Below are 283,722 nucleotides of genomic sequence, written 5' to 3' on the forward strand. Positions count from 1 at the left end.
AACCCTAAACCGAATCCGAATCCAACACGGACTCCTCTGTCCCGGTCAGTATTTTGCCCGTGGGGCCCGCATACGACCTCGGATTGAGATGACTCCAAAATCAAAGTTGTTCGTCTCGACGACGCGCACAACTTTCATGTGGATCACTTTTCCATCCGACGCCATCTTAATGACGCTACTGTTTAATCTTTAAACAGCTCTCATCCAGCCACGGCTGGACCTACATATCTTCACCTCGATGTCACTTCATGCCATCAACTCTTCTTGTGATGTCTTCAAAACTCGACCATCACGTATCGAATATCTCCAATACCGTACATCTCCGGTATAAACAACATACGACAAACCGGTGCCCTCCCGGATCATCGTAGCTTTCACTTCCATTGTTCCTTCGCACGAACGTCCCGCATGACCTTGATCCTCGACCTCAGCTTCCCAAGCTTCGTCTCTCGATCCCGTCATCGACCACGTTCTTCTAGCTCCGGCAACACCTGAAAGCGAACACACAAATAACCAGTACGAGCACAAGTCCACGACTTGACTCAGGGTAAGTTTCACACAACTCACGCCATGTTTTCACATAAGAAACTAATGGATCAGCACACCACTAGCAAAGCACTAAGTCCAAACAAGATACATGTCATCACTTAAATATCCATATTATCCAAAGTATCCACATCAATGTTTCATCTAAAACACTTGCCAATGTTACACATCACATATGATTTCACAATCTCCCCCTTGATGAAAACATTGGCAACCTTTCGTTAACAACATTAGACATTGAACATTGATTGGCATACACATTCACTTAACTCTCAGATTTTCAAGGTTTTGAAAAGAAAATGAAAAACATCAAAAAGTTGGAGAAACACCAATAAAAGAACACCAATAAAAGGTAAAATATGGTATGTATATGTGTTGAAATCTCTCCCCCTTTGACAATGAATTTCATCAAAACCACACAAAAATATTTCCCCCGCTTCAATTTTTTAAAACTAAAAGCGATTTTTTTTCTTGTAATGAGCACTATGAAACATCATGAACATGATAATTGTGCATCCAAGTCATGTAAAAAGTAGTTGTACTCGACATGTATATAAGTATGATGTAATCTACACATGACTAACAATCAAGTATTGTTACGATTTATTGCAAGACATGGTCTCCCCTTGTCAACTACATCAATACTTGAATACAAAATAACTTGCAGCACATTACATTAAACAAAGCACTTTATAAAAGCATAATATTTATTTTCATTGAATTTATATGCCAAGTCAATTCAACCTTGCCAAGCCTATATTTAAACCACCATGCCAAGCCTATGTCCAGAGTGCAATGATTAACAATCAGAAGCTTAAAGCAATGATAAGCAATCAGAAGCTTAAGACAAAGGTTTCAATAAACACAGCAACCTCCAAGTTCATACCAAAGTGCAATGGTAAGCAGTCTCGTGAAGATGTAGTGCGACATTGGCATATTTATTTAGTAAAAATTGCTTGACACCACGTGTCTTTGTATATTTGGAACCTTGATACCATTATATTTTCATCATTGCTAGTAATTAAGTATCCAAAACCAAAATAGCTAACAAAGTTTAACCATGACAAGATTTAGTTCAAGTTATCATTCGTATTAGAAGTCATGTGATAGACTATTTCATACGAGCATACATATAAAATGACAATGTCCTCAAAACATAAACGTGGTTGCAAAAATGTCATTTCAGGATGGAATACAATGCTCATTACTTTTTCAGATTTTTTATTTATTAAAGATAAAAGAACGAAAAAGAAGCAAGTATCGTACACGAAGAACAAACTCCCCCTCAAACCATCCCGTATGGTTTGATTACTCCAAGTTCACCTCGAAGAAAAGCAAACCGAGAAGAATCCAATGGTTTAGTAAAAATGTCTGCCAATTGACGTTCGGTATCTATAAAGTTGAGCACAACATTTTCTTTTTCAACATGATCTCTAAGAAAATGATATCTTATATCTATGTGCTTAGTTCTAGAATGTTGCACTGGGTTTTTAGCAATACATATAGCACTAGTGTTATCACAATAAAGTGGTACACTTTCTAAAATAACCCCATAATCTTTCATTGTAGCTATTATCCATAAAATCTGTGAGCAACAGCAAGCAGCAGCTACATATTCACTTTCAGCAGTAAACTGTGCAACAGAACTTTGTTTCTTAGAAGACCAAAGTACTAAAGAATCACCAAATATAAGCATGTATCAGATGTACTCTTTCTATCAATTCTACAATCTCCAAAATCAGTATCCGTAAATGCACGCAATATAATACTAGAGCAAGTAGAAGCCTAATGCCAAAACATAGGGTGCCATGTAGATACCTGAAAATCCTTTTGACAACTTGTAGATGTGATGCGCGGGGGAAGCTTCAAACCTAGCCTTGTTGCGAAAAATAACATAATACCCAACGTGCACCAATAAGGGTGTGACCTCTAAACATATTTCCTCCCCCTGAACATATGTTCCTGCATTACGAATAAGAGGACTTTCGCCACAACAGTAGAGGTACAAGCATCTCCATAAATTATACTTTCAGCCCGAGATGCACGTGTGAGGGAGGAGAACCAATTTTTATCACCGGTCATGTGACGAGAACAACTGGAATCCACTAGCCATATGTTCCCCTTCCTCAAGTGAAGTGCCTACAAACAACAAACACATGCCGAGATCTCCGTACTGGGGTTAGATAAAAAACTTTTAGGTATCCAGTACTGAGATACACGACGAGTAGGCAAAGCACGAGTATCCTTATACATTGGGACAGATTGTATGTATCTCGTGCAAGTTGAAACGGAAGGTGAAACATTCACCCTAGGCACATAACGGGGAGTAATAGTTTTATCATGAGCATAATGTGCCTTGAAGGAATTAGATCTAGCTTGTTTTCTTTCCTTTTTAATTACTCTAGCTAGTCTAAAACAAGAACCTACACCATGTCCAGGTTTATTACAATAAGTGCAAGTGTACCTACTTCCAGGTTTAGCATGTGATATATGACCTACATTTGCAATTGTTGAAGTATCATTAGACATGATGCCGGCAGATTTAAAAATCACATTGGTTGGCTTGTTAGATGTTTCAAAAATTCCATTACCAAGTGACTTAACAATACTGGGTGGATTAGCCTTAAAATGAGCATGTGTATTAAAACCGAGGCCGGTCTTGTTTTTACTCACTTTAGACTTATCTAAAATCATATTCAGATTTTTGTGCCCACTAGAAAATTTCTGCAAAGATGCGTGTAAATAATTAACTTGATGAGACAAGGCAATACAATTATCACAAACACCATCAATGATTTGTTTTCCACTTTTACAATTAGCGCACAAAGAAACCTCTTGGATATGTAAAGCATTTTCAACATGAGAAACCCTAGCATTTGCATCTTTCAACTTCAATTCAAGAATATGACAATTATTACAAGAAGTTGAATCTGTCAAATCAGAAGTATCCATGCTAGCATTATTAATATGTTTACGTTTATGCACAATAGGTTTCTCATTGTTTTCTAATGCAACTCTAAGCTTATCAAGAGTATTATCATGAATAGAACGCAAAGAGGTAAGCTCAGAATATATAGAATCACAAGACTTGCAAGAATCATCATCAGGAATCATAGACTTAAGTTTAGTAATTTCAGAATTCAAGGATGCAATTTTCAAGTCATATTTCTTAATTCTTTTAGTAGCATGATCAAGCAAGGAACTCAATTTACTAGCACTTTTAAGTAATTCATCATAAGAGAGTTCTACCTCATTGTTGCTGTCACTGTCGTAGTCGTCACGGGAGGTAGCACTCTTATTGCTAGCCATAAGACACATCCCATTAATGTCGCGCTTTCCTTTGGATGCATCATCTTCATCAGACTCGATATCCACATCACTCAAGCATGGTTCACCATATTCATTGATTACAGAGAAAATACTGTGAGCCACCGCTCGAGCAAAGTCGCCCCTCTTTTTATTCTTGATGTTGAAGGGGCGCTTCTTCTTCTTGTCCTCCCCATTTTCTTCTTTCGCCATCTTGGATAAGAATTTAGGACAATTTTGGCGAAAGTGATTTGGATCACCACATTCAAAGCACCTTGGAGCATTGTTCCCACCTCTCTTCCTTGAACGAACATTTTGCAGGGCACGTGTAAAACGAGAGGTGAGGAGTGCCAATTCTTCCTCTGGGTATTGCTCTAGCTGTTCATCAGTTAGTTGAGACAAAGAAGACAGAGCATAACAATATGTAGAAGTACCATCATTAGATCTGCCAGGGTTAGTAACAAGTGCAATTGATTTGGAACCGGTTCTCCTAGCAAGAATATCTAATTCATGAGTTTTCAATTTTGAGTACAGAATATCAAGTGTAAGTGTGCTCATGACAGTAGATTCTCTAATAGATGTAACTTTCATCTCCCATCTGGACATATCTAATGCACTCAAAAGTTGCCTAGAAGCCTCAGCATCAGTATAAGTAACATCTAATGCACGTAAGTTGCTGAGAATTTTATTAAAGCGTGCAAAGAATTCATCCAAAGATTCACCTGTATTCATCTCAAATCTCATGTACTCCTTTTTGTACATGTCTTGACGCACCTCCTTAACAGAGTTTGATCCTTCATGATAACTACAAAGTGCGTTCCATACCTCATGAGCGGATGCAAGGTGAGCAACACGGTCGAAGTCACTTCGTTGTAGACCTTGGATGATGTAGTTCCTCGCCTTGTAGTTGTTCTCCACGTGGACCAAGTTTATTGGTGTGATCGCATTGTCCGCGGGAAGCTCATAGGGCTTGGCGATCTTCTCCCATATGGCGTAACTTTGTGCCATGATGTATGCCTTCATCTTCGCCTTCCAAAACTGAAAATCAACACCATCGAACACACAGGGTTTGGTAGAATACCTATCCATATCTAGCAAGTCTAATCAACCGGTTAAGATAGATTAGAGAAACCTTGCTCTGATACCAATTGTGAGATCGAGATAGGCAATCAGAGGGGGGGTGAATGATTGCGCGGAAGCAAATTAAAACTTTTCCCGAAAGTTCAAACCCTAAATCACCTTTCTGTCCGTGATAGTAAAACAGCCGTAACTTTTGATTGGATGAACCAAAAAATACGTATGAGTATGGAAAAGAAAGGTATTAAAATTATCTAACCAAGGCAACAAGAATCACCTCAATCGGACTTACCAATCAAAAGATATGATCAAAATAGTAACAGCTGACAGAAAGTTACGAGGATTAATCTAAAACCAATTTCGAGGAATAACAAGAAAGATGAATTAATTGCAATCTTCTCTTGATCTCGTGATAAACCTGCAGCAAAGTATTATAAACTTGTGATGAACCTGCACCAAAGTATTAGAAAGATCTAGCACGAAGATTTCACGAAGATCCGAGAAGAACAGAGATGACACCGCCAACGAATCTCTTTATTGCAACGATGTCGATCGATTACAAAAAATGCAACCATGCATCCAAGAACTCTCCAAGAATTGATCTAGATCCAAAGCTTTGAGTTCCCTCACGTCCTTGCTAAAACCCTAGCTAGGATGCCCTCTATTTATAAGGGAAAATTCGCAACCCTAAACCGAATCCGAATCCAACACGGACTCCTCTGTCCCGGTCAGTATTTTGCCCGTGGGGCCCGCATACGACCTCGGATTGAGATGACTCCAAAATCAAAGTTGTTCGTCTCGACGACGCGCACAACTTTCATGTGGATCACTTTTTCATCCGACGCCATCTTAATGACGCTACTGTTTAATCTTTAAACAGCTCTCATCCAGCCACGGCTGGACCTACATATCTTCACCTCGATGTCACTTCATGCCATCAACTCTTCTTGTGATGTCTTCAAAACTCGACCATCACGTATCGAATATCTCCAATACCGTACATCTCCGGTATAAACAACATACGACAAACCGGTGCCCTCCCGGATCATCGTAGCTTTCACTTCCATTGTTCCTTCGCACGAACGTCCCGCATGACCTTGATCCTCGACCTCAGCTTCCCAAGCTTCGTCTCTCGATCCCGTCATCGACCACGTTCTTCTAGCTCCGGCAACACCTGAAAGCGAACACACAAATAACCAGTACGAGCACAAGTCCACGACTTGACTCAAGGTAAGTTTCACACAACTCACGCCATGTTTTCACATAAGAAACTAATGGATCAGCACACCACTAGCAAAGCACTAAGTCCAAACAAGATACATGTCATCACTTAAATATCCATATTATCCAAAGTATCCACATCAATGTTTCATCTAAAACACTTGCCAATGTTACACATCACATATGATTTCACAGACATCGATCTCCCAGGATAGAACATAAGCACCTTACTGCCTTCCCTAGCCACGAAATAGGCAGGTGATGCACATCATGTAACCCATAAGCAATTCATATTGGTACCACCTTCTACAATTCAATTTTTTAGAACCTAAGACTTTTTACCTAGGACTTCCCTTGCCCCATTTGACAACAACATGTAAAGTAGCAAGACATTATTCGTTGTTCCCTAAAAAGGCATATGTATCGGTGATTGTTGAAGCTGGCCGGCAGACAGCCTTGTAGGTTAGTAACTTTTTTACTTTGCCGCATGCATGTGACAACATGTGAAGCAAGAGATTTGTGTTCCTAAAAAAGATAAAATACCGGTACAGGTGCTCAGCTGTTTAAGCCGGCTTGCAGAGCCGTCCCGTACGTAGGTTACTTTACGTACGCCTTGATGGGTTAGATAAATATAGATTTCCCATGATGTCCATGCAGCTAGCTGTCGGTCGATCTTTACAACGTGAGAGCGCGTCCACACCAACTACGTAAAATGCTTTAATCATCGATCTGTGAATAGAAAACGAAACGGCAAAGCTCCTTTCAAAGCTTGTTAGTTCCAAGTTGGACTAATTAATTTGAGCTACCCACCGTTGCCAGACTGCACCATTTTCTATAAATAAAACAAATACATGCATGGGTCTTCTACGGTTGCTGGGAATTAGTAATGACTTATCAAAAGAAAAAGAACTGTAAGGACGGAGATGTTATGTAACTTGTCACGGATAATTGGGTGTGCACGCAGCGGGAGCAGAGGAGTAGTGCGCAGCGCGGCGCGGCGCTTTTTGATACTACGATCGATTAAAGAGTTTTTATTTTATTTTTGAAATTGCAATCCACTTTATTAAGCTATAAACTGCCGGGATAGCATCGATCAGGAAACCAGGAGTTACATGAAACTATGCTTAACGCTTCCTTGGCTCACAGATGTGCCGCAAGATTACCACTACGGTTTAAATACTGAAGCTTGAAAGCCTGGAACAGGAGGGGCTAAAACTGGTGTAAAATCCGGAGCCCATAAAATATCCGCCCGAAATTTAAAACCGCGATTGGTTCATCGTTTTAGTTTTCTTTCTCGGCTAGTTTTTGCCCAATACGACGGAATTTGTTACGGACGTCAACAGGCACGGAAAGAATCTCGGAGAAGAGAAATTAGAGGGCTGAACGCTGCTGCCGCCGCCGCCGCCCCAGCGAGCTTCGATTCCTTCGGCCCCAGCTTGCTAGTACCACGTCTCTGTCTGGCACACCTACCGCCGCCGCCGCACGCCATACGCACCAGTTGAGCTCTCAGCCACCAGCGGGCTATTTTTTTTTCGAAAAGAAGTTCTTTCTGGCATCTGCATCAAAACTATGCACACAGCCAAATCAGCGGGTATTGAGGTGGTGCTTGCTTAGCGCCCCTGTCCTTCAACCCCTTCTTGCCGGAGCCCCGTCCGCCGCTCCTCCGTTCGTGCTGCCTGCTGCCTCCGTGGGGACCGCACAACTCCTGCTGGTGCTAGACGAAGGCCTAGCTCAGCGAAGGCAGCAGCTCCTCTACGATGATGCGAACACTTCTCCAGCACTCCATTGATGATCCTCAAACTTAAGTTCTATTATTTCTTTGGTCCCCTGCTCTCCGTCATTTTCTCTCGAGGGCACTTAATTTCTGTTCTTCCATCGATTCCAAACACCACATTTACATGGGAAATAAATCACAAGGGTTTTTATTGGTATCCAGAAATTTACTCCTGTATGCATTTACGGGTGGAAGATTTTGCAAAGCTCCCAAGCAGGGCCTTAGGGCTTGATCTCATTTAGAATATGGACACCTTCCATCCGTAACTGACGAGCATCGTGCCAGACGGAAACTAAAACTGAGCAATTAATCTGTCTGCACAACCACCTAGGAATGTTGGAGTTTGATTGCCGCCTCCACACCTTCCCTACAAGTCCAAGGAGCCATCTGTGTTGATCATAACCCATCCCTGGGCTGCTGGCTTCCATCGGACAGGCTCAGACGGAATTGGCGCCGAGTCCAAAGGAAGAAGCTCCAAGCTCCAGATCAACTCATCAATTAGCAGATGCGACCGGAGAGCCTTTTGATTTGGGGCATCTCAGTAGAAAATTAGTCAAGGTGCTGTACATGATTCAGGATGGCAATAGGGCGGGTCTGGACGGGCGGAGCATATCCATATCCACATCCATCTCCAAATCCACTATCCATTCACGAAAGTATCCGTAGAGCGAAAACAATATCCATATCCATACCCATCGGATATCCGGGTACCCATGGAGCTCCATGGAGCGAAATAAAATGCTTTAAACTGCAGCGTATACACATATACAATAACGCTCAAATGTGATATCCGTGTCACGTCGCTAATTTATCTATTTTATATGACTCATATAACTAAATAATGGATCCACATGTCAGTAGGAGGGAGTTAGGATTATGGTTGAGTAGGAAATTGAACTATTTATATGACTCATATAGCTAAATAATGAACCCAAATATCAGTATTTATTTATTTTATTAAATACCGGGTATCCATGGATATTCATGGATCAAACGTGATATCCGTGCCCGCTACACAAATTGGCGGGTATCCATTCGTGGAAATCCATGGAGCGGGAACCCGTTCCATATCCGCGATCCATGGGCTGGATATCCATGGATATCCACATTTTGACTATCCATTACCATCCTGATACATGATCTCTACCTGCAGATTCCAATTTTTTTTTAACCTGTCAATGCAGGGAAAAAAAAATGCATAGAGAGCCTTCTGATTTGGAACATCTCAGTAGAAAATTAATCATGACGGACTCACACCAACGTGGTTGGTCCTCCAGCTTCTTCAGGACAGCTCTTCTCCAGAAAGGAACGAAGCTGCTCAATTGTCTGCTGCTGCAGGTGTTGCTTCAATGCATCGGCTGTAGGTTAGGAACCCTTGAGCCAGACTCGCTTCAGGTTTGCTAGCTAGTTTCTGAAGCTATCTCTCACCTGTAGCTGAGTCCAGTTCAGAATCTATCTCTGACCTGTAACTCGCCTTCGTTCAAACAACGGCCATTCCTTCCAACTTAATTGCAGAGCGAATAGCTCTGCACTTACTGGTATGACATTCAGCTCGGTCGATGGAGACAGCAGCTAGCCATGGAGAGCGCCCAAGAGATCGACGGCTGCATCACTTGACAAAGCATAACCAGTACAAAGGAGAAGATCGAGTGAACTCAAGATACAAACTCAGATAGTACAAGAACAACATGTGGATGATACAGACCTAAATACAAGGAGAGGAGTGACTCAAGTCAAGATACAAACCTAAATACAAGTACAACATGTGGATCGGATGATAAACATTTGCATACAGCAAGAAGAAGCTAATGTGTCAGCCAGCACGCGATGAAGAGGCAGCAGGGCTATTTGATTGATGGGTTTTGTTCGCCATGAAGCTTCCACCACTACAGGGTTTCCATAACTAGGATGCTCATCAAGTTTCTGCTGCACGTGTTGCTTGACTGCTTTGCTGTAGGAACCCTTGAGCTGCACCTCACGGAGGTAACCTAACCTGCCTAGCCAAGAAAGCTCCAAAGACGACTCAGTGGTAATAGAAGAGTTGTTCTACGGTACCTCGAAATTAATTTGGACCGTTCATTTTCTTTGATCTAAGGACTGAGATTAGTTGCTACTCCTTGATACTCCGATTTAGATATATGAGTATCAGCTCAAGAAGAGGGAGTATCAAGAAGGCAAGTGTAAAAACATAGCCTAATACTCCGTTTAGTTCAGATTGAGTATTGGGTACCGTTTATGCTGGCCTGTGCTCTTGACATCACTGCCAGCAGAGGCTTGCTGGCTTGTGCTACCAGCTCGAAGACACTGCAGCTTCACTAGCTTGATAATAACAGGTTCCAACTCGACTATAGAGGTGTATCTGACATCCAGAGTCTGCAGCTGCCTCAAGATATCTTTGCATCCTCGCACAGAGAGAAACTTGAGACGAGGCAGTAGCTCCAGGATCTGCTCCAGGACATCATCTGTTACGCCAGAAGTCGTGTCCTCCAGATCAAGCACACGAAGCACTCTCATCTTCGTATCACTAGACACGAAGAATGACCTCCACTCCCCAGACACCGTCAAAGACCTCAGCCGTGTTAAGTCCATGCTCTTGAATACAGCCTCATCTCCATCCCAGCTGCTCATTATAGCAAGGTGTTGTCCCGTGCGTTGAGTGTTGACGCTGCAATGCCCTTCCAGTGAAAACACAAGGTTATCTTCCATTGGCCGTGACTTGATATACTCAAGGAAGAAACCATTAACTTGGTACACCATCTTGCTGCTGCTGCTGCTGCTTGGTGTCTGCTGTTGCTGTATTATGCTCGACTCGACAAGCTGAGCAAACAACATTTCCGCATTATCCTCTGCAGTATCACTTGCAGATGTGTCCGTGGAGTAACCCTCAGCAATCCACCACCTCGACATACGCCTCCGTCTGATGTTCTGGAAGGTTGAGAGATAGAAGATGCATGGCTTGAGTGAATCCGAGCACGCATCAAAGTAGGACTGCATCCAAACAAATAGACCCCTTAAACAATGGAATCTTGAGTCCATCTCCAACATGCTAATAAAGTCACCATGTATCTCCGTTGATATGTTTGTCAAGCTCTTGTGGCCACGCATTTCGTTCCCGACGGATTCACCTATAGCAGCTATTACTTTGGGAAGTCTGCGACACTTGGCCAAGATAGCTTCTGAAAACTCCCTCTCTTCCGTAGTCAACTGATTCTTGCCGGCGCCCCAAGCTATCTGAAATTTACAGAAATTTCGAGTTACATACAAATTCAATTTGCAAGCGATACTAACTTTTCCGCATTTATTAGAATTACTTAATTTCAAAATATATGTTGATAAATTCATCACCAAAACCAAATTATAGCTTAGTTTGACTGTCAAATGGATATATCAGATCTAAAATCAGTTTTGAAAAGGAAATAAATGAAATGTGGAATGCAATGTGACATGTTCAATATATGCCAAATATGACTTAACTGCATAATCATATTCATAAATTTAATTAAACTGATATTGGAATTCCATATTGCAATTAAACTGTGCACATGTCCAATTGTTGTTTTGGGACATTGGGCCTCCTCCTCAACACATGACCAACACGGATGTAGCTCCAGAGTAAAACAAAAACCAGTCAGGTCTAGCTCCAATGTCAAAAAAAAAAAAAAACTCAGGTCTAGCTGCTGGGCTATTCCCCTGGTTTTTCTGATCAGGCAGCACGACGGCTACGTCCAGCGGAGCCATCTTTTAGCTGGTCATGGACGCACTACCGGAACCGGAAGACCTCTCTTTGCCGGAGGTCTCAGCCTTTGTTGGAGGCATTCTTTCGGGCCTCCGACGCTTTACCGGAGGCAAAATAAAAATGTCTCTCGCAAAGAATTCAAAATGCCTCCGGTAAAGAAAAGCCTCCGTCAAAGAATAAAAAAGGCCTCCGACAAAGAAGATGACCACGTGGACTTGACGCTGCGGCTAACGGCGCCGTGAACGGAGGCCTCTTTGCCGAAGGCCAGACAAAAAAAAAACCTCCGACAAAGAGTTTCGTCTGTTTTGTCCTTTTTAGCCCATTTCTCTCTTATTCCAGTTTATGATGTAAACCATCACTTTTTTAGTTGAATTTTTTACTGTTTCATTTGGCACTAAAGAAAGTAACGGGAATTAAAATCACAATTTTTATGTAAAAATAATTATTTATCATTTTGTAGAGCCGTTTAATAGGGAAAAATGAAACAATACTAAAACTTTGTCTAAAATTAACAAGTTTTGGCATTTTACCAAGTTATAGGAATATAACACTGGGATAAAAGTTACAAGTCAATACACAAAATGAAAATGGTACATACTTCACAAAATGAACAATCTCGAGAGTGAATCTCCAAATTTGAATCCCGAACCAAGCTTTGCATTAATTTGACTCATTTTTGAGTTGAAACTTTTAGTGTGGTTTCATTAGTCATTAGTGATTAATAATATGAAATTTTGATCCATTTTTTAGTTGACCCCATTCACGTCTCTAGTAGCAAGGTGACAGGCTCCAACGCCAGCGTGTTTCCTTTCCCCAGATCTGCCTGCTGCCAGGGCAAAGGGTGACCAAGGCATGGTCATGTTTCATGACGGCAATGGGATATTTTGTGATTGTTTTTGACTGGTTTCCGTCAATTAACTCGAAGTTATCTTATTCTCAATTAATGGATTGAGGCTTTTGGACTAATAAAAAGAAAAAGGAAAAATCCTCCTATCAAAATATCTCCTCGGATCGAAACTTGTTTTCTTGGCACCAACATATATGGAATTTTAACTCCAACAATATTACAATATCATGCATGCATTTCGTATTATTTTGAGAGTAAAACACACCTTTCCAAAGAGATGAAGTGAATCGGTAGCATTTAAACCTTTGACATTGAGCACTCTCGTCTTGTCATGTGATGCACAATATTTGGCGACACTTTCTTCATTTGAAATGACGACGATACTACTTCGAATAGTACTATGCTCGGACAAGGAGGAATTTCTTATCAGGTCCCAGTCGTGTGTGGATATTAGGCCATCAATAACAAGGATGCAACTCTTCTCACGCAGAATTTCACGACACCCATGAACAGTGTCTTGGCCTTCCATGATGGCAACTGCTGCAATTTCTTTGGCTTGAAGATGATTTCGAGAGAGATGATGGAAACCCAAAAGTAAGCGCCGAGAGAACTCCGTCAGATGGAATGGATCAGGCACATCAACCCAAATGCAAGGTATGATGTTACCAAGTATGTCAGGTTCCTGCGGGTCGAGGAATACATCCCTGACCAGTGCTGATTTCCCGACACCAGCAACCCCCCACACGGAATGCACACCGCCCAAACCTCTACAAAACCATGAACTCTTTTCCTGACGCCCAACAAGGTGGTATCGAGTGGTCCAAGAAGTACGCAGCAAACGGCCAGGAGGACCCTGCTGCAAGTAGAATATACAGATAACAATTAATTAGTATGGCTAGCAATCAAAGCCAGGTTGACCGTATATTTAATGTCGATGACTATATTTATCCGTAGAAGTTATATACTACCTCCGTTCCTAAATTTTTGTCGAAATATTACATGTATCTAGACGCTTTTTAATAATAGATACATCCATATATATTTTGACAAATTTGAAACAAGAATTTAGGAACGGAGAGAGTATATATCTGCTGCAAGTAAGTTGGTTACTATATATGAGGAGTAAACATACACACCTCTGTCAAGGGATGATGTCGAAACAGTGTCAGAGGTTCGACACCCAACACTCGATCATCATCAACGACACAATGTCCGGCGACACTTTGTTTATCTGTAATGACAACAATACATCCTTTAGTAGGCTGATCATCAGGGGGCAAAAACGTATCCCTTATCTTGTCCCAATTACTTTCAGACTGCAGACCATCGATCACAACCAAGCATTTCTTTTGTTGCAGAAGCTGACAACACGCTTGAATCGGGTCCAGATGGCCTTCGTACAGAGAAATTACAGTCTCTTCCTTGATTCGGGGATTAAATGTATAAAAGTCCGTCAGCAAGTGCCAAGAGAAGTCGGTCAGATCGAATGGACCACGATTGGGCACGTCCACAAAGCTGAATTCTTCAAATAATTTATTATTCTCGTCTCCTCGAATTTGGCTCTCGTACATTTGGTCATAGTAGACCTTTTTAACAATCACTGATTTCCCAACACCAGAACCCCCCCATACGGAGATCACACCAGGATCTTTTATTTGTCTCTCCAGGGCACACACTTCATTCTCTCGACCAACAAGTTTGAAATCATACTTCCAGTGCGATAAATCACCTGGGTTGTGGAACAAAAGGTGAGCCCTACGAGAGTCCTCCTTTCCTCCAATTCCACATGATTTATAATCCTGCAAGTTAATTAAGATATGCATATACTTGTTAATTTACCTTATCGGCCATGGACCAAGCTAGTAGGAAACTACATCTATAATCCTGCAAGTTAATTAAGTTGTTAATTAAACCGACGTTTTTGTACTACAGGCTTTATTTTTTATACAAAACATCTTTCGTACAAGCTACTGAGACTCGATGTTAATGATAGAGCACGTACGTACCTTCATCAAGCGTTCAAGCGCCTTGTCAGTATACACATCTTTTTTTATATCAAAGACTCGATGTTGTTGGTGATCTACACAATGTGCGCCCACACTCTTGTCTTCCGTAATGACAATGATACTGGTGCCTTTATTAACTGGCTCGCCGGATAATAAGAATGTCTTGTTGATATCGTCCCAATGTTCCTTTGACTGCAGATCCTTAATAGCGACGAGGCAGGCATCTTCACGCAGATACCTGCAACACCGTTCGACAGTACCTTGGTGTCCCCCCTCACCGACTGCTGCAATCTCATTGGCTCGAAAATCACCTCGTCGCTGAAAACCCAGGAACAGTCGAACACAGAAGAGCTCCATGTCGAACGGATGTGGTACATCCACCCAACTCTGCTCTTTAAATTCCACTAGACCTTCCAATTCTTCACGCTTATACATTATGTATTTGTAGAGCATACGTATGGGATGTAGCCGTCGGAGATACTCAGACAGGAACTTGTAATCAAAATGACGCAGGACGACGACACCACCACGCGTTATTTGCCAATTAAGTTCACCCATATCACTCCGGCGGACTGACAATTGCATGACAGAAACAACATATAATTAATTAATGAGTGGATTTTTTGCTCTGGAGCGCGTTGCTCCAACAATCCCAGCCGAAGGCGGTCCTGTCCCTGGCCGCACGATGCAGCTGATAACGACACCAAACGGAGTATTGATTGCCGGCGTCTACCACCGTTTCCGTCAGTTGCACTGTGCTTAGATCAAGCATAGTACTCTCCTATTCACCCCAACAGTGCAACACTCAGATCCGTCTCCCTAGGATAGCCATTAGCCTAGGCCGATCAACACCATCCCAATATGGCAAAATGGTAGCAGTGTGGCTGCGATGTGAACCACTGTATCCATTCTCTCAATAACATGTGTTTTCTCTCTATATATATCCGTGATCTCTTAAGATATGTGTTCTCTCTCTATTCGATTTAGTTTTTCTCTCTCTATATATATCCATTTTCTCAAAAATATGTGTTCTCTCTATATATCCATCATCTCTCACGAATATATGTTTTCTCTCTCTGTTCGATTTCGTTTTTCTCTCCAAAAACTGAACGGAATTGATCCGCAACTTGCTCGTTCAGCTGACTCGTCCGACCAGGTCAACCATCCTCAGATCAGCTACAGGCAGGGACTGCAGACCGAAAGCGACGTCTACTGCTACACTTCCATCCCTGGCGTCAGCATCTCTGCCGCCGTATGCAGACCTAACGGCAAGATGAGCGGCTGCAGATTGATGGCGCAACACGCTCGCGAGCAACTAAACTTTTCCCTTAATTAATACGATGCAAGAATTCAACAGGATTGTTAATTAAGAAGATTATTTGATATATCAAGCAGGGGCTTGCGTGAATTGGCCCATGTAGGAATTTTATATGCCATGCAACTATTTAATCCCATTTGGAAATAGTACCTCAACGTGGAATTTATTGTTGATTTGGAATGATTACTCGATGGAATTTGGACTTCAGGAATTTATCTACTCATGGTGTAACCCTTTCCCGGACCCTGCGCAAGCGGGAGCTACATGCACCGGGCTGCGCTTTTTTTATGGTGTACTTAAGTGACATAGTATTGAAATACAATATTAATATACTGGAAAAAATCACCCGGGTACAATACTGATTGGCAGGACCTACTAGGTTGATTGTCAAGTTAATTACATCCCTGATGGAAATTAACCTACATAATTAAAGTTTATGTACCCTGGGACGTCACATGTGTCCTGGGACGTCATAGATAAGTGTGCGATTAAAGGTTAATTGTAACCTGGTTATTATTAAACCTGGACTCAATCTGGAACAAGTTTCATTAAACTTTTTTTGACGAAACGCAGCAGCGCTGCTTTCATTGACTAAGGACAAAATGAAAAGGCCAGGAGGCCAGGAAGCTTACAAGAGAGAAAGGGACATATGTACAGAAACAACAACTATAGAAACAACAGAAAAAAGGAGGAACTACTCTGGAGGCCTAACGGTCTGGTACCAAGTTTCAACGGCCTTTTCTTCAAAACCTGCTGGCCCATCATTAAAGGGGAGATTTATGCGCTCTGCAATGACTTCTTCAGCAACAACATCGATCTTCACTGCCGCAACAACTTGTTTATCACGATGATCCCTAAGGTGCTCTCTCCGGAATCTGTGAATGATTACAGGCCGATCTCGCTACTCAACTCTTGCCTCAAGCTGATCACCAAGTTGCTATCCCTAAGGCTTCAACGTGTTATCCTGAGCTTGGTGCATGCCAATCAGTACGGCTTCCTCAAAAGTCGTTCTATCCAAGACTGCCTGGCTTGGACCCTTGAATATAATCACCAATGTAAGCAGTCAAGAAGGGAATTGTGGTGATTAAGCTGGACTTTGAAAAAACTTTTGATCTAATTGAGCATTTGGCGATTCACTCAATTCTTCAACGCATGGGTTTTGATGAGAGATGGCTCGGTTGGATTGATAACATTCTTGCTTCAGGCACATCATCAATACTCCTGAATGGAGTTCCAGGTAAACAGTTCTGCTGCCATAGGGGGGTGCGTCAAGGAGATCCCCTCTCTCCACTGCTCTTCGTCTAGCTGCGGATCTGCTGCAAATTATCATCAACGGAGCTTTCAACCTGGACCTGTTAGGGCTGCCCATTCCCAATGGAGATACTCAATTTCCGATTGTTCAATATGCTGATGACACCCTGATCATTTTACAAGCCTCAAGCACTCAACTGATCTGCCTCAAAGCCCTTCTGGAGTCCTTCACCAAGCTACTGGTCTGTGGGTCAAATATGCCAAGTCTTGTTTGATCCCTATCAACATCTCTGATCAACGCACTGAAACCCTGGCTGGGACTCTTGGGTGTGCTACTGGCTCCTCCTCGTTCACTTACCTGGGCCTGCCTGTGGGAACTACCCGGCCAAAAATCCGTGATCTGATGCCTGTCGTTGATCGCATCGACAGAAGGCTGGCCTCGTGTGCTTCCTTCCTCTCCTGCGGGGGCAGATTGCAGGTGGTCAAGTCTGTGTTCTCCTCTCTGCCTGCTTTTGCCCTCAGTGTCTTCAGAGTGCAAGAAGGCTTCAAGGAGGCAGTGGATAAGCGAAGAAGAATTGCTCTGTGGAACAAATCGGAAATCACTGGGAAATGCAAAGCTCTGGCAGCTTGGGACAGGGTGTGTCGGCCTAAGGACAGGGGCGGCCTTGGTATTCTAAACCTCACGGCCTTCAATGAAGCTCAGATGGTCAAATTCCTTTACAAGTTTTACAATCATATGGACACCCCTTGGGTCAATTTAATTTGGAAATCCTACTACACCAACTCGCTGCCTTCAACCTCGGATCTAGTGGGATCCTTCTGGTGGAAGGATCTCACTTTGCTCATTCCAAACTTCAAAGCTGTCCTCAGAGGTATGCCAGGGAACGGGGCATCACTTTTCTTTTGGATGAGTGGGATAACGTCCCCATCAGAGACAAGTTTCCCAGAATCTACTCGTTTGCCATCAACAAGGATATCACGCTGCAAAACTTATGTCTAGCTGATGATCACTTTGGCCTTTTTGCCCTCCCGCTCTCCACGTTAGCGTTCCATGAGCTTCAAGCTATCAATGCCATCCTTGACAGTCTTCACTTAGAGCAACAGGATTGCGATCTTTGGCCCACCCGTTGGGGGACTGGAAAGTTTTCTACCAATCTTTACTACCGTCACTGCTACCAGGATACCGACAATGGGCGAAACAGCATCTGGATTTGGAAAAACAAATGTGCGCCCAAAATTAAGGGATTCTTCTGGCTCCTTGCGTGTGATCACCTCAATACTAGAGATATGATGGACAAAAGAAATTGCAACAGAGATGGTGCTCTTTTCTGCTCTCTTTGCTCGGAAAATCTGCGGGAGACTCGTGACCATCTATTCTTCAACTGCCCTTTCAGCAGGAACTGCTGGCTTAAGCTGGGGGTCAACTGGTCCTCCCTGGGGCCAGCTGCACCCATTCATCTTCGGAAAACTTGGATCAAAACCTGTCTCCCCGTCACCATCCACAGAGAACTAATTGTTTCGATAAATTCGGTGCTCTTGAGCATGCCTATATTTATGCAATCCTTTCTTGCGTTACCCATTGGGGTGTATCAATGATTGGATTTCTACATACCCTGTTTCTTTTGGCAATCTGACGATCAAAAGAGGAAATATCGGCTTACCAAATGGAACATTACCTGTTGCCCTAAAGAGCAGGGCGAGCTAGGAATCGAGCTGCTCGAACTAAATAATAAGTGCTTACTCAGCAAATGGTTGTTTAAGATACGACCTCTGGCAAGCTAAGATATGACCTCTCGCAAGTTAATGAGGAAGGCTTGTGGCAGCAATTGCTGCATAATAAATATCTTCATTCCAACACCCTCTCGCAAGCTAAGATATGACTGACTAACTCTCCTTTGATCGGAGAGAGGCCGGATCCACGCCGTCTGAGGGCCCCTGTGGCCTGGATCTGCACCGCCACCTCGCGCCGCGGCCGCCGCTGTCATCGCCGCGGGGAGGGTAATTGTTTTTGCAAATTAAAAATTAAAAGCCAAAAAACAATAATAATAAAAAGCTCGAAAATAAAAAGATCAAAGATTAAAAGCCCAAAAGCAAAAAATGAAAATGAGAAGTCCAACAAATTAAAAGCTATTTTTTTAAAAGTAAAACTTGAAGAAATAAAAAGTTTCCAAGAATGGCAAAAAAAAATTCCTGCCGGAATTCGTCAGCTGCCTTTGCTTTGGGTGGTCGTCCGTCAAACAGGTACCCCCTATAAATATTTTATTTGTAAAATCCCAAAATGATCAATAATGTTCCATGTATAAAAAATATTAAAGAAACTAGTTTCCCACGCAGAGACACTGCTAGTTCATAAAAATGAGTAATTTAAAAAAAAAATCATTTAATTACTATAGTATTTCAGAAGGAAGCGGATATACTCTTCATGGAACGAAGGTACGCAAAGTGTAAGTGAATTTGTTGGATCAAGTGGATTTACTTACCTTGTTGGAGAAGGCACAAAGAGATTGACCATCTGAGATGCGTTTGAGCTCTGATACTCGGTACGGCTCCCCTGTGCAGAAACATGCGAGCCCTAAGCCGTGCGCAGTGTACACGATGATCCTGCTGCCGATGTTAGTGTCCGCCGGCAGGTACATTCTGATGGTATTCCACTCTACCAGAGCGGTTACATCTTCCAGGATGATGAGATACCTCTGCTGTCGAAGTTGCTGCAAGAGCTCGTCGTGTTCCATGGCCACCGCCGCCTTCATGTTTTTACCCAACCTACGTTTGGATGGTGAGAGTTGCAGTACAACTGGGTGAGCAAGCTCTCGAGGAACTCGTCCGGGTCAAAAGGATGCATCAGCTTTACCCAGGCACGGGCTTTGAATTCCCGGCGGATTTCTGGGTCATCATATGCCTTATTGATAACGTACGCTGCCTCGTGATGATGAGCAGCAGAAGCACGGCCGCCTCCTTCAGTGATACTAGTGGTTACCCATAGAGAGATCACCTGAAGGTCGGTGCCTTCACTGATGATCAAATGTTTGAGGCCCCTCGTCCAGTGACCCTCTCCTGCGGCCGCCCACACGTCGTGCAGGATGTTGGATGTTGTGGGCGGCTGCGGCTGCAGCTGCTGATCCAAGTCGTCCAACACAGCTGCAGAGTCATTGATGAGGTTGTAGCGTGTGTTCCTCTGGCTCACATCCTGCACCCTCGCCTTGAGCATCTGTATCTCGGCCACGGCCTGGTCGAGTTGCCGCGGCGGCGCCATGCAGGACGGCACCACGCGCCACAGCCAGGACCAGCCTGACTTGATGTCGAGGGAGACGACGAAGTCGACGCAGTCCTCCACATCGAGCCCACGTCCTCACCACTTGGTTCTTGGCTGCACGGTCCCCCGTGTTGGCGGTGTAGAGGAAGGAGTGCATCATCTGGAACTCGCCGGTGATGAACACCAGGTCGTTCAGCACCCGCTCCTTGACCGCCGCCTCCTCCACGATCGCCGATTTCACCCTGTTCAGCGTCCCCTCCACCGCCGACTTGGTCAGACCAAGCGCAAACTCCGCCATTGCTCTTCTTTGCTACTCTACCTCGGGCGCTCTTGCTTGGATCTATTAGGTTCGATTGGTGACTCAACTAATGATGTTCCTCGGTACTGTACCAGATGGGTGGTGCCATCGACTATAAACAAGACGATCGATCGATGTCGACAGATTACTGACATCCATCAATTGTTTAACCAGCTGGGCTGTTTTTTAAGGACTCTAATTGATTAACGTTATCTTTCCAATATGCACAGACCCCAAAAGGTTCGACGTGCATCGACCTCCAGCCAATATGAACCAGCTAGCTATACATGTACTGACCACATGGGGTCTAACTCATCTGCACTAGATCCATCAGGACGTACGTACAGAAGGTGTGACACGTGTAAGGCCAAGATGGTATAGGCATATAGTATAGCTAGCCACTTGATCCGTTGGTATGCACACACCATGTGAATGTTTTCACACGCACCCCATGTGAGTGTTGTCCAAAGTCACAGGGGGTCATGCACGATGGTAAATTAACGACGACGCGCGACTTAGACCTGTGCTGTGTTGTGAGCAAGGTCCTAATTAATTAAGAAACTCATTGATAGTTTACCCGTTGGATCAATGGTGACTTCACGTTAACCAAACGAATCTACAGCTAATAACAATTAATTAATTAGCTACTGACAGGTTAATTAGTTAATGAATGTGCCTCTTCAAGTACTCATGTGGTCACATAGGAGTACTAGTGGGGTTGAATAGCTGTACAAGACTTGCTAGCTGCTCAAAGACCAAAACCACTCAACTCCTAGAGAATTGATCTCTAATCCTGCAGAATAGCCTTAATCCTTAATTTGTGGATCCAGGCCTTTAATCAATGAAACTGCGCCGGCTTCATTATCTTAATGAAGCAGAGGCAAGTTGACTGACTGTCACATATGTTGGCCGGCTTAAACAATTGAGCACACATACCCACAATTATACTAGTAGTATGCATACTCAATTTATTTGCTATCAGCAACTGTGCGCATTGTTAAACATGACTTGGACAGAAGTCCCAATTAAAGAACTCATTGGTTTAGCCTATCGATGCATTGACCTAAATCAATAGTGGAACCAGCTGATCAATTCCAGATCGACTTTAGTGAGCAAGATGTGGATCTCAACCTCGTCCATGTGGCTAGGGGCTATAACTTTGTGGCGCATATGTGTGCAAAGAAGCCGAGTCCGGCTTCATACTAGTTCACAAACTTTGAGTTAATTTGCTACATCACCCCGCTCTGAGTGTGATGGCGACTGCCCAATGCTGCGTACCATAAGCAAACTGAGTTGACTTTTGTTTATATTAATTCCCACACTCCGCAGGATCAGGCCTAGGCATAGCTGTACCCGCAACTCATTGAATAAATAAATTTTATCATGTTTTTAATTAAATAAATTGAAGAAACTTGTCGCAGTGCATGCTTAGCATTGCTAGCTACCAAGCAAACGACTGCTGGAAATGTACTAGCTACTATGCACAACTCTTGGAAAACAGTCTGAAAGCATTTTGGGGAACAGTGGCAACAACAGATAGCTGGTATACAAACAGGGAAAACCATTTTTATGGCTTCAGATGTGTATCGTACAATTACGATCCATCCTTACTTTCTGAAAGCATCGGGAGTTAGGAAGGTTGTCCCAGATGTAAACATGACAAGATTTTGACTGTAACATGCATCTTAAAGGTATGTTTTTTCTCGAACGTCTCGCCTAAGTGCACATCTTTTTGTATTAGAACAAGAGGCTGTAGCTTGTGATTTGAGAGTAACAGATTCTGTGTGTGCATTAGCTGCCATCGTATATATCTTTCATTTTAGAAAAGCTTGATATGCAACCACAGTGGCAACGGAATCTAAGAGTTTGATGTGGAATGAGAGATTTGACCATGGCATTGTCCAAATATTAATTTACTAACATGCCTCGATCTTGGAATAGAAAACAAATGCTTCCTTTCAAAGCTATGTTCGAAGTTGACAGTTTAATAATTTGAGCTACACTCCTTTGCTATTACTCCGGTAAGGAGGTAACGAGCAGAAAGGTAATTATAAGCCACATCCAATGGAACCCAGGTGAAGCATAGTCTTTTCTTTGTTGTCGTCGCACGGTGCTCCGACACCGGAGGCGTGCAGCCACGGCCTCCTTTTAGGTTCGGTAGGAGCGTCTGGGGCAGAGACCCGGCGACCGCCGGCACGGTCGGTTGGCCCTGCGGGGCCGGCGAGAAGAAGTGCTAGGAGTGCGCGCTAATTTATGAACAGATGCATGCACGTCTTTTACCCAGGTTCGGGCCACCCGAAGGTGTAAAACCCTACGTCCTGCTTGTCTGAGCTGATATTGACTGCGGATCAAATGTTTACAGGTTGCCGGGCTAGCTCCCGGGCTTTCTCTCAAGGGCTAGCTACTCCTCACTGCTCTCTGCTGGCTGTCTACTGGAGCTCACTAAGCTTCTGCCGAGCGAGCCCTTGAACGAGCTTCTTTAACTAAACCAAAAGAATGCGGAAACTTCTCCAGGACCCCCCCCACAGACCGTTGGCATGGTCCTCCTTTCATATACAAGGGGATGCCACAGGTGCCACGGTGCATGGGCTACAAGTGTCCAGCGGGGAGGCGCTCAACTCCCCCTGGTGAGCTGGTGGCGCGCATGGGTGCCACCTCCGCTGCTAGGGGCCTAAAGCCCTAGTGTAGGATTGGACAGCCACTGTTCCTTTGATCGGACGGGTAACTACCCGTCGGTCGGCTCGTTTACTGAGCCGGGCGCCTTACTCCTTGCCTTGGTGGGACCGCGCGTCCCACGCCCGCCACGCGCCCGCGTGGCGCTGTCCACTGGGCCCCACGCCCGCGGCGGGGGCACGCGCCCGGGATCCACCAGTCCCAGCAAGTCGACCCCGGGAAGCACCCGAGCCCAACGCACCCGGAAAACCCCTCCCGAGAAGCAGCTTCCCGGGAGGTGCCCAGGCGGGAATATTCCCCGAAGCCCCGCTAGCCCCTTCCGGGTTGGTAGCTTGCCGAGGAGCTCATAGACGCTCCCCGGGATGAGACCTTCCCGAAAACTCGGGAACGGGGCCCACGCGTTGCGCAGCGGTGGTACCCCGGGTGCCACTGGTGCGACAGTAGCCCCCGGGCGTGGGTCGGCATCACCTGTTCCCGGAAGGGTTCTCCCTAGGTCGGTTGCCGGGCTACGCCCTTAGCCGACGCGTGGGCCCCGATCAGTCGCGGGCCCGCGTCCCTTCGCCTCCCCCTGTACGGAGCCGTTACAGTCGGAATAGTGGACGCGTGATTTCCGCCCTAACTCCCCCCTTAATAGGGAAGTTAAGGCCACTCCGCGCATCACTTCTAGTGATTAGGAGTTATCCCCGCGCACCCGTAGGGTACGGAACCGGCCGTTACCAATGGCCAGGCGTGATAAAGCCTCCACTGTTGCCACAAGGAGAACAACACTCTGCCCCTTCATCTCCATCCTCTTCCGCATCTCGCATCCCTGCGCTCCTGCTAGCTTCCGCCCTCGCTTTCCATGGCGCCCCCCACCACCAGGAAAAGGAAGGAGGCCCAAACCTCAAAGAAGGCCGTGACGAGCAAGACCGAGGCGGCAATCAAAGCGGCCGCCGCCAAGAACCAGAAGAGGCGGGAGATGCGCGCCACAGTCGCCTTCTTCCGCCCCGGCTATAACAACGAGGCGCTGGGGAAGCTCCGGCACGCCGTCGCCTCCAGCTTCAACGAGCACGGGGAGACGCAGATCTTCCCGGCGGGCGCCGAGCACCAGGACAACGATTTCCGGGTGTTCGCGCGCTTCCTCCTCTGCGGCATGGTCCGCCCTTCTCTCTGTTCCTTCACGCACTGATGGAGTCGTATCAGCTGCGGGTGGCGCAACTCCACCCCACCTCATTGTTCCTCCTCGCCACCTTCCAGTTCCTCTGCGAGGCGTTCGTGGGGGTGATGCCGTCGGTGAGGCTCTTCCGCCACTACTTCTACCCGCGCATCGACAACGCGAAGGCGATGTCGTCAGGGTGGTCTTCCGCGCCCGCGACCAGATGAAGTCCGAGTTCATCGTCCAGTCGGGGAAGAAGATTGAAAGAGAGTGGCGTGGCGACTGGTGCTGGGTCCGAGTGAAGGACCCCCAGGAGTTCATCCAGTCGCCGGCGGAGTTGCCGGTACCCCAGAACAGCTGGCAGGACAGGTACCACCGCGACGCCGACCTTTCCCCCATCGTGGAGAAGATCAAGGCGCTGCGGCTGGCGGGGCTCACCGATGTGGACGTGGCGCGCACCTTCGTCAATCGGCGCATCGCCCCGCTGCAGCTACGTTCCCGGCCCGCGTGGATGTACACAGGTCCCGGGGACAGGACACGACTCCAGGCGGACATCGTGGACTTGGAGGCCCTCAAGACATGGGTGAGGGGGATCTCCGGCGAGACCTTCCAATCGACGGAGTTCCCGCCGGGGGTTTCCTCTCTTCACGCCGGCGTCAAGGCGCTCAGTGACATCGTTGGCGCCTTCCCGCCCTGCAACGAGTGGGGGTTGATGGATGACACCCCCACTCGGGTCCCGCACGCTCCCCCGCAAGCACCCCGCGAGAAGCAGGTGCTCGAGGAGAGCGGGGGTGGATCCGATCCCAGCTGGCCCTCTCTCCAGTCGCTGGACGACGACGTGGACCAGGGGGCTACGTCCCCGGAGGTCGTCGCCGTGGACAACGATGACGAAGAGAGCAGCGACGGCGTGCCCTTGATCGTGAGAAGATCGAAGGCGTTTGCAGCGGCCGCGGCTACCTCCTCGACGACAACGTCCGCCCCGGCAGCGGCCACCAACCTTGCGGCGGCGGCCGGTTCTGGGGCGCCCGTCGGCACCTCGACGGCATCCGCGGCAACAGGGGCCGCGGGTGCCTCGGCGGCGGCCTCTGCCTTCGTGGCAGCCGCCAGCACCGTGGCGGGAGCCGGTCCCGGGGTGCCCGCCGGTACCCCCGCAGCACCAGCGCCTGCGGGGGTCACCGACGCCCCGGCAACGGCCCTTGCCCCGGCAGCGGGGGCCTCCGCGAGTTTGGCTCCCGGCGCCGCGGCGGCCTCGCCGTCGACGCCCGGAGCTCTACGGGTTGCGACGACTCCGCGGGCGCCCACGGCGCCACCTGCTCGGGGGGTCTTCCGAGGTTTCGCGCTCCGGCGTAACCCCCAGAGGTCCTGCTCGCCGGCGGGTGCCAGCAAAAGGGCGAGGACGATTCCTCGCCTGGTACACCCAGCAAGAGGATGCGCGCCGGCACCAGCGGCAGCGCCGACCCCACCGTCGCAAGGGCCGGCAGCGACACAGGCGTGTCCCTCGGTGACCCAGCCCCAACGGAGGCAGGGCTGGTAGCCGGTATGCCTTCGTCGTTCCCCTGCAACTGTGATTTTTTGTTAGTTAAACTCATGGGCGTACCTTGCTCTTTCTTTTGCAGCGAGCGGCAGCTTGCCCGCGGCAAGCCTCTTGGACGCTCCTGTCGGCATGGGCGAGCCAGGGGAGGCTTCCCCGCCAGGCCCGGCGGCCGCACAAGGTAACCACGCTGGTCACCCTTGCACGTCTTCAATAGCACCATCCTTCGCCGATCCTCATGCCTTTCTTGGCCGCAGGCACGAGTGCGCCCATGTCCGGAACAGGCACGATGCGGTCGATCCTGACCCGATCGTCGAGGCCGTGGGGGCGGAGGTGGAGCCGAAATCGGCTCTCACGCCCGGCCCCGCTGCGGCGGACACAACGGCAGCAGTGGACACCGCCGCCGCTGTGACTGCGCCCGGCGACGCGCCCGTAGCTGCAGGCGCGGCCGACGCGGGCCCTCCCGTCGCCCCGCCGGGAGCAGGGAAGCTTCTCCAGCCCCGGGGTCCCTGGGCGCAGGCGCAGGGGAAGTTGCTGGGGAAGGACAGCAAGACCCCCGGGAGCAGGCTGGCGACCCCGAGCACAGCCCCGCTTCAACAGCAGGGGCTTCTCAGTCCTCGGCGGCTCTCCCCGGTACTGACCTCGGCACCCTCCTCCGGGGTCGCTTGGAACCCCCTTACCTGGGATCCGAGCATCTTCGAGCGGGGGCACTGGTTCCTGAATGCCGTCAGGGACCAGCAATTGGCCTTCGTCACCTCTTTCAACGAGGTGAGGGAGCACCACACCGTCGCCAAGAATCAACTCGGCGAGTTGCGGGAGGCCGTGGAGAGGGAACGGTGCGAACTACTCCAAGCCGTGCCCCTCCGGGACGGACCTGCGAAGCCACACAGGGAGCGCACTCCCCCCGCAAGTGTCCCTTCTAACACTCCGGCTACGCGCGGGATCTGGGGTCACACCCAACGAGACAGTGCTCAATTCCACTCTGTTCTTAGCGAGTTCAGCGTTCATGTTAAGACACTTAGCTTTTCTGTTCGGTCCAATGCTTCGTGATGCTCGGCGGTAAAGCGCAGCTAGAGCGCTGCCTTGATAGGAACCCTCCTCGGGTACCTGTTCAAGGGAAACGATTTTTGAGGGGTGCGGCAGGAGCGTGGGGGTAGGATGGCCGCCAGCGGCAACCGCCGCCGACGATGCTACCGCCGCGCTCACGCGGTAACCCTGGCCTTCAGGGACGAATCCTGGCTTAGGAGGACTCCACCCCGGGAGCAGCCGCAAGACGGCAATAACGTCCTCGCTGCCAGCTGCGCCCCACCACGAACGGCGGGCACGGGTGGCGAGGAAGTTATAGCCTCCCAGCGACAACCCCCGCAACCGGGGAGACCTGGTTTTTGCTGGGGAGCTCGTCCCAAGGGATGTGACAGCCCTTGCTCCTTGCGGAGGTACCTTATGGAGGGGCGCGGCAGGGGCACTGCGGCAATGCACCCCCTCCGCGCCGGACGCCGATGGGATGCACCATCACAGTGCCTCCGCGGCGACCCTCGCCCAGGAGCCGCCCACTGGCAGGCTCGATGGGGTGATGCGACAGGGGCGCGATGGTAGCGCACCTGCCGGTGCTAAGCACGGGCGGGAAGCACCACCTCCGCGCCTCCGTGGCACCACCCGCATTACCGGCCCCGGACCCGGCTTCGCTCTGAGCAGTTCCATGGTTGGGGTGCACCTTTTATAGGCGCGAGAGGGGGGTTTGCCACCGCGCGCGATGGACTCGCGCAGCGCACGTGGCACCCTTCCCTCGAACGCGGCACAGTTTCCGCCGCCAAGTTTACCAGGCAACCATGGCACATGTGGCGGCAACCTGCCGAATCAGAAGCCTTGAAGTGCGGTGAGCCCCTTATGTTGCGATCCTTCCGCACCACAAGGCACCGGTACATGGCGCGACCCGTGGGCAGCCCACGGGCACCACAGTGCACAAGATTCCATCCTTTCCTGCAGGTTAGACTCTCACTAGGCCTGAGGTGCTGCAATTTTTTTTCGAAACTTACGAAAATAAGCAACACAGACAAACCCCTCCTGCCTCCCGGCCCCCGGGCACAAAGGGGTCGATGCCAAACTTGGATGTGAGCATTTCCTTTCCCAGGCGCAGCGACTGCGCGGTGCAAGCTGCGGGGTTGCCGGCAACTGCACGTCCAGTGATGCACATCGCGGGAAGCTCGTCAACGGCATGTCCAATGATGCACGCTGCGGGAAGACCGCCAGCGGCATGGCCAATGATGCACGTTGCGGGAAGCCCGCCCACGGCATGTCCAGTGATGCACGTCGCGGGAAGCTCGCCGACGGCATGTCCCGTGCCGGAACGATCCGGCAACGGGCGAGGCCACAACAGCCCCCTGTTCACAACCAAGTATGAAAAGACACCTTTGTGCACTTAAAGCAGGAGACAGAAAAGAGAGGAAAACGCGAATGAACAAGGCAAAACCAAAGCTCAGGGGCGAAACACTTATCTTTATTCACGATTAACTAGTGGTTTACACGCGGGGGCTGCCTGGTTACACTAGTTCGAGAGGTATGCATCGGAGGCATCACCTGAGGGTCGGGCTCCGCCGCTTCACGGGTAGAACTTGCACAAGTGCTCAATATTCCAGCTATTGGGCACCGGCAAGCCGTCTTCGGTTTCCAGGCGGCAGCCCCCGGCCTGGTCACCTGCACTACCCGGAAGGCGCCCTCCCATTTCGGAGTCAACTTGTTCCCGGCCTTCGTTCCTTGTATCCGGCGCAGGACAAGGTCTCCGTTCTCGAGCCCCCAGGGACGGACTCGCCTGTCGTGATAACGACGGAGTCCCTGCTGGTAGCGCGCGGCTCGCATAGCAGCCCGGCATCGAAGCTCCTCGATGAAGCTCAGATCGTCGACCCGTCGCTTGTGTTGGCTGGTGTCACCGTACGCGCGTACTCGGAGAGATCCGTGCTCGAGCTCGAGGGGCAGCACCGCTTCTGCCCCGTAGACAAGGGAGAAAGGATTTTCGCCCGTTGCCCGACTAGGTGTGGTCCGGATGGACCACAGCACGGGCTGGAGTTCTTCGATCCAGTGTTTCCCGTGGCCTTTGAGCTTGTCAATGGTTCTCGTCTTGAGCCCCCGCAGCACCTCTGCGTTGGCTCGCTCCGCCTGTCCGTTACTCCTCGGGTGAGCAACGGACGCGAAGCGCAGCTTAGTGCCCATGCCCTCGCAATAGGCTTGGAACGCTGCGCTCGTGAATTGCGTGCCGTTGTCGGTGATGATGCTGTTAGGCACACCAAACCGGCACACAATGCCCCTGAAGAACTTGATGGCCGCCTGGGCGGTCACCTTCCGCACTAGTTCCACCTCCACCCATTTGGAGAACTTGTCGATGGCCACGAACAAATATTCGTAACCGCCGACCGCCTTCGGTAGCCTGTCGACGATGTCGAGCCCCCAGACCGCGAACGGCCACGAGGACGGAATGACATGCAGGGCCTGCGCTGGTTGGTTGCTCTTGTTTGAGTGGAACTGGCATGCCTCACACGTCTTCACAAGTCGCTCCGCGTCGGCCAGTAAAAACCGTGCCGGAACGCCTTACCGGCTAGAGCCTGGGAGGCCACATGGTGTGAACATGTGCCTCGATGTATGTCTTCCAACAGTGCGCACCCTTCTTCCCGCGGCACGCAGATGAGCTTGACACCGTTCGCACGCCTGCGGTAGAGGTTACCATCTATCACAGTGTACATCTTGGCTTGCCGCGCCACACGCTCCGCGGCGACGTCATCTTCCGGGAGAGCCTTCCCTTCCAAGTAGCGGGCGATTTCTTCCGCCTAGGGGGGAATCTCCCAGCCAATGCATGCCGCCATATCAGCGGCATGGACCCCCACTGCTGCAGGGGTTCCTTCGGCCGCCGGAGGGGCGTCCCCGGCAGCCGGCTGGGGGGCGACTGAAGGAGCGACATGCTTCTGACAGAACACCCCCGCCGGAGGCTTCCGGCGCTCTGCTGCCATCTTGGCCAGCTCGTCAGCAGCAAAGTTATCCTTCCGATTAACGTGTTCGAAGCTCAAACCTTTGAACTTTCGTTCTAGCTTGCGGACCTCCTCCACGTACGATGCCATTTGAGGGCAGTCGTAGTCCTTGTTCACCTGGTTGATCACGAGCTGGGAATCGCCGCGAACAACCAGGCGCTTAATGTCGAGGGCGACCGCTGCCCGCAACTCGGCAAGCAGGCCCTCATACTCCGCCGTGTTGTTGGTGGAGTTAGGGAAGTCGAGTTGAACAGCGAACCTCAGCTGGTCCCCTGTTGGTGACTCGATGACGACCCCAGCACCTGCTCCCTGAAGGCTGAACGCGCCGTTGAAGTAGAGGACCCAGTGGTCCTCGTCCAGCGCGCCGGGCAGGCTGGTCTCCGGCTCACTTTCTTCTACGCCCGTGGACATCCATTCCGCGACGAAGTCCGCCAGGGCCGTGCTCTTAATGCTTTTGGAGTTGGCGAAGTGGAGGTCGAATTCCGACAGCTCCATCCTCCACTCAGCCACCCTCCCGGTGGCCTCACGGTTGGTGAGGGCGCGCTCAAGGCAGAACCCGGACACCACTGTGACGCGGTGCGCCTGCAAGTAATGGCGCAGCTTGCGGGACACAAGGAGAATCCCCAGAAGGAGCTTCTGTACTTGCGGGTACCTTGTCCACGCGTCGCGCAACACCGTACTAACGAAGTACACCGGGTGCTGCATCAACCGCTTCCGTGGTGCCGAGGCTGCCGACTCAGGGGCGGTCCCCGGGTCTGAGGCGGTTGCCGGGGGCCGCTCAGCCCCCTGCCCCGCAGCCCCAGTCCCCAGGACGTCTTCCTCCCTCTCAGCAACCAGCACCGAGCTGACCACCTGGTCAGTCGCCGCTAGGTAGAGTAGCAGCGGCTCGCCCAACTTGGGGGCGACGAGGACGGGCGGCGACCTCAGGTACTGCTTGAGTTCCTGGAACGCCGCCTCGGCCTCGGGAATCCAGTCGATTGGACCCCTCTTCTTCATCACCCTGAAGAAAGGCAAGGCACGGTCGCCCAGCCTGGAGATGAAACGTCCCAGCACGGCAACACAGCCGTTGAGGCGCTGGACATCTTTCACCTTGCGGGGGGGCCTGCATCTTCTCGATGGCTTCTATCTTGGTCGGGTTGGCCTGTATCCCCCTGTGTGAAACTAAGAAACCCAGAAGCCGCCCGGAGTTGACACCAAAGGTGCACTTATCTGGGTTTAGCTTGAACTTGATCCTGCGGAGGTTGTCGAACGTCTCCCGCAGGTCATCAACCAGCGAGTCCCCACGCTTCGATTTGATGACGATGTCGTCCACGTAGGCCTCCGCATTGCGGCCTAGCTGGGGCCCCAAAAATTCGCGCAGGGCGCGCTGGAATGTGGAGCCTGCGTTCAACCCGAAAGGCATGCATGTATAACAATAACAGCCAACCGGGGTGATAAACGCTGTCTTTTCCTCATCCTCGACTGCCATCTTGATTTGATGGTAGCCGGAGAAAGCATCCAGAAAACTCAGCAAGTCGCAACCAGCGGTAGAATCAACTATCTGGTCGATACGGGGTACAGGGAAGGGATCCTTGGGGCATGCGTGATTAAGATCAGTAAAATCCACACACATGCGAAGCTTATTCCCTGCTTTGGGCACTACTACAGGGTTAGCCAGCCAAGTGGGGTACAGAACTTCCCTAACTGCCCCGTCAACCTTAAGCTTGTCCACCTCTTGCCTGATGAAATCTTTCCGCTCTTGTGCTTGCCGCCGAATCTTCTGCTTGACGGGATGCGTATGTGGGCGCACCGCGAGCCGATGCTCAATCACCTCCCTGGGGACTCCGGGAAGATCCGACGATTCCCAAGCGAACACGTCGCGTTATCTCGGAGGAAGGTGATGAGGGCGCTTTCCTATTCGGCAGAAAGGTTCGCACCGATGGTGACGGTGCGCTCCTTGTTGCCGGGTTGGAGGGGCAGCTTCTTCACCTTGGTGGCCTCCTCGCGAAGCTTCTGGCCCTTGCCGGGGCATGAGCTCGAACCTACACTTCCCTCGGCAAGCTCTTGCGGGACAGCGCGAGCTTTCTTCGTTGCCGAGGCATCACCCGGCAAGCTGTCGTCCTCGACAGCATTCTCGTCGCCGACGTCAGCTGCGGCAGCGGCCCGGACGGCCTCACCCACGCACCAGGCCGCGTCCTTGAGGTCGCACCGGATGGAGAGGACTCCATAGACGGACGGTATCTTCATCACGCCATAGGCGCAATGCGTGGCCTCCATGAACTTGATCAGCACTGGCCGACCAAGGATCCCGTTGTAGGGTAACGAGGTGTGCGCCACGTCGAACACTATGTGCTCAGTCCTGAACGCTTCCCGGGACCCGAAGGTGACCGGCAGCGTGATGCGTCCCAGCGGGCGCACAATCCCGGGGTTCACACCCCGGAACGGATCGGTGGGCTTCAGTTGCTCCATCGGCAGCTGGAGCTTTTCCACCAACCTGGCGGACAGGAGGTTAAGCCCCGCTCCGTTGTCCACCGGCATCTTGGTCACCGTCATATTGTTAATGACGACGAAGGGTATTACCCCTGAACCCAGCTGTCGTGCTGGGTGATCGTTGGCGCTGAAGGTGATCGGCACGTGCGACCACCTCAGCGGCTGTTGCGGCTCCGCATCCGGCAACAGCGCGCACACGTCGCGGGTGAGACGTTTCACCGCGGCGTGGGATGAGAGAGTATAGGCTCCCCGATGGATGCAGGCGACGCCACGAGGCTCCTGGAAGCCCGGTTCGTCGCCGCCGGTATAGTCGGACTCGCGCTGCTCCTTAGCACACGCCCTGTCGCGTCCCCGGGGAGGGCATTCCCGACCAGCACGGGGTTGGCCGCGCCCCCCTCGGGGCTCTTCCCTGCCGGCGCCACCGCCGGCCGGCCTCGGCCCCGCTCTGGGGTCGTTCGGGCAGTCTCGGGAGAGATGCCCGATGTCGCCGCAGTTGAAGCAGGCGCCGGCGGCACGGCGCTCCTCATGGCGCTGCTCCCGCCGCTGCCTGATCCCCTGCAGAACGCGGCCATTCTGCGCGTCATGGGTGGAGTTGCTATGGAGGGGCAGCGGGGCGCGTCACCCTGCTTCCCGCCATACTCTCCACCCGGCGAGGCCCTCTTCGCAGGCCTCGCGGCAGGGCCCCCCGAGTCCGCAGAGAGGACTTGCTTCCCGCTGCGCTTGCGGGAACCCTTCTTCTGCGAGCCCTCGCCAGGGCTCGCGGCAGCCTTAGCTGCCTAGCGCGCTTCCTCGGCCATGGCGCACTTGTGCGCCAGGGCGTACAAGTCCTGCGTCGTCCGGATCCGATGCGTGCTCAGCTTCTCGTGCATCTTGGGATCTCGGACGTTGATGGCGAAGGTGTTCATGATGGCGGCCGCCTCCGCCTCTGGGATGGAATAGGAGAGGTTGCAGAAGCGGTTGACGAAGGCCCGCAATGTTTCTCCCTCCTTCTGCACAATAGTGTGCAGCTCCGCCATGGTTCCCGGACGCTTATAGCCGCCCTGGAACGCGCTCACAACTGCTCGCGCAGGTCCGCCCAAGTGGCGATGGACTCGACGGGCAGGTTGAGCAACCAGGTTCGCGCTGATCCTTTCAGGACCATCGGGAACCAGTTCGCCCTGACCTTGTCGTCGGCGCCGATGGCGTGCATGCCCAACGTGTAGGTCAGGAGGAAATCCTTGGGGTTAGCGGTCCCGTCGTATGTACCGAGCGCGGGCGCTCGGAACTTACGGGGCCACGTCACCCGCCGCAGCTCGCGTGTGAACGGGGTGCAGCCGTCCTCGGGGCCCATGGGAGCGTCTTCCTGCTCCGGTGGGCGCTGGCGCTCTACATCGCGCCTGTGCCGGCGCTCCAGGCGCTGGTGCAGATCCTCCTGCTGGCGGGCATTCAAGATGCCATGAGCATCGCCCCCCGGAACGGTTGGCGACGAGTTCGAGGACCCCTCCGGGCCCCCATCTCCTTGGCCTCCCTGAGGAGGGGGAGGGTTCTCCCCCTGTCGTGAGGCGGACGGCGCGTCTCCGCGCTGCGGGTTCTGCCCGTGGCCGGAGCCTACCGGGGCGCCCTCGCCTTGCGGCTGCTGGGCGGCTAGGGCGAGGAGCGCTTCCAACTCCTCGCCCCACGTCTCATGCGCCGGCGTGCCCTGCTGCGGCTCGTACCGCACCATGACACGTGCGGCGACGATGGCTTCAGCCGGGGTTCGCACGGGGGCCAGCCGGTTTCCCGAGCGGCTACTTCCCGCTCTGGCCCTGGACGCCTCCAGGTGCGCAGAGTGCGAACCGCCAGGGGTTGCCCGTGACGCGGTGTGCTCCTGGTGCCGCTGCCACGGGGCGTCCTCGGGCCGCGACTCAACCCGTTGGCCGACCCAGGCGACACCGTGCGTGCTCGCGTGACTGACCCCAGCACTAGGGGCAGCCGATCCCCTCGGCCGATTGTCGGCCGACGGTCGAGGAGGCGGTGGAGGCAGCTGCGTTTGCTGCACTCTCGAGGGCTCGGGGTTCTCCTGAGCCTCCGACTCGGGCCGCACGTCGTGCGACCGCGTGTGTGCCGCTGGGGCCTCACGCGGGTCTACGCGTAAGTCACCAGCCCGCTTGGGGGGCATGGTGACTAGACTCGTCGACGAAGAAGAGCGAAGCCGACGCCGATGAAAACTCTGCTGCCGGCGATCTCCGGCGTTGTCCACTCCCGCGCCCCCTACCTGGCACGCCAGATGTCGTCGCACGGTGCTCCGACACCGAGGGCGTGCAGCCACGGCCCCCTTTTAGGTTCGGTAGGGGCGTCTGGGGCAGAGACCCGGCGACCGCCGGCACGGTCGGTTGGCCCCGTGGGGCCGGCGAGAAGAAGTGCTAGGGGTGCGCGCTAATTCAGGAACATATGCATGCACGTTTTTTACCCAAGTTCGGGCCACCCGGAGGTGTAAAACCCTACGGCCTGCTTGTTTGAGATGATATTGACTGCGGATCAAATGTTTACAGGTTGCCGGGCTAGCTCCCGGGCTTTCTCTCAAGGGCTAGCTACTCCTCACTGTTCTCTGCTGGCTGTCTACTGGAGCTCACTAAGCTTCTGCCGAGCGAGCCCTTGAACGAGCTTGTTTAACTGAACCAAAAGAATGCGGAAACTTCTCCAGGACCCCCAGACCGTTGGCATGGGTCCTCCTTTCATATACAAGGGGATGCCACAGGTGCCATGGTGCATGGGCTACAAGTGTCCAGCGGGAGGCACTCAACTCCCCCTGGTGAGCTGGTGGCGCGCATGGGTGCCACCTCCGCTGCTAGGGGCCTAAAGCCCTAGTGTAGGATTGGACAACCACTGTTCCTTTGATCGGACGGATAACTACCCGTTGGTCGGCTCGTTTACTGAGCCGGGCGCCTTACTCCTTGCCTTGGTGGGACCGCGCGTCCCACGCCCGCCACGCGCCCGCGTGGCGCTGTCCACTGGGCCCCACGCCCGCGGCGGGGGCACGTGCCCGGGATCCACCAGTCCCAGCAAGTCGACCCCAGGAAGCACCCGAGCCCAACGCACCCGGGAAACCCCTCCCGGGAAGCAGCTTCCCGGGAGGTGCCCAGGCGGGAATATTCCCCGAAGCCCCGCTAGCCCCTTCCGGGCTGGTAGCTTGCCGGGGAGCTCATAGACGCTCCCCGGGATGAGACCTTCCCGAGAACTCGGGAACGGGGCCCACGCGTCGCGCAGCGGTGATACCCCGGGTGCCACTTGTGCGACATTTGTGCAACCTGATCCACAATGACCAACTCATGTTTGCTTTGGAGATCAGTTATAGACACATATCTATGGGAAGGTCTCCAAGGGGAAATGGGAAGTGAGACAAGGTTCCACTCAGCACACCTGGGTTCGAGTCTCCCGACCTTCTATCTTAGGATGAAAACTGGGAGGGTTTCCTCCCCTCAGCCTCATTTTTATAAAACACATATATGTAAACGTAGTCTAGCATCTAAAATCAAGACTACACATAATCAGTAAGGATTGACCATCACAATAGCTTAACAACTGAAAGAGCAAAACCACAGGACATAAATGAGGGAGGAGGCATCACCTTCGTTTGAACAATGACAATTCCCGATTGTGCATAGGACTGACGTAGTGGCAACAACTTGGTTCATGACATTGTCAACCAACTGTGAACAAACCATTGTAAGCGCAAAGGTTGCAGCCTGTAAAAGTGAACGGTTTTGCACTTGCTCTTTGATTCAATTCGTACAAGTTACGACTTAATGTTAATGCAGAACACCAGGATTAGATGAAATTGGTAAGGAAGTTGTGATACCTTCCCGATGATTAGATGGTTGAGCAGCTTTGGCGTTTTGATGAACACTTGGTGGGCATGTCCTCTCATTGTTGCTGAACACATTAATCGTGCGTTCCTCGGTTGAAATTCCTGGCAAGGAGAAGGGGAAAGATTTAGGAAGCCTGAGTGAAACTGGCGAAAAGCATGTCAGGAGGGAGGTATTTTAGTGTGAGGGTCGTCAGGAATGTAGGTGGATGGTACCTAACGATGCCGGCTGCGCATGGCGACGGCGTAGAGGCCGTATCGGAATCCAAATTGCATTGGCGATGAGAGCGGCCAGGGAGGAGCAGAGGGTGAGGGGAAGACGACCGCATATATTCCGTCGAGACATTCCGTCGAACAGCTGAGCTGCCCTGCCGGCGCGCGTGTACTCGGTCAATGGAGACACAGCAGCCAGCCATGGGTGGGTGGGTGGATCGGGTGCGCCGAAGAAGAGAAGAGGGCTGCATCAGCGAACGGAATCCATTCATCAGGTGGCGCGGCGGATCGTGTAGATCGAAGAGACAGAGACGGCCGGCGCGCGCGCAACCGGGAGACGCCAGCGTCGTGTCGGAGAAGAAGGGGAACAAAGGGAGAGAAAAAAGAGGGAGTATAAATAAAGAAAAAACGGGGGCGTTGCGAGAATCGAACCCGCGACCTCTCGCACCCAAAGCAAGAATCACACCACTATACCAAACGCCCAATTTGCTCTTCCTCCATGCTTCAAGCTATATCACTGTGGTACTCCGTCAGGCCAGCATGTTGCATCGAGGAAGCTGGTCGTCAACCTTCCAGAACTTTCTCCCCCACTCTGCGAACTCACTCGTTCCGATCCCATCGGTCCTTCTTCCCATGCTGACGACGGCGGCGGCGGTAGTCTCCTCTCCGTCTCCGGGGGCCTCCTCCACCGCCCGACGCCGGAAGCCCCTCCCTCTCCTCCGCTACAAAGCTCCCTCCTTCTTGCAGCCGACGCGGCGGCTCGCCGGACGCGCCGTCGCCGCCTCCGCTAGTGGCCGCCAGGACCGGGACCGCGTCGTCTGCAAGGCCAAGGACGCCTCCTCCGCTACCGACCACGGTACGTGCATCATCCTCAACAGCGACGCAGGTTGATCCTACTACTTGTGCTGGAATGCTGGATGATCAGTACACTTTTCTTCATCTTGCCTTGTTTAACAGCTTCCCAGCAACTCTTCTTTGTATGCACAATCAACCAGCACTGGAATTTCACTCATGTAAATCTGAAACAGCATACTTGTGCTGAGTTGTATCAGAAATTGGGGATGGATGACATTCGCCGACTGCTTCATTAAAAATAAAAAGGAACCAACCACTAATGTCTCAGCTTTGGAGTTATTTTGCTTGCAAAAGCTTATACTGTCACAATAATGGGCTAGTAGTAACTTATTCAGAGGACAATTAACTGGCTAATCCTAGAGCAGAAGAAATGATGTAGGGCTTGCCTATGTATTGTGGCTTTTCTGCTATCTCCCTATCCATTGCATCTATCTATCTATCTATCTAGAAGCCACATTCTCAATCCACCCATGATTAATATTGCATCACACACAGAACCACCTGTCTGCATGATTGCTTGCCCTGTTGTTTGTATTCTTCAGTTCTTCTGAAGCAAACAGACTCTCAATCAGTCTCGACATCCTGTGTACTTATAAATGTCTGCATTTGCAGTGGGCGATGTAGGGGAGCAAACGTGGGACGATGCCGTCCTCGGGTGCGAGACGGCGGTGCTGGTCGAGTTCTGGGCGCCGTAGTGCGGCCCCTGCCGCCTGATGCACCCCGTCGTCGCGGACCTGGCCAAGGCCTACGCCGGCAGGCTCCGCTGCCTGAGGGTAAACACGGACGAGAACCAGGAGGTGGCGACTAGGTACGGCATCAGGAGCATCCCCACCATCCTCATCTTCAGCAAGGGCGAGAGGAAGGAGACCATCATCGGCGCCGTCGCCGACACCGCCTTGGCAGCCACCGTCGACAGGTTCTTGTAACGCGAAGCAGGCTAGAGCATCCATGCTTGTAGCATACATACCGGAGTGGGGGTGAAAAAGTTGCAGCAACAAAATCAGCACCGTTTATGTGGTTTGGGGAATGAGAACACTCACAGGCAGGATCAGCTAGTTTGCTATCAATTCTTGCTAGCTAGTTGCTTGATCATTAAGAGTGAAAATTTGTCAAAGGTGTGTAACGTTTTACATATACCCACTTGTATGCAACATTTACATACGCAGTTGATTAATACATAATTTTGTTGGCAAGAGCGTAGACAGTGTAGAAGTACTGATCGATGATCTATCACAAGTTAAGAGCTGATAGATAATAATGTTTGCTGATTTCAATTAATTAAGGAGTAAAAGATGAGTACAAAAAGAGCAAGAAAAAAAAAAGCTGGACAAAATGTGGCAACATCACCTCAGGAATGAAGGAAAAAAAACTATTCCCTGCAACCCATATTATTTGCTGAAATATTACATGTATCTAGACAGTTTTTAAACATAGATACATCCATATTTGGGCAAATTTGAGACAAGTAATATGGATCGGAGAGAGTACATAGTTCAAAGTGTGCGGGTCAAACCAGATCATGCGCATGTAGCTGGATCTATTGAAGGACCGTGCTGCCGTTAACCTTGAGGGTTACAGGTTTTTCTGGAATGTCTTGAAGTTGCTTCAGCAAGTCTTGCTTGAGGTCGTCTCCACAGGAACCCGTAACCAAGACTTCCTTGAGATCTTCGATAATCTTTAGCCCAGAAATTTGCAAACAGGACAATCCACAAGAGCTGCAGCAGTGAATGTTGAGTACTTTGACATGGACCTCCTCCAACGAATATCCAGAATCTTGAAAAGTTACCTTTGACTTCAACAACGTGGTGGTGGTGGTGGAGCAATCAATCATGAGGGCTTCGACTTCTAGCTGAGCAAACTTGAGCTCCTGCTCCTCAATGAGCTTGACACGAAGACGGTTCAAGCTTACTTGCATTTCAAATAACATGCCTGACAACATGTCTATGTCCTCTTGGCTTGATACTGTCAACCCAAGATTACCGTGAGACAACTTTTTCAGATTGGGAAGCTTTTTGGTCCAGGATGGCCTGATCCATGCACCTGCATCTGCATCTGCATGCCCTCCTCTACCATACAGTACCTTTAGGCGCTTTAGGGTCTTGGGCGGATCGGTGATGTCATCGAAACGAGCAAACTCAAAGTTGTTGCCGTCCTCCTTGAGAAGCATTAGTTGCAGCGACAAGGACTCGAGATGACGGAGGTGACCCGAGACTGCATTGCACAAGCTGTTCCAGTCCCAGTTATTGCGGTTGATGCCGGACAGCCCAAGCTTGCGCAATTGGGTAAGCTTCTTTAGCTCCTTGAGGAAGAGGAGGCCGCCTTTCCCACCACCTGCAACATTCACAACACCAAGTGTATGCAAGTCCGTTAGATTCCCGACTCCCCTTGCAGCAGCAGGGAAAACCTCAACACCGCCGCAATTTTTAGCAACGCGGAGGCGACTTTGCTGATCGAGCTTCTCCTTGGACAGCCGCCAGCTACCAATGCTGTTGCTGCTGGACTTTTCTACCAGTTCACATGCCCTGTTCTTCCATGCTCTTGCAGTTCTAAATATTGATGCCCCTTGGACAACACCTGATACTGCTGCTCTTGCAGCTGGTACTAAAGGGCTCGTGCCGCTATGGCTGATTTCTTCTTGTGGTGTTGCTGCTGCTGCTGGCGTTCTTGCTGCTGCTGCTTCTGCTGCTTCTTGAGTGGTGCCAGCACGAATGTACTGCAGCCCGTGTAGCTTGGTGATGACAGCAGGTGGCAGCTCGACAACGGAGGTGTGTCTGACATCCAAAGTCTCCAGCTGCCTCATGTCACCCAGTGAATCCGGGAGACGGGTGATGTACTTGCATCTTCGCAGGGACAGGAACTTGAGGCGACACAGCAGCTTTCCGATCAGCTCCAAATCTTCATCTCTTACACTAGAACCATCGTCTGAAGTAGTGCTCTCCAGATCAAGCACCCGAAGCACCTTCATATTGTCAGAGATGAGGAATGACCTCCACGGCCCGAACACAGTCAAAGACCTTAGCCGTGAGAAGTCGATGCTGTTGAATACATTCTCATCTCCATCCCAGCAACTGCTTATCGTGAGATGTCGTCCAGTGAGGCGCGAGCTGGGGCTGCAACGCCCTTCTAGCGCAAACACAAGGTTATTTTCTATTGGTTGTGACTTGATGTATTCACAGAAGAAGCTACTGGTAAAAAATCTGTTCAGCTTCATGAGCTCGGAAAAGAGCTTTTCTCCCTTCTCCTCCGTGGCGGAGTAACCCTCCGCAATCCACCGCCTCAGCAAACGCCTCCGCCGAATGTTTTTGTCTGGGGGAAAGACTAATATGTAGAAGATGCATGGCTTGAGTTCATCCGAGCAAGCATCAAAGATGGATTGCATCGAATTGAATATACCCTTTAATTTAATATAATGATCTTTGTCTGAGATGGTCTTCAACTTTCGCATGAAGTTTGCATTTATAAACTCCAACGTGTTTATGTCCTGTGACTGTTGTTGGCGTGTGCTGGCCCATTCGCGCCCTATGGCAGCTATCACTTCAGGAAGCCCGCCACACTTGGACATGATAAGTCTTGAAATCTCTTCCGCCTGGGGAGACAATTGACCTGAGTGCCCGTTCAGAGCTATCTACAATATAAAATTCGGAATTAAATTAATAACATTTCAGAAATTTGAACTAACAAATTAAACAAAGGGAAAGTCCCTCCGTAAACACACGTACCTGCTTTGTGAATAGCTCTAGGGCCACGTGAGCTTGTAGAGGTTTGACGTTCCAAATATGTTCTTCTAAAGCTGTGCAATGTTTGGCGATGCTTTCTTCACGTGTAATGACAATGGTGGTAAGACCAAGAATGGGAGGGGATAGCAAGGTTGCTTTTATCAAGTCCCAGACATCCTTGGACTGCACACCATCAATAACAAGGAAGCATCTGTTTTCACGCAGTATTTTACAGCACCCTTGAATAGGGTCTTGGCCTTCAATCATACCAATTGCCGCGGTTTCCTTGGCTTCATGATCACCCGAATAAAAGTCCAGAAGCAATTGCCTGCACAAGTCCGTCGGATTGAACGGATGGGGCACATCCACCCACCCGCACATTCCGTACCTGTGCTTTTTGTCATAATATTCTCTGACAATAGCTGATTTCCCAACACCAGCAATCCCCCACACGGACGTCACGTCAAGACATTTCGATTGTGAATCTAAGAACTCCAAGTCATCTTCACGCCCAACAAGTTCATATTCATCCTCTTTCTTTTTGTTGCTTCCTCCATCTCCATGTCCAGAATGGTCAGAACCCTGCAAGTATACATATATGCATTCATGTATATTAGTTTGTTGTTAAATTAATTAATTTGGAGCGTCGTTGTTTTTCTTTTAATTACGTAGGTACATACCTTCATCAGATCTTTGACCTTCAGCAGCCGCTGTTCATCATTACCTACACAGTACATGGCCACACTTTGTTTATCTGTAAGAACAACGATACAACCTCGAATAGACACGCCTAGGAGGTGTTGTTTTATCGAGTTCCAGTCCATGCGGGACTCCAACTCAATGAAGAGGAGGTGGTCGTGTTCAGCCAGAAGCTTACGACAGGTTTCAATTATATCTTGCCCTTTCATGCTTGTGAGCTCTTGTTCATCTTTTGTATTAGAACTCCGAATTAAGTTCCGCGCCAAGCGATCAGCCAGAATCTCCTGACCGAGCCAGCAGCTGCGTTCAAATTTCACTTCGTCGAGTACTCCAGACTTGTCAAGTCCTCTCAACTTGTTCAGTATGTCGTCGCGGTCATACAATTGATCCATCAATTGCTCGTACTCGGTAGAAGTCTCATACAACACGGAGATAACACCAGGGCATCTTAGTTGCGAAATCAGTTCAATAAAATCACCCTGCAAGTAGGTAAGTTGATCATCAAATTAAATCCACTAACCAAATGACAACATGCTTCGAGTAGTAAATTAGGAAAAAAATAAACAGTGGAATCAAATTAATTACCCTTCGGTAATCAGTGTGCTATACTTTGACCAAAAATTGATTTACTAACATAATATAGATAATTAATGTGACATAAAATAGATGTCATTAAACTCACATACAGAATTTCTCACTATGTTTTCATTTTTGTCAAATAGAAACCATTGGTCAAAAGCTTGTTTTAGACCGAATTCCACTTTTAACCCTCTCTAGAAAAGTTTGTGACACATTTTACCCTATTTTAACAAAAACTCTTTAGTTTTACCCAATTTAAGAAACTTTTGACATGGTTTTACCCCTTCTAAAAATTTGGCAATTCTGACAAAGTAGCTCCACATGTCAGGCCTAACTGGCATCTCCACTTGAATATGCTTCCGACCAGGATTTAGATTTTCAACTCTAAAATTTCAAAGGTCACAATAATTTTGGAAATCATTTTGGTATTATCTCGATCAAAATTCACTGAATTGAATTTTTTTGGGAAAACATAAATGCTATGATTTAAATTTTGTTTGAATCTTGACAGAGTGAGCCCACATGCATGTGAGACCTACGTGGCCACTTAATGCGGCTGGCCGCGAACTGGTGTGGCTTAGCCAGCCAACTGGCCACGAATTAACTGTTCAAAACTTCAGCAAAAAATTCAAAATTTCAGTTGGGTACATAAACTCTAACCTTGAATTAGATCAAACAATATTTAAATCATGAAATTTTAGTCTGAAAATCTGTTTAAATTCAATTGAATTTTGGTTGAGATAATATAAAATGATTTCTGAAATTTCAGTGACCTCTGAAACCTTAAAGGATAGTGGTTCTTTTATGATGCGAGTGCATGCTTCCGTTTTTATTAAACATATATTTTATTTTTCAAATGTTGACCATTATAATTGGGATCCATATGGTGCAGATAATTTTGCTATATGGATGGTACATGCGTACCTCTATCAGATCTTTGACCTTGAGCGCCCGATGATGTTCATCATTATGATCTACACAGTATGTGGCCACATTTTGTTTATTAGTAATAACAACGGTACAACTTAAAGTAGATTCACCTAGAAGGTATTGTTTTATCACGTTCCAGTCAATGGGGGACTCCAGAATATTCTCAATAAAGACGAGGTACTTGTGTTTAGCCAGAAGCTCACGACACTTATCCAATTTATCCTCCCCTCGCATGCTCGCGAGGTCTTCTTTTTGACATGGATCAGAACTCAAAACGAAGGACTTTGCCAAGTCAGTCAGAATAGTCAACGGCGTATCATGCCAGTAGAAGTGTTCAAATTTCACTTGGTCGAGTACTTGAGACTTGTCGAGTCGTCTCAAGTTCTTCATCATGTCTTTGTCCTCGGCCCGGAATTCTTCTATGAACTTCTCGCGCTGATCAGTACCAGCCTCATACAACACGGAGATAACACCACGGCGTCTTAATTGCCAAATCAATCCACCGGTGATGCCGATGCGATGCCCACAAACCTGCGAATAAGTAAATATATTGATCACCAAATTAAGTCCACTAACCCAAATGACTATATATGTTTCCAGTAATGGATTAGAAAATGTTTTATTTTGAAACAGAGTGACTCGAGACTATCGTAGACGCTGCCGTTGCCGAGGCTGACAATCCATAGCATCGATCACCGGCGAGAGAAGCGGCAACGACGAGACTGGCTAGCTAGCTAGTTTATTTGGTATAAAAAAAAACCAAAGTATTGCAAACTACAGTATCTTAGCTTTTAGATACAAAATATTGTACTTGAGTAATTTGGAGTATCCAAAATATTTTGGACCTGCATGTGTGATATCAAATTGCATTACAAAAACGAAAAGGAAAAAAAAAAGCCCAGACTCTTCTTCCTCCACCCGAGAAACCCCCTCTTTCTGGCCCAGCAGACCGGTGCGTCCGTCCTCTGCATTTGCATGCTCCTCGCTCATCACCAGCACGTCTGACCCGCATCGCCGCTGCACGCGTCCTAATCAAGCAGTGCCGAGGCGACCACCGGCCTAGCTTGGCGTGGATGCCACAAGTGGCGATGCGGAGTCCAGGCGCGTCAATGCATGGGTGGGGGAGACAGAGAAAGAGAGAGCGAGGGTGAAGGGGGAGAGGAGAGTGTCAGATTAACCGCCGATGCAGAAGATACGGCAGCGGCCGTGGGTTGAATTAGCGAGCGAGAAGTCCAGGGCTTAAAAAAAGGGTGTTGCTATCAAGAAGTCGCCTATTTTTTAACTACAAATGTCCAAAGTTTACACTTATGTACTGTCTTTTGGGGCCAAAATTTCAATTAGAGGAAAAAATTGTTCAAAGCCATCATCCTCCCAAGCAAAACACGTAATCCAGAGAAGGAAAAAAAATCAAACTTTCCGTTTCATGCTAGGCGGTATGTTGTGCCAAATGATCACAAAATTGTAATGGTACCAACAAAGACACAATCCGACGGTGTTTCGGCAAAGGCAAAAAATAAGGGTATGTTGTGGCCAATTTTTCCCTTTTTTTAGGTAGCCAAACGCCGGCCACCGTAGATAAAACTAAAGTAAATCTAAAAACCACAGTATTCTTGCAAATGCTTAGGAAAAACTCAGCTATCAAACGGAGCCATGTGAAGATATATGGACTGTAATTCTTTCTATTTTACTTGACGTGCTACCTTAATTCGTACTAACAATCTTTTAGTTTTTTTCTTATGAAACACAGACCAATGTTTCAGTAAAAGTTGCGCACATTCAAAGCGCTATCTCTCTTCCGCGCTCATCTGCCCGGACCGCACCCGGCGGACGAAACCCTACCCTCTTAAGACTCTAAAGAGTCCTCTCCTACCCGGCTACCCCGCGTCCCACTCTCTCTCCAAGGTATTCCCGGGTGTAGTTACTCTCATGTTGAATATTCTAACATATGATATAATATATTCTATATATATTATGATGATGGATTTAATAAAACTAATTTAGAGTTGAAGATGTTGATAGATTTTTCTATAAACTTGTTAAATGTTTTGAAATTTGAACTTAAAAAACAAAACTAGACCATTTTACAATTTGGAACACATGAAGTATATGTGTACTTTGAAAAGTATATAAGCATACGTATAGCATAGCATACCTCGCGAGTGATGGCACAAAGGTATCGACGATTAGCGAAGCATGTCAGGTCCCATACTTTGTAGGGTTTGCCCGTGCACATGAGTGCCATCCCCAAGCTGTTGGTGGAGATAAAGACCCGGCTTCCGTTTTTGGCGTCCGGAAGGCACCTGATTGCATCCCAGTCTGCGACACTTGTTAGTTGTTGCTCGATAACAACGAGATACCTGTGTTGCTTGAGCCGCAGCATGAGCTCGGACAGTGTGTCAGCACTGGTATCATGATGAAGAAGAAGATCATGTGCATGTTGGCCGTCGTTGTGGTAGTCAGATTCATGGTGCTGAGATCTGAACTTAATCAGCAAGTCACTGAGGAACTTTTCGGGGCCGAAAGGATGCGTGAGCTTCTTAACCCAGGCACGGTTCTTGAAGTCTCGGCAGATTTCTGGGTCTTTGTAGGCCTTCGTCATAATGGCCACCCTCTCCGGGCTGCACCCAACAAGTAGTGCTGCTGATCCACCGACATCAGCAGCTTCATTTCCTCCGTGACCATTAGCATGAGCATGAGATGGAGTAGTACTAGTGCTTCCTCCCCACAGCGAGATCACTTGGAGCTCATTGCCTTGGCAATGAATCAACCTTTTGAGATCATCGCTATCGGTGGTGGTGCAAAGCTTTCGATTGGCCTCCCATACCTCCCTTAGGACGTGGACTGCTCCTGCTGCTTCCTTGGACTTAAGCTGATGCTGATGATCAGCAGCAGCAGATGAAGAGTCATCATCGCCGCTGCCGTTCATGACTCACGTCCTCCACCCTGGCCTTGAGCCGCTTGATATCCGCCACCGCCTGATCCAACGGCGGCAGCCCTGGCCTTGCCGCGCAGAGCATGACGGGCAAGGCCATGCGCCACACCCAGTCCCAGCGCGAAGGCTTGTCCAGGTGGACAACGAACTCCACGCAGTCCTCCACGTCGAAGGCCAGGTCACGGAGCTGCCTCACCCAGGTGTGCACCACCAGGTCCCTGGATGCGCGTTTCCCAGCGTGGGACGCGCTGAGGAAGGACTGCATCATCTGGAACTCCCCCGTGATGAACACCAGGTCCTCCTGCACGCGGTCCCTCAACTGAGCCTCCTCCTCGATCGCCGACTTCACACGGCTCACCGTCCCCGCCACCGCCGTCTTGGTCAGACCAAGCGCGAACTCAGCCATCTTGGATGACCTGCTTTCCTAGCTCCTGGGCTTGTGTTGTGTGTGTGTGTACAGGTGCAGCAAGTGAAGGCCTAGGCCGGTGAGGTTCATCAGCTTCACGGAGGTGGGTTTATAGGATGAGAACACCTATGCAGCCATGCAGGAGAAGACTTTGGATGGTAGTCATAGGAAAAACAAAATTTCATTAATTTTCATAGCCGAACGTGGGGCAGCTGGAGGTATCTTTTCTTCAACGGATAGCTAGGAGCAGCCAACGTGTCTTTGTTTAAAAGGGTGTACTCAACTTGTGTTTGAAAAAAAAGAAGTACTCAACTTGTGTTTCGGAAAATAATAAAAGGATACTCAACCTGGGACAATGAGAAACAAATCTAGCGTGTTGTAGGTTACAATTAGGAGGAACTAGTGTGTCTACTAATACTCCATCCTTTTCTCAAATACATGACTGCCTATAGTAGTGCAGTAGCACTAGTAGCTCCAAGGATCCGAGGAAGCAGACAGATCGAGCTGGCCGCACGTTCTTTTAACATCATGATCAAGCGGCCAGATCAATCATGATTAATTAGGACCTTAATAAGTCTGACTCGACTTCACCGATTGATCCGGATCGGGGGGTAGTAATGTATACCCCAGTCACATCAAACTGCTGCTATAGTTTAGCTAATAAGCTCCATGGATCGATCCTACAAGATAAGTCAACTAGAGTACTCACATGGCCGCCCGGGAGCCTGTCTTCCACCGTTAATGAGGAAAATGCATTGCCGGTCCCTGAACTTGGCAGCGGTGTTCATTTTAGTCCTTAAACTAGCAAAAACAGCACCACAATCACTAAACTTGGTCAACTCTAATCACCCGAGGTCCAAACGTGTGTTTCGCTCGTTAAACTTGGGTTAGGTCGCCATGTGGCGTTGACGTGTCCATGATGGGACACACCCAAGGGGTTTGGATGAAAATTTGTCATCTCCGGTTCACAAACCTTCCTCGATTTCGTTTTTCTTCACCCCCACGGTTCCACCCTCTAATCACCACCCCTCCCATGCAGCTTACAGGCTCGGCTTAGTCCACCCTCCTCTATCTCTTCGTCTCCCAGAGAACTCGAGGCGATTTTGCCAGCAGAGCAAATCCCGACGACTGGAGTGGCGATCGCCGGTGGTCATGCAACCACGATGACGAAACCCCGGCGATGATCCTCAGGAATACGATAAATTTCAACTTTTTTTTCTCGTTCTACGTTCGCTAGAGGTTGAGGTGGTTTTTTTAGGGTTTTGAGTTCAATTTCAACGAGATGATCGGATGAAAAAAAATAGGAGTTTTGGTTCATGTGGTAGGCTGATTAGGTCCCAATTACGTTCCGCTTGGTGTACGATGTTGTCGATGTTAATCTTTCATCTAGGCACTCAGGTGTGTCCACCGTGTCCACGTCAGCGCCAAGTGTCGACCTAACCCAGGGTTAATGAGTGAAACTCACATTTGGACCTCGGGTGAATCGAAATGGCCAAGTTTAGTGACCGAGATGCTGGTTTTTTGAGTTAAAGGACTAAAGTGAACACTGCTGCCAAGTTCAGGGATCGCGGATGCTATTTCCTCACCATTAATTAACACTATATAGTGGTTGTACAATGCGTGCATAGAAATGATGACGTAGGGGTCGACTGACGATGGGTGGTGACGACAGCATATTCGAGGAACAGTCAGTGCTGCCTTAGCTCCTCCACGTTCGCTTAACGTGAGACCGGACAGGCTCCATGGATCGAACGATAGTTTAGCTAATAAGCTCCATCCATCCATGTTAATTGACTTGACTAGTTTAATTGGCGTCTGGATGCATCCACACATGATCTCCTAGGGGAGATGGGTAGTCAGACAAGGGTTCCCCTCAGCCAAGTCTCACACGGCCTTGTATCTTAGGATGTAAACTGGGGGGGTCCTTTCCCTCAGCCACATCTTTATAAACACATATATGTAAACATAGTCTAGCAACTAAAATCAGGGCTACACATAACCAGTAATTATTGAACCATGATAGCTTCAGAAATGAAAGAGCAGAAGCGCAGGAGTTAAATGAGGGAGGAGGAGGCATCACCTTGTTTTGAACAATGAGCATTCCAGATTGTGTGTAGAACTGACGTAGTGGCAAGTCAACCAGCTGCGAATGAACTATTGTAAGCGCAAAGGTTAGAGTTTGTAAAAGTGAACAGTTATGATCTTGGATTCAGTTGGTACAACTTAATGTTAAATGAAGAAAACCAGTCCAGATTAAATGAACTTGGTAGGGAAGTTGTGATACCTTCCGAAGATAGATAGTTCACTTGGTGGGAATGCTAGCTTCTAAGCAATAGTGATGGCACTAAAAATAGATCTCATTGTTGATGAACACATTAATTAATTGAGCGTTCCTCAATTGAAATTCCTGGCAATGAAAAGCAAAAGGAGTTAGGACATGGTATTAGCCTAGGGAGTGAAATTGATGAACAAACCATGGCAGGAGGGGGGGGGGGTCTTTTTAGTACCTGGTGACGGCGTAGAGGCTGTATCGAAATCCAAATTGCATTGGTCAGAGCAGAGTGGCCAGGGAGCAGCAGAGGGAGAGGGGACAACGACAGCTGTAGACCGTTCCATATGTACTTATATGAAATTAATATTATCGAGATAGATGAAACACAATTCTCATTTCTGTGGCAACAAACTTATTTTAATTATAAATAAAACGATCAGAAGCAATTTCAGTTTTTCTAATGAATAAATAAAATGATCAAAGGCCATTTCAATTTACGAGTAGAAAGAAACAAATTCTTTCAGCATAGGAAATAAAATAATTGTGGCCAGTTTTCTGCTAGATCGGAAAAAAAAAACTCAGTTGCACTGGAAGCAAATTTCAGTATCATTGAGATCAACACTGCCTTATATGTAAACATGGCTTGGAAAAAATCATGAGTCATTTGCTAGATAGTAAATTAGTTGAAAATAATTCCTGATCTTACATTATTTATTTCCTAAAATGTCGGAAATTTCCTCAAACAAATATTGCTCGATTAATTCGGTGTGAATCAATATTTCCATTGCATGAAAATATGCCTGACAACTATGAAGTAAATTTTTCTGCCATACAAAAGTGTTTATGACAACTAGTCCCATCCTAAGTTAGGATGGATATACCGTTATAAAGTATATATTATTGTTTTGCCCAGTTTCAGTAAATTTTGTTTGAGGTATAAATTAATTGACCAAGACTAATTAATAAACTTCTGCCACTGTCAGCATTCACATGCATTTGCAATATACAAACGCACTTGTTTGCTTCATAAGAAACCAAACGTTTTTTGTAAAGGGGCAGTCCAGAGCAATGTGAAAAGCCGATCGATTCCAACGTTTGGTTGCAAAAGCAGCAGTTGTCATCATGCGGCCAACCCCTTTTCCTTAGTCGATCTGCAGTCCATAGCCGATTTTAGATAAGAAGCCATAAGAATAATCTGATCTTTCCCTCTGCCTTTATCTTCCAAATAAAATTCAGATCAGGTCTTTCAATCCTTCCAAGAAATTGAATCTTGTATGCAGAGCTTGCCGAATAGCATGGTTAGGTAAGGCATTCCAAGAGATCAAATCCGGGAGATCGACAAGCTGGATTTGACTTGCAGCAGTCCATAGATGACAGAAGGCCGTGAGCTGCTGCGAGGAGGAGATTTTGTGTAACCCTTTCATCCAGTTTCCATTTTGCAAAGCATCACACACCAAAACGTTCTTCTTCTGGGCCAATCTGAACAATTGCGGCGCAAAATCCAGGGGGGACATACCCATGTATGCGTGCATATCTTTAGTTACCAAGATGCCTCTAGTCTGTCCCCATGTCCAGCACAAATCAAGTTCCCACTCAGTTCTCTTAATAGGTCCAGAATTCTTGTCTCTCTCATGGTTTACAAACAGAAAGTGATCTACATGGGATCCAAAGATGATTTCCCTAAGAAACCTCTTTTTCTCTGAATCCTGATTCCTACCATCTTTCAGGTCTTCCTTAGCTCACAAGATATTTTCTGGAGCTCCTAAACCTAGCAAGGAGGTTGATTCTGCTAACTAAAGATATGCATGCGTGCATGGATCATCTTATTTCCAGTGTGTGATGGTTGTGTTCATCTGGCACGAAACAAGTTATCATGTGAGCTCCAGTTATGTGAAGAGCCTTCAAAAGCCATGTGACAAAATTAAAGCTAACATGTTGTATCTAGAAAATCACTAACAACATGTCCAGTCCAGTCCAGTGATTCTAACATGATGTATCTACAAAATCACTTGCGCAATCTGACAAACACCTGGGGTGCAATCTCAACTCAGAGTCGGAATTCAGTTCAGATATAATTTAATATGAGGAGAGGGGACGAAGGTTGGACAGAGCATCTCCAGTGACAGTGATAGGCCACCGCGAACAGCACCACAGCAGAGAAGTGACGGGAAGGCAGGGGAAATACTCGGCGGACCGGGAGGAACCGAATCGGGGTGGTTGGGGGAGGAGGCCGGCGGCTGGGCGCCTCGACAGGCCTCCAAACAGAGATTTGAAAGGACGCTTCCGGGGGACCTTGTAACATCCCAAAATTTTAATCTTTTACATGTGCATTACATACATGAGCATCATGCCACAATTGCATATTTGAATTCGAATTTGAATCTCAAAAGGCTTTGAAAAGATTGTATTTTAATTTAAACCTTAGGGTTCACACCCATTTAAGCTTTGGATTTTCAAACCAATAGGGTTTATTTATAAATGAGGTTTATTGCATAAATGAGCTATTCCATAATTTTTAAGGTTTTATTTGGAGTTGAAAAAGTATTTCATTTAAATAGATACGTAGCCCTAAAGGCATTTATAGGGCAAATGTTTTTTTATGTATTTTAATTTGAGGGGAAACTACTCCCAAAAGTTGTATCATGGTAGAGCATGATTTTACAAATTTTCCGGAATTTATTTGGCCCAATTTGGAGTTCAAAATCAAAAGTTATCAAAGAAATAAGAAGAGCAGAAAAAGAAAAGGGTTAAAAGAAAAAAAAAGGAGAAAACCGGACCGGCCCGGCCAAATGGGCCGAACCGGCCCAGTCCGACCGTGCCCGACCGAGCCAGACCGGCCCCGCCGCCCGCGCGCGCCTGCTGCCACTGACAGGTGGGGCCCACCTGTCAGGGCCTTCTTCTTCCTCGGAAGGAAACTCCCGCGATCTCCGCGCCGCTTGCCGTTTACGCCATCGCCGCCACCCCGTCTGCTCCGTGCGTCCCGCGCCTTAACAACCGCGTCCCTATAAAGCCCAAGCCACCCTGCCTCTTTCCCCTCTGTTTGCCCACGCCATTACGCCCCCAGGCCGCCGGATTTCGCCGCCGAAGAGCTCCGCCGCCGCCGCCGTTCACCGCGTCGCCCCGACCTCTCCGGTGAGTCAAAGGCGCCGCGACTTGGCTCTTCTTTCTTCCCTCTCCGTTCCGCACCGTTTGACGCGCTCTTTTTGCCGTTTTATGCCCCGTAGCGCCGCCCCCTTCGTCACCCGAAGCTCGCCGGAGTTCCGCCCGCGCCGTCGCGCTCATCTTCGTCCTAGGCGAGGCGTCCGCCGTCCCCGAGCGCCGCCGACCCCGTCACCGAGTCCGCCGTGCCGCGCTGCGTCGACCCCGGCCATCCCCGCACCGTCAGCTTCGCCGGAGGACCCCGCGCCGCCGGCCCCTCCCACTACAAGGTTTTCACCCTTGTGCCACGGAAATGTTAGCCACAAGATGAATTCGGATGCAATAGATAGGGTATACTGCAACATTATTCGGTGTTGGTTGCGATATGGGGTCTGGTGGTTGCAATAGCGGGTAATGTTGCAACGGATTTGTATTGTTGTGTTTTCAATTATTGGGGTTGCGATAATTATCCTGATAGATGTTTGCGTTGCCTGAAGTTCTGCGTTATTGCCACTTGTTATGTAAGGGTTGCAAAAGAGCATTTGATACAGCAACAACTGTTGGGCGTTGCGAAGGACCTATTCGATATAACAACACCAACGGTACTTGCTGCTAAAGGATTTTCTATGGCAACTGATATTTCCTATTTGCGAACAACCCATTAGAAATAGCAACGTAAAGCTGAATGGTGGCAAACGCTTATTGGATATAGCAACCAAAATCAGAATCGATGCAAACGTGCCATTGGAAATGGCAACATGACGTAGTCGTTGCATAAACATGTTTTTTATAGCAACGCAACCCTTAATGGATGCAAGAGAGTTTTCGATATAGCAACCAAAATCAGAATCGATGCAAACGTGCCATTGAAAATGGCAACATGACGTAGTCGTTGCAGAAACATATTTTTTATAGCAACGCAACCCTTAATGGATGCAAGAGAGTTTTCGATATAGCAACCATGCTCTTACTGGGTTGCAACAATCGAAGTTCTATTGCAACACATGTAAGCGGCCGCTATTTTGTAAGGCAAAAAAAGAAAAATTCCCAACCCTTTTTTTTATATGGGACCGAATCGAGTTCTGGTGTCCACCAAGTGGAGAAACGGCGGGAGATAACGGAGACAGGCGCAGTATGCCGACGGAATTATGAATTAGTTGCACATTTGTGAACATGACATTAATTTGATCTGCGAAGGCACGTATTTATGAAGGTCATCCCGTTCGTGTTTGCCGGAAGCCCGCAACTGGCCCAGCCCAACTGACGCACAGCCCAGTTGAAACAAATGTTCAAGAACAGGCCCAACGATGTAAACAGGATAAAAGAATTGTTTTCCCCTCAATAGCAAGCAAGAATTGATAGCTCAAGTGGCTAGCAGGTGCATCCTTGTGGGGAAGAGTTAGGTCGTGAGTTTGATCTGTGCTTCTCGCGAATTATTTAGTTGTGGGTCTTCATTTTTCCAGAACAGCAGCTGAACCGGCCGGTTTGGCCTAAACTGTCCGGTTCGCCGGTTTTCAGTAAAACCACCCAATTCACCCGGTTTTCTCCGGTTCATTTTTAAAGAACAGCACGTACAAGGCACGCACACAGCCTTCTTGTCTAACCCTGACTATACAATGTGTGTCCAACACCTATTAGGATTGCTCATGTGAGTATACCTAGATGCAGACTAGAATTTGTGTCCAACACCTATTAGGATTGCTCATGTATACCTAGGATGCAATTTGTGTCCAACACCTATTAGGATTGCTCATGGTACTGCATCTATATATATTGGACAAACTTGCTTGTAATTAAACAGCAACCCAGAAAATCGAGAGGAGAAGAAAAGCAGACGAACGTACGATACGTGAGACGATGCCTCTCGCAGGAATCGCGCGCCCAGGTATGAGATCGATTATCCATATATGTTCTTGAATATATGATTACAGCCCTCTTCGGTTTACAATTCATAGGAACAGGAACCGAATAGAATGCCCGGACCACTCAAATCCTATGGAAACGTACAGGACTTCACTAGCTGTTAGCACCTTTAATTAATTGCCTCAACTAGCAGTTAGCTTTGAACCCAGCTCACGAAGGAGTAATCGAAGGGGCTTCATGAATCGTTAGAAGGGCTTCACAGGTACCCACCGGACTAGATGTAGCCAGCTTAACTTTGAATTAGCACCTGAAAAAAAGAACATCTTGGTCAAAACTGGATGCTCCAAATATATTCACATCTCCCTTACTGAAAGTAAGTGGCAACTTAAAACTACTGCTACAATTTTGTCTAATTCAATTCCTACTGTAGCCAGGTAAATCTCAGCAACCAATTTTACATCCAATAGCATTTCGCCATGTTTGGAAAACACAAAGTTCAGATAAAAAAGCGGTCTGTCTAGTTGACAGGCGCCTGTTTTTGTGCTGACTATACATTTAACTGAGGAGATTATTAACAAATTTTCAGACAGCATATGGCTGAATTGAGGAAAACCAGCACGCACAAAGTTGAAGAAAGGCACGAGAAACAATTTGTGTCTTGGTTTGAACGTAAAGTGAGCGATATATCTCGGATCCTTTGTACCTTGTCAATTTTTTATGTATATTACTAATATATTTCACATGTAACTGCAGATTAGGATACTGCATGAACAAGGAGAAGTCGATGAAAATCTATATAATCTATCTCGTGGTCCAGATCATCGAGTTCGTGTGTCCAATAGGTGTGTCATTAATGGCTTTCTCTTTCGGACCATTGATCTAGAGAAATCCCTAGTCACTCAGAACAGTGGTGTTGTTGTCATGGGTGATGGCATGGAGTGGTACGGAGTTCTTAAAAGAATCATTACCCTTGAATTTCCTGACGAGAAGGAAGTCGTATTGTTCGAGTGCGAGTGGTTTGATGTTCCTGGAGCAAATAGGACGAAATCAAGAGGGTTCAATAAAGATCAATATGGGATCATCGATATTGATACCACTTTGCGTCGATATGCAGACGAGCCATACATCCTGGCCACACAGGCAGAGCAGGTGTGTTATGTGAAAACCGCTAAGAGAGCTAATTGGTGCAGCGTCCTTAGACTGAAACCTAGGAACCTGTTTGCAATGCCTGAAGGAGAAGACAGTTCTAATATTGTTGCTGATACCGATGCTGACTCACTCGTAGTAGGAGTGGAACATATGAATGTTCAACATAATCAAGATGAGTTGACAGTTTGGCGTAGGACCGACGTGGAAGGGGTCAGTGGTGATGCTTCAGTTATTGAGAATGCGCGTGCTTCACCCATGCCTGAACCTGGTGATGAGGACATAGCAGACGAAGACCTTGATCCTGACGACACCTACATTGATGATGGAGTTGTCGCTCCAGTGGATATCCAAGACGAAGATGACCAAGATTTTTTTGTGTAAATCTTAGATTGGTTGGCATTTCTTTTGAGTTTCGAGTTGACAGTTTGAAGTCTTTAAGGATATCTTTACTTTTAATTAATCATATAAACCTTTCATATATTTTTTCTGTACACCGTTGACTGTTCTGCATTTCGACGAGGCAAGAGCCCAATCTACTAGCAAAAAGGGCCGGTTAAGAAAAAAGGTCTGTTAAAAGAAAGAGGGTAAATGAAAAATATAGTAATATACAACCAGTCAAATTTCTTACAACTCATAAAAGGGGGTTGGTCCGTGATTTCACTCATGAAACCATAAAGTTACAAAAACAGTAAACAAAGAACCAACCATTGTTGGCCAATAATCACAATACTACAAATAAGTTCAGTTATAGGAAAATGATTTCTGAAATTGAACAGCACCCAAAGCTTTAAAATTGTACTCTATATTGTCCTAAATTCCTCGAAAAGTACTTATTAAAAATCATGGGCATCACACTTATAGGCTCCAGAGTTACAATAACAACCAATAATATCAGCAATTACAGTCTTGAGTCACATCTCCTTAGGTTCAAAACTCTTGAAATAAACCTGTAGCGCTTGACGTATTCTAATGACCAAAACCAAGGAATTACAGTCTTGAGTCACATCTCCTCCGAGTATAATTTTTTACTATGAACTACAACTACTACGAAACAATAGTTTCAGACCACACATCGCGGAAAGGAATCGATCAAATTCATAGCCAGAGGGATTATGCTGACGACAACATCTTTACGTTAAACATGCAGTTTCACCAAAAGTAATTATTTTATCAAGAAATTACTAATGATTGAATTACCGTAGGAGCTATCTGAGACGGGGTGGGGTGAGGGTGTAGATGGGTACCTTCAAGCGGCGGTGCTTGGCGGCCTTCTCGTGTTTAACAGTGCTCACGACCCTGTCATCACGGGTGTGAGGGTAGGCGAACGGGGCGGCGTCTCCTCGCCTTGGGTAGCGGTGACGCGGGGAAGCAGCCGGGGCCTCTGAGGCTACAGCGTCGTCCTCGAATGAGAAAGGGAGGGGGGCGAAGGGCAGGGATCTTCGGCCTCGAATGAGAAAGGGAGGTGGGCGCATACGAGATCGGAGAGGAGAGAGGCCGAGATTGGGCATGGCGGTGCAGCGAGAAACTCCAATACAATCAAGCTTCAGGAACTCCAACGCGAAACTGGGAGAGGAGAGACGATTCGGGGAGGAGTTAACCATGGTTTCTGCCGTCGCCGGCCTTCGGGTGTGTGTTTGAGGTGGCCCTCCGGATCTGAGTTTGGAGGGACGGAGGTTGGAGAGGCGACCCGGCGGCGCGATGGCCGGATCCGGCATGGGGGAAGCGATCGGCGCCCGCGCAGCTCGGGGAGACGGGAGGCAAGGAGAGCAGTGGGAGCAGAGGAGGGGAGGCCGTGGTGGCCCTGCCGGTTGGGGTGCCTAGCTCTGTGGCGACGCGGCCGATCCAGCGAGTAGGAGTTTGGGGAAGGGGCGGCGGCCGGTGAGGGAGAACTCATCGGCGTGAGGGAAACGAGCGGCGGCATTTTGTGCGAGACTGGGGATTCTACGAGATTGGGGATCGATTCTGTGAGAGAAAAACAACGTGGTCAGGAAAAAAAACGTGGGATAAGATGGAGGGTTCACGTGGGTGCCATATGATTTTGGGTTACTGACTTGTGGGGCCCACGTCTGGAGGGCCCACGCACCAGTGAAACACAATCGCAAAGCACAGGTAAAAAGCGATCGGAGTGAGAATCGGAGAACACCAGGATCAATTGTTCCATTGATTTATTTCACCCGTATGGATGTAGTCATTTTTTGGACAAATTGTGATGTGGGTTTAAGCTACTCTCTCCGATACATATTAGTTGTTGAAATCTTACATGTATCTTTGTTTGATTGGACCAAATAGGATTTCTTCCAAGAGGTTGGAGTGGATGTAATTTTTCCTATAAAATGTATAGAATATAGTAAAATGAATCTTTAGTAAAATTTATTATATGGTTTGAGATAAATATAGAGCCTATAGCAACGAAGATTTTCCTATATGGAATATAAGTCATTCATGCGTAAACTAATCAGAAGTCTAAACCATCAAAATAAAACGGCAATCTTGTAAATTTTCCACTCATACCAAAATCCCCTTAGCAATAGTTAGTCAACGATACCAGGCTTGACCATGACAGTAAGACTAAGGTGTTGATTTCAGCGATTAGGAGACGAAGATTTGATTGCGACCGGCTCTACAAATTTAAATTTTCCAACAGACTTTAGGTGTTTATTACACTTGCAAATATATCGCATACTCGTACGACGATTAGTATGATCCGTGCCGATGGATTAGTTTCTTTTGGGCTTCTCTGTTTCTTGGTGCAGGCTGCAGTTCCTTCCGTTTCCTTTCTTTAGCGTATTTGTATGTGTTTGTTTTCCTTGTTATATAAAGTCGGGTAGCGTTTGCTGTCAAAAACAAAAAAAACGAGTCCATTTTTTCCCCTCCGCACACACACCACCTCAGCGCCTGAAGAAGCGCGGCGTCAGCTCGTTCCCTTTTTTCTCTTGGCTCGTGTCAAATTTCAAAACAGGGTCCCCTTTAGGGGCTCCCCTCAAATTTTAGGGTCCTAAAATTTACCAACGTCTTCAGCAGTACCCCTATTCCACACCGCCTATTTCGTTTATGACATGTGAGACCTACTTGTCAACGAGTTGTCTATATTTTCTTTTTTCTTCTCCCTTTCTATTCATGACGCAGCCCAGTGCTATCTCTTGCCCGTTCCTATCAATCCCCACCATCGGCACAAACCACGGGCAGGAGGCCGGCCTGAGTTGGCAGGGTTCGACGGGCAGAAGGGCTAGCCGGAGTTGGGCAGGGGAGCGGAGCCGGCGGAGGGCCCCGTGTGCAGGGGAGTGGAGCCGGCGGAGGGCCCGGTGGGCAGGGGAGCGGAGCCGGCGGAGGGCCCGGTGGGCAGGGGAGCGGAGCCGGCGGAGGGCCCCGTGGGCAGGGGAGCGGAGCCGTGGGGAGGGCGCCATGGGCAGGGGAGCGGAGCTCTTTCGCGCCGCCTCTGGTGATTTCCCGGCGTTTCTACCCCTCGCCGACCATGTTTCTGTGGCTTGGTAGCTCGCTGAGTTTTTGGGTCTTACCGGTGGCTCGGCTGTGGCGGAGACGGCAGAGGCGAGGTGGGTGGTTCTATCCTTTTGCTTCGTCGGCGGTGAGGTCCTACCGGCTGACCGGTGAGTTTGCTCCTTCTATTTCACTCGTTCGGTTCATTTTGCTCTCTGGATGATTTGCTCCCCCTTTTGGTGTAGTTTTCAGTACTCCCGTGTAGTTTCCAGTACTTCCTCTGTTCCTAGTTTTCAGTACTCTTTCTGTTCCTAATTTTCAGTACTCCCTCTGGTATACTCCCTCAATTTTGTCTTGCCCAAGAAAATTTTCAGGCCCACGACTTGCCGCCGGATCCATAACCACCCTGAATTATCTCCCCCGCCCCAAACTTTCCCTGCTAAACAAGCGCCGTATGAGACGAGATAATTACGATCGAGAAGGCAAGTCTCCATCGCGTTCGGTTCCTCCTCTCTGCCCTGCTTGCTTCTGCTACCAAGGCTTTGATCCATGGCGTCTATCTCCAATTCCAGAAACACCGATGCCGACACAACCCGACGAGCTGGTACGGCCCGAACCCATGAGGTCGAATTTGAGGAAGAACCGATGATCCCAGGAGGCATAAGGTTTGTATCTGCCATAAAAACACTTTCCATAGTTTATCACAAATTGATTCTCTATCTGGATTGTTGTTCTTTTTGTTTTCAAATCGATTGATCGTGACGTTTCAATTTATTCGTCTGCTCGATCATTAGGTTTTCGATTTTCCCATCCATGGATCATCTAAATTTTTTCCCATCGATGCATGTCATATTCATGTATGTCGTATAGGACAGATTCATGTATACTGCCAATCAATTGATGTGTGATTTCTTTGTGAACATATAGGGCACCCAAGTCAGGTGAGATATGGACTATAACCGTGCACTGCATGAGAGCACCAGGACTGCCTGAACGGATCGTCCGAGGACAAATTGACAAGTCCGACATATCATTTGAAGCCTTGGTAGGTTTCAAACAGCAGCTTGGGTATTCTGCCAGGGACTACCTATACTACAAAAAGAGACATGGCCGTGATATAGCAACTGTGGTAGCGATTGATTTCCCCGCAGATGCAGTCCGAATGATGACGGAGCTGGCTGAAGAGAAGGAAATCAGGGCTATACTGAGAGCAGACGAACAACATGACAAGCATGTCCAGATTACACCCATTAAGCGTCCGAGGGAGGGTACGCCTGATGTCGATGATGATGCTCTTGGTTCTAATGAACCAATAGATGCCTATAAAGATTGGCTTCTCAAGAGGGAAACACAAGGTTTGGTGTTGCCATGCATATATATAATTATCTACACACTGTGCTTTAGTAGACTGCACTCTTCATGACGTATAGTTTGGACTTCGCAGATCTACATGATGAATTCAGGAGAGAAGCAATCACAGCATACGAAGAATGGTTAAGGGAAGAAGGGCTTCTGGAGGAAATTAGTAATTATTTTGTACTTCAATCTTATTTCTTAATTATACAATATGTGAATGTACTAACTGTTTTTCTTTCAAAAACATTCAGTGGCTTACAAGACATGTGTTCCGACCGAAGAACCTACACAAGTAGATGACTACAGCCAAGAGAGCAATGAGAGCAAAGACAGTAGCACAACGCCACCGCAACAATGGCCAAGTCATGCTAGACACAACAAGGATAAAGCAAAAGGTTTCTAAAGCTTCCTCAATATATGTTTACTGATTTCTATAGTGCAATTTTTGGTTCTTCAACAATTAATTAATCTGCAAGTGCAATTCTGCACCTTTCATTTGATGTAGCTCCCAACAAATGCGGACGAGGTACGTTGAAAGGGCTAGCTGCGTCACGAAAGAGATTGAAGAGTCGCACTCAAAAACTTTCAATTGAATTCTCCCCAAACCTTGGTGGTCCCTGTGGAGATAACGCACGAACATTCGTGGATGAGGTGGTGACGTACACCAGGTTATCTGCTCCACTAATTGGAGTTAAACGCTGGAAAGATATACACCAAGTCGTGAAGAATAAAATAGTAAATGATGTAATGGTATGTTCATAGTCCATCAGTTTATGTTTATTCGATCATTTAAAATATTCGGTCTCTCATCTGTTCATTTTTGTACAGCGTGGATGGGACCTGGCGAACAAAGCCGATGCAAAGGAAATAATATTGCAGATTGCCAAAGAGCGCTACAAAGGATGGCGATCTTCTTTGAGTGCTACCTACAGAGCGTACAAGAATTATGATGACAGAATGAGACACACGCCAGAAGACCTACACATTCTGGAGTGGCACTATTTGATCCTCTACTTTGGATCTTCAAAATTCAAGGTCATCAACTTCTTCCTAAAATTAAGAACTCAAGCAGTCGTGCGGTTTTTGTTGCGTAACAGTAATTGTTCATTTGTTGCAGAGGGTTAGCAGCCAAAACTCCACTAATCGTAAACAGATGAAGACCCAACATGTGATGGGTTCAAAACCTTTCTCTCAGTGCAGCTGGGAACAAGTAAATATTAGTTGCATTTTTTAAAACTTCAGATTCAACCAACAATGATATGTACTGACGTTCAATATTGCCTTCGTAGAGAGATGAAAATGGTGTCGAGCCACGTCCCGTGGAACTTTGGCAAATCACTCACAGCAAGAAGGAAAATGGTCAAACGACGTTTCTGAAAGAATTTACGTGAGTACAAAATTCTTCAAATTATTGCTTCACATTTAAATTCAAATATTCTTTCACAACATGACCAAAATTATGAAACGCACTTGTTTCTTTCCCTCAGTTAAATGCACGCGAAAAGTTGGGTGCGACAAATTCAGAAGAGTTGCTGGAAGGAGAATCAAGAACGATGAGGCTCACAGCAGGTGAGGAAGACGTTGTTTTGCAGTCTGCATACAATGAGACAACAGGAACCAAAACAACCAAGTTACATGGTCGTGGATATTTGTCGACCTATCCAACCAAAAACCAACTGCTTCAAGAAAGACTAGAACTACAAGCCCGTGAGGTTGAAATATTAAAAGAAAAGCTTGCAAAGGAAGCTGCTGAAAGGGAAGCAGAGAAGGAAGACCTAAAAAAATCCATTAGAGAAGAAATGATGCAAGAGGTTCATGCTTTGTTGGCTCAGCACGGGTTATCAACACTTTTACAGAAGGTAATCAACTTTGATTTATTATGGCAATGAACATATTTAAATGGTTGTGATCCACTCCTATCCATATGAAAGCTATCTCACCTGCCCTTTTTTGTAAACATGTAGAGTGCCCCTGAAACCAACAATGCAGAACATAAAGCTGCAACCATTCATGAAACAGAACAACACACACAAGAACCATTGCCGAAGGTAATGAAATTGAAAAATGTTTGCAACAATCGTGGATTTATGCATTTCGTTAGAGCTAACAATCTGCACTGGCTATGTAATTTTGAAATCAGCATACGATTTTTAATAACTGCCATCTTGTTTTAAAGCGTAGAGTACCCCTGCAACCATTGAGGCAAGAGACCCTGTAGCTATGAAGACAACAGATACCTATGATGCAACACAACTTGAAGCTACAAAGACTAAGGATATAAATGATGCAAAGACAACAGGAACACACCCTCAGGTAATGGCATATAACAATGCTTCCAAGCATCAAGGATATATGCATTTCAATATACAGTGCTAACATTGTTCCAACAACTTTAAAATGCCAGAAGCAGCCAGCAATCACTGCCAAGACACAAAAAGAAAATACGCCACCCACAAATCGCAATACTAAATCTTCCAAAGCTAAAGGTCTGGCGTTCTCTAAGGAAGCAGCTAAGGGGCCACATCAAACATACATTACTCCACAACATTTGGCGTTACAGCGTGCTAAAACACGATCAGCAAGCAAGTTCAAAGATCAGGTAACTAGAACTGTGTTTTCTAATGCAAATCAAACTTTGCATTGCCACTTCAGCTTTAAATTTTGCTGCTGCTTAATTGCAAGACATGTTCTATTTGGTTCATGTATCTCTTCAACAGGACAATGAAGACCTAACGGGGCTAGATGTTCCACAATCACAACACTCAAGATTGGTGATCCCATGAAGGCTGCCATGTTGTTCGATTGGATGAGTGGACAGTAATTGCTAGGTTCCATAGCTTCATATATACAATGTATTTATTATGGATATGATCGTTGTGTCCATGAGATTGTAAGAGTGAATGCTGGATTTATTTCAACAGTGGAATATATATTTTTGCATCATTTCTATTATGGTCGTATAATTGCAGTTGAATTACCAGTTAAACATCCAAAACAATGCCGTTGCACCAGTCCTAGATCGTACAACGTCGTGCCATATTTCGTTGCGATGTAGAGCTTGTAGCAACGTCACATTTTTTTGATGTGCTATCGGTGATCATTTTTTGTTTGAACCTGTAGCCACTCCTATAATTTTGTTGCCATAGCCCTTAGGGGCTTGTTGCCTCGCATCCCTCAGTTTGTTGCCCTAGCCTTTGCGCCTGTAGCCACTCCTATAATTTCATTGCCGTAGCCCTTTGGGCCTGTTGCCTCGCATCCCGGAGTTCGTTGCCCTAGCCTTTGAGCCTGTAGCCACTACTATAGTGTTGTTGCACTATCCTTTGAGCCTATAGCCAGACTCTTAGAACGTTGAGTTAGCCCTTCACCTGTAGCGACGCCATGTTCCTCGTGGTTATAGGCAGTCAGCCTACAGCAACGTGTCATATGACGTTGCGACAACATGTAGGCCTGTTGCGACGGCACATGGTCTGTGGCAATACCCTTTAGGCTAGTTGCGACGTGCGATGTATCGTTGCCATACTATGTAGGCATGTTGCTACCTCTTATGGGTCGTCGCGATATTCTTTATACCTCTAGCCACGAGTCTTATTTCGTTGTGATATCCTATACGACTATAGCCATGACTCTTGTTTAGTTGTGATATCCTATGGACTATAGCCATGCCTCTTATTTCGTCGTGATATCCTATACGACTATAGCAACACCCAAGAGGGTTTCGCCACACCCATATATCGTTGCAAATTACTGTATTGCTACCATACTCTGGCATCGCAATAATGCTTTTTCACAACTAGCATGGGTTGTTGCCATTAGATCTATAGCAACTCCGCAATACAACTTATGCATCGCAAAGATCGTTGCATAAATACCCTATTGTCACGCCTCCCTTAGTTGCAATAAAGCATGTGGTATTTCGACACCCTAAATTCGGTTGCATTACCATATAGCATCGGTGTTTCTTGCCACGCCTACCAACGAAAATATTTAGTTGCGATTGCGCACTATTGCAACGAAAAACCACTTATTGCAACTAAAACCGGCCGTCGCTCCAGGGTGTACGCCTTGTAGTGTCCGTCTCCGGTGACCGCCGCCGCCGCGGAGGTAAAACCCTAGCCGCCCGACCATCCGATCGTGATCCAACGGTCCAGATTAGATTCTAGGTTTTTCTTTAATCAAACCGGTACGCACCTATCAGATGATGACACGTGGCACGGTAAAATAAAAATGAAAATGTAATTTTAATCCCCCGGAATAATTAAATGGCACTTTTGCAGAAAATCCCCTGTAACTTCAAATGATCATATCTTTTAATCTGTTTGGCCAAATTTGATGATCCATACCTTTTTGGAATCCTTAGGAAATGTAGAATCTTTTAGCACTGTCCAATTTCAAATTTGAATATTTGAATCACATTCAAATTACAAAATAGGGTTTAATGCCTATTAAATCATAACTAATTATTTAGAAGTCCTTTTTGAATGAAACCAGTGCCCAAAATTTTGTTTAATTGTCCTCTGTCCAATGGGACAGAGAAATAAATGTTTTGAATTAAGTTGTTTGGCTGATGCCAATAAAACCTCATTTAAACCCTAGCTTTTGCCTTTTGATTTAAAATCCTATGCATGTGCCTCATTTTTCAATGCTTAGAATCAGTTGATCACCCAAATAAAATAAACCAAACTCTTGTCACATGTTCTGCATTGCATCATGGCATACATTTTCTTTTGTTTGTATGGTGTGTTTATGTATGCGTTGTTTATATTGTTTAGTTTTCTCGGAGAGCGAATTGTGTGATTGCGAAGAGTGTTTGAATACCAGCTACTGTGACAAAGGCAAGTTCACTTTGATCATATCCTATTACTATTTGTTTTGAAATACTTATGCATTAGAGTTGTTTGTAGAAATGCATTGATAGGACTATTACTCGTACTTGTGCTAACTATGATTGACCTACTAGCTATAGGGTTACCTTTGCCATTACCCTTCCACCAATTGCCATCGTAAGTAGTTGATTTGCTACGTTATGTTAATATACGTGGAAGGGAATCTCAACTACTATGAAATAGTTATTATAAGGTATTTTGGATACTTGGCAAAAACAACCCTAATGAACCGTTCTGGGTGGGCTGCTTTGAGTTTTCGGATGTCGTGACGTTAGGTCCATTTCTATGGGTCCATGACCGCTGAGTCGTCTCACCGTGGATTCAGGAGCGTCCATGTCCTCTGAGTCGTCTCCTCGTGCGATTCGGGGAGCGCCTGCGTCACAATGTGGGATGCCACCCGGGATAACCAGAGACTGGACTAGTTTCCTGTTTAGTAGCTTCTAGTACAACCACATGGTAATATGGGCTCTGCCAGGATGGATGTAAGAAATATGAACCTGGATCCGAGGTGACATCGGTATGTAGCAGTGTAGGTTGGAACGCGTCCCTCAGGTGGTTTGGGGGAATATGTTCTAAAAATTCCTGTAATCGATGCCGTTGGTACTCTATCCTGAGGACAGCAAGGGATTAACACGTCGATTTCTTGTGGGTAAAGTGTACCACCTCTCAAGAGTGTCAAACTAAGTACTTAGCCGTGTCCCCGGTTACGGACAATTATGAGCAACTAGATATTGGGGCTGTAAGGTAGGTCTCACTCATTCCAATTTTAAAAATAAAATGAATGGTTTGGGGCACTTGATGTTTCTACTCAATATGCTCTAGGTTAATAGGAGCATGGATGTTTCTACCCAGTGTCCATTAGTTAACAATATTGTAACATTCCATTATAGTAGGATAAACTATGTTTTACTACCACGCCATAAAGCCTGAACCCCACTATACCTCAACTGCATATACTTGGTAGGATCTGTTATAACTTCCAGGTGAGCTTACCAATACATTCAATGTATTGACCACATAGTGGCTGCAATTAATAATGCAGGTGAATCTGACGAAGAGTGAGGTTCGTCGATGTTATTTGGGTCATGTGCTTACATTCCAACATGCTCTCTCCTCTGGGAGTAGATGAGCCCTTTTGCTCTACCTTTCCACTGCAGCTTTATGATACAATGTTATCATAGTTTTGAACAATATTTGTTTATGCTGGCCCAAGAGGTCATGCAAGTTTTGTAAGTACAATTTAAGTTCTGGATGGTACGATGTAATAAAGTTCTTTTGATCTTTGTATCTTGGTATTACATCTTGAACTGTGTGTGCTAGTGAGTCGATCCAGAGACTAACACAAATAAGCACAGAGATCGAACCCTAGTAAGGGAGAGGATCGCTACAGACCTCCTGCTCGAGGTCATCGTCCGGGGTACGACAAAGCTCCCACCGGCCATCAAATGGCACATAGGAGGAAGGAAGCTCTACGTGGGGACATCGCTGGACGGGAAGCTGCTCGCCATGGACGGCTTCACCATCTCCGTGTGGCTGCAACTCTTGGACGGTAATATGGTGCTGGAAGCCGTGATCGACATGGAGGAGAAGCTGCTCTCGCTGGAACCCGCCGTTGCAGCCGTTGAGTTTGATGGCTCCGGGGATATATAGGAGCGCTGGATTGTGCTTGACTTGGAGACCATGGAGATGCATGAGCAAGAGCGGGAGTACTCCTCCTTGCTGCTGGAGATCGATTTACTGTCTCACCTGCAAGCCATGAAAATCTATCCTTAATTAGCTCGATCGCCTGTAAGTAGGAAAACACGAATGAATTTTACCAACACACGGTGATAGTTTTTTTTTAGACACCTTAAAAGGGGCCGGGGTTCCTGCATTTTATTATAGAAGAAAGAGTTGTCCAGTTAATTCGAGAAAACTGGACGAAAACAAGACACAATCATGCATGTATTGACGAAACTATCTTCATTCTTTGGTACCTGATGCACCCAATCATCGCACATGCATCTGGCCACGGCCTCCGCCGGAAGGCTGCGTTGTCTGAGGGTGAACACCAATGAGAAGCATCAGGTGGCAATGATGAACGGCATCAGGAGCATCCCCACCATCCCCCTACTCAAGGAAGGAGACGACCATCAGCGCCGCAATGAATACTGCCTTGGCTGCCAGGGTAGACGGGTACCTGTACGGATAGCAGGCTAGAGCAAGAAGATTACAACTGTTTTTGTGGTTTGGGAAATGAAATTGACATGAGAGTGCATATATACCCATCAGAAAATGCACATTAGTTAAGGTGTTTGGTAGAGATTTGTAAAAACACTTCACATTGGTAGAGATTTGTACAACCAGTCAAAACCGTGCCATCACGAAGATAATTATATACTCTCTCCGTCCCGAAATCCAGGTCACTTATTTCGGACGGAGAGAGTACATTACTTGTACAAACACTTTGACTGAATAACAAATGTATTAATTGAAACAACGGTAACTAAGTTTAGACAATTAAGTTTGGATGCCATAGCAAGCTCTGACTCATCAAACAATAGGTCGACTGAAAAGCCAATTAAGAAGGATCTGAAGCAGTACCTTTTATTTCCGTCGGTGAGGAAATCCCGAATCTTGGTGATGAGTTGCGGCAAGTCTTCATTGGCATCAGCAGAGTATCCCGTCAACTGGCTGAAAATTTTACTCATAACTCTCACGATGTCTGGATTCTGCGACACGGACAAGAAAGCACGGCAATCGAAGTCCTCTTTGATCTCTTCATACACTCGGTTCGCCAGAGTCGTCTTCCCCAATCCTCCGGGCCCAACAATGGCGACCACCTTGGTTGGCTGTTGCTGCTGCTGCTGTGTGGAATCTGTGGACTCGCCGTCGTCGGCCAACAGCTGAATCACTTCTTCCTTCGGTCCATCGACTCCGACGAGCTTCGACGCATCCTCAAAAATGACAAGAGCTCGGCGATCAATCTGCAGTCGGCCCGGTTTTATACCGCAATCATCAGATTGATGCATCAATACAAAAAGAAATTTGCTACTCCGCAGATACTAATCGAAAGCAAAGAGCTTTGCAGTAACCTTGGTCTTTTTGGAGACGGAAGCGGCGGACTCGCCGGGCCTGTACCTGGCATTCCTCTGGCTAACCTCGTCGATCTGTCTCTTCAGATCCTCGATGGTCCGGCTCACCAAGTTCTTGATCTTGCCCATGAAGCCGTCGGGCCTGGCGGCGACGCAAGCCACGAAGTCGTCGATGCTGTCCTCGGCGTCGTAGGAGAGCTCCCGCACCTGATTCATCCACACCTTGTCCCGCGGGTCGGCCTCCTCCTCCGCCTCCGACATCTTCTCGAGGAACGCCTTCATGGCGTCGAGCTCGCGGGAGAGGGACTCGATCTCTCGGGGGACCCCCCGAAGGCGCTTGTACTCGTCGCTGGCCAGGGTCGCCAGCTTCCCCACCACGGCTCCCAAGGCCCCCGTCGCCGCGCTCGCCACAACCTCCCCCATCGGCGAAGGTGAGAGCACAGACCAGCTTGATTTTTTTTCTTTCTGTGTGCAGTGGCCAGTGGAAGATGTGCAGTAGCCAGTGGAGGCCTGGAGGGTGAATGAGGGCGTGTTTGGTCTTCCGAATGGGCCTTGGCCCGCTGCCGAGCTGCAAAAACGGACCAGTTTGGTTTTCTGCACGGGTCTTAGCCTGCACCCGCATTCTGCATCGCGGCTGCAAAAAACGGGCTGGAGCCTGCATGCCAGATACGTCCAAATCGGGCGTTTTCTAGTGCAGCGGCGCTCTCTCGTCTCTTTGGTCTTCCGTTTCTTCCCGACTCGCGCCGCTCCGCTGCCCCCAGGCGCCGTTCCGCCGCCGCCACGTGCTGCCGGCCAGCTGCTCCACCTCCCATCCATTTGCCTCCGCCGCAGTTCGCACGAGGAGCGGCTCCTCCTCGAGATCCCCCGCCTTTCTTCCTCCGAGATCACGCCGTTCCTCCTCAGCCAGTCCTCCTCCGAGATCTGGACGCCGGCCATCCCCTGCGGGTCCTCCTGTGCTATTCCCCCGAGATTCCGTGGCCGTTTCTCCTCCGCCGCTGCCGTTTCTCCTCGTTTTCTCCTCCTCCACCGGCGTTTCTCCTCCTTTTCTCCTCCTCCACCGCCAACTCCCGCAAGGCTACCAAACAATCGGCTCCAGCGAGAGGATTGCATGCAGGCTGTTGCAGCCCGGCTGCTGCATCGCGGCTGCGCTGCGAGCTGGGGCGTCAGCCCGACCAAACACGCCCTGAATGCTTCTGGCTTCGGTGGCTCAGCGATGAATGAATGCACGTGACATTGCAGCAATGTCAGAAGTCAGAACTCGGACGTGAGGCTGCTATACATTGCTCCTTTGCCAGCTAGCCATTTTTACGGGGTGTAGCCACGATTGTAACACACGATGGTTCAATTGACACGAATAGAAAAACACGATTTTGTTATTCAAAGCTGGCCGAAAAATTATAAATCGATGCTCACAACTGTTTGATTCGAAAACCTATATAGGCGCAAAATTGATGTAAGTGAGAAATCTTGATCGAATGGTTATGATTGTGGATCGAGAAATATAGGTTCCCATATAAATCATACTAATGCACGATGTCGGATGTTCGTGCATGTCTCCGCCCAACGTTGGTCGCAAGTCTTGGGCAACCTTATGACTGCGCTGGCTTGCTATGGTTTCAACAAAGAATTGGAAGGATCTTTGAAAATTGGAAACGTAGCATTTGTGTGCTCGAATAATCAAGTCGAAATAGGTGCGACCAAAATCAATGACCATACAACTCGTATAAGGGCATCTCTAACGGTGGTTGACACTAATTTTTTTCTTTTTCTTTTTTCAATATGTCTTCTCGTTTCTTATTCCTTTCTCATTTTTAATGGACCCATATGTCATCTTCTCTTTTTTCTTGGCATCCGTGTGGATCGATTACTTGTTCAAGTAACCACTACTTGTGATATTTATCTCTCATCCACATTGGCCAGTACTTTCTTGGTACCCATCCTCATTGTTGAACATGTCCTAAAGAAACAAGTATGTCAACAGGAGAGGACTCATGAAGATACCGGTTTGTACATAACACAAATGAATTTCGGTGTAGATTTTTTACTTTTATTTTAGTGCCGAATTGTGTCCGTACACAATTGGTGCCATCTCATCTCACTTCTTGAAATTGAACATGGCGAAAATCTTTTGATAAAAAAGATATGATTATTGCCATCCTTATTTTAAGTTTAGATAAATTGAAACACAATCCAATAAATCTAACAACTCGATTCACGCCCATCATTTGGTTGGCACGGATTGGGACACGGGAATTCAATTTCAAATTTCATGGAATCACAATATAACTAACCCCAATTCTTTTCTAAAAACCATAATCTCTCTGAAAATTGTCTCTCACTCAACAAACCCCCGTGGTAGACCAACAAGATATTTTAACTCGGAATTCAAATTTCACCAAATAAAATGAAAGGAAAGGATGGATGCCAAATTGGATACTTGGCCCACAACCCAGTTTTACAAAATTTCTAGAAGCAACCTTGCTCTCATCGACTTCCTTCTTGATTTAAATGTGCAGAGTCTCAGGCCTGGTTTTCTCAGCTCAACGATGGAAGAGATCGTCTCATTATGTTCCTCCTTATAACACTTTTCGATCAAATTGATGATTTAGAAATACGAGACACCCTTATAAACATAATTTGAGGTAATACTACTTTATCAATATCTGGCCCATCTCATATCTCACGAAGTTTCTTGTAGTCATGCTGGAGCTGACTCTTAATCTACAGCCCGTTTTTCTTCTCTCTTCTTCCAACTCAATAAAAAAAATGGTATGCAAACTCTTATAGTCTGCTTACATCACTTAATTATACTTATTAAGATGATGTAAGTATAGGCTATAAGAGTTTAATTATCTTTTGCTTAGTTGAAGGAGGAAAAAAAAGTAGACCATAAGAGTTAAAAAAATCAGCTGCAGCATGAGCTCCTACAAACTATTCGAGATAATGATTTGGGCCAATATTAATAAAGTGGTATATTTCTATAACCAACTGGTATACTCCTTCCGTTTCTAAATTGTCGTGGTTGCATTAAAACCACGATAATTATTTAGCAATGGAGTAAGTACATAATATGATAGCTATTGCCGGTTATATATGACATGATAACGAGTTATAAGCAATAGCTGGCGATGGCGATACTATTACCTCAGTTCCTAAGAAATTCTTTATGGAGGGGAAACGTTGTTTAGCCGAGCTCGGTCGTGCTGTACTGAATGGGAACACTGTAGTGTCCTGTAGTGGCCCAGAGAAAGAGAACAGTGCGTTTTCGTCGCTTGACCTGACGCGGTGAGCAGGCAAGACGTACAGGACGACACGTCCCATCGACTGCTTTGCGTGACGTAATCTATAACAATATATTAAATTGGAGCTGGTGATGATGGTACGGTGGTAGGTCGTTTCATCGAAATTACGAATCTGTCACCGATGTCTCCACATGTCTTTTAATCCTGGCTTCCGCAGTTCTAAGGTGCAGAAAAAACACGTACCGCCCCCCAAAAAAACCAACAGAGCCCTCCTCGCTCCTCCTCCTCTCCTGCGAATCTCACCGCCACCCCCTGCCCGATCCGAATCTCGCCCACGCCCGCCGCCGCTCTTGTCGCCTCCACCAGTTCGTGCGCGTCGGCGATGTCCTTGTGCGGAAGGCGGCTGCGGACCCGCGGCTTCGTCACGCGCTCCGACCGCCGCCTCTACCGGCTCATGCGCGTCGGTGACTTCCTGCGGGACTTGGACGGCGATGGCCTCGCGCAAGGCAGCAGGGACCACGTCGGCGCGAGCCATTGGTGGCCCTCCGGACGGGCAGTGGCGCGTGGTGATCAGTGGCCGGACGCAATGTGTGGGCGGCGCACAGGCGTACCTGATGGCAAGTGGGAGCAGACGGCGCACGTGAGTGGACGGGCGGCGGGAATCTACAAGCGGGCGGCCGTGCATGGCGGCGTGATGTTCAGTGGCGGGATGAATCGGGACAGGGAGAGAAGTTTGTACTCATGGTGGATGGAGAGGATAGTCAGAGAGAGAGCGAGAAATTCAGAAAAGAGATTTGAAAAATAATATACGAAGTAGAAGTAATAGGAAAACATGGTAAGAAGAAATATATAAATAAGACATCTGAAAAAAAAATCAGACTATAGCCCACGAAAATAAAAATCAGACTATAACCCACGAAAATAAACGCATCATAAACACATCAACGTTTAATTGACGTTATAATATAATTTTCCGTTGATTTTTTTAGTAAATAATAACGCCAGTTAGTTGGGGAAGGTGTCTTTGGGTTTGCACTTTGCAGGATAGAGCGTGTGTGAACGCGCCGCATCGTTCAAAACCGGCGCCTCTGCAAAAAGTACACAGTACCTACGTCTTGCGGCCTGCGGTGCGGGCCTCGTCGAGCATATCCTGATCTTGTGTCCGTCCTGCTAGCTAAGCTATCCATCCATGTGCAGACAGAAAAGTCTACCTTTTCTCTCAAGACCTTGGTTAAAACCAACGACAAGCCATGTAATAAATGGACCAAGAAACGTAGACTCAAATGACCGTCTTGCTTTTTAGATTCAGATGAAGCACAGATTAGTTAACAGAACCCCGCTTAGATAGACGGCCGGGCGGCAGGCTGAAGCTCCATTGAATGGCAGGGGTAATGGCAGGGGTAATAACAGGGAGGCTGCTGAAGGTGTGATCGATCCTAAATTTCTCTGCAAATACTGCTCACTGAGTCACTTAATATGGAAAGTCACTTAATATGGAACTTAATACGGGATGTACATATATCCCAAACGGTTTCACACTTCCACTGTCTGAAACTAAGCCACGCATGATCAACGTCATCTGCAGGTAAGTACTTTCCTTTCCTCCTCTAGTCTAGTCTAGTAAAACAAGACATTTCTGGACACCATCCCTCTCGAAAGTAAAGAAACATCGACACCATGCATGCATCGATGGATCATCATCACTCACGTTCGTACTCCACAAACGCAAACATGTACAGACAAACGAAATTAAAGGCTTAACACGTAAGCAAATCCACCGACCGATTCAGGGAAGCAACACAGATTAATTAAAGATCTCGCGTAGCATCCGTACTCGATCGTATATAGCAGGAGCTAGACATCTATAAACTCTATAAAGTTGAAGTCCACTAGTTAATTTAGCAACCTGCACATGCAGTCTATCCACATCAGCATTTCATCTAATTTCTAATTTTTAATTTACCTCAACATTATTGGTACAGTACTATATCTTTTCTTTTAATCCTATCCTTTTTATCGTACTCATGTCCTCCCGCGTTCACCTCGCTCCCGACGCCCTCTAGAACCGCCACCTTCTCACTGTCGCCTCGACTCCTCTTCGCAACGTGCATGCATCGCCTCCCTGCCGCATGCCCATCTCCCTGCGCCCGCCTCGCTGCCGCCGCCTCTGCTCTCCAGCCCGCACCCTCCTCTCTGCCGCCGTCACTGCCGCCGCCCCTGCTCTCCAGCCCGTGCCCTCCTCTCTGCCGCCGTCGCTGTCGCCGCCCCTGCTCTCCATCCTGCGCCCTCCTCTTTGCCACCGACGCTGCCGCCTCACGGCCGTCGGTCCCTCCTCTTTGCGGCACGCACCGCGCCCGCCTCCCTGCCATGCTCGATGCGCGCGCACGCGTCCTCGCCCGCCTCCTGTTCGATGAAATGTACAACGGCGGATTTTGCAGCTGTGGTCGGATCCGATCTTTCCGCCCTATCGCCTGGGTCGCGCTCTGTGACGGTGACACAGCCCATACATCGAGCCCACACTCAGCCCATTACACTGTGCTTCTTCTCCTTGCTTCTGTCGAGCGGTTTCGTCCACAGCAGCAGCCATTAATGGCACATTTGATTCGTTCCCTTCCTCTTCCTATTCTCTCAATATTTCTTCCTAAAAACCAAAGGCCGGCTGTACTCATCCAAACCCCCACAATCTCCTAAGAAATAAATGCACAAGAAACTGATGGTGGCATCCAATCCGTTTGCCCAAATATTGTTCCCTTCTCACGGTCACAGGGCTCCACCTCTGCCCGCTCTCCATGCGAAGCCTTCCGGTCGGATGAACTTCAGCCAATCCTCCTTTTCTCCTTATTCCCTTTTAGATCATGTTTGCTATATATCACATAGTATTTTTTTTTTTGTTTTCTCAGATGTTGGACGACTTGGATGCTAAAATTTGTGCTCCTTTGTTGATTCTCCTTCTCAGGATGCTGGACGACTTGGATGCTAAAGCTGTTATCTTTGATTATTCTTCCTCACTGCGTATTGATACATACTCTTCTTATTTGTTGCTAAAACTATTTTTGTTTATTTGCTTGAATGAACAACTGGTTTGCAAGTTTGTGTGTTTTTGTTGATTCTCTCTTCTTCTTTCAGATACTGCACAACTTGGATGCTAAAGTTTGTGTTTTCTTTGTTGAGTTTCCCTCTCAGGGTGCTGGCCAACTTGGATGCTAAGGCTGGTGTTTTGGTTGATTCTTCCTTGCTGCAGATCGGTATGTATTCATCTTATGTATTGCTAAATCTGTTTTTTATTTGTTTGCTTGAATGATGTTGCCAGCTCAATCATCCGAGTATATATTACTTACTGGCCGGTTGATCGATCGAGATGCATCGTCGTAGTTAATTTATTTTTGTCAAATATTGTTCCAAAGTTCCATGAAGCATATCTCAGTCACCTACTCAGTATCTATTTTCTTCTGTTTCAAATTTTGAGTGAACTGATTGTGCACGATGGCCAGAGATCCATTATTTGACAATACCACTACAGCCACCGGTCACCATCTTCCTATGATTCCATCTCATCTTGATTTTAAATATTAGATTCGATCCAATCTCTCACTTCTTTTGTTCTTGCAATTGTTTTGCTGGTACAAGCATATGTTTCTTTCACGAGTTCTTTCATTTATCTTTTCGTCTTTATTGCTACAGGATTAATTGAAGGTTCTCTTCACAATAAATAATGAATAAGTGGTATCAATTTATCTCATTTGCAGGAGATTTTCAAGCAATAGAAGGAAGTTGTTGATGGCTTCTGGAGATGACCGTCTCTCTCTCAACAATCACTCAAACAATAGGTTCTGAAATTGGTCGCTGGTCTCTCTCTCAACTGTCTTTTTGAGTTCTATCTCATACCATGTGTATATGGTGTTGTTTAGTTTGTTTGAGCGAAGATCCTTGCCCAAATTGTCCATGATAGTGCTGTGTAGAAACAGGTCACTTGGTCACCCACCAACTGTTTGTTAAAATAGAACAATACCCCTATTATGCAGTATGAGATTTTGGTTCAAAAAGCTTAGTTGTTTTGGCCTATGATGTTCTGTACTTTCTCATCTCCTCGTTATATATATTAGATATTAAAAGTTGCTAAGGTTGCATTCAATCAAAAATCCTAGGTTCCTTTTTGAGACAGTGGCTAATACTACTTATGAGTTATGATGTATGTATGTTATCTATCTTGCTTCCAGCTCAGTACATAAATATAAGCAAGTAACAGAGATGGAAGGATGCACTACAAGGTACAAGTGAAAATACTCACAGTAAACGCCTATGGGGTCATATTATGTACCTTCGGATATCCCTCAGATATTATGCTATTTGATTTCTTTCCTATATGCAAACAATGAATGATGTATATGGTTATGGTACATGGAGGGCTAGAGTTCCATCATTTTGTTTGGCTTCTAATCTGCTGGCTATTATGGATCGAAGGAAAAAAGGGCAAGGCACTGAATTGTTCTTATCTATTTTCCCCATTTTTGAATGAACAAGTGGTTGATAAGTTGCCAAGATACACTATTGACATCTTCAAGTTTTGAATGAAGTAACGACTGATATCTAATGTTTATCTTTAGGTCCAACCATGTAAATCCTCCTAATTCCCGCCGCAACGCGCGGGGTATCATCTAGTTTTGTGTAATGTGGGGCGAAAGCTTAAATTAAATGAAGATTGGAACTTGCCTGGTCATCTCGTGGCCTGCTCCCTAGTGTCTGCCAACGGCAGCTGCTCCTTGATTGCGCTCCAGGCAGCCGGTGAAAGATCTGTTGCTTTGTGGCCCACTAGGTTTGGCCATCGCAAGCGCTTGAGATCTAATTATAACGGAAGAGATTACTTTTTTGGCTTTTTCTGTATTTTTCTCCGTATTATCAACAACGTACATGAGCGTGCATGTATACATAACACATAACAGCAATTTTTTAGGGTGGGGCGTGCCCCACCGTGCCACCCACCTAGCTCCGCCTGTGGCTAGACGTTGCTACCGCTGTCCGGCGAGACCGGAGGCATCGGCACGTCGGGCGGTGGGGTGGTGTCCGGCACGCCTTTGGGAAGGCCTTGCCGTCCCCCGACGTGCCGGTGATCTTCTCCTTGGGCGACGGCATCGGCGGGCCCACAGGGTCCGGCTCCCCGAGCATTGGCGGCGTCTGCCGCGGCGCGTCCTCCGGCACCGGCTCCATCCCGGCGGCGGGTCCGTCACCGAAGACGAAATTTCTTAGGGTGGGGCATTGCCCCACCATGCCACCGACCTAGCTCCGCCTGTGGCTAGACATTGCATCGGCCGTCCGGCGAGACCGGAGGCATTGGTACGTCGGGCGGCGAGGTGGTGTCGTGCAAAATTGGCTATCAGTGTCGTGCAAAATTGGCTATCAGTGGCGTGCGGCCGCACGCCACTGCGGGTCAAATACACGCCACTGATAGGGATACCTATCAATGTCGGTTCTAGGTGACCGACACTGATTGGCCCTACGGCCCGACAGAGATAGGTTCCGGCGAGCCGCGCGAAAGGCCCAGATAGTTTATCAGTGGCGGTTGCAGTTGAGTATTAGTGACGGTCAACGCCCGACACTGATAGGTTTACGGCACTGAAAAAAATTGTTTAATTTATTTAATTCCCAGGTTAATATACTAGAATTATACACAGAAATCACACAGTTCATTTATATATATATATATATATATTTATATATATCAGAACATCATCCATATGGAGGTGTCCGGGCCGTCCTTATCTTTGACATTTTCTGCTTTCCCAGACCTAACCTCTAGATCCTTGACAATATCGTAGATTTCAAAGCCAGACTTTTCCCTAAGTTTACCCTCGTGCTCTTCCTTTCCGTTGAAGCTCTCCGCATCAAGCCTCCACGGGTCTTTAGGGTGCAACCACCGTCGGTGTCCCATGTACACAATTTTGTGTGATGTGGGCAACATCTCCGATATTGTATTCTCCGCGCACTTTGTACATGCCTTGTACCCTTTTGTGCACTGGCATGATGTATTACCGTTTGCTGGGTAGTCATGCACACAAGTCAGCAATGCTGCTCTAAGGGTGAAGTATTCCTCCTTGACCTGTATTCCAAAGTTTAGCAAGTTCATCCTTCACTAGCTGAAGATAAACATTTAGGTCAGCTTCGGGTTGCTTTGGGCCTTGAATGAGCATACACAGGTGGATGTACTTCTTCTTCATGATTAACCATGGAGGAAGGTTGTACACAAATATGATCACTGGCCAATGTGCTGTGCGTGCTGCTCATGTTGCCGAATGGATTGATTCCGTCAGTGCTCAGCCCTAGCCTTAGGTTCCTGGGATCACTGGCGAAATCTGGGAATTCCGCGTCCAAGGTCCTCCATTGAGCCACATCGGCTGGGTGTTTGAGGATTCCAGCTTCAGTATTGTCTGTACGGTACTCTCCATCTGGTTGTACATCTTCTCACGCCGATCGTGATAGACCAGTCTCACCGCATCCTTCAAGTTCTGAAACCAACGCACAAACCGACTACCCATCGGAAGATACCAGACGATCTTCGCCGGCCGACCTTTCCTCACTTCTTCCTCATCGACTTCGTCGTGATTGCCATCTTTCTTCTTGTATCGTGAAGTACCACATATTGGGCATTTGCCCTTGTTTTTGTGCGGTCCCGTGTATACAATGCAGTCCATGGGACATGCATGATATTTCACAACGTCTAATCCAAGCGGGCAGGTAATATTCTTCGCCTCGTATGTGCTCTTAGGCAATTTGTTGCCCTCTGGAAAGACTGTAGCAAGGTAACTCGATATCTCCGTGAAGCCCTTGTCAGAAAGCCCAGATTTTGCCTTTATCCTAAGAAGTTCAAGTGTCACTTCTAGGACATTATTGTTGATGCCGGCATTGTCATACACTGGTGTGTTTGCGTCCTCGACTAGCTTCTGGAACTTCTTCTCATCTGTGGCATTGTCGGGGTCCTGCAGTTGATTCTGTAAGTGCACGTCATCTAGCATTTCCCCCATCCAACCACGCGGAGCTTCATCGACTGGTGTTTCTTCATCCATGGCGTCGTCACCACGATATTCTTCACCACTTTGGTTGAACTCTATGTGTTCTTCTTCAAAGCCACTATCCACTTCTACCGCAACCTCCCCGTGCTAAGTCCAGCAAAAATAACTTTCTACAAATTCATTTGCCATTACGTGCATCTCAACATCCACAGGCAGGTGCATCACTGTGTTACGACATCTGTCATATGGACAACACATCTTCACATTGCCCTTACTCTTCATATCAGCTACCGCGAAATCAGAAAATGTGGCCCATTTTGCTACCCAACAAGCCGACATTCTCTCCTCATACATCCAACCACGGAGAGACCAGCTAAGAAAACATAGAAGAAATTGAAGCAATTAATCACAAATTACATCACCGGGTATGAATTGAAAACACATTGCATAGAGTAATGTGACCAAATTAATGGGGATTGAGAGAGCCTAGAGGGGAGAGGAAGAAGATGGCCCGGGCAGAGAGAAGGGCGGGGGCCAGCCGGCCGGCCTGCTGCAGGAGAGAGCTAGAGGGGAGAGGAAGAAGATGAGGCAGAGAGAAGGGCGGGGGCCAGCCGGCCGGCCGGCAGTGCCGCTTGGGGGCCGAGACCAGATCCAGGGGGAGAGAAGGGGGGTCGGGCAGAGGAAGAAGAAGGGGAGGAAGGAGAAGAGGAGGGCCGGGGGAGGAAGAAGGAGAGGAAGAAGAAGGGGAGGAAGGAGAAGAAGAAGGATTACTTGGTGGCTGGCGCCATTCCGCCGCGGCAGCGCTCCGCCGTCGAGAAGGATTAATGGCGGCCGCAGCTGGTCAAGAAGACGCGCAGCGCGCGACCAGCCGCCGCCGCTCGACCTATTTATATGGCCGAGCTATCAGTGGCGGACGCAGCCGAGAACCCGCCACTGATGCTCGCCAACCATCAGTGGCGAATACATACTTGAAAGAACGCCACTGATAACCAGCCTATCAGTGTCGTTTACTAAAATTTAACCGCCACTGATAGCGACTCTATCAGTGGCGGTTTCCAGGTTGACCGCCACTAATGGTTGCCCCGGGGGACGAGACATGGGCCATCAGCATCCTATTAGTGGCGTGTGGAGGTGTACCCGCCATTGATAGTTTGCTATCACTGTCGTGTCCGCTCCACACGCCACTGATGGGGTCGCGAATGGCCCGTTTTGTAGTGTGTCCGGCACTCCTTTGGAGAAGCCCTCGCCGTCCCCCGGCGTGCCGGTGATCTTCTCCTTGGGCGACGGGCGTCGGCGGCCCCACGGTGTCCGGCCCCCCAGCCTCGGCGGCCCTGCTAGCTGCATGCTTCTCGGACGTATTACGTGCAGATAGACCATGCGGCCGTTTAAGCAGGGACAAGTAGTTCGGCCATGCGGTGTCCGGTCCGTACGTACGTGGCACCGTGGGACGCGACACGTGTGCACCTACGTGGCACGTAAGCACCGACGAAGAGCAAAGTAAAGCCTGAGCCTTTTTCTTTTTTTGAAAGCCACAGCCTTTTGGGCGCGCACATTGCTGGCTCACTACCTATTTGCAGGACACTTCACCGCTTGAAAGCGCACGTGTCGCACCAGCACATGCAGCGGCATGCTCTCGATCGTCCGTCGGTCCTTAAATTATGCTTCTGCATGCAGTTCTCAACATGAGTCGCTCTCTGTCTCAGTTTCGGTGGTGAATTGTGTCGAATTTGAAAAAACAAATGCAGCGAATTTGAGTGAATTCGCAATATTCCAATTCTCGGCTACACAAACATTCCAGACGAGGCAAGGAGTTGTATGTATCCGGACAATTAATCCATGTATGTAGAGTCGATTCGGCCACAGCAGGCTTGATCCAAACAGACAAGAATAAAATATTCCTATGACAGCATGATTCAAATAATGCGGCCACTAGCAGTAACACTACGTACTAATCGAAGAAGAAATAGTATTACACGAATCTGAAAAACTAAACAAGAAAACATGATATAACTGTGTATATTTCCGGGAGAAATTGACCTACTTACTTAACATTGCGTGTGCAAAAGAATTCTTCCGTTGCTCGAACATCTGAGATGATCATCGACGACTATCACGGAACTCATCGATCCGGCATGGCGTGTACACGAAAGAAGAATGGAAGCTCTCGTGTTCATTAGCCAACTCTTTAAAACTTACATACTCCTTGGGGTATATGTTTCCCAACACTTCCATCTCCGAGCTATTCAAGTGATAGGCTAGTCCCGTCTGGAACGATTCGCTCAAGAAGATAATCTCTTTAAATGGGTGGAACCCGAGTATCTTCGTATCCCAGTAGAAGTACTCTTTGGCTTTGCGATATCCATTGTCAAGAGAATTACCATCGTTGGAGTTCCATTGAGAGTTCTTTTCGATTGTAGCTTTCTCATGTCATCCAATAAGCAGCAATCTTCAACCATGTCCCCGTTTCCAAGTGCACCATCATTGAAAAAGTTCAAATTGACATTTTCCACAACTATTGCTTTCTCGTTGTCTTCCGAGTAGATATTTCCAACCATGTCTTCGTCTTAACACCATCATGACCAGTGTCCCAGTTCCCGTTCTCTTCCAAGTAGAAATCTTCAACCATGACTTCACTTTCAACACCATCGTGGTGACCAGCATCATGGTTCTCGATGCAGTCGTAGAAATTTTCAACCATGTCTTCACTTTCAACACCATCATAACCATTGTCCTACTACCACTCTAACTTCTCTTGAGCTATCGTCTTCTTTTCGTCTTTAGGAAAACGAAATAAGTTATAGTTAATATCTTCTAAACCCCAGGGACCATGACCGTGAACCGAACGGTCAGACAAGTAAGGCTCAACCATGGGCTTGAGGTCATTTTCATGCTTCAAAATCCACAGGACCTCACCACATGACTCCCTAAGGATCCAAACCCAAAGCCAGCCTTCACGAATCCATCAATACTACAAAACACAACATAAGTGACGGGTCATCAGTGACGGGCCTTCCCTGCCCGTCACTGATGAGTCTCATCAGTGACGGGCGTGGTACGCCCGTCACTGATGAACCCACATTAGTGACGGGCACGGAAAGCCCGTCACCAACGGCCAAATATGAAAAATTGCAAAAATCACAAAAACACACATCAGTGGCGGGCTTTATATCAAGGCCCGCCACTGATGTCCCCCGTAGACATTTGAAGATTGAAAAAATCATAACAAATTCATAAAAAAATTAAAAAAATGTGATTTTTCTGTTGAAGTCTTGTTTTTTCATGCTTAACATAGTGGCACAATAACATCAGATGGTAACATTTTAAAAATGACCTATATAGTATAATTTTGTCTTTCCCACAGTTGAACTTTAGGTTTTAAGCCAAATGACCAAACTTTTGTCCACTCATATGCCATAGTTCGTGATAATGTATCCGTTTAGTTCAAATAATCATCAACAGAACAACAGTGCAAAAATCCCTAAAGGTAATAAAAATTACAAAAATATTCTTGGAACACATAGCGACGGCAACGAGCACTGGAACAAGCCGAGGCCGACGAAGGTTGCTAAAGGAGAGCATATAGTAGTATAGTGGTAGACGGTCTAAAGACCCCAAAGACCAACGCACCGGAACAAAAATCGCCAAAAATGAAAACCATAGATTGAAAAAGCCATACCCAAAACCATAGCAAAGAAGAAGAAAGTCGATCGGATCCCAACGGATTTGCTACACACATAGCTCCACACGCCCACCGTCGGTGCTAGGGACACCACCGAAGCGAGAAAAACGGGAAGAACCTTACTCTGACCGCAAAATGCCGCCGTCACCCTAACTTAGAACAAGAAACGAAATTAAGATCGCTCCGCTGGCGAACGGCCACCATCCGCCGCACCTCCGAAGCCAAGAAACCATCGGAGACGAGACGCGATCACTTTCTCGTGGCTACTTATGTCTCAGTTAGAAGATCGCTCCGCTCGCTGTTAGTTCAAATATTGACCGGCCGACGGCATATGTACGACAGCAGTGATTGTACACCAACATTTTTGTTTGCGTTCCGCGGTCTCGTCGACCTCATATGTGAAAGAATCCAAATTTTTGGTCTGCACGTCTTAAAGTGCAAACCATTTTTTCTTTCTTTTTGAAGAGTAGTACAAGTATTCGATCATAAATTTTTGGAGTTCCGTAAACAAACAGAAAACAATGCTCTTTTCCTTTTGGTTGTTCATTTGATTTTGCACCACACGTACTGTTGGTCTGTCTCTTGGGACACGTACACGTATGCTGTGCCGAGCTGAGCTGATCTGGTCTGTTGACTTCTCCACGCGTACGATAGAGTGGAGTTAATATGGACGCTACGAGTCAACAGCAGCTGGAGACAAAGCTCCGCGTTCAGATATGGATCGAAGAACACGACCGTTTCTTTCATTCCTTCCCGGGCCGGCCTCTCTGAGTAAACGACTCCGCCCCAAAGATCTTTATAACCCATCAATTCAGATCTAAAACCACGACAACTATTTAGGAACGGAGAGAGTACTTGAGATGGTCACCACAAGTAGGCAATACCCAATCGTTTGCAGAAAGTGACAAGAAAACATATAAACGCTTTCCAGTTTTAGTATTGATGTTTAAACACAGCAAAACATATACATATGTAAAATTGGATACGGAGTATTAGGCAAGCAAAGAAGGATCTAAGTACGCAAGACAAGGTGAAATGTTTAAAAACAAACAAAACTCAACCGCCATGCCAAAAATTCAGCATTGATGCAACGCTTTATTTTACATTTGGATAAACGTAAGTGCAAATGTAATTAATGCCACCTATTAGTACTACTTCCATTTCAAAACACAACTCATATAGATTTTTCTCATTTGTTTCAAAACACATCTCATTTTTCTCTTGAAACCCGCACCGGCCAATAACTAGTCACATCCATTTACTAATAATCCAATATGAGTGGTCAGACACTAGAAAAAAAATATTTTGGAACTTATGGAGTAGGAAATAATAAAGGTGGGACGGTTGGGATGGGCCTCCATCGCTCTCTTGATGGCAGCCTCAAACTCAGGTGCCTCGTCTTTACGGATTTATGCCACCACGCTTGAATCCAGAGATGGCGCAGGAAGGGCAGGCCTCCCAGGATCTCCAAGTCTTCCTCCCCAATACGATCAATTCCGATGCGCAGTTTCTCAAGGTTGACGAGTCGGGCCATCCATGTTGGAACCCGGACTAGTACCGAAGCAATGACAAGTTCCCGAAGGCTGTACGGAGTATCAGATTCCGGGAACCAGTACTCACACTCAAAGATCCTGCCTACCGTCAGGAGGGCTTGAATGACCAAAGACTCGAGGCCAGCTTTGCTTAGTTCAGCTATGGAAGAGACTATCTTTGCAAATTTCACATCCCCAAGTAACGAATCCGCTTCTTCAATTTTTTCCATCATGTGGAACGTCCAGAATATTGTGTCCAGCACCCTTAGCTTTTTCAGCTGGCCAAGCCCTACGAGAAACTCAGTTGACTGTGCAAAAACATTGAGACCGCGCAGCACTTGTAATCCTTGCATGGCTGTGGCTTCATACAGTACTTTAGAGTTAATGTCAGTAGAGGCCAACCATTTGACCTGCCTGATGGTCGCAGGAATTTCCATTATTTTTTTGTGATAGAGTATGTCAATCTCCAAGTGTGGTGCCCTTGCTACTTGTTCCGGAAGCTTTCTCAGGGCATCTGCATTCTTGAACCTCAGGTACTTGAGGTGCAACAAATTGCCGATACCCGCAAGGTGATCATCTTCCAACTGCGAGCAGTTTTCGTAGTCTAGAACACGCAAGAGTCTGGACTCCGACAGAGATGGGATCTTCGCATTACGCCCAAAAACATGGAGTGACCGGGCACTAGATATAACCAGACCCGCCGGAATCTCACCATCGTTCTGCATAGACAACCGACGAACCTTGATTCGTGGGTCGGGGTTTACACCAGGCACACCTATTATAGTAACAAAGTTCTCCTCAACAGCCCTGGATACAATGAAATCATGAACTGTGTCATGAACTCGGCAGCTCTTCACCTCATGACCGAATGTCTTGTCTAGCTCTGCCGACTGGATCAAGCTCCTGTTGATGAGCTCGTTAAAGCACATCTCTCCTGACTCATGCAGTGTATAACCCTCTTGCTTATGAATGAATCCCTCTGCAATCCATCTCCTTATCAAATTCTCCTTATTGATAGTATGATCTTCTGGAAATATACTCAGATACAGTAGACAAGTTTTAAGATGACGAGGAAGATCCAGGTAACTAAGAGATATTATGTTTACCATTACATCGACGCTAGCATTTCTTAGTGCACGCCCAATTGAATCCTTCACTTGCTCCCATTTATCCTTTTTACTTGCCTTGTCAGCCAACAAACCAGCGATAGCAATGATCGCCAATGGTAAACCAGCACATTTTTCCAAGATTTGGCTGGAAATTTCTTTAAGGTCCAAAGGGCATTTTTCTTCAGAGTCGAATAGTCTTCCATAGAATAGTTGCCTCGAGTGCACCATATTAAGAGGCCTCATATTATATATATGGCCAATGAATGATGATCGGCATGACTGAGCGACAACATTTATACGAGTGGTGGTGATTATTATACTGCCAGAACCGGTTGTGGGAAATGCACACTTAATGACATCCCATGTTTCCACCTTCCATATATCATCAATTACAATAAAGTATCTGCAAATGAAAATAAATAAATATCATGCTTGTTGAACACAAAAGACAGGTACGAAAAGATGAAACAATAGTTAACAAATAGCCGCTCCTTTTCGAAGAAAAGATAGTAACTCAATTTTTTTACTCCCTCCGGCCGGAAGTACTTGTCAAAATATTACATGTATGTAGACGCTTTTTACACGTAGATACATCCATACATGAGCAAATTTGAGTCAAGTAATACCGGTCGGAGGGAGTAACACATGGTGTATTAGGTTTGGTTAAGGGTTAGTTGGACCTATGCCACTCTATTTCACCTGTTGGAGATATGCCATTACAAAAACTTGACTTGAAGAAATGCCAATCTAACTTTCTTATACCTCTATCAATGTCATTCTGTCCACTTAAGACCAATAAGTGTTCATAAAATACATGTATTTCAGCATGTACAACAGTATTTAACATAATACCCTTTACTTTGGTAGATATTTGTACAACCAGTCAAAACTGCGCCATCATGAAGATAACTATATACTCCCTCCGTCCCGAAATCCACGTCACTTATTTCGAGACGGAGGGAGTACATTACTTGTACAAACACTTTAACTAAATAACAAATGTATTAATTGCAACAACGGTAACAAAGTTTAGACAATTAAGTTTGGATGCCATAGCAAGCTCGGACTCATCAAACAATAAGCCCACTGAAAAGCCAATTAAGAAGGATCTGAAGCAGTACCTTTTGTCGGTGAGGAAATCCCGAATCTTGGTGATAAGTTGCGGCAAGTCTTCCTTGGCAGGAGAAGAGTATCCCTTGTTCAACTGACTGAAAATATTACTCATAACTCTGACGATGTCTGGATTCTATGATACGGACAGGAAAGCATGGCAATCGAACCCCCCTTTGAGCTCTTGATACACTCGGTTTGCCAGAGTCGTCTTCCCCAATCCTCCGGACCCAACGACGGCGACCAGCTTGATCGGTTTCTGCTGCTGCGTTGGCTCGCCGTTGTCGGCCAACAGCTGGATCACTTCATCCTTGGGGCCATCAATACCGACCAGCTTGGACGCATCCTCGAAAATGGCAAGAGCTCTGCGGTCAATCTGCAGCCAGCCCGGTTTTATACCACGTATCGTCAGATTGATCATTGATACGGAGTACATCAATAAAAAAAAATTGCTACATATATTGTTTTCCAAAAGAAGGAGCTTTGCCTTGGACTTGTTGGAGACGGAAGCGGATGTTTCGCCGGATCTGTACCTGGCATTCCTCTGGCTCACCAACACGGCCTGCCTCTTCAGATCCTCGATGGCCTTGGCGATTCGGTGTCGATCCTTGGTCCGGCCCACCAAGCCCTTGATCTTGCCCATGATACCGTGGTCAGATCCATCGTCACCGGCGGCGACGCGAGCCATGAAGTCGTCGATGCTGTCCTCGGTGTCGTAGGAGAGCTCCCGCACCTCCTTCATCCAGGCCTTGTCCTGCGGGTCCTCAGGCTCCTCTTCCGACATCTTCTCCAGGAAGGCGTCCATGGCGTCGAGCTCGCGGGAGAGCGACTCGATCTCGCCGCGGATCCCCTTGAGGCGCTTGTACTCGTCGCCGGCCAGGGTCGCCAGCTTCCCCAGAACGGGTCCCAAGGCCCCCGTCGCCGCGCTCACCAGAAACTCCTCCATGGCCGCTAATCAAGGTCAGTGGACAGAGCAGCTTGCTTTTGCGTTTTGTATGCAGTAAGTAGCTAGTGCAGGATGAATGGCTCAGCAAAAATGCTCTTTTTATTGGCTCCGCCAGCTAGTGTACTCGCTCGGACGAATCAGCCCCTCCCACGTTCATGGAGATAATGCTAGTACAGAATTATTATTATTATTATTATTTAAAGCGATGCTAGTACAGAATTGGGTTGGATTCTGTGTCAAGTTTACTGCAGTCTCTGTATTTCACCCCGCGCTGTGGACGAGATTTGGTTAGAACCAGGAGACGATGCTAGTACAGAATTTTTCACAGTTTAGATTGTTTCTTCTTCAACTTCCTCCATGTACTATAAAAAGGGCGATTTGGTTGGACCCATGAACAATTCGGGTTCGCTGTTGTGCATCTATGGTGTTTGATGCAATGCACATATGAGCTTTTTCAAGTGTTTCAAGATGCTATGAGTTTTTTTTATTTGATCCACAGATGCATTTTTTATGTATATTTTCATTCCAATGAGAGTACGCAGATTAACATACAACAACTCATGCACAAGCCCCAAATCAAGATGAGAGATCAGCCATACATATTATCTCACCTCTTGTTGGATAACTAACATATATACTTCTTCCGATCCATAATAAGTGTTTCAGATTTAGTACAGATTTGTACTAAAAGAGACACTGATTATGTATCGTACTACGTATTGGAGTGGTGGTATGACCGATTGCATGTAGATGACATCATCCATATTTTTTTCTTACAACTTAACATACATATTATTGTTGAAGACGCCCTTAGAACGCTCATACCCGGCAAAATCATTCCCAGTAGTTTAATTCCGAAATTATTTCAAGCTAAGAGTATGCATCGTCTCACATGAACCCCACATGCGTGCCCGGTACCTCGAAAACTCAATTTTCCGGGTCCAATGCCTACCAGAGCCACTTGGACCAATGACACATCGACACTTAGCCATACATGTACAAGTGTGTTAATGAATTGTCAATCATATAGACGGTACCAGACCTGTACTCCTCCAAGTAAAAAGGGAGTATCGATCAGGTAGCGTTATTTTGTCCAATTCACCTCTTTAACAGTTTTTATTCCTCGTAATCCAAGTTTATGATGTAAAAACAACTATCTGTATACTCAAAAACTATATTTATTAGAGCTTTTCTATAGTACCCCAAATTAATATAAGCCCTCTATTTTTTCAATCTAATGGTTCAGATTGTCTGTTACTCAAAAACTATATTTATTGAGTTTTCTTATTTGATCCACATATGCATACTCTTTGCCATTTATTAATACATCTTTGTGTTAGATTATAACTCTACCACCCTTGTTTTTCGAGTGATACTCCATATATATCTAGCTCTGTTAGAATATTAGAGGGTATTGATTAATTAAATTGGACCTGGCCTTAGATCAAAACAATGGACGGCTTACAAATCATCCAGGGTGCCGTAAAAGTTCTCAGATTCAAATTTGGCTGTCTGTATCAATAACTACACAGCATCCGGTGTCCGGCGGTGGCAGCGACGGCGGGCCAGCAGCTGTCCGCCACCACGTCGTAGATGATCAGCTAGCCCGTACGTACGAGCGTCGAGGCGCAGCACAGGGTCACTGAGCTATCTGTATTAATTACAAATCGATTCAGACACGTTAATTAAGACGTGGTTCACGCCCTATGTACTACAGTACAGTACTACGTTTACGTGCACTGCGCTGGAGACCGTCAGTTGGTTATCTTTCTCTTTCTCTGCCAGCCGACCGTCTTTAAGAACGTGTCTACCATCGTTACTCATGGCGATGGCAGTTGGCATTTGTTGTAGCAGCTCAGCTTGGGGTAGGAGCTGCAATTAATATTGCTGGGCCAGGACCATATATATGGTTACAAGATCATTCCAGAGTAAAATCTTTTTAACAGTATTGGTAATTAATGTTAACTTATGCAAGGCAAAATCATTCAAACAGTAAAATACACCTACTTTGTTATGGTGGCACGCTGAGAAGTGTAAGCTATGGTCGTCGTCGAAGTTGCTGAAGAGTAGGTTGTAATTTTATTCTCGGAATGTCTAAGTTAGTCATATAATTGTGAAAATGTTCATTCTTGACCTAATGCATGCCATGCTCCGGCTGAGGAGGATCCCGGGTTGATGATCCGGAGCGGCGGCATGTGAGAAAGAAGAGGAGGAGCCGGAGCCACCGTCCAGGTAGGGGTGCCGTCCAGCCGGTGGTGGAGGTGGAGGAACGCCGCTGTCGAACCGCGGCTCGTTGCCGGTGGCGATGTGCGCCCAAGCCCGACCGGGGGGGGGGGGGGGGGTGTTGGTTTGCAGGCCTAGATGTTATGTACAGTACTGTATGGGTCTGATCCAAGAAGACTTTCCCAAATCCTAGCTAATCGATCGACCAATCTCCTCGTTCTATTACGTAACTTTCGTGTATTGCCAACTCTTGACAGATTGACTTGCCCCGGTCACGCACGCCGCATCTCCTTCTTCTCTCTTGCTGACCTGCATCGCCAGACGCCCTGCGCCGTGCCTCTGCATTCTGCCCAAGCCCAATTTCGCCGGTTCACCCTCGTCCCTCGCCACCCCCTGTCTCCTGCATCGCCTGATCGTCCTGCCCCTGCGTTGCCCCGACAACTGGACAAGCTGAGCCATCTTTAGTACTCCCTCCATCTAACAAAAGATGTCTCAACTTTGTTAAAATTTGGATGTATCTAGACATGACTTAGTGTATTGATGCATTCGAATTTAGTTAAAGTTGAGACATCATTTGTTGGACGGAGGGAGTATTTAATTTTTATATATTTATGCTAGTCTTTAATTTGTAAGTTTATCTAGTCTCGTTAGATTTCAGAAATACAAATCCATTATCATCTAGAAAGTTAATTGGTTTTTCAACTTTATCGCTTTATACGTTGAGAAAAAATTGATGGATGAGATTGATACTCATAGCATCAGCAACAACTTTGCATCAAGAAATTTTAAAAAAAAGATAATATGTATAAATTGTTTGACATAAATATAACTTTTGATGCATTCTTTGTATTTGTTGATGAATTTTCATATGCATATATTTATTTGTAAGTATCATATTTATATTAAGGGCCTGACGTGTTAATTTCACACCGAAATCTCAAGACCGGGCCTCAAGGAACCGCCCGGCCGGCTGCTGCAAGAAGACGCCGACCCGGGATATTGTTCCGCACCGTCGGTTGCGGCAGATCGCGGACGGCGCGGCGGTGTGCTCTAACGAAAAGTTTCCGGAGCGGAAAAGTTGCAGATTATTAGCCGAGGTCGGTCGTGTCCTGCGGAGGAACCTATATGTTGACCCAACACTGTAGTGTCTTTTTGTTTTCAAGCGCGGCGTCGTTGATTCCCTTGGGCCAGGAAGAAGAGAACAGCGCGTCTTCAGTCAAGACACAGGACGACACGTCCATATCGACTGTTTTGCGTGCTCGGGAAGGTGTCTCTGGCTTTGCAGGATAGACATATATAGAGTGTGAAAATCAAGAACGCGCTGCATCGTCTGAAAATCGGCGCCTCCGCAAAAAAAGCACGCAAAGTACCTACCTACGTCCTGCGGGCATGTCGTCAGAGTCTAGTGGTAGTAGCTAGTATAGATTTTAGACATTTGACACCCGTGGGCACAGATCATCTTCCCTCTCTGCTAAAGCTATCCATGAGCAGAAAAGTCAACATTTTGTCTTGAAAACTTGGTTAATTGAAACCAAGGACAAACAAACGTAAATGGACCATGCTGTAAAAAAAACAAATAACGTAAATGGACCAAGAAACGTAGACACTCCAAATGAGCGTCTCTTGTTTTTAGATTCAGATGAAGCACAGATTAGTGAACAGAAGCCGCGTAGATAGACGGCCGGGCGGCAGGTTGAAGGTCCATTGTAATTAGCGAGAGAACTGGACGCGTACTAGCTAGTGATCCTAGCTAGTTTTAATGCAACATTTCCCACCAACACCTTTCAGTGTGGAGTATCTCATACCAAACGGTTCCACTGTGTCTGAAGGAAACCAAGCCACGCAGGCATGATCAGCATCTGCAGGTAATTAAGTACTTTCCCCTCCTCTAGACTCTAGTCTAGTAAAACGACGGTTGAACACATTGCTGGCTCACTACCTATATATCCGGACAATTAATCCATGTATATAGAGTGGAATCGATCGATTCGGCCACAGGTTTGATCCAAACAGACAAGAATAAATATTCCTATGGCAGCATGATTTAAATAATGCGGCCACTAGCAGTAATAGTACGTACTCACTCTGATCCTAAAATAACTGTGTATATTTTCTGGGAGAAATCGACCTACTTACTCAACATCGCGTGTGCAAACGAATTCTTCCGTTGCTCGAATATCTGAGATGATCATCAACGACCATCGCGGAACTCGTCGATTCGGCATGGCATGTACACGAAAGAAGAATGGAAGCTCTCATGTTCATTAGCCAACTCTTTGAAACTAGCATACTCCTTGGGGTATATGTTTCCCAATACTTCCATCTCCGAGCCATTCAAGTGATAGGCTAGTCCCGTCTGGAACGATTCGCTCAAGAAGATAATCTCTTTAAATGGGTGGAACCCGAGTATCTTCGTATCCCCGTAGAAGTACTCTTTGGCTTTGCGATCTCCATCGTCAAGAGAATTATCGTTGTTGGAGTTCCATTCAGACTTTTTTTGGAATGTCACTTTCTCCATGTCATCCAATAAGCAACAATCTTCAACCATGCATCCGTTTCCAAGTGCGCCATCATTGGCAAAGTTCATATTGATATTTTCCACAACTATTGCTTTCTCTTTGTCTTCCGAGTAGATATCTTCAACCATGCCTTCGCTCTTAACACCATCATGACCGGTGTCCCAGTTCTCATTGTCTTCCAAGTAGAAATTTTCAACCACGTCTTCACTTATAACACCATCGTGATCAATGTCCTGGTTCTCGTTTTCCTCCAAGAAGAAATTTTCATCCATGTCTTCACTTCCAACACCATCGTACCCATTGTCCTGCTCCCACTCTAACTTCTCTTGAGCCATCGTTTTCTTGTCGTCTTCAGGAAAACGAAATAAGTTATAGTTAATATCTTCTAAAACCCAAGGACCATGACCGTGAAGCGGGCGGTCTGACAAGTATGGCTCTAGCATGGGCTTGAGGTCATTTTCATGCTTCAAAATCCACTCAACCTCACCACAGCACTCCTTAAGGATCCAAACCCGAAGCCAGCCTTCACAAATCCATGTAAAGTACACTCCTTTTTCGGATCTTCCCATATCAAGTTGTATATAGCCCTCCTTCCCCCTAGTATCCACCGGTGTCTTGATTACACGATACGATTATTGGCAAAGGATATCCTGCATGCAAAAAGTCAAATTATTATGCAAAAGAAGTTTAATTATCCAGAAACATAACCAATACTACGCACCTCATGATATGATCAGCCATGCAATGTATATAAAGCGTCCCTCGCAGATAGGCGGCAGCGCAACGCGACCAGCCCACCCGCAGCTTCTCAAGGGTCCCGGTGGCGCCCCCTTGTCGGACGAAAGACCTCTCCTCCCAGCGACCCGACCTCGACGAGAACACATGCATCTTGCACGGAGACGGCGGCCACTGGAGCCCCTCCATCCCCATCGTCACAAGCTTGTCGTGTGCATCGTCGTCCATGTCCGTCAGCATCAAGCACGGGACCATCAACACCTCGAACTCCGGCGACACCGTCGGATCGTAGACCAGGAACCGGTCGTAGTACCACACGCCATGATTTCTTGGTAGTTCTTCCTTGGCCGGGCTCGCGGGCAGATCGGTCCACCACCCCGTGGCAGGGTTGACTACCCATTGAGGAAGCTAGGAGGAGGAGCCCGTTGCAGTGGTGGTCGACGATGTAGTCGTAGAAATCGGCGGTGTCGTCGACGCACCAGTGGACGAAGCTGTCTGGGTTGCCGGAGAATTTGGGTTGGCGCGGCGGAGGAAGTCGGGCCCGGCCAAAGAAGAAGCGTTCCGATCGGCCGCCAACATCTTATATACTGAGGGGTTCCGATCGGGCCTCTCCCTCGTGCGGGCTGGGCCTCCATAAGCCTGTGAAAGAACCGGCCCATTGTATTTACTAGTCGCAGTACTGATTTGTGCCTGTTTGGTGGATTTTTGGGCCTTTGCGGGCCCTTGGAGGTGGTTACGCACAAATTAATGGTCCATCAAGAAATCGGCAGCTCATACTGTCGGTTTTGTTTTTACCGCGCTTATACTGTCGGGTTAAAAAGAAAGAAAGACGGCAGCTGCTGTCAAAAAAAGAAAAGAGACGGCAGCTTGATCCATCGAGCTATAAATTTGCACGGTTCATCCGTGAGTAGCAAAATTTCACTAGCTACACCGTGACATGACAATTAAGAAAATGACCGTATTGTTTTTAAATTCAGACAGGCAGATCATAGATTTACTTACTTTAACTGCCTCCCCGGCCACTTACTACTACTGCTGCCTGATGCTCCATTATTTTGATCGAGATGGACGGCCGGCCGAAGGTGATCAATTGAATGGATAAGCAACATTTCGCACCAACACTTTTCAGTCCAGAGCGTCACATCAAACGGTTCCCATGTCCGCAACTAATTTAGCCCATTCATGATCAATATCTGCAGACTGCAGGTAAGTGCTTTAGAAGATGCATGGACCATCAGTATTCACAAACCGGCCAATGGGAGTGCAAGAAGCCAGCGACAGCGAGCTACACTAGTGCAAGAAAGTAAGGTCTGTTTACTTTTTCCTCCTTTGGCTTCAGAGAATAGACCAAGCGTTAATCCAATTACCTGGTCTTGAATCCTGACATTTCGAAAACGGACAATGTTTCTGGCGGACAATTCATTTTCGGACATGAAACAGTCCAGCCTAAAAGTGATAGTTGCATTCTTATGAGTCCATAACAGACCAGTCCAGCCCCATCCATTTCCCAACAAACACTTGAAGCTGACAAGCTGCACTCACATAACGTTCAGATTTCAGATAGGCATGAATGCATAACATTTCCACCGGCACATTTCTGTCCGTAGCATCAACGAGCTTAAGTAATAACGTAACTTGAGACAGTCACCACAAGTACGATCGTTTGCACAAAACTAGAAAAGTGGCAAGAAAACATATAGGCACTTTCCAGTATCAGGGTTGATGTTTAAAGACAAGAAAACATACATGAATGATTGGATATCAGACAACCTCAAGCAAACAAAGATGTAACAATGGAAGACAAGGTGAAATGTTTAAAGACAAACAAAAGAGGACTCAACCACCATTAAGGTGATGCACTTTCCTCGGAATAGTGGAGTGAGTAAAGGTGGGACGGTTGGGATGGGCCTCCATCGCTCTCTCGAAGGCGGCCTCAAAATCATCGTTTGGGTCGATTCGACCCCACAGCCGACTAATGTGGAGGTGGCGTAGGCCAGGCAGGCCTCCCAAGATCTTCACATCTTCCCCGACATGATTAATTGGGAGGCGCAGTTTCTCAAGGTTGACGAGTGAGGCCATCCATGTTGGAACACCCCAGAGTCCCTTCGCAACAATGACAAACTCCTGAAGGCCGTATGCAGATGGAGGATCAGATTCGGGAAACCAATCCTCCTTCAATATCTCGTCTGCTGGCCCGTTGATGCGAATTTTCAAAGACTGGAGGCCTGCTTTGCTTAGCTCCGCAATGGAAGAGACCACCTTCGCTGGCTTCACCGCCCAGTCTTTATATTCGAGACCAACGGAGTCGAATATTAAGCTCAGCTTCCTTAGGTTTTTCAGCTGGCCAAGCCCCACGAGAAACTCAGTTGACTTTCTATAAACATCGAGACGGCCGAGCACTTGTAATCCTTGCATGGCTACGTCTTCGTCTGGCACTTCAGCGTCACGAATGGACAACCATTCAAGCTGCCAGATAGTGGATGGAATTTCTATTATTTTGTTGTAATCCCGTATGTCAATCCCCAACTGTGGTAGCCTTGCTACTTGTTCCGGAAGCTTTGTCAGGCCATCACCTGCATAGTTGAACCTCAGGTACTTGAGGTGCAACAAATTGCCGATACCTGTAAGGTGACCATCTTCTAACTGAGAGCAGTCTTCGACCATCTTCTAACTGAGAGCAGTCTTCGTAGTCTAGAACACGCAACAGTCTGGACTCTGACAGTGATGGGATCTTCGCATTAGGCCCAAAAACATGGAGTGACCGGGCACTAGATATAACCAGACCCGCTGGGATCTCACCGCCATTCTGCAGAGACAACCGACGAACCTTATTCCGTGGATTAGGATTTACACCAGGTACACCTATTATAGTAACAAAGTTCTCTTCAACAGCCTTGGATACAATAAAATCAAGAACCGTGTCATGAACTCGACACGGTTGCTGGCTGGATCAAGCTCCTGTTGATGAGCTCGTTGAAACACATCTCTCCTGACTCATGCAATGTACAACCATCTTGCTTATGAATGAAACCCTCACCAATCCATCTCCTTATCAAATTCTCCTTATCGATGGTGAAATCTTCTGGAAATATCCTCAGATACAACAGACAAGTTTTAAGATGACGAGGAAGATCCCAGTAACTAAGAGATATTATGTTTACCATTACACCGTTGCTAGCATTTCTTAGTGCACGACCAATTGAATCCTTCACTCGCTCCCATGTATCCTTTTTACTTGCCTTTTCAGCCAACAAACCAGATATAGCAATGATCGCCAAAGGTAAACCAGCACATTTTTCCAAGATTTGACTGGAAAATTCTTTAAGGTGCGAAGGGCATTTTTCTTCAGAGCTGAATAGTCTTCGATAAAATAGTTGTCTGGAGTGCACCTCATCAAGAGGCCTCATATTATGTATATGGCCACTGAATGATGAACAACATGACTGAGCGACAAGATTTATACGAGTGGTGGTGATTATTATACTGTCAGAATTGCTTATGGGAAATGCATACTTGATATCATTCCATGTTTCCACCTTCCATATATCATCAACTACAATAAAGTATCTGCAAACAAAAATGAATAAATGTTATGCTTATTGAACACAAAGACGTACCTCTCTTTATTAATACGTGGCTTATTAGGTTTCGCTAAAAAAGGTTTTTGACCAAGAATTGCTTCGCTAATATGTAATTTATATGATATAAAACCACCATTATCAGTATGTACTTTTGAAGGCAAATCTAGAGATACAAATTTCATGTCATAAAAATCACATGTCAACAAAGTAATTTTTGGTCAATGCCTTGTCTTGAAGAAACCTAATACACCACATATTAAGAAAATAAGGGAGTATACTTTAGTTTGGTACATTAAAGGGGTCTTACTCTTTTGAGATGTCCACTCGACTCAAATTCTAGAGCTAATATCATCGGAAATAACCTATGTTTTGCTAATATCATCTCAAACAATTAAACCTTGCCAACACGACATACTGTAGAGAAAGAAAATGCCCCCTCCGAATGGAACTATTCCTCCTACCGAGCTTAATTTGAATGGTTAGGAAATTAACACTAAGGATAACAATCTCTACAAACTTCAAAAAAATCACTCAGGAAAAACAACATACTCCAATCCAATTGGAGTGAACAGTTAACAGTCTGAACTACGATCCAAGGGGAGAAGCAATGGCCAACTTCAAGTAAAGAGATCAACGAGCCAGATTGGAGGGTATCCAGTATTTTTTTTCAGACAGTTAACAATCTATCTTCTTGTTGTCGTCAGTTTTACCATTTGAATAATGGATTTTCACCGTAATGATTGTTTTCCTTGGTCCCGTTAGCCATAGCCAGTCATTTAAGACAAGTATAGAACCCCAAGGGCTGTGCAGTCTAATGAATTAAAAATATACTCGTATATATTACTTGTACAAACACTTAAGCTAATGTATTAGTTGCAACAACGGTAACTAAGTTTAGCCAATTAAGTTTGGATGCCAGAGCAAGCTCGGTCTCATCAAACAATAGGTCCACTGAAAAGCCAATTAAGACGGACCGGAAGCAGTACCTTTTATTTCTGTCGCTGAGGAAATCCCAAATCTTGGTGATAAGTGTCGGCAAGTCTTCCTTGGCAGCAGCAGAGTAACTCTTGTTCAACTGACTGAAAATTTTACTCATAACACTTACAATGTCTGAATTCTGCGACACGGACAAGAAAGCATCGCCATCGAACCCCCGTTTGAGCTCTTGATACACTTTGTTCGCCAGAGTCGTCTTCCCCAATCCTCCGGACCCAACAATGGCGACCACCTTGGGTGGCTGCTGCTTTGTCTCGCCGTCGTGCCCCAACAGCTGGACCACTTCTTCCTTGGGTCCATCAATGCCGACGAGCTTCAACGCATCTTCAAAAATGGCAAGAGCTCTGCGGTCAACCTGAAGAACAGGCCCGGTTTTATGCATCAATAAAAAAAAAATTAATACTCCCTCTGTTCCATACTAATTGGCACGGATTTAGTACAAGTTGCCAACGGAGGGAGTAGCTATTTTATCCAAAAGACGAGCTTTGCAGTCAACCTTGGACTTGTTGGAGACGGAAGCAACAGGCTCGCCAGACCTGTACCTGGCATTCGTCTGGCTCACCTCGTCGATCTGTTTCTTCAGATCCTCGATGGCCTTGGCGATTCGGTGGCGAAGCCCTTGATCTTGCCCATGAACCCGTCGGGCCTTGCAGCGGATTCATCGCCGGCGGCGACGCGAGCCATGAAGTCGTCGATGCTGTCCTCGGCTTCGTAGGAGAGCTCCCGCACCTCATTCATCCACACCTTGTCCTGCAGGTCAGGCTCCCCCTCCGCCTCCGACATCTTCTCCAGGAACGCGTCCATGGCGGCGAGCTCGCGCGAGAGAGAATCAATCTCGCCGCGGATCCCCCTGAGGCGCTTATACTCGTCGCTGGCCAGGGTCGCCAGCTTCCCCACAACGGCCCCCAAGGCCCCCGTCGCCGCGCTCACCAGAACCTCCTCCATCGGCGCTAAGGTCAGAGCACAGACCAGTGGCTAGCTGGTGCAGGATGAAGGGATGCTCCTTGCTCCTGGCACAATAATGTTGCAACTCTTGATTAGCTAAACTCGGGCACGAGACTCGCACTCGCGGAGTATACAATAGAATTTCTCTGCCAGCTAGCAAGCTATGCATGTGCAGCAAAGTGCATGATTCCACATCGGAAGATGGAAGGATTTAATTAATGTACCTCACGTTCAATGGAAGAAATACAGACTGAGATGCCCTTGTTTCTTCTAAATTCAGACTGCTCCTCCCAGGAACGATCGATACGCAGTAGTAATTGAGATGGATGCACGACACAGAAAGTCAACGAGCGGCCTGCAGGATATTCACCCAGAAGTAAAATTCTTGCAGGATGGACACGAAGCTCGCCGTCGACGAGCCACCGGATCTGTCTCGGCTCGGGCTCGAACCCAGCTCGGTCCGGCGCGAGAGCTGGCCCATGGCTACCGGCGGCGCGGCGAGCAAGGGGGCAGGCAGCAGCACTCATGGGGGAGCGCGGAGGAGTGACGGCGGTAGGCGGCGGCGGCGTCTTCGGCCTACCGAAGCCCGTCACCCTCAGCGACGGCAAGAAATCCAGCCTGTTGGCCGCCGCCGCCGTCCGGGCTTCCTTCATCACCACGAACCAGCGCACCTCGTCTTCCCCCATCTGACATCGATGCCGCCTTCACGCCGACCATTGCGGTCCCTGCACGGCGGCGGCGCGGCGGGGGTGGCGCCAGAGCGGGCCGTAGTTGGACATGGCGAATGGAAGGCGTCGGCGGCGAATCGAGGCTCGAGTGGACTTCGCTCGCGGCTGGTGTGGACTGTGGAGTATCTGGTAGCTCAGGCTGGGCCAAGGCCCAAGGCCGACCGTGAGATTTCGACTGTGGGCCTTAATTTCCGCGCCGGAGCTCGAAGGTGGAGGCCCACGAATCGCCGGCAGAGGCGCACGAGAGTAAATTACAAAAAACCACCTCGTTACGGACTAGAGTTTCACATGGGTACCGGTTTACGTTTCAGTTGCTAAAAACCACCGGATTAGCATAACCCCTCGCTTGCTAGCGTCTAATCACGTTTCTGACAAGTATGACCCACCGGTCAGTCCAACATGACGTCCATCGTGCCATTCTCTTCTTCCTCCATGCACTCCCTCCCTGTTCCCGTCGCAACGGGGGCGAGCAGCGGCGTGCGGCGCGAGCGGAGGAGCGACTGCGCCCAGGGAGCAGCGGCACGAGCGGAGGCAAGCAGCGCACGGGCGAGCGGCGGCCAGCAGCGACGACGCACGGGTGAGCGGTGGGCAGTCCCTGCAGAACCTGCAATCACCTTCCCCGTTGGAGTTGAGGATAGAGGCGCACCAGAGAAAGAATGGACGGGAGAGACGACTCGACAGCGAGTCAAATAGCCCATCAGCTGACGTGGCACCAGCTAGGACCTGACATGTGGGCCCGTCTCGTCAGTTTCGGGATTAGACGCTAGCAACAGAGTTGTTAAGTAAATCCGGTGGTTTTTAGTAACTAAAATGTAAACCGGTACCTATGTGAAACCCTCGCCAGTAATGTGGTGGTTTTCGGTAATTTACTCGGCGCATGAATCAACGATGGCGAGACGAATCAAAGCCCGAACCGGCGGCGGCCCTAATTTCCGGGCGGGGGAATGGACGAATGGGGCCACGGGATCGTTTCTTTATTTCCATCCCCGTTCGGCACCGGCGGAATTGGGCCGGGGCCTCCAGGGACGTGCCCGGCGGTGGCCGGAGATGGCCGCGGCCGGCGATTTTGGAGGTGGCTGACTAGATTTGGGGAGAGAGGCCCATGAAAAATTATGATGGGACTTCAGGCCCATGTGCGTTTGGGCTTTCCTGGTCATGATCAGAATTGGGCCCTGGCGCTGTAGCTACGTGAACGGTGGTCGCCTACTAAAAAAAACGAACGTTGGTCTCGACTAAGAAAAAAACCGGTGCAACGGGAACGAGGCGACTCGTATTTAGTCACCTTATTTTATATGACAAGAAATTCGTGTCAATTTTGGTTATTACTGAAACCGAACCGAGATTTTATAGGTTATAACCGAACATGAACCGCATTTTAATACGAAACCGTATTAACAGTAGTATAGAAACCGTATTAACCAGATCAAAAACCGAATGCACACCCCCTACAGTGAGCAGTTTTTTTCCGGAAAGGGGAGAAACCTAATGTGAGCATTGTGTATTGTCATCTCTGTGTGGACGGACTGAGACCTTGAAAAACGATTAACACATCCCTAACCTTGTTTGTTATTAGACACAAATTAACTGTTGAAAGAGGTTCCTTCTCAACTTGGTTATCACCCCAGGTCGATACAACATGAAAAGCATGGTATTCATGCTTGACGCGTTCCATCTTTATTTTGTCAGGGGACATGTAGCTCTACTGAGCTTGATGACCATTTTGTTGCTATCTTTATTCGTTAGCTCCAAACCAAGCAAGGAACCATGCTTCATGTAAAGGTAAAGGTAAAGGTAAAAGAAAAGGCAAAGCCCCATGTCCCATGGCGAATCAAGTTCCGAGTGCAGCACTGCAGCTTGCTAGAGCATTGGGAGTCGTTCGTCATTCTGTTTGCTTGTTTCCTCACCTCTCTTCACTCTTCATCTCGCCTGCCTGCTACGAGCTTCAACCAACGTATATGTGAATTAAGGTACTTCCTCCGCCGCATGCATGCATGGGTATTAAGGCAATTGTTTATAATAAAACTTCCTTGCGTAGAAAATAATCTCTTGAGGTCCCGTTCAATACACCCCTCTTCAAACTCGGAAACTCGGAAGGTTACGACGTTTTTTTTATGATTTTCCTTATTCTTTCTCTAGTTCTTTTGCCGCCTACTATTTTCTTTCTCATGCCTTCTTTCTCTCTACCAAGGGATCTGTCGCCTCAAGAATTGTTTCGGCGATCCCTCCGGTGAGCCTGTGCGGAATTGTGTCTACTATGATGCTGTAAAATTTAATCGCTATCCGACGGTCAAATCTCTGGCCAATTCCAAAATACCGAGTGTTGTTCGGATTTCTCGCGGCTGTGCCTGATAGCACGAGTGTCTGAATTGTTCGCCGGTTTCCCGCTGATTCAAGCATTTTTTCCGGCGATCCGTTCGGTGGAATTGTGTGAAAAAATTTCTACTACCACAACGGGAAATTTCAGCGCGATCCAACGGTAGAATCGCTAGGAAACTTCAAAACACGAGTACTGTTTGGATTGCTCGCGACCGTGCGGGACAGCACAAACATGCAACTTGTTCGCATGTTTTCCGCTGGCTCAAGGAATGTTTCGCTGATCCCTTCGGTGGGATTATGCGGAATTGTGTCTACTGATACAATATGAAATTTCATTGCGATCCAACGGTGGAATCACCCGAAATCTTCGAAACACCGAGTGTTGTTTTGATTTCTCGCGCCCCTGCATGACAGCACGAACATCCGACTTGTTCGCCTGTTTCCCGCTGGCTCAAGAAAGTTTTCACCGATCCCTTCGGTGGGACTGTGCGGAATTGTGTCTACTACTACCTCGTGAAATTTGGTGACGATCCAACGGTGAAATCTCCGATAAAATCGAAAACACCGAGTGATGTTCGGAGCTAGGCGAACAGGAGAGAAGGAAATAAGTTTAATGCCCATCGTGCCCTTTTTTATGAAGGGGTACGGAGTGATCTGGACCGTTTTGTGTTTTTCGTAAGAGAAGGGTGGGTGTATTAAATCAGAAGTCTAATTTCTTGGGGTTTGGATTTTTTTTTAAAGATCAGATCGGGAGGAGCAGATGGGATTCATACATTTTCTTTTGGTCCGTAGAGGAGCTTGAGGAGGGGTATGCCTCTCTTCTCTAAAAGCGGCCGTTTTGCCATTTACCAGAAGATTGTTTAGCATTTCTCTGTGCTGTGTGCGGGCAGAAGATTAAAAATTTTTTAGGCCAGGCAGAAGATTAATTACTCCGTAGCATTTGTATCCTCTTATCGAATTTCAAGCAAGCACTACTTCACTACTTGGCAGGCGCTGCTGCGGATGGCGCAGGCGCAGATGGTGGCGCTGATGGCGGTGATGGCCGCGATGTTGAAGCGGCAAAACAAACAGCAAACGCGTCCGCGGGAGGTGAGTTGTTGCTTCTTTCACCAGATCTTTTATATCCAAGTCGAAACAACCCACTGCTTGATTTTTTTAAACATGCAGGCATGCCACATCATCACATAATTAATTTGTTCACACCTATTTGGTGCAAAACTCATAATTTTGCACATGCATGCATGTTATTTCCATCAAGCTATTTCAAATATGTGAAGAATGTACAATTTTATTATATGTTTTCAAATTTGAATACTCCTTTTATGTTAACTAAAAATTTCCGCAACAACGTGCGGGGTATCATCGAGTATATGTAGTCATATGTACATTTGTGACGTATAGTTCTCAAATACATCCCTTGATTTTCTTAATAAAGCTCTGTAAGTCATTCTTTACTACTACCTCCGATCCATATTAATTGTCGAAATATTATATGTATCTAGATTATTTTTATGCATAGATACATCCATATTTGGACAAATTTGACACAACTAGCATGATGTCTCGCGCAATTGCGTGGGAAACATTTTTAATCATCTTAATTTTCTAACCGATTATATGTATTTTCTATTATTCATACAATATGTCGTTAGGAATAGATGATTAATCAACCCAGATATATATGTAGAAAAGCAGAACTAATTGATATTAGAACTCTTAGAAGTACTATGTTTTTAATTGACTTTATATTAAAATATAGAACTAAACGTTGATCAACTTTTGCATTAGACTGATTGATTGTCCGTAGATTATATAACTTAGTATAGGTACTTGAAGTTCAGATCGCCTATTGACCGCTTGTCTTTAACTGAGATAATCGATCATATGTGGCGTACGTCACATTTGTAACAAAAATTCAAATTCAAACGTGAAATTGATGGATTGGTTGTTTGCACGGGTAATCGTGTGTAGTTGATTATGTTAGTAGGTTGAATGTCCGTGATAGTGAATCATAATGCAATATTAAAGTTTTACTTGATTGCTCTATCGATACTCGGATTAAAGTTTAAATCATTTGAGCGAACTATTAGTAACTCGTCCTTGAAAAAAAATCACAATGAATAGAGCTAGTGTTACTACTAAATATTCTCGGGATTTACGAATAAAAAGAAAAGAAAATAAAGCTAAGAGGTCATAACATATTGATTGCCCAACGGTGTTTACATTTTGTGTTCGGCACCATACGGAAAAATTATTGTGCTATTACTAACTACAATATCTTTGGTCTATGTAGGTCTTAAACTACTTTGATGTCTTTTTGATAGCCCATCAAATATCATCCTATTGAATCTTGACCGTTAAATATCAAATCAATATTTTATGTAATTCAGATGACATGAGTCAAAGTAGGTGATATTAGCTAATTAAAGTTCAGAACACTTATCAATCTCTGGTCTTTATCCCATACGACTAATTATGCAAAACTAAAGTTCATATGAGAAAACTGACGAATCAATTTGTTTGCATTGATAGATTACGTGTACGTCAAATTATATTAAAAGGTACAATATTCATGATAACGAAGAGTTGAAAATTTTACGTAATTCTTCTTTCTATATTCAGATACAAATTTAGATCATGCGCTACTCATTTTATTTTTTATAGAGATATTTATAAGTGTTTGCTTGGTAGCAAATCATTTATTCATATTTGATGTTAAGTAGTAGCCGGTCTCGAAATTAGGGACGCGTGTTGACACGCAGAGTTATAAATCTTCAAATACACGTTAGTATCTTGTTCTTGAAAAAATATAGATATGGATTATGACTAATAGACTTAAGTAGCTTATTATTTAATATTTGCATGACCTATGAAGAAAAACAATATATATAAAATAATGTTGAAATTTGGCACCATAAAAACAAATTTAACTTAATTACCACCGATTATAACATATTGGGCCTATTTGGGCATGAAGTCATTTTAATGTTTATTATAGCCAATCAGATATAGTTCTAATTATCGCTAATTCTACAAATTGGGCCTACTTGGGTTTAAAACCACTTTAATGTTTAGAGATAGCCCATCAAACATACCCCCTCGTTAAATCTGGACCGTTAGATGTAAGATCCAACGGCCAGAATAATTGAGGTGATGTGGATCAACGTGGAGACTCCCCTCGGTACCCCTCATATTGCTTTTTGTATATAATAGATAGATTAATGGACCGTAGATTAATATGGATCGGTGGGAGTAGTTAAGGTGCCTCACAGACTGCCACCAGTACAATACTCATTTATGATTACCTGGGTATATTTTCTGAAGATCTGAAAACAAAATAAACTATAACTAATGCAGAGCTTTGAGGCAAACAATGTTGGAGAGGCCGTCACACGGATGATTCCTTATTTAGAAGATACAACCCAAGCAAATCAGGACATCTACTTTGATGGATGGAGTGGACTCGCTGCATCCAAGGTCCTTAGAGCTATAGCTCAAGACCCTCCACCATCTCTCACAAGCAAGTTTGATAGCATTATCCATGTCGACTGCTCAAGATGGAAAAATCGAAGAGCAGTACAAAAGGAAATTGCACATAAGCTAGAGCTTCAACAACAAGTAATGGATATCTTTTCCAAACAAGACGAGGATGATGATCTCAATGGGGTAGATGAAGGCCATAGGGTGGAGATAAGAGATGTGGGGAGAGCCATTCATCATGCCTTACAAGGACGCAGCTGTTTAGTGGTGTTCCACAATGGGAGCAACCAGTTGGTAGACTTCAATGATTTCGGCATTCCTAAATATACAGATGCATGGTCAAACCATGTTAGTAAGGTACTGTGGACATTCCGAGGAAGGCTCAACGTAGTTAAGGGAGATGGGCAAACAAAACCTAAAGTAAAGTCTATACCAAAAGAGCCCGATGAAGAACAGTTAACAGAAGGAGTGAACAATTCACAAATTTATCTCTACTCATATTTTGGTCCAACCAAATCTTATTGGATGGATATGTTACAAGAAGAGGCCAAAGAAATAGTTCAATATACAGATAGCCTTGATGCCACGGCAGAAGAAGCTACAAAGTGTTGCTTGTATCTATTGTCACTGGCTTGTCAGTACTGTGAAAACATGGACTACAATTGGGCTACCCATGCTTCCAACTATTGGGTTTGTGATGGGATTATACAAGGAGGTCAGTCTGACAAAGCATGGAAGGTTGCTGCTTCTCTGCATCAACAGATGCGACTGGAAGATTATTCACCTGATAGGAAGCCCCACTTTGATGACAAATTGGAGGCTCCCCCGAACCGGTGGGTTTCAGAAGTCGCCAAAGGGCCCACATATAGTTATGATCGGAATGTACATCCAGAGTCAACATCATTTTTCTTGACAAGCTGGCGAGATAGACTCGATGAACCATCAAACATGTTTCAACAGTCGAAGAATCTTTGTGTACTGAAACTATATCAGTGTACCTTCAGCTTTTATTCACCTCCTTTCTCTTGCTGCCGCAGCTTAAGATTCCTTGGTTTAGATCACTGCAAAGATCAGGGGCATGAGCAGAAGCAAAAGAGGCCAGCAATGGAGTTTTTTCATAGCCTGTGGGTGCTGGACATATGCTACACAGATTGGGGACCAGGAATATCCGAAGAGATAACTGAGCAAATGGTATCAAACATTAGAGAGGTACACATAAAGAAGGGAAGGATCTGGCGCCACAATCTTGCATGGCGAGAACTGAAAAACCTACACAAGCTTCTTGTAATTGAGCCTACAAGTCCATGGGAGACTGGCAAGAAGGACGAGTTCACAGATATGTTAAAGTTGGAGCTTCTTGACCTATCTAAGAATAGTACGATGCAAATTTTGCCAAGCCTATCAGGGGCAACTGGTCTCAAGATTCTTGTGCTCGATGGTTGTGTTGGATTGGATCATGTTGACCATGAAGAACTTCCTCCATTACTTGAATCGTTCAGCCTAGATGCAAGAGATAAAGAAGGAGATGTTAACAAGGAAGCTGCAATTGCTCGCATCTCCTTGGTCGGTTGTGCAAGATTGGTTAACTTCAGATTGGGTGGGTCATTGCCAAAACTTGCAGAACTGGATATTTCAGCCACAGCAGTCGAAATTCTTAACCTCCAAAATCCGGTTGTCCAGGTCCCAAGCCTCCAACAAATAATTTTGCTGCGTTGTTTGCAGCTCAAAACCATATTGTTGCCAGGAGAGGGTTTGCCGAAGTTGGGAGTATTTCAGATTGATTCGAATAGTCCCGGACAAATAATTTGGCCGTGTATGTGGGATGAGTCATTACTCCCTGGTACTTGCTGCACCTACACTGATGTTGCTATTGACAAGGTAGCTGCTGGCCATGAGCACAACAGTTCCGTGCAGTTTCAACCATCAGGCTGCCATTTGGAGATTGGTGAGGGAATTGCCTATAATAATATGGCAAGTGCACAAGGAGTCAGCTCAGTCATCTCTATGCTGAACAAGGCTGGGTCAATGCACATGCATGACAACTCTTCCATCACAACTGCTATCCCTGAACGCTTGGTGTCTGCAGGAAGGAAGAAAATTGGTTGGTTTCACCTAAAACAGTGCCATGTTGCAAGATGCCCAATGCTGCACACAATCTTCCCCTCTCATTACGAATTCAATTGCTTCCAAGAACTGGAGTCATTTTCGGCATCTGATCTGCTGATGGCCCGCTGCATTTGGAGCAAAGGAATGATCAGTACCCAAGAGGACCTGGCGGCTGGTTCCTTTGTGAATTTGCGGAGCATACAACTGCAGTCCTGCCCAAGGCTCACGTTTGTCCTCCCACTGTGGTCATTCACCTTGCCCAACTTGGAGACCCTCAAGATTGCGTATTGTTATGATCTAAAGTATGTATTCCCGGTGGACCTAGCAGGTATTGCTGCCAGCCATGGAAAACGTGTGCTGTTCCAAAATCTGAAGAGCATCCACCTGCAGGAGCTCCCCAAGCTGCAAAAGATATGTGAGGCCCAGATGATTGCTCCCAACCTTGAGACCGTCAAGCTCAGGGGCTGCTGGAGCCTCAGGTGCCTCCCGGCCACTGCCATCCCACATGGAGACAGCCGCCCTGTTGTGGACTGCGAGAAGGACTTGTGGGAGAAGCTAGAGTGGGACGGGTTGGAGGCCGGCCACCACCACTCTCTCTTTGTGCCACGCCACTCGTTATATTACAAGCAGGTCTTGCCTAGAGTCTCCGTCCTCCGGTGAACTGGCCTGACTTGATGAGGTACGTATTCTTCCAATTTTCTCTTGTTTCATGTATGCATCATATATACAGGGTCTCTATCTGCTATGTGCATCTTTGTTGTCATTAAAAATACGAATAGGGTTGATCTCCTCATTCAGGCATTCAGTTTTTTATTCTGCTCACGTTTGTCAGTTTTTTATTCTGTAGGTTTGCTGATGGCAAGAAGTCGTTGTATCTCTGTTTTCTACCGCGGCTGTTGCTGACCAAAGTTGATGGTGTGTTTATTGATGTGTTCGGATGATGGCTTGGTCTGGTTTGTGTCCAAATAATAGGGGCCGATGTGTCTAGGGTGTGCATATCACAGTAATGGAACCCTGTGTCAGATTGTTGCTTGCAGAAAATTGAAGTTTAATGTTTGTATCATTGTATCATTGTTTGTACTCCCTCCGTCGCGAACTAAGGGAGTATCATTGTGTAGCAGCATGTTAATGCTGGCTGAGGATGGCGTGATATGATCGAAATGTATTGTTGACTTTTTCGATCAAATATTCTGGTAATTTTTCCTTAGTATACTATGCAGTTTATGTTTTTTTCTAGTAACAACTATGCAGTTTATGTGTGCATTCCTCCCCAATTTTTATTTTTATTTTTGACGAAAAGCAGTAGGATATGCTTGTTCATTATATTGCAGTTAGGCCGTACGATACATTTCCATCTTCATCATAAGATCATACGAAAAGCAGTAGGATATGCTTGTTCATCGTATGAAGCAAACCTACAGAACCGCACACATTGCTCGGGTTAACCTAGGTAATAACCGAACCGACGGTGCATAAACAAGTCACTAAATGGGGCAATTTGCGTCAGAAGTTTGCTTAAATGGAATAAATTTATAGAAATTCCGCTAGGCATGCACAAATTATACTTCCTCCGTCCAACAAAGGATGTCTAAATTTTGACTAAATTTGAATGCATCTATACACTAAGTCATGTCTAGATACATCCAAATTTTGACAAACTTGAGACATTTTTTGTTGGACGGAGGAAGTAGAAATTCATAGATTCCGTGTCAAAAGGTGAAAGTAAACGGTCTGTTTGATAGGCATGCATGCACCTTTCAGTCCGGAGCATCTCATATCAAATGGTTCCACTGTCTGAAACTAAGCCAAGCATGATCGATATCTGCAGATAAGTGCTTACAGAGTAGGTGCATGGACCATCACTATTCACAAACCGGCCAATGTGGGTGCAAGAAAGTCAATGAGCTAATACTAGTGCAAGAAAGTAAATGGGGCTTAATTTATTTGATGATAACTTTGTACTGTAAAATTTACTCCGTCAACACTCTGCAACTTCCCCTCAATGTAGTCTGTTTAGATTTTCGGATTTTCCTCCTGTGGCTGCCGAAAGACCAAGCGTTACTCCAATAACCTGGCCTAGCATTTCGAAAACGGACAATGTTTCTGGTTTTCCAAAAGACTGCTGCTGCACCTAAACAAAGCAGTTTTCTTTTCCTTGCTAGTATTACAACTCTAACTCAATGCTTAATTGGAGAGGCTGATCCCCACACCACTAGTCCTCCCAAAATCCAGTACTCCTACTTACAATGCCAAAATGCGGATGTATCTATGTGTAAAAAGCGTTTAGATACATGTAATATTTCGACAAGTAATTCCGGCCGGAGAGAGCGGTAACATTGCCATTACAAACGGACGCAGTTTGTACTATTCATTTTCGGACAGGAAACAGTCCAGCCCAAAAGTGATAGTGGAATTCTTTTGAGTACATAACAGCCCCAGTCCAGCCCAATTCATTTTCCAACAAACACTTAGCTGACGAGATGCACTCACGTAACGTTCAGATTTCAGACAGGCATGAATGCATAACATTTCCACCGGCACTTTTCAGTCCAGAGGATCAACGAGCTACCATCTAGCAGATTGAAGACAAGACAACTAATTCATATTGCTTAGTTTGTTCCATGACAGATTTCTGTGGTATAGTGGTATCCCAGAACGATGTTTTCGGGCACCATGCGAAGATCCCGTCACTGTCAGAGTTCAGACTGTCGCGGGTTTTGGACTTTGGAAACTGCAGCCATTTGAAAGACGATCAACCATTTGGACTTTGATTATTGCTGATACCACAAAGAGGGATATGAACGGCCAGGCTAACCATCTTCCTCTTAAGACAATTCAATTCAGGGTACACAATTGACATGGTGTGTATCTGCTTCGGAAATGGATGCTATTTTTTTAATAAGTTATCCTGTGTTCAGATTCAAGCAGAGTAGTAGACTTTTGGCCTCTGAATCAAAGCATTTTCCTCTTAAGGCGAAGCGAATAACGCCTCTAAATTTCAGCCAAATACCATATTCCTCAAAATTCAATGGTTCAGAGTTCTTTCAGTATACACTTGATGGATTGCTCTAGCGATGAAAAGCATGCATGTGTTTACTGGTACTAGTCGTACACATACTCCTACTTGACAGTTATCTCCTGTAGCTGAATAACGTAACTTGAGACAATCACCACAAGTACGCTGTAACTGATCGTTTGCACACTACAAATGTGACAAGAAAAACATATAGGCACTTTCCAGTTTCAGGGTTGACGTTTGAAGACAAGAAAACATACATGAATGATTGGATATCAGACAACCTCAAGCAAACAAAGATCTAACAAGACAAGGTGAAATGTTTAAAGACAAACAAAAGAGGACTCAATCACCATTAAGGTGATGCGATCCTTTATCTTACAGTTCGGTGAAATCCACTTTCCTCGGAATAGTGGAGTGAGTAAAGGTGGGACGGTTGGGATGGGCCTCCATCGCTCTCTCGAAGGCAGCCTCAAAATCATCGTTTGGGTCAATTTGACCCCACAGCCGACTAATGTGGAGGTGGCGTAGGCCAGGCAGGCCTCTCAAGATCTTCAGGTCTTCCTCCCCGACACGATCCATTGGGATGCGCAGTTTCTCAAGGTTGACTAGTGAGGACATCCATGTTGGAACACCCCAGAGTCGCTTGGCAACAATGACAAACTCCTGAAGGCCGTATGCAGATGGAGGATCAGATTCGGGAAACCAATCCTCCTTCAATATCTCGTCTGCTGGCCCGTTGATGCGAATTTTCAAAGACTGGAGGCCTGCTTTGCTTAGCTCGGCAATGGAAGAGACCACCTTCGCTGGCTTCACCGCCCAGTCTTTATATTTGAGACCAACGGAGTCGAATATTAAGCTCAGCTTCCTTAGGTTTTTCAGCTGGCCAAGCCCCACGAGAAACTCAGTTGACTTTCTATAAACATCGAGACGGCCGAGCACTTGTAATCCTTGCATGTCTAAGACTTCATCTGGCACTTCAGCGTCACGAATGGACAACCATTCAAGCTGCCAGATAGTGGATGGAATTTCTATTATTTTGTTGTAATCCCGTATGTCAATCCCCAACTGTGGTAGCCTTGCTACTTGTTCCGGAAGCTTTGTCAGGCCATCACCTGCATAGTTGAACCTCAGGTACTTGAGGTGCAACAAATTGCCGATACCTGTAAGGTGACCATCTTCTAACTGAGAGCAGTCTTCGTAGTCTAGAACACGCAACAGTCTGGACTCTGACAGTGATGGGATCTTCGCATTAGGCCCAAAAACATGGAGTGACCGGGCACTAGATATAACCAGACCCGCTGGGATCTCACCGCCATTCTGCAGAGACAACCGACGAACCTTATTCCGTGGATTAGGATTTACACCAGGTACACCTATTATAGTAACAAAGTTCTCTTCAACAGCCTTGGATACAATAAAATCAAGAACCGTGTCATGAACTCGACAGCTCTTCACCTGACCAAATATCTTGCCTAACTTTGCTGGCTGGATCAAGCTCCTGTTGATGAGCTCGTTGAAACACATCTGTCCTGACTCATGCAATGTGTAACCATCTTGCTTATGAATGAAACCCTCACCAATCCATCTCCTTATCAAATTCTCCTTATTGATAGTGAAATCTTCTGGAAATATACTCAGATACAACAGACAAGTTTTAAGATGACGAAGAAGATCCCAGTAACTAAGAGATATTATGTTTACCATTACACTGTCGCTAGCATTTCTTAGTGCACGACCAATTGAATCCTTCACTCGCTCCCATGTATCCTTTTTATTGCCTTGTCAGCCAACAAACCAGATATAGCAATGATCGCCAAAGGTAAACCAGCACATTTTTCCAAGATTTGACTGGAAATTTCTTTAAGGTGCGAAGGACATTTTTCTTCAGAGTTGAATAGTCTTCCATAAAATAGTTGTTTGGAGTGCACCTCATCAAGAGGCCTCATATTATATATATGGCCACTGAATGATGAACAACATGACTGAGCGACAAGATTTATACGAGTGGTGGTGATTATTATACTGCCAGAATTGGTTATGGGAAATGCATACTTGATATCATTCCATGTTTCCACCTTCCATATATCATCAACTACAATAAAGTATCTGCAAACAAAAATAAAAAAATGTTATGCTTACTGACCTCTCTTTATTAATACGTGGCTTATTAGGTTCGCTAAAAAAGGTTTTTGACCAAGAATTGCTTCGGTAATATGTAATTCATATGATATGAAACCACTATTATCAGTATGTACTTTTGAAGGCAAATCTAGAGATACAAATTTCATGTCATAAAAATCACATGTCAACAAAGTAATTTTTGGTCAACGCCTTGTCTTGAAGAAACCTAACACACCACATATTAAGAAAATAAGGGTGTATACTATAGTTTGGTACATTAGAGGGGTCTTACTCTTTTGAGATGTCCACTCGACTCAAATTCTAGCTAATATCATCTCAAATAACCTATGTTTTGCTAATATCCTCTCAAACAATTAAACCTTGCCAACACGACATACTGTAGAGAAAGAAAATGCCCCCTCCGAATGGAACTATTCTCCTACCGAGCTTAATTTGAATGGTTAGGAAATTAACACTAAGGATAACAATCTCTACAAACTTAAAAAAAATCAGCAGGAAAAACAACATACTCCAATCCAATTGGAGTAAACTACAAAGTTAACAGTTAACAGTCTGAACTACGATCCAAGGGGAGAAGCAATGGCCAACTTCAAGTAAAGAGAATCAACGAGCCAGATTGGAGGGTATCCAGTATTTTTTTTTCAGACAGTTAACAATCTATCTTCTTGTTGTCATCAGTTTTACCGTTTGAATCATGGATTTTCACCGTAATGATTGTTTTCCCCGGTCCCGTTAGCCATAGGCAGTCATTTAAGACAAGTATAGAACCCCAAGGGCTGTGCAGTCTAATGAATTAAAAATATACTCATATATATTACTTGTACAAACACTTAAGCTAATAACTAAGTTTAGCCAATTAAGTTTGGATGCCAGAGCAAGCTCTGTCTCATCAAACAATAGGTCCACTGAAAAGCCAATTAAGAAGGATCCGAAGCAGTACCTTTTATTTCTGTCGGTGAGGAAATCCCGAATCTTGGTGATAAGTGTCGGCAAGTCTTCCTTGGCAGCAGCAGAGTAATTCTTGTTCAACTGACTGAAAATTTTACTCATAACACTTACAATGTCTGGATTCTGCGACGCGGACAAGAAAGCATCGCAATCGAACCCCCATTTGAGCTCTTGATACACTTTGTTCGCCAGAGTCGTGTTCCCCAATCCTCCGGACCCAACAATGGAGACCACCTTGGGTGGCTGCTGCTTTGACTCGCCGTCATCGGCCAACAGCTGGATCACTTCTTCCTTGGGTCCATCAACGCCAACAAGCTTCGACGCATCTTCAAAAATGGCAAGGGCTCTGCGGTCAACCTGAAGAACAGGCCCGGTTTTATACCGCGTATCATCAGAATTGATGCATCAATACAAAACTGAAATTTACTAGATACTTTTTGGATAAGAAAATTTGCTAGATACATATCGAAAGCAAAGAGCTTTGCAGTCAACCTTGTACTTGTTGGAGACGGAAGCGGCGGGCTCGCCCGACCTGTACCTGGCATTCCTCTGGCTCACCTCGACGGCCTGTCTTTTCAGATCCTCAATGGCCTTGGCGATCCGGTGGCGGGCCTTGGTCGGGCCCACCAGGCCCTTGATCTTGCCCATGAACCGGTCGGGCCTGGCGTCAGGCCCATCGCCGGCGGCGACGCGAGCCATGAAATCGTCGAGGTTGTCCTCAGCGTCGTAGGAGAGCTCCCGCACCTCATTCATCCAGGAACTGTCCTGCGGGTCTGGATCATCCTCCGCAGCCGACATCTTCTCCAGGAACGCGTTCATGGCCGCGAGCTCGCGGGAGAGGGACTCGATCTCGCCGCGGATCCCCTTGAGGCGTTTGTACTCGTCGCCGGCCAGGGTCGCCAGCTTCCCCAGCACAGGCTGCAAAGCCCCCGTCGCCGCACTCAGAGCCATCTCCATGGTCGCCAAGCTTAGGGCAGATAGCTTGTTTTTCTTTTCTTCTTCTTTTTGTGCACACAAGAGTAGCTAGCAGTAGCAGTGCAGCTTTGTATACAGGTCAACCGATTGGAGGCTCCCGGTTTGGTTTAGCTCTATTGCAGCTGATCTCAAGTCCTTGTCAGAACTCACAAGTCGTAGTGAGACTAGTGGGTATACATTATTCTCTGCCAGCTAGCTATGCCTGTGCAGCAAAGTCTATGTTTCTCTGTATTTTTTGTTTTGTTTTTTGCGATGACTCTGTATTGCTAGGTCTTAGTTTTAGGCCACTTTGATTCGCAGATGGAAAAAAACACGGGACTAAGAGAAACACTTTGCAATGAAATGTTCACTCAATCCTACAAGATTTTTAAAACGTGACGTGGATTTGTGTAACAAGGGATGTGGATTTGTATAACAATCCATATAGTACTCACTCTGTCCCAAAATAAGTGACGTGAATTTGTATGACAATTTATACAAATCCGCGTCACTTATTTTGGGACGGAGGGAATATATAGGATTGGTTTCATATGTACTTGTGCTCCAAAAACTTTAGTCATGTAGTAGTTTCCATTTTGCGCCGTGTCTACTCTGAAATGTCCCATATTTTTTCATCCTATAGCATCTGGGTGTGTCAAACCAAGACTAAGGACATGAAGTATCAAAGCCATGTTACACATATCATAGCAGTTTGGCATAAACATAATGGCCAATGGGGTGTAGGGAGAAAATCAATGATCGAGCTGTGTGTACCAGGGGATAGAAGGCAATATTATTGCTACTCATACTATATTGTTGCTTATGGTGATCTTCTGTAGTACGCATTACGCAATAGTACACACCCAATTGTACAAGAAAGTCAATGAACCCGTTGGATGACCTAGCAGAAGATCCATCGTGCAAAATTATTTGCAGCTTCTGCTACGAAAAAGCTCACTGTCTGTTGTTAAAACCTTCTAGCCTTTTTTCTACACAAGTTATGAATTCAGATTCCCAGGAAGAAGCAATCAACAGATAAATGTGAGCACCATGAAAACTGAGGCCTACACTGCACATCGTGTGAGTCAGTGAACAACCAAGACCGAGAGCCGTACTAACAGTCCTAAATTTTCCATTAAAGCTGAAATTGAAAATCAATTGAGGTGTTCGTGGAGAGATGGGAGGAGGAGTCGAGGGGGGGTTTGGGTAAACTGACCTGCAGTCCTGCAGAGTGCAGCAGCGGGCCGGTGGAGGGGGCTATGGAAACGGAGTCACCTGCAGTACTGCATAGTGCAGCGGCGGACGACGGAGGAGGCTGGGCTGCTCGTCGGAGGCGGACAACGGAGAGGGGACGCTCGGCTGAGGACAAGGAACAGAGGAGCGGCGGGCTGGCGGCTAGGTCTTTTCTCTTATGCGGTGGCGCAGTAGAAGAGGTGGCCGTGGCCGGCGATCCTCTCCAGTGTGGCGGCGCGCGGCGGCCAGGTCGGGGCTCGGGAGATCTGGGAGACGAGGAGCAGTCGGAGAGAAGAGGGATGCTGGACGCACGATCAGTGGAGAAAAGGATCGGACGGCGCCGCATGATAAGACTAACTCGCACACGTGTGCCAGTTAAATTTTATGTACCCAGATGTACCTCACCATTTGCATGCAAAGATCTCAGGTGCTACAGGTCTGCGGCAGGGATTAATCCGTTCGATACATGTAATATTTCGACAACAATTTAGAATCGGAGAGAGTACTATATACAACTGTGTATAAAATCGACCTATTTTGCACAGATGGCTCAAACATCGTGTGCAAACAGTTTCTTCCGTTGCTCGAATATCTGAGATGAACTTCAGCAACTATCACTGAACTCTTCGATCAGTGGCGAAGCTAGAAACTTTTATCATTGGGTTCATTGAGCAGCAAAGCTAGGTTCCAAAGTGGATGAACCCAATGGTTATAAAGGGATTAGCCTAATCTTATTGGGTTCATTTGAACCCAATGGCTACATGCCAGCTCCGCCCCTGTCTTCGATCCAGCATGGCGTGTACACGAATGAAGATCGGAAGCTCTCCATTTCATTAATCAGCTCTTTGAAAGTTCCATACTCATGGGGGTATATGTTTCCTAAGACTTCCATCTTCAAGCTATTCAAATGATAGGCCAGTCCCGTCTGAAACGATTCGCTCAAGAAGATAATTTCTTTATATGGGTGAAACCCGAGTATCTCCGTCTCCCAGTAGGAATACTCTTTGGCTTTATGATCTCCATTGTCAAGAGAATTACCATGCATTGTCACAGTCCCCCTCAGAGTTCTCTACGACTGTCGCTTTTTCGACTTTATCCGAATAACAATCTTCAACCACGTCTCCACTTCCAAGTGCTTCGTCATTGTTAAAGTTCCCATCAACATATTCCATAGCTATTGCTTTCTCGTTGTCTTCCGAGTAGATATCTTTAGCCATGTCTTCCGAGTAGATATCTTCCCAGTTCTCGTTGTCTTCCAAGTAGAAATCTTCAACCATGTCTTCACTTTTAACACCATCGTGACCAAGGCTTCCTTGTCGGGTTCATCATCGACTTCCGTCATCAAGCATGGGATCATCAACACCTCGAAGTGCGGCGACACGTCGGGTCGTAGACCAGGAATCGGTCGTAGTACCACACATCGTTCTTTGTATCTTCCATGGCCGGGCTCGGGGTCGGGGGCAGAGCAGTCCACCACCCTGTGGCAGGGTTGACCACCCATTGTTCGAGCAGGAGGAGCCCGTTGCAGTGGTGGTGGATCTTGTAGTCATAGTGGTCGATGGCTTCGTCGTCCCACCAGTGGCCGAATTTGTCAGGGTCACCGAAGAATTTGGGGTTGGCGCGGCAGAGAAGGTCGAGCCTGCCGCTGACAGGGGCAGCAGCAAGGGCGCCGGCAGTGGAGGAGAAAGAAGGGCTGGAGAGGAACTCCGGTTAAAGGTGCTCATTGAGGTGGAAGAAGAGGTCGCCGACGGAAGGCGGGACCAGCTGGATCGGCACGCAGGAGGCTGTGGCCGTCGATGGCGGCGCGCCACGCCTTGCACACGCACCGGGACGCCGCCAGCCGGATTATTACTATTTATTAAAAATTCTCAAAAAAAAAACTATTATTACTATTTATTATTTTTTAAAGAAAAAAACTGCTTTGCTTGCTCCCTTCTCGGTTGCACTAATAGTCGAGATTCAAAGATATCCCAACAATTAATTCATCAACGCATAGGGTGAGATCGATCGATGCAGCCACAAGCTTGATCCAAACACGGAAATACATGATACCTATATGACTAGATGATTCAAACAAGGAACTAGCTAGCTGTAGCAGATAAAAACAATCCAGCCTCTACCAAGCAGCAAGAGTGCTAATTAACTATATAACAATAATAAAAAACCACAAATCTGTAAAAATAAACACAGAACCATGTACTTCTGTGTGTTTTTCCTTGACCTACTTTACATAGATTGCTCAAACATCATGTGCAAACGATTTCTTCTTTTGTTCCAATTGTTTGAGATGAACTATAGCTACTATCCGGAAACTCTTCGATCAAGCATGGCGTGTACGCGAAACAAGATAGGAAGGTATCAGCTCCACCAATTTCATACTTCTTGGGGTATATGTTTTCTAAGACTTCCATCTTCGAGCTATCCAAGTGATAGGCCAGTCCGGTCCGGTACGATTCGCTAAAGAAGATAAATCTCTTTATATGGGTGGAACCCGAGTATGTCCGTATCCCAGTAGGAATACTTTCTGGCTTCATGTCCATTGTCAAGAGGATTACCATTGTTGTAGTACCACTCAGAGTTCTCTTGGACTGTTATTTCCCTGTCATCTTCGGGAAGACGAGGAGACCAGAATAAGTTATAGTTAATATCTTCTAAAATCCAGGGACCTTGACCATGAACCGGGCGGTCAAATACGGAAGGATGCACTACTAACATGGGCTTGAGGTCATTTTCATGCTTCAAGATCCACTCGACCTCACCACCACACAACTCCTTGAGGATCCAAACCCGAAGGCAACCATTATGAAGTGACGCAAAGTACACCCCATTTTCCGATCTTCCCATATCAATTCGTAAACGATAGGGCTTCAGCCCCGCAGCATACACAGGCGTCTTAATCATGCGATATGTATTATCAGCCAAGGATATCCTGCAAAAGAAAAATCAAATCCTCGTAGAAGTTTAATTAGAAACAGAGAAACCAATTACAGAGATAACATGATTAAAAAGCCGAAAAGATTGGCACGCACCTCATGATAGAATCAGCCAAGCAATGTATGTAAAGCGTTCCTCGCAGATGTGCGGCGGCGCAGCAAGATAAGCCCAACCGCAACTCGCCGAGAGTCCCGGCGGCATCCCCTTCGCGGACAAAAGACCTCTCCTCCCAACGGCCCGACCTCGACGAGAAGACATGCATCTTGCACGGAGACGGCGGCCACTCGAGCCCCGCCATCCCCATAGCCACCAAGGGGTTCTCCTCCTCCTCCTCCTCGTAGTAATCGTTGTTCACCAAGGACGGGACCATGAGCACCTCCAAGTGAGGCGACACCGTCGGGTCGTAGTCCAGGAACCGCTGGTAGCACCACACGCGGTTCCTTGGGTCTTCCTCCTTGGCTGGGCTCGGGGGCAGAGTGATCCACCGCCCGGTGGCGGGGTTGACTACCCATTGGGGGAGAAGGAGGAGGCCGTTGCATTGGTCGAGGACGCGGTAGTCGGGAATTCGACGGCCGCCGCGGAATTTGGGGTTGGCGTGGCGGAGGAAGTCGAGCCTGCCGCTGACTGAAGAAGAAGGGCAGGAGAGGAACTCCGGGTAGATGTGCTGGTTGAGGTGGAAGAAGAGGCCGGCGACGGAGAGCGGGAGCAGGTCGGCGCGGAGGAGGCCGTGGCCGTCGATGGCGGCGCGCCAGGACTTGCTGACGCAGCGGGAGGCCGCCAGCCAGCGGGGCGGCACGCGGCGGAGGATCTCGGCGAACTCGTCGCCGGAGAGGCGCGCCGTCTGGTCCACGTGCCCGCCGCCGCCCGCCATGGATCCTTGATCTGGAGATTCGAGAAGCGTTCCGATCGAAAGTCCTTTGCGATAGATGAGGTAGAGGTGTCCCGATCGGGCCTCTTCCTCCGACAGCAGCGGTGCTTCCCGCGGGCTGGGCCTCCGGCTAGCCGATTCGGTATCCTTGTTTCAAACCGAACCAAACTTGCGAACTGACTTCCGCACTTGTGATGCGGTGTGGCCTGCTAGCTATCGGGAGTTATGACCCAGAGAACTTTGGAGGTCGTGGGCCGAAACGCGCAACTGGCCCACACTCGAAGACAGCTCTTCTTCTGTTTTTTTTTCCTCCTCCGGAACGCGATATACACAGTCGCTCGTATTTTTGATTGGTATATATATACAAAGTGACATTTACTAAAAAGAATCACATTGCTCAATATGTTGATGTATTACAATGTCATTCATTTGTACCAAACGAGGATCTATGGAAGACAACATAATTTTTTTTATAAAAGCAGACAAACAAATTTCAATCACCCTTCTTAAGACAATCCAGGGTACACAGTTCATGCCATTCTTTATTTTACATCTGGATACATGTAAACGTAAATGTATAATGCTACCGATCCGAGGAAGAAAAATATAAATTTAGCCATCATTCTCAAGGCAAACCATAGTAAGTTTGAAGCATGGAAGGTCCATCCATTTTTATCCTTTCGGAACTGAAGAAAGGAAGAAACGGTTGGACTGGGGAAGGAAACAAAGATCTCATGGGGGCAGCTCCAGTGACCATCAATTGTTGATTTGTTTAATTGACCCTAAATTGAAGGACGAAAACAACAGATGATAAGATATTCTATAATGTGACAGAATGTGATTTAAAAAGTAACCAAGGGTCTCTGGAAGGAAGAAAACTTGGTACCTGAAGCTAGCCTCTCTGCAGAATCATTCATCAAACGTCCAAACTAAGGTTGGATGGTTGGGATGGGCCTCCATTGCTATCACCATGGCAGCCTCCATTTCGAGTCCCTCCTCGTCGTCGTCATCCCCCACCCACTGGATGCGGAGATGGCGCAGGCCGGGAAGGCCTCCCAAGATCTCCACGTCTTCCTTGCTGAGGCCGTAGACAGAGAAGCGCAGTTTCTCGAGGCTGACGAGCGAGGCCATCCATGTAGGAACTTTCGAGAGTGCACCGGTATCGATGACAAGTTCCCGAAGGCCATATGGAGGATTAGTTTCAGGGAACCAATAATCCTTCTCGAAGATCTCATCCGCTGCCTCGTTGATTTGAATGTGCAGAGTCTCAAGGCTTGCTTTGCTCAGCTCAGCGATGGAAGAGACCATCTCCTTCTGTTTCTCCTCCCAACGGTCACCAGCATAGTAGTTGTTCAATATTATGCTCAGGTTCCTCAGGCTTTTCAACTTGCCAAGACCTTTGAGAAGCACACTTGACTGATTATAGACGTTCAGCTCTTCAAGAACTTGTAGCCCTTGCATGGCTGCAACTTCATCTGGTACTGCAGCGTAACCATCACCAACAGACAACCGTTGGAGCTGCCAGATGGCAGCTGGAATTTTCATTTTTCTGTCGTATCCATCTATGTCAATCTCCAAATGTGGAATCCTTGCTACTCGTTCTGGAAGCTTCGTAAGGGCACTCGCACACCTGAACCTCAGGTATTTGAGGTGCAACAAATTGCCGATACCTGCGAGGTTATCGTCGCTTAACTGCGAGCAGTCTTCGTAATCTAGAACACGCAACAATCTGCACTCAGACACAGATGGGATCTTCGCATTACGCCCAAAAACATGGAGTGACCGGGCACTAGATATAACTAGTCCCACTGGAACCTCACCGCCATTCTGCAGAGACAACCGACGAACCTTGATTCGTGGGTCGGGGTTTACACCAGGTACACCTACTATAGTCACAAAGTTCTCTTCAATGGCCTTGAATACGATGAAATCATGAACTGTGTCATGAACTCGGCAGCTCTTCACCTCATGACCGAATGTCTCATCTATCTCCACCGGCTGGATCAAGCTCCTGTTGATGAGCTCGTTAAAGCACATCTCTCCTGACTCATGCGCAGTATAACCGGCTTGTTTATGAATGAATCCCTCTCCAATCCATCTCCTTATCAAATTCTCCTTATTGATAGTATGATCTTCTGGAAATATACTCAGATACAGTAGACAAGTTTTAAGATGACGAGGAAGATCCAGGTAACTAAGAGATATTACGTTTACCATTACATCGACGCTAGCATTTCTTAGTGCACGACCAACTGAATCCATCACTTGCTCCCATTTGTCCTTTTTACTTGCCTTGTCAGCCAACAAACCAGCGATAGCAATGATCGCCAATGGTAAACCGGCACATTTTTCCAAGATTTGACTGGAAATTTCTTTAAGATACGAAGGGCATTTTTCTTCAGAGTTGAATAATCTTCCATAGAATAATTGCCTCGAGTACGTCATATCAAGAGGCCTCATATTATATATATGGCCAATGAATGATGATCGGCATGACTGAGCAACAACATTTATACGAGTGGTGGTTATTATTTTGCTGCCATAACTGGTTGTGGGAAATGCATACTTAATGACATCCCATGTTTCCACCTTCCATATATCGTCTACGACAATAAAGTATCTGCAGATGAAAGTAAACAAATATTATGCTTTTTGACCAGAAAAGACAGGTAACAAAAATATATCTAATTGGTACTCCCTCTGATCCTAAATTCTTGACTCAAATTTGCCCAAATATGGATGTATCTATTCTTAAAAAGTGCTTAGATACATGTAATATTTCGACAACAATTTAGGATCGGAGGCGGAGCCGGACAATATTCTGTCCTCAAATTTTATGTACCAATTTAGGATACATACTGAGTGCCGCTGATTTTAGTACATATTGTAGTAAAGCTGTACTAAATTAGCGACACTCGTTGTGGATCGGAGGAAGTGGTTTGGTTCTCCTCTCAACTTAACTCTGTCCTGAAACTCTGTAGTATTTTTTTTCCGATTGTGGGTCCATATTCATGCTAAGAATAACTTAATTGGTGCGCAAAGCCCACATTACGATTATATTGTTAAATATCATCTGAAAGAACTAAACCCCATGGACGCTAGCAAAGACCCTTCCGAACAGAACTACTCCCTGCGTCCCATAGTTTTTGTCTCAAATTTGTTCAAAAAAAGGATGTATCTATTTCTAAAAGGCGTTTAGATACATGTAATATTTTGACAAGAATTATGAGACGGAGAAAGTACCAGCTAAAATATTCACTTCTGCCACCATCTCTATAAACTGAAAAGATCAGCAGGGAATACAATAATGAACTACTCCTTCCGATTCTAAACTCTTGTCGTGATTTTAGTTTAAATTTGAACTATTTAGGATTAGAGGGAGTACAAAGTGAACACAAAACAAGCTAACGGTCGGAACTCTGAAGTAGGATCTCCCTGGTTACGCTACGCCCCCTATCACACTAAAAAAAACTCTGAACTCGGATCTGAATATCATGCTGTCATGGTCGTCCTAGGAATTAAAATATAAACAGTGAATATCTCGTTGGCTGTTCAAACACATACTGTTAATTTGCTGTCTAAGACAAGAAAAAGTTTGAAGGATGTGAAGCAATCAATACCTTTTGTCGGCGAGGAATTCCCCAACCTTGGTGATAAGTTGTGGCAAGTGTTCCTTGGCAGTAGCGGAGTATTTCTTGTCCAACTGACTGAGAATATTACTCATGACACTTACCATGTCTGGATTCTGCGACACGGACAGGAAAGCATGGCAATCGAACCCCCTTTTGAGCTCTTGGTACACTCGGTTCGCCAGAGTCGTCTTCCCCAATCCTCCGGACCCAACAATGGCGACCACCTTGAGTGGCTGCTGCTGCTGTGTTGACTCGCCTTCGTCGGCCAACAGCTGGATCACTTCTTCCTTGGGTTCTTCAACACCGACGAGCTTCGACGCGTCCTCAAAGATGGCAAGAGCTCTGGGGTCAACCTGCCGCGGCTCCGTGGGGGCAGCGGCGACAGCGGCAGCGGCGGCGGCAGGTGGGCCGGGCCTGTTGTACCTGGCATTCCTCTGGCTCACCTCGACGGCCTGAATCTTGAGATCCTCGATGGCCTTGGCGATCCGGTGGCGATCCTTGGTCCGGCCCACGAAGCCCATGACCTTGCCCATGCATCCGCCGGGGCTGGGCCTGGGCCGGGCGGCGACGCGGGCCATGAAGTCGTCGAGGCTGTCCTCGGCGTCGTACGAGAGCTCCCGCACCTCCTTCATCCAGGCCTTGTCCTGCGGGTCCTCAGGCTCCTCCTCCGACATCTTCTCCAGGAAGACGTCTATGGCGGTGAGCTCGCGGGAGAGCGACTCGATCTCGCCGCGGATCCCCTTGAGGCGCTTGTACTCGTCGCCGGCCAGGGTCGCCAGCTTCCCCAGCACGGGCCCCAAGGCACCAGTCGCCGCGCTCACCAGAATCTCCTCCATTGGCGCCGGCGCGCGAGCTAGCTCAGAGCAGAGCAGACAGGATGGATGGCCATGAGCTTTATATACAGGTCAAACAATCGAGTAAGCAGCTCATTTGTCGTCAGAACCTGGGCGGAGGCCTGTGGCGATAATGTTATCTTCTGTCCCCCGTGAGGCTCGTGTGTATAGATTAATTATCTGCTGGCTATGGCCTAGATAAGACAGAAATGCCCGTATACTCTGTTTTCAAATTCAGACACGCAGATCATACATTACTTAGTCTAACTGCTTATCCACAGGATCGATCGACACCTGCCTGATGATGCTAGTACGTTATTTGACCGAGATGGATGGCCGGCTGAATGTCAATTGAATCGCATGCTGAATATACAGTTCCTGTATGAACAACTGAACATGCGTGTCTTACTAAATGATAGGCCTGCGTGGCAATCTTATCGTGTGAGCTTTGCTTCGATAGGCACGCATGACGCATGGATAACATTTCCAACAACACTTTTTTTTTAAGTTTAAACTGTAAGAGCTGCGCGATTGCAGTCCGTCTCATGATATATCTCAGTATAGAAGATGGAATTAGTGAAAAAAAATTTATAAACTCCCCAGGCGGATGGCTAATCTCAGGAATGGCTGTTTTTGATACGATGCAAACGGTGACACCGGATATATATACAATATGCCTCGGAATAGCTGCGTCCATGGCGTCCTTCCTTATGCTTGGAGGAGAACCCACCAAGCGTATAGCATTCCCTCACGCTAGATTATGCTTCACCAACCTGCCAGTGCTTATTATCGAGTAAGGACACCAGAAATTTTACTAGAAGTGGAAGAGTTACACAAAGTTTGCGAAATGATCACAAGAGTTTATGCACTAAGAACAGGCAAGCCTTTTTGGGTTGTATCCGAAGACTTGGAAAGGGATGTTTTTATGTCAGACGAAGCCAAAGTTTATGGGCTTGTCGATATTGTACAACACTCTTCAGTCCATAGCATCATACAGATATCAACATCATCTACATATTTTGGTCAAAAAAAAACAACATCATCAACATATAAGAGCAAAAAACATGGCCAAATTGTCTTAATGGTGGTTAAGATGAGGGCCGGAGAAAAAAGAGTTCGTCTGACGTGTCGACTTAACTGTGAGCCCTACCTGTCGGTTTCGCTGTCAAATAACTTAATCTGGGTCATTTGGGTTTTCTGAAACAATTAGACCCAAAATCTGTGATTTTTTGTTGCAAACCTCAAAACTTGTGTCCCGGTGAAACCCTAACCCCAAAACCCGTGGTTTTCTGAAATTTACTCTCTTTTTTTTTGCTTTTTGTGGGATTTTCTAATCTCTATATTTTTTTGTAATTGATCCGTCATGTATTTTTTATTATATAATAGATCAACGTAACTCGACACGATCACCACTAGTACGCAATACCCGATCGTTTGCACAAAATGACAAGAAAACAATATACGGTTTCCAATTTCAGGACAAGAAAACTTTCGTGTATGATTGGATATCAGACAAATGTCAAGCAAAAAAGGATCTGATGACGGGAGACAAGGTGAGATGTATATAGACAAACAAAACTTAACCACCATTAAGACAATTTGGGGTTGATGCGATCCTTTATTTTACATAAATGCAAATGTAATCGTGCTACCAATCGAATCCGAGGAAGTCAAATGTAAATTTAGCCATCACTTCAGTATAAGACATAGGTGGGACGGTTGGGATGGGCCTCCATCGCTCTCTTGATGCCACCCTTCAACTCAGGTGACCCATGATGATCCCACCAACAATAGAGGTGGCACAGGCTGGGCAGGCCTCCCAGGAGCTCCATGTCTTCCTTCCCGATCCCACGCAATGGGATCTGCAGTTTCTCGAGTTTGACGAGTGAGGCCATCCATGTTGGAATCCTTGAGAGTCCTCCCGACTTGATGACAATGGGAAGCAGGCAGCGCCTTGCGCGCGGATGCTTTGGCCACGGTGCTAGTCTAGTGGGGACATGCCGCCCCGCCAGGCCACCACCTCCCACCGCGGCACCACCATTGCTCCCAAACATCAGGTAGGCCATCATGCCAGTAGGCCCACCAACCACATCATAGCTATTCGTAACAACGTCGTATGGCACGTGCAATGGTCGATCAGACTGTCTTCTCTTATGCGTTTCATGTCACTTAAGAAAGACAACCGAACACATGTTGTTCAATACGTCATCTTTTAGTGTCTTATCTTACAATTAGGGCTAACATCTCGGAGTAGAAAACCCTAAACGATGTTACCGCCTAAACATCACTTATTTTGCAAAGTCTAAACAGGCTGCATTGGAGCTGACATTCTTTACACTACAAAGTTACCGTCTAATAGAGATGTGGAGACGGTGGCCATTTGAGCCACTCCATTCCCATAATCAATATGAGCTCTATACTATCGTGGATGCGCCAAGCATTAGCCATTAGCAACAATGCATCACATTGGCCGGTTTGCCGTACACGCGGCCATGAATCCGGCGACCATATCGGGCCTGGTCTATTTTGCATATACTGGAGCCGACAAAAAAAATTATACAGTCTTTTTTTTAAAACTATTTTTATTTATTTATACAAAGTTATCTTCAAATAAACTAAGCAAGCACGTCATTGACTGTCTTGGACCTCCATTGGGCCAAGATCGAGTCATTAACAAATCTTTTTTTCGTCAAATAAACTGATATCAGATCTCGATCAAATGGCCGGTTTTGACGTACGTGGTGGCCGGTGCGTATGCATGCGCGCGGCCGGTGGCCCACTCTCCCCGCGTTGCTGCCGAGAGGCCGGTGCCATACTGCCATCGCGACGGGATCCGACGTTTAAGTCTAGCTAGCTAGCAGCTTCCGAAAACTTTATTACTCACTCCGTCCAGCTATCTATCTAGACATGACTTGGTATAGATGCGTTCAAATTTAGTCAAATTTGAAACATTTTTTGTTAAACGGAGGAGTATAATTAATGTGATTTTTTTTAGTAAACACACTACAGACGCAGACGCTCACAACCACAAACACACACTCACTCCTACGCACACACACCCTACCACTATGAGAACCTCCGAGAGACTGGTCCGACACATTATCTTGAGATTGACGAAGTCACCATAGGTGACTCCTAGTTGACGGGTACATCACTCCCACTGAAAGCACAACGCCGGTTAGGTTCTGGAATAAATTCAAGAAAATGCGAGCACCCGTGTCAAATCGGAGACTTTAACCTGGGTGGGCTGGTTCCACCACAAGGACCCAACCACCTGAGCTCAGTTCGCAATTAATGGATTTTATTTGAAGCCACCTTTTCATCAGGAATCTCCACTGAAGTTTGTCTCTACCTTCTTATAATACTCATGCCGTTTGGCGTATTTTGTTTCGTTAAGACAAGGTTTTAATCAATGAAAACTCTATTGATAGAGTTATAAAAAAGTTAGAGTGATATTCTTCAAATCAAATTTTTATAATGGCATATCTCCAACCGTTGGAGTAGACGGTGCCGATCCAATTAACCCAAACAACGAATCGGACCCGATCCTTCAGCCCAAGGCATCTTTCTTTTCCTCTTCCCGTACTTGGGCCTATACAGGCTTGTTAAAGAACCGACCCATTCTATTTACTACTCTCTCCGTTCCAAAACACAACTCATATAGATTTATACACTTGAACCAAAGCAGCTCTCGTTTCTAGTGACTGATCACTCATATTAGATTAATGATAAATTGATTAATGATAAATGGATGTGATAAATTTTCGGCCTTTGCGGGCACTTGATGATGGCCCACTGCTTGACCTTCATGGAGTATATATATATCTGCAGGCAAGTGCTTACATAGATGCATATATGGAACATCACTATTCACAAAGAAAGTCAGTGAGCTACACACTAGTGCAAGAAAGTAATTGGGGCTTAATTTTTTGATGATACTACTTTGTACTGTAAAATTTAGTCAGCACACTCTGCTTTTGCACCTCGATGTACTAGTATGTTTAGAACCTCCTCCTCTGGCTGCGGATGCAGAATAGAGCACGTTATAACATGGTCTTGAATCCTAACATTTCGAAAACAGACAATTCTTCTGGTTTTTCCAAAAGACTGCAGCTACACCTACACAAAGCAGTTTCTTTTCCTTGCTATTACGATAACCCATCCCATATATTGCCCAATCAGTAAAGGTACAGTATAACTTGTTTAATTCCAAAAGCACACAACAAAAGATGCTCCAGAGAATGAGTAAACGATTGAATGCTCTCTCTTCCTGCCGACACAATTGACAGGCAGTGCTGCATTTGCATCCCCTCTTCTTTACATTATCTTTAGTTGGCACACTTCTATTCAGCACCAACTGATTGACCTTCGGGCCAAGATTCAGAATGTTCAGTTCTGGATGCTGGGTTTAGCCCAAGATCAATTACATGAACTGGCGCAGCTGGCCAATTTTTCCTGGTTTAATTAGCTCCCCCCCCCCCCCCCCCCCCCCCCCTCCTAGCATCTTACCTATACTTCATCGGGGATGTAACCATTGTTTCCATTTAACAAAGAGGTATTTTTCTGTTCAAAAAAACATCAACATCATCCCTCTCAAGTCTCAACAACAAAAAAAACTTCCAACATCTCAAAGACAAACAAACTTTAACACCATCGATCATGCAGTCACTCACTCTCTCCACACACACCATACCGACCGATGGACGAAGCACAGATTAATTAACAGATGCGCGTAGCACACGCAACGTCGCTAGAGCTAGACGTTGCTGCCGCCGTCGGGCGAGACCGGAGGCATCGGCACGTCAGGCGGCGGGGTGGTGTCCGGCACGTCGTCAGGGAAGGCGTCGCCGTCCCCCTGGGTGCCGGTGATCTTCTCCTTGGGCGACGGCGTGGGCGGCCCCACGGGGTCCGGCTCCCCGAGCCTCGGCGGCGTCTGCCGCGGCGGCGCGTCCTCCGGCACCGGCTGCATCGCCAGCGGCGGCTCGGTCACCGACGACACGTGCCGTTGTCGCATGGCCGCGGTTGGAGGACCGCCGGCGCGTCGCCTTAGCTCGACGAGAAGCGTGCCGTAGCGACCGCGGGCGGCGCCGCTGGCAGCTCGGAGGCAGCCTGAGGAGGCCATTAATGGCTGATCGATTGCACGGCTTGTCCTTGCTACTTCTCCAGAGTTCTTCTTTGCTTTCCTATAAGGATGCTGCGACGTTTACTACTACGTGCAAATAGGCTACGGGCTCTTTTTAGCAGGACACCGTCGCCTGCCTGGTGTCCGGTAGGCACTTACGTGGCACCGCGGGATGTGACACGTGTCCACCTGTTTGCGGGACACGTCACCATTTGCATGCAAAGATCCCAGATGCTCACATGCGTCGGATTTTGTAGCAGGTCCTACCTAGGGATGGCACCCAGATTCCATGGGTACGAGCTGAGTCTTCCGATAGCCCTTGCTCGTCCTCTTTGCGATTAGCCGGCAGCGGGTACAACTTTTTCTCATATCCGTCACCCGTCAAGGTAGACGGGTACCCACGGGTAAAAATACCTTAATAAAATTTGATCAATAAGAACATGTTCCTTAGAAACAGTATCATATATTTTTCAAAACCATAACAATTTTGTCATCAACAATACTATATTAACACATTATAAATAACAACAACACATAAAAAGATAATACTATATCGTTTAAAACTGTAAGTGGCAACACATCGCACATGTATGAGTTTATTAAACGGGTAAAAGCGTATGGGTTATGCATTCCCATATCCGTACCCGCTCTACCCGATGGGTATGAAATATTTTCCATTTGCCTACCCGCGGGTTAAAATTCTGTCCCAAACCCGTACCTAGAGAGGATTTACCATCCCTTGTCCTACCGGCCCCCTGGCCTCCTGCCGAATTAAGCAGTACTGCATGTCTGCAGCAGGGTCAATCGTTCTAGTCATTGTTTGAATCATGCGGTCATAGGAACATGCATCTCTGTGTTAATCCTTATAGTCATTGTTCGAATCATGCACTCATATATACTTTTTCTGATCCTAATCTCTTGACTTAAATCTGCTCAAAATATGAATGTATCTATTCTTAAAAAACGTCTAGATACATGTATCGCCAACAATTTAGAATCGGAGCGAGTATAGCAGATAAAACATAAATCTGAAAATAAACAAAAGAAACAAATATAACGGTGTATAAAATCGACCTACTTTACATATATGGCTCAAGCATCGTGTCCAAACGATTCCTTCCTTTGCTGGAATATTTGGGATGAACTTCAGCGATTATCAGGGACTATTTGATCCAGCATGGCATGTACACATACTCCTCGGGGTACATGTTTGCCGGGACTTCTATCTCCGAGCTATTCAAGTGATAGGCCAGCCCCGTCTCGAACGGTTCGCTCAAGAAGATAATCTCTTCATATGGATGGAACCCGAGTATCTCTGTATGCCAGTAGGTATACTCTTTGGCTTTGTGATGATCTCCATTGTCAAGAGAATTACCATTGTTGGAGTTAGATTTAGAGTTTCTTTGGGATATTGCTTTCATCTCGCTGTCATCCAATAAGTAGCAATCTTCGACCATGTCTCCGTTTCCAAGTGCGTCATCATTGCCAAAGTTCGAGTTGACATTTTCCACAACTATTGCTTCCTCGTTGTCTTCCGAGTGGATGTCTTCAACCATGTCTTCGCTTTTAACACCGTCATGACCTGTGTCCCGGTTCTCGCTATCTTCCAAGTAGAAATCTCCAACCATGTCTTCACTTTTAACACCATCGTGATCAGTGTCCTGGTGCTCGTTGTCCTCCAAGAAGAAATTTTCAACACCATCATAACCATTGTCATGCTCCCACTCTATCTTCTCTTGAGCTATCGTTTTCTTGTCGTCTTTAGGAAGACTAGGAGAACGGAATAAGTTATAGTTAATATCTTCTAAAACCCAGGGACCATGACCGTGAACCGGGCGGTTAGCCAAGTATGGCTCTAGCACGAACTTGAGGTCATTTTCATTCTTCAAAATCCACCCGACCTCACCACGCGACTCCTTAAGGATCCAAACCCAAAGGCAGCCTTTATGAATCCATACAAAGTAGACTCCCTTTTCTGATCTTCCCATATCAAGTTGTATATAGCCCTCCTCCCCTATAGTATCCACCGGTGTCTTAATTACGTGATATGTATTATCAGCCAATGATATCCTGCAAAATCAAATCATTTTGCAAAAGAAGTTTAATTAATCAGAAACATAACTTGTACTCCCTCCGATCCATTAACTTAATACAAAATGAGCGATATTTTTTATGGATCGGACGGAGTACAATGTAAGATAAAAGGTCGAATGAGCAGAAGAAAAAAATGAGCACACACCTCATGATAGAATCGGCCATGCAACGTATATAAGGCGTTCCTCGCAGATAGGCGGCGGCGCAGTCCGACCAGCCCACCCGCAGCTCGCCGAGGGTCCCGGCAGCGTCCCCTTCCCGTACAAAAGACCTCTCCTCCCATTGACCGGACCTCGACGAGAACACATACGCCCCGCATGGAGACGCGGCCACTCGAGCCCTTCCATCCCCATCGTCTCCAAGGCTTCCTTGTCGGGTGCATCATCGAAGTCTGTCAACATCAAGCATGGGACCATCAACACCTCGAAAGTGCGGCGACACCGTCGGGTCGTAGAGCAGGAACCGGTCGTAGTACCACACGTCGTTGTTTGGATCTTCCATGGCCGCGCTCGGGGTCGGGGGCAGAGCAGTCCACCATCCAGTGGCAGGGTTGACGACCCATTGTTCGAGCAGGAGGAGCCCGTTGCAGTGGTGGTGGATCTTGTAGTCGTAGCGGTCGACGGCTTCGTAGGCGCGCCACGCCTTGCAGACGCACCGGGACGCCACCAGCCACCGCGGCGGGGCGCGGCGGAGGATCTCGGCGAACTCGTCGCCGGAGAGGCGCGCCGTCTGGTCCGCGTGCCCGCCGCCGCCGGCCATGGATCTTCGAACCGATCTGGGCCGTCTGGTCCATGTGTTCGTCTTATAAAGACGACGACGAACTCAGGGTCGATCGAGGTGTCCCGATCGGCGGACCCGAATCGGATAATTCATCAGTCCTTGGGCTCAACGATTCTTCTTCTTCCTTTTCTTCCCGCGGGCCTCCACAGGCCTGTGAAAGATCCGGCCCAGCATTTATTTTACTAGTTTATCTTTTTGAATAAAATAATAGAGCAGTACTGATTTCTGGCCTGTTTGGCGGATTCTGGGCCTTTACGGGCACTTGGAGTTGGAGGGGGCCGGCCGGACTTCGAGATAATAATAGCAAAAAAAGAAGAAGAAAAACTAAGGCCAAGAAAACCTGGATCAAGCAGTAATTTGGTGAGTCGCTCTATCTTTCGGTGGGGAAATGCCGGCATTGAACGGGGGAAAAATGCAGCGAATTTGAGTAAATTGCAAGCCAGGAAGGACATTTGTATTAAACCACAACTTGAACTGCTTGCTCCCTTCTCGGTTACACAAACAGTCAAGACAAGGCGTTGCATATATCCGGACATTGTATGAACGTACAAACTGAGATATCTATTCCTATGCCAGAGAAATACATACAGTATATTCCTATGACGTCCTGCATGATTCAAGACAAGGAACTAGCCAGATATAGGCGCTAGCTAGCAGATGAAACAATATACGGCCAATAGCACTGATAGTACCAAAATAAAGACTAATCACAATACACAAATCTGAAAAATAAACAAATATATTTATCGGTAGGAATGGTCCTGCATACATACAGACACAGATGGCTCAAGCATCATGTGGAAACAGTTTCTTCCGTTGCTCGAATATCTAAGATGAACTTCACTGACTATCAGGGAACTCTTTGATCCAGCATGGCGTGTACACGAATGAAGATTGGAAGCTCTCCATTTCATTAATCAGCTCTTTGAAAGTTCCATACTCGCGGGGGTATATGTTTCCTAAGACTTCCATCTTCGAGCTATTCAAATGATAGGCCAGTCCTGTTTGGAATGATTTGCTCAAGAAGATAATTTCTTTATATGGGTGAAACCCGAGTATCTCCGTCTCCCAGTAAGAATACTCTTTGTCTTTATGATCTCCATTGTCAAGAGAATTATCAATGTTGGAGTTCCATTCAGAGTTCTTTCGGACTATAGCTTTCTCGATGTCATCCAATAAGCAGCAATCTTCAACCATGTCTCCTTTTCCAAGTGTGTCGTCATTGATAAAGTTCAAATTGACATTTTCCACAACTATTGCTTTCTCGTTATCTTCCGAGTAGAGATCTTCAACCATGTCTTCACTTCTAACAACACCATGACCAGTATCCCGGTTCTCATTGTCTTTCGAGAAGAAATCTTCAACCGTGTCTTCAGTTTCGACACCATCATGGCCATTGTCCCGCTCCCGTTCTAGATTCTCTTGAACTATTGTTTTCTTATCATCTTTAGGAGAATGGGGAGAACGGAATAAGTTATAGTTAATATTTTCTAAAACCCAAGGACCATGACCGTGAACCGAGCGGTAGCGGTCAGAAAAGTAAGGCTGTAGCATGGGGCTGAGGTCATTTTCATGCTTCAAAATCCATTCGGCCTCACAGTACACGACTCCTTAAGGATCCAAACCCGAAGCCAGCCGTCACGAATCCATGCAAAGTACAGTCCCTTTTCTGATCTTCCCATATCAAGTTGTATATAGCCCTCCTCCCCTGTAGTATCCACCGGCGTCTTAATCACACGATACGTATTATCAGTCAAGGAAATCCTGCAAAAAATTAAATCATATGCAAAAGAAGTTTAATTAATTAGAAACATAACCAACACTACATAAGATAAAAAGTCGACTTATCGAAAAAAAAGCAGCACGCACCTCATAATAAAATCAGACATGCAATGTACATAAAGGGTTCCTCGGAGATAGACGGCGGCGCCGTTTGACCCGAGCAAGTGCGCGAGCTGCTTGCCAAGTGTCTCGGCGGCGTCCCCTTCCCGGACGAAAGACCTCTCCTCCCAGCGACCTCGACGAGAACACATGCATCTTGCAAGGAGACGGCGGCCATTCCATCCCGAATTCTCTTCGTTCTCCTTTACAAAATTGAGGACGTCCTTCAAGCATGGGATCATCAACACCTCGAAGTGCGGCGACACCGTCGGGTCGTAGACCAGGAACCGGTGGTGCCACACGCCGTCGTTTTCTTCTTCTTCTTCCTTTGCCGGGCTCGGGGGCAGAGGGGTCCACCATCCAGTGGCAGGGTTGACTACCCATTGGGAAAGAAGGAGCAGCCCGTTGCAGTGATGGTGGATCTTGTAGTCGTAGCGGTCGACGGCTTCGTCGTCCCACCAGTGGCCGAATTTGTCGGGGTCGCCGGAGAATTTGGGGTTGGCGCGGCGGAGGAAGTCGAGCCTGCCGCTGACGGGAGCAGGGGCGGCGGCGGCGGAGGAGGGAGGGCGGGAGAGGAACTCTGGGTAGAGGTGCTCGTTGAAGTGGAAGAAGAGGCCGCCGACGGAGAGCGGGAGCAGATCGGCGCGGAGGAGACGGCGGCCGTCGATGGCGGCGCGCCAGGCCTTGCACACGCAGCGGGACGCCGCCAGCCACCGCGGAGGCACGCGGCGGAGGACCTCGGCGAAGATGTCGTCGGGCAGGCGCGCCGTCTGGTCGTCCATGTGCCCGGCGGCGGCCAGGGATCTTCGATATGGAGATTGGGGAAACCGTTCCGATTTTATTTTTTTTGAATCTTCTTCGATCTGAAACGCGTGTGGAGTCCTAGTAATCTGGGCTGTGATATATACTCGCTACTCGGGGATAGAGAGAGCCGGATTCCGATCGGGCCTCGAGCTCCGACAGCAACGGTGCTTCCCGCGGGCTTCATGGGCCCGTGAAAGAACCGGCCTATTACCAGGCCTGATTTGTGGACTGTGTGGTTGATTTTGGGCCTTTGTGAGCCCATGGAGGCGGCCGGCTTACGCAGAAATTATCGGTGCAGGAACCGGCAGCTTATTCGGGTCTGTCTCTTGGCCCTCTTTTGCTTAGGTTCAGGGGAGGTAGTACACAAACAGAGGGGAAGAAAATATGGCGGGATACAAATTTATTGTGACTGTGAGCAAATAGAATTGATTGACTTGTTCGATTAAATTCAATTTAGAATTTACAGAAATTTTGCAAAAAGAACGTAAACTTTTCCGTTGAAGGATGGTTTTTTTTACTGTCGGAAATATTCTAAAAAAATTATACTCTTTTTTTTTCATAATTCTTGTCAAGATATTACATAAATACATTCATTTTTGGGCAAATTTGAGACAAAAATTATGAAACGGACGGCAGCTTATTATGTGTATAGATATAACATCGTCAAATGTATAATACGGAGTAATAAGAAGAGCAAAAAACTAAAGTAATATGGCCAAATAAAACCTCGACCGCGGACCAAGAAGAGATCTAGACCTAGATTTTCCCTATAGCTACTTGTGCCACAAATTTGAACCTGGCCCCTGATCACCACTTGTGATAACTAATCCGATGATATATACATTTGATGTGACGTTGGATGTAAGCTTGTTAATATGATCTCGTCCGTTAATTCTGGCTTCAGACTTCAGTTCAGGGACTTGTTACTATCTACTCTGTATCTATCTATTATCTACTCCGTAGGACTTAAGATTGCCTGCATTGCACGGCGTACGTGGTCAACTGTAAATACACTTTTTCCGCAAAAAAAGATGTATATACACTTTGTTTACATGCTGATGGGTACCGGCAATGCTCCTAACTACTCCTAATTCTAAGCATTTCTGGGATCAATTGTAAACGCATGCGGCCGGCCGTCACATGTACGTACTGTGCTGAAAGTAATCTGTAAATCCGCAGATATGATTGTGTTAATCATATGCATGGTCACCTGTAGCTACATTTTTAAAAAAATCTATAGCTACAATTAACCATGAACCAATAATCAAATTCCGACAAAAAGCTCGACAGCTGCGTCCCGTGCTCAGAGATCCGTTCAATTGGGAGCCAGGCTCCCATCTCCACTGTAATCTAAATCTGGCCAGCTGCTTTCCTTGGGCCCACCGTCTGGTCGTGCCGGCCCCACCCACTGACAAAACGTGTGGCCGACGGTGGCAAGCGGCAGCGACAGTGGGCCCACCTGCCATTTGTCATCACAAACTCATACTGTTTTTTTTGGGGACATCCAATTTGGAACAGTCGTGCGTTTCCATTCTGGCCTCTAATTATGGAGTACAAAGTTTTGACATATGCAATGACAATTTCTTGGGTGTGATTTTTTTTAACTTGGGGTGGTAATTTATTTTTTTACGGTTAAGTTTCAAAGGCAACATGTGGGAGAGGAGGGACTAAAAATGACATCCAGATTTTAGTTCAACGGTTTTGATGCATCGACTGCGATTTAAGACTGTTGTTTAAAAATCAGACTTATGAGATATAACCACACCCTTTAAGTAATTACGAAGAGAAAATAAACCTTAGGGTGAATATATTCCCATGAAAAATGTTTGTTTTTGCCAAATAGCATCACCTAATTTCAAAAGGCTAGCTAACATCTTAATTACGCGACCAAACACAACAGGGAGGAAGATCACCACTGTGACCTCAAATATACCTCCACTGAGAACACGCCAGAATCGATAATAAGGCAACCATGCGTGCATTTGTTTAAACCAAATGTTTTCAACTGCCATTTGTCATCAGTCGGAAAAATATCTGGCCTGCTTTGCCACCAACCAGCTTTGCCTTCTATGGAACCGTTAAAAAAAACTGGCATGGCCAAACATAGTAATCAATGCTGTGCCAATTAAGGCATGGGTCCTAATGTCTGGAACAAACAATAGATCATGAAAAGTAGTAGACCCAATGCTAACTAAATTTCTGCAAGGCAAAGACAGGGCAATTGGCTGTGTAGGGATTATATTTCATCAATCATTGGCATTTATTTACAAAGGACATAAATCTTGTGCTCACAGCGCAAAAAAAAAAAAACTTGTGCTCAGCCAGCTGGCTTACACTTTTTACTAATCCTTGATATATTGAGCATGCAGGCCTAGCTAAGATTGGTTAATTAGTGATGAAAACCCATTTGAGATCAATTAGTTTGGGGAAAAAATATCCAGTGGTGATCTTGTCAATTAAGTTTTTCCATAAAATTTTGTATACGATTGCACTATATGTATGCATAGTGGCATTAGATTGTGATCTTTCAGGAATTATGTACGTGAAACCTAAAAAGATAAGGAAATGTGCTTTATTCCTAGGCAATCCTAGCCCATGACCTTGTTGCCTAGGAATCTCGGGCCATCTCTAGTTTTTTTAATTACTCCTCAATCGGGCCATTACTTGTTTTCTGTATTCGTTTCCAATATACGTGCCATCTTCTCATTGGCATCATCATTTGACTAGCTTTGAGCCAACCATTTTTTTACACGGCAATTGAAACAAGTTAAGCTGTGCATATAATTAATTGGACGTGGAGGGTTCTATATTCTTCTAGAGATGAATTGCTCTAGCTATTTGATAGTACATGGAATCTTTGGATATTTTTGTTGTCAGTCACTTATGTTTATGCAAAGCCATATGACATAGATGCATAAACTCCATCTCGCATCATATTGGCCTTTCGAAAGGCCAGGGGCTGTCATCAGCTTTGCCAATATGACCCTCACAGATATCAGGGCCGGGCCAATTACTGATTAGTTCACAAACATATTTCACTTGTGGGCCAAATATTGCGAGTCTCAAATATTGCTAATCTTGGCAAGCCGTCCTACTTAAATAATTACAATAATGAATTGCAATTTAGGTATAAAAAACCCAAAACTTGTTTTAACTGTCAAGACCATATGGTTATCAGGGTCAGATTATAAAATAAGTTTACAACAACATATTTCAGCAACCGAAAACTGAGCCTTACATGTGTTTGATGAAGCGGAGTCTAGGTATGTGGTTGAATTGTGTTGCACTTAAATTAAAATAGCCATTTGGTAGATAAAATGATTGAAACAAACAGTAGAATAAGCAAAAGATAGCAGTTTGATAATATTATTGTAACTCATCTTAATGCCAAACATTAGAGCTTAAACAGCTAACCACGCGATGATCAGCACCTAGAGTTAGGTTGGATCTCTACTCCCCATCTATTGTCTTGATGTCTACCAACCTGAGCTCAAGCTAACATTATGTTAACCATGGTTAACAAAATTCCACAACCATGGTCAACCAAACTAACTAAAACGGCACGGCCAACTCAGCCATATAAAACCAAACACCCTTCACTTAATGCCATTGTCTCCTCCCTGAACACAAACGAACGGCAGCAAGAGCTGTGCATGCACGGGCGCGCGCCATGAACGGCAGCAAGTTCAGGAAGAAGAAGAGCACGCCGCTGCTGGGCAAGTACGAGCTGGGCGCCCTGCTTGGCCGCGGCACGTTCGCCAAGGTCTACCTCGCGCACGCGGTGGCAGACGGCGCGCCGGTGGCCGTGAAGGTGATTGACAAGGAGGCAGCGGCGGCGGCGATGGCCGGCGGCACGGCGGCCGTGGCGGCGGTGCTCCGGGAGGTGTCAGCCATGCGGCGGCTGCGGCACCACCCGGGCGTGCTCCGCCTCCACGAGGTGCTCGCCTCGCGTGCCAGGATCTACCTCGTCATGGAGCTCGCCACCGGCGGCGATCTCCTCTCCTGGCTCGCCGCCACGCTCCCTCGCCGCTGCGGAGGCCGACTCCCAGAGCACGCAGTGCGGCGGGTGTTCGTGCAGCTCGTGGCGGCCCTGGCGCACTGCCATGCTCGTGGGGTCGCGCACCGTGACGTCAAGCCGCAGAACATCCTCCTCGACGGCGACGGCAACGTCAAGCTCGCTGACTTTGGCTTCGCCGCGCTTGACGTCGTCCCGGACTCCGGCGGCCTCCTCCAGACTGCTTGCGGCACGCCGGCGTACGCGGCGCCGGAGGTGATCCTTCGCCGGCGTGGGGGCTACGACGGCGCCAAGGCCGACGCGTGGTCCTGCGGCGTGGTCCTCTTTGTGCTCCTCGCCGGTCGCCTGCCGTTCGACGACGCCAACGTCCCCGACATGTGCCGGAAGGCACGCCGCCGGGAGTACCGCGAGCTCCCTCCATGGGTGTCACCACCGGCGCGCCGCCTCGTGCACCGCCTGCTTGACCCGAACCCGGCCACCCGCGTCGCTGTCGAGGTTCTGGTGGCCACGCACCCGTGGTTCAAGCCGCGCTCCCTCAGCCTCGACAACTCGCAGCTCGGCGGCGGCTGCGGCCAGCCGGAACCGGAATGCGCGCCGGCATCGAAGCTGAACGCGTTCGACATCATCTCGATGTCGCCGGGGCTCGACCTGTCCGGGCTATTTAGGGGGAGCAGCCGGAGCAGCAGAGAGAGGCGGTTCACGACGACGGCCTCGCCTGAGCGAACGATGGAGCAGCTTTGCAGTGCCAGTGGGAAGCTCAGGTATGCCGTCATGGTGGTGGGGAAGAAAGAAGTGGATCCGTGCCTTAATCCTCTGTCGAAGGCCGGCATGGCGATGTCGGTGGAGATGTCGGAGCTGGCGCCGCCGCTGATGCTCGTGGAAATGCGGCTGGAGATGGACGACGGGGAGAGAGAGGATGGAGAAGGGTTTGGGTGGGAGGAGTTGAGGCTGGAGCTAGGGGACGTAGTTAGGTCTTGGCATAGCTCCGACTCTGAAGACCTGCAACAAGTTTAATTAATTAGAACATACTCTTTTGCAGCTTTTTATATGGATATGTAAAAATGTGTTTTTGATCAGCAACTGTCTGAATGTTAGCTTGTATGCTTACAGGCTCCTTCCATCGCGAATAATTAATCAGAATTTAATCAATAATTGTGTGCTCTTGATATTATATCTATCTGTACTCCAACTCAATCTAAAGACATAAATTCACCAAAAGTAAGGTACATCATAGTTTATACGTCCATATATACATGGTATTGTTTTCATGGCTGATACATAATATCATACGGAATCATTACCACGTTTGTTCGCATTGGATAGTTAGTAGTAGTATGTAACTATGTATCTTATTATAGAAACAAGAATAATTCCATCAGATATATCTTAATTTTGTAACCTCCTAAGTATGCTTGTGCGAAAAAAAGATTCTGTCAAATACTAGCATAAATAAGTTGCATAAGTGAACAATCAATCATTTTATAGATCAAGTTAAATATCATCATTTGACAGATTAGGTGCCAGTTATCAGCTGACTCTGGCCGTCTTTCACAAATCACAACGCTAGGTGGGAGACATCTCTGAAGTGCTGTCGTACCATATAATCCAGACATCTACTTGTATGATCGGTGTCAGAGTCACACACAACATCAAGGCGTCTACCTAGTTTGGCTCACCTGTGGCCTGCTAGCACAGAAATGGTTGTTCATGCCTCAGGCTCAGATTGTCATATCCACCACAAAGGGATATGCCTCTGGATCGGCTGCAAAACATATACTTGCCATTTCTTGGCCAACCATTTTTACCTCTATCCTGTCAGTGTCCGAGGAAATAGTTCTTGGATGAGATGAGTGTGTGATGAATTTGTTTTTTTATGGGAAACAGAGAGTTGTCCCTGTCAAAGGCTGTGAGCTTCATTTCTGGTGAGTATCTTTCTCAAGGATGTGATTATCCTGAATAAAGTGAGAGGGATGCTTTCGCTCATGGCAGCCGTTGGTTGTTTCAGGAGTGTAAACTCTAAACTGCCAGGCTTTCTTTCACATCATCATGATATATTCTGAGGGAATGCGACCATGGATAGATAGACGTCAATAGCATTGATTCCTAATCAAAGCTAGCCAAGGTATAACAAGGCTAGAAACTACCTGCTCCATCAAACTGATTAAGATGTGGAAATAAAATGCTTCTCTTGGAAGATATTTGTGATATTTCTGCAAAGCAAACATGTGACTGGTTCCCTAATTTTAGCTGCAGGTCTCTCCTGTAAAAGAATGGACATCAGACACAATCTCAGAGCTAATTTTCTGATGAAGAAAGAAAGAATCGTACTGGTAGGTGCTGTCAGCAGTCATGTCAGTGCACTGAGGGTTGATCAGTGCTCCCGAGAACTAATTTGAACTGACTGAACTTTGCTCCTCACTAAAATTTCTTCATCCTGCAAATTGCAAAAGCTGTTACTCAGAAAATGCAATTTGCTAATTTACTGTGCAGAACTATGTACGCTTGACCTGGACTGCAGGGAATGAAACAACCAATACTGACAAACAAGATAGATCAGAATTCAGCTCATCTCCTCATTGGTTCAAGAATCAAGACAAAAAGATGCTTAGTTTTTTTCCTGAACTAAGGTTGCTATCCTTAGTAAACTCGTCTCGGTAAAGCAGCGAAAAGGAAATCAGTGTTTGACCGAACCTGTTAGGCCACAAGAATAGAAGAGCAGTAAGCAAAGTTGCAATAACAGACGCATTGTTCTGAACTCTGTAAAAGCATGTTGAATCTGTTTGGCTAGATTGCAGAAAGGAATCAAGTGATCATGAAATACAAGCTAAGGCTTCCTTTCACCAATGAAGGACATGTTTTCAAGTTACAGATATGTTCTTCAACGATAAGGGAATATTTCAGTAAGAGGAGAACAAATCCTGTGCTCCAACCTTATACACTGCTACTCGCAAACTACTCTCTTTGGAAACCAATGCAAATGGTCATGGAAATTCTGGAAAAAAATAGGATACATATTCTTAGTAAGGTGTGTGGTAGCAAAGATTGTGGATAACAGGATAAGTAGCTACATATATATATCTCATATCCTTGTTCATCAAACAGGATCTTATGTCTACATTTTTTTATTTCCCAAGATCTTCTTCTGTCTACCATCAAGGCATCAAATTGTGGTGGGGGAAGATAAGGCACCACCATCAGTCCTAGAATGATCCAAAACGTGGTGTCTTTTTGCTAAATCCTACCATTATCTCTTGTATTAATTAGTTTATCTTCTTTTATTTTGAAAGAAACTAGTTTTATCTTTTTGGTCATCCTGCTCCCTTCTCATTGGAAGTACAGAAGAATAAGTTATCCCCCTATGCTCCAAAAAGTGCAAAGACAACTTGTCAAAATCACTGAAGAACAGTTCCACACATCATGGATATTGATCAGCCATAGCAATTTAGCAAAACAAGCTTCATTTCAATGCCAAAAATATATATTGCTGTTTTTTAGGGTAAAATCCATATTTCAACCTTCAACTCTTGCTTGAGTTCAGATTTCAACCTCCAACTCTTCACACCAGTTGAGATCAAACTTTAGGTGCGATAGACCGCCGTGGACTGCAAACCACCGTGCCATCTAAGCGAATAGCCATGATCCATGATCTGCCTGTCTCAGCCTGAAGAGAAATTTCACTGGAAGCATGCCCATAAGATCCATGGATCATGCATACTTAGAAAGCACAAACCTGCATCGAATAACAAAAGAACAAATTGTTTAACACTCCATCGCCTGTAGGGCTGGCAAATTTGATCTGAATAAGTTAAGTTGAAGGTCCGTCCATGATGCGCCTCCTATCTCCACCCCCTCGCCAAAGCCTCGTGATTCGCGCAGAACGCCGCAGAGATGCGCCGCCGCCGCGCGCTGTAGCCACAGGGCGCCGCCGTGACATGGTGCGGCCATATGGAGCGCTCTGACACGCCGCCGCCATGGTTGAACCGAGGCGCCCCGCCGCCACATGGCGCCGCCGAGGGACGCGCCGCCGCCGCCGCCGGGGCAAGGGGAGAGACGCGCGAGAGGTGAGAGGAGCGGGGTGGGACCCAGGAGGCAGTGAGAGACGCGTTGATACAGAGGCGCTGGATGCAGAGTTTCAGAACTCAAGAGTTGTCAACATTGCACTTCTCAGGGCTGTAGACAAATTCAGAACTCGGGCCACGAGGGCAACAAACAATATAATCTGAATTTCCTTCGAGTAATTCATAGTCTGGCATGCGTCTTTCGACGTGTATGATGCGCAAAATGAAACCATGGAGAATTGCAATCTGTGAATTCACCAGGATCCCATGTCTATTTGTGCATTGTGCAGGATGTTTTCACAAGGCTGAGAAGTGCAAAGAGGCAGCAGGATCAGAAGGCTGAACCACAGATTATTTACCTTCAAATTAGTAGTAATACACAAAGTTCAGCATCCAGATATACACAGATGCCACAAGCTCCATATTTTACGACAAAACTTAGCTCACTGGAGCATTATAATCCAGTCATAGAGCATTTTCAGGGAATTCATGGTCTGAGAAAGCCGAAGCAGTGTCGGAATGTATTGAATCTCCATGGATCCTCTGCTGCAGGTTCTCCAGGCTTGCGATGCGTCGTAGAGAGGCCGGTCTTGAGGCCATCTCTTCCCCACTGGGAACAACAGGAGTTGTTGCCTGTGGGAGGTCAGGCTTTATCTGATCATCCTCAAAAAAACCTTGGAGCAAATGGCTCATGCTCTCTTCAGTGGGAGCAGCATCAGCAGAGGCTGCATCAGATATGCATGAAGAGAAGGGCACACTACTTCCGGCCATGTCTGATGTAATGGAGAACAGAAGGCTTGCTCCAGTTACTCTCCTTACAGCTTCTTCAGCTATATTCACCTGAACACGAGTACTTTGTCAACATAAGAAAGAAAATAAAACATGGCACTAGTCACATTTGATTTGTACCCTGCATAAAAGAATGTAACGCAAGTGGTATCAAGAAATCTATTTCAATGATCTTTTTTTTCTGCAGAATAAAAGTATTAGCTACTGCCACAGTTTTGGAAAGAGAATATCAGTTTATCTGTATTATGGATAGCACTATAAGTTATGTTTATAGATGTCTACGAAGACCGGATTGAGATTCTATATCTAGTGTTTTGCAGGAAAAAGAAACAACGAGTACCGACTGCGAAATGAATGTTTTGGAAACACCTTTACCAAGACATATAAATGCAGAGTTTTGCATATACTCACACACAAGCATTAACAAATGTATGTATGGTTGTGCTCTGTTCTGACTCCTCATGTGCTGCATGAGACAGAACAGCCCTCCCATAAGGACCAAAACCACAGGCTTAACGTGACACACTCTCGGAGCATTGCAACATGGTATGAGCGGTTTTTATATTTTGTTCGTTTTTACAACGCCCACACCTGTAAGAAAACATCGTTATTCTTAACACCAAAATTAAAAGAATAGAATAGTGAAGCATAGAACTACTAAACTATTCCTTTCACTACAAGGAGAGGATAATACCTGTCTGACTCCTCGATAACAAACTCAAATTCAAAATAATAGTGTAGCCATTGATAGTACTGTTAGGAACTGGGAATTACAGATGATGTAAATCACGGATTGTCAAATCCCAGGTTGCTTTCTTTGTCATGGTTGGGTTCTCCAAAGCACAAAGAAAAACTGGCTAGTCTACATTGCACAAGTATCAATCCTAGAGAAAGCGCATGAACCATGTTACGTGCAAAGCATAGTAAACTAACTACAAATTAAGGATCCATATGAGGCACAGTAGAATGTCAGGGCTATAATCAATAGACTCACAATCGCATCCCTTCAAATGGTACAAAAACACTTGATGCAGTTAAGAGTTCACGAGAATAAAAGGATATATACCTTTCTCCTCATAGTCTCCATATCAACTGTAAGATTTCTGTTGCCAAGGGTAGCTTCCTTGTATTTCTGAGTCATGTCAGTCAGGCGCTTTAGCAAAGATGCATTTTCAGCTCTTAACTGGGTAACCTAGATGATATCATAGTAATTAGCATGGCCATCATAATTTCAGTTAGAGTTTAACTTAAACATCATGGGCCATGTTTTGAGACCTGTGATTCAATATCGGTCTGGTGAGCTTGCTTCCTTTTCCTTGACCTCCTGGCCGATTCTCGATTTGAGAGCATCCTGATCACAAAATTAAAACTGGCAATATTCAGCATGGCAAAAGTTGTACTATTTTTCTGACATGGCAACACTGGATATGATCTATAACGGTAGCCAATTTACTTGGAAATAACTTCACAACTGCCAAGTATGGAACTACTGTTGTTTGGAACTTTGGTGGGATTGGTTTTGGTTTAAATATATAAGAAAGGCCATTTTAGTTTTATAGAGAAATATGTTGGGATTTAAAAATTAACTTGGTACCAAACAAAATAATAAAACAAGGCACCATCATATATGCTTTGGTGGGATGGGATCCTCTCGATCTGGCACTGAACCACTCAACTGGAAGAGCCGAGGGAGAATATTGAGATACATCTCATTGTAAGATACATTACTTTCTTGTCCCATTAGTATCAAATATTGGTTTCCATCTTGATAATTGAATATTGCTATAAGGTAGCAGCAGAGCATTTCTAGATGATAATTAAATCTTCAATTTAGGTTCCAGAACATATTGACTGCATGCTGAAGTAAGATGTTTGTAATTATGATTTCTTAAAGAAAAATTATTGCTTTAAATTACAGGTTTAAGAAACTGCTCCCTATGATCCTAAATTCTTGACTCAAATTTGCCCAAGTATGGATGTATCTACTCATAAAAAGCGTTTAGATACATGTAATATTTTGACAACAATTTAGGATCGGAGAGAGTATTATAATGTTATTGGAAAAAGAACTGCATTACCTCTTCACCCGCTTTGCATTAGCAGGGTCGGTATTTTCCTCAAGATCACCGTCAACATCAGACTGCTCCCTTGATGTGCAACTATTAGCTGGCTTGCCTTGAACAACAGTACCATCACCTGTGTACAGAAGTACAAAAACCAAAAGACTAGTAAATGACGACAGCACACAAGAGTTAAGTACAAATGTTACAAATAAGCCTATATACTTTCGGAAACAAGCTTGTAGGTGATCCTGTAAGACCTTATGATGGTGTGAAACTATGTTGGACACGGTCACAATGCAAATTGGTGTCAGCAGAATTGCATATCCAGTGCGTGATGTCAGTGTTCAGCATCACTGAAGCAGGATCAGAATACTCGTTTTTGATATTTTACGTAGCTGACCATATATGTATTTTAGCTCTTTTCTCCGGAATTGTGAACATAGCACCACATCATCACTCAAATCCAGAATCGAGATTTCTCTTCATTTTTCTGGACATAAAATACCTACTCTACAGCAATTGCTCGTGAGTACGGACTCTTCTGCACATAACTATGGCTGATGTCCCTCCTTTTTGGCAAAAAAAAAAAAGAAACTATTGCTGCTGGAGCTAAGATATAACTTGTAGGGGATGGTTCCGCAGCACCGGAAGCAAGAGACTACCCTGATAAAGACCTAATGTTCAGAGGTCTGTCAAGCTAGACCATTTATGTCAATCTAAGACACTACCTTCTTTTGATTAATGTCCTGCAGAACACACTTCTGGCATGATTTTGCTCAAGTTGCTTGATAGAATGCGAATGCGATAATGGAAGGTCATAAATACCATCAAAAGAAGCTTGAGAAACTAATTGCGAAGTGTCTGAAGCTTGAGAAACCAATTGCATAGCTCCCAAAGCAGATTCTTGTGGTTTAGCTTCCTGAAATTGAATTACAGGAAAATTTGGCTCATGGGCATCACACTTGGATGGCATTTGCCAGAACACATTGCAAAAACATGATTGGGCTGATGGGCACTGTAAAATCACGAATGTTACCAGAACACACTTTGCCGATTAAATTGAACTCGAAGCTTTCAAGGGGGACAGGAGAATGTTCATGTGAGATATGTAATGGTAGAAAACCAGTGCCGATTAATTCAATCACTCGACTTGCACTCGTCTACTCAAGGGTGCAAACTTTGATTCAAATAGTCTATGTAGAAGTGAAGCAAATAATTATATCGTTGTGTGTTTGCGTGTCACTTTCAGGGGAAAAAACAGAACATACTTTTTTCTATCTATCAGATAAAGAAAAAAGATAGGAGAACCCTACTGATGTTTCAGACTCTCTGACAACATCAGACTCATTTAATGATGTAATCATTTGTGGTCAATGTCACTCCATCAGAATATGCACATGATCTGCCTATGTGGTCGAAACAAATTAGCCTCCATCCTATCAACATGTCACACTACACCAATCTGCAATCCTACTTGTCGCAGCAACAAGATTCCTCTGAGGATCTAGGCGACTGCAATCCTACTTGTCGCGGCAACAAGATTCCTCTGAAAGATCTAGGAGACTAGGATCCATCTCCCCGTGCCTTCCTGAACAAAAGGCACATCATTACCAGGTGCGTTTTGTCCTTAGGGAATCTGACCAGAAAATAACACTCACTTCACTTGGTGCCCATTTCATGCCAATTATAGTATCAATCTATAAATAATGGCCTAGAAGCGTAGAAGCAGGTAATAAAAGGGATCCCACTTGCATCCCAATTATATAGTACTCCCTCTGATCCTAAATTTTTGACTCAAATTTGCTCAAATATGGATGTATCTATTCTTAAAAAGCGTCTAGATACATGTAATATTTCGACAACAATTTAGGATCGGAGGGAGTAGCAATTTAGCCACTAGGACAAATACACTTTGGAAATTGAAATGGTCAGATTTGTTTTAGATAATTGAAATGGCCAGATTGTTCATCAGAAGACTAACAGCAGTTATTCTCCTAAACCAGAAATTGCAGTAGAAGTGTAGAACTCCTCTGAAATGAAACTGTGACAGAACATCGAAAGATCTACAAGAGAGACTCCAAATCGAACCAAGCCTCTATCCAAAAAAGAAGAGCAAGAATTGATCTTTGAAGAGTAGGGACTGTACCATGGTCTTGGCCACGGCGGCGCAGTACAGGTCGAGCTTCCTCTTGAGCACCGCCGCGTACACCCCGGGATCCCCGCCGCCGCTGCCGCCGCGGGCACAGTTCACCTCCACCACCTCGTCGGCGCCGAACTCCATTCCCGTTAGCAAAGCTGCCCTCTTTTCCACTATCGACAGCAGTAAGAAGGGGGGAAAAGACTTGGCACGGAACAAAGGGGAATGAGGAAGCAAGTGTTCTTCAACAGTTGGAGAAAACGACGAAAACTAATCGGTAGAGCAAGCGAGCGAGCAATGGTGGAGTGGAGACGGAGGCAGCGAGCGTTTATAGGGGCGGTGGAAGGGAGGAAGAGGAGTCACTGTCCATGTGTTTCGCTTCTCCGAGCTGCAAAAGATCTCTCACACTAGCAAATTTTGCAAAGCCAAGTGGACAGACAGAATCCACTCCAATGACCAATCACCAATGTGTGCTTCTGTCCACAGAATTAGATCTTTTTTGTGTGGGGCCCATCTGTAGTTTTCAGTCGAAATTAGGAAACCTCCAAATTTGGGATTTCATTTTATTCACCGTGCCCATTTTGGGCAGCTACCAGGTGGTGGGTGTCTGAGGAGGACAACCTCTTACTTGTCCAATTTCACTGAAATTAAAGAATTGCTGATATTTAATGTAACCGAAAAGTTGGTTTAGTGAAAAGAATGTATGGCGAGGTGAAAGCCAATGGCCGAGTTCCGTTGAGGCAAGTAATTGTAGCAAGCCGATGTGATGGATCTTTGCTATGTGATGATGTGGTGGTTAACGGTACGGGAGGGAATGACACTAAAGTGGGAGGAGGAAGAGGGTGCGGTGAGACAAAGGAAGACGATGACAGAAAGACACTCGACCATATTGATTGCCTTTTGTATCAGCCACCTTTCTCCGTTGTTGTTTTTATTGTTCAATGCACATTACTCTACATTGTAATTTTCGTTTTAACATTTTTTTAGGAAACGTGCGAGAATGCATGCCTTTTTTCATTAAGAAGAAACGGGCAAGGCCGCGAGTCTAATGATACAATCCACACCGCTAAAACAAAACAAAACAAACCACTACTAACTACTCTTTCAGAAGTCCCATTAGCTTCCACCTCCTGATTTCTTCTATGATGGCGTCAAAAAGGATCCTGACAGGGGGAGAATGACCGAGCTTGCCTTGTTATACGTCATGCCTCGAAGGGATGACAGGAAGGAGGGCCACCATTCTTGAAGAGAACGAAAAGCTGAAGGCGTCTTGGAGGCCCACTTGAAAGACGACAACACCTGAGACCAAAGTCCCTAGAGAAAGGGCATTGAAGCATAAAAAATGATCAATGGTTTCGAACACCTGATCACAAAGAGGACAAGAAGCCTCGTCGCTTAAACCCTTGTAAAGACTTCACTCACCAGTCGAACACCGATCACCAATAGCCAGCCATGCAAACACTTTGTGTTTTAGCGGAGCATTCAATTTCAATATTAGCCAAGAGCTATATTACATTCTAGCAATTAGGGGAAATAAAAACAACATACATATTGTCACCATCGAAATATTTAGTAGAACCATCAAAGTTATAAGTGCTAAAACTAGGTTTGAAGAATAAGCATAATAAACATGAACAAAAGCCTATGTCTCTCTCCCTCTTTTCCTAGCATCTTATGCTTAAAGACAAGTTGGGAAGCCTCCTTGTCAATTTCTTCCACCTTATTCTCCATGTTGCCAAAAAATCAGAGCCCTGTTGACAGCCAAGTATAGCCAGAATATGCACATTTCCCAGGTTGTGCAAGATTTTTTGTGTGTGGGGCCCACACCATATCTTTTTCTTGGCTGCAAGGCTAGCCAGCTCAGCAGGTTGAAAGATGCACTGAATCTGGTATGGTTTGTGTTAGGGCTGGTAATTTAGTACTCAGTACTTTTCCGAGCAAAATATATATAATCAAATAAATCGATGGCTCCAACATCGGGTCTTCCCACAAGAATTTTTTTGTTGTTAGATGTTAGCACTGCAAAATATTAGCTTAAGCATCCTGTCACCGTCTAAGTGTACGTGTTCTTGCAGCTGGTGGGAGCTTACAAGTCCCAAGTGCTTAGGCGCTTAGCTTCAAAGCATAGGTCCAGCAAATATTAATAAAAAGGCTCTTTTTGCAACTTTTTATGCATCTTATCAATAATTCAGGCTAAAAGTCAAGTTGGCCAAGTGTACTTGTCAATTCCATTCACATCTCCACGCATGTTGCAAAAAAAAAAATCTCATGAGCTCAACTGCAAGCCAAGTGGTCAGAATCTTCATTCGAGGTGTGCTTGTCCACAAAATGTGGATATATTTCAATTGGGCCCATGCCATATCTTTCTCGCGGCTACCAAGCTAGCTCGCCAGGTCAGCATGCTCGAATTCATTGGACTGAGTTTGGAGTTGATATTTTACTGGATGGAGACATGTTGATTACATATTGTTCGCCATCGTTTGGTTTAACCACGACACAAACATTGTGGATAAAGACAAGACCAAATCCGCAACACGTTGGGCAAGGTGGCCATATTGGGTGACATATGGCAAAGATTGAGGCAAACCGGCAGGATACTTGGTCAAAGGAGGTGTCGAGGAAAGCGAGTGAAGAAGAAGAGATATTTGAGAGCGACATGTTGGCTCTAATATTTATATATACGTCCATGATTGTATTTCAGCAAATACATGTGCACATCTCTTCGGCAAAAACTAGGTGATTTATGAGACCGGGATTTGTTTATGCATAGTGCATGAGAGAGGTGAAATGGATTGAGATAAACAACCGATTTTAAAATATATAATGAAGAAAGTCAAAGTTCTAAGAAAATTCCCACAGTTAAATGTTTATGCCTTCTATGTGCCTATAAGCCGGAAAAGGGATGTTTTTGCGTCCTACGCAAAGAAAAAAAATACCAATCCAATAAAGCTAAATTTTGAACACTAAAATTGGTCTTTCTTTCAAAAAAAAGTCGAACTCATCTTTTGGCCACGAAAGTGTACAAGTATGCAAATAACTCAATATTTATATGTTTTCTCTTTGTTATCGCTGTTCTGACGATCGGAAAAAAAAATCCACTTGTTTGAATTTCTCCTAGAGCATGTTGTTATCTCCTATGACCCAATCTTATCAACAACCGAGACAAGATTAAAGCAAAGCAGAGAAAAATGTCATTGTCAGCTTCTTATTTTCCACCTGTCCACCATGATGCAAAAATATCAGGAGCCAAGTTGCATGGAGCCGTTGCAAGCCAAGTGGCCAGAATCTAACGCATGTTCCAGGTTGTTTCTCCCAAGGGGACCCACAAGCCCCTTCGTATCTTTTTCTTGGCTGCCAGGCTAGCCAGCTCAGCGAGGCTGCAAGCTCCTCCACCCACTAAATCTGGGGCGCATGTGGCTGATATTTTCCCTGGGTGGAGGACACGTCGGACGCTGCCTACTTGTCACTCTCGTTCCTATCCACACAAAACAGATATTATATTTTTATCATCTCTGGAGCATCTTATCTCAGCTGCACGTTGCTGCCATTCGTGCATGCGCACAGGAATGGGATCACTCCGGCCAAAGGTAAATGGAATTCCGGTGATGTCGATTGCTTGACGGTGGTGACGGTTTCTTCCTCCATTGAACCTTACAGATGGTCGAAGATCGGGGAGGTATGATCGCGTGGGTAATGCAATAGTGGTCTGCAATTTTAATTGTTTTTTTTTCGAAAAAATTGATACATATCATTCTAATCATAGTCTATTATATACATGACGAAACAATCAGAAAAATATATAAAGCTAGAAAATCCAAAAAAAAAACAAAACATCTGGCCTTTGATCCAATTGATCTTTAAATCTAAGAAGATTTCAACGGTTAAGATCTATTCTAAAATTTGCGTGCCGACATCTATTATATACTAAAAATACATGACATAATAACCAGAAAAAGATAGACAACTAGAAAATCCCGAAAAAAATCAAAACATCTGGCCGTTGATCCGATCGATCTTTATATCTAAGAAGATTTCAACGGTTAAGATCTATTCTACAATTTCCATGCCGACATGTGGATCCGCACATATTCTTGGTCCGTCCTTTTCCTGATCGATGTACACTGTGCACTCGAATGCACGCATCTATGGAGAGTATGGCTCGATCTGGTGATCGCGTTTAGTCATCGGCCGCCGCTCCATGCCCCCCTGCCTTTAGAGTCAAAACCTGCAGGTCAGCTTTCTTGGAATATCTACCAGACTTAGGTTCGATCTTGGAATATCCTGTGGTAGTTTACAACAACATGCATCAGCAAAGAAAAGCTGAAGTACACCAGGTTCTTAATGTTTGGTTAATCCGTACCCGAAACTTTAAAGCTAATTAAAAGTTTTTGAATTTCATGTTCACGTTAAACTATATGTCTCTGTCTGGGTCTAAAATATAAGACGTTCTAATTTTCTACAACGCGCTATTGCATTTAGGGGCCGCATCCTTTAGATGCTATATAGCGGGCGCTAGTTCAAATAGCGTTCTGCAAAAAGATAAATCAAATATACCCCTCCAAATTAAAGGTTTGGGCACAGCGACGTGCTAAAAGTTCTCCAATTGTTTGCAAGACCAAATCAATGGCATAAACATATAGAGTAAAATACACCACTAGTACATGAACTTGGCAAAAATGAACACTTTAGTCCATGAACTCGGAAAACACACACTAAAACCCCCATACTGGAATTACTGTGTCAGTTTAGTCAAAAATGGTCCGGCGGGGCTTAAACACGCCACGTGGCCGCCATGGCGGCTTCGACCAGGACCGCGTTCTGCTACTCAATTTTCCTTATGCTTTTCTTTTGCAAATTCACCTTCACCTTCCTCCATCTGCAGCTGTCGCATTTGACCAAAGGGAGATGGTGCTTCGTCCTTACCGCCGATGAAGACCTCGATGAGCCGCCGGCCGTGACAACGGAGAGCTGTGGCACAACGGGCATTGCAGCGGCGACCGAGAGAGAGAGAGAGAGAGAGAGAGAGAGAGAGAAGAAACTAGGGTTAGGGATTGCTCCGATTTGGAGGAGCTCGGGATGGATTTTAACTAGCGTGGTGATTTTGCAAAAAAAAAACTGAGAAAATCGAGTAGCAGCAAGCGGTTCTGGCCGAAACCGACGTGACGGCCACGTGGCGTGTTTAAGACCCACCAAAGTGACACAATAATCCCAGTTTAGAGGTTTAAGCGTGCGTTTTCCGAGTTCATGGACCAATGTGTTATGTTTTGCCGAGTTCATGGACTAGTGGTGGATTTTACTCTAAGCATATATTTCTAGCATAATTAAATTAACGAAGCAAAGTAACATCCACAACTCACCGGGCAACAACATAGCACAAAGTACTCATTCGCAAAAATATCTAGCGACGCTATAAGAAATAATCCCTCCGTTTTTAAATACTTGTCGTGGTTTTAGTGCAAACGTTTAGCACCATTTAGCGCGCTAATAGTGAGAGTAGCGGCATAGTGAGAAAATTTGCTTAAATATAACATCGGGTCTTCAGATATGCTATAGCGAGGAAATAACGCAGCCATGTTTAACTTTGACCAATTTAACAGAACAATCTACCAACGCACGGCAGCACAATAGCTAAAAACAAGGCCGCAGTTGAGAGATCCTTTGACATTACATATTTGTGTCAATTTGGTCGTGTAATGATGCGTGTATGGCCAAAACACACGGATGTCATAAAGAAAATAATATGCATGTTGGAGATAATAATGATAAATGAACGAAAATAAGATGATGAATACAAGTGATAAGAAAGGTCGCTGTGCAGAATGTTTTGAATTTTAATTGTTAAATTAAATATGGATTAGCGCTCACTTCCATAATAAACTTAAAACGTAATGTATATAGCAAGTCAAAGTAAAGACGAACAAAACTTATATGTTTTCAAAAACTTCTCTATGTTTTATGCCTTGATTCACTTACATTTACAAATTAATTCAATGCTATAATTGACAAGTACGTGGGCAAACTATCTTTTAAAAAATAGAATGTGTGAGGCTACAATCTTTTTGCTTGTAATAGCATATAGTTAATATATGGGAAACAAATTAAATCCTTAATAATATAACACACTATACATGTTGAGAGGTAGGCTCAAAATTACAACAAAAATAAAACATCTATATGCTAATTCGGTGGACTCAATTTTAATTAACGAGGCACAATCGACGGATCTCCGTAATTCTAAGAACTTGTTCAGATGTTATTCACTCTGGCAAATCCTTGACTCAATTTGTGGTTTGGATAAGAAAGGTTGGTGTGCGGAAGACTGTGAATTTTCATTCTAAATTAAATATGAAATAGCACTCAGCTCGATATTAAACTTAGAATCAATTAACCTACCCTGTAAACCAAAGTAAAGACAAATAAAACTTATATGTTATAGAAACTTCTCTATGTTTTATGGCTTGTTTCATTTACATTTACTAATTATTTCAATGCTATAATTGACAACTGGGCAAACTATCTTAAACAAAGAATGTGTGGGGCTACAATATTTTTGCTCGTAATAGCATATAGTTCATATATCTGAGATGCAAATTAATTAAATCCTTAATAATGTAACACACTACATGTTGAGAGGTAACCTCAAAATCTAATACTCCCTCAGATCCATAATAAGTGTCGGTGCGGTGCTTTAGTACAACTTTGTAAGACAATAGGAATTATATGGAATTAAAACAATAGGAATTATATGGTATGAGAGCCAATCGGTAACACTTCGGTAAAAAAAAATGAATCTATAACCATAACAGCTGTAGTGGAGTGACATACAAATTCGGTCAGGACACAACTCTAGCTGAGTTTCGAGAAGCCACAAACCAACCTGGTTTTGCTAATAGATTATGATTTACCCCTGTTTTCTGATGGTACTTTATGCATTCATATTGAGTATCAGATCATATAAAACCTTAGATCGATGAAAATTAAAAGACACATATGCATGTCAGGATACTGGAAAAGAACTCTAAATGTTAGTACGTAGTACTTGGCTTGTTTGTATTTGCCTTGCTAAATATAGCTTTTCGACAATCAAGTCTGGGCTCTCATTTCGAAACAGAGGCAGTTGATATGTATGTTAAAAAACACCCAAGCTTAATAGGATGTATTAGGCAAAATATAGTATGTCCAAATTACCACATATTTTTATCTACAACTACATTGGTTGTCCTCTATCTCTATCTCTATCTCTCTATTTTCTTTGCTTTATCATGTGATTGACAACATCGTAACATTATCAAGGTTATGCGTGGTTGTGCCAAAAAGTTCTCAAGCACACCGATAAGGCTGTGTATTAAGTTGAAACAGTCTGAGCACAAGTTGTTGATGGTCGAAGCGACTTAGCAACATCTGTTGACCATATGATGGGCAAAGGACCCACGGGGCTATTCAAACTGCCTTATCATTTATTTATTCAAATACAAATGTAATTCAATATTACTTTCTATGGACTAAAAAATGTAACAACGTACCTATTAGTTCGGTATACTCGATACCTCTTGATCTGACCGATCACACAACCTCTGATAGAATAACAATATTTTGAGACCAACTATTTGGCCACGGTAAGTCCTAGCCAGGAAGTCAACAAAATCGAGCAATAGCACGTCTACATCCTCTATTCATTTGCATTTGTTTTTCAACTCAACTTTCGATTTATTAAAGATCGACACTTCTATGTTACCGGCCATGTTAATAAAACACAACTCTATTGGTAAAACATGTATTGACCGTCTAATCTATAATATAATGTATTATAAATTTAAACCAGTTGTTCATAAAATTCAGTCTTATTATTCAGAATATATGGATCACCAAAGCACAAGTAAAAAAGCTTAATATTTTGGTTACGTAAAAAAGATAAAAAAACAAATCAAAATATGAAAAAAAAACTAATTGCATACCAATATATAAATCTATATTGTATATAGAAACAATCTATATAAAAACAAAAATAAATAAGTGCATGCAAATATCATTTTATTATAAAAAATCTAGCCGCGCAATTTGTGCAGGCTGCCCCTCTAGTATAAACTAATAAAAACATACTTCTTGTGATGGGTGAGATTTAATTCTGCTCATCAACTCCTCCATCTCCTGTAGTTGTGTTCATCTTGCGCTTCGAACCATGTACGTCTTCGGCAGATGAACCAGCTTATGTAATAGTGTTGGCTCCTTGCTCAACGGTTGGATATACATATCCAACATCATGCACAAATTTAATAGGAACAAAAGGATATATGGTGTTTGTTGGAGCATTGTTGTTTTCCTGGATGGCAAGTGATAAGGTTTCCTTTGATCTAATAATTTTCAGCATACAAGTGTCTTTTGTAGCTGCAACAGCATAATGAATTATTGGTCACACTACTACAACCATATCCTACTAATTCTTTGTATAAGGAAGATCAAAGAAGGTTTTGGGGACTTTGTACTAAATCAGCGACACTTATTATGGATTGAAGGAAGTAACGAACACTGAGACAAAAGTTACCTTGACTGCAACACGAGCGGCCTTGTGGTCTGCATCCTTCTTAGTGATTCCAACTTCACCTGTATATGTATTCGCAGCGAATAACACAGATGAAACATACAGACCCATGGGCCCTAAACGATCTACAGAGTAAGTGGACTCAGTGGCTTTTGTCTTAGCAGTGAAATCATGGAGAATTGATTTGCCCAGCACCGCAACATGAATAGAAGAAAAGCAAACATCGAAATCAATTTCAAATTGATTTGTATCTAAAGTTCATGTTTCCTTTTCTTCTATTCAGGCAGTGGTGTTGTGCAAATCAATTCTACATGATTTCACTGCTAAGACAAAAACCACTGAGCCCACTTACTCTGTAGATCGTTTAGGACCCATGGATCTGTATGTTTCATCTGTGTTATTTGCTGGGAATACATATACAGGTGAAGATGGAATCACTACGAAGGATGCCGAGCACAAGGCCGCTCGTGTTGCAGTCAAATCTCTTGGTAACTTTTGTCCAGTGTTCGTTACTTCCTTCGGTCCATAATAAGTGTCGCTGATTTCGTACAAAGTCCACAAAACCTTCTTTGATCTTTCTTATATAAAGAATTAGTAGGACATGATTGTAGTAGTATGAGCAATAATTCATTATGCTGTTGCATCTACAAAAGACAATTGTATGCTGAAAATTATTGGATCAAAGGAAAGCCTTATCACTTTCCATGCTCCAACAAACACCATATATCCTCTTGTTCCTAGTAAATTTGTGCCTGCTATTGGATTTGTATATCCAACTGCTGAGCAAGGAGCCAACACTATTTACAGAAGCTGGTTCATCTGCCGAAGACGTACATGGTTCGAAGCGCAAGATGAACACAACTACAGGAGATGGAGGAGTTGATGAGCAGAATTAAATCTCACCCATCACAAGAGGTATGTTTTTTTATTACTTTATACTATGATTGAAATGATATAAATCGAATTTGTCTATGGACGCCTATCTCATCCATCATAGTAAGAGGTCAGTTTTGTCCAAAAGTACCGTTAGTTACAGAGTTTTAAGTTTATTCTGGGAAATACCTTTCTCTAAGAGCAAGTCAATGTAGGCTCAAAGCATCGAACTCTCTGTTCCCATAGCTATACCAATTACCAAAAGAGAATTAATACCGCATTTTTTTGTATAAAATAGCAATAGCTAGGGATTGTGAGTCCATGCTAGCCACCATTCGGACCAACGCAACTCAGTGTGCACAGATGGATCATATTATATTAAGGCTCAAAGAGCTAATAATATCTTTGGATGGAAAATGGGTAGCATTTGTCCGTGTGTTAATACTAATGCTGCCACTTTGCAAAACATGAATTTGTGTTCAAAACTTTTTATGCATCATATTCTTGCATCTTTCATATCAGGAAATATTTGTGAGCTTGAGGTTAATGGGCAGAAATAACAATTTGTTGTACGTCTTGACCATCCATATACTTGATTTAAGGAATATTTATAATTAAGCTTAAGGTTAAAGGCTTACCGTTTTGATTAGACTTGATGAGATAATTTTGTATATAGCAGTAATATGTGTTGGTTTGTCAGGGAATTATTCCTATTATTAGTGGGGTGTCAAGCCCTCTTCATCGAGGCCGTCCGAGCTTCTTTCGTTTGATTCGTTCTCTCCGGTGAGATTCCGACCTCCTGACCTTGTCCATTGGTTTTGCCTCGCCATGCCGCACCTTTGTGACAAGATTTGGCCGCAGCTCCTCCTACCTTGAAGCCATCTTATGGCACTACTTGAACCTTATTCCGCTGTGTTTTATTCGACTTTCGATGTGGTTGTATCACTTATGAACTCAAGTTAAAACCTGAACTCTATGCCATATATATGGCATGTGTTTGAGTTGTGATGTACCAATCGTAGGATATGTGTGCATCTTTGGCATCTTGGGAAACATGTGAATCATATCCCGTTGTGTTGTGTCGATTACGTGTTGTGCTAAATCATGTTGTATTATGTTCATTGCTGAACTGAATGTTGCTATGATCTATCAGTCATGTCGATAGAGAGCAAGTTCGGGTTTGTATTGCAGCAATGAGCTTAATCCTACATGTGTTAGCTATATCCGTAATCAGGGCCGCGATTACCAATGATACAGGGCAGACCTGAATTATGTAGGCCTTTCATGCACTAAGCTTTGTTCTTGAGAACAATAACATGCCTATATTCCAGATGCATTGATGCAATTATTTTCTCACCGACTCAATGCATACATTATGATCTGATGACAGTTGAACACATGTATAGCTTTTTAGTAACTCGCTTTTATGCTTGAATGAGAGCATGAGAAGCATATAAAACACAAGTGTGGCTTTTTTAAGTAGAACCCAAAATCCATTATGCTTGCACTCCGTTTGAACACACAATTCCAATAGTAAGATCTTTCTATCTTTCTTTTATTTTGTGACTGCATCTAAAACTATACTGAATTAATAGCAAACTTGCCACGCAACAATGTTTGCAACTCAAAATCCAAAAGGTGCGTGTTAGAAAGCTCATGTCTTATAAGGATAGTACGTATAAGCAAGAAAAATTGATAGCCTAGTTACCTCTTTTAGCGCTTGCCATTGCGACTTGTAATCTGTGGTAGAAGAAGCGATGCAAAAAAACAAACATCAGTGCATAAGGAACATATATGCTGTAACAAATTTGGATCTGACGAGGAGCCGTGCTTACCAATCTGTGGTAGAAGAAGCGCTGAAGAGATAGTCTACGCCAACCGCCTCATCGCTGCCGCCCGCTCCTCGTCCTCCCGGCCCCCAAGACGGACAAATCCCTCACCTTCTGGAACACGACCTTCTCGTCTGGCCTAGATCGATGAAGGGCAAGTGATGGAGGCCGGAGGAACGGCAGTGGCGGCGAGAGCCTGCCTAGGTCGGGAGAGGAGGGGATCGGAAGGGCCCGGAGGAGGAACCGCATCGCGCGCAGGGGCGGCGGCCGTTCCAGGCTCCAGGGGGAGGCAGCACAAGGGATCGACCTTCATTTTTTTTTTCCCTCGTGGGCTAACTAACTGCACGATGGCTGTGTGGGCTATAACCTGGCCCAGTTCACGGATTTGCTGCGATTTTCCTGGCCCAGCCAGCGGGCGAGGCCCAGGCGCGAACAACGGCCAGAGATCTATCCGGCGGTGCAAATCTGAGGGTATGAAATTTTACCATATCCGTACCCGCCACGGGTACGGGTTACCGCCGTAGGAGAGGAGCGACGTCGAACTGGGGGCGCAGGAAGCCGTGGCGGCGTTGGAGGAGAGGATGATGTCCCCGGTCGGAGGAGAGGCTTCGAGCTTTTTGGCGCCGTAGCTTGCGGCGGCGTCGATCTTCAGCTCCGGTGCCATCCATAAAGCTCCCGCGGTCTCGCCCGCTAGAGGGCTACTGGAGGAGGCGGCAGAGTGGTGCTAGAGCCGTCGAGGAAGCAAGATTGCGGGGAGGCGGACTGGCGAGACATGGGGGTGGGATGGCAGACAAAGCCGTGGAAAAAGGAGGAGGCGGGGTGGCAGACGGAGCCGTGGAGGAGAGGAGGCGGGGCAGCGGAGGGAGCCGTGGAGGAGGGAGGAGGCCGGGCGCGGGGTGACGGGGGACAGAAGGAAGCTAGCTAGGCGGCGGCTCGGGGGTCAGGGTCTCGGGTTCGTGGAGAAGGAGGGAGCTAGGAGGCAGTTGGTGCGTGGACGGAGGCGGCTGGGAAATTGGGAGTTAGGTTTAGGGTTTGTGGTTTTCGGACAGCTTATATATGAAGTATATTTGGGTTGGGCCAGGACTTAATAGGCTTTGAGTATTGGGCTGAGAATTTAGATGCGGGTATACGGGTAGACGGGTTCAGATAGTTCAATATCATACCCATACCCGGCATACCCATCGGGTACAGAATTTTACCATTTACATACCCGCGGGTATTTTTTTCTACCATACCCGTTATCTTAAACGGGTAGATATCGAGTATGCCTATAAAAACTGCAATGATTTTCTCCATCTTGCGAATTTATATTTTGTTCAGGTACCCATTGCCATCCGGATTTGGGAGGCGCGATGTATAGGGTCTTTTCCCGTGGGGAGCGGCACTGGATCGGGGCGAGTCCTTTTGTTCCGTGTGAATCAATCGGGGGCACGGGGGCTGGGAAGAGGCAGAGGGGAATCCCGCGATATTTGGGCGGGGCTGGGAAGAGGCAGTTTAGGGGATTGAGTGGGGGGAATCGCCTGTGCGCGGGGGTCGGACTACAGACGGAAGACGACGTACAAACTGTGTCTTAAAGAATACGGAGTACTAAAGAAATAGCTACGTGCCTTGCGTTGTGACGGAACAACAAAACTTCTAATCATGCCACGACAAACACTAATATATTTCTTTGGTTCTCTGATAGTAATGATAATATCCAAACACCCTCCTCCGAACTCTACCGCATGCCTCTTAATTTCTTTATTCCATTCTATGTTTAATAGGTCCACGGAACAACAAAAGTTTTTATACAAATTGTGAAAGGTCCTACAAAATTCATTATGATAAATTGTTTAGTCCATAATGCGCTAAAATAAAACGTATATCTATCAAGTTAAAGTTGAGATTTAGTATTGGTACCATTTGTTAAAAAAAATCACATATTCTTTAGACAAAATCCGAAAGCTTTGCGTCTATTCTCACCGAGCGTAAACATAAACAGTAAGCATTGGAGGAATTCTTTAGGGATTTGCTAGCAAAGCTTCTCCAACCGCCGCTTCACGCAGAAATAGTATTGAGTATTAAATTGGTCAAAACAACATCACGCAATTACTTCGAGAGTAAAAAGAACACAAGTTACAAACAGGGGAAAAAACATAAGACCATGTTTGGATTGTTAAAAAAAAGTCTATGGAGAAGGCTGACAGTTATTTCAACATGCCTAAGTTTTATTTTAGCGAAAACAACATGCCACTGCCCATTCGTCGGTGGCAACAACCGGCCTACCTAAAGCCACTGCCATATTACCAGGCCGCGCTATCCAATCTAGCCCATAATCGATCCTACAAAAGGATCCAGCCCATGATCGCAACTCTAGGATGCTTCCTCTGCTCTCCAAAGAATATTTCTGAAACTGAACAGAAGAAGATCACTTGCTAAACAGAAACACAGGCAACTTAAGATCATTATAATCTTAATCGTTGGAAGTTGCTAGCGCATAATAGTTTGCGACGCCTTCTCTCCTAAAAACAAACTATTCCATCCACTTGGCAAGATTATATTCTTGTTGATTTCTTTTAGTTCAAAAATTCAGGCCTCTGCAAATGGGTCAAGGCAATGGCAGCTTGTCTCTGTCCACTTGGTATCAAGCTACGATCAATATGGCATCAAGGCATGTTTCTGCCTGACGTGGTTTAGGCATACCTTGTAATCAAGCAACATTAATTCATTATACTTATCAGTATACATACATACTGATATACACTGGCTACAAAAGAATCCAAAGTAGATGCTGGGAAAACTAAACTACTGCAACATGGCTGCAAGATCTGATTCTATTTATTAATTACTACTATTTCTGATAGGTATATCTTATTATTTTTGCTACAAGTTGCTTATATTGTCAGTTGAGAGTCCACCCCGGGGCCAACTGAATTAGTTACCAGACACATATATGTACTTGCAACAACACAACACAAGACAAGACAATTGGACAGAGAATAAAAAGAAGCCTCTGGATCATCAGCATATCATCCATCATCCAGCCTGTGGTTTGCATGCACACTAACCTTGTCTGCAAATTCTCCATGAGTTAGCTAGCAAGCAAGCTGCAGGAATAAATACACTGGCTCCCAGCTCTTGTTGGACCTACCAAACAGCTTGCTAGCTGGGCAGCTAGCTCTAGCAGGAACACACTGATTAATCATGCAGGAAATTAACAAAGTTGGGACCCTAATATATGCAGCAAGACAAGGACCCTGCATCTCACTCTCGATCCGTCTTCCTGCTATCCCTGCTATGCTGCTTCACAATCACATCTCAGCTGGGACCCTACCATCTCCTCTGGGTACTATATGTTCTCCAGTACCAAAACCACCGCCAGCATCTCAGAACATAAGCTCTTTTTTGGGATGAATTTTTTTCATGAAAAACATTTTTGGTGTGAGTATTTATATTAAAGAAAAATCATGACAAAAAAATCCATGGCAAATGCAATGGTAACTAGCTAGTCACTCACTCACTTGACAACTACCTAATATTACTATATCTTACGTACTATACATTGTCAAAGCTAGATAATTTTTCACCACATAATGTTACAACGTCGTCTATTTAGGAAAGGAGGGGAGGTCTAGTCAGTCTTCAAATCTTGAGTTACATTTTAAGCAGAATTTTCGAACTAACAAGCCAATTAAGCGAGATCTTGCTTGTATATCCCCCAACTGACGATGCTAGTTATAATTCCTGCATTGCCTTGGCCGCCCTTGGATGCTCCTTTAATCTCCCCTCTTCTCTCTCTCAGTGGAGATCTAGAGACCACAATCTTTAGTGTCATGTGCACCACATGTACCCTGTCGGCCGGCCGGCCGGTGCATGTTACTGCATGAACGAACTGATCAAGTATAGCAGTGCAGGACCCAGATTCAGCACACAACAAGGGGGGTTTGTCTCTTGACCGGCTCTGGTAAATGGAATCGATCATTCTGGATAATTAACTTTACTGTTTTTGTCATTATATTGACAAGTGGATCATTCATGTATGCATGTGACCCGCCCAATTTGTTCCTGTTCACCTCCACTAATTAACTATTAACTGCACGTGTAAATAACTTTTGCTCCTGACAAAGAGCCTGGTAAAAGAGAGACATAAATTTTTGGATGCATTATGTATCTTCTATATCTAAGTAGGAGCCTCTCATTACCTATTTCTCTCAACATGCAAGCATGCCACATCATCAGGCCCACCATTTTGCCATGCAAATCATGCCACCTCATCAAGTCATGCATGACTTTCTTTTTTCAAGCCATGCATGTATTCATTCACAATTTTTGCATTTAATTATCAATTCAAACATGTCACCTCATCAATTAATTCATGTACTCACTTCATCCTGAAATAATTGACGTGGATTTTTATATTTTCAAGCCATGCATGTATTCATTTACAATTTATGCATTTAGTTATCAATTCAAACATATGTCACCTCATCGCTCCGTCCTGAAATAAGCCTCTATTTCAGGACGAAGGGAGTATTAATTTTTTGGGAAAAATTTATCTCTCTTTATACATAATTTTGTCACGGAAACCATGCCACCTCATCAAATCATGCATGACATTTTTTCAAGTCATGCATGTATTCATTTATATTTTTTTCATTAATCTATCAATTCCAACCGTGACATCAATTTAATCATGTCTTCCTTTTTTAAAAATTGTTCCCTTTATATACATCATTTTGTCACGTACTCCCGATCCTAAATTCTTGACTCAAATTTGTCCAAATATGGATGTATCTATTCTTAAAAAGCGTCTAGATACATGTAATATTTCGACAACAATTTAGGATCGGAGGGAATACTTCTTAAATTTAATTGTTTTAAATGTAAAACAAGAACACTTTATATTTTTTCATTAGGTTTAGTTAATTTTAAACATATATTTATGCATTTGTATTAACACACGGTTCCGCGGCAACGCGCGGGTCATCATCTAGTATTCACAGAGCACTAGTAACTTGTTACATCATTAATTTGGATCTTGCTAGCTTAATTTGTCTTATACTTTTGGAATATTACTTGATTATCTTGTGTACAAGAACACATTTATTTTGGTCTCCTTTTAGCACCGTTGGTAATTAAGGAGTTAGGTTCATATTTCCCTAAGGTTGAGATTACAAAAAGAACTGATGCGCTTGCCCATATTGAAATTCTTGCAAACTTTGATAACGAAACTCAAGAGCGAGAGAGAGACCAACTAATCACTCAACAACCATTGATTTGAGATTTGACATAGCTTACTTAATTCAGAAGCTGTAGTTTTCTTTGTACAAACACATACATGGAGATGGATTCAAACTCGAAACCGTAATCTCCACTCCAATTTTGTGCTGCTAACAACTACTAGGTAAAAAGTAAACATAAAGTAAAAATGCATGAACAACGACCACTCAAATCTTGCATCCTTTTCCTTCTGGCTTGAAGATCATTGCAGCACGTACGTAGAGGAGATGATGACAAGAGATGCACGCATGCATGCCCAAAAGAACAAAAGAATTCATCCCTTAATTCCATCGATCTCAAGTAGATCTTGGAATTAATCGTGCATATCCATGGATTTTTCACTCCTTTGATGATGAGCCTAGCCCTCTTGCCTCGGACCCCTTCATGATCCTCAGCCTCTTGCAAGTGCTCATGAACATCCTGCAAATCAACAAACAAATCATCATAAGACACCATACTCTGTATAAATAGCTCAAACTCTAACCAAATCATGCATACATGCATGGTATCAAATAATCAAGAACATGTACATATATATGTGTCATGTGTGCATATATGAGCATGGACTTACTGGAAGGGGACATCGCCGACGAGCATGAGGTCGCCGTCTTTATCCTCATAGGTGACGGCAAAGTCGGCGGGGTTGACGGCCGCGGCATCGCCGGATCCGGAGCTGAAGCAGCTGAGGAACATGGCCTCCAGGGCCTCCCTGAGCTCGCGGTAGCCCTTGTACATCTTGAGGTCGATCTTCCTCAGGTACGGGGCTCCGTCCATGCTCACCTTCACATACAGTGATCCGGATCCAGCCACGGGCGGCGGCGCCTCCGCCGCCTCCTCCTTCTCCGGCGCCGGTGCCTCCGCCGCCGGCTTGCTCTTCGACTGCTGCTGGAAGCAGCTCTTTCGGTAGGACCTCACCGGCGGCCACCCCACCACCTGCGCCTTGGCTGCCGGCGCCGCAGTGACAGTCTTGGCCTCCTCCTCCTTGTTGTCGGCAATGCCGCGCTTGCTGCCCCTGGGCGTCGCCGGCGCCGGCGAGTCGTCCTCGACGCCCGGCAGGCCCAACCTCAGCTCCGTCGCCTTCAGGTTCTCCAGTGCGGCGGACGCCATTGATCCTCTCTCGATTTCTCTACCTGCTAGAGCTAGAGGCCGGTGGTTGCAAGTTGCAACTTTTGCAAGAACTTTGCAGCAACAAGGAGATGAGATATGAGAGTCTCTTGATCTTTCTCAGCTGGCTTAAGGAAGGTGAGAGCTTTCTGTTTGTGCGTGTGAGTTTCTCCTCCCCATGGGAGTGTTTTATAGAGCTCCATCCAGTCATCCACTGGGCGTGTGGCCGTGCGAGCTAGAGGCTAGGCTAGGCTCTGGCCACATGTGCCTACACACGCACGCACATACGTGCCAGTGCAGGCCACACACGTGCGACGTCGACACCACACACACTCACTGTGTACGTACGTGTACCACTGGTTGGTTAGCTGGGGTGGTTGCAAGGTTAGGGGTGCAGCCAATGAGGGGCCATGCTTGCCGGCCGGCGAAGACGACCCGCGACACGCCGGGCCCGCCGCCAGCGGCTCCGGTAGACCCACCACAGATTCCTCGGGTCCGCGTCTCGGATGCCGGGTTGCGGGTTACTCGAGGCCAGCCGACCCGATAACCAGATATCCATGATGATGTGGTTAATGCATATATGCAATGCATACATAGTACTATACAAGGGTTAGGAAAGACCCTGCCTAGAACCCGGCAGTGACCGGGCACGGATTCTCTACGGCGTGCCCGACCCGGTATCTAGAGTTGCTCGATTAGCACTAGCGTGAAATTGATTACTCTAGTTTACTACTATAATTAAACAAGCTAGCAGCAGGGTGCCAACAATATATGCTATGATTAGGGTGCTATCATTTGAGATCTTGGAGGAGCATCTTTGGCCAATACAATACTGTCCCCTCTTCCTCTCCCCCAAATAAATTTTGCATAGCTAGAAAGATTCATTATATGCAATGGAACAATGTAACATGGAGTGTATGGGCACTTGTCTATTTGCATGCTCCTCATCATGCCATACCATACCATGCATCTCCGTCCACCACCTTTTGTTCCTTCTTTCCCTGCCCTTTGCTTCTTTTGCCTATACAAACCCTAGTGGGGGCTTTCTTTAGTTAGCACAAAAGTTTCCCTTGCAAAAAGTGCATTGTTAACCACTTCACCTTTTTTTGCTTTGGAGACTGCATGCAAAGTATTGTTAATTGCTATGCTAGCTGGTGCTGCTCCTTTAACTAACCAGTGCTTTTGTGTTGTTTTTCTGGTGGGAGCAGGGTGGTCCCTAGCTTCAGCTAGATCAATTAAGCTTTTGATTTTATTTGAGGAAACAAACTTAGATTATTTGACCCATGGATATTTATAGCATGAATAGTGGGCCGAGCATGCATGCTTGTGAAAAAATGCTCCGAAGGAACAAACTCTGTTCTCTTTGGATTACTCAAGGTAATTTCTTTTGCAAAATTAAACGAAAGTTTTTTTTTCTCATAATTGGGATTCAGAGAGGCAAACACTTTAGCTAACTATATATTGTGAGATCTTATCATGCAATTGTCAGCCAAAATGTCCACTAGACTGATATCATACACAGGATGGATGGATAAGGTGACCCATCAAAAGTGCACTTCGGTAGATGTTGCTAATATTGACAAAACCACTTGTCTGATCAACTTTATTGTAGATCTACCATGGCATTTTCTTATACATTGTCACCATCAATCAATCTACACAAAGATATTTGCAGTCTTCATGTGCAGTGAACCAGTCTAGCTCCCCCTCAGTAACTATATACCTAACCAACCTCGATTTGCTAAATTAAGTTAATTAACGAGGTAGCATCAATCTTTGATTCCCTGACACATTGCCGCAACCTAGCTATAACAAATTGCACCGAAATTTCGAGTCCTTGTCCGTTTGACCATCCTCCAAATATCAAAGGCACCCTATGTTCATGCAACCTCCTACAAGCACAACCTAGAATAATCACCAAACTAAAGAATCTCTCGAATTCGCGGCGAAAAATAAGAGTGTGTCTTTCTTCATTAGTTTTCGGTTATGACTAGATCCAAGCTAACAATTAGGTTTAGTTGAGCTTAATTTGAGTAGTCTCTCCATGCATATGCATGCATGTCTTGGAAAAAAATATTTGTTCAAGTAATGTTCATGTCGCCCGTTCTCTCCCCTGTAGTTTCTTGGATTCCGGAGGGAATTATTTACTAAAAAATATGCACAAGATTTGATTAATTATTTGTTAGTAGTTAGCAGCAGTAAGTACGATGGATTGGGGTTTTAAATTGGTATAATAAATTAGAGTTCGGTGAGCAAGAATCTTTCTGTTAATTCGATCAAGTTTTTGAGCCGGGGAATAAGGGCGGTGCCTGCACGTTTGACTGTTTGTTTGCAGGCATTTGCAAGCTTCACTCGATGTATAGATTAATATATAGTACATGCATATTTATTTTATTTTTGATGCTATGATCTGCTAGTACTGCATATGGATGCACTGCACCGACTAAATGTTTTGCAACGACGAACTCCTTAGTATAATGAAATCTGTGGATTTTCAATAATGCATGGATTCCCTCTAGGATGAATAAATGTATTAATTAATACGTTTCTGTTGGCGCCCTACTTAGTTTGCGATGCCTTGTGTTGCAGCATCCCCCTACATCGAGAGAATTAACAATTAATTGTATGTGTTGAGCGATTTCGGGCTCAGCTCCTTTTAATTCCTTTGGCTGCTTTAGTTGCTTAATTACGTGGGATTTTTCTTTTGTGAAACTTCTAATGAAAGTTTTTTTCTAGTATTTTTTTTTCTAGAATACTAATGAAAGTAAACTAACTAAAATTGGGCCTCTTTTCTTTTTCTTCTGAATTGATCCCGGGCGGCCCTCTGCACAGAGACGGTGCCTGCCCTGAATATATATGAAGCCTAAAATTACAGTCTTTGTGAAGATGTACAATTTGAGCGAAATGTGTTCCACCAAAATAAGTTGTGCGTACATATCAAAGGATGATCAAGCCGTTGAGACTTGAGATAATGCTCCATTGTCGTTTGGGCTCTAGATCTCAAATTTTTGTCATTGTTTGAGTTTAAATTTTAACTAAAACAAAGTCAAGAATTTAGAATCGGAGTGCTATGTATCTTAGCTACACTGGCAAGTGAGACGTCGGTATGGTATATATGTAGTGTCCCGTTCGCACGTACGTGCGTACGTGTGCCTCCTATATATTAACTAAGATCAAACAGGAAGACCGGTCTAGCTAGAGCAGCATGCATGACTGGCCGTACGTACGAACATGGACGGATGGTGGATGGGGGCTGCATGCATGCGTGCAGACAGCAGACTGCAGGTCGATCGAGACTAGCTAGTTAGCTTATATAGCTTAGCTTGATCTTGACACGCTCCAACGCATGCATGGCCAGCCGACAATTAATCTCCGGAGTCCGGACTCGCGATGTGTACACAACTGACAGGACGGAGAGCTTAATTAGCTTGGCTTGCTAGTAGACGACCGTACGGTCGATATGGCACGCCCAACAAACCGGCCGGGTCACACTGCACGTACGTACATATCGGTCGATCGATCGCCGTCTTAATTAATGGCCGGTATCGCGTCAGGTTACGTGTAACAAATGAGAGACTTTTGTTACATAATAACCTGACGCGCATTACTCCCTCGACTATCGATCTATTCCTGCATACTCGAGGTATTTTTTATTTTTTTTCTGCTAAGACCAATTAAGGAGTAGCTCATGCAAAACATCCTAATAACTAATCTCCTCGCTTAGGGCGCTGCGTACGTCCGCTCGTTGGCTAATTACCCCTCAGATGTTCCCGTGCATGCATGTTTGTACGTGGTATTACATCCTTCCGTGTACTAGGCTTACTAATTACTCCCTCCGTTCCTAAATACTTGTCGCTGTTTTAGTGCAAACTTGCTTGCACTGAAACAGCGACAAGTATTTAAAAACGGAGGGATTATCGAATTAAGCTAAGGTACATTAGTATTACTGCAACCACGTTAAGTTTTTTTTTTTGGCGAAAGTATATAATCCCACGGCCGGATACCTCGCTATAGCTTGGAGAGAGACACGTATACACGAGACATTGTACATTGTAGTGATTGTCTCGAGCTGGCACGAAAGGTACATTACATGCATGCAGTCCTGCATCCATGCATGCATGTGTTGTCTTGACCGTTGACCGAATTGATCGATCCAGCAATGCATATATATATATACACTACAGTGTACTGTATGGTTCTAGAAAATGGGCGCTAGCTTCATGGGCGACCGGGAAAACCCATGCTTGATTGGCGGCAGGTTCCGTATAAGTCAGCGGACAGAGTGGCGCTATAGCTCCACCGAGAGAGACCTGCGGTACAGAGCTAGCCATATATAATCTCGAGATGAGATCGGTCGATTCACATTGCAGATGCAATGCATTTGTATGCAGTACACTAGTACAGGTCGATGTACACATGCCCTACCTCTATATATACGTATATACGAATGCCAAGACTAAACGAATGCATGTCCGTACGTGTAATGTTGCATTCCTCCGGTGAGAGGAACAGAGAGAAAATATACGAATGTCTGTATATATATTTACTGATCTTCAGACTAATAACAGGGCTACGAAAACCAGAGTATCATCAGAGCGTGTTAGAACAGCTCCACGTACCTCCAGACTCCAGTGAGAGGAATAGAGAAAACATAATTGTTTTATCAGGACCAATTATTGTGTACAGTACTGCAAGATTAAGAATCTAAGACGCATTAGAGTGGTCGAGTGGAGTATGGCGCACGACATGGGAAGCTTATCTAACATCACTGTAGCCCATTCAATTGAGAGCTAGCAGCCAATGCTGTACGAGCCACGCACAACTCCGTAATTATTCGAGATGATAAAGGTCCATATATAATTAATTTCCTCCACCCAATTCAACCAAACATGCATGCACCCTCAACTAATTATACTCTACTGGTTGTCGTTATCGATGGTGTCGAGTAGCTAACCAGTCGTTTTTTCCGTTCCTGCGTGAATTAGCAAAGCTACTCGATTTGTGATTAAGAAGCATCACATCAAACCCACACGTTCGCTGTCCTGATCTCCCACATCCATGCATTCGTGCGTGCGTGTCTGATTGATTAATTACACAGTTTGTTCATACATTTGTCTTTATTTTATTTTGGAGGATCACGGTTCGTTGATAGGTGAAGTTGGCCCCGCTCGCTCGGCTTAATTCACGTTCCTTCTTGCAACTGTGACCAGGCCCCACATGGCAGGAGTAGACAGCCCGGCATGCTCACATGACATGGCCGCTGACGCCGCCCCACAGTCTCGGCCATCCACAAGCCAACGTGTCAACTAACGCAATCCCGCGGGCCCACAGCCAGTGAGACGGGTCACCATTCTACGTACTTCATCCACACTAAATCATACGTAGATACATTCAAATTTTGACAAACCTGAGACATTTTTTGTTGGAGAAAGGAGTACATAAAATCAGCTCAACGCAAGACAAAATGGAGCCAAAGACGCAGGCAAAATTAGGTGTAATACTCTTGACACGATGGAGTCAAAGACGCAAGACGATCAGGTAAAATATCTTAACCAACCACATGGTGGTATCATGGTAAAATAGCTTCCTAAATTCGGATAAAGCAAACTAGACGCGTAAACAAATCCAGGGGAAAAAAACCACAATTTCCAAACACGATGTTTTCTCCTCCACCTCACAAAAACTGTACCCAGGAGCTCTCTGCCCTCCCACATTTCGTCTCTCTCTTCTCTTACAGACTCTTGTTTCTGTCTTGAGCGCAATGCCTCAAAGCGGGCACGGAGGGACTTCGAGCGTCGCGCCGGCCTGGATCTGGCCCCACCCGATGAGGCGCCAATGCTTCTCGACACGGCGGCTCAGGGCCACCTTCTCGCCTTTGCTCGTGCAGACGGGGGCGGTGAGCTGAAGCTTGGCGAGATCGTTCTTGACGGCAACCACACGGGCACCTGTTGACATGGATCCTATGTTGAGCATCAGGATCTCACCCTTGGTGAGCTTGGAGACCTTCCCTGCTTTCTCCGTACCCTTTGTTCTCACACCCAACAGCCTTCGTAGGAGGAAGAAATTTATCTGCAAAGTGGTATGTCCAAGGATGTCACTAACAGATATCCTTGCTTGACTAAAAATATTGAAGCGACAAAGATTTGACAAACCTCAAGCTCCACGAATACATCAGGAAGCGACCCGATTTCTCCTAGAACCTGGCCAACTAGCCTATCAGCACGAGTCAAAGTTGGATCCATGGTTGTTCCCACACCAATAAGCCCTCCAGGCACAGCAAACTGGAGTTCATTCTGCTCCGCGTAGAGCGAGACGATCCTTGAGTAGATTGGAGTGCATTTGATGTTGCCACTCTCATCCTTCATGACAATGCCAGGGCGAACTTCAATGTTCTGGTTCACCCTCAGGACTCCCTGTAAATAACAATTGTCATTCAGATTACATTTACCAGAAGAAAACGGAACACTTATGATATATAATTATGCTCCATGATTAAAATCTACATACCCTGAGAATGCTGCCACCTGCTACCCCACCCCTAATGTCATCGACCTCTGAACCAGGCTTGTTAACGTCAAAGGAGCGAATAACAATCATGTTGGGAGGTGAAGTGAAGTTCCTTTCCGGAATGGGGATTTTCTTGACAATATATTCACAGATCACATCAATGTTGTACTTCAGCTGGGCAGATATTGGCACCACGGGAGCACCTTCAGCTATCGTGCCCTGAACAAACGGAGGTAAAAAAAGATCAAACCATGAAACAAAAGACATGTATTATAAAAAGAGTGATGAAAACAGTAGTGACCTGGATGAACTTTTGGATTGCTTCATGCTGGTTCATTGCTGCACTTTCCTGGATAAGATCGATCTTGTTCTGCAGAATTATGAGATGTTGGAGGCGCATGATTTCAACAGCTGCAAGATGCTCAGATGTCTGGGGTTGTGGGCAGCTTTCATTTGCTGCTATCAAAAGCAAGGCTCCATCCATGATAGCTGCTCCATTAAGCATTGTAGCCATGAGAATGTCATGGCCCTGTTCAATGAGATACATACTGTAAACATATGACAATTTCACAATATCATAGTAAAGTTCTAGAAATAAAACAAACATCTTGTACATCCATCAAATATTTGGACATTTGATCATACGATTTTTAGTGCACTAAGCATGAGAAAAATCCTGTTTTCTCCACTAGTATCGCTACAGTTGCTGGAACCATACTCGAGCCTTATCAAATAAACAGGACAGAAGGTTTGGGACCTCAATGTACTGCAGCTATTTAGATGTTGTGCAGCAAAGGAGTTAAAATAACAGCTACGGAACTTCGGTAGTGCACTAATATTACTGCTCACTTGTTGCTAATGGACGCCAACCCCTATGTTAACTAAAATGGATCCAGATAGATTGAATTAGAGCTGATGTACCTAGGTGCAGAAAATCCCCTCTTACAAATTACTATGTACTAGAATTGTAGAATGGAACATTCATAAAGGCAATAAGGGTAGGGTGTCATCATACCGGGCAATCAACAAATGAAACGTGTCTCAGGAGCTTCATCCTAGTGTTTTCAAACCCAGGCACGTCACAGATAGGAGTATCTTCTTTTCCGCTTCCATAAGCCCTTTACATAACCGAATATAAGTCAAATAGTGTACGAGAGATTAACAATAAAGGAGTAAGTTTGGGTAGACAAGTGGTAACTGGGAACAAGTATACACTAGGTAATTTCTGGAGAATCAAAAAATGAGATTCCAATAATGAGTTCTACTACTACATATTCACTTGCAAATAATCATATGAACAGAATGGTTCAACAATCAGGGTGACAGTAATTTTCAATAAATTGAAAAAGAGATTCCAGCAGTGCTCCTGAAGTACTTTGCTCTGAATTGAAAACAGGGTGACAGTAACTGAACATAAAAAAGTAACTTCGTACGCATGATTAGAAATTTGGCATACTTGTAGCACATTGGTCGTGGACATCTGTCATCCTCGCATTTATAGATTTTTGCATTAGCATAACCCAGCTTTATAGTGATGTTACGCTCCAACTCATTCTTGAAGCGAACAGTCTACATATCAAAAGGAAGACATCAGAATATTATACGAAATTAATTGCATATGGAGCACAACCATGGAAAAGGATGAGCACTGCAACATCCAGCGGCTATTTAACCATTCTAGAAATCAAAGCATGAAGTGCCGTAATGCTGTTACCTGCAAACTAAAGTGCATTTTTATTAGTTCAAAGTTATGTTTACTCTTACACAGATCTGAGTTGTCCATTCACAAATTCACAAGAAATTAGTTACCACAATTATCATATGTTGTATGTAGTAGACATATGGATCACGATCTTTTGATTAGTTAGCGCCTAGTTAGCTTGATTGATGTATACTTTGAGATAATTCATTATTTTGCTTAGAGTAGGAGAATATCATAGCACAAAGCATCCACAGCAATACGCGCATTTAGCTACTATAAAATGAATTCCCAGACGAAACTTCTCTGAATTAGGTTTATTACATCTGAATGTACTCATAGCATAAAATTCAAAGTTCCGCGTGTAGTTTCATATACCGAAAAGTGCACATATAGGCATGACATATTTAACTAATATGGGAAACTCACAAGTGGTTACTGATGAATGTGATGAAATACTTGTCAAACCTACACAATCCAGATTGAGAACATGGAAAGAAAATGTGGCAGAAATAACAATGATACCTGAACTCCAGAAATAGCTTTCACAACAGTGGACTTTCCATGGGCCACGTGACCAATTGTACCTGAGGTGAAGCATAAAGATGAAGAATATTATGCCACTGCAATCATGGAAAAAGAAAAGATGAATAACAGGAGCAACTGACAGACCACAAATCTAAATTGCAATCCGATAACTTGTTACAGAGTTCATGAAACATGGCTTGTACAAAAGTAAATTATACATACTGAAAATGGAAGGATTGCCAGAGGGATTGTATCGGTACCGATGTTGATGGTCGCTTGGCGCGAGATAACCTCGGGTGACAACGGGTGCAGCTTTGCAACGTCGAGCTTGGTCAGGTCCTGCTCCATTAATCCTCGGCGCGCCATGTTTGAACCTGAAGAAACGGTCGGAGAAAAGAAGGGGAGATCAAGCTCCGGCGGCGGCGCTTGCGTTGCTGGAGTCAGTCGTGCGCGACGAGGAAGACGAGCGAGGGGGTTGGGGCGCTCAGCTGCGGCTACTCAGGAAGGAAAAAGGAAAAGGGGATTCGGTGCGGCGGGCCGGCGGCGTCGAGGCGGCGGCGGATCGGGGTGGAGTCGTGAGGAAAGACAGGGAGGGAGAAGGGGTTAGGGTTAGGTTTTTACCTCGGAGGAGTGGGCGTCTGGGCCTTTGGGCAGGGGACAATGGGCCTTTGGTACTGGGCCCTTGGACATTCGTCCGGGTTTTCCGGTAACCGGGTTCGGGTTTTTCTTTTCATCACCAGACCCGACGATACAAAATTTACCATTTACAAACCCGTTGGATTTTTACTTATCAAATACACCCTCCGTCCCATACATGTAGTATGTACATATTTAGGCAAATTTGAGTCAGTTAATATGAGATAGAGAAATACCTGCTATAGATGGATCAAAACCCGTCAGGTTTTGAATACCCATTGTCATTCATAGGTGTCGCCGTCGGCTGCCCATGGTATCTTTTTGTGAGTCCGCACCAGATGAAATATGACAATTAGGTTTAAATAATCTGAATTTCATCGCTAGATGTGAAATATATGAAAATTTGAGCGGTGATAAACAATTTGACGATTAAGACCAGATAATTTGATAACTAAAACATACGGCAATTTGAGCAGTGGCAGAAACAACACAGCGATTGTTTTAGCCGCGTGAGTGCATAGTAATATCCAAATGCATTGCACCTGCGACACATATCTGCATGGATCGATCTCATCTCGACATAGCTGTGCCGTAATTGAAGCTATAGCGCCACTCTGTAATTCTGCTGACTTTAATATATACGGTACCCCTGCCCGCGGCCGCAGCAACTGCGTATATGCCTGCATGGGTTTCCATGGTCGCCCCCATGAAACGCCCATTTTAATTCCCTGACCTAATTACTGCAGCTAACCAAATCTTGTCCGGACCAATATATTGTGTCCTGGAAGGCTGGAAGGAGACAATAATACAACGCTCTTGGTCGATCGGTATGATCTCGCATGCAAGAGCGATCGACTCAAGCGTGCATGGTTTTACACACTAATTAATGTACCGACGCAATGCATGCATGTGGATCTTTTGTACGGAGTACTATACATATACATATGAATGTCAATCCGTCCAACAAATGATGTCTCAACTTTAATTAAATACGAATGCATTCATGCACCGAGTCATGTCTAAATACATTCAAATTTTTTTCGTCAAAAAAAATTAACTAGTCCTCCTGTTTCGTTCTGCGTGGATTAGCAAGCTATTCGCTATGTGATCAAGAAGCATCGCATCAAAATCCACTCGTGCGTGCATTCATGTATGCGTGCGTGCTCGATTAATTAATTACAGTTTGTTAATTGATCGATCGGTGATGACCATCAGCTGACGCACAGAGACCTTGCTGCAATCATGCAATTAATACGAAAGTTGGCCCGATCTGTGATGGCGAGCTCTAGCTTACCGTGGCTTAAATTCGAACTCGTTAATTCTGACAGCTATGACAGGGGCCCACATGGCAGGGTCAGGGAGCGCAGATGGAGGCCCGTGGGGTGCGCGCGGGGAGTAGAGTCTAGACAGCCCGGCATGCTCACATGGACGGCGGGCCCGCGCCTACTGGGACCCACCAGCCAGTGAGACGGGTCACGAGTTCGCGTCTGGCGTTCCACGGCAGGAATAAAACTGGACGAGACAGAGAGTTTTAATGTGGGACCGCAGCTGACGTGTGGGCCCGCGCCAGGGATTCGACCGTGGTCCCACAGGGCGGTCACTTCGGCGCGTGGGAGTCACAGCCAGCTACAGTACATACGGTTTTTTTCCAGCTGGACTCCCCCGACCCGACGTGACTCCGGCAAGCTTATTTCCTCTCTAATTAAAAGAACTTTTTTATATGCCGACATATTCAAATGAAAATCTTTATCCAGCGGAAATTTCTAGGCTGTTAGATAAAAACACAAGCCTTATATGAAAGGCCGAAATCACAACAACCAATACAGATGATAGTTTGTAAGTTTTCAATTTCCTTTTGGATGCAAATCACCCGTTCTAATTTTCCCTTTTTTCATCGGTTCCCCGACCCGCCCACAAGTAACTATCGGGAGCTCGCTTTGCAATAAGAGAGGTGGCTCGTCGTAGTTACAGCTCGTCGACCCATTCTCTAGTCCTGAACACCTCTCATGATCATTAGCCACTACATCGTCATCATCCTACGTATCTTCCCTTAACCGCCACCACGAGGCTAGGTATCCCCTCTAGGCGTATATGGTCCTATCACAGAACCCTCGCCTACCTTAACCACCGTGAAAATGTATCCTCCCTCCGGTCCACTACACGCGTGTTACCCTTTTCACCGCTACGCCGGCAACTCGGCCTTCCCCACTCTAGCATGCAGTGGTGAGGGGCGGAGTGCGTTCACCACATTGTATGTTATACATACATGGGTTCGAACTAGTTCCAAATTAAAGGGTGAAATAGAATAAATCTAAATGGCCATGGTTGAGGGAGCAAAACCCAGAATATCATGCAGGGGTGTATATGCACAAAAGATGGCAGCCATGGCCATGGCATTATCATTTGGCTCCACTATTATTCTACACACCACCAGCACCAACACCCTTGCTGCCATTATTATTTCTGCCCCCCTTCCTCTTCCTTCCTCCTCCTCTTTTATCTATTTTTCCATCTCCATTTCCATTTGCAGATTTGCTCTTGCCTTCAAAACAGCCAAACCACAAACCAAAGCACTCCCAAAGAAACCCAAGCAGAGGAAGCCAAGAGCAAGCAGAGAGGAAGCAGCTAGGATCGAGGTAGAGCAATGGCGGCGGCGGACCTGGGCTTCGAGGCGACCGAGCTCCGGCTCGGGCTGCCCGGCGGCGACGGAGGAGAGCAAGCGAGGAAGAGGGGCTTCGCGGAGACCATCGACCTGAAGCTCAAGCTGGAGCCGGCCGGCGAGGAGGAGCCCGCGGCCGCAGAGGAGGAGGTCGAGGTGAAAGCGGAGGTGCCGGAGTCGGAGGAGGAGAAGGCGGCGGACGGCGGCAAGATGAAGAGGTCGCCTAGCCAGAGCAGCGTCGTCACCGCCGCCGCCGCCGCCATGGCTGACCCCGCCGAGAAGCCCCGCGCGCCCAAGTACGTCGGTCTCCATCCATGGATCCTATCTCTGTTCTCTCTTTCTCTGCATGCATGCAGCTCTGCTCTGCTCTGCTCGTCTCGTTGAATTACTTGGTGTTAATCAATCAATCATATTTTCTAGCAATAATTTACTGACGCGAGCCCTTACAAAAATCCTCATCAAATCCACAAGTGGACACAATCAACAGATCGACAGAGCCATCTCGATTAATTCCTCTATTTTTCACATAAAACATCCATCCATGATCACTCGAGACGAAGAAGAACCGACATGCATATGTACATATACACATGTTGCAGTTCTTCCTCTGCTCTCTCTTTTCACTGATCATCAAACCAAAAAAGGAAACCAAAAACAAGATTTCCCGTAGCACATGCTTGAACGGCAGAGAAAAAAGATGGCCTCCGAGATCTATGAGGAGGGAGAGAAGAGATTCATTTCATTGATGCATTCATTCGTTGGGGGAGAGACAGCAGCATGTTACGTGTGGGGCAGCTGGGAGACACCTGCTAGTGCCGACACGATAAAAGAAAGCCCTCACACTGCACTGCTGTCTCTGCCTCTCCAGCTCTCTCTCCCTCTCTCTCTTGCCACAGTTTACTTTTTTGTCCACATCGCCATCATCTCCATATATCACTGAGGCTACAGCAATGGCATGGATGGATCATGGATAGATGGAGAAGATGATTAGATAATATTAATGTATTATTATTACCCATGCTGCTGGCCCTTCTTGGCAAATATGGGCATTGGCCCTACAACTTGCCCCTCTTGGGTTGGGTTCTTAGACTTCTAGTAGATCTATGTGCTCCCTCTTTGGGTAGTCCCATCAACTTTTGCAAATTAGGGCTTTAAATGTAATTTTGCACTAGCACTTAATGGAGGCATGCAGGTAAAAACAATTACTCCGTAATTAACCTGCATTTTATTATTATTATTTATATAAAATGTGTCGTGGGCTAAGTGTAGAGAGGCAGTAGTAGTATTATGGTTATATGGATTAAGCAAAATTGAGGAAAAAAAGTTGGGTTGTTGCTAGGTTGGGAGGTACATGTCATGTGTGTGTGCCACCACAAAAGTTTTCTCCAATTTCCTTTTCCATGATTTGATGCCACTGTCTCCTTGCATGGACCACTTCTCCCTCTCTACATGTACAATACTACATTACAAAATAAAGTACAGCTAAACCAGAAAGGCAAATATGGAGGGATTAACTATTAAACTAAATATAGAATACAATTTCTGATGATGAAGCTGATTTAATTAAGCACAGTACGTTTGGATAAACAACCAGATCACCGATTTTGTGGTTAAATTCATTGATCAGGGCGCAGGTGGTGGGGTGGCCGCCGGTCCGGTCGTTCCGGAAGAACATCCTGCAGGCGGAGAAGTCGTCTTCTTCGTCTCCGGCGGCATTCGTGAAGGTCAGCATGGACGGCGCGCCGTACCTGCGCAAGGTGGACCTCAACATGTACAAGACCTACCAGGACCTCTCCATGGCCCTCCACAAGATGTTCAGCTCATTCACCATCGGTAAGTTATTGATCCCTTAATTCGTCCAAAAATATAGCTAGCTTAGTGTTCATGTAAAAATGGTAATTTGTAACCTGTAAAGTTATATCACTGGCTAGCTAGTTTGGTACTACATGCATGCATGACTTGCATATATACATGATTGCATTTCCATTTGCATGTGTGGTGGTGGTCACCATGTGGTTTCTTTGCCAGGGGTGCATGATTAGTTTTCATCGATCCTTAATCTGGTAGGTGCCTTCCCTGTCTGGGCATAATGCCCTTGTCCCTCACCATATGTACATACACTACACAGCTAGCTCAAGATCATGATCATGCAAAGGCATCTCGATCCTCACCGGATCATCCTCACCTAGCTAGCAAAGTTGAAATTCATCATTAATTAGCATGCATGTGCTGTTCTAACTCAACTCCCAACGATCAATCCACATGTTGAAGGGTGCATGTTTAAAAATATATCCACATATTGCTCGGCAACAGCCAATTGTTGTTGTTTTTTTTGTTTTGTTATTGTGGTGATTAAGAAAGCAGATTTGTGTTAATTTGCTTCATTATTGATACTATTGTTAATTTACTAAAGCCGCTATGTAGTAATTTGCATTTGTATATCACACAACAGGAAACTGTGGGTCTCAAGGGATGAACGGCATGAACGAGAGCAAGCTGATGGATCTGCTCAACGGCTCCGAGTACGTTCCGACCTATGAGGACAAGGACGGCGACTGGATGCTCGTCGGCGACGTCCCATGGGAGTGAGTGCTAGCCGCGTGCTTAATTCTCCATGCTCCATATTTCTGAACTTACTTTTCCATATATGAATCTTTAATCAGTGTTGATATGATATTTTGTGTATAACTTGTCATCATTTTACATGGAAATGGGTAATTTCAGGATGTTCGTCGAGTCGTGCAAGCGCCTCCGGATAATGAAAGGATCAGAAGCCATTGGCCTCGGTCAGTAGATCTCTCATAGAATCAGATGAGGAATTATTTTTCAGGTTGATTTGGATGTTGCTGACAAAAGGTGCAATGTATTTGATTTTTGGCTTGTTTCAGCACCAAGGGCAATGGAGAAATGCAAGAACAGGAGCTGAGAAGATGTACTGAATCAGATGCAAGGATCAAAATATCTATAGCTTTGCTTGCTCATCTCTGTACCATACTCTTCTATCCTCCAAGTCTGTATCTCCTGGTCAGTGAAGTCATTTTGGTTGGTGATATTTTCTGCTCCAGTCAGTCAGTCTTAAGTCTCATCTTGTCATATACATAAGAAAGAAGAAGAAGCCAAGAACATGTGTAATGAATGTATCTGTCCCTGGTCTGTCACATAATTATGTACTTTTTGTGCCCTGCCTGTTTTTTTTCCTGTGTGTCTGGCACAAAATGCAAAGGCACCTTACTGTCCTTGTTGCAGTTTGTCCATCAAAAGTTGTTTCATTATCAGTATCACTCTGGTGTGTCAATAGAACAAGTAACTATTGCACGGTTTTAAATGTTAACTGTATTGTAATATGAGTATTGCATGGTGCTTCCTTCTGTCATATTTCATTTAGTATTGTATACTTATAATGTTGTTCCATTGAATCATGAGAGGATTCAATGATACAGATGCAATGTTTTTGTGATGTATTATATAGACGGTCACAGAGAAATGAATATGTCCACTTGGCCGTCCATGTATTATACGTGAGCCAACTGGGAGCTAAGGCAGAAGCATGCCATGTGCATACTGATTTTATATGCGAGTCACTCATTACTATTATGAGGCATCACACTTTGTTGCATCTTTTGCTGTCTTGTACTATTATATGTGCCATTGTTTGGTACATTGTGCCCTATGTCATGATAAAGGGTGCAAGGTTGGACAAAGTTGAGATGTTCTTTCCCTGTTCTCTAGAGAAGGGGGGTAGAGGAAAGAGAGAGAATCCTAAGAAATGAAAAACATGGAAGTGCTGGAAGGTGTTGCCATGATTTTTGGGAACTTTCAGCTGTACCTTCCTAGCAATGAGTATCTCCCAACTAAAGGTGCTTTTGCATGTTAGATTAAGCAAAACATATTTCCCTTTGGAGATCATGTCCCCTTATAATGATGGCAGTTTTGAGTCTTTTCAAGTGCCCCTTGTCCATCTCTGAAGACAATCTTGTGTTGCTTTTACCAAGAAATTGTTCAGTACAAAGAGGTCACTAGGATATTGTTTCCTCCCAGTCATGGATCAACTTTTGAGTAAATAGACAATTTGTCTCTTAAGGTTACAACATGTTGCATCCCTCAACTATTTACCATCAAAGCATGAACTTAACTTAGTTTTGCAGATTCCGAATGGTAAAGATAATATTGGATAAATTCTTGAAGAGTATCTCTAGAAGAATGCAGAGAAATTATTAAATTATTCCTTTACTGTGTGCACCAGGAACAAATTGGTGGAGGGATAGCTTATTACATGTACAGAGATCACCATGGTTGAAACAAGCAATTATCTTAATGTATGTACGAAAATTGCCATCAAAACCTGTAGTCTAGCTCGAGAAGTCCACCGATCTAATTACAAGATCTGCATCCTTTCTTGATTGCATTATAAGCTCAGCATTTGGCCGGTCGTTGTACGAAATCTGATTCACAAAATAAATTTTGAGAAGGTAAGAACTTGCAGTGTTCAGAAACTCTTGTGATTAAAAAATAAAAACATGGAAATAGTTTGATGTCTTCATTGAGCGGGGATGATATGTTTAGCCGGAAACCTTTTAGGAATTAACTATTTGTGCAGAACAAATATATCCAAAAAATAAGCAACATGGCGAAACCATTTTGCCTTGAATATTTACTAGATGAAATATGTTAGTCTAAACTACAAGCACACTTGATGACATTAGCCTTCATGACATGGAATAGTAGAGCAGTTTTATCTGGGTGTACGTCAGCAGCATGTATGTGCACTTGTGTGAGAAAGGAGGTACAAATGGAAGAGAATAATTACCCGCCATGCTGCTACATCTGGCTCTTTTCCTGGCAAAAGAGAACAGAAAATGGAATTAAGAGACTTCAATTACAATGCATCTGAATGAGAAGGCTATGGTGAATAGGGCAAACCTGTGCCAATATGTCTCTGGAGCACTCTTTGCATGGAGACATCAATGTCAATCTCAATAAACCTGAGAGGGTAAAGTTCGATCATTAGGACACAGATTGTCCCTTTTCAGAGGAATAAGCACTTAAATTGCACTGCTTGAAATTCACTGTCAAGATGAAATTGAAGAACTTGTGACCAACGAAGATATATTGCTATGGATTATGGTGGCAAAGCCAGTATACTCACCATTTTTCATCAAACATGCCTCTAATGTCCCTCCAAATATTTTCTTCCAGTAATAAATAATTCCCTTCGACTATTACTATTTTGTGCCTGCCAAAATCATAGCAAGTACCGAGCATCATGGGTCAAGCGCCACCTGTGGCTGTACTCAAGGTAAAACGGAGCAATTGTGGCAGGATTTATGCATTACACATAGATCAGTTATGACATTTGTAGCGTACACTCTCATCGAAAGTGCAAAGTGGAAACAACGAGATTAACAGGATACTAAAATCGAGTTACTCCAAAAGTAACGGCCAGTAGTCATTGTTAATTTACTACTATGTGTTTACGTTGGATGTGTTTCATTTCACATTTAAATCAAGTCAACTAAGAAACTGCCCGAGTATTCTGCAAAATAACTTACTGTGGCTTCACAAATATGTCATTCTCAACTGGGTCACCAACACCATGATCAAATGATGGAGCATAAACTGACCCCTGCAAACCAAGATGTTTCAGAGATAAGTGAATACAATATTCTGTTAGAGAGCTCATATTATTTGACAGTGAAATTGGTAGTACCTCTTTTCGTAGAGTCTTTAGGCAATTCAGAAAAAGTGATGGGTTGAATGTCCACGGTGCTGAATTTATCGAATCAAATGTTAGTACTTCTGAAAATAGTGATTTGTTAAAATAGATCGAGTAGAGAACCTTTCTCACCTCCTCTTCTTGCATGTGCTTCTTTCGGATCCTAGAAGCAACACTATGTCAATAACTTCAGTAGAGATAATCAGAAGATGAACTTCATGACAGAGAGCAAACCTCCATTGCATCAAGCTGGGACCGATAAAGGTGGAAACCGTCCATGGGAAGCATTGTAGCAATATCTTCGTTCGAAATCAGTGAACTATCTGTTGCATGCTTCTTGGACCAATGCATGTTAACTCGTCGAACGACTTCAGAGGCAACAGTAGACTTGCCTGCACCAGGTGGGCCAGCTAGACCAACGATGTACCTGTTCAGATTTGGTAGTAGTATTATTAGTGATCAGCAGGATAGTAATTCGATAAATGTTCTCAACAGAAGAGCTAACATAAACTGATTTCATCACACTGACTACATTGGTTTCGCAATTGTCAAATGTTGTAGTGCCCCAAAAAAGGGGGAACTGAAGGAGAAAAGAAAGAAGAGAGAGTTAATCTATTCATAGAATGCCTTATTCTCAATGATATTCATCTCTTAACTGATCCACTTTTTTCAGAATCAACGTGTTTGTCTGTCTAGGTTATTGCAAGGTATTCAACAGGAAAAATCTGCAGACTCTTCTTGTGCATCATTGGACCTAAAAATATTGTGTCTGGTTCCTGTTTGACTATAAAAAAAAAGGGCTGAAAATCACAATGAAATGCTTATAGTGAATAGATAACACTTGGCAGTCCACACTTGGTTAAAGATGTTCAAGAATCGATGTTTTAGTGCAGAAGAAACATAATCGCAGTACCAATTGTTGCAACAGAAATAATTCACTGTATCCCGAACAGCATTGCTAGAAACAGCTTACTTTGAATCAAGATGATCAACATCCTTCAAGACAGAAAGAAGGTGTTCAGCCAAAGCATCATATACTTCCTCCATTGACCTTCAAGTTTAAAATTAGTGACAACTTTTATTAGCATCGTAAGCTATGTATCCAGTCAAAAAAATGTTGTGTAATTTAACTCAGTGAATGTTAATAAATTTCAAAGATGTACAGTACCATCCAGCTACTCTAGATACAGTCCAGTTTAAATTACTGCAGCAAAAATATGAGAGACATTTGCAGCATATTAACACCTCATGGTAGTCGAAAAAGAAATTTGTTTTACTTCCCTGATTGCATTAGCTAATTTTCTTATGTTTTAGAAAATTATTTTCCCTTCTGAATCAGGATTTCTGCTGCTAGTTTGGAAGCTAGAACAGGAGAAAATACAGCAAGTCAATGGCTAGTGCATGGATTTTTGAATGAACAGACTATTATTTAGCTGGGATGGTGGATTGTCATGACAAAAGTTCAAATTACAAATTTCTTAGGACAGCTGTCTAAAAGAATCAATCATTTTACATAATAACCTGCCCACGCAAAGAACACAGCTAATTTAGATGGTTCAAATCTTGTCATAGAGGACCAGCTTCATAACTGAAATACTCGTAAGGAACTGATTTTAATAGCAACCGATTAAAAAACAGCGCACCCCAGAAAAATGCAAGGGTGACACTGGCACCACCAAAACATTATGGGAGCAATGGCCCATTTATGAAACCAAATGAATTAGCAGTTGTTTCCTTCATATATGATAATAAGAGTAACATACTTGGCTTCTATCTGTGGAGCTCCTTGTCTCTGATAGCATGTAGCCTGGAAAAAAAACATAGGAGTCAAAACACGGCGCGTAACAAAACTCCGTGACAAGGAAAAACCACTCACGATTTGTTTCTTCTTCTGCGTAGCTGGTTGGAGCATTCGGGGCAGAAAGCCGGTACTCATTGACGGCATTGACCTCGCCAATTCGTTTCGCACAGCGAAACTCCTACAGGATATGTATCCTGAAGAGGCGTGGAAATTACACATTTGGTATATCCGGTGAAAACACCATATATATATATATATATTACTGCACATACAAAACATATACTAGATGCATTCGTTGGAACAGAAAGAGAGAACATCAGTTGGCAACCAGGCGGAAGTAAAGTAAACTTCTCTCACTTTTGCACTGCAGCCATTTAAACAAAACAAAGAAATTGTGCATGAAACTAGACGCTGGATAGCAATCAAAGCAAGTGCCACCACATGCTACTAGTTAGGAATGAAAACCAAGCATAAGAACTACGGCAGGTGTTCCTTCAAACAAACAAAAAAACTACGGCAGGTGACCCTTGTTACTTACATCAGTCAAATTAAGCTCTGCTAACTAAGGGCATGTACAATGAGGTGACGTCAGCCTTCTCTTAGCGATGCCACGTAGGATAAAATCTGATGTGGAAGAGAGAGAAATGAAGAAAAGTCACAAACCTTTTCTTAATTAAGAGATGATCTCTTCATAAGAATGATAAGGCAAATTTACCATTGTACTAGATTTCGCCTTTTCTTATCATTTATTTAGTTAATTTTATTCATCTAAACATTAATTCTAAGATAGAACACTAAGAAATAACCCATTGTACAACATGTTTTGTTGTCTTTTCTAATTGACGTGAAATGACTAAGATATGTACATGCCCTAACAACTGACCAGAACAGGTCAACAAGCTGCAGATAACCTGCAAGAACTGCAGCATCGGATGCGATAAATCTACAGAGAATGCGGCAGGAATCGGTGATTACACCAGACAGTGTACTCAACGATGGTCGATCTGGGTTTAAGGCTTTAAGCCTCGGAAAGAAAGCAATCAACTGTCTGATCCCCCACCTGATTTGCGGTGCAGAATTACCCTAATCGAGAGAGAGGCCACAGAAGGGGATCGGGCGCTTACGAGGCGAGGCGAGCCGGCGAAGATGGGCCGGCGGTGACGGCCCGAGAAGCCGCGCCTGCGCCGCCGCCTTGGGGGAGACGATGGAACCTGGCAACTCCATGGCTACTTCTCGCCGTGAATCGACAGAGGCGTGTGTTCTTCTTCTAGAGTGAGACTATCCGGTAAAACGCTAGAGCTTTTGCTGCTGCTGCTAATCTTGATTTTTCGGGAGGATTAAGTAAACAATCGAAATTTTTGTGTCGTAATCCGTTTCTGTAAACTCGACTCGGTTTCAATTTAGAACCCAGATTCCGAGAAAACAGTTAAAACCGAAATTATTTCAGAAGAGAAAAACAGAAAGCGAATTTATTTCAGAAGAAAAAGGCAGAAACCGAATTAGCATGGTGAGTTTCCATCTAGGCCCTTCGGTACTAGTTTCTATTGCAGATGCATCCACAGGACCTGCTGTTAAGTAGTTGTAGGCTTGCAGAAACAGCAACAGCATTCATGCCAAACAGCAAATAAGTCAGCGAAAAATGTGAATAAAAAAGCTAGTGGTAGGACAGATGAAGGATCATAATCCATAAATAAGTCATTATTTTCCTGTAAGAATCAAGAATTCAGAGAGTACACCATAATGCTGTTATTGTCCGAAAGAATTCGGCAGGGACGAAACAGAAGATTACAGGAAACCAAGGAATGTTGATAGTACATTTTACAACAAATTCAGGTAAAAACCACCAACCAGTGAAGAAGAAAATCTCAAGTCTCAACACAGTCTACAACAGTACAGCCTAGCTGATCTGCCTTTCCTGCCCCCAAATTCAAAGGGCTACATTCCTCTGCAAGTGACTGCTTGCCTCAGTTCAGATGAACGGCACACTGGATACGACACGCCCCACCGCCTGATTTCTCATCCTCAAGCAGCTGAAAAAGGTACGGAAATGGTGAGCGATCGGTCCACGGAGAACAATGAAGTGCTGTGTTTAAAGATGAGGGTAGAGATTGGGGAGGGTTGCGGATGCAATTCATACCTGTTCTAGCATGAAGTGAGGGACTTGCACCCGCTTCGAGCCGTCAGCAAGGCGCTTGCAAGGTAAGCGAGGCTCAGCCATGGCGAACTCATTGAGAACCTGGCAGAATTCAGAGTGGACTTGTTCAGAAAAAAGAAAAAACAGGTGATCATCATGGCAATGCTGCTCCTTGCATTGTCCAGGAGTTCAAATGCAACTTGGCAATGAGATTGTCACAGACAATACTCTTATACCACAGTAGGTTTACAACTTAGCAGTACCTGGTTTCTGATTGCTCCAATCAACATGTCGCGGCATCCAGAGACATGAACATCTTTCAAGTTCGGACACTGAAGAAGCAGCCGTTCTGTAGATAGTTTAATAGGCTGTCAATACTTAATGCACTGATCATTCAAGTTTGGACAATGGAAGAGCAGCCATTTCAGTATCGAAAAGAAAGAACATGATGTCACACCTGGATTGAGATTTGTGCAAGAGTTGAGGTTCAGATCATTCAGCTCTGGACAATTTACATACAGAGCCTGTCATACATGAAGAAATAGCAATAAGAACACAGAATCACCATGAACATAATAAACCAGAAAAGAAATAAATCAGCAATCGTGAATTTCAAGCACTTACATCTATCGCTGAACAGCCCCAAAGACTTAGCTTTCTCAGATTGGTGTGCTTTATAATCAGTTTTTGGCCAGTAGGTTGCTGCTTCCGCACAGCCTGTGGTTTCGAGCAAAACCTAATCCCTCCGCTGAGATCACCAAAGTATGATGACCTCTTTGCCTCGGGCTGCGTGTTAGCACATAAGCTCTTGCCACAGTCCAGGAGCTGAAGAAGGGGCAGCTGTGCTGCTACCATCTGGACCCCGCCTACAAATCACATAAACAGGGAAACTTTTAGATATTTGAGGCCACAGGCAATGTAAAATTTTGAAACCAGAGATAGGCTATTCGAAGGTTGGGACTTACATGAGGTAATATTTAGGCACATGGCAAGGAGGAGCCGAGTCAGAGTATTAGGGAATGTCTTGCTGATCATCCCAAGTGCATTATCAGTGATATTAGACCTGGAGTTTAAGCATGTCAGATTATTTTAGCCATGATTTTGAATGGGATTGCGATAAGAAATAATAAAATTTGATGTCTCCAAAGTCCAAACTATTAGAATTAAAGAAACACACGTACCCACTTAAATCAAGCAACTCCAGGCTTGCATAAGAACGAACTATAGATGCAACAGCTGCATCTGTTATTTTTTTACCTAGAAGCAACGACAGCATGCACAGCCCCCTGATGAAACACGAAGAAATTTAATCAGGTGGTTCAATATAAAATAAACAGATTTCATCTAGTAAATTCCTGAAATATGAGCAGTATCCCATAAGCATAGCAAAGATGTGGATGTACCTGAGGTTAGCAGTCTCAAGAGCAAACACCACTTCATTGCATAAGTGAACTGAAGAGATGTGCAGGTTTCTCAAATCTGGGCAAGTATGGCCTAGACTATCCATCAGACTAATCAGATCAGTTGAATCATTATTTTGTTGTGCAAAATCCAGTGAGAGTTCTTTCAAATTAGGACAGTTTATGACCTGTGAGAAATGAACACCATGAATTTATAGAACTTCAAACCAAAATAACTAGAAACAATCATAAAAGCATGGCAACTTACAGATTTTGTAAGGGAAGATAGATCTGATAGCCAAAGAGTTGAAAGGCTTGGGGAGCTTATATTAAGAAAATCAAGACTAGAGCACCGATCTACTTTGAGAACTGAGAGAGATCTCTTCTCTGAAACAAACCTAGCTAGCTCACCCCTGTAAGAAGAACAAGTGTTGGTTAAAAGATGATCAGACTTAAATTCCAATTTAAGATCTTGTGCATATTGCAGCATCAAACAACAATCTGAATTGTAAGCATCTCCAAGCATTTTGGTAGTGTGCAATTTCAAATTGGTGTGTACAGATTACAGAATATTAGTCATGAACCCATAATTTTCAATTCAACAAACATCATAGATCATACAGAATTAAATTTCAGGTGAAGAAAATGCATGGAAACTGTAAAAGAACCATTTTACGAAATTTATCATTACGAGTGTTGAGCTTACCCAGTCATCCGGTTGACTGCACTATCAGCCATGCTTATCTCCAGAGATTGTAAGTTTGGGCAGGAAAATGCAAGGCATGCAAGCATTGTGGCATCAACATCACTGCAGCAAATGTCAGAAGGACATGATATTAGAACATCCCTTGTAGCTATAAACTACTCTGGAAGCAATTCTAAAGTAAAACACCTAATCTTTAGAAAATTGATGTGTTTTTCCTATGGTGCAACCAAACAACTTCTACAATCACAACATTAAAGTTTTTTCAATCACTAGGCTTTTGGAGTCCTGCAAATCAAAGAGGGCCTAAATATATGAATTAAGCCCCAAAACAGTAGATCAAGTTTTTTCCTTCAGTGACAAAAAAAATTAAACCTTTCTATAATGCTAAAAAGGTACCAGATCTGCCTAATGATTCCCTTACTTCAAACAAAGAACCTACAAAAATCCTCTGAAGTCAGCAGATCAGGAAATCCTGTTCTTCCAAACTGAATCTGTGACAAAACTGACCTGAATTATGTCTTGCACAGGTTGCAGCACAGAAACTGAGCTAGATCGGCATATCTACAAGAGTCTAGTGTCCCAATTGCCACCACAATGGACTTTTCAGCACGTTCACCCATCTAGTATTGGCACTGGGGACATATTATGCATCAAAGGCACCAGAAAAATATCAGATCCGTGATTCAGACAGGCAACGGTGAGAGATCCCGTCATCCGTACAACGATCTAGGCGGTGCCATTGCTAGAACTTCCACCAAGAATTTCACTTCCGACAAGAATCCAAATTCAGTCAAGCAAATCAGATCGGCATGTTTTCTTCCAGTCTGGAGAATTGCTTGTGTATTGGATCTAATCCAGCACCGCTCAAGGATCCACGCAGCGGTGAGATCTCACGGCACCAGATCAGATCACACATCGGCAATTTGGAAAGAAAAAAAAATCAGCCGCCGATCGGAGAACATGACGTGTTCTCCATCTCTGAGCTTATCGATCTCGTGGTAAATTAAGCAAGAACGTTCCGTCAGTGGGTTATCCCATTTCGACCGAGATCGGCAGCTATATGGATCGATTGGCTCGTCGATCGATCGATCTCGGGACAGCGATGGGGTAATTGGTCGGATCGGGGTGAGTTCGTTCGTTCGTTCTGAGTTTCATGGTCTGTTTCCTCACCTCTCCATGCGGAGCACGAGCCTTGTCAGAGCGGGGCACCGGGGCAGGAGCGCGCCGACGGGGCCGACGCCGGCGGCGCGGAGGCGGATCTCCTCTGCAGCCCGCCAGACCCTGCGCGCAGAGTCCCGCCACCCGCGGCTGACCCCGGCAGCCGCCGCAACGGCCCTCGGAGGCAGCCGCCTGAGCACCTCCACGAGCACCTCCCCAGCCACCCGCCGCCGCGGTCCGAGACCGACGTCCACCCACCGCTCCCACGCGGGCTCCGGATCCGACGACGCCCCGTCGTCCAGGTCCACCACGGCCACGTCCACCCGCGCCTTCTTCTTCTCCGGCGGGCGCGGCAGGGCCAGGGCCGGGGAAGCGGACGCCAGCGGGACCGCTAGCAGCGGCGGCTCCTCGTCGAAGGAGAGCGCGCGCCTCGGCGGGAGAGCGGACCCGGCGGCGGGGGGTCCCGGAATGGGGCAGACGTGGCCCTTCTTGGGCATCCCGCACCGGCCGCAGTTGTAGCTCCCCCGCGCCTTCTTCTTCTCCACGCGCAGCAGCGCCGCCGCCGCCGCATCGGAGGTTTCCGGGGGTGCGACGGCGACGGGGTGAGGGACGGAGGAGGTGGCGTCGGAGCCGGTGGCGGCCATGGGTGGTGAGGCAAGGAGGGTGAGATCTGGACCTCGGTGCGGGGGATAGGATAGGATGGGGCAGCTAGGGTTTGAGGCTGGGAGCCCAGGACGCGGTGAGGAAATAGGCGCGGCGGGCGGGGGAAGAGAGACAAGGCGGGAGAGTTGGCGCCATTTCGGTGGCGCGAGAGAGCTTCGCGCTTCACTCGATTTTTTCGCTTTTTTTGGGACCAGGGGTTTTCTTCTTCGCGCCGGCGGGGTTTTGGTTACGGGCGGCTCAGATCCATGGGCCGTACCAAACTTGTCTCAGCTCTGCTAAGCTGCTCATGACTCATGTGCAGGAAGAAGACTCTACTCATGTTCTGGAAGAGAAGAAAAAAAAAAAAGGTCTCTCCGGTCGACGTGGGCGTTTTAACCGAAAACCGAATGAATCGACCGAATCCGATTAGGAATTATCGTTGGATTCGAATAGAAAGGACTTGAAATTTCCGGTGCCTGGTTCGGTTTTGACTAGTTCTGTTTTGACCGTCGGTTGATCAGAGTTCATAATTCATAATGCTCGTCATGTTGAGGAAGAGAAAAAAAACAATCGATGGGGAGTGTCATGGGCATTTTAACTGAAGACTGAATGCGTTATGATCAAATCCGATTAGGAATTGTCGTCGGTCCCGACTAGAAAGAAACTGAAACTTCCGGTGTCGGGTTCGGTTATGAGTTTTAAAAAAACCGGATACCAATCAGTTTAGTCTTCGACCATCGGTTACGCGCGCAAAATAACAAAATGACGATATAAAAAAAACACGTCTCCACCTGGACACCACTCCGTAATAAAGAAAAAGGCTTACGTGGGTACCCATTCTCTCGATCACTAACTTCTCGCCACTGTGTTGTCATGTCTCGCCCGTCCAAATCCGAGTCACTTCTCTGCTTAATCAGAGTTGTCAGGCTACTAGTGGTTATGGCTCATGCGTAAAAACGGTTGCGGGCTACATGAGGCCCATGTTTGAGGCATGGACATGTCTAGATGTGAGCAAGAATCTTGAATATTATTCCATTTATTGTTCTCGATACGCATTTAGTGTGACGCGTGCATGCAATTCGATGATTTCCTCTTAAATAGCATCATGATTCTGTTTTTATATGAGTCGGGATTTGACTCCTTACTATAAGAACAAGCATTCCTATGTACAAAATAACAGATTGTAAGATAAGTTTGATGCGTTAATATTACAACTGTTTTAGTTGTGAATTGATAGTCATGGTACGATACTTTACAAAAACTCAACTCTGCTCCGCACAACGGGGACGTAGGTCATGCATGGAGCGGATTAACGACTTAGTTCACATGTAACCTTATATGGCATGTTTGCTTAGTGAGGATCACTTCAAGCTCTGTGAGTGTGGCATCTTAATCCATCTCAAAAAAAAAGGAAAAACGAAATGGTGGCATCTTGTCCCCTGGAAGCAAAAAAAAAATGTCTGCTCTCTGGCACCGACGTTAAATCCTTCTTGTGGATGGTACTATTCCCTTTCGATTCCTTCTTCCCCAATAAGCATCGCCACTTGCTCGCTTGCCTCTTCGCACCAACTTGACTGATTACTTGTCTGCATTTTGTTATTTCTCTACCATCCCAAATGCTTTGGATACGTTATTGCCCGATCTCCGACATTGCTCTTCCATGCCGTACGAGGAGACCATCGCTGAGGTTTCCCCATCCTTTCGCATGAAGTGGATGTTACGCAATCCCGGTTCTCCTAAAGTCGTGCCTCCAACCCACATGTACCAACCATACCAAACGGCAAGTGACACAAGTTTATTGTTATAATCCAGCCTCAGGGGGAAGGGGGTCTTCCTCTTTGCACAAGCCAGTCTGAATTGTACACTTAACATGACGATGTCCTATGAACCTACTGTGTAAGCATGCGGGAGCTTTACGAAAGTACACTCAAGATCAAAGATGCGTGATTGCAAAAAAGAGGGGAAAAAAGATCAAAGATGCCAAAACTACAACGGGAGGGGGGTGAATAGGTTTGTCTACAAATATTAGCCAAATCAAATAGTTCTTGAAGGTGAAATAGAAGTAAACAACATACTACGATGACGTGTTGTAACGTTGTTGTGTCCAGTATTGTCGGCATGGATATGTTAAGAAAATTAGTGCAACCATGCAAAAAAAAACTTCTTCCGTCCAACAAAGTATGTCTCAACTTTGGCTAAATTTGAATGCATCTATACACTAAGTCATGTCTAAATATATCTAAATTTGAGACATCTTTTGTTGGACGGAGGAATATATAGATTTATTAAGACCGCAAGAGCTGATTTCTTTAGTCTCTTAACAGCCTATCGCATTGAACTACTTCGATCTCTTATCCTGTTTTGCTTATAAAGATACAGCTCTTGAAAGTGCCTGCTATCGAATCACATTATTATGTGTGTGGGTACTTTTCAATCCATTTATTTCTTTCCGCATTGTTTTATCTTAGTTAATAATTAAAAGCGTGACATGGATATCTAAGAAATCATACTTCCTCCGTCCAACAAATGATTTCTCAACTTTGATTAAATTTAAATGCATTTATACAGTAAGTCATGTCTAGATACATCTAAATTTTAACGAACTTGAGACATTTTTTGTTGGACTAAGGGAATAAATTATTCAACAGATTAAGGATGTCGCCTAGGGTTGTAAGTGATATATCCCACTCATGTCCCAGTCCCACTTCAAATTTATTGGGGATTTCCTAGTTCGAAATTTTGACTCAAAATTTAATCACAAATTTCAAAATCATCCCACTTGGCACCGTGTCGCTCTCGCCCACAGTACTTTATGTGACTGAGTAGCAGGGACGGTTGGGATGGGCCTCCATCGCTCTCTTGATGGCAGCCTCCATCTCAGCTGACTCGTCGTCTTCACCCCACCAACAATGGATGCAGAGGTGTTGCAGGCTGGGCAGGCCTCCCAGGAGCTCCATGTCTTCCTCCCCGACACGAAGCATTGAGACGTACAGTTTCTCAAGGTTGCCGAGTGAGACCATCCATGTTGGAATTCGTGGGAGTCCCACCGATTCGATGACAAGTTCCCGAAGGCCATATGGAGATGGAGGATCAGATTCCGGGAACCAATCCTCCTCCAATATCCTGTCCGACGGCTTGTCGATCTTAATGTGCAGAGACTCAAGGCCTGCTTTGCTTAGCTCAGCTATGGAAGAGACCATCTTTGCGGTTTGAACATCTTCCTCCTTTGAATAGAGACCAACACGGTACATGACGAATGTTATGCCCAACATCCTTAGGCTTTTCAGCTGGCCAAGCCCCACGAGAAACTCAGTTGACTGTGCATAAACATTGAAAACCTCCAGCACTTGTAATCCTTGCATGGCTGCCACTGCATCCGGTACTTTACTGTCATGTCCACGAAGGGTCAACCATCGGAGCTGCCAGATGGTCGCTGGAATTTCCTTTAATTTTCCACGCTCAAGTACGTCAATCTCCAAGTGTGGTAGCCTTGCTACTTCTTCTGGAATCTTTCTCAGGGCACGTGCATCATTGAACCTCAGATACTTGAGGTGCAACAAATTGCCGATACCTGCAAGGTGATCATCTTTTAACTGCCAGCAGTCTTCGTAGACTAGAACACGCAACAGTCTGGACTCCAACAGAGAAGGGATCTTCACATTAGGCCCAAAAACATGGAGTGACCGCGCACTAGATATAACCAAACCCGCCGGAATCTCACCGCCATTCTGCAGAGACAACCGACGAACCTTGTTTCGTTGATCGGGATGTACACCAGGTACACCTACTATAGTCACAAAGTTCGCTTCAACGGCCTTGGATATGATAAAATCAAGAACTGTGTCATGAACTCGGCAGCTCTTCACCTCGTGACCAAATGTCTTGTCTATCACCGGCTGGATCAAGCTCCTGTTAATGAGCTCATTGAAACACATTTCTCCTGACTCATGCAGTGCATAACCGACTTGCCTATGTATGAAACCCTCACCAATCCATCTCCTTATCAAATTCTCCTTGCTGATAATATGATCTTCTGGAAATATACTCAGATACAGTAGACATGTTTTAAGATGACGAGGAAGATCCAAGTAACTAAGAGATATTATGTTCACCATTGCATCAACGCTTGCATTTCTTAGTGCACGACCAATTGAATCCTTCACTTGCTCCCATTTATCCTTTTTACTTGCCTTGTCAGCCAACAAACCTGATATAGCAATGATCGCCAAAGGTAAACCGGCACATTTTTCCAAGATTTGACTGGAAATTCCTTTAAGGTGCAAAGGGCATTTTTCTTCAGAGTTGAATAGTCTTCCATAGAATAGTTGTCTTGAGTGCACCTCATCAAGAGGCCTCATATTATATATATGGCCACTGAATGATGAACAACATGACTGAGCGACAACATTTATACGAGTGGTGGTGATTATTATACTGCCAGAATTGGTTATGGGAAATGCATACTTCATATCATTCCATGTTTCCACCTTCCATATATCATCAATTACAATAAAGTATCTGCAAACAAAAATAAATAAATGTTATGCTTATTGATCGAACACTAAGACATGCCTCTTTTTATTAATACTGGCTTATTAGGTTTCGTTAAAAAAGATTTTTTGACCAAGAATTGCTTCATTAATATGTAATTTATATGATATCAATCACTATTACAATATGTACTTTGAAGACAAATCTAGAGATATAAATTTCATGTCATAAATCACATATCAGCAAAGCAATTTTTGGTCAACGCCTAGTCTTGAAAAAACCTAATACACCACATATTAAGAAAATGAGAGAGAGTATACGCTAGTTTGGTATATTAAAGGGGTCTTTTGAGATGTCCACTCGACTGCACCTTGAAATTCTAGAGCTATAGCAAACCTTTTGTAGTTAGCTCCATATTCATATTATCATTTCAAATCACCTATGTTTTGCTAATATCATCTCAAACAATTAAACCTTGCCAACACGACATACTGTACAGAAAGAAAATGCCCCCTCCGAATGGAACTATTCCTCCTACCGAACTAAATTTGAATAGTTAGAAAATTGACACTAAGAATAACAATCTCTACAAACTTAAGAGAATCAGCAGGAAATTCAAATACTCCAATCCAAATGGAGTAAACTACGGAGTGAACAAGAACAGCTAACAGTCTGAACTACAATCCAAGGAGAGAAGCAGTGCCAACTTCAAGTAAAGAGAATCAACGAGCCAGATCGGCTGGACCGATTGGAGGGTCTCCAGTAGTCCAGTGTTAGTTTCGCAGTTTACCGTTTGATTCATGGATTTTCACCGTAATGACTGTTTTCCTTGATTCACTTAGCCATAGCCAGTCCTTAGAGTGTGTTTTTTAGCGTTTCATGATGAAGGTTGGTGGATGTTTGTACACCTCGAATGAGGGCTGTGCAGTCTAATGAATAAAAAAACTTATTCAGTATTAATAAGATACTACTCCTTCTTTAGCTGATGTAGTAATTGCAACAGTGCAACCTGTAGCCAATTAAGTTTGGATGCCAGAGCCGGCTCTGTCTCATTTAATAACAGTAAGATGCAGTGGAGTCGAAAAGTTGGTGAAAAGTTTGAAGGATCTGAAGCAGTACCGTTTATTTCCGTCGGCGAGGAAATCCCGAATCTTGGTGATAAGTTGCAACAAATCTTCGGTGCCAGCAGCAGAGTATTTCTTGTTCAACTGACTGAAAATCTTACTCATTACTCTGACGATGTCTGGATTCTGTGACACGGACAGGAAAGCATGGAAATCGAACCGCCTTTTGAGCTCTTGATACACTCGGTTTGCAACTGTCGTCTTCCCCAATCCTCCGGCCCCAACAATGGCGACCACCTGGGGTGGCTGCTGCTGCTGCTGTGTGGGCTCCCCATCGCCGCTCAATAGCTGGATCACTTCTTTCTTAGGTCCATCAACGCCGACGAGTTTCGATGCATCCTCAAAAATGGCAAGAGCTCTGCGGTCAACCTGCAGCGGCCCGGTTTTATACAGCGTATCATCAGATAATGCATCTATACAAAAAAAATGCAAGCTATTTATCGAAAGCAAAGAGCATCAGTAGCAAAAAAAAAGGAAAAGGAAAAGAAAAGGAAGAAGACTTGCAGTCAACCTTGCGCTTGTTGGAGACGGAGGTGGTGGGCTCGCTAGACCTGTACCTGGCATTCCTCTCGCTCACCTCGACGGCCTGTCTCTTGAGATCCTCGACGGCCTTGGCGATTCGGTGGCGAGCCTTGGTCCGGCCCACGACGCCCTTTATTTTCCCCATGAAGCCGTCCGGCCTGGCGGCGGACCCATCACCGGCGGCGGCGTGGGCCATGAAGTCGTCGATGCTGTCCTCGGCTTCGTAGGACAGCTCCCTCACCTCGTTCATCCACACCTTGTCCCGCGGGTCGGGCTCCTCCTCTGCATCCGACATCTTCTCGAGGAAGGCGTCCATGGCGGCGAGCTCGCGGGAGAGGGAGTCGATCTCGCCGCGGATCCCCTTGAGGCGCTTGTACTCGTCGCCGGCCAGGGTCGCCAGCTTCCCCAGCACGGGCTGCAAAGCCCCCGTCGCCGCGCTCACCAGAACCTTCTCCATCGCCGCTAAGGTCAGAGCACGGACCAGCAGCTAGTGCAGGATGACTAGATGCTCCTGGTTCACCGATTAATGTTAGTAGGGAATCCGGTTGATTTTTAGCAACGGCACTGTACTATCCACCTCATCTCTATTTTTTCTATGTCTTCTTTCTCAATTTTTCGATTTTGAGGTCCTACTTGTAATACTCTATTTGCTCTATCTCTTTTCTTGGTATCAGTGCTGCTATCGTTACTTCTGCAGCATATAGCATAACACATCATTCTCTACCTCTCTCTCCTCCATCTCAGCAAAAGGGATGAGCTGAAGCGTGAAGTACCGGCTGAAATATTCTTATTGGAGATGCTCGTAAATGTTACCTTCTTGATTAGCGAGAATGTTACTCCGTACTTTTTTTCTGTGGTGGCCATGTGAGTAAAGTTTACCATCCACATCGGAAGATGGGCAGAATTGATTAAGGTAACCGATGGATTTCGTCGGTCCGAGGTCGTACATCTCATCCCATTTCATACACCATCCGTCCCTTAATATATTATGGTATGGACTTATTTATATATCATAATATGTCTAGATACATGTAATATTACATCATTAGATATGGGATGGAGGGAGTACAAAAATTCCACATTAAAAAAGACTGCATACAAAAGATAGCCGTTCCATTGATAATAGTTGAAATTGCTTGCATATATAGATAAAAATCTACCCCTAATCTACCCAAATAATAAAGAGAGGAACGCTTTCTTCGTCGTCGTCCGTCCCCGACTCATCCAGAATTAGTTTCTTCTGATTCTGACGTAACAAACAATTTCGATGAGACATCAGAACCCCCATTTACCCCCATTTATACCATTTAAGGATACATAAAGCAGATTTTTTTTACTTTACCTTTACTATACTTTTTTATTTTACTATACTTTTGAACTTAGACTTAGAACACTAACAGGTAAAATGTGAGATTTTTATTAAGTAAAAAAAGTCAGTTAATTCATTAAGGTTATGTTTATATCATGTATGAATAGCCAACTCTCAGTAGAAGGTTCCCTCGGAACAATTATTATATATTTCAAGTTATTTCGGATCCGTACTCCAGCTTGGTAGTTTCCACCGCCTGTCCAGGGTTGAGCCCTGGGATTTGACGGCGGACTTGAAAAGCCACCTACAGACGCTTTATGCCCAATCATTCCGGATAACGCTTGCATCCTCTATCTTATCGCGGCACGACCCGGCAAGGACCGGCCTTTGCACCATTTGGACAGGGTGGCCATCCTGCAACCCCCCGTGCCTAGCTCCGGTGTGGGGGTGGGGGTGGGGCAGGGGCAAGGACCGGCCTTTGCACCCTTTGAAGAAATCAACGATAATTCGGTAGTACACTCAGTGACTCAGAATTCTCACGTTCAGGAATATGACAATTATGGATTCCATGACAAAAGCAATTGTTCCGTTAAATTCGATTGGATGTCAAAATTATTTGCTTCTGGTCAGAATTACTACCATGTTGCGGCTGCTGTGCGGAATTTTGTATTGTTGAAATGTTACACATAAACACATTTGCCATACGTACAGAACAATGTAATCATCATATAGTTTCAATGCATCACTTTGGCCATCCAACAGGATTTGGCATTCAACCTCAATATCATGTCTGGGTTCCGAATACCAAAACATGAAAACAAAAGTATTGTCATTCAATCTCAATATCAATACCTCATGATATTGGCATTGGAACCAATTCAATGCCAAGCATCCCAATATTTACGTCCAAACAAAGCCTTATTGTTGTTTCAATGAACGTGAAATTTTGTATGCATATGTTTAAGAGGCCGTGGTAACGCACGGACACTGTACTAGTTTTAATAATAAAGGGAGGAACGCTTTCTTGGTCGTGGTCCATCAGACATATTTGTGTTTTGTCCATTTCTTTTTTCAAGATTCAACCCACAGTCCAAACTCCCCACGGGTCGTTTCTCCCCCAAACTCCAGCAAATCCTCCACCGTCGTCGCTCCCCCTGATCGAAGTTTTTCTATTGATCTGAATTCCCAGACCAGCCAATGCCTCCCTCTCGCGGCCTAACCGCCCCGCTGCCGCATCCTCTCGCTCTCCCGCAACCTTCTTCAGCCGCCCCACCCGTTGCCGCCCGCCTCCTCAACCCACCCCCAACGGCCACCACACATGACTAGATGCACCGCTCGAGTTGCCGCCTTCTCTAACCGCATCGCCACTGGCCTATGCGCGACCCTCGACCACATCCTCCATGCCGCACCAAGGCTTTTTATTGCATTGCAGCCATGAAAACTAGATCAAAAGGTCTTTTTTCCGTATGTTAGCACAACAGTTTGGTTGGCCTAGTGGCTAGGTAGGGTAAAGGAGGGGAGGGAGGTCGGGGGTTTGAGTGATGGCACCAAAGAATTTCATTTCCTCCTTGTGTGTTCAATTTTTTTTAAACACTTGCTAATCGGGCCGGCTCAACGGGGTTGGGGTTGAGGCCCAGGCGGTGCCTCAGGCCGGCCCGGCCCGATTATAAATGTGCCGGGCGGGGCGCAAACGGGCCAGGCCTGACGGGCTTATGGGCTTTTCAAAAAAGTCCGGCCCGATAGCCACCTATAGGCCCCACCAATTCTAGAATACGACTTTCTTGCTGGGCAAATAAAAGAATACGTATTCATTGATTCCAAATCCTAATGCGATTCTTCGGCCAAGATTTCAGGTGCGATCGCTTCCAGGTGCAGAAGGGCATTTTCCTACGTGGATACCCCTTCTCTCACTGATTTCTAGCCGCTATGTTGTTATGTCTCGGCTATCCAAATTCGAGCTACTGCTCTGCTTAATCAGATTTGTCAGGCTGCCAGCGGTTATAACTCGTGTGCAAAAACGGATGCGGGCTAAATGAGGCCCATGTTCTGAGGCATGGACATGGTTAGATGTGAGCAAGAATCTTGAATATTATTGCGTTTATTATTCTTGATCTACATTTATTGCGACGGCACATGCAATTCGATAATTTCCCCTTAATTAGCATCACGATTCTGCTTTTCCATTTGTTGGATTTTGAGTCCTTGCTATAATAAGAACGAGCGTTCCTATGTACAAAATAACATGTTGTAAGATAAGTTCGACACGTTAATATTACAACTATTTCAGTTTGTGAATTGATAGTAATTAATATTCATGGTATGATACTTTACAAAAACGCAACTCTGCTCCACACAAGGGGGACGTAGGTCATGCATGGAGCGGATTAACGACTGAGTTCACATTTAGCCTTATATGGCATGTTCGCTTGGTGAGGATGGCTTCAAGCTCTCAGAGAGTGTGGAATCTTAATCTATCTCAAAAAGGGAAAAATAAAATGGTGCCATCTTGTCCCCTGGAAGCAAAAGCAAAAATATTTGGTCTCTGTCACCGACGTTGATTCCCTCTTCCCCTTTCAATTCCTTTTTCCGCCACTTGCTCGTTTGCCTCCACCAACGTGACTGATTATGTGACTGTATGTTGTTATTTCTCTACCATCTCCGACATTGCTCTTCTATGTCGTACAAGGAGACCCTCTCTCAGGTTTTCCCATTTGTTCGCATGCATGAAGTGGATGTTACACAATCACGGTTCTCCTAAACTGGTGCCTCCAACCCACATGTATCAACCATACCAAACGGAGAGACACACAAGTTGGAGGGGGGGGGGGGGGTATTCCCCTTGTACAAGACACTGTGAATTGGGCACTTAACATGACGATGTCCTATGAACCTGCTATGTAAACATGCGGGATCCTCAAGAATGTACACCGAAGATCAAAGATGATGAACTACAATGGGAGGAGAGAGGGGGGGGGGGGGGGGCGTAGGTTTGTCTACAAATGTTAGCCAAATTAAACATTCCTTGAAGGTGAAATGGAAGCATAAGATTACCGGACATGCAACTAGGTGAATCGACCTATATGAGCAATAATATCATAAGCAACATACAACAATGATGAGAAACAATCTTGCAATAGGTAGAACAACGGTGGTGAATAAACCAATTATGAAATTGGAGTCAATGAAGTATTTATCGGAGTTCGAATCCCACATTTTTGTTGAGGTAGTATCATTAAAAAGACGAGATAACGAACTTGTTCTCAAGCCGCCCTCTTTCGAGGCTTACGTCCATCGATCCCGGTGATATTATATACTTTTGGAGGCGTAATTCGGCATTCACAAACGCCCTCGAGCAAATCACACAAGTTTGGATGCTTCTGGGAGACTCCTACTGCCTAGGAATCCCAAACCTCCAAGAGAAACAACACAACGAAGGCTTGGAGGAGAAGACGATGTTTTCCTCGGTTTGGATCCTAAATTACGTTCACCCATGATATATCTATCAGATCCACCTTACTCCGTATTTGACAAGGGCTTTGGCTCAAACAAGCAACTTTGACAAATAGCTCCATGTGCTTGGAAGACAATAAGTATATAGAGCTCAAACCCAAAACCATGCGTTGTAGAGCTTTTTTTCTTTTCTTTTTTAAGCAGATGTAGACTTTTTGTTTATCCGGAATTTCTTGGCTGCAACCTGGCAAGAAATTTTACCACTAGCAGTTGGGCCGAGAATCTATCGTGGGTGCGGTTTGTTAGCCCAGAAAACAGAGCCTGAAAACCAATGGTGTGAACCAGCCCAGCAAGCATCAGCCAGGCCCACTTTCTACAATCGGCCTGCTATTATGAACCTGGTCTTTTTAGTTCCATCTGTCTAGCTCGGCCCACCGTGGAAACATGAAAGGCCGTGGGTGGACACTTGTTATCTAGAACAGACGATAACGCCCCTCCATGGGCTAATGGGTCTCCATGTACAGTCTCATTGGGCCTAGACGTCCAAAGAGTCCCCTCAAGAAAAAAGAAAAAAAAAATTCTCACTGCCGTTGGAGATCGAGGACTGGTGCTCAGTGCTCACCCATGAATGAATTAATGTACGTACGCACGTACTCGCATACGGCATTGACCTGTTCGAGTACAATATATGCGATTTCAAAACTTGAACTCAAAAAGGTCAGATCTGACCTTATAAAAAAATAATACGATTGAATCATTGATGAAAGGTCCATGATTCATCCACAGGTACCGTATATACGTGTAGTACCATACGTACGAAGCTTCGTAGCCTGTACCAGCTAGAATGAATGAATTAATAACTTTTTTCCTTTCTCGTGTAATTTAATTGTTTAGCCAGTGTGATCTAGCTAGCTGCATGCAGCTGCACGACGGCAACATGACATGTTCGTGTGTACAGGGCCTGGCTGTGGCAGTACCAATAAAAATATACTATTGTATATATGCATGTCGGCGACCACAGCATAGCATGATCGATGGAGTACAACACACTTGCACTCGGATCTGCCAGCCGTGTACGTGTGACTCTCGAGGGAATCTACAGTATATTTCTGCCCACGCTAGCTTTTTTTTCCGGGAGAAAAGGGTGTTCTATCTTTATCTAGCTTAATTAATTTGGATGATCGAGTATATTCAAGGGGCAATATTTAGCTTCATTTGAACTAAAACCAGAATAAGAATTTAAGATCAGAGTGAGTACTACGTACATTTAGCTTGATATACTACATCCAATTCTAAATACAAAATGTTCTAGTTGTAGGTAAATGTATGCTATCTTTATCCTAAGTTAAACTTATTAAAATTTGACCAAATTCGTTAAAAAAACTAATAAAGTATACGATATCAAGTAAGTATATAGCATGCCGGATTTAACAAAACTAAGGTTAAGGTCAGCTAGAATGATTGAGAGATGTGGCTAAACTAGCACTTCCATCTGCATTATAATGTTGAACACTGCTTTGACCTGCTTTCTTGTAGCATGCAATCCCGCGGGTATCATCTAGTATTATAAATGTCAAAGGCAATATCTAGTTATTAACCGGTTTCTATCTCGCCATACAATTTTCATCATGTTGCTATATAATTTTTGACATGTTTTAGCTAACGAGTTTAGAAAAAAAATCAGCAAGAAAATAGACAACTTCGGTAGTTCTCTTATTTAGCTTAACACCACAATTTGCGCAATAAATCTCAACAGAATAATATATTTAAATTCATCATAATTCCCAACCCGAAATAGTGTTCATAAGATCACAACAGACATCGTGTTGGGGATCTTGTTAAAGGGGACAAAATTGCCTTTACAGTCAACTAACTGTAGTGGCTAATTTTGGGTGTGGCGCAAAATTACTGATAATTTTGTAAAGCGGAAAATTCTGAGTGTTATTTGAGCATTTTGTGCAAATTCTTGATGGTATATATGAGATTCCGACAAATAATATTCACTGGCCAACTAACCAGTGTGACGCGTTATATTCATACACTGATACGTCAATAGTAACATTTTTGTGAATATATACATGTCTTCTAAGTTGAGGAATTTTTCCTCGGTAGGAAGGAAGTGAGTAAGTGACTGCATATATGCTTACTGCCTGTGAAAAGAAAGAAAAGAAAACCCCCTTACACTTACTGTCAGTCGAGCACAAACAAACTGCAAAACACACATCATCGATCTGCTCTCTTACTTGACAGAAAAAGGAAGAAAAAGAAAAAACTCTGTACTTACTGTTGAGATCCAGCACAAACAGACTGCCCAAATACATAATCTACTCTCTTACTACTCCCTCCGTTCCATATTAAGTGTCGAAATATTACATGTATTTAGACGTTTTTTAGCTATTGATACATCCATGTTTAGGAAAATTTGAGACAGCGAGAAAGTATTTGACAGCCAAAAACAAGAAGAATGCATATACACGATGAAATAATAAGATGCCCCGCGAGCTGCGCGTTCAAACGATCGATAACCGTTTAACTTAAGTGATTTACCCATTTGGAGTGCAGTACTTCATCCGTCTCATATTAACCGATTTTCTAATATTACATGTATCCAAACGTATTTTAGTATATAAATACATCCATATTTAATCAAACTTGAGTCATTTAATATGGGACGGAAGGAGTATATACGTATAGCAGCAACTGACAAATCTTCCCGTCTGAAACACACCATTCTACAGCTAACTGTCACGGCTATACGATCCATCTGTACGCGTACGTATACGAATTTATGAAGGAGAGATACGTATATATGTAGGGCACACGGCAAATGATTGTTAGCTAGCGATATGGACGCATCACGCGTAACGTTAAGACGCAGCTGGCCGGACGGCCGTTGGATCGTCGGAGGCGACAAGATAGAACACGGCACGGTTTTTATGCATGAACGTGGAGCTTGGACCCATGTACTCCGGCTAGCTTAGCTAACGCACTCAAACACGTCAGCTCCAACGATAAGTCGTCTAACGTGCGGTCGTTCGCTCTTTTAGGTGGGCGATGTGAAGGGCAAACGGGGTGTTCTCTCTGTTCATTTAAGACGGAGGGAGCATGTCTTACCAATTCTTGTCAACAATTCACAAACCAAAAATCGGTTAGAGATTTCTCGTCTTTTTGTTGATCGAATTTTTTGGAATAGTTAGAAAAAACTACGAGATAGATGGACAACTAAGATTTCATAGGGTACTAATCAACTGAAGACCTGTTTTTATTCTGGGGACAAATGAAGACCTTTTGGCTGCCAAAAATTTGGTACTACCTCCGTCTCGAAATAAGAAATATGGATTTGTATAGATTCTTATACAAGTTCACGTCAGTTATTTCAAGACGTAAGGAGTAGAACAAATTTGCTGCACCAATCAAACAAATTCTAAACATAATTTTGGTACAACACACTGGTAACGCTCGCCGACGAGCCCCTGGCGGCGAGTTGATACTATGAGTACCATTGGCCAGTTGAAAAAATAACAAGAAAGATGAAAACAAAAAACATGTGTTCACTCCCTAAGACAAGTGAGCGAACTTGTACCATACTATACATTGCATCAAGACCATGCGTTCTGAACACACTTTAGCATCATCGATAGCACCAACGGGCAGATCAGCCAGAGCCAGAATTATCAATCTTCTGCATCTTAACATATGTTAATCAGCATCACAGAGATAGACAGACAGTGAACAGATCCTCCCCTCTCCCGGCACATCACGTGGCGTGCGGTGGGTTTACTTTACTTTACTTATCATGCGCTTAAGTGCTCGCTAACTAATCAATCAAAGCCCTAGCTAAGCTAGCTAGCTAACCACTACGCACCCTCTTTTAAAATTTCCCAAGTAGCAATGCCCGGCCGTTGATTGCTCGATCTGTCAGCAGCAGCAGCTAGCAGCACATGGCCACTGCCAGAGCTGGGCCTCACTCACTCACTCACTCGTGCAGGAAGAAGAAGATGCCAATCCCATCTTTTGTTTTCAAATCGCCATTATTTTCTAGGGCGGGGACAGCAAAGATCGAGATGGCTTGGAGTTATTGTTGTGTTGTCCTTTGGGTTTGCACCGTCCATGGTCAAACCTCGAGTAAACTAAGCTAGATTAGGAGTACTGATAGTGCTCATTTTTATAGTAGAGTAGTATGTGCAGTAGGTTAGCTTTCATCAGTGTTTAGCTGTGAGGTCACTTGATTCCAAAGATACCACTACGGAATTGCAAGAAGAGAGCTGTATACAGCACTTGTCAAAAGGTGAATGTAAAGTTGGTCCGTACTCACTTGATCAGTTAAAATAAAATGGCTAAACATGCAGCTAAAGTTTTACTCCATCTACTCCTGTTATGTTTTTTTTTGGAACTCCTAAATGTGATTTTTTGTGTGGTTTTGATCGGATATTTCTCAGCCAAAGTATTTTTTTTTCTTAATCTTCCGTTGAAATCTCCGGTCAATAATGGGTGTGAAATAAAGAAATAGATGCTAGTGATTCTGTTAGACAATATTCTAGCCCAATCAAAGCCTAAACACCATTTAATTCGTTAGCCTCTCCTGTCTAGAATTGAGTTCAGCATGACACTAGATATGATCTTATGATAATACTCTGTATCAATTTTGTTTGCCTAATTCTATTGTTTTGTTTAACACTATTTCTTGCTTCAATGGCTATCTTTTCCCAATAAATCATAAAAAGAGAAAAAAAGCCAACATGGCATAGTTGACATTCACAAACTAGGCATAATATGATGTTTTGCTAAATTAGTATGCATTTCAATTTGTGAAAGCACAAAAGAAAAATCCTAGTACTAAAGCTCTTGCTATAAGTGGTTGCGTTGGATTGGAAGAATAGACGTGATCAAAATAATGTTAGTCACAAGCTTGCCTAACCAGTAAGATCCCAAAGTCAGATCGCACTCTGGTTATGGATCAATAACCTTTGGTTGTGATCCTTTATCTGGTTAATGAAATATCTTCCCGTGTAAAAGAGAAGGAGATCTCTGGTTTGAATGGGTATGGATGTAAATCCATGCATCCTCCATCTCTCCCCCCCTCTCTCTATAATTATCCATGGACGAAAATGAAAATAAATGAGGGATTATTCGGTTCACATGATTTTAAAATCACATGAATATGAAAAGTAGAGGATAGCACACTCCAACAACTCCTCTGATTCAAGTGACTGAGAATTTCATAGGGTTATATTTATTTTTCTATGGGGCTTGTTTGATTTGTAGAATAATGTTTCTCAGTAAATTTTTCTACAGTTTCACTTTATACTTGACTCTAAAGGAAACTTTCCACTGAGTCCTGCCTCTTTAAATTTTCCTTACAATGACAACTATGCCATGATCGATCCTAATATCCATTAAAAATCCCATGTTTTCTTCTTTTTTGTATTGCAATCACACAGATTGTCTTCTTGGCTCTACTGTTTTCCACAGGAAACGGTATATCATCACGTGAATTCCTGCGTTGTCCTATCCGAAAAAAAACCCTGCCTTATCCTACAATCAAAATGCCCTAAATCAACTAGTAGTACTATATATAGAAGTACCTGAGTATTAGAAAACAGGGATGTGTACATGGCAGGCTACAAGGACAAGAGTACCCACTGCTTCTACAGATTCAAATTATTTCAAAATAACTGCCAAACAGCTTGAATGCCAGAACCAGCGCACAGGAAAACAAATGATGATGGAGTGGAGAGTACTAGCACAACGCAAATCAATCAAACAAACCAGCAAAATTAGCTACGACCAGCCCATCTACACAAATTAAATAAAAAGGAAAAAAGCTACCTCCATGACCAATCGAGGAAGAAAAAGGTCCCATCTTTTTTATTGCTTCAATTATGGCAGAAGTTTTGCCGTGCAGGCCGAAATTATTTCCTCTTGTTCCCCACCAGCTTCTGCTCAACCTGTTTCCCACATGCAATTATTTAGCATTTCCACAATTTTTTAATCCAGAAGATTTTTTTCCCTGAAAATAATGATATTTGCCCTTTCTTGTGGGTAAGCTGTCCCTGTGTGGTTCCCCATTTCCCTTGTCTATTTAAGGCCTCTCATCCGCTCCCTTCCCTTCCTTCCTCACCTTGACCTACCATCCAGCTCCTCTCAAAAATCTTTGAGCTTTTCTTTTTTGTTGTTTTATTTTTCTTTCTTGGTAGGAGTAACAATAGTTTTGGTTCTCCTCCTTTCTCTCTCCCTGTATCCAAGGAGAGAAATCCAGAGGCAAAGCTTCAGGTAAACATCCTCCCTTTCTCTTGTCTGTCTGTCTATCTATCTATCTTCAAGTTTCTCATGTTCTTTTGAGGATTTGTGTGTACTGTGTTGTCTGGTGTAGATGTGAGGTTTGTTCTTCCATGTAGAAAGATGCTATTTTTTGTTCTTTCTGATTTGTGATAGGTTGTAGTAGATCTTGGGAGATTGCTACCTGTTCTTGCAAAAAGAGAAACACAACCTTTTCTGTTTTACAATTCCATGCGTGGATTCATTTTTCCTGTGAGAAATTTCCTCAAGTTTCAGTCCCATCTCGATGTGTGTGTGTGAAAAGATTCCATTTTTTGAAGGGGAACTGACCAATTTCTTGGCTACTTTGATTCTTGCAGGGTTTGTAAATTTTCTGGATCTAATCGACTAACAAAGAAAACCAAAAAAAGAAGAAGGAAGAAGCCATGAGCCACTTCGCCGCCATGAAGAGCCCTGTCCCGGTCGCCGCCTCCGCCACCGCCGCCGACGCGAAGAGCCCTCTCTTCTGCCCCAAGCCGCGCCGCCCGGTCGCGCCCCTCCGGTGCCACACCGACGCCGGCTCCGGCATGGATCTGCTCGACCTCCTCCTCTCCAAGGTGAGTGAGATCTCCCCTCCCCCTTCAAGATCCATGGTTACCTTGTTGGTTTGCGAACAGATCCATGGTTACCTCCCCTAGTTTTCTTCTTCTCCAACGAGTCTCTTAACGTTTACTCTTGGGTTCATGGCAGGGCGAGGAGAGCAGCCTTTCGGCGGCGTCCCCGCTGTTCTGCGGCTCGCCGCCGCGGCGGGCCTCGAATCCGGTGGTCCGCGACAGCCGCTTCGGCATGGACTGCCCGCCCAATCCCATGCCGGGGTGGCCGGCGGCGTTGCTGGTGCCACCAGTAGCGGCAGCGGCCACGCCGGCGCCGGTGGCCGTCCGCCCGGCGGCGCCGCCCATGTCGCCGCGCGGCGCGGCCGGCTGCGCCCGCGCCCGGTTCGGGTTCCAGCCGGCTGCCGTCCGCGTCGAGGGTTTTGACTGCCTCGACCGCGGCCGCGGCGGCCGGGGCCATGGCATCGCCGCCATGGCCTAGATGCACATACAACAACACCCAATAACCAGCGAAATCTTCTCCCCTCAGTAGTGCAAAATTGCTTGGAGGAGAGAAGATGAGAGTGAGGAGATGAGGAAGTCTTCAAGTCCTAAATTTAACCCCTAAAAACTACATAATCCATCCATCTATCCGTCCAATCCCATAAGTATAATGAGTTTAGGTAATTTTACCACGAATCTTTTTTGTATGTAAATAAAATTTCAGGTTCAGGTTGAGTTTCAGGTCTATGCCCCCTTCATGTAAATTTGGGAGCTTCTAGTCTGGGCAAAATGGGGTAGAAAATTTAGAGGGAGATGAGAGGGACAAAGGGCATAAAGGAAAACAAAAGTTTAGCCGCCCTCTTGGATGAATCAATTTCCATGAGTCCCTTTTGCCTTCCTTTGGGATTAGTCATTCAATTAGGTTGGAGGGGAGGGCTGGGGATTAGTTAGGTACCTGTCCTAGTTTCATTTGTCATCATGCTTGTTTTTGGTTTATGATGGAATCGTTTTTTGTCCATGCAACCAAGAAATTATCCAAGGCCAATGGAGATGTGTACAAAAGAGTGGCTACAAGAAGAGATTAATCAGCTAGCTAGGTTTATTAAGTCAAATGAGTGAGTTGTGTGTGTGAGAGGGAAGATGCATGAACGATGTATTTGTGATATCTTTTTTGTTTTTGTATATGTAATATATTGTTGGATTCTCGTTGAAGCAATATGAATCATATCTTATGCCATGATTATCACCACCAGCATATCAGATATTGTTGGATTTTTCTTCCCTTCTCAATTACTTGGTGGTTGAGTTGCTACTTACCCATCACAACACATGGTTTCCATGTGCCCAAGCAAACATAGACAAGGTGATAATGATGGTGACTCGCCATTTGCCGTGACTAATACACCAAGAGGGCCATTGTGAGTGGCTAATAATCCAGAGCTGACTCATGGGGATTACAAGGGCCAAGTGTTCTCTTGTCCAAGCTCTGCTTTTTACATGTCCTTTTCTCTTATGTGTGCTACTAATTTCCCCTCTTCTCAAGTTGAATCTTAATTTCTTGGACTAGTCAATGAGTCCCATCAATCAATCAAAATGGCCTCTTGACAGAGATGCTTTGCCAATGCAACTGTAAAAAAAGTCACTAGTAAAAGTAAAAGAAAAGGGTGGTAGGAAAAATTAGCACATGTTTTTAACCCTGTTCAAGTCAAAATTCCACACATGCTTTGTGGCGTCTTGTGGCAGGCTGCCAGAAGGGTAGGATATAGTGATGAGATGCAGTGATCTCACCTCAAAAGGTGTGGAGGGAAAAGAAAAGGAGATGCATGCAAGCAACGGCATATGGGAGCAACAACTTGAGTGCACTCGAGGACAGATTCAAAACGGAGTAGGATTTCACCGGAAGCAAAGTAATCTTTGTTTGGAACCGGGGCCTTGTGTCTTTTTACTCCAGAAGATGCTGCAGGATTTATGTTGCAAAAGTTTGTATACTCTATGTCCTAAAACATTTCACCTCTGTGGTAGGTTTTTAAGTGATGTTTGACAAGTTGTATTAACATGGCAGCTGGACGAGAAATATCTAGATGGCCCACCAGTCAGTGTCCATCTATCCTTTGTTTAGTAAGAATAAAAAAAAGTTTAAATTATACCGAATATTTTTAAAATGTGTAGTTTTGTTATAATTTCAACGAAAACATTTCCACAATCCCTAAAAAAATTCAGCCAATTTTGCTAACCAGGTCAAGACAAATCTAGATTTCTCTTTGTTTTTTTGTTTGTGAGCTTCCTTTCCCCCATGTTCTCCATTGAACTTTGAATTTGGAATATCATGTCACTTGATGGGTACAGAATAGAGAGTAGTTGGTGGTTAACACGTAGCAGTACCGAGTAAACAGCTCGAAAGTGACAGTGACAGGTGGGCCCCAGGAGTGACTAGATCACAATATCATCCCCAGGTGCGGCCAGCAGGCCTACCGTGTGTGCTCAGGATAAATACATAAATAAACAAATAAAAAGCTTTTGTTAGGACGGCAGTCAGCAAGGCCCAGAGATTCTCTCCAGCTATTTTATGTGTCACTTTGCGTTTCATAGGAAATCACCAAGAAACCACAACACTTCAATAATTTTTTCTCCAGCAGGCCTCTGTTCTATATTTTACTCGAAATTTCTCTATCAGCAACGCATGCAGGATTGAGCCAAGATGCTCACAAGAATTGAACTGCTTCTTGGGGGGAAAAAATAAACCAGTTTCATTTTTTAGCAAGCTGGTTGTATAATTGGCACAGTTGAATTTCGAACTTTGAAACATAATTCTCACAAACATGTCCAGAAGGATCTGTTGCATTGTTTCTACTATTCTCACAGCATCAATAGGATATATACAGATGGAAAAATAATAATGATGCTTTACTATTTTCTGTGGAAATAGGAATGCATAGCAACTGAGTTCAGATAATACTAATGCAAGTTGCTGTATGGAATCCGAATCACTCGTCAAGTAATCACAAATAAGTTACAGAACACGTGATTGAAGAAGTTACAGAGGCATCTCAAAAGAACTGCTGTTGTGACACAATAAAGCTTCAATATGCAACTAACCTCTTGTACAAAAGCAAACAGAATGACAAATTGTACAAAAGTTGCATGTTGCACGTTGTATTATTGTCCTCCAGAATTGGATCCCGTAAGGTTTTGGAAGTATGGTGAACTATAAATAGTGTCCCGAGATCAAATCAAGAAAGCATATCCAATCTTCAGGACAAAGATGACAGGGCAGGTGGAACTGTTGAAGATCCAGGGATGCTTCCCGCAGTCCAAAATCAGTTCCAAGATCATTTCTCCTCCATGAACTATAACAGTTTTCACATCTCAAATTTGTGACCATTGACGATGCTCGTCACAATTACTCTGTGATCAGCTATACTTGACTGCATTGCATGTAACCTGTGGGCTTCGGATCTCATCCTGGCTTTGAATCAACCGGATCTCTAAGCTGCTGGTTGATGGGTCAAAGCCTGCCCTCTTATAGTCTTCAACAGTTTTTCTTAGGAGTGCCTGCATATGTTAAGCTTATAAAGGAACGTACACTAGGTGAAATTCAAATATCTGCTCTAGTATCCCAAAATAGTGTAGCCTTAGCAAGTAAAGTGGATCTTAAATCCTAATGGCTGACAGCAATTTACATTTTACCACTGCAAGAGCATTGTACCTAGGCTTAGAATCCTAAACTGAAGCAAATTTAACATGGACTGACATATAAAAATAATAATGGGAATCTACTCAAATAAAATGGTTTGGCTGCACATATTGGGTCCTGCTTGTAAATTCAAATTATGTTCTAACCCTAACTAGTCACTAAAATCAGCGAAATACATAACTCACGATTACTAGTTTGCTGCTAAGTTCACTGAAAATCTAAAAGTTAGATCATGTTGAATAGCAGCAGAACTGCATGACAAAGATACCTGCAAACTGGATACTGCCAGTTCTGCCGCTCTCTCGAGGTTATCGGGGTATTTCTGTAAAAGTCACATGCAAAGCAACCATGTGTTAGAAACAGTATAACCATGACAAGAAATTCCACGATATCAGTAATGAACTTTCTCTGGGACATACATTGCTCCATCCTAGTAAAAGAGCAGTCGTTAAATCTCCCGTGCCCTGCAAAACATTATCGGGGCAGCAGAATAATTATACAGTTACTGGAAAATTTGGACAAGAATGCCGTTAGCAATGCTACAAACACAGGTTTTGCAGGAGTATGTTAACGGGGAGGAGAGACAGCATGTGACTCACTCTGTTTCTCTACCACCTAACTCAACATCTCTTCATCCACTTCTGTCTCACTCAAAACATATACTCCTAGCTGAGATTCTGGTCTAAGATCTACTTTCTAATCATGCAATGTTTGAATATGGATTTTTTTTTTCACTTCAAGGCTATCATGTATGAACATGGTGTGTGAATACAGCCTAGCCCTAAACAAAGTTGCACAGAGTAACCTGACATATTAACACTGCCATAAAACAAGAAATTGGCTTCTCCTTGGATTGATTACTGTTCGGTCGTCCTAGGATTAGTCAGTTTATTTGTTTACTGAGAGAAGTATAGGAAGATCCTACATGAACAAAGATGCAACAATCGAGTAAAAGTATGTATTAGTCCATACTCCTACTACAATCTATAGATAACCTATGCCAATCTGTTGCTTAAACAATAACCGGCATACGATGACAAATTTACAGAAGAAAATTTGAAATTATATCGATAAAAAAGGCTCCTCTATTATCAGCAGCACATACCGTGAAATATGCAGGTATTTTGGGTATCTCGATCTTAAATTGTTCTGGCGGTCCCTGAAAATCAACAGAGTAAAAGTCTATGAGATCAGCCTTCTGACCTCTAAGTCACCTAAAAGAATAACAAGGCGGGAGTCCATTGTGTAACAGATCAATCAAGGGTATTTGGCAAGTGACAAGAGTAATTTGGCTGAATTCGTCTTTGGTGGTTTGTTTCTGAAATATTTATTATAAATGCTTTGTACATTTACTCTAACTGAACCAAACTTATTCAGAGATAACACAATAATCTAATACTCCTGTCGTTGATTACAAATGGGTCAGTTTTACCTATATGACTATATCAGCACCCAGAAAATGAACGTATCCTTGATTTGAAACATACCAAATTGCACAAACAAGTTTGTATGTGCTACATATGAGAACTATAAATGACAAAATATTACCTGTAAATCCTAACGTTGCTTCTAATCTAGCTTGCGCAGCCCAATGTGAAATAATACACCACTGAAGTACATCTAAAGTAGACATGTGTTATGGATGCTATCAGCCTGATAACTGTTTAATAGTGTACCTACCCTAGATGACAACTATTCCCCATCACATATCATAGCTCTGAGATATCTTACTTGGATCGGTCCTAGTCAACCAAAAACCTCCTAGCAGAGCACCTAAATAACATAAGGGCTGTACAGACCTAGAATAAGATATGTTTGACTATATGTATATAAGATTGTTTTTAAAGCCATGCAGGTGTCATTCGCTCCATAAGTTGCTTGTCTAATACTGTAATCTTGTCACATGAATTGTAAGATCAAATTGCTTCTTCAAACTTTTTGTGAAGTAATTTTGCAGAACACAATTTTCCATATCTATAGCATGTAGATAGATACTAGTAGTCATATAATCTTGTCAGAAGCTCACCTCTGTTTTTTTGTAACTTCCGATGAGGAGCAGTTTGTCTTCAATAAGTGCACTAGTTATTATGACCTAACAGATGATATGAATCAAACACATCCATACATTAGGAATCTTATTAGCAGAATTTCTTTTAAAGATACAAACATAGACAAAGATAGGTGACCTAGGATCGTTAATCTATATTCTATGGATTGTATAAGGGACAAACCTTCCGTGGTCCAGCACTATGGAGGGTATTGCAAGCTTTCAAACCATCTTGTTCAGAGATAATTCTGTAAGTACACATTCAAATAAGAAAGAAAACAAGCATTTTACGATCGTGTATGAGACTACTGTCCAGATGCATCTGCTTGTAGATTTATTGTTATTGCTAAATAGCATGAAAACAATAAATAGGGAAAATAGCCATATGCCATCACTGAAGTGCACTCGTTTGTAAATACCACTGTCGAATGCCACTGGAAACAGTGGCTAGTTCGAAGATTGCCTTAAGATAATTTTGCCACTAGACTTTAAAACTTCTTAGCTACCCCTGTTATAGGTACGACAATTTTGATGCTTTTCAAATCATGGCAGCCTAACCCACACATTAAAAAGAAGAGCATAAATACCTCAATCCCGTGAGCAGTTCAACTTCAAATTGGTTTGGTGTAAGCATTGAAGCGACTGGCACAACCTGAAGATTATTTCATGAGAAAATGAATATATTAGGGTGGGTAAACATGTGAGGTCTGTGGAAAGCATTATGAGCATGACCTCTAAGAAAAGCATTATGAGCATGAAACTCATGTGGTATAATTTTCACGCCATAGCTCAACTACAGAAGGGAGCAGAAGGTAATGGTACTAAGCTGTGAAGACAAGGTACATGACTGGCTCTACTCAGGTCTAAAGGGGAGTAGGAGATGTAGTCCAATGTACTGTTCCACAATAAAAACTAACACTTAAGGGTAGGGAAGGGATTTGCTTAAAGATCTTGTGAGCAATACATGCTAGAGCACAGTCAAATCCTGCACTTTTCTGTAACACGCTAAACAGTATAATAATAAGTTTCACAGCATCTCATACTGTATGTGATAAACTTAGCAAGTTGAAATAGGCTAAATCACCTTCTGTTGATAAACAGATATTAATTCTTGAGGAACATAAAGTTTGCCTTCATCACCTAAAACTGGGTCGCAAACTGCAGAATGTTTGTGAACGTATATTAGCTATGAAATATTCCCCTACAAAATTTGGTATGGAAGGAACAACCATAAAGCTAGTGGAAATTGAGAAAAGGTTACCATATATAAGATCAGGATTGACTGATCGTAATTTGTCGACGGCTTGTAGCACTGTATTTAGAAAGGAAACAGACCCGATATAACCTGAGTAACATAAATAGCATGTTACTTTACAGAAAAATTGAATAAATAAATAAATAATACCATGTCACTTTTCGTGCAAAGCATTACGTTGATGGTTAATGGTCTGCCATCACTATGAAAAATCAGTGAAGACCGATCAACTTGCTCTTTCTCTGACGTGAACGGTGGGAAATCCCAAATTGAAGAATTCGTACTGGTCATTCACCTGTTAACAGATGGGTATAGTGCAATAATTCATTTTCCTCCAGCCCTTCAATAATATCCCACAGCTGATTGCCATTGAGAACCTGTCCTCTAAATTTTGGGTATCCTGAGGTAACAAATATGGGACTTATTTAGGCATGCCAGACAAATTGCATGTAGATATTGTATAAAACAGCCCAATTTTACCTGTATGGTTAGAAAACTGTACAGAGTTTATCGGATCGACGTCAAAACCGAGAAGTTGCAGCGGAAAGACAGCTGATTTGTTGCCAACATATCCCTAAATTAACAAAAAAAAAGCATGAGTAGAGGACAGGCATCATATGGATTAAAAAAAACATGATTTTCAGTCAATTTACTACTGAAGGTTATGTGCAGTTCTTTTGCACACAACACAATCCCCAATCCGATATGATCGTACTGGAGTCACACAACGAATGTCTTAACCATTGCACAATCACACGACTCCCGTGACACTATCCGACAAGCGATCACACCGATGGCGTGCAAGCAGCACAGCATGCATGCATGCTTTGCCTCGTGTAAATAGAAATATAAATATCAGTCACTGAGCACTTGCAAAGGGCCCAATTAAACTCCCCAACATACAAAACGGAGCACACCAGAGTCAAAAATACAGCATGTACTCTCATCCTAGCCACCGATATCTTACTTAGAACACCCAAACCTATACTAAACACACAAACGCGTGATCACAGGAAGCTCATACACACAGCAAATAGCCGCCGATGGCTCGTGGATGCAGAGGCAGATTAGATAGGGGATATATATAGAGAGAAGGGAGGTGTTGGATTGGACCTGGACGGTGTGGGACTGGATGCTGAGCACGCGGCCCGTGTCGGACGGCAGCGCGACGGAGAGGATCGGCGGCCGCGCCATCGCCCCTCCGCTCCTCCTCCTCCCACGCCCACGCCGCAGCAACCGCCACCCAGATCCCTCCTCCCTACCAAGCCGCAGCAACACGGAGCAAAGTTAAGCGAAAGAAAAAGGCTGGTCAATGAGGAGGAGGAGAAGGCAAGGCCAGATTGTTCTCCTCCTACTCCGATCCGCCTCCATCATCAAATACTTGACTAATCAAGCAGCAACATCGTAGTATCTTCCTGGATTTCGTATCTTTCTGGATTTTGGACTTTTTGGAGGTGGACTGCCCGCTCTCCTCGGTTAACCACTTTCGTATTATTATTATCAATTTATCACCACACTACTACTAGTAGTTAGCAATAGATTATCTCTACGCACCTGGCTGAAGAGGTGGACGGCGACCACGGCCGCCACGGGGCGCACGGGCGGGGCAGCGGCGCGGCGGCCGGCGGCGGGGGCAGAACGGCGGCGGCGGCGGGCATGCGACGCTGAGCCGGAGCCGGAGGCGGAAAGGAGTATTCGGAGAGCGGACGGGTGGACCAGCCGTGGCAGCCTGGCAGATGGTGATGGGATCGGCTGGGGGGACTATCTGGGCCGTCCGTGCCAAAACGGGTGGCTAGGGTTTCTTGATGCACTATTTTGGGTAGCATGGGCCGGATGGGCCTTATTTTTGTTTCTGGGCCGATGTTCTGCCGTGTCTTACTTAAGATAGGACCCCACAAAAAAAATTAAGATACTCCGTAGGTCATGGAAATCTTGCGAGCCCGTGAAGTAAAAGAAGCCCATGAGCTTCTTCGGGACATTTCTCCCTCTATTTTTTTTTGTTCTCTAATCCCTTAGCCGTGTTTCTTGAGTGTCGGTTCGGCTGACGTTTTAAACTTGTTTCATCAGCAGCATGACACTTTGGACTAGCATGGCCGTTTAATCACGTCTACCGCCGTGATTAAAGGAACGAGAGAAAGAGAAAAAAGAAAGATAGGGAGGATCATCAAGACTGGCCGAACAACCGTGTCCTGCCGAGATGACAAAAAGAAAGAAGAAAATCGATTAGTGGAGTAGTAATTCTGATTCATTAAAGTTAAAAGGGTTAGTCAGGTCCAAAGAAAGGTTGAGGGAGGAGTGCCACAACGATATGGATTTCTCTGTCTTAGTTTGACATTGCTGAACTGGGTTCTGCTGAACTTATTTTATATTTTGCTGTTAAAAATGCACATGAAAACAGGAAAAAATTGGTTAGCCAAACACGAAAATAGCTAAATATTGGTTTGAAAAGCTGGATTATCATAATCCACCGCAATGCCAAAGCAGCCTCTGTCTAGCTTAAATGGGGGCACTTGTGTATGTTTGATCATCAAAACAACATAGTGAATATAATTACCCCATGTTTCCATTGGCTTGGAGCATGATAAAGTCGTTTTTGTCTATGTTTTTTTTACTATTTTCCACATCGATTTAACTTTTTTAATTATCAGATGGGCTTGACAATATTTCCGTGCATTGGAAAAACAAAAACACAAGGATTAACAATCTATAGAAGCACATAGGATTTTAATCCCAGTTACATGACAAAAACCTAACACACTAGCACAAACAAAAAGGATGCGGACATCTACATCAACATTGTGCCTTTCATATAACTGAAGTAGCAAACAACCATGCATGTTGTTGCATGATGCTAGACAAGAATGAGAAATGTATATGACTAGCAAAACAAAATCACAAATAGGAATCAAAATCAAGACATAAACCCAATGACAATATTTGATATGATTTATAACTAAATAGCCTAATAGACAAGATAATTTAGTGTGTTTTGCACATATAGAACCCCCTCTAAATTTCGAGGCAGATGAACACATTTTTGTTTGGATCTCATTGAAGTGGACATTCAATCTGACCCATGCAAAAACGTCGACAAGCAATAAGACAAAGTAAAATAGCCGGCTGCCAGTTGTTAAACAATACAGTAATATGCAACTTTATTATCCATTATTGGCGGTAGAAAAATTATATGCATGGTAAAAAAGTTTTATAGCCTTGTGATGCATTGAGAGCAAGGATACAAAAAATATACATAAATAGTTATCATGATATAAATCTGGCATGAATGTAGTTTTTAATGCGCATATCTTGCGATCTTAATAATTCATATACATTGTTTCATTCCACATCAGAGGTTCGCCTCAACGCGCTCCATCCGAAGCGGCTACTAACACGACAGGCCCGTCCAGACGAGCTCCACCTGGAGCGGCTATTAACGCGCCAGGTCTGTCCAGACGCGCTCCATCCGGAGCAGCCATGTCCATCCAGACGAGCTCCATCCAGACGCGCTCCATCCGGAGCGGCTACTAACACGCCAGGTCCATACAGACGAGCTCCATCTGGAATGACTATTAACGCGCCAGGTCTGTCTAGACGCGCTCCACCCGGAGCGGCTATTAAATGAAAAAGATAATGGTTATCTTCCGTCCGCTTTCGATGGATACAAATTTGACGTCTTTATTTATCGGACGTTACTGATCTAAAAACTTCGGCGCTATTAAGAAAATGAAAACCATGTGTCCTTCTGGTCCCCACACGCGCCGATATCGCGCGGTGCGAGAGAAGAAATATCTCGAAAATTATCGTGACAATATCGCCTCGATCTTAATGATATTCACAATGTATATATATCTAGATACGCAGCACAGGAAAGAAAGAAAGAAAAATGAAACGAAATCATCATCAATCAAAACGAAAAGAGAAGAAGAGAAAACCACAAATAAAAGCAGACCAGCTTCTTCATCTGTCCTTCGTATCTTCTCTCTTCTCTCTCGATAAATACGTAAATATTTTTTTTTCTGCTCTCATTTTCAACTCCTCCTCTTCCTGCTCGTCGTCCTCCGCCTCCCCTTCTTCTTCGATCTCTCCTCCCATTTCAAAGCTCAGGGGAGAGTAGACGGCGGAAGCCCCCGGCTTTGCGCGTCCGCGGCATGCGGAGCTAGCCGCGCGGGGGACCCACGCCATGCAGAGCGGTTCCGCATCGCCGGGGAAGGCGCCTGTCCCGCCGGAGGACCTGCCGCCGCCGGCGGCGGCGGGGAAGGAGGCTATGGCGGAGGCTCGCGGGGAGGAGGTGAAGGAGGATGGGGCGAAGACGGATGCGGAGAGGGGAGGAGCGCGGCCGCGGGGGCGGCCGCGAGGGCGGCCGCGGCGGCAGCGGCCCGCCGCGGAGGAGAGCGAGAGCGGGGTGGTGAAGGTGAAGAAGGAGAATCTCGCGCCCCGCATCACGTGCCCGCTCTGCCAACGCTACCTCCGCGAGGCCACCACCATCTGCGAGTGCCTCCATACATGTGAGTAACCCCCCCACTTCCGCCGCCGCACCATGTACTCTCTCCGGTAGCATCGATCGAATGCTCCAATCCTTTATTTACGAAGGTTCCGTGCTACTGCTACCGAACGTCTCGGCGGCGATTCGACGCGTCTTTGGTTCTCGGGCCCTCCGGATTCGGCCGCCGGCGACGTCGGTTTTCGCGGCGGCGAGCTGGCCGTTCCGTGATCCGGGGATTCTTTATGGCCACCCCTGACTGGTTCTTGCATTGCCATTACTCTTGCGTTATTGTTCGTGTTGCAGTGCCGGCCTCTGGATTCTACGTAAATCCGTGGGCCTCGTTTGCATTGTTCATGCGTTTGACTTGTCCACGTTCTGTAACTTCATGCTTCTATACTCATCATGGTGTATTGTATCAATGCTGCGTTTCAATTAGTTGATTTTACGTAGATTTGTGGTCTTTGTGCAAATCTAGCTTCTTTGGTGCCTGTAATCTTGTTTATATAGCTGTTTAGTCCTCTGATGCTACTACTATTCATGATGGGTTTAGATAGTTGTAAACTTGCAGTGCTCTGGTGTGAGATAGTAGTATGTAGCTCGAGTTCATGATTTTGATCAGTGAGATTGGAATGATGGGTTTATACGGCATCTGTTTTAGTTTTGCATGTGGGGTTCTTGCAATGTTGGCCTGTAATTGGTGGATCTGTGCACATAACTTTGGATCCTTAATGTGGAATCATCGTCCTGTAAACATTTGCAAGCAATGTGATTGCTCTGCAATTGGAAGTCTGCATGCATGAGTCAGTTGGTGTAATTGTTCATGTTGTGTATGCCCTTAAGATCTTGGGAATCTTAATTTCATTTCCAACCGCTGAAAACTCTTTACCTGGAGTGTGGTTTGATTTTACTTTTAGGAATGAAATTGGCATTTCTAAGGTAGACCATTCAGGCTTTAAATACTAAATGTAACATTGCACACGTAATCACGGCCTATGCTACTCTATTTTTTTTACATGATCCTGTTTACAATGAATGTTTGATCAGTTCTCTTTCTTTTCCACAGTTTATCTAGTTATCTGGTGCAACTATTCATGATGTTATGCATATTTGCAGTGCTCTGGTCTGTGTTAGTATCTAACCTGAGTTCATGATTTGGATTAGTGCCTGTAAGGATTGGAAAGGGTTAGTTAAGCCAACATTTGTTTTAGTTTTGCAATGTTGTCCTGTAGATGGTTGAGATGTGCACAATTTCTCCACAATGTGGAATGATGTTGTGTAAATATGTGCAAACTATTTAATTGCCCTGCATGCATGCATCTGTTGGTGTAATGGTTCATGTTTTGCACGCCCTTCAGATACTGGAAATAGTATTAAATTGTTTCCAACATCTGTAAATTCTTTAATTTTGATTTGGCTATTTTATACCAAATACTTGGACATTCCTATTTCTAGGGCTGTTCATTCAGGCTTTATTTTCCCATCACACATCCATTACTACTCTGTATCCTTCTACACATATCATTTTTTGTTGGGGTGCATGCCATTTTGGCTTCGTGTCCTTATTGTAAAAACTCTTTATGGATGCAATACAATTTTATTTAACAAATACAAGCTTTGTCCTAAAATAGCTTCTCCAAAGACACCCCTCTTGAATAATCTATCTATTTGGTATAAGAAATAGTCCCATAACAGAATTTTGGTTGTTGAAGGCAGGTTTGGGCATCTATTCTCTTCTATCTATCTTCCTATACTTGAGACTGGTGTACGCATGGCAAGTAAAAAACAACTTAATTTGTCGATAGAACTTCTATTTGCATTTATCCTGAGTTTTTATTTTCTGCAAAAACATGAACATCTCGTTGTTTTCCTTAAACTCTGGAGGATATGGGAATGACTTATTGATGTTTCACTGTAATAGTGTTTCTGATCTTTCTGTATACAAGCATTGACTTATTGTACTTTTACTCTGTTTAATTCTAGTTAGTTTTGGGCATTTCATGCTATATGACCGATGCTATTATGCTGCTATTGCCAAAGCAGAGGTTTCTCTTCAGTTGCATGCGCAATTTTGTTATACATGAAATTGCACATCTTGATTCCTCGTGATATTTGAGTTCTTTTCTTGGCATTATGCAGTTTGTAGAAAGTGTATCTACAAGAAGCTGGCTGTCGAGGAGTTGAACCACTGTCCAGTGTGTAAAATTGATCTTGGCTGCGCTCCAGCCGAGAAGCTTAGGTATTCTTCTCATTAGCTTTTTTATGGTGTTTGTGAGCACAGTTACAAATTTTGTTCTACAAATTGTTTGCTTTGCCAAATGTTCTTGTACGATTTTTGCTTAAAAATATATGCTTATTTGCACCACTTTGACTTCACAGCTAATTTCCCTGATTTGTTACTTTTGCCATATATTTTAAGTGGATAACAACATATCAGAACTGAAATTCTGAGCTCAAATCCGAAACTGCGGTTTGAAGTCCAAAACTCTGCAGTATAAAGGACTTAACTAGTTTTTTGAATAAGCTGAGAACATATAGCTATGTTATTCCCACATGTCAGTAGGCTATGTCTGTGATCTGTTAAAATGTGAGAGTGGTGTGGTGGGTGACCTCACCATCGGCACGGGAGATGACCACACCTGGGCAGACAGTTAGCTGAGCCAGCACCGCAACCAAACAACAGACATATTTCTCTCTCCCGGGTCTGTTCCCAGTTGGCTTGTCCCCAGCGGGCCTGGCTGGGGAATCGGTGCAGGCAAGCAAGCACGCCCATGAGTGTTTATCCAACTGCATCTCTACTGCTGACAGGAGTGTAACAATCCCAAAAGGAATCAGCTGAATTGAGTGTTTGCCCAGGCCCAGCAGTGCTTTGAGCAGCATGCTGCCCTGGCCTGTGGGCTCATGCAGGTATCTTAAACGTGCCAAAACTGCAACTGGCGGCCCAGGCCAGGGTTCATGCAGGCTACCAAACGCGGCCCTGTATGAAGTAAGAACTATACCTTGTCTGGTTCCTACCATGGCTACACATTACGGAACAGAACGTTCCACTATGCTTCGATTTAGGAATCCCTTGTACAGATATGTATCTGCAGTTGCCATCTAGTATTCTTTCTTGTCTGGCAGTATTTATCGTTCTCAATAGTCGGATGACATCATTTTGAGCTTTGCCAATACCACAACTTTGTTGTCATTATATACCTCTGCTTTCAAGGTTTGTTATCAAACCTTTGTCGGAAGCCAATTTGTATAGGGCTGTATACTGGGCTACTAAAGTATTTCTGAAGTGGAATTGATTGTTGCTGTTTAGCCAATATTTTTGGGGTTTTACTTTTTACAAGAAAACTTTATCATGTAGCTGTTCTGAATTGGTTGATTTTTTTTTGGTTAACGCTACTTTGTGTTCATAACGTGTGTCTTTCTTCTACTCATTTTTTATATCTTGATTTCAGAGCTGACCACAATTTACAAGCCTTGAGGTCGAAACTTATTCCAGTCAAAGGAAAGAAGATTAATGCTGAAGTTGAATCTCCTGTTACAGCGCCTGTTAAAATTAAAGAGAGATCTATCTCATCATTGGTGGTTGATCCACCTCGATTAACGACGAGTTTGACTGGGCGCCGAACAAGAGCAGTTACCAGGAAGGCTGCTGCCGCATTGCGCGGCCTTGGTCCGATCCTTGATCCTGTGGGAAAGGATAATGATAACACCAATAAGCATGCTGATAATATAAGCTTGCTAGATAGTTTGAGCAAAGTACCCCAAACAAGAAGAAAGGTACAGAATAACTGTAGCATTCTGACTGAATCATGTCTTTGTGGCTTGTTTAACTTTGCACTTTATCGTTTTCACATTAGATACATGGAACTTGTGCATCTGTGTGCATACTAACTTCTTAAAACTAATAATTGGAATAATGCATATCATCATCACCAGTCATTTGACAATACTATTTGCAGGCGTCACAGGCAGAAACATCAAGCCACCACTCTAGTAAAGATAAAGCAGATCATGGTAAGGACTTAGATAAGGCAGAGCTCTGGAAACCTTTAAATTGTCTTGTAGATGCTGCAAGCAAAACAAAGTCCTTCAGGTCAAGTCCACAAAGTTCGGCTGTCAAGGGAGCTCCGTCCAATGAATCTCCTAGTAATGGACATGTTAGCAGAGAGAAGTCTGGGGAGCATCTGAGGAAGTCCATATTTCAAGGTGACAAGAAAGATACTCCTCTGTCAGAAATGATGCTTAAAAGGAAAGGGCCAGGCCGGGGGAGGCCTGCAACTTCTGTTGCTGCAACCACCCAGAAGGTCCCGGACGTTAGGGCATTAAACTCCATATGGTTCTCATTGATCGCCTCATTTGAACAGTAAGTCACAATCATACAATTATCCTCGATTCAGTCAAAGCAATATATTAGGTGTGTCTGTGTTCCTCTCCCTTTAATTTTCTGTAATCCAAATGTTTCCAGGAAAGGCTTTCCGCAATTGGCACAGATACCTACTCACTATTTGAGAATAAAGTAAGTTCGTGCTTCTCAGCTCTGCTGCAGATCAACTAATCGTTCTGATTGATTATCAATTTCTCTAAATCCGCATGTGAAATAAATGTTCTTGGAGCTACAGATCTTTTTTGCTTAGAACTTATAAGGAGAATGCTACTCCCTCCGATCCATAATAAGTGTCGTGGATTTAGTACAAAGTTGTGCATGTATTTGCGTAACCTTAGTCTTAGGATCAGAGGGAGTATGTTTAAAGATGCCATGGTCTTAGGCGATGGTACCATACAGATGTGCATGTATTTGCATAACCTTAGTTACTTTGAATACGGAAGTATGCATCCTTGGTGAATGTTAGCGAACCTATGTTTGACAATAACTGATTTGGTGAAGTTCATTGTTTCTTCCTAGGATTGTGTTTAGTTCTTTATACATGTAGAAGGGGCTTAGATCAGCATATCTACATCTCGTAAGCCTGTCAATTGTTCTTTGCCGCTCCCTGGTCACTTTAGTCTGCTTGTAAACATGTAAGCAACTTGGCTGAGGAGTCAAGTGTCAACTTCAGTAAAATTTTCTTCTGCAAATACACCTAATTTTCTCCTCACAAAATGAAACAAAAATTAAAGTAGCTTGCATGGCTTGATTGTGAACTTGGCCCCCTTACTGTTCTTCTGTGACTTTGTATCTCAATCGTTGTAATCAACAGTTTATGTTAGTTTGTAGTTAAATATTTTATAGTTATTTCAATCATGGCTAATTCGTTTTTCTATATAGTGATGGAAGTATACCCGCATCATCCATCCAAAGGTACATTATGCAGAAGCTCAGTCTTCAAAGTGAGTCTGAGGTGAGACTGCTACCTTGCTTATTGCTGGGTTATTCTTTCCCCTGTGCTTAGTTTTATAATACAGTAGTGAAATATCCAAAACTCTAAAACATGTTGTGGAGAAGAACACCCATGATAGTAAATTGGAACCAATGTACTTATTGGCATGTTCTGAAATCGAGTAGTTCTCATCTATGAAGTAGAACCAGTTGATACCAGCACTTCTTATCACTTTGGATGGAGGTTACAGCACAGACATGTTCCATACCACATCTGTCCATCTAACGCGATCGGAGGGTGTCATTTGCAGCTTGTCTGATAGTACCTGATCTTCATGTTTACAGGTTGAACTGACCTGCTGTGGGCAGTCAGTGAACCCTGCACAGCCTGTGCGCAATCTCATAGAACGGTGGCTGAGGTTTGGCCCATCGCGGCCTCTGCAGACGGTGGTAGGCTCCTCCGGGGGAGAATATGTGATGGTGATATCGTACGGGCGGCCAAAGTGAATGCACCATACATTGCGCCTGACAATCTCCTGATTCATCACAAGGTTGCACCTAGCCTAGCCCTGGGAAGAGGTCGACCATGGAAGTTATAAACGATTCTCCCCGGTCGACATATAGTCGAAAGAATGTGGCTGGCTCGATCTGCAGCCAGCCCACCGTGTCGTATCCATAATGCTGCTGGATGTTGTTCAATTCGTTCGTTTTATTCCCCTATACAGATGGAATTCGTTGTAATTTGGAGGTGGTTGAAACCGAGTGACGTTTAGACCGGCTGAAGAGATGATGTTTCTTTCAACCCTTGTTTACGAGGAGTGCTACTGAGTAGCTACAGTTGAGTTGCTTCTACAGTTATATCCTGAGATTGAATTTCTTGTAGCATCTGCCCGCCATTTGTTTGAATTCTTCGCGAAAATGGCTTGGATTCTGTTGCGCCTAGTTTCTTCGTATGCAGGCCCGTGCATTTGCGTGACTAGGTTTTTTAGGGTTCTTACAATTACGTGTTTGCATATTTATTACATCATGATCTTAGCTGCACATTTAAAATCATCGATAGATAAGCTTGTGGCTAATATATAGTACCATGCTCCTAGTATATTTACCCACGGCCAAGTTGGCATTTAATATAATGTAGTCTGCCGGTATGATAACATTTAGATGCTTTGATGTATACCTGGCATACCCCCGGCGAAGGCCATGTAACTTTCATGCATGCTCATCTTAGTCTAATTATGTTTATCTGTGTATATTCATAAATAGGTGGCAAAGATTGATTGTTCTTTTTACTGTGCTCATTGTGTGGTGCATTCAGCACGGACCATTGCTGCACCAGCACCATTGGCTTGCTCCCTTCACATGATACATTAAACCCGCCCATCCGTCTTGCCCAATGTCAAGCATTTTATATATGAGTATGGATCTTGGGAGCCAGATGGGGTTTCTGTTTATATATGCGCTTCTTATAAGGTTCTATTCTTCCAAATCTACCATTTATGCCATTTCCAACCATACGTAAACTCCCGTGGTGAACTTTCGACGAACTACATCTAATGCATATTCTGTCGGCATTAGTAGTCATCCACCGATGCAGATTAAATTTCTATCAGTTGACGTAAATTGATTTTTTTCATTTATTGTTTAGTTTAAGTCGTTTTTGTACATTCAAATGCTAAATTTTTCCTTGAATTTACTTTAAGGTATTTGTGGACTTCGTATATAGTGACTGCTATTTTATTAGGGCAAAATGTTAGGCGAAAACCACATTTTTGGAGCAAAGTATGCAAATTCCTTAGGAACCGTGTTTACAGGTTTTTAAAAAATTCTACAAAAATACAATATGTTGGAGATGTGATTCTACAAACCTGCAAAATTTCAATCCAAAACTCAAATGCATTTAAAAGAAATTAAAAAGAAAATATACAAAGGAATAATGTCAAACAGAGCAATCACTATTCACGCTGAATTTATTTTTTCCCTTGCCGCTAAACACAATTGAGTTGGGACTTCAAATGTTACACATACAAAAAAAACATACGCAATTCTTTTGAACTTTTTGGACCTTTTATTTTTGTTGCCTTTTATTATTAGTTATTACTCCCTCCGTTTCATAATTCTTGTCTCAAATTTGTCCAAAAGTGGATGTATCTATTCCTAAAAAATGTCTAGATACATGTAATATTTCAACAAGAATTATGAAACTGAGGGAGTAGTTTTCATCCCCAAAAGCTTCTTGTGCAATTGTCGTTGTTTGACTCAATTTGAACCTATAGGTTATTTCGTGATCACAGGCTTGAACGATGTGGATCGAATTATTTTAGCGTCATATGGATGTTTTTTACGTCCTCTCATATCCGTTTCTTTCCGGCCTAAAATAAAATCTCGCTCAGCCTTTTGACTATTCTTTTAGCTAATAGATAGCTGAAAACATATACATTCACAAAAGAGTTCCAAGTCCAAGATTTCATGTCAGTTCAAAAATGATGTCTGTACATTCAAGCCATCTCTTCAGTAAAAGAATCAGGTCGGTACAACGCATCATTTGTTTTCAGACGCAGATCAACTTCCGAAGAAACATTCTAACGACCGTTAACATAACAGAGCATCCATCTATATATACAACGCAGCACCCCTAAGGCAAAATGCTGTCAGAAGCACACCAGGTCTCGTAATTAACCTGCCAAAATTGAGACCCCCACAGCACAGCATAGAACTGCGCAACACCTTCTACTACACATACGAGCAGTCTTCACTACTGTAAATACTGTTTAGCCGGCGGAAGGCTATACGTATGTAGCAGGTCGTCCGTTACAGAGATGTGAAGATACTACAATAGCCAGAAAGAATTTTCTTTTGCCTTTTCTTCTTCCTTCTCTTCCCTGACATGGCAATTGCTTACTACTACACGTGCATCTTCTCCATAGCCTCGACGGCCTTGCTGCAAGCATGGCAAAGAAACAAAGGCTGTCAAAGTGCCATTGCTAGTGGCAGATTTCAAAGATGTATGGAAGGACTTTCAAATCTTCCTATCTCCCATGGATAATAGTTCATTCATTCAGGGTGTGATAAACCGGACAAGCAATGCCGGCATCCATGGCGTACCTTAACGCTCCCATGATCTCGTCGCTCCTAGGGTCGAGCTCCAGCGCCTTCAGAAAGGCGTCGGCAGCTCCTTTGTAGTCCTGCATGCACACAGAGAAACATCAATGCCACAAGCGGGAGGTATACAGATGGAGAGATTGAATCAGATTACGAGGGTATAATTCACATAGCAGCAGCTAGCTATACCTTCATAAAGCTGAGGGCTGCGCCCTCGCGGTACCATGCCTTGGACCAAGAGGGCTTCGTCGCTATGCACTGTCGAGCGTCTTCCAGTGCTCGGTCCCCTTCACGCAAACGCAGCCAGCAGAGGCTCCGGTTGGCATACATGGCGGGGTCAAGTGGGTTTATCTCCATTACCTGCAGTTGCAACAGCAACTGCAACTCAGCAAGTATTTATGCGATCAGTTAAAGCAGTTTAGTTTGGTGTGATGATGTATAACCTAAGAGGCTCTGTGGAGAATATCGTTGCTTTTTCATTGGTTAAATATCTGGCCTGATGTAATAAAACCAGAGGTACTTAAGCAAAGAAAGGTCATTTCAAGATAGTGTTAAACTCGAGTGTCGTCATTGTTCGAGAGAAGACTCTTAGTGTTGTTCTCCATCATTGGATTTATGGCAGCCACGCCACAATCAGACCAGCTCTATGGCTATATGGAGAATTAAAGACCAGATTTTCAATCTCAAGCCTGATGTCTCAAGAGCTACTAATTTGTTGTGCTATCTTTCCGTACCGTTCCAAGAAAGTACTAGATTGGTTCATGCACTTACCAAGCGATAGAAGTACATTGCTGTAGTGTAGTCCTTCTTTGCAAATGATTCTTTTCCTTGTGACTTCCAATTATCAATTTTTTCTTCCAGAGAAACTTCCGCCTCAACACGGTAGCATGTTCTAGTTATAGGCATAGTAAATGATGGCTTGGACAGCACGATAACTGTTTACAGTTCAAAATTTAAAACAATGTGCTGCTTGGTCAAAATTCCTTGAATCATAATCCTGTTAGCTTTGCAAACTTGACTGAGGGCAGTACCCATACAATCAGCAGAACCACATATATCTGTCAGAAACTTTCAATTGAACGAAACATCAACTCAAACTTGAGTAAACAGTACTTATATTTAGGTATGGCATCTTCCATTCTACTACCTAAAGGGTGCATGTACCCTTATCGAGAACATAAGGCTTGCAGAAAGAACAGGGAGGCTAAAATTAATAAAAATCATGTACATACCTGAGGCCCAATATGAGGAGAACTCACTGTTCTAATTATCCCATCAACACTCCAATCTGGCAGAGATGGAATAGGTTTTGTCCTAGGAAATAGAATTTCAACAAGCTCACGTCGACCACAAGCTGCTGCTAGCTCAATTGGAATCGCTCCATGCTATATCATAGAACAGAACATAAGAAGCTATATAACCCATTGCGAAAATGACAAAGTGATCAACGTCACTAGATTTTCTTTTGATAAAAAGCATTGTGAGAAAAAAAAACCCGAATTCATCCCACTGGTAGTAGAACAGAACAGAATTCAAAGGAAGCTAGAGATAGTGACCCCTCTCGAATTTTAGTAGGTGTGCTCCAGTACTAGCAATGACAGTAAGTGGGCTTAGACAAACACTAAGAGAAATAGAATTCCAGTGACCTACTATTATCACGAATCCGGAATGAGATGTGTAAAACCTGTTGTAATGCTGGGATGTCTCATTGGTTCAGTGCAGTCTGAACTGTGAAGCAAACTCAAACAGATTCTCCCGAATACCAACATAAGGTACAATATCTACTTGACACATGAACAATCCATAAAATGCAATCATCTCTATGGAGACCTTCCTTAGGTTCCATCATCATCAGATATGCAAGGAGAAAGGGGTCAAGATTGCAACTCTCAGATCATAAAAGGCAGTGAACAGAGAAAAAGACAGCTATGGTTAACCTGGTTAGGGATGTTAGGGTCGGCTCCAGCCTCCAGCAAGAGATTGACAAAGTCAGTTAAGCCATCTTCAACTACCTCCGTTAGAGGAGTTGGTCCAGAGTAACCATGAGCATTCACATCAGCACCAGCCTATGAACAAAACTTAAGGTAGCATTAGAGACAGGATTTGCAAAAGTGATCAGGATAGTAAAGTCAATTGAAATAACAAGGATGCTTTATCAACCTGGATTCTGCACCCAACATGTTACTCTAAAAAAATAGGGGGCGCTGAAAATAAAGAAAAACATGATAAAATACATCAAGTCAGCAACTTGTCCTACCTCAATTAGTAGCTTCATGCAGTTCAAGGCCTCCCCACAGCAAGCCATCATGAGTGGTGAAAAGATGTGATTCGCCACTCTGTTGGGCTGAAAAGGAAGATGGAACATAGTTTTGAAAGTAATTAGTTAGTTCAAAGGATAGTATTGTATATTTGCCCACCATGTTTTCTGATGCACCTCCAAGAATAAACCATTTCATCGTCAAGGTGAAAGTGAAACAGACAACTTACATTAGCACCATGCTCCAGCAGGACCTTCACAACCTCGACGTGGTCCCTTGCAACTGCCAAGTGCAAGGGTGCCCCCCGATGGTCAATAGGATCCACATCAACTCCTTTGGACAGCAATAGCCTTACAGCCTCGCAGTACCCTGGATGCGCAGCAAAGATAGTGCAAGCAGATCAGAAATGGGGCCTAGTACATAGAGGCAGTACTTGCATTCAAGCAACCTGTACAAAGTACTCTCTCCGTTCCATAATTCTTGTCGAAATATTACATGTATCCAAACGCTTTTTAGGAATAGATACATCCATTTTTGAGCAAATTTGAGACAAGAATTATGAAGCGGAGGTAGTAACATATATATGCAATATTAGTGTGCAAGAGTACAAGTAGTGCCATTCCAGAGCCTGGGAGTGTCACTGAACTGGAGAGTGAGGAAAAACACCTTCCTCTGCTGCATTGTGGAGCAGCACGGAGCCCCTTTCTTCGGACATCGTCGGGTCAGCGCCGTGATCGAGAAGGTACCTCATGACCTGCACTCTCCTCTCGAGCGCGGCATAGAACAGCGGCGTCACACCTGCCAAGGGGAGCACAACATCTCAGCACTAAAATCTTGGTCTAAAAAAAAACAGGCACAGATGCATAAGATTTCTCACCTAGGTCGGTACAATACAGTACAAATACAAGGGAGAAGAGCATGCACCTGTGTCAGTGACCGAATTGACATCGAGCCCCGATTTCTCCACCAGGAACTTGCAGCAGTCGAGGTGCCCCTCGCTCGCAGCGAGATGAAGCGCGTTCTGCCTGTTTTTCTTGTCCTTGGCTCCCCGCAGGTCCACTTTCTTCGCCATTTCTAGCCCGCCCATGGGGGAAATCGCAGGAACAACAAGAGAAAAGTCAGACGGCACAATATGCTGGTCAGTCCAGCGATCAACAGAAGGGGGCCGGGAAAAAATAAGATGAAATTCGCACAAATCAATCAGACTCCAAAGTCTGCAATCTAGAGAGCATGTACGCGCCCAAATTAGCAGCGAGCAAGCAAATCGACGGGCATGCACATGCTGGTGAAGCGAATCCGTGTGCAGCCACGCAAAAATTTGGGGGGTTTCCGGATAAACTAGCGAACATACGAATCGACGGGCCGGCACGCGTGAAACCCGCGAGGAGATTAAGGATCTGCGAACCACCCCCAAAATCGTCCGTAGTGGCCCCAAATGCGCCGCGCGCGATCGAGCGGCCGATCGAAACGATGGAGACGGCCGGCGGTTGTCATCCAAGACGAGGGAGAGAAAGGAGAGATAGAGGGGGGAATGAGGCGGCGGCGCTTACTCTTGAGGACGCGGAGGTCTCCGTCGAATGCGGCCTTGAGGGCGAGGTCGGACGTGGAGGGGGCCATTGGCGGTTCTGGAAGGTTTGGTAGGGTTTTGGGGAGGGGCGAGAGACGACGGGGGGAATGCGAGGAGACTGGGATTCGGGATGGAGAAGGAGAAGGCGGGTGTCTCTGGCGCCAAAGCGTCCGGGTTACAGATGGCCATCGGGCCGAGCTTCTTTAAAAAGCCCGAAAGCCGTTGGGCTTGGTCCGAGTGTGCCCAGCCCGGCACAAAAATAATTGGGCCGGATCGACCGAGACCCTGCCTCCGCCGGAATTGGGATTCAACCTCAGGCCCTCGGACCGGCCTGGCACAGGTCCGATATGTATTTTTCAGTATTATAATACGTTTGACCCATTAACCTTCTCTAATCTGACACGACCCATTTTTTTTTTCTTTTAACCCACCATTTCTTCATGTTTTGGCCCAGCCCATCCATTTTTTTCAAAAAAAATCTCTAATCTGGTCCAGCCCAACCTTTTTTTTCTTTTTTCACTTATATGGCCCATGAGTGGAGGTGGGCCCACGGGCCTTAACAGGTCCTGGCCGGCCCGGCTTCATGCCGTGCCCGGGCTGGGAGGCTGCATTTTGGGCCTGGCCCGGCCCCATTATCCCTTGTCGGGCGGGTTCGGCCTGTTGGCCATCTATAGTCGGGGTGCCTAGTGTGGAGATGGGAAGCGGCCGGCCGCCACCTGGCCATGTTACATGCCAATCCATATTGTTGTTCCATGGTTTGGCATGTGTGCATTAAAGCCAAAATCTGGTCTAAACAAGAACTGCCGTGATGAACTTATGCTATGAAAAATCAGAACAACTAGATGATCCCCGCGCGTTGCTGCGGAAACTCAAAACAATTTTTTTTACCAAGAATGAAGGTAGAACAAATGGAAAATGAGCATAAGACATAAATCATGATAAATATCATAAATTTGGTATAATAATATGTGATTGGAAAAAGCCAATCCATGTAGAAAGTGCATCGTCTGTACATGAGGTAAAAGGGCGCCTCGTTGTACAGTGAGTAAACAGAACATACATGAAGAAGATTAGAATGGATATGATTTCAAAGTACTCGTAAGAAAACCGCTGAAATTCAGCAATGCACAAAGCCTAGATCTTGTAAAGATAAATGTTCCATATATTAGAACAACAAAGACTACATATGTCATACGTGTAGAGCAGAAAACCATCAATTACATACAACCTCAACAAACGTCCAAGATACACAGAGTTTGACATACAAACACTTTCTCAATCTACACAGTACTCCATTTGAATATTTGGCATAAACTTATTAGGTGCTGAGGAGAGAACAAAGCATGATAGAACATGTAATAAAGGACTAACAAAAGGGGATCCAAAATTCTAAAACGAGGGCAAAAGAAGATTCTGCTTCTGCACCTCAAAATTCGTCACTGCACATGCTTCTCTCTTCTCGTTGAATGAGAACCTGCTCAATCGTACAGTATGTATGAGATGACAAAAAAATGTTAACACCACAATGCAAATAGCATCACTGGCCAAAAGGAAGGACTTCATCCTAATGTATATATTAAAAATAAATTCAAGCTTGAGCCAGATAGAACTGTAGAAGCACCAAATGGAGGTTAAGTGGAACCAATTAAAGGAGTTGATGATATATATTGCGGCTGTTCGATCAACACACAGTTTAGATGAGTGACTCCGTGCACACAGGTGAGAGGATACTGTAGAACACCCCGCAAAGCCATAACCTGATGAGATACGTACAGTGAGAGGCAGAACAACTCAATTCAATGAAGGAAATACATGGGTGGAGAAAATTGTGTGAGACTACAAAGCAGATAACAATAAACTCCAATGAAGGTGTTGCATCAAAATTCTGGTGCAAAAATCCTTCGAAGCAACTCAACCCCAGATGTATTAGCTTGAATTAGTTACTAATTATACAACAAATATGCATACGACATACCGTCAGGACAGATTTCGTTGATATGGATGAAATCAATTCGCACAGAAATACAGATCAATTTTAGAAAGTGGCCTACAAATCCCTGAAGAAAATTAACCTAAGATGGGAAAATCCCAAACCTTGGAGTGGTTCCTGGAATCCGGCAGTTGTCAGCAGACGCAGGGGTGAGGAAGAACCACGTGGAAGAAGGGACTAAATAGAGCGGTCGCATTAAGACCGACCCAAAGTCCCCACGAATTCAGGTGTGGTGGCTACCGTTTCGGCCATAAATGAGAGGGGAATGAAGGCTGCGGTTACTTAGCGAGGGCGGAGGTGGAGCGACAGCGGAACAAAGCGCAGAATTGGGGGCAGTGGGACACTCACGGTTGGCTGGACGGCGCAAGACGGGCTGCACTTGGTGGGCCATCCCAACAATAGCGGGCTGGACGCGACGGGCCAAAGAATCAGAAGGTAGTGGTCCGGGCGCGCGCGCACGTCAGACACGGGCGTGGAAGGAACCATGGCAGTGGTCGGCAGCAGCGAAACCCGGTGGGGACAACACAGCAAGGGGCAGCGCATGGCGGCGGCCGGGGCGCTCGGGGGCGCGCCATGAGAGTGGTCGGCAGCGACGAAGCCCGGTAGGGACGGCGCAGCAAGGGGCAGCGCATGACGGCGCCCGGGGCGCGTGCGTGGTGACGGCAGGCGGGGAGCTCGAGGGCGCGCGTGTGGTGACAACGGCCGGGGGGCGGGGACGGCATCAGCGGCGGCGGAACAAATCTCTCGGCTTGTGGCTTCGTGGCTGGCAGCTCGTCTGTGGCTTGCATTGTTTTAGCGATGTCCGTGGCTGGCTGTGCTGGACGCGAGGCCTGTTCGCGGGCTGGCTGCTCTGGACGCTAGATGGGCCGCACGCGGTGGGTTGGACGTGATGGGCTAAATCAAAATTAGAATGGAAATTAGATTTGTTTTTTTAGCAAAAGACGGGAATTAGATGGAAATTAGAAATTAAAAATTAGTTGAAATGCTGATGTGGATAGGCTGCATGTGCAGTTTGCTAAATTTACTGCATTTAGTGGGTTTCAACTTTATAGAGTTTATAGATAGTCAGAGTCCACTTCAACGATAAACTCAACCGACTAATTAGGAATTAGCTAAAAGTCAATGTATTTACCGTTATACATCATCGCATTTAATACTAACAAATCACTTATAGCAAGTCTAAAGACACATTGTATGTGTTAGTCTGTCGTAGAGTCCATGTGACTTGGAGATGAATATTGCTTTTACTATTGTAGTGTGGATGCCCTTAATCAAATTTCCGGCGGTGTCCTGTTTTCATTGATTGTTTAGGCATGATCGGTGATTGGGGTTGATTTTATCGACGATTGATAATCATGATTGATGATTATGACTACGACAGGTTTCTGTTTCGTTGGTTTGATTGATGATTGCGAAGGGTCAAAGGACCACCGGAGACACAAGACATACATCATGAGCGGTTGTGGAGCGATGGATGTAGATACATTGATTATTCAAATGTCTACAACTCATAGTTTTATATGTATAAGAAAAATATGAAAATAACTACCAGTCTATTTTCCTGTGTATCAAATGCAGAAGTCGAGGTGTTTTCCTCTTTTTGAAAAGAAGAGCAGGACACTTGGCTCCTACTCGAGAAGCAAGAAGGAACCTGATCCTGGGTTGGGTACATTTGTGTATTTGAAGTTCGTATACGTTGTTTCCTAGTGTCTTTCATTGACAACTTGGCATTGCCAGGTAACTGTGCGATCACAAGATCAATGATACCAGATCCATAAGGATCAATGGGACAGAGTCGGTTAGTGTACACGACGCAAACCAAAACCACATGAGTAAACTTTTTTTTTTCAAAAGGAGGATGAACCCGGCCTCGGTTTTACATCAAAATGATGCACACAACATTTTTATTATTTTATTCAACAAAGCTGACAAAATGAATACAACAATCAACTTAAAGCCATCTTTCCAACAACAACTGTATCACACCTACAAGTTTGATGAATGAGGTGAACATGATCGGACTACATGGTTGACCCCACGCATCAACGCACAAAAACTTCACATGATACAGCTTACGAGGACAACTTAAAAAAAAAAAGAAACTACGCCTTGCTGATTAATTCCATCTTTTCCGACAGAAAAGTTTCTCAAGTCTGTTGCCGTCGATGAGCAAGCTGTTGTGCAGCGTACATGGACCCAATTTGATCACGATATGGCACCGGCAGCGGCATGCCGTTACCATAGTGAGGGCAAGCAAACGCCGTCGGGGAAAACGGGTATGGAGGAAGAGCTACAGACGTCGCCCGGCGCCCACCGAAGGCATCTCTGACAGGCTGCATGGATGTCGTGGACACCATCCCTGACGGCGGCGAGATTGCCGTCGGCACACCGTATCCGTTCGACAGCACCTACGGAGTGAAACAATTAAAAACATGATCAGCATGCATTAGAAAGGCACATGCACCTAGCTAGATGACTACGCACGCGCTTGTGCAAGCTGCTAATATCTATGTTGTTTGGAGATTAATATATTTGGTAAATAGATGTTTTTTATAAAAAATTAAAGTAAGTAGATTAATTACTAAATATAGTAAGAAAAAAATGCACTTGCTTTTAGATGATAAAAAAAATACACTGCAGTGGTTAATACTACCTGCATCTGGTACTGGAGTGACTTAATGTACTGGATCACCTCCTCCAGCGTTGAAGCCTTGTCAGTCTGACGGAAAAATCGTATTTACATGGTATATAAATTCTGAAACAATTTCACACAAGACCAATCAAATCCTATGATAGTTTCATTAAGCTATATATAATTACCATGCATACTATTCGAATCCAGTATATATGCACATGCATGGGAAACCATTATCTGAAACCACTGTAAATTAAGGGATATCTCCCATGCATATCTGTAGCGGCGGTAATAAGTTTAGGGAATCTCAACTTTGTGAAGCATGCATGAAGTTTCGGAGTTTGTACGACGACCTATCAACATCTGCTTAATTAAGCACTTTATATTCGTATAAGTGTCTGAAAAGCAGTAGCTGGTATTGTGCATATGTACGGCATATACGAAGGTAAGTACCTTGGTGCATGTGGGCATGAGTTGCTGCAAAGTCCTCATCTTGTCGTTGATCTTGTCCCGCCGCCTCTGCATGCCAATTCAATTAAGGGCGCGCATATCACGTACAGTACGGATCTACATACGCATGCATGCATGCATAGCATAACGTGTACTCTATATATATAGAGTGCAGCCACCGTTTCATAATTCTTGTCGAAATATTACACGTATCTAGATATTTTTTAGTAATAGATACATTTATTTTTGATAAATTTAAGATAAGAATTATGAAATAGAGGAAGTATACAGGGAGTATATACGTGTGCCAATGCAAGCCCTAGCTAGCTTGGTTACGTACACGTACCTGTTCAGCGGCTTTCCCGGAAGCAGACTTTCTTCTCCGGCCGCTGCTGGAAACCAGCTTGCAGCTGGCCGCCGGCGTACCACGGCCGCTGCCGCTGCTTCCTCCTGACTTGGTGGTCACCTGGCAGCCATCGTGCTGCTGGAAGAGCTCGCAGAGCCAGGACGCCATGTCGGCCTCGCTGGCCGTGTTATCGGTCGGCGCCGGCGACCACGATGCGGGCTGCTTTTCGTCGTCGTGCCGCAGCACCTCGAGCAGCTCGTGCCTGCAAATCAAGTTAATTTTCGCCATGATCAATCCAACACTACTTACTTGCTCGATCGATCGATCATCCTCTCTGAAGACGGGAATTAACTAGCCAGGCCATGCATACATGCAGACAGAGAGGGGTGAGTATGTGCGCGAGCATCTGCGTTCGTACTGCGTTTAAAAAAAAAAATACATGCAGACAGATGCATGCATGAACTACTCACGTGAAGTAGTAGTCGTCGATGGTCAGCGTGTCTTGGTCGCCGCCCATCCCGGCAGCACGGTACTCCGGCACCTCGCCGTCCATCGATCTAGCTGTGTATCTATATCTCCGGCCCGGTCCAGTCGGCAGCACGGTGGTCGAGAATTCGAGATAGCCAAGCTAGGTACTGGCAGGAGGAAGAAGAGAGATAAGTTGAAGAGATAAATTACGACTCTCCTATTATATATAGATCGAGAGAGGGGAGATATATGAACCAGGTCATACTTGTTGACACTCACTATAGGAGAGGAGCTGTGTATAGTTTTATGGCGGCGTGCGGCGGCTGTCGGCAGACATGCATGCAGCCAGCTTAGCTAGCTAGTGCATGTCAGTCAGTGAGTGAGTCTGTGTGCGGGGGGGGGGGGGGGGGGGGGGGGGGGGCTGGCGGTTTTGCTTCCCGTACGTCGGCCGCCGCGCCGGCGGTATTGATCCATCGTGTCTACTCCGTATATATGTACAGTATGTATGCTACGTCGTCGGCCGGCGGTCGCATCCGAATCGGTGGTCTCATACTACGTACATACTCCGTTTTTTGTCCACTCGCGCCGTGTGGTGGAGACGACGACGCGTACTACGATTTGAAGCAGCTTAGTAACGTAGCCTGCAGTGGGTGTGTACGCGTTTGCCCAGATACGTACAATTAGCTTAGCTATAGCTCCCCTCGTGTTTTGCACGACGTGGATTGACCGATGCGCGACACGTGGATAATTCAGCCTGAATACTCGTACACACATGGGCTGAGCTCAGCCAGGACGGCCGGTCCACGCACGTATGGAAGGCCCACGTGCGGAGACTTCATGGCCCAGCCCCCCCCCCCTCCCCCCACCCAGCCACGTTCAGCATTCCGAGAAGAGACTATAGATACAAGACCATCCGTTTCTTTTTGGTGAGTGGGGGAACGAAAACGCAATTCGATTTCTAATTAGCCTCATCCAGTGGATGTAAAAAAAACAGCCTCATGGACTGGATTGGATTAATTGGGCTGGGCAATATGGACTGGATTGTTGAGGCCCCAACAGGTCGTCGCTGGATGATGCACCAAGTCGTATTGGTCGTCCTATTCTATATACTCATTCCGTACCAAATTAACTGTTTCGTGGGAGTATATATCCTGAAGCACGCCATGGGTGCAAATCCATTCAAAGGAGATTTTGCCTTTTGTCTCTCGATCCGTGCGAGATTAATGAAATTTATATTCCTCTTTATCCTTTGTTCATGTATTTAGGTACACCACACGTGTCTACGGTTAATTTTCTTGACTCCTAGGAGCTGATGCATGCGTCAGCAAGCTTTGCGTCGTCCTTGCGTATACCAAATGCATGGAAGCATGCATGGGAGCCACGTTTACCACGTGAAGGCCAAGTGGCATGCAGGGTCTTGCCGACACGTCACACTTGCAAAGAGTCAGATGCATGCTTATCCAACCGATCGAGCAAAACTGGGGAGGTCCTGATATATATTATCACATGTGCATGGGTTTGAGCGCATGCAAGACAAAAGCCAGCTAACTACTTTGTCAACAACAACAGAGACCAATGTTCAATTATAGAGTATATCTGAGCCCATCAAATGCTCATCCCAGCTTTCCTCGATACATTAGGCACACGACGGCCGTACGTCCAGAGGGTAAATAATGTCGACGACAAGCCGGCGGCCGAGCATCCAGCGTACGTGTTTCCGGCTGGCCGGCCGGCGTGTATGGGCTTTTCTTCTGCAGACTGTAGGAATACGCTATATATATATAGTTTTAAGGGAAGTTAAAGTTTTTAGACATGCGTGTTCAGGCTAGCTAGTGACTAACCAACAAAGGACTGGTTACAATTACACATAATTATACGCATAAGACAACATTTCTGATTCAATACAACCCCTCCTCTAAAGAAAAACATAAGGACGGTCCAGATTAATTCGTACCCCTTCATAAAAAGGACACGATGGACATTAAACAATATTTTCTTCTATTGTTTTCGTATGGTTTTGAATAACACTCAGTGTTTTCAATTTTTCCAGAGATTGCACCGTTGAATCGTCATGAAATTTCACGCGATAGTAGTAGACATAATTCCACACAATCTCACCAAAGGGATAGACGAAATATTTCTTGAGCAAGCAGGAAACAGGCGAACAAGTCGGATGTTCGTGCTGTCCCGCACGGCCGCGAGAATTCAAAACAACACTCGGTGTTTCAAAGCTTTCCGGAGATTCCACCGTTGGATCACGATAAAATTTCATATTGTAGTAGTAGATAAAATTCCGCACAGTCCCACCAAAGGGATCGGCGAAACACTTCTCGAGGAATAGGAAAACGTGCGAACAAGTCGAATATTTGTGTTGTCCCGCACGGTCGTGAGAAGTCCAAACAACACTAAGTATTTTGAAGTTTTCCGGAGAATCCACCGTTGGATCACAATGAAATTTCAAATTGTGGTAGTACACAAAATTCCACACAATCTCACCAAAGGGATCGTTGAAACATTGTTTGAATCAGCGGGAAACATGTGAACATCGTGCTATCACGCAGGGCCGCAAGAAATCCGAACAACACTCGGTATTTTGGTATTGGCCGGAGATTTCACCGTTGGAACGCGATGAAATTTCACAGCATTGTAGAAGACACAATTCCAAACATTCTCACCGGAGGGATCGTTGAAAAAGTTCTTGATGCAGTGGATACCTTGCGAGAGAGAAAGAAGGCACGACGAAGGAAAGAATAGTAAGAAAAAAGGAAACGTGAAAAGACCATCCTACCCTTCTGAGTTTGGGGAGAGAGGTGTATTGAATTAGACCCCATAAGACCTTGTACAAATCCAGGACAGTTATTTTGGAACAGAAGGAGTATATAGGACTGCAATAATACTCTCTCTTACTCTCACACACACTACTAGCGGAGGACATGTATACGACGCGCTAGTGCTGCTAGATTTGTTTGGTTGATATGAAATTTGATGTAAATGGAACTTAACCGATAGATACATTGCATTGTTTTTTGGCGGTGGAACTTAGTTAAGCTCGTAGATTATGTTGATGATACATGCGATATATCTCGATCTCGTGAGAGAAGAAAAGTATGCGCCGCGAGCACTAGCTTATCCATTTGCATGCATGCGCGCGCCCACAGCTGTGTCCACATGCAATGTCGTTATCCATCCTGCTACCCTGCTACCTATGGCGCCGTGCATGCATGTGTGGTATATATTTTTGGCATACGGCACATGAGACGTGCTATGCGTGCATGCAGCTGGTACGCATGCATATATACATCCAATGATTCTGTCTACATCTTTGTATGTATATGCTTTGATCGACGACCGAGTTATATATGTGTCCATGCAGATATATGTGAGGCGGCAGCAGTGGCGGAGCGTGACGGAAAGCAAAGCTAGCGGGGGCTAATTTCATACTCCGTATCAAACAAGGACATGCAAGTTTTTTGTTAGAAGATTCATACAATCAAACTTCTAATAAACAGCTGGCCGCTCTGGGTTTTATCTAAAGGAAGAGAAAGATTAATCAGATATTAATGCGTGTGCTCTAACATTAATTTTACATATGTCTCATAAACAGAACATGTAACACACAAAAAATGAAGAAGATATGTATGAACGAACAACTAGAAAATGACGCACTAGTTTCAGCTTGCAAGTACTGACTCGCTGATCAGAGTTTCATTAGGATGTGGCGGTAACAAATCACCAACTTGGATGCTTGGGTGGGGGCGCAAGCCGTGGGAAGATTCAGATAGGCAGGCTGGCTGGCCGTGCTCCGGGAAGGCAGGCGCTGCCGTCGTTCAGTCGTTCTCCCAGATGTGAGAGAACGAAGATCCCTAGTGCTGCCGTGCAGTGCCACCGTCGACGGGGGCGAAGACCTAACACCTAACACCGAGGAAGAAGAGGATCTCGGGGAATGGAGGAGCAGGAAATGGTGGATCTGAGGAGTTCGTCGGGTATGAAAGTTGGGTTTGGGGGGGGGGGGGTCGCAGCCAAGTTTGGCCTCCAGGACGCTCCGCCAGTGGGCGGCAGGGATGCATGCAGATCCGCAGAACCTATACCAAGCGCACATATCTATAAACGTTAATTAATTAACTGCAGTTTTTCCAGTAGAAGAGAAAGCCGCTAGATTATCATAATCTACCTCGACGCCAAACTCACCTAAATACATGTATGTTTATTAAGTCTCTAAGGGCATATGAATGCTAACTTGGGAGAAACAGAAAGGAGAGAGATGTTTGCCTTCCATTAGCTAAGAGCCTAAGAGATCTCATGTCGAAGAGGAAGAAGTTTTCTCTACTTTATATTACTAACTGGTACATCTTGATCATCAGACGATTTCTTACCTAAATCTAATTGACCATGCATCAAAATATGTTAATATTAACGGGAGCATTAGTCGTAAGAGAGCGCACCAAAAAAGACAACTTTATTATGTTGTGTATAGGAGAAGACTGCTTAGTCTTCGTTACCCGGCCCTTAATTTACAGTTTTGCAAAGGAGAAGTCATCTGTTTTTTAGTTAGAGATAAGTTGGCATGTTTGTCTGTTGGATCTTAGTACAATGACAACACGGAGTGGGAGAGGAGGGAGTGAGGATGACATCCAGATTTTAATCCAACGGCTCTGATGCATGCGTTGATCGATAATTAAGGCTTTGCTTAAAAATCAGATATATATGCCTTCACAATTCAAACAGCTAATAATGTAACTACTATATGCAAATTGCATATGGATAGGTTTTGGATGCACATGCAGCCCAATCTGCACACGTAAGCCACCATATGCATATGCATTGTATTACACAACTTGAGAATTACACAACTCCATTTTATCTCTGCATCCACTGGTTCCGGAACTTCCGGTCCTTCGTTTTTCCAGCCGGCCTGGTACGCACTTATATATATAGGTGTGCAATAATACTCTTTTACATCTCACACACACACTACTACTACTAGCTAGCAGAGGACATGGATATGACGCGCTACTGTTGCTACCCCGATGGCGGCGAGGTCACCGGAGCCGGTGCTGACGACTTCCTCGACGGCGCCTGCCGCTGGATGTCAGCCCCCCCCCAAACCCAAAGAAAAAAATCCCCATATTTGCCCTCCCCGTAATACCCATTACCCATACCCATTGGACAACCGGGCAATATTGGGCAAACAAAAAAACAATCTCCCAAAACACAAGCTGTCGGCTCAACCGAATCAAATCGAGGGGAAAAAAATCATCCAAATTCATCGAAGAAAAAATAAATCCAATCACAATCCCAGGCTTTGTTGAGGCAATGCATCGCAAGCAAATATTGGACAAATAAAAAAAAAATTCCCAAACACAAGCTGGCGGCTCCCCTGAATCAAATCGAGGAAAAAAATAAAATCATCGAAATTCATCCAAGAAAAAATAAATGCAATCCCAGGCTTTGTTGAGGCAATGCATCGCAAGCAAAAAAAATCATCGCAATGAATCAAATCGAGGAATGACAAGAGTGGGAGAGGATGCCGAGGTCGGTCGGACCTGCACCATGCAACGGACTTGGGGCAGGGGCTGTGGTTAATTCCTGGACGCGGAGACACCCACGACATGAGCGGCCTGGTGGCGAGCATCCAACGCCGACGAACGGCGCGCCGGAGAGGAGCACGCAGAGCGACGTCACCGGGCTCCCCGACTAGGCGGAGATGCCGAGGCGAGCGCCAGCAGCACCCACATGGTCCCGTCGTTGAAGCCCGCTGTGAAGGACGGAGTGGAGATCGAGCTCGAGGCCAAACGAGTTTAGAGGAAGAAAAGGAGGCTGAGGCTGCCGGCGTACTCGAGCGCGGAGCACGGCGGCGGCGGTGGCCGGGAAACTGGGATCGAGGATTATGTTTTGTGAGAGGATGGGATCGAGGATTACCCAAGTTCTGTTGGGCCCTAGTGGGTAATTCCCCACACCCTCCCCATATCTTTTGGGCAAAAAAGTTTTGACCCATGCCCGACCCAATTACGGATGGCAATGGGTACCCGATACCCGCATACCCGATGGGTATGTACCCGTTTAAGATACGGGTATGTAAGGAAAAATACCCGTGGGTATGTAAATGGTAAAATTCTGTACCGACGGATATGACGGGTACAGGTATGGTATTGCACTACCCGAACCCTACACCCATATACCCGCATCTTATTGCCAGCCCAGTACATAGCCCATTAAAAATCTTGCCTAAGGCCCAACCCAATACATTTCGTATATAAACCCGGATGCCCCAACCCTATTGACCTAACCCTAATCCCCAAATTCCCTCCCCACCCGAATCCACTCACCCGTCCGTCACCAGGCCTTTCCCAGCGGTCGCGCCCTCGCCTGGCCGCCTCTCCTCCAATCGACGAACTCCGCCGCCGCCTAGCTTCCTCACCGAGCCGCCTCACTCCGCCAGTCCGCCGGTGGCCGGCCCGCGCCTCCTCCTCCACCAGTCCGGCCGCCCGTGCGGCCGAGCCTTGCCTCCTCCACCGCTCCGCACGGCCCGCGCCTCCTCCTCCACCAGTCCGGCCGCTCGCGCGGCTGAGCCCCGCCTCCTCCAACGGTCCGTGCGGCCCGTGCCGCCGCCTCCTCAACGGACCACGGCAGCCCTCCACCGCCAGCCACAAACAATCTCCATGACCACGAGCTCCTAGTCCGCCGCGGCGCCGCCCGCCTCCTCTACGGGACCACGGCTCTACTCCGCCGCCAGTCCACCACCACCAGTCCTCCGCCCCGCCTCCTGCACTCCGGCAGCCCATCACTCCACCCCTCCGCCGCCTCCTCCAGTCCTCCGACCGCGGCTAGGTGACGACCGCCTACTGTTTATTTAAGATGCTTATGTTGATTTATCTGAAGTGTATTGCCTGTGTACTGTATACAATAGTTTTTATTTAAAGTGGAGTACTGAAATCTGAATCTGATTTATTTGAAGTGTATGGCATGTGTACTGAAATCTGAATCTGTATACAGTAGTTATGCTGCTGAATTCTACTGAATTTGTTTAGCGGGTCAGGTAAAAATACCCGCGGGTAACCTGTACCCGTGACGGGTGACGGGTATGGAAAAGTTGCATACCCGACCGTGGGTATGGGTACGGGTAGCGGTTGAGTATCGGTTCGTCGGGTACGGGTATGGTAGTGCTGTATCCGTACCTGAACCCGTTGGGTGCCATCCGGAGATCCAATGGTATGGGCAATGGACGGGCAACGGGCGATGGATGGCCCAACGGCATCCTGAACTGGATGTGCGTAACTTCCTCGTAGCGATGCATGAGAGCGTTCATGGAATATGCATATATCCGGAGATCGGAATTGCTAAGGCTAAGTCGCCTGAGAACATGAATTTCTCGGTCGATGCTTTGTCGATCCTTGAGTGTTTGTGCAACCGCGTGAGGCACCCAAGCGTACGGGCCATGCAGTGGGTTGCCTGGAAGCTTTTTTCAGTTTTTTTTTTCTCTTGAAATTCCTATGCTTGTTTCTCTTTTTTGTGTTTGGGCTTTTCGGTTGTTTATCCATCGTGTCTATCTGGATCTAGACATTTTTATTTGCCCTACAAATTTACAGACTGCATGTTCATCCTTTTGTTATTTGTGCTAAAAAGATACGGGCTGCATTTTTATTTGCACGTAAAAAAGATACGGGCAGCATGTTCATCTTTTTGCTCGTGCCCATTGCCCGAGAAATAACAATTTCTCAGTCGACGCTCTCAACCGTCAGTATGTGTGCTAAAATTTGTTCAGCTTGGTAAACAGGACTCCTGGTTGGTTTTGTGTCCTTTTTTGTAACGTGCAGGCGCCTAAGCATGCCTCAAGGATTATTTGTGCTATGACCCATCAATATATATGTGTGTGTTTTTCATGGGCTATTTGGTTGTATCCTAGTGAACTGGGGTTGGTTTGTTTTGTGTGCTGAAAGAAGCCATTCAGTGAGATCGTACAACCACGAACATTTATATCTCAAAATTCGAAGTTTTTTTTTCCAGCTTTGCTATACCTCAGCTCAACTGATTTCTGCGAACCGTCAATTTTGGACATTGGGATTTTTGCCTTTTTGTCGATCTGCTTGTGCATGTGTTGCGTCGCTGTGAGAGAATGGGCTGGCGATCGGTTTTGTTTAATTTTATTGCTTTGCGTCGCTACAAGAAAATGGGCTGGCGATCGGTTTTTTGACAACAAAATACCTCTTTATTATTTGAAAATAAGGGTTACAGCCTCAACGAGGAGAGATAAAATGCAAAGGGGAGGAGAATCAAACCAGGAATTGGGCTGGCGATTGGTTTTGTTTAATTTTATTCGATTACAACTGTACTAATATTTTGCATGCGGGTAGCCCATATCGTTTTTCTGTTCCAGCGAATCAGCAACCGGTCCGTCTTCTTTGTTCCATAGAATCCTCCTGTTCTGTTTTGATGTGTAATCTGGGCTGGCCGTAGAAGTAGAAGGCCGTGGTGTTGATGCTGGCCTGAGTGCCTTTTTTTTTTGCCAACATCTTGCTTTGTGTTATGAGCTAATTTTTATTTATATTTTGGGCTTTCTTACTTGCTCTGCTATGGCTCAGCTAGTCCTTCACCTTTTTTTGTCGAGGTAGACTAAGTGACATGAACATTTTTGATAAAGTGAATTACACTTGTTTTTCTTCCAGAAATATTTGCACAGTAAAAATTGAAAATTTAGGCAGCAACATCCGTTTGTTTTTTGTTATATAGAATACGTTTTTGTGTAGAAATTTGGATTTTGAAACGTACAATTGGATATCGCACCTTCGGACGGCTAAAACTGCACGTGAAATTTTGTGTGCAAATTTAGATAAATTGCACTTGTTTTCTTTTGTACAAATTTGGATTTTAAAATGTACAATTGGATATTGCACGTCCAGACGGCTACAATTGCACGTGAAATTTTGTGTAAAATTTGGTTTTTGAAATGTACAGTTGGATATTGCACGTGAAATTTTTTGTGTGCAAATTTAGATTTTGAAATCTGCACTTAGATATTGCACCTTCGGGCGTCTAAATTTGCACATGTTTATTTGTATACAAATTTGGATTTTAAATGTACAATTGGATATTGCAACTTCGGTTCGGTAAAATTGCACGTGAAATTTTGGGTGCAAATTTTCGTTTTGAAATGTACAATTGGATATTGCACATTCGGACGGCTAAAATTGCACGTGAAATTTTGGGTGCGAATTTGGGTTTTGAAATGTATAATTAGATATTGCACCTTCGGACGGTTAAAATTGCACATGAAATTTTGTGTGTAAATTTAGATTTTAAAATGTGCAATTAGATATTGCACCTTCGGACGTCTAAAATTGCACATATTTTTTTGTACAAATTTGGATTTTTAAATCTACAATTGGATATTGCAACTTCGAACGGCTAAAACTACACATGTTTTTTATGTGAAAATTTAGATTTTGAAATGTGCATTTCGATATTCGGGCGGCTAAAGCAAACGTTTCTTTATTGTTTTTCTATCTCTGCGTTTTTGGACGATGTTGCCAATTTAGATCGGGGGGAAGGAGAGCATGCCCCATAATTTTTTTCTCTGCACTGCTTTTTTGGTTTTGCTTGGGGAGAAGGGTAGGGTTCCTAGATGTTTTAGATCACGCACAGATAGGGGCTGCTGGGACCTTGGGTTTGTGTCCAGTGGACAACTGTTTTAGATCGGCATTGAGTGGGCCTGCTGCATTTTTTGGGCCTTTCTGTGGCAGGCCAGCAGGGAAAGCCCAATACAAATAGGACAGAAAAAACACAAAAAGACCCACGAGGGGTTGAACACAAACACATACACGGGCCGATCTGGTCTCAGTCGATCGGTAGGACCAACAAGATCGACAACCAGGATGATCGACTGAGATACAAGAAGTCTCAGTCGACTGTGCCGTAGGCAAACCCCCTATGCCTATGGAGGGTATCTATATGCTTATATTATTGGAAGAGGAATTAATCATTAATTTAGGTGCAGCGATGATCTCTTTGAGATGGAAACGGCCATGGAGGAAGAGGAGGTGCAGCCAGCTGCTGCAGTTTCCGGCCTGCCACTGCCACCGTCGATGCCGCCGTCTGAAGAAGAGATGGCGGCGTGGCTCTACCCGATTGTCCGAGGTGAGGACTGCTTTGTTGCCGATCATCTGCACGCTGGCAATGGCGACGACGTTCTTCCGGCAGCTGGTCGCATGGTGGTGGGAGGAGATCACTCAGATCGGCAAGTGCCGAGCAAGTGGCCGTTGACGGAGAAGCTTGGAGAAACGGAAGCCAAATACGTCGAGGTATAGAAATATATACACGTACCCTTCGATCCGCAAAAGAACGAAAAAAGATGGTCTGACAGGGTAAAATGCTACTGTAATTTTTGTTCTCGAGTATTAAATAGTGAGGCTGACAGGGTAAAATACGGCCCGGGAGTTCTAGACCATCTTATTTCTTTGAAATTAGGGAACCGTTGAAATTAATGAACATCTAATTAAGCTAGCGTGTCCTTTTTTTGGTATGCCGCCAGGGCACAAAAAGTGATTCTAGCGAGACGAGAAACACCGCAGGAGAAGGCAAGAGGTCGCCGCATCACAATTCACGAAAACACAGCCTAACCGAAAAGGTAATTAATCTGCTAGCTAGCTGATGCAACTTTCCTTCCTTAATTAATCTATGCGAATTCTTCTCTTCTGCCTTCAAATTAATAATATCGCCAGTATATATGCATATGTGTGTATAAACAGAGGCGACGGTGCAAGGTAAATGCGAGGCTCAAGACTCTGCAGCAGCTCGTTCCAGGATGCCAAAAGGTCGTTGGACGACGGTGGCTTAATCTAATTACTCTCTCTGTTCCATATTAAGTGACTTTTCATTACACGTATTTAGACATTTTTTAGGCATAGATGTATTCATATTTGAACAACTTTGAGTCACTTAATATGAGACCGAGAAGTACAAAATTATACCTTGCTGACGTAATAACGTCTTGATGCAGCAGTCTAACCATGCCTCGACGTTAGACCAGACGATCCAGACGATCCAGTACATGATGGTCGGCTGCAGCATGAGGCCATACATCCAGCAGCCGCCGGTCGCCGTTACAGCTACTCAACCTACGTTTGCTGGGGCAGCGGCGCCGCCCATGCTGCTTCCACTGGTTCACCAGTCCTTAATGATGATGCCTGCGCCATTGATCCACCTGCCACTGCCGGCGGCGGCAACTGTAACGCCTGCAGCGTCGGTGGTGTCCATGAAAAACATGTGTGGGCAGCGGCGGAAGGAGTGAAATAGCTCAACATACGAACTTGGCCGGTTATATTACTACGCCATGTACAAATCATACAAGTGGCAATATTATAAGAGGGGATGGAATAGGGAGCGAACGTTCACTCCCTGATCTTTGGGCATGACGGATAAAATTGCCATGCGCACATAACTAAAGTTGCCAACCTCACAGACTGAAGTTGCCAACCATACAGAAGTAAAGTTGCCACCCCACGAAATTAAATGTTCGTTCACTAGTTTTCTGGCGCGACGTAGTGAAGTTGCCACTCGCACAAAACTAAACTTGCCATCCTCACAGGCCAAAGTTGCCATCCATACAAAACTAAAGTTGCCACGCCAAAGTGTCACCCACAAGACACGTGGCGCGATCTCAGGAACAGTCTTCTCAATCGGATGGCCAGCCGATCGTTCGCTCCGAAGACTAAAGACGAACGTTCGCTCAATATAAATTCTGTTATAAGAGTATGAAGTATAAACGAAGGGAATACTATATTTAAACTGATTTTAGCAATATGCACATACCACATATCTATACGTGCTACCTATACACATTGTATTATATTATGCATATTAATTTACAGTTCTACTAGAAATTGTGGCAGATGGATGCTCTTTCTCTCTCTCAGTGATATACACAAAATACGAATGTTGATTGATTTTCGATACATTTGGTTAAACTTTAATTTTCTTTTTGGACTTATTAAGACCAAGGTAAAATATTATACTTCCACTGATTCATATTAATTGTCTCAAATTTGCTCAAATATGGATGTATCTATGCCTAAAAAACGTTTAGATACATGTAATGTTTCGACAATTAATATGGATCGGCGGGAGTATTTAGGAACGAGGAAACGGACAAACTCTGGAACTTCTGCTGCTGAGATCGATACATGCATGCAATCAAGATCAAGGGTTCGTATTCACCGCGCGGGTAAGATCAGAATGTGCCGATGGCATCCGGCCGGCTGTGGCGTAGGTTTATAGTACTACATGGAGCGACACGTAGATACACACGCATGCAGATGCATGCCCACGTGGAGATGAGAGGTCCGCATGCCTCATCTCCTTGGTAGTTGGTACTACTCAGCATGGGAGCCAGCTGCCAGCAGATGCATGCCCACAATTTATGGTCGATTTTGATCGACATAAATGACACGTACATAGTATTTTGTAGGAGTGGAGCTTTTCAAAATTTGTATACAAGTCCACGATTTTGTAATACATAATTGGAAAAGATATGTAAACAGCCTGATGATTCAAGCTACACAATAAAAGTCACCACTACGAATATATATAACACAAAGTTTTCCAATTCAGATTTGAATTTATAAGAGTGAGATGTACTCTAAAATTTTTTCTACAAAAGGAACTAATGTAAAAAAACTTCCAAATTAAATCTTGATATTTAATTTAAAATTTAAAATTATTATAATCCCAAATTCAGTAATCTAAGTACAATATTCTTCGGGGCCTCATAGGATTTCTTTTTCGTGGCTTCCTTGGATTTTTCTCGGCCTTTGAGAATTTCTTAATATCTTTCTACAAAGAACTCACTATGGCGATTTTTTATAAAAATCAAAGAGTTTACTATAATTCTTACCATAATTTTTTGAAATCATTGGATAACATTTCTGAATTTTTGGGATTATTTTCATGATTTTTGCTGAAACCGGTGCCTCTTTGCGATCTTTGTAAAGAAAAAGTGGACTGAGGGGCCTTAGGGCGTGTACAACGGGATGACGTCAGCATTTTCCTAGCGATGCCACATAGGATAAAATCTGATGTGGAAGAGAGAGAAACGAAGAAAAGACACAAGCCTTCTCTTAATTAAGAGATGATCTCTTCACAAGAATGATAAGACAAATTTACCATTGTACTGGATTTCACTTTTTCTTAGCATTTATTTAGTTAATTTTATTCTTCTACACATTAATTCTAAGGTAGAACACTAAGAGATAACCCATTGTACAACATGTTTTGTTGTCTTTTTTAATTGACGTGAAATGTCTAAGATAAGACAGTCTTATCAACCATTGCACATGCATGCCCTGATTTAAATTTCTTTACCATGAACTCAGAAAGACTTATTTGCAGAGTCCGAGGGTCTTTTGGTAACCCTTTTCTGCTCAGAAGGAATTCCCGTAATTTCTTGAAAAAAAGGCCTTTTATGACTTTTCTGATCTAGGGGCAGAGATGAAGAACCGGTGCGGCAATAATAATTTGTCGAATAAAAAAATAATGCATTTTCTGGGTCTTGCGGGAGAAAGAAGCAAAGTTAGGCCGCCTACACGGCCCGAAAGGCTTCTTTCGGCCCAGCTCGGTTATCGAAATATGAAAAGGCGAACGGTGAGTCCGTTTTTCGAGGGCAGCGGCGTTCGCCACATATCTGTTCGACCCAGATACTCACAAATGACCTAGCGCCTTAATTACCGACGCAGGTACATGGGAGCCCACAACGACTAAACCAAAAGACCTACTTCGACACCTTATATGTTCTGTTCCGTGGGAGTCAATTTCCGACACGGTACTACTACCTCCTTCCCAATATATGAGGCACGCACGCATCCTAAGATTTCAAATTTAACTAGCAAAATATAAATTATATTTCATAAAAAATATATCATTAGATTCGTAATCAAATGAGCTTTCTAATGATATATTTTCTACGTCATATAATTTATTTTTTGATAGTTAAATTGACGATCTTATGACACGTGCGTGCCTCATATATTGGGATCGGAGGTAGCAGTTAAACCCAACAAGAGAGCTTTGGGGCGGGCGTCGGCCGACGACTTTCCTTCTTCTTTTCCGAACCCTGTCGGCCCGTTGGACGTCGCGTGATCCGTTCGGGGGACGAGTCTCCGGTGCATGGTTCGTGTTAATTCCGAGGTTCCCGGGCGGGCACGTGACGTAGTGCTTTGGAGCGGTTGCATACGCACGAATGGTGACGTATGTGCATGGGGAGCGCGGTCACCGAGGCATGCACGGAATATCATGCTCTGAAGCCCCTTATTAATTCAGTCTGCTAGGCGGTGGGGATCGAATCGATCGCATGCATATGCGGTTAATTGGCGGCGTGCGCGCATGTGCATGGCGTATATACGTACGTACGTAGTTGCATTATTGTACTTGCATCCAGCTAGCTAGCCAAGGAATCAGCGACTAGCCTGTGACGAACGGCCAAAACCATCAGTATGGTCGCCCTGGCCCGACCGACGTGTACTAAGCGTATATATACGTACCGCCTTACCGACCGATGATATATATATACAAAAGCTCTATGGCAAAATTACCATCCCGCACGCATGCATGTGATTAATTAGCGGCATATATATATTAGCCTCCTGATCTCCGAATCAGCAACACGTACGTCTCTGAAACAGAATCTCAAAGCAAAGCAAATAAAACTTATATATACTGTTACGAGTTACCACGGCCGGACCCATCTATTACGACTAACGATGAAGGTCGCGTGGATGGGTGATGGAGTGCTGAAATGGACGGAGGAAAAAGACAAAAAAGAGATGAGTGATCCCCGCAAAAAAACAAAAAGAAGAGATGAGTGCGCGAGACAGGGCAACCGATCGACCGAGACATGCAGATAGACATACGCGTTCAAGTAGGGTGTATGTTCACACTAGCTACTTTCGACACCACGGACCATGTTATATATATATCCAGCCCCGTGCCTACGAATTTGAGGCCCCCGTGCAAAATGCAAGATGAGATACCTACGAATTTGAGGCCACTGTGTAAAATGCAAGATGAGGTCCTAAAATTTGGATATTTGCAGTACCGAGACACATGATTCAATTTTGAGGTTTTTTTTTTGTTTTTTTTTTTGCATTTTCTGTGAGGATGCCATAGGTTTTTTTTAGAGGAATGTGATACGTGATTCGGGCTGTTTAGGTTTTTCTCCCATCTAGGAATCATCAGATATAACTACTGTGTTAGACTTTTTTCCTCTCCCTGGCTCGTGTTGGGCTTTTTGTTTATCATATATATTTTGAAAGTGGCTTATGATAGACCTATAAATCGCTTATACCAACGGGTGCTCGTCAGCTGGTGCAATTAATCATCTGTTGGTCCATTTGAAACTGTAATGAACTTGTTTCTTTATAAAAAAAAAGTTCTCAATTTTTTGCAAGCCATCTATATCTAGCGTCACATTTGGTACATACATGGTTCCAACTACGACGTGTAGTGGCTAGAGGCGTGGGTCTCCATGGACATTCCAGTTTGGATACGTAACTGGGTGGTATGCTAGCAGCTAGCCACACAAGCTTAATTATATATATGGCGGTGTATGACTAAGCGGCATTTTAGGGCTAACATATGTAGAATGTTAAACATTTTTATCATTTTCCTTTTATACGATCTTTGCATCTTAAAGTTGCACTCCTTTTCTGAAAAAAAAAGAGAGTAAAATACACCACTAGTCCATGAACTCGGCAAAAAAGAACACTTTAGTCAACGAACTCAGAAAACGCACACTTTAATCCATAAACTCGGATTAGCGTGTCACTTTAGTCCAAAAACGGTTCGGGGGCCTTAAACAGGCCACGTGGCGGCCACGTCGGATTGTGCCTGGACCGCTCGCTGCTTCTTAGTTTTCTCAGGGGGTTTCTTGCAAAATTGCCACGCGAGATAAATTGCATCTCATCTCCCTCGCCATTATCCCCAATCCAGAGCAAACCCTAAATTCGCCGGCGTGCCTCTCCCCCGGCCAACCTGTCTCTTCTCTGACCGCCTTGAGCTCGACACCGTGCCTCTCCCCTCGCCGTTGTGTCCGATGTCTGTCTATATCTCTCGCGACATGGCTGGCGGCTCGTCGAGGTCTTCACCAGCACCAAGGACGAAGCCGCATCTCCCTCTGGTGAAATGCAACAGCTGTGGATGGAGAAGGGTGAAGGTGTACACCTCGACGACTGTGGACCATCCAAATTGGGATTTTTACAAGTGTAGCAATCATCAGGTATTGTTTGCGAGTTCATAAGATTTTGCAAATTTCTCAGTGAACGAATTCACAACGCCGTCATTTGTATTTTAGGTGGGGGATACACCTTGTGATTTTTGGGAATGGGAAGCAAAATACATGGCCTATTTGAAGTCAATTGGGGTTCCAATTCGCTATGTGCATCCAGGAGATGAAGGGTTTATGGGAGCACATGAAGGGGAGAAGAACAACAATGTTGCTGTGCAAAGTGAGAAGAAGCAGAGGGGCAAGAATGAAGATGCTAGGCTAATGGCGAAGATAGATGCTCTATGTGATATACTGAAGGATATCAAGCTATTAGTTGTGTTTATTATTCTCCTGGAAATCATTAAATTGATGAAGTGGTAGTCTGGGTTGTTTGTACTTGAAAAGTAGCAGCAGCCTGTGTAGTCGTTGTAGAACCAGATTGTCATGTTGAGTTCAGAACCAGAATCAGATTGTATGCTATCTTTTGTTCCAGACAATTGATTGTACTGTTCAGTTCATAATCAGATTGTGTGCTGCCTTTGTTCCAGAATCAGCCTGTGTACTCATGGATAAAGAAGAACATGACAGAACTTAACCATTGCTACAGAAGAACATGACAGAACTAGCATTAAGTTTAGCAAATAACATGAAATAGGATTTCACAAAATAAAGCATCCACAGTTGGTGCCACACAAAACATAGCATCAAGTGATCCATCTAGGATCAACACATAGTATCACAAAATACATTATCCGACATATTTATCACAGAACATCATCATCTTCATCATTTGCAGTGGCATTGTTCTGTGTAGATGGTCCTGCATCATCATCTCCAAACATAAGTCTATAAAGCCTGCCCTTGTAACTTTGTTTTCTTTTCCTGCCTCTTGATGGAGCAGCAGCAGCTGCTGTATTGCCTCTTCCTCTTGATGAAGCAGGAGCAGCAACTGTATTGCCTCTTCCTCTTGATGTAGCAGGAGCAGCAGCTTCTGTGCCTCTTCCACTTGATGGAGCAGGAGTAGCAGCTCTGTCATTGTCATCTGGTGCTCTCCCTCTGCCTCTTCCTCTTGATGGAGCAGGAGCAGCAGCAGCTATGTCATTTTGATCTGCAGCTCTCCCTCCTCTGCTTCTCCCTTTGCCTCTTGCTGTAGCCATGCCTTCTCTTGTGGCTGTTGTAACCCTTCTAGTAGGAATAGAATTCCTATGATCTTGCACAAACACATTCTCTGACAGAGGACCATGTGTATGGTATGACTGGGCGTTCTCAAGCTGTCCTAGCTATAGAGTTGAACAAACGAATAAAGCATTAATATTACGGTATGAATATATTCAGAAAACATGATCAACGAAAACTGACCTCCTCCAGGATCATTTCATCCACCAATGTGCTACTACACTGTGTTGGGTTAATAGGTGGCTCATCCATTTGTGACTGGAACAACATAAATGAAAACTAGCATCATGTCTGTACTTCAAATGAGCAAAACAAAGATTTTAAGATGTGAAGGACTTACTTGTGCTACCTCATGGTGCTCTTCAGGATGAGGTTGGTCATAATATGCATCATGTAGCTCTTCAGGATTTTGCAGGCCTCTTATGACCTGCTCTTCTGCAGTGGCTGCAATGCATCCTAACACCATGTCTACTAAGTCTGCTCCCATCTTCTAGTTCTTCTGGGTGAATTCTCCTTTTCCTGCTTGGTCTGCCTGTCTTCTTCTCATAAACAGGTGGACCCACCTCCACCCCATTTGTCTTTTCCCAAAATGTTCTATCCCTCAAAGGCCATATGTTATGAGAGTATGCTTTCATGTACATCTCCCTTGTGTAGCACCTGTTTATCTGTGTCACAGGCTTGATTCTTTCTTGTCTCATACAGGATATAGCATGGGCACATGGTATGCCAGTAAGTTGCCATCTCCTACAGTCACACCTCTTCTCTATCATGTTCACTAGATAAGTGAAATCTTTGCTTTTCACTTGATATATTCCATGACCAGCAGGGAATGCAAAACACATATTTGCAAAGTCAACATTTCTCTGCATCCTGTCCATTATCTTGGGGCAGATGGGCCCTGTCCATTTGTCCAAGCACTCTTTCTGCTTCTCATACAACCTTTTCATCAGTTGGCTAGTAATCTTCTCCATCATGCTAAGAATAGGAAGCTCCCTAGCCTCTAGAATGTACTTGTTAAACACTTCGCAGTTATTGTTCAGAAGGATATCACTTTTAGAGAAATCATGAAAATAAGCCCTTGACCATGACCTTGGATCCATCTTCTCCAGCCATGCATGAGCTTCCACACTTAGCAACTTCATCCTGTCCATGTTTCTGTTGAATGCTGGCACATGAGTAGATCTTGCACAAGCCCATAGCTGATCCTTTAAGACATCCCCTTTGTGTATCTGACTGAAATTCTGTAACAGGTGTCTAACACAGAACCTATGCTCTGAGTCTGGGAATTCTTCTTCCACTGCCAGAATTAGTCCTTTCTGCTTGTCTGACATTATGGTATAAGATGTTGTGTTTGTTATCCTCAGATCTTGCTTCAGAGTATCAGAAAACCATTTCCAAGTGGCCTTATTTTCTACCTCAACTATAGCCATTGTCAAAGGAAATATGCAATCATTAGGGTCAAAACCTATGGCAGTCAACAAAATTCCTCCAAACTTTGTCTTAATGTGACATCCATCGAAGCACAGTACAGGTCTACACCCCTCCAAAAATCCCCTCTTGCAAGCATCAAGGGAGAAGTACATGCTGCTGCCTGGGTTGCTTCTTCTCAGCTCTCTTGCATAGTCCCATAACATATTGTACTGCTTGTGCACTTTTGCCTTCCTCTTTGCCCTAGCTAATTTTGTCCTATTAGGTGCCAGATTATAGTCCTTTTGCACTTTTGCAGAAAATGCTTTCATGTCCATCTTCTCATCATCTCTAAATGCCTCCAGATATCTATTAGCAATATATGGAGCAGTGAATGCTTTGATCACCCATTCTTTGCTGCATGTATGTTCATTGATGTACTTCTTCACTAATAAACTCTTTTATCTGCTGTCATATGTGGCATAAAGATACCATGGACAGCCATCAGCACACTTTACCTCCACCCTCTTTGTTTCATTTTTGACCTTCTTGATTGCAACTCTGTTCTTTATGCTATACTCTGATATTGCCTCCCTTAGTTGCTTCATAGTTGAGAATATCTGTCCAACATGGAACTCTGGTTCTTCCATGTCCAATGCAGTAAATGACTTGAAGTTGAACTTCATGTTATCATCATCATCCTCAGATTCTGGCAGCTCTAACTCTTCAGGTTCATCCTTTAGCACTGGCTTATTTTTCTTCACATCTTTCTCTTTTCCTTTTCCTTTTTCCACAGCAGATTTGTTTGCCAACTCTTTCTCTTTCCCTTCATTTGGAACAAGAAAATCATCTACATCCTTATCAACAAATGTTGCATACAAATCATCATCTCCCTTGAGAGGATCATTTTCAGAGTCATAAAAATCAGCATCTGAATCTAGACTGTCATCACTATCTGAAAGTTGAGCCACAACTTGTTAACTCCTGCTTCTATAACATTTATGAGGGCTTATAGGCAGGCTCTGGTAGAACTCAGGGAGAACTGCTGAATTTTCCTTCCTTTTGACTGGACTTATCATCACCTTTGGCAGTGGAGTGCTTGATCCTTCAATAAGAACATCATCCCACTCTTTACTTGCTAACATGCTGACATGATCAATGTATATCACAGTTGGAATGTTCAAATTATGCAAAGCACTTTCTATCATCTTGATTATGTCACCATCACACCACACATAATATAATCCTGTTCTAATAGTCTCCCCAGGCAAGCACCAATAAATCTTCGTCAGATTAACATCAGCATACCCTAGCTGCTCTTGCAAGATGTCCAAAATCCATAAAATTGACCAACTATCGACATCACAGTAGACAAAAACATCAATCTTTTCCTCTGTACGATCTGTTTTCGTCAATCCCACATAAAAATCCACCGTGATGTATCTCAACAGAAAACTGGCCATCGACTTTATCTACAATATTTCATATGAACGAACAAAATTCAGTTGCGGCAATGCACGGATTGAACCAAATCAAAACCTAATTTTGAAGGAAAGGGCGAAGATTTCGTTCGGTCATAATCTATTCAAGCATACACCGCATCTAATATCCCACATAATTGAACCAAAAACACTTCGTATATGCACAGATTCTTCAAATCGAAAACCCTACAAAACCCCAACCCCAAACCCCAATGCGAGAGGAGAACACCAAGGTACTGACCGTATATAGGAGGTGGGTCGCCAGGTTTTCGTCGGCGCGGTGCCATCGCCGCCTTCGCACAAGGTCGACTCGCTGGCGGTCGATGAAAATCGCCTGTCTTGATCGCCTCTTGACGCCGTCGATGGTGAGAAAGGGCGGATTGGAAGTGCGAAGGACGAGGAAGCCGAACGGTTCGTCTCCCGTGAGGTATGACCCACCCGCTGCGCAATTTTGCAAGAAACCCCCTGAGAAAACTGAGAAGCAGCGAGCGGTCCAGGCACAATCCGATGTGGCCGCCACGTGGCCTGTTTAAGGCCCCCCGAACCGTTTTTGAACTAAAGTGACACACTAATACGAGTTTATGAACTAAAAGTGTGCGTTTTCCGAGTTCGTGGACTAAAGTGTTCTTTTTTGCCGAGTTCTTGGACTAGTGGTGTATTTTACTTAAAAAAACAAGGCGAGGAACAAAACGACAAGCGGAGCGAAGGGATACACGGAATCTAGGGGAATCTGTCAGCAACGATTCGGCGTGCATGCAGGTACACCTCGGAGTGGGATGTGCGTGTCAGTGCATGGGACCCCCCCCTACGTTCACAATGGTCTACACGTGCGGGGCATAACGGACCAAGGTAGGCGTATATAAGAACAGGACAAACTTGATCCCATATACTCCCTCTCTCTCTCCGATGCTAAATTGTCGAAATATTATATGTATCTAGACGTTTTTTAAGAATAGATACATCCATATTTGGACAAATTTGAGTCAAAAATTTAGAATCAGAGGGAGTATTACCCTCCGTTTCATATTAAGTGATTTTCTATTACATTTATCTGGACGACACTTAAATTAGATGTAGATACATTCATATTTGGACAAATTTAAGTCACTTGATTTGTGACGGAGGGAGTATGTTAATACCTATAGGGGGAGCTAGCTAAGGATAGGTCGAGCAGAAAAACATATATACGGAGTATTTAGCAATCGTATTTTAGCTAGCATCCATGTTCTCGTCACGTGACCGTGGTCGCATGCATGCCGAACTATAGCTAGCTAGTTTGTACGTTAGTACGTGGACAATTCGGAGGCGGCGCTAGCTTGGCTGGCTGCTATACAGGGATCGATCTCCCTTGCATCTCTGCTCCTTTCTCACTCTCTCTGTATCTCTCTAACTAGCTACCTAGTATATATACGCGTATATATAAAAGGGTGGCGTGTGATCGACAAAGATCGAAGAACCACACGTACAATTAATTAACGTATACTCCATCGATCCACCGTACGTACGTGGGCTCTTCTTTCTTAGGTCGAGTGAAGGATGGACGGCCAGGACCCCTGGTGGTGGCGCCCCGCGACCGACGACTACCACGACGACATGTTATTTGACTTTTCCAGGTAGTCGATCGTTTTAACTTCATGACACATCACATGTCATGCATGCTGATCTATCGATCTCACTCTGCTGATCATATCCATGGTGGAATTAATCTTTACTCTCCTTAATTTCTTTGCAGCGATAGTGATCCTCTAGAGTTGGCGCTGGGTGATGAAGGAGAAGCCGTCGCCGCCGGCCAACCGGTGGTTCCCTGCGACCGGTCACCGCCGCCGCAGGTCACACCACCTTCTGAGGACATGATGGCGGCGTGGCTATATCCGATCGTCAGCGGCGAGGATCATGTTTCGGACGATCTGAAATCGCTAATGGCGGAGGAGACCATCAGGCCGGCGGTGGTGGCGACCACAGGGGATTTTGAAACAATGACAACCATCAGTAGCAAGGGGAAGCTCCCAACAACACAAGGGATGTCTTCCAAGGCAATATATGAACATGTATGAGTCATAATATTCTTGTCTCTCATGTTGCATTTATATATATGCCTGCCTGAGGACTCACTAGCGGATCACTACCACAAAGTGGCAGGACACAAACACAATGAGCAGAATTTGTGAGACGAGGAAGAAGGCGGCGGCAGGATTAGGAGGGTCGTCATCATTGTCAAGCAGGAGGACGAGGTCGTCTAACTACTCGGGAACACACAACACCACAGAAAAGGTAGTGTCTCGCACTTGGGCTAGCTAGTTGCTGATGTGAAGTATAAGTTGATTGCACTATTTTCCTCGTCAGTTTGAGTTTCTGGGTGAACTGGTTCGGTGCATGAAATTCTTCATGGTGTTATAGCCAAGAGGTTTCGAAGTCGAGACCCGGCTGGCGCAATCAAAATTGTGCCCCACTTTCGATGGTCTGCGTTTAGCCTCGAGGGAGCCACACGTGAGGAGGAGTGTTGAAGTATAAGTGGAACGTCCTCCTCTCCCCATAAGCTTGAGCTTTTGGGTAAACTGGTTCTGTGCGTCAAACTCTTGAACCAATTCCCATGCATCCATAGATATCTATAATTCGACATGCATACTACCCCTATTTATATGTGGTACGCGCATATATGTGGCACAGAAGCTAGAAGGTACTCCCTCCGTTCCTAAATATTTGTTACTGTTTTAGTGCAAACTTAGTGCAAACTTGCACTAAAACGGTGACAAGTATTTAGGAACGGAAGGAGTATAATTCTACATACATGTTATCCCTGTTTATATACGGTACGTGCTTATACGTGGCAGAGGAGAAGGTGCAAGATTGCCGAGAGGCTGAAGACACTGCAGCAGCTCGTCCCCGGATGCGACAAGGTCAGATCAGAGATCATCATATTAGTCCCTGCATGCGATTTCGAAGCAACATGGTCTGGAAATTAAGAGTTATTAATTAATTGATGTGCGTATTTTTTTTTCCAGAGCAATCAAGCGTCGACGCTGGAGCAGACGATCCAGTACATGAAGTCTCTGCAGCAGCACCTGGTCCGGGGAATGAACATGAGACCACCGCCACAAGCAGGAGCAGCAGCAGCAGCAGTGTACCCCGTCGTCATGCCGCCGGCAATGGCGGCAGCTGCAGTCGCCGTGCCGATGCCGCCGGCCTCCGCCGTAGTCGCCACAGCAGGTATGGTTCCGTACGGCGGGCTGGCGCCGGCGCCCATGCTTCCGTACCTCGCCATGGTGATGCATGCGGCGGCGGCGCCATTTTACCCACCAGCAGCTCAGGCAGCAGCCTCTGCCGCTCCTCCAGATGCAGCTGGTGGTCAGTGCTCCGTCGCCATGGAGCAGCAGCAAAAGGAGGAAAAGGGATCCTATACGACCGGGTCCAGCGCTGGATACATCAGTTAATTGGCAAAATGAATCTTGAATCTCCAGTCATGCATCTTAGTATCTTACCCTTGAATCCTTTGATAGAGTCTCCTTTGATACCCCAAATCCAATTCCCTTCTCCCAGCACCTCAATCAGGAACTCGACTCAGAATTGAGGGATTTGCGCCTTGTTGCTGGGTGTGCACAATCAGGAACTCGACTCAAGTTCAGTTAGTCCATGCTTAATTTGTTGACTTTTCTTCCGGAATTTATTTTTTGACGAAACAATCTTCAGCAGGTTATTTATTGCCAAAGAACAGTCGAAAAGAATTAGACCACGAAAGAAGTGGCCCGGTTTATAAAGAAAACTGGGCCGAAAACCAAACAGAAGGAAAACACATAAAAGAACCCACTAGAGATTGGAGGTAGGGTTCAGAGGGTCTAGAAAGAATTTATCGTCTTACATACTTCCCTGTTGTATAATTTTTTTTATCTGTATAAGAATATATGTACGTGTGCTTCCCTGTTGTATAAATGAATTTGATTGATGTGTACGCTCCGTGAATAATTCAAAAGGCTCGTGTTGTCAGTTGTGCATGCCTCCATGAGATTCAGATATATATGAATCTTGTAAATTCGATCTCCTAAAATTGCTTCCGTGACGCACGCAGCAAGATTGCCGGCCTGGGATCTGGACGTTTGGTAAGCTTTGGCAAAATTGTAATCGACTGAGGCCGAAACTGAAATTTATAGATGATCGCCGAAACTGAATTGGGGGCAAAAAAAAAAAAAATCCTCCCCAAAATTCCCTTGATTCCAATTTCCAAACAGGGAGTGGAGGCTGCGAGGGGATTAAATTGGATCGGATTCCGGCCGATCTCTACCTAGTGCGTCGTCAGAATCAGATTAATTCACGCCCCTGGCCTTTGACCAAACCCCTAGCTAACCGCCGCCGCCGCCATGGATCTCCTCCCCGACGAGCTGCTCCACGACGTCCTCCGCCGCGTCCCGCCGCGGCACCTCGCCGCCTGCCGCCGCGTCTGCAGGATCTGGCGCGCCGCCATCGACGCCGGCCTCCTGTTGCTGTCCCACCTCGCGCCGCGCCCGCCGCGCGGCATCTTCATCAACTTCTTCGGCGTCAGATACAGGCGGCCCGGCGCCAGCAGCTTCTTCTCCCTCGACTCCTCCTCCATCGGTGTCAGCCGCCGCCTCCCCCGTCCTCTAGCAGGCTGCACCCTCGTCACGGGCCACCAGAACGGCCTCCTCCTATACACAAACGGCATCGACGTCCACGTGCGCAACCCCGCGACGCGGCGGTGGGCGGCGCCGCCCCCGCCGCCGTCGCCGCCGCGGACGCTCTACGACCACAGCTGCCTCTACATCGCCTTCGACCCAACCCTGTCGCTGCACTACCAGCTGCTCTACTTCCCCGTCGCGCCCGGAAGGCCGTACCCGCCGCCGCCTCCCGGCGAACGGCCGCCTCGCAAGGGATCGAGGATGCTGCGCTCGCATCGGCACGAGCGGAACCTGCCCCCGGATATGAGAGCGGAGTATGAACGCGAGGTCGACGCCGCGGGCTCCATGGAGTGGCCGCCCGCCGCCGCGTACCGGGTGCAGGTGTTCTCGTCGGCGACTGGCCGGTGGCAGGAGAGGTGCTTCGTTCGGCAGGGAGATGCGGCGGCTACGGCGGCGGACGTGTGGAAGGATCCCCATGGACCGCCTGGATTCAATTTTCATCTGCATCATGCCGCGTGCTGGCGAGGAGAGTTTTATCTCCATTGTCCCGGTGGTTTCGTCACCAGGTACATAACATGTTCAACTTATTAATTGACGACCTGCAGCTCATCTTAATTACTGATCGACGATCGCTTGTTCTTACATATAGTTATGTTACTATTTAGGTTGTCATTGCTAGATCAAAAGTATCAAGTGATCAAAACCCCAACATTCGATAATTTTGTGAGCGGACCAACATCATGTACTACCGATGGGTACGACGACAAACCCTACGAGTATCTCGGGAAATCAAAGCTGGGGGTCTACTACACTGTTGTCCGTGGGTACCAACTTTCAACATGGCTATTGCAAGAAGCGTCGTCAGATGATACTGGTGGTCGAACCCTATGGTGGGAGCTAAGGCATCAAGATGACCTTGAGCCCTCTTTTCATCGATACCACAACGACCTTGAGCTGCACCCTAAAGGAGATGAGGGTGGCAAGTCTTGGACCTTATTACATCCCCGTGAGGAAGAAGATGGTGACAGAGCAGACCATGGATGCATGAAGGCACACATAAAGTGCTACTATGGAATGGATTTTTTGGGCTATCATCCCGACGAGGAAATTGTTTTCCTGGGCAACCGTTACGATGGGTTTGCTTACGACCTAGGTACATCCAAATTGCAGTTTTTGGGGTCACTTTTTCCAAATGACCTCTACCACATCCCTCGCACAGCACCTACGCTCGAGTCGTTCATCTATACACCTTGCATTGACGATCTGCTTCCTGCTCGCAATGATCCGTGGTGAGAAGGTATCTTATTTCATACTCCCTCAGATCCTAAATTCTTGTCTCAAGTTTGTCCAAATATGGATGTATCTATTCTTAAAAAGCGTCTAGATACATGTAATATTTTGACAACAATTTAGGATCGGAGTGAGTAGTTTGTAAGGCAGCTAGCCAGCAGATCGATGTTGAACCTGTGATAATTAATGTTCATTAGCATAACACCATATATTGGATGACAAAAGAATATGCTCTATATATGTGGACATAATTTACTTGTATTCTGGTCTGCATATTTGTATAAAGACCAGTAGAATGCTCGTGTGCTGCCATGGTGGTCCTTTAAAGGACCATGGCAGTGGCAGCCATTGTCATAAGAGCACTTTGACAGGTGATCGCGGGCATTACATCGCCTAACTACGATGATGGGCGAGCAGGGCAGCATTGCTTTATGATCTGCAATATTCACCATATTCGTTGTCCGCAATCATATGATAGATGGTGATGGAGTTTGATTGATGCTTATTAAATTTTATGAAGCTGTACGCCGCCGAGCCTCTCCTATGTGTCCATGTATTCTGCAAGTCGATGCGCATGAGCTTCGTGTTACGCCTTTTTGGTACAACCAGCTGTAGTTACACCCTCTTGTAATGGGTCACTAACATGTGAGGAGAAAAAGTAACGGAACCTGGAGGCGGAACCCTTCGGGGTCCTACTCGGCGGCTTCGGCGTATAGATGCCAATTTCAAATCTCCTTGCCGCTCTTCGCGACGGCCAAGATATGGCAGGCCCAAGCTGAGCCGAGCTGCAAATTTTTTGCTTGGATAACCGCCGACAACCTTGCGATCCGGGGTTGGACTCATACCCCAATCTGCCAGCTCTGCAAGATCCACCCGGAGACGATCACCCACCTCCTGGGATTGAGGTCTGGAGTTTCATTCAGAATTGGTGCCCGGACCCCCCCCCCCCCCCCCAAATCCCCCGCTTCCTATGCCGACAGCCGGCAATATCAACGAGCTATGGGAGAGTTACCTCGCTAGGCTCCCAGAGAAGAAGAAGAAGAAGAAAAAGTTGGTCAGCGGGAGATTGATCTACACCTGGTGGGGCGTCTGGAAGGAGCGCAATAGAAGGATCTTTCGCGGCTCAGCCATGTCCGCCCTCCAGGTGGCCTACTCGGTGTGGGAGGAGTATAGTGGCCGGGTTCGCTCATGCTCCGCGGATCTGGGAGGCTAGTTAATTTGGTCTTTTTTTTTTCTTTGTTTTTTGCTTCCCCTCCTCCCAGGGTGCTTTCTTAGCCTCCTCATGAACAATGCTTTTTTTCTAGTCGAAGGACGGGGATCGACGGTCCTTTTTCTAAAAAAAAATGTAACAGATAAACTCGCTAGTTTTTAGGGAGGTTAGAATCTGAACGAACGCCACTAATCCAACGAGGAAATTGGGTTTGCTGCGTGGCTATATATATGCCATGTACCGTGAAGGGTGGGTGGCTGGTTTGGGCGTTTGGCACAGCATTTTGCTTCTCGCGGCGATGGGAGTGTATGGCTGGCCGTAAGCCCGTAAGGTGAAGAGACTATACTTGCTTCTTCTTAATCAATGATGAGTAAGTACTACTTTTTGTAGTGGTAGTACGCTCGTCCCCATGAAATTTCTAGAAGCTTTGATGGTGTGACTTCTGGTAGTATTAAGCATATCATTCCTTTTTACAATTCTTTTGGTGAACTGTTCGGTTCAAACTATTAATTGAGTTGGTGTGGTAAACTGGAAACATATGAATTTCTGATGATGACTTTCGTACTAACTACCATTTTATTGATCGTATTGCATGGATGCATCGTTGATCCGAACAAGACAATATACTCCGGCACTGAAGAAGATGAGCGCGAATTCTGCACTCACGAAGCCAAAATTTATAATCACTAGTTCTTTCGACTTCTCTTGTACTTACGAATGTAGTAGTATGGATTATGGGTAGTATATATAATGCAATATGTAGAATGTAGAAGGTAGTATATAGAATGTAATATGTAGAATATAGAATATAGAGTGTAGTACGAACAACAAGAATCAAGTGTGGAGTATATATATGTTCTCCATGGTACATTAAATAAAAATTGTACATGTTCTCCGTGGAGTACCAGGTGTAAATTTTGCAGTAGGGTTCCATACAGAATTTGGAGAATTGAAGGCCAGGATTAGAAAGCTAACTACGGGACATACAGAATAACTCCCCCGCATCGCTCCCAGGTGAAAGGGCATTTCTCTCCTAAGTGATTTTGGTGGTGATGACAACGTATTGTGTTATCTAATCGTGTGCTAAGCATTTCAGATTTTATAAAGACCTTGGCACAAGACGATGTGTGGACCCTCAAGAAGAAAAGAAGGGTAGCGGTGTTTAGCGTCTTTTTTGGTTGATTTGAGTCATAGGACGTCCATACTATTAAGAGAAAATCCACAAGGGAAGGTAACGGGTGAATCAATTTCACGTACACATCTACACAAAATTGCACCCACTAAAAAGCCTACCCACAAAAGAAGAACCTAGTTCAAATCCCCAGTTCTGGCACTCCAGGTCTACAGGTGGCGGAAGTTCCGGTTAACTTCTGCCCAAACCTCCGGGTGCTCTCGTTTAGCCCTGGTGGAATATGCGGAACTTCCGGGTATTATGCGGAAGTTCCGGCTGGCTAAACCCCGGAAGTTCCGGCCTGTCCCATGTTTGTGCCTAACGGCTCGATTTTTGGGGACCCCATTTATATACCCCTTTGTCGCCCAACGAGCTTCATGCCCGAGTACAGCCAAGAACACCATTTCTCTCCCCAAGAACTCCAAAGCTTTAATCTACAAGATCTTCCTCCCTAGCCACTTCCAACTCTTGATTCTTTGAGAATTGGAGGAGAAGATCTTGATCTAGGATTTCACCAAGTCAAAAAATTGATTCCCCTTGTTTGCTTTGTGGATTTCATTTCTCTTGGGTATTTGGAAACCCTAGACAGAAGCGGTTGCCTTGAGCTCTCCCTTGGTGTTGAGGAGCTCGGGGATTGGATTGGGAGCCTCCAATTGAGTTGTGGGGCTAGCCCCGGTCAAGTTTGTAAGGGTTTGGACTTCGCCCCCAAGGAAACCAGTAGTGGAGCTCACCTCGCCTTTTTGGTGTTGTGAGAGGAGAATAGAGTGAGCCTTTGTGGCGCCTCTACCTTTGTGGTAGAGAACTCCTCCAAACGGAGAAGTACACCTACCCCAATCGGTGGAACTCCGGTGAAATCTTCGTCTCTCGTGTGGTATCGCTTTTCACCCTTTACATTCTTGCAATCTTAATTGTGATATTGTTGCTTCGGCTATTGCACTTCATACTAGAGTTGAATTCACTTTAGAGAATTTAGTAAGCCCTAGGATTAAGTGTTAATTTGTATCTTTTAAGAAAAAAAAAAGAGAACATAAAATTTGTTAGCCGCCTATTCACCCCCCTCTAGTCGACCATACCGATCTTTCAATTGGTATCAGAGCCTCGTCTCTTAATTAGGGCTTTATCGCTCTTAAGAGTATGGTTGACGAACATAGGAACCCCTCACCCGTAGGAACCGAGATTGTTGATGAAAATGCTCCACTCACTTTTAAATCTATCAAGATGCTTTTGGATAGCTTACAAAATGTGATTCTTGATAAAGTTGATCAAAAGCTTAGTGAGCACCTACCCACCAAAGCCTCTACTTCCAAACCGTGTCTTCCCAAGACAAGCCACCAAATGCGGTGGATTTGACTAAAGATGATTTGGATGCCAAAACTCGTAAAAAGGCTAAGTCTCAAGAAGAGAGTGCAAAAAAATCCCAAGGTAGGAGTGGTGATGGGTTGTATGGAGAGGTGGCACCTGCACCTTCTTATTATAGCCATCGCCACGGGCAAATGCTTCCTATGTTCAATCAAGGAGATCCCCCAATACTAACCTCTACTAACTACGTTGATTGGTTTCATAAAATGAGAACTCATTTCAAGAGTACTTCAACGGAGTTATGGAGAATCATTGATGAAGGATTTTACATCCATGATCCAAGGAATATGACGCCAAGAGAGTTTGTGGACAAGCAACTCAACCAACGTGCAATTAGAATGCTTCCGTGAAGTGAACGATGTGGGTCCGGCAGGTGGCGTGGTTGAGGAGGCGGCCGGAGCTGCTGCCCGGGGCGTGGCGGCGCGCTGCGAGGGTTTCCTGCTCAGGATCCTTGTGGCAGCCAGTGAGGCCAGAGGCCACAGCGCGGCTGCTCCGGGGAGTGGCGGCGCGCTGCGGGGGCGTGGCAGCCGGTGAGGTCGGCATGGGCCGGTGAGAAGGCTGGTGCGGTGGCTCAGGAGCTGATGGCGCTGGATTTGCTTTGGCGTCGCCGGATCCGTGTGAGGCGCCTGCGTCGTGGCTGGAGGCACCGGCGTGTGTGAGGTGGTCGTGGCATTCTAGCCTGTGGGTGTTGGGCTCCATGGTGTGCGGCGGGTTCCGTCGGCGTCCGGGAGCGGTGGTGGAGGCCACTGGTGAGCCTTCCACAGCCCTTTGGCTCGCTGCGAAGTTCCTCCTGTCTGCAGGGGGTTGTTTGTGGCTGCCGGTGAAAACCCTGCATCGACTTCGTCCGTGCCGGCGATGACGACGTCCTCGGGCGTCGTTTCTCTTCTTGAAGGCATCGTCGTGAAGCTCATGGCACCCGCACCCCTTTTCCAATTAAGGTGCTTCCGAGTGAAAGCTCTGATCTGGTTTTTTTGGATCAGGCAACGGTGGCGTCTTCGGACGTCGTGCCCTCCTTGGAGGCGTTGCCTTGGAGCCCTCGACTGGCGGCAGAGGTTTCTTGTGGCCGTGAGTTGTACTTGTCAGGGTACGTGATCTCCTCTTTGCTTCGGTCGCCGAAGAAGCCCAGTTCTTCCTACCTTCTTCTGACGTCAGGAGCTGCTCCCTGTTCAGCGTCGTTGGAGCGTGTGGTGGTTCGTCTTTGCGGTTGCTACTTGTTTAGTCGGTTTTGCTTTGTAATGCTCGTTGTCATGGTTTTCGTGCGGCTTTCCTTAAATAAGACGTGCATTGTATGGTTTTCAGCTCGGTTTCCTTATAAAACGGAGCCACTCTATTCTTTTTAAATGAAATGCAGGAGCACCCTGTGCTCTTGACGAGGTTCCGTCAAAAAATAAATTTTGCAGTGCATATTCTCCATGCATAGAAGCCATCGTGATCGCCAGAAGGCATCGTCGACGTAGATGACCGAAGGAAACGCCGATGAGCTCCATGCCGTTCTGCATACTGGCGTAGGAAACGTAGATCGCATACGCCATCAGTGTTGCGATGTCGGCAACGCCTGGCTCATTAAAATGGTAGTTAGTACGAAAAAAGATGGCACCCCGAGGTTTATCCATCTGCATGCCACCCCGAGGTTAGCATGGCTCATTAGCGGGCACCATACCCGATCTGCCTGCTGTTATCTCAATGGTTGATAGTGGGGGGAGTAAGTACACCTGGTTGTACAAAAAGATGTTTATATATACTGTTACGAAGTACTTGTTAGCTTCGGGTAGCAAACTGCAGAACTGCAAATAGCTTCTGCTTGTTTTTTGGTACACAGACAGACACCCAATGTACAACTACATTCAGTATATTACATATAGAGCGCATGCAGGCATCATCACTCGAATTGAAATTACCTATATAGGAAGAGGAAGCATACGGGATCTTAAAACCTTCTGTACTGATGATCAGGACATATAAGTAGGGTGGTTTCAAAAAAAATAAAAATCGACGAACCCCCAAAACCATCACGCGCGGGGGCAGTTGGTGCTTGAAATCGAAGCGATCGTCAGTGAACTCAGAACCCTCAAAGCCATAGGAAGGCTCAGTTCGTGTTTGAAATCTAATGGCGCACGCATCATCATGAATTGAAATCGCCCTCGAAATCATCACGCACGGGCACGGCAGGTCGTGAAATCCAATTCGCTATCATCGCAAATAAGAAATCGCGCAAAAACATCGATCACGCACGGGAATTCTCAATTTAAATCCATCTATCACGCACGGGAATTCGAAATTGAAAACCAATCAGCGCAGCATCATTACCTACTTGAAATCGTCTCCAAAACCATCACGCACGGGTACGGCAGTTCGTGAAATCCAATTAGCGATCATTGCATCGCCCAAACCCATCTATCACGAACGGGAGTTCGAAATTGAAAACCAGTCGGCGCAGCATCATTACCTACTTGAAATCGCCCCCAAAACCAGCATGCACGGGGCACTGCAGTTCGTGAAATCGAATTAGCGATCATTGCATACTTGAAATCGCCCAAAACCATCTATCACGCACGGAAATTCGCAATTGAAAACCAACTAGCGCAGCATCATCACCTAATTGAAATCGCCCCCAAAACCATCATGCACGGCATCAAAAACCATCGCGCACGCACGCGTATTTGAAAGCAACCAAAAAAACAGCAGGAGCCAGGCATTCTCGAAATCGAATCGAACCTGGTCCTTCGGGATTCCACTCCCCCGCGTCCTTCGTCATCCCCGCCTTGCTATTGCTTGGAGCTGACATGAATCCGGCGCAGGAGGAAGAGCGGGCGCTGTTTTGGAGAAGGGAATGGCGGTGACAGGCAGGCAGCACTCTCGAAAAGTTTAAATTCTATCAGGCCTGGGATCTAGCAGGAGTCTCGGTCCGTCGGGATGGAATTCTGGCCCAGCATACCGTAAAGCACAGTGGGCCATTTGAGATGAGGACATGCGCCATTTGGAGACTCAAGATGGGCCATTTTCGAACCGGCACATGTCTTCACGTATTCTGGCCCAACATACCGTATTCCAACGCTGCCTCCTCCTCCTCCGCCCAAATGGGGCTCGGCCTCGGGCTAGGGTTAGGGGCCATGGGCGGCCTCGTCCCCGCCGACGGCGACCGTCTTCCCTCGTCGCGCGCCTCGCTGCCGAGATGGAATCTTGAAGGTGCTGTCCGTCTCCATCGAGCCGCACCCGGACAGGGAACTCGCCAGGGCGCTCCACGCGCTGCGCGACGCCAACCACAAGCCCGAGATGGCCGTCGCCGTCGCCATGTTCGCCTCCCGTTCGTGGATAAGGCCGTCGACGGCGCCACCAACTAGCCTTCGCCCCTGTCGACGGGAGTGAGTTCCTGGGCCATCTCCCGAGGTCTAGCGCGCGCGGCGCCCGGACGGCTATCTTGCATTCTTCTTCTTGGGGATTATATCGATCGACCTCTCCTCGTACATCTGCCAAAGAGGTTGGACCAGATTCACCAGAGCTTTGATTCGTTTCTGTTCTAAAGTTGTCGGCTCAAGTGTTTGGGGGAGCTTTGCTGTGCGACGAGGATTCACTCAAGTACCGCCACTGACGCGTGCTAATTTTTTTGCCTATGAAATTTATTTTGTTGCGTACAGTAAGAACTCGTAGCAGAACAAGCGCCCTTGAAGTTTTTATGCATAGCTACGCAGAAAGGAAAACTGCAGTTGTGGTTAATGCACCAATATGTTGCTGACATTCTGAAGAACTGCTTTGGAGTCATCTTCTCGAACATTCTTGTTTAATTTGAGCCCTTCATTTCTTTAAGCTCCATAAATTAGCAAACACTGCCTCAATCGGTTCAGATTGTTAATTCATTTGTACTTTGGCGCATCAAAATGTGTCCTTATTTCGTGCCTTTTATAATTCCATGGATTTATTTTTCACTTGAAAGTGCTTCTGGTGCTGGTATTACTATTGGTAAGGGTTGCCCTCAGTTATATTTCGCCCAAAAGTCGATTAGAATGCTAAACATGACCATTAGCGGCTAAGCTTTCCCAGTGACGACTTGAGTAGCAATCACGTGAGGATAGTTTTTTACCGGATGCAGTGAAAAGAATTATATGGACATGTTGGATTTTCTTTTTTAGAATATATGGACATGTTGGATGGTACAGGTTTTGCGCAACGGCAGGATGGTCCAGGTGGACGCATGCAACGGGACTTATAGACATGGGCCAAAACAGGTGTCTGTCCAATGGTCCAGGTTGCCACTGGACTGGTACGAAAACAAGGCCCGTGCGGTGCAGTATTTATGAGAAGGAACTGACCATTCGCCCAGGAAACACAGTGGAGAACATGGGCCAAATCAGGAGTATGCAATAAATGCGATCTGCAGCTGGGCCAAGCGGACGGGATACGGACCGGCTACGTAAAAGGGTTCACTCCTCTACTAAAAAGTATGGTCCCTTCCAAAAAATAAAAACTAAAAGCATGGCCAATGTACCGATTCTAGAGACGTGACACAAGCACCGGTTTTACAAAATGAAACAATGTAGCATGTGCTTAGCTTTTCTCAATGGACCCCATTAAATAATATAAGTAGAATACTACTTTCTCCGTTTCATAATTCTTGTATCAAATTTACCCATAATTGGATGTATTTATTTTTAAAATGCGTTTAGATACATGTAATATTTCGACAAGAATTATGTAACGGAGGGAATACTTTCTAACGAGGTGGGGGAGAAGACGGGAGGGGCCGAGGGGGGAAAGAGCAGCGCGTGGGCTCCACCGGAGTCAACCTATTCTTTGAACCGACGCTTCTACTTGATGCGATTCTAGCAAAAATTTCTTAGCCACCCACACCACTCTGCATCGCCATTCCGCCATGACATTACGACAAGCCTCCGGTTGCCCAAATCCACCCTGAGCGCTGCCCTCCTTCACGGATTCGGGCCTGTGCCGGCACCGATCTGCTGCCATCGCCGGCATGGCGAAACGCTGTGGCGGAGCACCTCGAGGTGGAGGCAGTCCTCCAGTGCCTGCATACATGACCTAAAAAGAAACCAAAAACAAAAATAATGGGAATCTAATTAATTTTGGGTATCCAGATTTAGGTATACCACAAAAGTTGTCAACATTTGAGTACCTACCCAGCACTGTACTTCACCCGATACGTTGAATTGAATAATGGCTAGGTTTAAATGTTTTCCGGTTTGCACCAAATACAGCTTTTCAGCCGATACGTTCCACCTGCTATGATATACCCTTTTTTTGCTACGAGGTACAGCTTGCTAAACAAAAGAAAACAAAAGTCGGGCTAAGATCGATCGATGTCCAATGGCGGATGCAATGCAAAGAAGAGCAAAGCAGACACATCCTATATTTTGACTTGGGATGGATTGTTTCGATCGAGTCTCCAACGGTCAGTGGATGACGAGGCTTGGAATGACCAAAAAGGTTTTCTTCGGGAAATGTCCCGGACGTGGCGGGGATGGGCCGTGAACGCAGACCGGCCGGGCTGATCTCCTCAGCGCATGCAAACTCATCTCAAAGGGAAAGAAACCTCCGCATTTATCCAAATCGTTTCATATGAAGGCTCATGACCAAAATACACGACCGAATAAAAACCTTCATTTTCCTTTAAAAAATGGAAACCTCCATTTTTTTTAAAGTGGTCCACATTTTTCATTTCTTTTCGAAATTTGGGAAAAATACGTGGAGTCCCCATCTGTGCAAGACTCATCCAAACCTTGTACACTTGTTTTTTTGGCTCACATGTCAAAAACTCAATAAAAGATAAAAGGGAAGTTAACATTGGACAACTTGGTATTTTGTCTACCCTTATGTGTCCAAAGACCTCCCAAATGGACAAATAGGGAGGACAAATGGGTGCTCATCCTTGGAGATGTCCTAAGAGCATCTCTAGCAGATACCGAACTGGGACGGGCCGAACTCGGATTTCAGTTTTAGGCCCAAAAAACGGACCGATCAGCTACCGAAAACTGGCCCAGCCCGGAAAAATCTTTTCAAGGAACCAAACGCCACCTCCAAAGCATGTATATCTACGGCTTGGAGGAGTCTTTTCGGTTCCAAATCCGAAACCCTCTTCGCCGCGAAACCCCCTCCTCCGCCGCCGCGCCCCATCTCCGGCGACCTAGACCGAAGAAATGGAGGCTCAAGACTCCTCCCCCCACCCCACAGCCCCCGGCGCCTCCGCCTCCGCCGTCTCAACCATTTCCGGCACCCCTAGGTTACCGGAGATGCTACCGCTGCCGACAGCGGCGATTCCTCTTGGGATAGTGCGTCGGAAGGAGAAATGATGTCCGACGCCGACAAGGACGAGGACCCCATCGAGAGGGCCAAGAAGGAGTGTTGGATCACCCTCATCCTCGATGACGTCCGCCGTGAGACTCTGGACCAGGAGAGGGTGGAGACGGCCGTCAGCTTGTCGCTCGTCCGCGAGGACGACGAGGCGGTCGTCAAGACCATGGCGAGGTCCGAGAGGACGGCATTCCTAGAGGATCCTCGCTGGGCGGAGAAGTTCACCATCGACATGTGCGAGGCCGTCCTCCGCTCCAAAACCGACAAGTAGGCCGACACTGGCGACGAACCCCTCCGCGTTAGTTATTTATTAAAGTATTGTATGAACTTCGTTTATTTAGAACTTCGGTTTAGATCGACTACATGAACTTCGCTTAATATCTATGTGTGTTTGTTCTGTTGTTTGATGAATTGGAATCGATTTTGTTGCTATATTGACGAGAATCAATACTACGCTTCTTAGTTTTCGAAATGTTCGGATCTTGGTTCGGTTTCTGGTTCTGCCCCGATGCGATCTGTACTGAAAACGTGAATTCAGCCCAACCAAACTCACGGAATTTGGGCCAGCCACGATCGGTATCCGCTAGAGATCTCTACTACGAGTCAGGCAGGCTGAATAGCGAGGCACCACATACGTGTTGAGCGTCCACGTCGTGAGATACCGCTGGTCCCACCGGCCCTGTCTAGTGTATGTGCCAAAGCTGATGGGTATCTGCGCCCAGCTGGCTGAGCTGTGTCCGGACGTGTCGTCGTCTGCTCCACACGGCGCACATCTGTGAATCCTCTGACTTAAGCCACCTGTATTTGTGAGTCTGAACGTGGATCCCACGGTTGGCTGGTCCACTTGTGAGCCGGCAGTGACTTAAGTCATCACAAGACCACCGTTTCGGATGCAACCGCCGGCCGACGGCGTTGATACTTGTTAACATGCTTGTTAAATACCGCCGACGACGAGCCGCCTTGCATGTAAAAAAACCCGCCATGCATGCACACACAGACTCATCGACATGCATGCACTAGTTAGCTAGCTCTCTGCATGCCGACTGCCGCCCGCCGCCAAAAGTAGCTCCACTCTCCTATAGTGAGTGAGTGAGTGCCCTAGCTAGCCAGCAGCTCGACTTCGATCTTCTCTAGCTATATATACATACAGCCAGCCAGACCGGAGTTGGTAATTAATTTATGCACTTCACGCCTGCCGGCAAGGGCTCATGCATATATCTTCTTCTTTTTCTTCTTCTTCTTCGAGTATGTACTCCCTCCGATCCATATTTATTGTCTCAAATTTGTCCAAATATGAATGTATCTATGCTTAAAAAACATCTAGATACATGTAATATTTCGACAACTAATATGGATCGGAGGAAGTAGCTGCCTAAAAGATATTAGATGGATGGATGAAGAGGTGCCGGAGTTCCGTGCTGCCGGGACGATCGGCCGCGACGACCAATGAACGCTGAGCATCGACGACTACTACTTCACGTGGGTGCATGCATGCAAGGCCAAGTTAATTTGAGGTTGCATATCAGTCAATTCCCTTCTTCAGGCCGGCCGGATCAATCACGTACGTACTGTTGGATGGATCATGGCACAGACTAACTTGATTTGCAGGCACGAGCTGCTCGAGGTGCTGCGGCACGACGACGAGGAGAAGCCAGATGCGTCGTTGTCGACGGCGACCGAAAAAGATAGTAACATGGCCGGCGAGTCCGAGATGGCGTCGTGGCTCTGCGAGATCTTCCACCAGCAGCTCGATTATTAATATCATCAGTCGGCCACGACCACCAAGTAGTCCACCTTCTTCGGAGGTCGAGGAAGCAGCGCCAGCGACAAGCCGGGAGCCTGCAAGGCCGGTTCCGGCGGTAGCGGACGGAGAAGAAGGCCTTGTTCCGGAAAAGCCGCGGAGCAGGTACGTACGAGGTCTCTATGCATGCGTGATGCGTGGAGTATATGTGTGTGTGTGGGGCATGCGCGCGCTTAATGCAATCTATACCAATATATATTAAATTTGAGTTGACGGTGATGGCAGGGTCGCTGCCGTATGTCCTGGCTTGATCCTACCCCACGCGGCCCTGCGTCCTGCTCGCACACGGTCGCCCCGATCTGCCTCCGCGATCCGGCTCCTCCTCCCACCACGCCACAAGCAGCGGCAGCCACCCCAAATCCGAGACGAACTCGAGCATGCCCGACCTCCCGTCCCGCGATCCACATCGCAGCCTCGCTCGAAGTCTGCCTCTCGCCGTGCAGCGCCCCCGGCGAAGGAGCCTCCGCACAGCCGCCTCGACCACAGGGACCCGGTCGCGCGCCCGCCGCCGCCCGCTTCCTTCCATCCGCACCTTGCTCCCAACGCTGCCGCGACGGTGACGCATGCCTGGAATCCGTCAGTGTCGCTCTGGCTCCTCATCCTCTTCCTCTTCCTCTGCTAGAGAATCCCGATCAATCTTGGTCCCTTCCCCCGACCACTGAAACCATCCATCAATCCCTCAACGTATTGATAGCCTTACGAAGTACTCCACCAGCACAGTTGCTTGGTCTAGCCAGGGATTTCTTGATTGGTTTTGTTGCTTGAATCCCATGCCCTATCCCAATCAATTTGATCTGAGGAGATTCACTTGCTCTAATCTTCGTATATTATTTCTATCATACCATGTCCATTGACGCATCCACAACTAAACATGTTAAGTCAGGTCGGCTTTAATTAATCCCTATGTTCGTTGCCCCTTTTTCTTTCATCCTGTACAATATGGTGTAGAAAAGAACCGGCAGATTTTGCTTGCATGTATTCGAGAGAGAAGGATTGAAGTTTTTATTATCCACTTGCATCTTATGTTTCTTATGATTTTTCTTGGCTAGCTGCATACCAATGTTCAAAACTGCATACCTTTGTGCTTTACATATGTGATTCACAAGCAGACGAAAGTAATGAAAACTAACATGGAGTATTCCGTTGCAACGCACGGGTTTTTAACTAGTTGGCATATATGCTTTCAGAGGCGGCGGGACAAGATCAACGACAAGATGAGAACTTTGCAGCAACTCATGCCCACATGCACCAAGGTATATATGCCCCGCGATTTCTTATGTGTACATTAGTATGTCATGTTGCCGGGACTGCCGACCCCATGTTTACCCTCTTGTAAAAATCTTGTTGCAAATTTGTATCGTATCTTCATCTTCGTAGCATGGGCATGGCACGGTCAGTTTAAAACCCTCATTTCGACCTGTTGCTCTCACATAAAATTAGTAACGGTCGAAAAATAACATCAGTAACGGTCGGGACCGCCGTTACTAACTTCGTGTTACTGATGATGGGTATCATCAGTAACGGTCGCTCCGACCGCTACTGATGTACCATCATCAGTAACGGTCACGTTGCCACATCAGTGTCGGTCGAGCGACCGACACTGATACATTTTCGGTATTTAAAAAATAATTAAAACCACAAGAAGTACACAGAAAATACACAGAATGTATATACAGCACAACACAGAATGTATATACATCACAACACATAAAAATACATATAAAGCCGCATCACATCACATCACATCACATCACATCATTTAAAGCATACAAATGTATATAATGCCGCATCATTTAAAGCATATAAAGAATACAAAATTATCTCACTTCACGACATTGTCAAAATTTCATAGAAGCATATAAAGAATACAAATGTATCTCATTTCAAGTTTGAAGCTATTTTTGTGGGTGAACTCTAGACACCACTTGTTCCACGCGTTCGTAGAAGTCCCCACTAGGCTTGATGACCTCATTGTTGATGAGGTGGGCGAAATCCCTTTGAATGTTATACACGACCAATTTAGGTTGGTGTCCCATTGTCATTCGGGGCCGCCAGTATTCTTCCATCGCCGCGACTGACCCCTTCCACTCAGGCTTGAACATGCTGGCATTCTTCATAAGGATGTGACAGCAGTAGTAGCCACAGAACACACTGCAGGGCGGCTGTTGCTGGCAAGAGAACCTATGGTTGTGGTGAGGATCGTCTTTATGGCCTTTACTAGCTAGTTTTCTCTTGTTTGCCACTTTCCATGCAGTGTTAATGAGTGATTTGATGGGTTTTCAAAACCTACCTCGAACACCTTTCTTCGGAAGTAGTGAATCGAAATAGTACACCGCGGACCAAGGCAAACAAATGAGTATTGTCACCCAATGGTTTCTGTTTTCAAAAGAAACAAACTTTAGTATCTAAGGGTGTATAAGAAAGACTGAATTAGAAAAAACAAACGGTTCCATATATAAAATTGAACTTACTCCAAATTAAGGAAGAAGAGGATGAAGTCGTCGTCCGCGTATTTCTCGAGACATGCCACCAAGTATTTAGATGCCATGGTTCTTCAGGCATCCTTTTCTGGCTCAAGACCGATGTCACCGTAGTTGAACATCGCGGGTCTAGCATGGCTACTTTTTTGACCTCCAATCGCCGCAGTTCTCTTATTTGGTAGGCAGACCACAGCCTTAAGAGGTTGATATCAAGCTTTTGGCGATTGAAGAGGGGGAACAGTTTGTTGAACTCCACACCAAAGGTGATAGGACGTTCCTGAATCTTCCCGGTTTCTTGGTCAAAGAAGCCATAGTCTTTTGGGATTCTAACATTGATCTGTTGGGCATGCTGTTGAGAACCAGCTGATGCTTGCATGTAGAACTGATGAAGCTCTTGCATCTCTCTGGACACGGCACGCAGGGAAGCTTCGGTGAGCATCGGTCTTCTAGGATAGTAATAAGCACTCGGCCGAACTCCCTAGCCACGAAATAGGATCCGTCTTCGAATCTCTATCCTTGATATGAGTTCTTGATGAGAATGTCAAGCCTATTGTCCTTCCAGACTCCAGTTATGTCAGGCACATGGTGCATCTCATCTTGAGTGACATTGGATGACTCCTTGATGGTCTTACCGCCGCGCCCCCTCTTTTTATGCCTCCTCTTACTGTCCCATGCCTTCTGCTCCTCTGCCTTGTACTTGTCATCGACCTTGCGGCCACCCATGGATTCAACAGCACCCAAGAAAGAGAAGGCAGGAGGGACGCTTCTAGCTTGTGCCGACCTTGTGGTCTGGCTATATTTGAGTTGTGGAGGCATCGACATTGTCCGCTCTTCATCTCCGCCGACATCAACAGGAGGAAGTATCCTAGGGGAAAGGCCGAGCGGCGATTGAGAAGTACCTTTGTGTGCGGAGGGAGATGGAGTCATAGAGGGCCGACGCTGGTTGTAGAGAGATACCAAGCTCCTAGGCCACATAATGCGGTAGTTTGGACAACCGCCTAGGATATCCATGCCTTCCTCCAGAGGTAGCGGGATAGCATAATCACGATGCTCCTCGACGACGGAGTCCACCATCACACTCACTTGTGCGTTGTTCATAAGAATGCCATGCACCAGTGGCGGTGATTGTCTGGGCATCAGGCGGCCAATGGCGCCTACAGGCTTCCCAGGATTGCCTACGTGGATACGACACTTCACCGGTGCCTGCGCGTAACAAGAAGAAGGCATATGTGTGTAAGATCTTTATTCATGAAGGTAAGGAGTGAAAAAGAGTTTGAAAAGTATGATTACAAGGATGTTGTCGCTCGGACCCGGATCATTATCCTGAATGCCCTTGCTTGGGTCCGGTTGGCTAGCGGGGGGGTTGTCCATGCTAGGAGCCGAGCTGTAACCTGGAGTGTAGGTGTCTTCATCGTACATACGTGTGTCGGAGGCGGCGCTGCTCTTCAGCGGGGTGCTCTTTCACGGGGGAAGAGGAGGAAGGAGGTTCCTCAAACCTTCCACTCCTCCCCCGAGTATGGCGTCAAGGGCGGGGTGGTCTTTGGCCAATGCCGACACCAAATGATGGACGGCTTGCACTGCATATTCTCGCGACACCTCTTGAGACACGATAGACACTTGCTCTCGCGCCTCCGCCTTAGCTTGTTCTATTATTTCAGCAGAAGCGGGGAGCTTTTTCTGGACCCTGCTTCGCTTCGGAGCAGGCGAGAAATAATCATCCTAGCAGGCCCCTTCACCTTCCCCTAGAACACGGCCCGTGTGCTCCGCCTTTTGCAAGCTGGCGGTCACAGCCGACTTCCACCTCTTGCTCTGCACGGAGTTGTCGGATGTTTCTGACCTCTTGCTCTCCTCCCATTTGTGGGCATTTTCCTGTTATCATATAAGACAGGACGTGAGTCTATATGGATCAGGAGTGTCATAATTAACGCCGAAAACAAATAAATGCACGTGAACCCTTACCGTAAAATTTTTAACAGGCGGCTGCATTGGCTCAATGCCCGCCCACTCCTCTGGTGTCATGTGCTGACGTGTATATTCTCTAGCACGTTGGTCCTCTAGCAAGTCATGCACTGGAGGCACCCTGCCTGCCGCCTCGAGAATTCGGTCCTGCTTGCGCCAGACCTTCTTCTTCCCCTCTTTCCCTGCACTCCCTAGCCTGTGGTTCAAAGACTTCCTCGCGCGCAACATCCTCGGACGTTCATTCTTTGCAATAAAGGCAGGGTCAGACGATTCCTTCTTGAATTTTTCCCATTCGGCCTCATCGGTTATCGACGGCCATTTCTTCTTGGTGGTTTTCCAATTAGCAAGTTCATTGCGCACTGCTATGTTGACGGCCGCTAGGAATCGCTCGCACCACTCGTCAGTGACTTGGAACCTCCTTGCAATGTCCGCGATGCACGTGTTTCTAACGACTTCGGAGATGTCACTCCACTCGTTGGTGATCTTGCAATATTTACGTGCAACGGCTCCACAGGTCGTTTCGAAGGCCTTCTGTGCCCTCTCAGGCGACTCCGGGCAGCCTCTCTCAGAGTGCCGGGTGACCACGTAACAAAACTCCTTCAAGTTGTGGCTCCCCCTCGGCGTCTTCTTTCTTGGCTTCTTAGCGGTATTTTCAGTTGGCTGCGGGTTAATCTCTTACACCCGTCACTCGTTGTCGCGCTCTTCTGAACGAGAGCTACCTGAGCCAGAGCTGGCAATTTGCTCTCCCGATGAAGACTCTTCATCGACACGATCTACCTCCTCCCGATCAAGAACTGATTTCTGGCTACTCTTCCCCATTTCGTACCTATGCCATCAAAACCATCAAATATATATCGGCCAAAACTTTCGGTATGACCTATGCTAAAAAACTAGCAAATTTTCTCTACTAGGAGCTCAAAACCTGCATAAAAAACCCACCCGCATATGTACCCTCTCGGCACGATTGCCGGCCCCTTCTCCAATGACCCGACACGATGGTCGGGCCCACAATTGACATAAATGAAGCAAAAATTGATATACAACATGTATATAGCATATAAACAACATTTATATAGCACATAAACAACATGGAATAGCCCATATACATGGAATAGCATATAAGATAGCATTATTCGATCTCCTTATGAGCATATATATGACAGCATTATTCGATCTCCTATGAGCATATATATGACAACATATGCAGCAACTAATTTGACCCACTTAATATGAGCATTATTCTCCTATGAGCATATTTATGACAGCATTATTCGATCTCCTATGAGCATATATATGACAACATATGCAGCAACTAATTTGACACACTTAATATGAGCATTATTCTCCTATGAGCATATATATGACAACATATATGATAGCATTATTCTCCTATCATTTATATGATAGCAACTAATTTGACACACTCAAATCCTAACCCTAATTTGATGGGGAATCAAATCCTAACCCTAACCCTAACCTGTGTCGGAGGAGGAGGGCGCGGGCTCGGGCGTCGGGGAGGAGGGAGACGGCGGCGCGGGGTCGCAGGACGTCGGCGGCGGGCTCGGGGAGGAGGGAGACAGTGGCGGCAGGCTCCAGGCGCGGTGGCGAGGGCGACGAGGCGGCGGGCTCCGGGCGCGGTGGCGAGGACGAGGACGAGGCCGTTGGCGGCGAGCTCGGGGCAGCGCGCGGGGTCGACGGCGACGGCGGCGCGAAAATTGGGCAGAGCTTCGCTAGGGTTAGCGGGGCGCCCACTGCTGGTCTCTCGGGTTAGGGGAGGACGAGCAGGCAAGAATGAGACCCGACCGTTTCGGCGTCTTCTCTTATATACCCTACGTACATCAATACCGGGCGGGTAAGGGAGCCGACCATTACTGATGTGCCTTCAATCATCAGTAACGGTCGCGCTAGGATGCGACTGCCACTAATAAGCTCTTGTGAGCAATGCCCAACCACTCATCAGTAACGGTCGTGATGTTGTGCGACCGTTACTGATGAGTATAGGCACCGTTACTCATGATTATACTTACTAGTATTTCAAATTTGATGAAAAAATTCATGCATTCGTCTAGTATTCGTACACCACATCATGTCTTGTGTAGTATTTGTACACCACATCATGGAATTCACTAGTAATTTGTGCTAAATTAAATTCAAAAAATTCATCACATGCATACACAAAAGTACATCGATCACACATAATTTCACTTAGTACAAAGTTTGCATTAAGATGCAGTACGAGTACATTTTATAATGTGACTACTAGTGCTTCTCCTTCCTTCGGTAAGTCATAACTTGACTCCTCGCAGAACTGCTTCTGAGGTAGGGTTTTTGTGGTATTTTCTCGCTCTCGCTCCCATCACTTCTTCTTTTCCCTCTCCTTTTCCTCGTTAATATCGTGCGTTTCGCTTCTTCGTCATCTGCGGCGGTCGTCGGATCATGGAAACCTTCGTAGTCTTCTTCTGAAGTAACTCCGTCCACTCCAACAATGCTTCTTTTCCCTCTTCTTACTACGACGCGGCCTTTATTTGCCGGGTCGTCTATGTAGAATACCTGCTTGCATTGTTTAGCAAAGACACATGGTTCCTCTCTTGCCGGGATTTTTCTCACGTCAACTTGTTCACGAGGGATCTCAAGAGGTAGCACCATCGTCGTGAACCTGTGACTTTCTTCTTTGTCACCTTTGGTCCATCTTACACGGAACATTGGGATCTTTGTGATCGAGTACTCCAATTCCCAGATCTCCTCGATAACGTCGAAGAACGCTTTGGTTTTGCTGTTGTCGTCGGTCGCGGTCTCAGAAGTCATGACTACACCACTATTTTGATACGTGCTTTTACGGTCCTGAGACGTAGTGTAGAAGTTATAACCGTTGTTCGCATATGATTGCCAAGTAGAGACGTGGTAAGCAGGTTCCCGTGACAAACATGCAACCGTCTCTTCTGATACATTGGTCGTCTCTCTGCCGTACCAATAATTCTCCAGTCACGCTGCGAATGTTTTATTGTGCTCCCAGTGGATCCAGACTTCTCCTCTTTTAGGGTTTTCATTTCGCAGTTGTTCCATGTGCATTTCCTGATAAGGCCGGCAGCAATCGACAGTTTGCAACACAACCAAATGTGCTCTTTCAAAGTCAGCTTCCCTTCCTCTTCCATAGACGAAGGCCCTAGGGACAGGATCTCATCGCATATGTGGATCATTAGATGGACCATGATATCGAAGAATGATGGAGGGAAGAACATCTCGAGCTCGCACAGAATCTGTATCATACTATCCTTTAGTATCTGGCATCGTCTAACGGTGATTGACTTCTGCGAGATGCTGTCAAAGAAGTCAGAAAGCTTCATGATTGTCTCTCTTACGTGCGGCTCCATGATACCTCTGATTGCGACTGGAAGTAACTGAGTGAGTATGACATGGTTGTCGTGAGACTTCATGCCAGATAGCTTGTGACTCTTTATGTCAACTAGATGCTTGATGCTCGACGAGTAGTTCGATGGGACTTTAATGTCCTGCAGGCACTGACACATCCTATGCCACTCTATGCCTCATGTTTCTGGGCTCTGCCCCGAAATCTGGAAATGCCGTGTCGAAGTTCCTCCACTGAGTCCCATCGGCAGGGTGTCTTAGGACCCCAGCTTCCTCCACATGGTAGTGCCCGTCAGGATCGAATGCAGCCTGCGCCGGATCGTGATATACGAGATACCTCGCGTCCTTAACGTTCTGCATCAACGCTCAACTCGGCCACCTGCCGTAAGATACCAGACAGTCTTTGCCGGCCTGCCCTTCATCACTTCTTCCCCATCGTTTTCGCCAGCTCTGGCGTTTTTCTTCTTGTATCTCGATGCACCGCATATGTGGCAGCTCTCATGGTTCTCGTACTCTCCAGTGTATACCATGAAGTAGTTTGGACATGAATCATATTTCACGCAATCTAATCCAAGTGGGCATGTAATCTTCTTTGCTTCGTATGTGCTATTGGGCAACTTGTTTGGCTGTGGAAAAACCGAAGCAAGGTAACTCAACAAGTCCGTGAAGCCCATGTCTGACCAGCATCCTTCATCTTCAAAAGTTCGAGCGTCACTTCGAGCACGTTGTTTTCTTCGCCAGCTCCATCATACAAGGGTGTGTTTGCGTCCTCCAACAATTTTTTGAACTGAGCAGACTCTGCCTCATCTTCGGGGTCCTCCAGCTACTCCCGTAGGTAAGGGTCATCTAGCATTTCGGCAATCCTGCCACGTGGAGCTCCTTCACCTTCCACATTAGCCACCTCATCGACCCTTGTTTCTTCCTCAGAATCATTCGCCGGATCATACCGCAGGACATCATCATCTTCG

The 283,722-nt window shown here is 45.4% G+C and overlaps 22 protein-coding genes, 1 long non-coding RNA gene, 1 other non-coding gene and 4 pseudogenes across 36 annotated transcripts; 6 read left to right on the forward strand and 22 right to left on the reverse strand.

Annotated features, from left to right (window-relative positions):
• Positions 1 to 9,497: 9,497 nt before the first annotated feature.
• LOC100829858 lies at positions 9,498 to 22,952 on the reverse strand (annotated as a pseudogene).
• Positions 22,953 to 37,037: 14,085 nt separating this feature from the next.
• Positions 37,038 to 38,543, forward strand: LOC100830163 (thioredoxin M4, chloroplastic-like). Its single transcript, XM_024454794.1, has 2 exons — positions 37,038 to 37,349; positions 37,961 to 38,543. The coding sequence occupies exons 1-2, from the start codon at positions 37,127 to 37,129 to the stop codon at positions 38,041 to 38,043; spliced, it is 306 nt and encodes a 101-aa protein (XP_024310562.1). The 5' UTR covers positions 37,038 to 37,126; the 3' UTR covers positions 38,044 to 38,543.
• A 141-nt stretch (positions 38,544 to 38,684) lies between these two features.
• LOC100830473 lies at positions 38,685 to 49,212 on the reverse strand. Its single transcript, XR_002966062.1, has 7 exons — positions 49,118 to 49,212; positions 48,895 to 49,017; positions 45,425 to 48,764; positions 43,267 to 43,803; positions 41,745 to 42,242; positions 41,068 to 41,646; positions 38,685 to 40,973 (listed from the first exon to the last, which is right to left on the reverse strand). It is a non-coding gene; the product is annotated as an uncharacterized LOC100830473 (transcript).
• Positions 49,213 to 65,961: 16,749 nt separating this feature from the next.
• Positions 65,962 to 68,303, reverse strand: LOC100830782 (putative disease resistance protein At1g59780). Of its 8 annotated transcripts, none has more exons than XM_024455331.1 (5): positions 67,781 to 68,303; positions 67,290 to 67,672; positions 66,683 to 66,815; positions 66,555 to 66,574; positions 65,962 to 66,452 (listed from the first exon to the last, which is right to left on the reverse strand). In XM_024455331.1, the coding sequence occupies exons 1-3, from the start codon at positions 68,201 to 68,203 to the stop codon at positions 66,770 to 66,772; spliced, it is 852 nt and encodes a 283-aa protein (XP_024311099.1). In that variant the 5' UTR covers positions 68,204 to 68,303; the 3' UTR covers positions 65,962 to 66,452; positions 66,555 to 66,574; positions 66,683 to 66,769. The 8 variants fall into 8 exon arrangements, with proteins under 8 accessions (XP_024311099.1, XP_024311100.1, XP_024311098.1 ...); XM_024455332.1 differs by having other exon boundaries at positions 65,962 to 66,469; XM_024455330.1 differs by having other exon boundaries at positions 65,962 to 66,574.
• An 8,435-nt stretch (positions 68,304 to 76,738) lies between these two features.
• Positions 76,739 to 80,724, reverse strand: LOC104584833. The gene is made up of 4 exons (XM_010240566.1): positions 80,579 to 80,724; positions 78,219 to 78,399; positions 77,508 to 78,173; positions 76,739 to 77,116 (listed from the first exon to the last, which is right to left on the reverse strand). Exons 1-4 carry the CDS (start codon positions 80,722 to 80,724, stop codon positions 76,739 to 76,741), a joined length of 1,371 nt encoding a protein of 456 aa, XP_010238868.1.
• A 2,047-nt stretch (positions 80,725 to 82,771) lies between these two features.
• Positions 82,772 to 86,495, reverse strand: LOC100831390 (annotated as a pseudogene). The gene is made up of 3 exons (XR_001407695.2): positions 85,944 to 86,495; positions 85,468 to 85,832; positions 82,772 to 84,749 (listed from the first exon to the last, which is right to left on the reverse strand). The product of XR_001407695.2 is annotated as a putative disease resistance RPP13-like protein 3 (transcript).
• Positions 86,496 to 90,588: 4,093 nt separating this feature from the next.
• LOC112268739 lies at positions 90,589 to 92,407 on the reverse strand. 2 transcript variants are annotated; one of them, XM_024454790.1, is made up of 2 exons: positions 91,866 to 92,407; positions 90,589 to 91,758 (listed from the first exon to the last, which is right to left on the reverse strand). In XM_024454790.1, exon 2 carries the CDS (start codon positions 91,711 to 91,713, stop codon positions 90,817 to 90,819), a length of 897 nt encoding a protein of 298 aa, XP_024310558.1. In that variant the 5' UTR covers positions 91,714 to 91,758; positions 91,866 to 92,407; the 3' UTR covers positions 90,589 to 90,816. The 2 variants fall into 2 exon arrangements, with proteins under 2 accessions (XP_024310558.1, XP_024310557.1); XM_024454789.1 differs by having other exon boundaries at positions 90,589 to 91,794.
• A 1,115-nt stretch (positions 92,408 to 93,522) lies between these two features.
• Positions 93,523 to 114,454, reverse strand: LOC100832288 (annotated as a pseudogene).
• On the reverse strand, positions 94,979 to 98,239 carry LOC100831690 (annotated as a pseudogene).
• Positions 99,937 to 107,267, forward strand: LOC100831997. Of its 2 annotated transcripts, none has more exons than XM_010238760.3 (4): positions 99,937 to 100,096; positions 101,436 to 101,534; positions 103,803 to 106,710; positions 106,879 to 107,267. In XM_010238760.3, exons 2-3 carry the CDS (start codon positions 101,448 to 101,450, stop codon positions 106,689 to 106,691), a joined length of 2,976 nt encoding a protein of 991 aa, XP_010237062.3. In that variant the 5' UTR covers positions 99,937 to 100,096; positions 101,436 to 101,447; the 3' UTR covers positions 106,692 to 106,710; positions 106,879 to 107,267. The 2 variants fall into 2 exon arrangements, with proteins under 2 accessions (XP_010237062.3, XP_024310556.1); XM_024454788.1 differs by lacking the exon at positions 99,937 to 100,096 and adding an exon at positions 100,859 to 101,253.
• Positions 114,455 to 116,332: 1,878 nt separating the features above from the next.
• On the reverse strand, positions 116,333 to 118,445 carry LOC100832600. Of its 2 annotated transcripts, XM_014902704.2 has the most exons (3): positions 117,493 to 118,445; positions 117,357 to 117,453; positions 116,333 to 117,256 (listed from the first exon to the last, which is right to left on the reverse strand). In XM_014902704.2, exons 1-3 carry the CDS (start codon positions 118,130 to 118,132, stop codon positions 116,785 to 116,787), a joined length of 1,209 nt encoding a protein of 402 aa, XP_014758190.1. In that variant the 5' UTR covers positions 118,133 to 118,445; the 3' UTR covers positions 116,333 to 116,784. The 2 variants fall into 2 exon arrangements, with proteins under 2 accessions (XP_014758190.1, XP_014758189.1); XM_014902703.2 differs by having other exon boundaries at positions 117,357 to 118,445.
• A 169-nt stretch (positions 118,446 to 118,614) lies between these two features.
• On the reverse strand, positions 118,615 to 122,801 carry LOC100832912 (putative disease resistance RPP13-like protein 3). The gene is made up of 3 exons (XM_003579139.4): positions 121,750 to 122,801; positions 119,016 to 120,749; positions 118,615 to 118,911 (listed from the first exon to the last, which is right to left on the reverse strand). Exons 1-2 carry the CDS (start codon positions 122,595 to 122,597, stop codon positions 119,039 to 119,041), a joined length of 2,559 nt encoding a protein of 852 aa, XP_003579187.1. The 5' UTR covers positions 122,598 to 122,801; the 3' UTR covers positions 118,615 to 118,911; positions 119,016 to 119,038.
• A 4,496-nt stretch (positions 122,802 to 127,297) lies between these two features.
• On the reverse strand, positions 127,298 to 127,716 carry LOC100833222 (extensin). The gene has a single exon (XM_003579140.3). It carries the CDS (start codon positions 127,714 to 127,716, stop codon positions 127,351 to 127,353), a length of 366 nt encoding a protein of 121 aa, XP_003579188.1. The 3' UTR covers positions 127,298 to 127,350.
• Positions 127,717 to 131,344: 3,628 nt separating this feature from the next.
• LOC112268740 lies at positions 131,345 to 133,312 on the reverse strand. The gene is made up of 2 exons (XM_024454791.1): positions 132,460 to 133,312; positions 131,345 to 132,354 (listed from the first exon to the last, which is right to left on the reverse strand). Exons 1-2 carry the CDS (start codon positions 133,251 to 133,253, stop codon positions 132,168 to 132,170), a joined length of 981 nt encoding a protein of 326 aa, XP_024310559.1. The 5' UTR covers positions 133,254 to 133,312; the 3' UTR covers positions 131,345 to 132,167.
• Positions 133,313 to 136,650: 3,338 nt separating this feature from the next.
• Positions 136,651 to 138,442, forward strand: LOC100824845 (CBL-interacting protein kinase 4). The gene has a single exon (XM_003577701.4). The coding sequence runs from the start codon at positions 136,946 to 136,948 to the stop codon at positions 138,302 to 138,304; it is 1,359 nt and encodes a 452-aa protein (XP_003577749.1). The 5' UTR covers positions 136,651 to 136,945; the 3' UTR covers positions 138,305 to 138,442.
• A 3,234-nt stretch (positions 138,443 to 141,676) lies between these two features.
• Positions 141,677 to 146,667, reverse strand: LOC100834249 (light-inducible protein CPRF2). Its single transcript, XM_003577730.4, has 6 exons — positions 146,347 to 146,667; positions 145,026 to 145,119; positions 144,216 to 144,333; positions 143,413 to 143,488; positions 143,204 to 143,329; positions 141,677 to 142,188 (listed from the first exon to the last, which is right to left on the reverse strand). Exons 1-6 carry the CDS (start codon positions 146,479 to 146,481, stop codon positions 141,814 to 141,816), a joined length of 924 nt encoding a protein of 307 aa, XP_003577778.1. The 5' UTR covers positions 146,482 to 146,667; the 3' UTR covers positions 141,677 to 141,813.
• A 3,510-nt stretch (positions 146,668 to 150,177) lies between these two features.
• On the reverse strand, positions 150,178 to 158,593 carry LOC112268741. Its single transcript, XR_002960143.1, has 3 exons — positions 157,585 to 158,593; positions 157,458 to 157,489; positions 150,178 to 150,618 (listed from the first exon to the last, which is right to left on the reverse strand). It is a non-coding gene; the product is annotated as an uncharacterized LOC112268741 (long non-coding RNA).
• Positions 158,594 to 162,805: 4,212 nt separating this feature from the next.
• Positions 162,806 to 164,126, reverse strand: LOC100824337 (auxin-responsive protein IAA31). Its single transcript, XM_003577779.4, has 2 exons — positions 163,409 to 164,126; positions 162,806 to 163,257 (listed from the first exon to the last, which is right to left on the reverse strand). Exons 1-2 carry the CDS (start codon positions 163,942 to 163,944, stop codon positions 163,176 to 163,178), a joined length of 618 nt encoding a protein of 205 aa, XP_003577827.1. The 5' UTR covers positions 163,945 to 164,126; the 3' UTR covers positions 162,806 to 163,175.
• Positions 164,127 to 169,418: 5,292 nt separating this feature from the next.
• LOC100837926 (eukaryotic translation initiation factor 2 subunit gamma) lies at positions 169,419 to 173,298 on the reverse strand. The gene is made up of 8 exons (XM_003577660.3): positions 172,936 to 173,298; positions 172,673 to 172,734; positions 171,905 to 172,017; positions 171,464 to 171,566; positions 170,750 to 170,977; positions 170,449 to 170,667; positions 170,094 to 170,354; positions 169,419 to 170,010 (listed from the first exon to the last, which is right to left on the reverse strand). Exons 1-8 carry the CDS (start codon positions 173,039 to 173,041, stop codon positions 169,708 to 169,710), a joined length of 1,395 nt encoding a protein of 464 aa, XP_003577708.1. The 5' UTR covers positions 173,042 to 173,298; the 3' UTR covers positions 169,419 to 169,707.
• A 2,419-nt stretch (positions 173,299 to 175,717) lies between these two features.
• LOC100833839 (auxin-responsive protein IAA30) lies at positions 175,718 to 179,343 on the forward strand. Its single transcript, XM_003579141.4, has 5 exons — positions 175,718 to 176,266; positions 177,598 to 177,803; positions 178,423 to 178,555; positions 178,695 to 178,756; positions 178,859 to 179,343. The coding sequence occupies exons 1-5, from the start codon at positions 175,956 to 175,958 to the stop codon at positions 178,894 to 178,896; spliced, it is 750 nt and encodes a 249-aa protein (XP_003579189.1). The 5' UTR covers positions 175,718 to 175,955; the 3' UTR covers positions 178,897 to 179,343.
• A 744-nt stretch (positions 179,344 to 180,087) lies between these two features.
• LOC100844715 (putative uridine kinase C227.14) lies at positions 180,088 to 184,957 on the reverse strand. 2 transcript variants are annotated; one of them, XM_024454792.1, is made up of 13 exons: positions 184,609 to 184,957; positions 183,672 to 183,678; positions 183,560 to 183,635; positions 183,447 to 183,490; positions 182,657 to 182,734; positions 181,918 to 182,110; positions 181,816 to 181,846; positions 181,678 to 181,736; positions 181,520 to 181,593; positions 181,117 to 181,203; positions 180,891 to 180,952; positions 180,778 to 180,806; positions 180,138 to 180,412 (listed from the first exon to the last, which is right to left on the reverse strand). In XM_024454792.1, the coding sequence occupies exons 1-13, from the start codon at positions 184,706 to 184,708 to the stop codon at positions 180,320 to 180,322; spliced, it is 933 nt and encodes a 310-aa protein (XP_024310560.1). In that variant the 5' UTR covers positions 184,709 to 184,957; the 3' UTR covers positions 180,138 to 180,319. The 2 variants fall into 2 exon arrangements, with proteins under 2 accessions (XP_003577730.1, XP_024310560.1); XM_003577682.4 differs by having other exon boundaries at positions 180,088 to 180,412; positions 183,560 to 183,678; positions 184,609 to 184,949.
• Positions 184,958 to 185,164: 207 nt separating this feature from the next.
• Positions 185,165 to 189,760, reverse strand: LOC100834149 (F-box/LRR-repeat protein 17). The gene is made up of 11 exons (XM_003579142.4): positions 188,895 to 189,760; positions 187,725 to 187,826; positions 187,287 to 187,431; positions 187,022 to 187,206; positions 186,800 to 186,904; positions 186,584 to 186,681; positions 186,243 to 186,484; positions 186,076 to 186,142; positions 185,882 to 185,967; positions 185,622 to 185,720; positions 185,165 to 185,514 (listed from the first exon to the last, which is right to left on the reverse strand). Exons 1-11 carry the CDS (start codon positions 189,524 to 189,526, stop codon positions 185,449 to 185,451), a joined length of 1,827 nt encoding a protein of 608 aa, XP_003579190.1. The 5' UTR covers positions 189,527 to 189,760; the 3' UTR covers positions 185,165 to 185,448.
• Positions 189,761 to 192,063: 2,303 nt separating this feature from the next.
• LOC100834450 (disease resistance protein RPH8A) lies at positions 192,064 to 196,314 on the reverse strand. The gene is made up of 3 exons (XM_003579143.4): positions 195,651 to 196,314; positions 195,135 to 195,508; positions 192,064 to 194,042 (listed from the first exon to the last, which is right to left on the reverse strand). Exons 1-3 carry the CDS (start codon positions 196,116 to 196,118, stop codon positions 192,335 to 192,337), a joined length of 2,550 nt encoding a protein of 849 aa, XP_003579191.1. The 5' UTR covers positions 196,119 to 196,314; the 3' UTR covers positions 192,064 to 192,334.
• Positions 196,315 to 206,502: 10,188 nt separating this feature from the next.
• Positions 206,503 to 208,517, forward strand: LOC100843912. The gene is made up of 3 exons (XM_014901783.2): positions 206,503 to 206,693; positions 207,059 to 207,295; positions 207,429 to 208,517. Exons 2-3 carry the CDS (start codon positions 207,125 to 207,127, stop codon positions 207,768 to 207,770), a joined length of 513 nt encoding a protein of 170 aa, XP_014757269.1. The 5' UTR covers positions 206,503 to 206,693; positions 207,059 to 207,124; the 3' UTR covers positions 207,771 to 208,517.
• A 1,637-nt stretch (positions 208,518 to 210,154) lies between these two features.
• Positions 210,155 to 215,996, reverse strand: LOC100842691 (pyridoxal kinase). The gene is made up of 13 exons (XM_003577675.4): positions 215,822 to 215,996; positions 215,381 to 215,525; positions 214,748 to 214,841; positions 214,563 to 214,667; positions 214,274 to 214,357; positions 214,097 to 214,170; positions 213,600 to 213,664; positions 213,197 to 213,260; positions 212,992 to 213,057; positions 212,071 to 212,124; positions 211,385 to 211,429; positions 211,234 to 211,287; positions 210,155 to 210,823 (listed from the first exon to the last, which is right to left on the reverse strand). Exons 1-13 carry the CDS (start codon positions 215,923 to 215,925, stop codon positions 210,683 to 210,685), a joined length of 1,095 nt encoding a protein of 364 aa, XP_003577723.2. The 5' UTR covers positions 215,926 to 215,996; the 3' UTR covers positions 210,155 to 210,682.
• Positions 215,997 to 218,269: 2,273 nt separating this feature from the next.
• On the forward strand, positions 218,270 to 224,948 carry LOC100834752 (E3 ubiquitin protein ligase DRIP2). The gene is made up of 7 exons (XM_003579144.4): positions 218,270 to 218,772; positions 220,887 to 220,986; positions 222,197 to 222,521; positions 222,704 to 223,107; positions 223,210 to 223,260; positions 224,011 to 224,083; positions 224,407 to 224,948. Exons 1-7 carry the CDS (start codon positions 218,448 to 218,450, stop codon positions 224,566 to 224,568), a joined length of 1,440 nt encoding a protein of 479 aa, XP_003579192.1. The 5' UTR covers positions 218,270 to 218,447; the 3' UTR covers positions 224,569 to 224,948.
• Positions 224,949 to 226,962: 2,014 nt separating this feature from the next.
• LOC100835365 (ankyrin-1) lies at positions 226,963 to 231,035 on the reverse strand. Its single transcript, XM_024455300.1, has 11 exons — positions 230,969 to 231,035; positions 230,343 to 230,492; positions 230,085 to 230,216; positions 229,648 to 229,787; positions 229,418 to 229,504; positions 229,098 to 229,226; positions 228,393 to 228,545; positions 227,932 to 228,033; positions 227,350 to 227,520; positions 227,164 to 227,243; positions 226,963 to 226,999 (listed from the first exon to the last, which is right to left on the reverse strand). Exons 1-11 carry the CDS (start codon positions 231,033 to 231,035, stop codon positions 226,963 to 226,965), a joined length of 1,248 nt encoding a protein of 415 aa, XP_024311068.1.
• Positions 231,036 to 234,862: 3,827 nt separating this feature from the next.
• Positions 234,863 to 236,959, reverse strand: LOC112272415 (transcription factor ALC-like). Its single transcript, XM_024463113.1, has 5 exons — positions 236,877 to 236,959; positions 236,407 to 236,668; positions 236,064 to 236,129; positions 235,629 to 235,694; positions 234,863 to 235,383 (listed from the first exon to the last, which is right to left on the reverse strand). The coding sequence occupies exons 1-5, from the start codon at positions 236,957 to 236,959 to the stop codon at positions 235,123 to 235,125; spliced, it is 738 nt and encodes a 245-aa protein (XP_024318881.1). The 3' UTR covers positions 234,863 to 235,122.
• Positions 236,960 to 283,722: the final 46,763 nt, after the last annotated feature.

Source organism: Brachypodium distachyon, chromosome 4 (assembly GCF_000005505.3).
Source record: "Brachypodium distachyon strain Bd21 chromosome 4, Brachypodium_distachyon_v3.0, whole genome shotgun sequence".
In the NCBI taxonomy this organism is placed as follows: domain Eukaryota; kingdom Viridiplantae; phylum Streptophyta; class Magnoliopsida; order Poales; family Poaceae; genus Brachypodium; species Brachypodium distachyon.

Excerpts from the sequence above, each read along its gene's own strand:
- LOC100833222 (XM_003579140.3), bottom strand. The coding sequence starts at position 127,716 with ATGGCCTCCTCAGGCTGCCTCCGAGCTGCCAGCGGCGCCGCCCGCGGT.
- LOC100835365 (XM_024455300.1), bottom strand. The coding sequence starts at position 231,035 with ATGGCCCCCTCCACGTCCGACCTCGCCCTCAAGGCCGCATTCGACGGA. Across the intron at positions 229,227-229,417 it reads GCATGAAGCTACTAATTGAG|GCTGGTGCTGATGTGAATGC; the intron begins GTAGGACAAGTT and ends TTTTGTTCATAG. Across the intron at positions 227,521-227,931 it reads CAATGTACTTCTATCGCTTG|GTAATGGAGATAAACCCACT; the intron begins GTAAGTGCATGA and ends TTGCAACTGCAG.
- LOC100844715 (XM_003577682.4), bottom strand. The coding sequence starts at position 184,708 with ATGGAGTTGCCAGGTTCCATCGTCTCCCCCAAGGCGGCGGCGCAGGCG. Across the intron at positions 183,491-183,559 it reads CGCAGAAGAAGAAACAAATC|GCTACATGCTATCAGAGACA; the intron begins GTGAGTGGTTTT and ends TTTTTTTTCCAG. Across the intron at positions 181,847-181,917 it reads CCCAGCTTGATGCAATGGAG|GATCCGAAAGAAGCACATGC; the intron begins GTTTGCTCTCTG and ends TGTTGCTTCTAG.
- LOC100834149 (XM_003579142.4), bottom strand. The coding sequence starts at position 189,526 with ATGGCCGCCACCGGCTCCGACGCCACCTCCTCCGTCCCTCACCCCGTC. Across the intron at positions 185,721-185,881 it reads TTGGAGCAATCAGAAACCAG|GTTCTCAATGAGTTCGCCAT; the intron begins GTACTGCTAAGT and ends GAATTCTGCCAG. Across the intron at positions 185,515-185,621 it reads CTCACTTCATGCTAGAACAG|CTGCTTGAGGATGAGAAATC; the intron begins GTATGAATTGCA and ends TACCTTTTTCAG.
- LOC100830782 (XM_024455325.1), bottom strand. The coding sequence starts at position 68,203 with ATGGGGGAGGTTGTGGCGAGCGCGGCGACGGGGGCCTTGGGAGCCGTG. Across the intron at positions 67,673-67,780 it reads CCGTCTCCAAAAAGACCAAG|ATTGATCGCCGAGCTCTTGT; the intron begins GTTACTGCAAAG and ends GGCCGACTGCAG.
- LOC112268740 (XM_024454791.1), bottom strand. The coding sequence starts at position 133,253 with ATGGACGACCAGACGGCGCGCCTGCCCGACGACATCTTCGCCGAGGTC. Across the intron at positions 132,355-132,459 it reads ATGTCTGATTTTATTATGAG|GATTTCCTTGACTGATAATA; the intron begins GTGCGTGCTGCT and ends AATTTTTTGCAG.
- LOC100837926 (XM_003577660.3), bottom strand. The coding sequence starts at position 173,041 with ATGGCGCGCCGAGGATTAATGGAGCAGGACCTGACCAAGCTCGACGTT. Across the intron at positions 170,978-171,463 it reads TTTCATTTGTTGATTGCCCG|GGCCATGACATTCTCATGGC; the intron begins GTATGATGACAC and ends CTCATTGAACAG. Across the intron at positions 170,355-170,448 it reads CAGGTGGCAGCATTCTCAGG|GGAGTCCTGAGGGTGAACCA; the intron begins GTATGTAGATTT and ends TGTTATTTACAG.
- LOC112272415 (XM_024463113.1), bottom strand. The coding sequence starts at position 236,959 with ATGGACGGCGAGGTGCCGGAGTACCGTGCTGCCGGGATGGGCGGCGAC. Across the intron at positions 236,669-236,876 it reads ATCGACGACTACTACTTCAC|GCACGAGCTGCTCGAGGTGC; the intron begins GTGAGTAGTTCA and ends CTTGATTTGCAG. Across the intron at positions 236,130-236,406 it reads CCGGGAAAGCCGCTGAACAG|AGGCGGCGGGACAAGATCAA; the intron begins GTACGTGTACGT and ends ATTGGCATGCAG.
- LOC100831997 (XM_010238760.3), top strand. The coding sequence starts at position 101,448 with ATGGCGCAGGCGCAGATGGTGGCGCTGATGGCGGTGATGGCCGCGATG. Across the intron at positions 101,535-103,802 it reads AGCAAACGCGTCCGCGGGAG|AGCTTTGAGGCAAACAATGT; the intron begins GTGAGTTGTTGC and ends TAACTAATGCAG.
- LOC112268739 (XM_024454790.1), bottom strand. The coding sequence starts at position 91,713 with ATGGGAAGATCCGAAAAAGGAGTGTACTTTACATGGATTTGTGAAGGC.
- LOC100843912 (XM_014901783.2), top strand. The coding sequence starts at position 207,125 with ATGAGCCACTTCGCCGCCATGAAGAGCCCTGTCCCGGTCGCCGCCTCC. Across the intron at positions 207,296-207,428 it reads TCGACCTCCTCCTCTCCAAG|GGCGAGGAGAGCAGCCTTTC; the intron begins GTGAGTGAGATC and ends GGTTCATGGCAG.
- LOC100824845 (XM_003577701.4), top strand. The coding sequence starts at position 136,946 with ATGAACGGCAGCAAGTTCAGGAAGAAGAAGAGCACGCCGCTGCTGGGC.
- LOC100834450 (XM_003579143.4), bottom strand. The coding sequence starts at position 196,118 with ATGGAGAAGGTTCTGGTGAGCGCGGCGACGGGGGCTTTGCAGCCCGTG. Across the intron at positions 195,509-195,650 it reads CCGTCTCCAACAAGCGCAAG|GTTGACCGCAGAGCTCTTGC; the intron begins GTTGACTGCAAG and ends GGGCCGCTGCAG. Across the intron at positions 194,043-195,134 it reads CTCGCCGACGGAAATAAACG|ATACTTTATTGTAATTGATG; the intron begins GTACTGCTTCAG and ends TTTTGTTTGCAG.
- LOC100832600 (XM_014902703.2), bottom strand. The coding sequence starts at position 118,132 with ATGGCGGGCGGCGGCGGGCACGTGGACCAGACGGCGCGCCTCTCCGGC. Across the intron at positions 117,257-117,356 it reads TTGGCTGATTCTATCATGAG|GATATCCTTGGCTGATAATA; the intron begins GTGCGTGCCAAT and ends TTTCTTTTGCAG.
- LOC100832912 (XM_003579139.4), bottom strand. The coding sequence starts at position 122,597 with ATGGAGGAGATTCTGGTGAGCGCGGCGACTGGTGCCTTGGGGCCCGTG. Across the intron at positions 120,750-121,749 it reads GAATTCCTCGCCGACAAAAG|ATACTTTATTGTCGTAGACG; the intron begins GTATTGATTGCT and ends TTTCATCTGCAG.
- LOC104584833 (XM_010240566.1), bottom strand. The coding sequence starts at position 80,724 with ATGGTTGAAAATTTCTACGACTGCATCGAGAACCATGATGCTGGTCAC. Across the intron at positions 78,400-80,578 it reads GGTGTTAAGACGAAGACATG|CTGGTCTCTCCGTGGTTGGA; the intron begins GTTGGAAATATC and ends ATGTTTTCTTAG. Across the intron at positions 78,174-78,218 it reads CTGTGGATGTTGAGATGCAC|CACGGGGAGGTTGCGGTAGA; the intron begins GTAATGGCAAAT and ends TGCTGGACTTAG.
- LOC100833839 (XM_003579141.4), top strand. The coding sequence starts at position 175,956 with ATGGCGGCGGCGGACCTGGGCTTCGAGGCGACCGAGCTCCGGCTCGGG. Across the intron at positions 176,267-177,597 it reads GAGAAGCCCCGCGCGCCCAA|GGCGCAGGTGGTGGGGTGGC; the intron begins GTACGTCGGTCT and ends TTCATTGATCAG. Across the intron at positions 177,804-178,422 it reads GTTCAGCTCATTCACCATCG|GAAACTGTGGGTCTCAAGGG; the intron begins GTAAGTTATTGA and ends ATCACACAACAG.
- LOC100830163 (XM_024454794.1), top strand. The coding sequence starts at position 37,127 with ATGCTGACGACGGCGGCGGCGGTAGTCTCCTCTCCGTCTCCGGGGGCC. Across the intron at positions 37,350-37,960 it reads CTCCTCCGCTACCGACCACG|TGGGCGATGTAGGGGAGCAA; the intron begins GTACGTGCATCA and ends CTGCATTTGCAG.
- LOC100824337 (XM_003577779.4), bottom strand. The coding sequence starts at position 163,944 with ATGGCGTCCGCCGCACTGGAGAACCTGAAGGCGACGGAGCTGAGGTTG. Across the intron at positions 163,258-163,408 it reads GTCGGCGATGTCCCCTTCCA|GATGTTCATGAGCACTTGCA; the intron begins GTAAGTCCATGC and ends GTTGATTTGCAG.
- LOC100834249 (XM_003577730.4), bottom strand. The coding sequence starts at position 146,481 with ATGGAGTTCGGCGCCGACGAGGTGGTGGAGGTGAACTGTGCCCGCGGC. Across the intron at positions 145,120-146,346 it reads CCGCCGTGGCCAAGACCATG|GAAGCTAAACCACAAGAATC; the intron begins GTACAGTCCCTA and ends ATTCAATTTCAG. Across the intron at positions 144,334-145,025 it reads TTCTCAAGCTTCTTTTGATG|GTGATGGTACTGTTGTTCAA; the intron begins GTATTTATGACC and ends TTCTGTACACAG.
- LOC100842691 (XM_003577675.4), bottom strand. The coding sequence starts at position 215,925 with ATGCCCGCCGCCGCCGCCGTTCTGCCCCCGCCGCCGGCCGCCGCGCCG. Across the intron at positions 214,171-214,273 it reads CAATCCTGATCTTATATATG|TTTGCGACCCAGTTTTAGGT; the intron begins GTAACCTTTTCT and ends AACATTCTGCAG. Across the intron at positions 211,288-211,384 it reads TTTTACTAGGATGGAGCAAT|AAATACCCCGATAACCTCGA; the intron begins GTATGTCCCAGA and ends TGACTTTTACAG.
- LOC100834752 (XM_003579144.4), top strand. The coding sequence starts at position 218,448 with ATGCAGAGCGGTTCCGCATCGCCGGGGAAGGCGCCTGTCCCGCCGGAG. Across the intron at positions 220,987-222,196 it reads GCTCCAGCCGAGAAGCTTAG|AGCTGACCACAATTTACAAG; the intron begins GTATTCTTCTCA and ends TCTTGATTTCAG. Across the intron at positions 224,084-224,406 it reads GTCTTCAAAGTGAGTCTGAG|GTTGAACTGACCTGCTGTGG; the intron begins GTGAGACTGCTA and ends TCATGTTTACAG.